The 288358-nt window shown below is 40.2% G+C and overlaps 3 protein-coding genes and 1 long non-coding RNA gene across 4 annotated transcripts; 2 read left to right on the plus strand and 2 right to left on the minus strand.

The window, feature by feature from the left end:
- The first annotated feature begins 464 nt into the window (after positions 1-464).
- On the plus strand, positions 465-65329 carry LOC119721982 (low-density lipoprotein receptor-related protein 2-like). Its single transcript, XM_038191960.1, has 36 exons — positions 465-740; positions 1883-2020; positions 3164-3301; positions 4443-4580; positions 5721-5858; positions 7582-7722; positions 9154-9276; positions 11272-11388; positions 14311-14439; positions 19610-19726; positions 20774-20905; positions 22372-22651; positions 23694-23822; positions 24805-24975; positions 26138-26370; positions 27414-27574; positions 28864-28933; positions 29121-29249; positions 32092-32217; positions 33035-33157; positions 34342-34461; positions 42115-42237; positions 42742-42858; positions 44678-44797; positions 45158-45271; positions 49245-49367; positions 50395-50511; positions 51390-51509; positions 52901-53029; positions 53811-53939; positions 56250-56391; positions 57849-58019; positions 59456-59694; positions 60878-61063; positions 63510-63638; positions 64890-65329. The coding sequence occupies exons 1-36, from the start codon at positions 686-688 to the stop codon at positions 65042-65044; spliced, it is 5022 nt and encodes a 1673-aa protein (XP_038047888.1). The 5' UTR covers positions 465-685; the 3' UTR covers positions 65045-65329.
- A 16361-nt stretch (positions 65330-81690) lies between these two features.
- On the plus strand, positions 81691-86095 carry LOC119721983. Its single transcript, XR_005270358.1, has 3 exons — positions 81691-81703; positions 85687-85690; positions 85830-86095. It is a non-coding gene; the product is annotated as an uncharacterized LOC119721983 (long non-coding RNA).
- Positions 86096-101863: 15768 nt separating this feature from the next.
- On the minus strand, positions 101864-105812 carry LOC119721727 (proline-rich receptor-like protein kinase PERK2). The gene is made up of 2 exons (XM_038191693.1): positions 105270-105812; positions 101864-105029 (listed from the first exon to the last, which is right to left on the minus strand). The coding sequence occupies exons 1-2, from the start codon at positions 105317-105319 to the stop codon at positions 103262-103264; spliced, it is 1818 nt and encodes a 605-aa protein (XP_038047621.1). The 5' UTR covers positions 105320-105812; the 3' UTR covers positions 101864-103261.
- Positions 105813-112172: 6360 nt separating this feature from the next.
- LOC119721984 lies at positions 112173-130894 on the minus strand. Its single transcript, XM_038191961.1, has 6 exons — positions 130617-130894; positions 122807-122948; positions 118867-120701; positions 118119-118367; positions 117148-117361; positions 112173-116630 (listed from the first exon to the last, which is right to left on the minus strand). Exons 1-6 carry the CDS (start codon positions 130764-130766, stop codon positions 116380-116382), a joined length of 2841 nt encoding a protein of 946 aa, XP_038047889.1. The 5' UTR covers positions 130767-130894; the 3' UTR covers positions 112173-116379.
- Between the last annotated feature and the right edge of the window lie 157464 nt (positions 130895-288358).

Genomic DNA, 288358 nt, shown 5'->3' on the forward strand with positions numbered 1-288358 from the left:
GCACGTACGTAAGATCTGCCGTACGTACTCCTGCTGGTGGGTGTGTGTACTAATACAGATATATATTTTTGCGGCGGGGTTGTCGCTACTTGAAGTATCGGCACACTCCGGAACTGGGGATTCAGTTGTCAGTGTGCGAGTACATCGCGCGTACTATAGTATAGTACGTACGGGTGCATGGGAAATCGCTGGTGTTTACACGGCCGGCCGTGCGTGTGATTGATTCAGCGAGATTTTAAGACAACCCCGATCGGGCTGGGATGACATCGAAAAACATTGTTAATGTGTGGAAAAACAACTGAATTCAATTATTTTAGTTGTAAATGTACACTGTAGAGTCAAAAAAAATTAAACCTGGCGGCAGGATTTTAAAGCTTGGCGGGGACTTCTTAAACATGGCGGGCGCCGAAGAAAGCATGGCGGGGCGCCAGGTTTGTTCTACATGTTGGAGAACACTGCCGTCTCCCTCAATGGCTACACCAACTGCAACGCATTTAGGAATTGCCAGGATGGGTCAGACGAACCAGCAACTTGCTTTAAAACCGGCAAAGCACTATTATTTATTTAGTGTTGATCCATCCGATTTCCATTTTTTTTGTCAGTGGATCCTGGTAATACTTGTCCCGCCGAGCACTTCAAGTGCTTGAACGGTCGTCACTGCATTCCCAATGTGTGGATTTGTGACATGGATGACGACTGTGGCGATAACTCAGATGAGAGTGAGGACCTACACTCTTGCAGTAAGTATCCCTGATCAGTAGTGATGCTTAACCAGTTTGCACTGGGATTATTTTGACATTGATCGCACCCAGGCACGTGATTGTTTTTCATGAACCTCGATGCCAGACAGGTTCGGCCGTCAGCTGTGGGAAGCACACCCTGATATTTCCGGCCTCGCTCGCTGTGAGCAGGTCACTGACCGATATTTCCGGCCGCGCTCATGCAGTCTGTATTCTCTTACCTAATTTGCTGATTGATATATTCATAAGTTACACTTGAAGTTTATCTGTCATTATTTGAGCAATATCGCTAGCAAGCTTAGGCTGAAACACGGCCACATAAATATTGCTTTTGGTATTAAGATATTGCTTTTAATAGTTGGCCCATGCGATATGGTTTAATTGACTATTAATTGCTTCTTATTATATTGCTCGTGGTAATTGTATACCTAATGACGGTTGCATTGTGTATCATTATTGATGATGGTATTTTGCATATTAATTATGTTGCTCATGGCTAATTGCAGAGTTCCGCGTCACCAGCTTTGGACCGGAACTAACAGTGTCAGTACTGTTTTGCTTATAATTGCAGTTTTGCTATCAAGCTTTGGAGGGGAGCAGACTTTGACAAGATTGTTTTAACTATACTTGCTAAGTATAATTGCAGTTCTGCGCTATCAGCTTCGGGCGGGAACAATCTGTGATAGTATATTGCTTATCAATCTGTGATATTATTGCTAATTGGAATTCGGGCGATTCACATTGCAGTGCGCCACCAAGAGTTTCCCATGGAGAGTCAATTTTTTCAAGTTTACGGTGGACAAAACATGGCCCATTTAAATGAGTGTCACAGACAACTTGAGCTTATATGTTATAGATTGAGGCATAGTGTTCTGCCGCCTTACAAAAAAAACACCATATTGATAAAAAGAAAAGGGCAAACAGATCCTCGAATCATACGCTTACGAAACTACTACTAAACTAACATTTTTAAATGTCGCGCGCTGCGAACTTGTTGACCGTCTCCCTCAATGGCTACACCAACTGCAACGCATTTAGGAATTGCCAGGATGGGTCAGACGAACCAGCAACTTGCTTTAAAACCGGCAAAGCACTATTATTTATTTAGTATTGATCCATCCGATTTCCATTTTTTTTGTCAGTGGATCCTGGTAATACTTGTCCCGCCGAGTACTTCAAGTGCTTGAACGGTCGTCACTGCATTCCCAATGTGTGGATTTGTGACATGGATGACGACTGTGGCGATAACTCAGATGAGAGTGAGGACCTACACTCTTGCAGTAAGTATCCCTGATCAGTAGTGATGCTTAACCAGTTTGCACTGGGATTATTTTGACATTGATCGCACCCAGGCACGTGATTGTTTTTCATGAACCTCGATGCCAGACAGGTTCGGGCCGTCAGCTGTGGGAAGCACACCCTGATATTTCCGGCCTCGCTCGCTGTGAGCAGGTCACTGACAGATATTTCCGGCCGCGCTCATGCAGTCTGTATTCTCTTACCTAATTTGCTGATTGATATATTCATAAGTTACACTTGAAGTTTATCTGTCATTATTTGAGCAATATCGCTAGCAAGCTTAGGCCGAAACACGGCCACATAAACATTGCTTTTGGTATTAAGATATTGCTTTTAATAGTTGGCCCTTGCGATATGGTTTAATTGACTATTAATTGCTTCTTATAATATTGCTCGTGGTAATTGTATACCTAATGACGGTTGCATTGTGTATCATTATTGATGATGGTATTTTGCATATTAATTATGTTGCTCATGGCTAATTGCAGAGTTCCGCGTCACCAGCTTTGGACCGGAACTAACAGTGTCAGTACTGTTTTGCTTATAATTGCAGTTTTGCTATCAAGCTTTGGAGGGGAGCAGACTTTGACAAGATTGTTTTAACTATACTTGCTAAGTATAATTGCAGTTCTGCGCTATCAGCTTCGGGCGGGAACAATCTGTGATAGTATATTGCTTATCAATCTGTGATATTATTGCTAATTGGAATTCGGGCGATTCACATTGCAGTGCGCCACCAAGAGTTTCCCATGGAGAGTCAATTTTTTCAAGTTTACGGTGGACAAAACATGGCCCATTTAAATGAGTGTCACAGACAACTTGAGCTTATATGTTATAGATTGAGGCATAGTGTTCTGCCGCCTTACAAAAAAACCACCATATTGATAAAAAGAAAAGGGCAAACAGATCCTCGAATCATACGCTTACGAAACTACTACTAAACTAACATTTTTAAATGTCGCGCGCTGCGAACTTGTTGACCGTCTCCCTCAATGGCTACACCAACTGCAACGCATTTAGGAATTGCCAGGATGGGTCAGACGAACCAGCAACTTGCTTTAAAACCGGCAAAGCACTATTATTTATTTAGTATTGATCCATCCGATTTCCATTTTTTTTGTCAGTGGATCCTGGTAATACTTGTCCCGCCGAGTACTTCAAGTGCTTGAACAGTCGTCACTGCATTCCCAATGTGTGGATTTGTGACATGGATGACGACTGTGGCGATAACTCAGATGAGAGTGAGGACCTACACTCTTGCAGTAAGTATCCCTGATCAGTAGTGATGCTTAACCAGTTTGCACTGGGATTATTTTGACATTGATCGCACCCAGGCACGTGATTGTTTTTCATGAACCTCGATGCCAGACAGGTTCGGGCCGTCAGCTGTGGGAAGCACACCCTGATATTTCCGGCCTCGCTCGCTGTGAGCAGGTCACTGACAGATATTTCCGGCCGCGCTCATGCAGTCTGTATTCTCTTACCTAATTTGCTGATTGATATATTCATAAGTTACACTTGAAGTTTATCTGTCATTATTTGAGCAATATCGCTAGCAAGCTTAGGCCGAAACACGGCCACATAAACATTGCTTTTGGTATTAAGATATTGCTTTTAATAGTTGGCCCTTGCGATATGGTTTAATTGACTATTAATTGCTTCTTATTATATTGCTCGTGGTTATTGTATACCTAATGACGGTTGCATTGTGTATCATTATTGATGATGGTATTTGCATATTAATTATGTTGCTCATGGCTAATTGCAGAGTTCCGCGTCACCAGCTTTGGACCGGAACTAACAGTGTCAGTACTGTTTTGCTTATAATTGCGGTTTTGCTATCAAGCTTGGGAGGGGAGCAGACTTTGACAAGATTGTTTTAACTATACTTGCTAAGTATAATTGCAGTTGTGTGCTATCAGCTTCGGGCGGGAACAATCTGTGATAATATATTGCTTATCAATCTGTGATATTATTGCTAATTGGAATTCGGGCGATTCACATTGCAGTGCGCCACCAAGAGTTTCCCATGGAGAGTCAATTTTTTCAAGTTTACGGTGGACAAAACATGGCCCATTTAAATGAGTGTCACAGACAACTTGAGCTTATATGTTATAGATTGAGGCATAGTGTTCTGCCGCCTTACAAAAAAACACCATATTGATAAAAAGAAAAGGGCAAACAGATCCTCGAATCATACGCTTACGAAACTACTACTAAACTAACATTTTTAAATGTCGCGCACTGCGAACTTGTTGACCGTCTCCCTCAATGGCTACACCAACTGCAACGCATTTAGGAATTGCCAGGATGGGTCAGACGAACCAGCAACTTGCTTTAAAACCGGCAAAGCACTTTTATTTATTTAGTATTGATCCATCCGATTTCCATTTTTTTTGTCAGTGGATCCTGGTAATACTTGTCCCGCCGAGCACTTCAAGTGCTTGAACGGTCGTCACTGCATTCCCAATGTGTGGATTTGTGACATGGATGACGACTGCGGCGATAACTCAGATGAGAGTGAGGACCTACACTCTTGCAGTAAGTATCCCTGATCAGTAGTGATGCTTAACCAGTTTGCACTGGGATTATTTTGACATTGATCGCACCCAGGCACGTGATTGTTTTTCATGAACCTCGATGCCAGACAGGTTCGGGCCGTCAGCTGTGGGAAGCACACCCTGATATTTCCGGCCTCGCTCGCTGTGAGCAGGTCACTGACAGATATTTCCGGCTGCGCTCATGCAGTCTGTATTCTCTTACCTAATTTGCTGATTGATATATTCATAAGTTACATTTTGAAGTTTATCTGTCATTATTTGAGCAATATCACTAGCAAGCTTAGGCCGAAACACGGCCACATAAATATTGCTTTTGGTATTAAGATATTGCTTTTAATAGTTGGCCCTTGCGATATGGTTTAATTGACTATTAATTGCTTCTTATTATATTGCTCGTGGTAATTGTATACCTAATGACGGTTGCATTGTGTATCATTATTGATGATGGTATTTGCATATTAATTATGTTGCTCATGGCTAATTGCAGAGTTCCGCGTCACCAGCTTTGGACCGGAACTAACAGTGTCAGTACTGTTTTGCTTATAATTGCAGTTTTGCTATCAAGCTTTGGAGGGGAGCAGACTTTGACAAGATTGTTTTAAAAATACTTGCTAAGTATAATTGCAGTTGTGCGCTATCAGCTTCGGGCGGGAACAATCTGTGATAATATATTGCTTATCAATCTGTGATATTATTGCTAATTGGAATTCGGGCGATTCACATTGCAGTGCGCCACCAGTTTCCCATGGAGAGTCAATTTTTTCAAGTTTACGGTGGACAAAACATGGCCCATTTAAATGAGTGTCACAGACAACTTGAGCTTATATGTTATAGATTGAGGCATAGTGTTCTGCCGCCTTACAAAAAAAACACCATATTGATAAAAAGAAAAGGGCAAACAGATCCTCGAATCATACGCTTACGAAACTACTACTAAACTAACATATTTAAATGTCGCGCGCTGCGAACTTGTTGACCGTCTCCCTCAATGGCTACACCAACTGCAACGCATTTAGGAATTGCCAGGATGGGTCAGACGAACCAGCAACTTGCTTTAAAACCGGCAAAGCACTATTATTTATTTAGTATTGATCCATCCAATTTCCATTTTTTTTGTCAGTGGATCCTGGTAATACTTGTCCCGCCGAGCACTTCAAGTGCTTGAACGGTCGTGTCTGCATTCCCAATGTGTGGATTTGTGACATGGAAGACGACTGTGGCGATAACTCAGATGAGAGTGAGGACCTACACTCTTGCAGTAAGTATCCCTGATCAGTAGTGATGCTTAACCAGTTTGCGCTGGGATTATTTTGACATTGATCGCACCCAGGCACGTGATTGTTTTTCATGAACCTCGATGCCAGACAGGTTCGGGCCGTCAGCTGTGGGAAGCACACCCTGATATTTCCGGCCTCGCTCGCTGTGAGCAGGTCACTGACAGATATTTCCGGCCGCGCTCGTTGAGTGTTTATCAGTCATTCGTTCCAAATACCGCAAACCTTTGCGTGGATTCACGTCATCCATTGTGATCTGGTTAAAAGCAGAAAATATTGCCGAGTAAATATATTGTTGATTTTTCCTGATGCGGCGCAGTCGCAGACGTGGTGCACATTGATTTTTCACCTCTAGTGCCTTGCTAGAGCAAAAGTTTTACCTCACATTTCACAGTAAGTGGAATTTCATCGAGCTCCAAACTTTTCCTTTGAGTTTATCTTCCTGTCAGAAATTTAAGAGAGAAATGTTACTCTGCCGTAATTTTCTGATTTTATGTTGAAGTTCACAGTGAACCCTTTTAAAATGTGCCCAAAAATAAGAAAACACTGTTTTGACAAACATGTAGTTGGGTATGTGAGTGGCTATTACAATGGTTTATCAGAATTAGTCAACTAAATTTTCACTTTTTTGTGGATTAAGACAGCAGCTGTTAAAATATCCCCCCAAAATTTAAATATAACCGGAACTAAAATATTTCCAGACATATGTGAACTTACTTAGGATGTTGAAAAAAAGGAAAAGTTCAGCCTGTTCATCAGGAATGAGACCATGTTTCTCATGAGACCATGCAGCTCGAGTTCAGCGCAATCTGGTCCCTACTGTACCTTCACAGGTACCCATTTATACTCCTGGTTTGAGAGTGGCAAGAGCACAAGTATCATGTTCCCCATCAGGATTCAAAACCCTGTACAATGGCACACGAGTCGAACACCGTAACCATTGGACCACAGTGCCCCAGTGGCTAAAAGCCGATCTAATGTATATCTGAATCCCAAATTAGCATTGGAACGGAGGCTCTCAGTGCTGAATGAATTGAGGACCTTTTCTTTTAATAATCCTCTCAACAAAAGAGAGCATTGGGGCCCTTGGCTTCAGTGGCAATTTGAAATTCCTTAATATAACCGACATACATTATCCTTGTCATGTGATTGGTGGAACTCACATCACGTGACATTCGTTATTACTCCCATTCACGCCCCAAATCAAAAAGTACTATCCGCCCATGGGGAATGGGAAATACTATTGAACAGTAACAATCATTCTTGTTCCAAGACGCGGTATTTGTGTACAAATGCATGTTGGTGTGCGCGTTCAGCGTTGCGCGTAGCGCGTATTGTTCCAAAGAGTCAGCGCTACAAAGTGGGGTTCAAACATTTTCGTGAAGGGGTGGTTTGGAAGAGAGAAATACATTTCCCATCAATTTTGTAGTGAAATAAAAAGTTCAAATATATCAAATGACAAGGATCTATATGCCAGTTATATAAAGCAAATATTGAGTGGCTTTAAATTGTGAAATGGGAGGAATATCATCGTTGGTAAAATCTGGACTTTTCCAGTTCACTCAGCTTCGCCTTGTGAAACGGAAAAGTCCAGATTTACGTTGCGATAATATTCCTCCCATTTCACTCTGAGCCACTCAATATTTGTATACTAACACACTTTTCATTACTTGATTCATCTTCCTTCCCCTTCTCTCCCCTTTTCAGGCACCAGTGCCTGCGACAGTACTCGCTACTTCACCTGCCAACGCAACCGCCCAGGCTACAGCCGCTGCATCCCGCTGGAACTGTTGTGTGACGGGACCAGTCACTGCGGGTATGCTGAGGACGAGAACACAACCATGTGTGGTAAATAAAAATGCAGAAACTAAAAAAAAAACCACCAAATTCCCCCAAAAGAGAGTGTCATCTTTGCACTTTCTGCAAAACAGTTCAGATACCAACCTAGCGGAGTGCTGTGGCCTTGTGGCAGTGTTGTAGTCTAGTCACCAACGTCGAGTCTGAGTCCGAGTCCCGAGTCACAAGCCTCGAGTTTGAGTCTCAAGCCTCGAGTCCGAGTCATCATGGTCGAGTTTGAGTCCAAGTCCGAGTCATTTTCCAAATCCAATGTGACTTGAGTCGAGTCCGAGTCACAAAAAATGTGACTTGAGTCTGAGTCCTGGGGCGGATTGCAATAACCGGTCTTAAAGCTGTCTATGCGCATTAGACAGTCTAAAAGCTCTGGCTGTCAGTCAGTCTATAAGTTAGACCATTGCAATGACACGGTCTAAGTATTAAGACAGTCTTAAAATAGTTAGCCTGGGTAGGGCTGGCTTAAGATGGTCTATAGTTGGGATTTTTGGAATTCATTGGTGTGTTGAATTATTCTTTCCTAACATGTTTTTTTCAGTTGATGATCAGTGAGTGTTAATCTTTAAAAAAAAAAAAGAAGAAGAGAATACTGCTTGGAGGGAGGATTCTCCACGATAGAAGGAATCTTCTAGAAAAAAATGTAATGACACTGAATTGTACTGCAAATGCAATATTCTCTCAACATAAAATCTTGGAATTGACAAATTTGATTTCGCATGATTTGAATCACACAAACCTACAAAAAAAAATGTGTGCAGTCTCTCCGGTATATGCTCGTAACTATGGAATGTTTGTTTGTGAATCATTACTCTAAGCGGGCTTTGTAAAGACCAGCTTATTGCAATGGGCTAAGTTTGGTGTCTTAAACAAGACCGTCTAAGAGCAATAGCAGGCTAAAATCGGACTGGTTTAGCCAGCCGACTTAGACCGCGTTATTGCAATCCGCCCCTGAACTCGAGTCCTACAACACTGCCCCATGTTCTGGAGTATTGACATTGAGGTCTGCGGGTAATTCTGCTCAAAATGTGAACCCAAAATTTGCTCATTGAAAACAGTTGTGAGAAAGGGTTGCTCATGGTCTTACTGCCATGTACTCATTCAACAATGAATCGCCAAATAAAAGACAATTTATGACAGCAAAATATCCAAGAAATTCTAACAGCTTGTTGTGCTGAAATAGCTGTAACATTGAGGTTTGTGCCAGGAATGACTCACAGTTTTGCTCATGAATATGGAAATTTGCATGAGTGTAAAAATCAAAAAGGGCACCAAAATAACCTTGAAGTGGCAAAACGAAAATTGAAAATAAGGTTAAATGGTACACAAAGGTGCAGTTTCATGGATAACATTAAAAAAAATTACATTACACGGGCCCTTTAAAAACCACATATGTTACTATTTTTCTTTGATGATATTTGTTTTGATTAGGCACATCGCAGTCCTGTCTAGGTTACGAGTTCACATGCGACAACCATCTGTGTATTCCTATATGGTACCAATGTGACCATGACAACGACTGCGGCGACGGTAGTGACGAAGGAGCTACGTGTGGTAAGTATAATTTGTCGATTGTCTTGACAACCAGCTGTTGTTGATGAGTAAGGCTTCTATGTCAAGCATGTCGGTGTTGCGTGAATTTAGGACCCTATGAAATATGGACTCATTGGTTGTATTGCGCATGCCTAAGTGAGATAATTAGGAGAGTGACCGGTCACGTGACAGGGTTTAACCATTGAAGTAGGACCCAAGGAGTCAGAACTTTTGGGTGATTTACATTTTGACCATTAACATTCCAATCCCTCGGGAATGTCCACAGCTAAAGCACTGTGACCGCAAGCCTGAACCATTCATTGCGTTATTGCAAGCGGCCTTTGAACACGATGATCGTCGCCGCCTTTTTAGTTGGCCAACCAACCACCTCCCTATATGCTGCATAATAAGTCGTGTCACGTCGCTGCTCTTCTTTGAAAAATAAAGTTTACGACAAGATTCAAGTTTTTGATGTGCAGTTGTTGGTCCTTGAAAGTGCTACCTGTTTCTGTAATTTGAAGATACATTTATTTTTTTCCCGGTAAGTTATCATGTCTTTTTTTGAAATTTTAATTGGCAATACATCATTTGTGAAATGTGATATTTTGGGAAATTTCACAAGTTTTCACACTGAAGGTATAGAGCATTTTGTTCGTCATGAAATGATTGTTTCAGTGATGTTGACCACATTGTTAGCCAGTATTAGCCAACTCCCGAAAAAACACTTTCAAAATCATTCATTTTTGGCGATGTATGACAACTGCGCATGCGTATTTCCATGGTGCTTTCCACAAGCAACGCAAACTCTTTCTGCTAGCATTTAAGTGAACGCGGATATCTTTTATATAGGGATTAGCATAGTGAGCGACTGAGCAAGTTGGCCGCCAGGTGCTTTCTATTGTTGCTTTAGAGCGCGGCGACGATCATGTATCACTTTGAAGTATTGAAGTTCTGACTTCCTCCGTTCATATCTCCATGATTTAACCAATCATAGGGCAGAGAAGTCCAGATTTCATAGGAGTCCAATTTTCAAATGACACCGGTAGTACATTCTTGTGAAATTACAGGTATAGGCCTAGGCCCTAAGATTTAAGATTAAGATGTGATCAATTATGGTTCAGACAATGTGTTTTTTATCAATTATTGATAAATGTACATACTTTGGCAATATCTGCATTCAACAATCTTGTGTGTATATATAGATGACAGCACATGACGCGCTGCATCACAACAATATTCCGTAATGCCTGCAAGTTTTGCGGCATGTTGTACAATAGTGTATTATTGTTCTCTCGTTGGTATTATTATACTTGCGTTGGACCAGTGTATATGGGATAATACACTGTTGCCATGGATCGACCAGTCAAGATCGATGATTCAAGTTTGCTTGAACCACAATTTAAGAATACAATAAAGCAAAAAATGAAGTTTAGTACACGGTACCCTGTGGAGACATGTGCATAACAGGGAACAAAAGATTGTATGCGTCTCCACAGGGCAATTTTTATAGGTGAATACGTCCCCACAAGGTTATCACGAATTAGATATATGAATTTACTCAAAAACTAGGAATTTCCAAGGTGTGTTGATCAGTCGCAAATTGAAGTATTTTATGTAAGGGATATTTAAGTCCGAATCTCAGCCCAGAAAACTAATTCTGGTTAAAATAGGAGAATTTCGAAACTACACTTTCAAACTCTAAACTTTTAGTACACGAGAACATAGAAATGACTCCAGAAGGATACAAATTCCAGTATGTGCGTGTCAGTTTATTCTTTAAAGTTTCATAATCATAGAAATGTTAAACTTTTTTTTAAATGGATATATCACGTTTTGGAAATTAACTATTCATGAACATGTACATATAGCACACGTGGTAGTAAAGACAAGCGAAACCGTAACCGTAATTTTAAAAAACTGCATAAGTTTATATGTACAATAACCCATTTAAATTGTGACTTTTCGTTTGGTTGTGCTTGTTACTATATCAGTCTTTGCTGTTTCTTCACCCTCTAGTATACCCTACCTGCAATTCTAATCAGTTCACGTGCCACACCGGATGTTGTATACCACTATCAAATCGGTGTGACGGCTTTGACCATTGCCGGGATAATTCTGACGAAGAAAATTGCCGTAAGTGAACTGTTTTCTGTCATGGTTGTTTTGTTATCCCCTTAACCATACATGTACCAAATGTGACCCACTCCACACAAAAAAAGAATTGAAGTCACTCTGTGCATTATCGTGTAATGGCCCGCTTAACGTTGAGAGGCTGAACATTTTGTCAAAATGTGATTTTAATTTTTTGTCATGACTGACATCTTTATTACCTACAGTTTCAGGGTTCATTCACACAAATGTTGATTTCGCTGAATAAAGTGGGGAAAAAATGACAATTTTGAGTGCATCGTGCCCTAATCTACAACAGAGCCAGCTATTTCAAAGCCTGTTTTCTCAGTTGTGTAACTTGAACTCCAAGGAAGTAATTAATATGCAAATACGTCTTATCTCCAGAATGGGAGGGGCTATGGAGCTCTATTACACACCAAATGAAAGCTAATGTCGTGGGCATACCAACCATGCATATAGCTCGATTTCCTTTTTTTTTGGCGACATAATACCCTTTTTTGTGGAGCCGGTCACAAATTGATAAGGTGTTTTTTAATACTTGCATGCAACTATTTAGTAATCGTTTTTTTTCTTAACTCTAAATTTCTTGGGTGTGTGAAAAAATCATATTAAAATCGAAATATTTAGGACTGAGAGAGTTAATCATTTAGTTTCAGCATGATTGCTTCCTGGCAGAAAGTAAAATAGTTGCGGTAAATCTTTTTTTAATAGATTTGGTAAAAACACTAGCTTAAGCCTTAATGTACAACATGACATGGTCAATGTAAATGTTAGCTGATTCAATTAATGAGATATGAGCGCTGTTAACGACTGTTATGGGTGTTACGCTTTAAGACATAGATTTTTGATTTTCAGTACGCATTGATAAAAGTCTGTGAATAGAAGTGTCTTGCAAGAATTCAATGCAATAACTATGTTTTGATATAGGTTCACTCTATAAAAACACCAATGACATGTTCACCAAAAAGGAAATTTGATGTTATGGAAACATCATGCTTTTGTTGTTACAAAAGAATCAACTTCAAACACGTGATTCAAAAACATATTGAATCATGCTATTCAAACTTCTGTATTATATTTTTGGCGAGCTGCGAAGCAGATGCGAGCCTATGTAATACCAATTTCCGTCCGTCTGTCCGGGCGTCCGTCTGTCCGTCCGGCCGTCCGGCCGTCCGCGTTCAGATAAAAATGTTGAAGTTTTTGGTTCTAGTTAACTTGGGGAAAAAAAATTAAATGCAGTTGTCATGTATCATCTTTATAACTTCAGTTAGGTTCATATCATTGCAGTAAATTTTATGATTTTATTGAGGAACTTTAATTCAAGGAAATGTTAAAGTTTTTAATTGTTACATGTACATGTATACTGGTATAACATGTACATGTGTGTATGCCGGTATAACATGTACACTATGCATTTTGGGGATGTGCATGAGCTTCTGGTTTGATCTTTTAGTTGATGGGGTTGGAGTAGGGATGGGGTAGGGGAGGGTGGGGTGGGGTGGGTTGGGGGATAGGGTTGGAGATAGGGTTTGTGTGAGTAGGATGAGTAGGGGAGCTAGGATGGGTGGGGTGGGGTGGGGTGGGGAGAGGGGTTGGAATACTGGGTTTGGGTGGGGTGGGGATTTGTAGGGGTGGGGTGGGAACAGGTAGGGAGAGACAGGTAGGGGGAGACAGGTAGGGGAGACAGGTAGGGAGAGGATGGGCATGGATGTAGGGGTTGGGTTAGGAGGGGGTTGGGCAGGGGGCAGGATATACCAGTAGGATCGGAGTAGGGGTTGGGTTGGGGATGTGTAGGGATGGGTAGGGATGGGTTGTTGTAGGGGTTGGATAAGGGGAGGGGCAGTGAGTACGGGTTACATGGGGTCAGGTGGGGATGTATGGGTGGGGGAATGGGGTGAGCGGGATATTGGAATTCGAGTAAGGGTTAGGATGGGGATGTGTAGGGTGGGTAAGGACAGATAAGGGAAGATAGGGTAGGTGGGTGTAGGGGGTTGTGGTAGGGGAGGGTACGGGTCAGGGGAGGGGGAAGGAGATAGGGATTGGAGTTTGGGTGGGGTTGGGATGTGTAGGTGATAGGGTGGGGATGGTTAGGGGAGGATGGAATGGGTTTGGGTAGGGGGTTGGGTGGGGGAGGGGGAGGGTTGGGGATGGGGTAAGGTTTTGGGATGGGGTAAGGTTTGGGGGAGGTGGTGATGGTGCTGTGTCTACATGTACATGTATACCCATTCTTGTTCTGCATTTGTGGCGACTACACAAGAGTTTTCCCATGGTAATACAAGTATGGGGAGCAGAAGACACTGTTGGGGCTGCAAAAATCCACAACTGGGTCCTAATTACCCTAACAATGGAAAACTCCCCCATAATACAGTGACGGCTAACCTATATACACATGTATTTATTAGGTAATCTGTTGACTTTTTATGTTGACATTTAAAAAGTGACCCCTACACCTAGGCACATTAACAAGAATCCTGATCCCCTTCCATCATGCCCATCCCCAACCCTACCTTCAGCCTCCCTTCCTGCCTTGGACAGCGAGCCATGGCGGCTTCGCCGTTCTAGTCATAAAATATGAACCTTTCTCTATGTCTTAAAAACAAAAATTAACAATAACACTTGCATTTTGCATATAAAAACAAGATACCAAAATGACTACCTAAAACCTATAAAGTTAGCCCCAAAACTAGGGTTTTCTTTAACAAAAAAAAATTCTCACTAGCATATCACTCAAATAAAAGACCTTGTCCTCTTTCATTTGATATCACATTTTGGGTTGTGATGCTTGTAGTTCGGAACATTTCACAAATTTTCCGCTTTTTCAACCATGTCCACTTTGCGTGGAATTGCTCTTCCCATTATCGCAAGCATATTTTCCACTGTCAATTTGGATAATTCTTTTCCCCTCCCTTTTCTGTCACAAACAAGCGTGTCCCGACGATCCTACCGGGATGACCGAATACTTCCAGTGTCTCAACAAGCAGTGCATTGTGTCAACCCTTGTGTGTAATGGTGTCCCCAACTGCATGGACAGCTCCGATGAGGGCAGTACTTGCGGTGAGTAATTGGCCCGGATTATCCAATAGGTACAGTGCCTAGGCCCTACGAAAAATTTGAGGGCGCCTATGAAAAATTTGAGGACCAACGAACTTACCATAGTGTGCCAATGGGCTTTCTGAGCTACCAGTTTGGCCTGGCTGCGAAAATTTTTTCCCAAACAAGATCGGATAATATCAAAAGAGGGCGCTTTCTCTCCACTTTATGCATATTCATGATATCCAGGGCTTTAGAGAATAAGTTATATAACAAGGAATAATGGTGTTTAAATCACCGACGATTGGCTGCTGATTCGTGGACTGGTTGGAAGTAGTCCTGACTTCTAATCAGATGATCCGAGATCGAATCTCAGTGAGCATTTTTCACTTCTTCTCAATTTACCTTTTAAATGACTAAAGTGAGGAAGGAACATATCTCACAAGATGTAAAGCCTATCTCGGGTTTTTGTTGTGGAGAACAATTAAGGCATTAGATATGCATGTAATGGACCAGGAGAATATTCTGAGGAAAACCCACAGAATCAAGTAGGGACTGAAAACCCGATCCACATGTGTTTTGGTTAAAAAAATTAAGAAAGTAGTGTTAATATTTATGGATTTAAAATGTAAAAGTCAACACTCTACTTTTAAAAAACTTTGAAAAATGAATACAATTTCTGCAAACTGCTTATTCTATCTGGATTGACCTGAAATGTGCAACTCAAGAAATCAGATGCTTGATGTTTTGACCCTGACAGGATCCTCTTCAAAGGCAAATATCATGTCAGGGTCGAAACATCAGGCTCTCACATTTTTGATTGAAAATATATTTTTATGACAATTGAGCAATGGAAAATAATAAGCCAATTCCATATCTCGATGAAGTAGTCCAGGGGAAAGGTCATTAGGGATAAAATCGCTGACGTGATGCTAATGTTACGCCATGTTAGGCAAACGCCCACTCTGCTCCAATTAATGTGTGAGCGTCGTGCGACCATCTCCTTATGCATTCATGGCCTTCGATGAGCATTTGATTATCTCAAATGACCCATGACCATAGAGCTGTATAATAAAGAACTAGAGGGCATACTTCCCATTAGCCGCAACGCTTTACCGCTGTGCGTGCACGGAGCACTGTCGGCCATTGCCAAACCGGGCAAACAGAGCGCGAAGTACCCGGATGTTGTACGCCGGGCGTACACAATACAATGTACACATGGAAGTGTAGAAAGTGCACGATCGGAATGTATACGGCAAAATTGTTTTTTACTGAGCTTTTAATTTGGGTTTTTTATTTGGTGAAAAATGAAAATTGTACCTTAACTTCCTGAACGCGGTGTATTAATCCAAACACCAAAGTTCCAGCAACAGACGGGGAATTCGGGTCGTCATCGTACTCGCAGGATTCACCACCACCGTAGGCTGCGACGTTGAAGGGGCTGGCCGGGGCGCAGGCACGGAAAAGGCCCGAGGTACTACTGACCTAAAAACAGGATGGTTTTTGTCAGATGATGTCTTGTTGATGGCTTATTTTTGTTCACAAATCGCTCTGTGTACAGTCTTCCATGGTGATACAGGACGGTTTTGATGAACAATTCGCTGATTCTCTTCACAAGTTGAGTGCCGTGATCGTCTTCCTCTGTCAAGTCCTGCTCAAGGAAATGCTCAGACAGATCAGCGAAAACCGATCCGCGAACTCTAAGTAACAGGTCTTGCTGGACAGATGTAATAAGAGCTGGAGAAGTTCCTAGTGGATTAGGCCTACTTTGCGTACCAAATAGCAAGTACTGAATCGATTGTTGCCATGAACCCTACCCATGCTGTCTTCCTCCTGCCCAAGCACAGTGATTGTCCTTCAGCATCTGTAAGGGCTTTCAGATATTTCTTTGTTTCCAGGAGCCATTTCTGTCTTGTCTCAAAGTGAGATGTTCTCATCGGACTCTTGTATCCCTTTCCTCTAGGGTGCTTGGAATTCATGAAATCAAACAGTTTGTCAACAATGCGTATGAACTCTGTGGTCTTCTTACTTCCTGCAAATTCAGCTAGGCAGAGATCCTCCCTCAAGAAGTCAATCGCGTCTGCTACAGATGAGCTCAGTGCCTGCACAGCCACTTTCACATTCATCTTGTGTTGTTGCCATAAGATGTGCTTTGCTTTCAACTTATTTGCAAGGTGCAAATTATCCTTTTGCTGAACTTCATACAATCTTTCGATGTACCTCCAAGATATCTCATCTCCGTCGTGATAAATTGTCCCCATGGTTGCTACACAGTTTCTAACCAACTTGATTAGGTGGCATGCATCAAATACAAAGTAGACATTTTGAGATGGATCTGATGGGTGAGGAAAGTGTGATCGCATTGCAGAGGGGGTGATCGAACAGCCCAACAGTGATGCTGTAGTCTGGTTTGCATATGTACCATCACAAACCACACCATGTACAACCACTCCTGCTTCTGTAAGTACACAAATAAGTTGCTTGATGATCTCAGCTTGCAATGCGGCAGAAAGGTGATCTGCTAGGTAAGTAAGCAACTGGATACTTCCAACTGCCAGTCAATCCTACAGCCATGAATACAAGGGCTTCTGTTGCAAGACTGTCTTCAGAAGATGCCAAGAGATTTCCACAGTCTATGAAACCAGCATACTTGTTGTTCTTGGGGTCATACACCACTTCCTTTTTAATTGCCATGGCATCAAGCACAATCATGCAGTGCTTCTTCAAGGAATCCTCAGCTGCCATTTCCTTGACATGATTTATGACTTCAGTCAGAAATCCTGGTTGGCAATTCAGGCTAGCGCTCCATTTACGAATTGTGCTTGGATGTGGGAGATGTAAATACTGTCTTACAAATTCATAGGCCTGGGCACTATAGAAATGCAGTGTGACTGCAAACTGCTTGACTTGCTCTGAGAACCTGTGACCATGTTTGTCTTTCTCCATTGATTTCAGCTCATTTTCGATCAGTGTGAATGTGTTTTCTCCAAAGTTAAGCTTCATCAACTCCAACTGTCCCTGGTTTATCATGTTTTGATCTTTGAGTGCTTGAAGAAGACTTGAGATTTTTTGACTTTGACGCTTTACTTTCTGTTTCGCCACTTTAAGTTCAATACGAACCTCTTGAAGTTTGTCGGTTGTTTCTTTTAGTTTTCCACTGACTGAACTTATTGATGTAGCATACCTGTGCTCTTCTGCAATATGAGCAGCTTTTTTGGGAGGTTGTGGGCTAGGATCGGCTGCAGTCATCTTTCTTTTAGGTGGAGGCCTCTTGCTTGCTTGCTTCTTTTGCTTATGTAGCGGGAAAGCCGGGAAAATGGAGGGTATTGCAGACTCCCTGAGTTCATGCTGAACAACTTCCTGGTCATCTCTGGGATGTATACCTGCAAATGTTAAGGAAATTTTTTGCATGTTTAATATCATATTTGTAATAAAGAATATAGAGTTATCTTTCATTTAATGAAACTTTTTGTTTATTTTTATTACCAAAGGATCGAGTCTAAGGAATAACTGAATGGCCAACAACATTTCTGTCACTAAATTATCCATACACAATGTGAAACTGATTGGATCCCAAGCTAAGGAAAATCAGTAGGTAGTAGGTACATGTAAGGTTTAGCTTGAACAATTAGTTAAATATTGCAAGTACATCACTGGGTTCTGTCCCTTCCCACACAACTATTCACTCGGAAATTTTGAAACGACAAGAACACTGATACAAGTAGAATGCTGCTGTAAATATTTATCTTCTGGGATTGCCTGCAGCTATGTACACATCAATATACCTCTTACGTAGTCATCCTTGTCAAAATGTTCACTACATACCAGATGATACTTGGATGGACAAAAGTCAGCTCTGCTGATTGCTGCCACCCACTTGCTTAGTAGAGTCTGCTTTCCAAGAGGGAATCTTAATATAAAAGAAAATCACCCAAAATAATAAATAACAAGGCATATTTTCAATCACCCAATTCCAAAACAGATGTTCATTTGTGTATCACTGTTTTTGGTTTGCACAAGTGGCAAGTTGTGTCAATTAAATAAGCTCAATTAAAAGCAGAAACGACTGATTGGCATTGGCGTAGACCCCCCCATGAAAAGTCATTGCCTCCCCCAACCCCCGAAAATTTGCTAGTCCTTTTTCGTGAGCAGCCTTTTTTTTTGTACAAGTGCCCCGTTTTAACGTCATGTAAACATCTTAAGAATTATGCTGCTCTGAAGAGGAAAAATGACCGCATTGCAGGATGCCCCATACTAGAAAGATGGTGTCTAAGTATTTCTTAACAAAATTGCAAATGTTTCTCAGTCCCAAATTCATGTTTTATCATCTTTTTTGCAATAAATGACCTTCATTGAGATGATTATAAAGAAAAAAGTGGCGTCAGGTTGCAACATTTTTTTCCTTTGATATTTTGAGGGAAACTTGGGGGAAAAATGACGATGACAGCGCGGCGACAACACGCAACCCAAAAATAAAAGATGGTGAAACACCACGCGATGTACATGTACCATGACATGAGCACACACGGTGCGCTGAACAGCTAAATCGCAAGGCACAAACTGCACAGGAAAATCGTGATTTCTACCCCAAGAAACTGTTCAAAATTGCAAAACGGGTGTCATTAGAATTGAGAAAGGGCTGCTTTTGATTGTGTAAAGGTGATTTTTGAGCAATACAAAATATTTTTGACTCTAATTTGATCAAAACAAAACAGGGGCCCTACACTACACTACATGATCGCCGGCCTACTCCACAATCCGCGAAATTCTGCCCAGTTTTCGGACACCATAACATTTTCCATTTTTAGAATGTTTTAGGCCTAGTTAGATTAATGATTGTAGGGCCTACTCACTTATGAAATGAAACACCACCCCCTTCTCTCGCCGGTTCGTGCAGCCAAAGGCTGCACAACTTTCTGGCATTTTTCTGGGAAAGCCGAGCGATAGTTGAGCAACGTGCAGGACGAACCGTAGATTCACGTACGTAGGCGCACGATCGATAGCTGAACAAACGTTTTTGCCCGGTTTGATAATGGCGGTGCGACGTCCTTGTCGGCACAGCGTACAGGTGAGTACGCTATGCCCGTGACCCAGATCATTGTGTGCATGCGCAGTTGAAATACCGAACTGGCTTATTAATTATCAGCAATGTATTCAAGGCCCTTCTTTGTCGCATTGATCTTTTGTCCTGTAGGCATTAATGAGTGTACCACTAACCCGTGCCAGCACAGCTGCGTAGACACGCCGTCGTCCTACATGTGCTTGTGCCCAGATGGTTACGTCTTAGCGGATGACCAACGTAACTGTGTCGGTAAGTATCAGTCGTAGAATGGGGCAAGAAATTTGGCAGGGGTGGGGGGGGGGGGTTTGACATCTCGGAGGGGGGAGGGGGAGAAAAAGGAAAAATCAACTTATTTTTTAATCGAAGTAGATGGCGTTTTGTGACTGCTCATGAGAGCTGTATGGAAAGGACACATTGCGTGACTCCGCACAAATAACTTCAATCTGAATGGAATATAAAGCCTGCACTCGATTTCACGAAACTCATCGTAACTTACGAGGCATTGCAGCACTGTGCCGCGTCACATCGCTATGATATGTCGCAGCTGCGACGCATCCTGCGATTCATTTCACTAGGTGAATTTATAGCACAACACTGACTGTTGTATATGTATTTAATCGGCGTACAGTAAATAGTCGTCTGATATTCAACAAAGAGTCGTTGGATCTCCTCGAGAGAAGTTCTTAAAATGTAAAAGACGATGTGTGATGCAGTTTTAAAGGAAAACAAGCTAGTGGTAGACTGTATAGCTACTTTGAGATTTCAACTGCAATACTTTATGCTAATTCATTGTTATTTCAATGCATTTTTCATTTACAACTTTAAACACATCGTCTCAGTATTACGTCTCGTTTATGCAATTTTTATGGCATAAAACTGGCTAAAAAAGGACGCTTCTTATTTTGCGATGACCACTAGAAATGTTGTAACTTGCAACGTGTTTTAAGTCGTCGTCAAGAAACTTACAACGTGTTCAACACCTTGCAAGTTTCATGAAATGGATCATTAGGCGCAGCGTGAGTCGCGACGTGTTACATGTCGTAACTCGTGTTGCGACGCGTCGCAGCGCTTCGTGAAATCGAATGCTGTATCATCTTTGCATGAGCGTAATGCCTTGGAGTCCCTCTTTGCATCTGATACAACCATTTCTAGATGACAACTGAGTGAACATGCAAGTGTTTAACCCAAAATGTAATAAATTTAGAGTCCCGCAACACTGACATATTTAGATGCTGTTACCTATCAAGCATGCTTGATTTGCAAACTTCCACGTTCTTTATGTCCTTTTTGCAATAGACCTAAACGAGTGCGTAGAGACGCCTTGGCTGTGTGACCAGGTCTGTATGAATAGTGAGGGAAGCTACGCGTGCTCTTGTGCACAGGGCTACACCCTGTCTAGTGACGGCTACAACTGTACTGTCAACCAGGGTAAGTTGTGTGTGGAGTGCAGTGGCCTCGTGGTCTGGAGCATGGAATTTGTGGTCTGCGGGTAATTCTGCAGGTTGTGGGTTCGAGTCCAGCCTGGGGTCATGGTGCATGTGCCCAGTGGCAAGGTACTTTGTCGCGCATTGCTTCTCTCCACCCAGAAGTAAATGGGTACCTGTGAGGGCAGAGATGGTTATTGATTCTAGCTGCTTTGCCCAGAAATGACAGCATCGAGCCATTTACTCCCCAGGGAGCTGAGATTGTCTTTGGAATGTTTCATTGGCCCAATGAGCAGGTTAATATTGATGTAGCACCTTGATAAGTACCAATACTTGTGGATACTTGCGTATTATCAATACACATTATTATTATTAGTTGCACACACAATGTAAACTAATTTTAAAGTTGAAGAAAGAAATTGCGGGGTTTGAACCTCTGACCTCCGGATCACTGTTCCAGCACTCTATGAACTGAGCTATCCAGCTCTATGTTGACGGTGCCCCATTTTTTTAATGTCTTTGTTTAATATAAACTATTACATTTGCATTCCCAATGCAATTTTTGTGAGTTTCTTCCCGAAAAATAGCAATAGTACAAATGTTATTCACTTTTGAATGAGACATCAACAGAAAAGAAAATCAGCCCACGAGTAGTTACTGAGTTATTACTTTACATGTTTCTAATTTACTTATATAATTAGATCTAATTTATCTAATTTTACTAATTTACTCTAATTTAGTTCTTGCGAGGTAGGCTGGTTCCTGCCCCACAATCGTTATCAATAATCTACAGACCAGGAACCAGTCTGCTTGCTAGGGTAGATCTGTTTGTGTCCAAATAAAAATCTTTGTTTATGTTGGAATAAAACAAACAGTTTAATCCGTTTAAAGAGCACGGGAATTCAACTTTAAAGGAATTTGAAAATGAACCTTTATGCTGATGTCACATGACACACGATGATGTCATCATGACATCACATTGTGCTTGTGGTACACAACTTAAGTGTGTCATTGTCTGTTTGCCAAGCTTGATGAGGAAAACGAGCCTTTTAATATGAAATTGTCAAAGTGCCTTCCAGAATAAATTGATGTACAAAATCTAATGGGATTTTAGTATTAGAAGAACCAAAAAAAAAAACACACGAAAAAAAAAGAACCAGAACACAAAGTAGGTCATTTCCATGTGAATAACGTTTGTTTTGCTAGAAAAATACAATTTAAAAACAAAGTTTATTTTCTGGATGAAATTTCAAAAATAACACTTTAAAAGGGAAACCCACCTAATCAGGCAGGGACTGAAAACCAAACCCAATCCTTATGCTGGCCTGGGCGAGATTCAAACCTGGGTCATAAGGGTGGAAGGTGCGAGAAAATACCACTGCATCAACCAGAAATTTCAATCAGGATGGAGGGTGACTAGAAATTGCATCTTGCAGTAAATCAGCTTTTTTGTTTGTTTCTTGTGTCCAGGGGGCGAGCCTCACCTCCTCTTCGCCAACCGCTACTACATCCGTTGGATGGACGTTGGGGTGGGCTCTCAGGATAGGCGCATCGCGCAGGACTTCGATTTGGTTATGGCTATTGACTATGACTACACGGGCAGCAAGGTATACTTCTCCGACGTCGAAGCCCGGGCCATCATGCGGATGGACGTGGACTTGGTGAGCGGGATCGTACTAGGCAACTTGGAGACCATCCACAACCATTCCATCTTCAACGTCGAGGGACTCGCAGTTGATTGGGTCACCAAGTAAGGCCAAAGCCTCATTGGACAAATAATCCTATTCACCATGATATTCGTTATACAATGGTTGTCTGCTGTGATGTAGAACGTGGCATTTTGTGCAATGGAGGCGTGCAGCTGGCACCCTTGGCGAACCATTTTCTTGTGGTGTTGTGCAAAACCTGCTAGTCAATCACAAGGCAATCACAAGTCAATCACAAGTCAATCACTAGTCATTGACAAGGCAGACACAAGCCAATCACTAGTCAATCACAAAGTAGTCAGTTAATGGTCAATCACAAGGCAGTCATAAGTCAGTCACTGGTCAATCACCGTGAGGCAGTCACAAGTCTATCACTAATGAATCACAAGGTAGTCACAAGCCAATCACTAGTCAATCACAAGGCAGTCATAAATCAGTCACTAGTCAATCACAAGGTAGTCACAAGCCAATCACTAGTCAATCACAAGGCAGTCATAAGTCAATCACTAATGGATCACAAGGCAGGCAGAAGCCAATCACTAGTCATACAATCACAAGGTAGGCAGAAATCAGTCACTGGTCATTCACAAGGCAGTCACAAAAACTAGTCAATCACAACAGTCACAAGCCAATCACTAGTCAATCACAAGGCAGTCATAAGTCAGTCACTAATCAATCGCAAGGCAGTCACAAGTTAATCACTAGCAGGGGTGTGAAATCCCAGCCTTAAAGCTGATTTCAGCTTTTTTTTGTTTTGTATTTCAGCTTTTTCCCCCCACTTGCTGTGTACAAAAGTATAGGAGATTTCCAAAGTTCAGCTTTTTTTGTATACCTTTTCAGCTGTTTTCAGCTATTTTTATCAGTGGTCACTCACACCCCTGCACTAGCCAATCACAAGGCAGCAATAAGTTTGTTTGAATAGCTTGTCACTTGGCATGAATAAATTGTTGTTTGAGACTGAATAAATTGTCCCCTGATGATTTCCATTGTCCCCTGATGATTTGCTACAATTGTGATTAGATTGACTATAAACGCTTGCAAGAATCGGAATTACTATGATGTGGCAATTGTTCGTTTTGTTTCCAGAAAGCTGTATTGGACGGACAAGGTCACTGATTTGCTGGAGGTATCAGAGCTGGATGGTAGCAATCGTCTGTCTCTTCTCAGCTCCGGTCTGTTTGAGCCCCGTGGTTTGGCCTTGGATCCCCAAAATGGGTAAGATCAGATTACATCTCAGGCTACCCTTTCGCTAGTCTACTAAGCATGTACTTTACAAAGCAATCATGGAACTAGTACACAGGGGTAATGCGCATTCGCGAACATCACCCTGGCTGCAGTAAAAGATGGGGGCGCACACGAAGTAACGTTTCGCGGAGGTCACTGATGCGTTACTTGACTTTATTTTGGTGAATATACACTCAACCAAAAAAGAAAGTCCCCCCTTCAAATACTTGTTGTCTAACTCAAAAACTACTGAGCACCTTTTGCTCAAATAACAACTAATCAGTACAGAAATTCCTTAGCAATCCTGCCATACTCTTTATTTGGGCCAAAACAGTGAAAATATGTACGTAATTATGCAATTTAAGATAAATGATAATGAAAACAGTTGCACGTTTGTATAAGTGCAAGTTGCCGTTCACACTCACCTTGCACGTATACAGAAGTGCAACTTTTTGGTGGGTTCCATTTGTCATAAATTGCATAATTTTGTACACATTATGACTGTTTTGGGCCCAACAAAGAGTATGGCTGGATTGCTAAGGAATTTCTGTTCAGGATCAGTTGAAATTTGAGAAAGATGTGCCCAGCAGTTTTTGAGTTAGACAAACAAGTATTTAGGGGTACTTTCTGTTTTGGTTGAGTGTATGTATAGGGTATGAAGTTAAATCGGTATTGGAAGTTGACAGACCAGTTCCGTTGACTTCGCCTCAGGAATTAGTCTGTCAACTTCAAATACCTTGGGGTGATAATATCGACTATCAACCCTCAAACCGTGTTATATTTGTATATATCGGTATTGGAGGTTGACAAACTAGTTCCCGAGGCAAAGTTTGTCAACTTCTATTACCAAGGGGAGCTGATATCAACTATCCACCGGGAAACCATGTTGTATATTAGCCAAGCACTGCCTGAGAGCAAGTGGGCAACTTGTGAATCATCACGTTTTATGACCTGATGATTTCCTTGGCATTAGGTATGTCTACTGGTGCGATGGGGGGCTGAGGCCATACATCGGCCGACTTGGAATGGACGGAGCCAACAAAATGGAACTCCACGATGACAGAGTTACCTGGCCCAACGGCCTGACCATAGACTACACGTCGGGGATAGTTTACTGGGTTGATGCCCATTTGGACTACGTGGCGTAAGTTTCTTAAAATAGGGAAACTTTGGAAAATAACTAACTTCAATAATAATAATATATTATATAGGGGAGTGTGGCCTAGTGGTTAGGATTCGTGACTCGTGATCAGAGGGTCAGGGGTTCAAATCCAGCTGCTGGCCATACGTTGTGTCCTTGGGCAAGCCACTTCATCCCTACTTGCCTCCCTCCACCCAGGAGTATAAATGGGTACCGGCATTAGCTGGGGAGTAACCTGCGATGGACTAGCATCCCATCCAGGGGGAATAGAAATATTCACAGTCATTTCATGCTACTGAAATCAGAGATAAACGCAAGCCTGATGGGCCACATTGGCTCGTGACAGACTTTAGTTATATTATCCCCTCCGTTCACAAGTACCTCACCGGCAAGGAAAGTACAGTTGGGGTTGACCGATCGACGCCATCTTACCTGACTGCAATATTTTGCTGCTAAGCCCGGCCACTGCGCGTACATAGTACAAATCCCCTGGTGTACGTATGTCACCCACAAGGATCGGTGTGTGCGTGTCAACCAGCGAAATGTATGTGTCCCGCCCATGGGATGTCATTGCTACGTTAAAGGGCGCCCTCTTTCGTTGGCGCACAGAGCCCATATAGTGCTTAATTATCTTCAAGCAAACTTGAATCCTCCATCCTGATTGGTCAATCCATGGCAACAACAGTGTGATATTTTACCTAATAGCACGGTCGATATCGCACTCTGCGTATCACGCTTTTCCAAGAAGCGTGCGCCATTCCTTCCTGGGATAAGTGCTGAAAACCTGATAACCATGTGCGTGTTCCATCTGTACTCTGTGTCGAGTGTAAGTGCATATCTGTGTCCCACATAACATCGGACATAGACCCACATTATTCCGTGGAAAAAGAACTTGTTCCTTTTGAAGAACAGAGTTACATGTCTTATCCCCTATCGCGATAAACACCATTTTGATACATTTTCAAATGTCGCCCTCTTTTGGTTGCACAAAGTCAGTTTCAACGGCCTGTATATAGTTAAACACAATTTAAGAATGCAGTCAACCGAAAAAAAAAAGCTGAAATGCTGCATTTGTTCTATATGTTTTCACAACCGTGCAACTTTTTTGTGTTGTTCCAAATGGATATATCACATTTTCATACATGTCTTCTCTAAATTGCACCAGCTACTCGGATCTGAACTTCCAGACAATCCACCAACTTCTCCACGACGACGATCGACACACCGTGGCCCACCCCTTCGCCATCACCGTGTTCGACAAAACAATCTACTACACCGACTGGAACCTAAAGAAGATCTTCAAGGCGAATAAGTACAGCGGGGCGGAGGTTGAGCTCACTAGCACCATTCATCGGCCGTTTGACATCAAGGTGGTCCATCCACTGCGACAACCCCATAGTGAGTTGACCCAATTGGGACCTAGCTGTAATGGCATAATGAGGAATAACTCCCATCATTAACTTTTTGAAGAGCAACTCTGTAGCATATTAGCTACGGCTAGTACTCACATGTGGCTCTAAGGGAAGTGGCCTCAGCAGAAATTGAAAATAAGGTTAAATGGGACACAAAAGTGCATTTTGATGGATTACATTAAAAAATTACACTGCGTGGGCCCATTAATGTCCAACATATCGTCACTGTTTTCACGAAGAGCCACGTCCATATGTCAAAAATTACCATTTTTTTTTGATTTTGAATTTTTTCAATATTTTGCATTAAAACAATGTACTTAACCATTTTGACATGTTTCTGTAAGCAAAACATCTTTAATATCCAAGTTACATTAATGTTGCAAGGGGCAGAAATCTCGATTAATGCATTTTGCGTTTTCACGAAGAGCCACATAGGCCTACATTTTGGCCCTTTGAACGCGTACAAAACCCATTGCACGGAAATACGTAAAAGTAGGTCAAATGAGATTTCCATTTTCAAGAAGAGCCACATATCTTTGTTACATTTTCAGCTGCGCGCGCGTACTCACGTGCACCTATGGAAATACACATTGAACAGAAAGGGCCAATATGTCGGAAACCTGAATTTGCGTTTTCACGAAGAGCCACTTATCTTTACTAATTAATTTTTACCAATTAACTGCTGTATTAAGTCTTATTACTGCGTTGTAAAAATTCAGCTCTCGTAGATTCGTGTGATGGTTTCCTTGCTGCTCAAAGTTGTTGCAAAGTAGTATGTCTTGCAGTTTTAAAATATGAGAAACTTCTTTTGCGATTATCTCGAAAACACTTTTCTTCAAAATTAACATAATATATATAGTATGTGGCTGTTCGTGAAAACAGTGATGATATGAGCACAAAAGTCTGACATGCATGCACGTGCATATGACGCTTGCGACTGGAGTATGCAGTGCAGCTTTGGCCTAACGCACGTTGGGCTGAATGGATTGGTCTATTGCTGACGCCTTTGTCTGCTCTCTTCGTGACCAGTGACCAATATCTGCAAGCCAAACACCTGCCCTGGACTGTGCCTGATTGCCCCTGGAGGTAATGCCTACACCTGTGCCTGCGCAGAGAACTACGTCCAATCTGGAAGCTATTGCATACCGCGATGCCCGGCAGGACAGAATCCCTGTACTGGAGAAGACAAGGTACATTGTAAAGAAGTTGTTCACTGCCGGAAGAAATTGCATCGGTGCAAAGGCAACCGTGAAAACAAATTTGTTACGTCACGTAAAGTATTCGTGCCGCAAATTTGCAAAAGTTGAGCACATTTCAATTCCGGTGAATATCGCAGCGAATGTCTCCTGACATCAAATTTGTTTTGCTTTCAAAATCATTTTTTAATTTGAACAGGCCTTCAGACGTATACAAAAAATCCTATAAAGTGTCTTGTGTTGGCTTAAGTTTACTGAAAGTTGAGGCAGGGCTAGACTTTTATTATCTTCACTCAAATATCACGTCTCACATTCTCATTTTTGGACACATTTGAAAAGCGTTCACTGCACATAAAAAAAATGCAATTTTGAAAATTGCATCAAAAAAACTTTTCCCTTTAAACATTGTATTATAAAGAGGTCAAATTTTTGAATGGGGATGTTTCAAAGGGTGTGAAACCCAAGATTTTTGGATGGGTATATTTCAAACTTCTCTGAATTTCAAGTCTGCTTGAAGTCTTTAAAAAACTGTTGTCCGGGCAAGATGCCAAAAGAAATGGTAGAAATCACCACGTGCACCGTTACGGGCCGCACCCCAGTCTGGGAACATTAGCGTATGAGCAAAAAGGGATGGGGATACGGGCTGTGTGGGCTCCTTGCGCCAGCAAAAGAGGGCGCGTTTTTACCTCTTTTGAGAGCTCCGTGGATGGGACACACAGCATGCGCGTACTGTACTACAGTACTGGTTCGCTTGCAAAGAACGCATGACTTCCTGAATGTGCACAAAGCTAAGCCAAAGCGTCTTTGTGCGTGAGCGTCAGGCAACGTCAGGGCTCGAAAATGTTTGAATTCAACTTTCTATGAACTTCGAGACTAATCCCCGCCTCCAATAACTTTGGTTACATTCGAAAAATGCAGTGGATGGATCGGGAACCAGTCTAGGTCACCCCCAACTCTCCTTTTCTGGCCGTTGATGGGGTTTTGTGCACGGAGCCCATATATCGAAGGGCATTATGATAACAATGTCCATGGCCGACATTTACAAATGTATACGTTGGCCATGCCAATGTTTTTGATGTATATTTCTACATTATTTTTAATGGAGCATCAAAAAGTTGGGGGGGGGGGTGTGCAGAATTCCTGATTTGCTAAACCTGGTTGGGGGGGGGGTTATAAACTGACAGATGAAAATTTAAGGGAGGGTGCCATTTGTTCTTTGTTGTGCTGTGTGATGCCTTTCCTTTTCACATTGACTTAATTTGTTTTGTTTCTTGGGTCAACAGTGCATACCATGGTACATGCAGTGCAATGGAGTTGAGGACTGTAGAAGTGGCAATGACGAAATAGGCTGTCGTAAGTATTAACCTGTAAAATCAATGTTGAAATGGGCTGTTGTAAGTGTAAAATCAATGTTGAAATGGGCTGTTGTAATTGAAGTATTAACCTGTAAAATCAATGTAGCCAAAAAGAAAAATTTGCAGTGATCATGTACTTTTAAAAAGAATCCATGGTTATGTTTTTGTCTTTTTCGAATGCACAGCTCCGCGATCCTGCCAGCCAGGCGAGTATCAATGCAACGATGGTTCCTGTTTGACATCCATCCTGTGGCTGTGTGATGGCGACAGAGACTGCCCAGATAACAGCGATGAAGGCACACAGGCCCAATGCAGTAAGTTCAAGGGCATATATACAACATTTGCTTTTGCTGTAATTTTCAGAAATGGATGGATATGGGGGTTAGTAATTTTATAGCAGATATTGTTAGATCTGTTTGAAGTTTTGGGTTTGTAGATGCTGGAAAAACAAGAAAAAAAAATCATGTTCTTGTTAAGTCTGGTTGCCTGACCCCACTTTTGATGAAAGGGAACAAGTTATAGTTGTCAGGAAATTGTAAGGTCAGGGAACCAGTCTACCTGGCTTGAAACCGTTCATAGGTGTGTAATCTATTGCAAACAAAATGGCGCCTAACTAAATGTGATAAATTGGGAGCAGTATTTGACAAAAGCTAGTTTTTTTCTAATGCTGGTCGGCCAACCAGTGTTGGAATTGTTACAAAAATACTGCTTTCTTGAAAATGTCAGCCCACCCGGTGCCATGATTTTACAGGATGCTTTAGACTATCATTCACTGCATCCTTAAAAAATAGCTGGGGCGCAAAAACAACTACTCGATCGCAGCGGCAACTACATAGGTCGCCAAATAGGCGCTGGAGGGCCTTAATGGTCTCTGATGAGTGCCAACGTTTTTGAGCATGCTCAAAACAATCACAACACCTCTGTGCTCTGGCCAGGGCGCCGTAATGACATAACTCGGGCGCTGTGCAAGCATGAATCGTTCGACATTGAAGTGGCATTGAGGCAGCCTAGGCGCAAGGCAGTCGATGTGGTCTCCGTAAGAAAGTAACTCCACTGCGATGAACTTGTAGAATAATTTTGAAACTGGACTGTGGCTTGACCATTTTGTCGTGGTATTTATACAGCACAAGTGACGTCACGTGAGCGTATTTTGGTCGGATAGAGAGCGCGACGCGAGCTACTAGGAGGTATCAACAGCAAGCAGAGCGTAGTGTGAGCGCATTGACGGCCCAGCGGCAGCGACTAGATCGAGTAATTCGGCTTGACAGGACCGCATAGAGAGCGAGTTGAGCGCATCGTAAGCGCGGGATGACCACAGTATGAGCGTAGCTTGAGCTACTTTCTGGCCACTTGAGACAGAAAATTGTTATTTTCTTGTGTCCTCGCTGCAATTGTTAAATTTATTGGTCGCCGTAAAGTCTCCTATGAGAGCGCATATAATGTGACAGGCGCTTAACAGTCCAGTAAGGTATTTCGTGATAATGTGGTAGTTTTGTTTTTTGATGTTTACAATTAATGTTGCATATTCCCTTTAATGCAAAGACCAACTCCAATGATGAATGAAAACGTATAGGTTCTGTGCGTGAACCAGAGGGGGCGTTTTAAATACAACTGTGTGGTGTGTAGTGGACGTACTGCTTCGAGTGCATACATTATGAAAACTAGCGTGCATCTGGTCCCCGGATTTTCTACACGAAGCTTTAACATGGTCAAACCTCTCAAAATTGAGGCACTTTTGCTCTAACAAACGCTGTATCTTTTGAACGGAACATCGTATTATTTCGGGGTGAACGGAATATGAAAGAAATAAGCTTTATGATTGTGTATGTTTGGTCAACATTTTTTGAAAAACCAGGGATCATTTTTTTTTCAAAGATTTGCACTCCGCCAGATTTGTCTATGGCAAGCATGGAAAAACAGCCCAAACGGACATGTAGTTATTTAATGACCCGTCGTCTTTATCTTGACATAGCGCGATAACCCAAGGTCGTCACACTTTGGGGTGAACGGTTTTGTAAAGCGGAAGAGTCCCTCTTTCTTCCATGTAAAATTCATTGTGATTGGTGCTAAATCCAGGGATCATTTTTCTCTCAAAGTTTTCGTCCAATAAGCACTTTTCTTACAAAAATGACCCTTGAAAAGCCTTGTACATGTATAGCCGAGCTACACGTGTTCAGCTTGGGACCGTTCCACTTGAATAATGGGTACGAATCTGTCAATAAACAGTGACCAATAAATGACATGAGATCGATGGGAGCTTTAAATGTCCTGTAGTACATAGTAGAAAGTATAAATATAAAATAATGGAGTCCTTAAATATAAAAATTATTATACAAGGTTTTTTTTTCTGACGAAACATCATTTTCGTTTGGTTTAACCACTGATAAACATCGACAGTCTTTGTTCGCCCCTATTGCATGTAATGGATCAATCCAAATCCCCCCAGTTTACCAGTGTTGAATGTGGTGCATGTACATGTATGTATGTATATGTGCATGTATTGCAGGGCAACTATATAGGTACAGCGTGCATGGCTGTATGTTGGCACTCACACACAGAGCTTTGGCGCTTTTGGGGTCAAAAGTTTTCAGTATGTAGCACCAAATACGCACATTATTAATATCATCGGCAATGCGTTCGACTGTCTCTCCCAGCAGTCTCCCCAAACTCTCCATTTCTTGCCGTTGAGGGGGTACTTGTGCATGAAGTCCATACTTTACGATTTTGCTACACGTTAGTAATTTCTAAGAAAAAAAAGAAAAAAAGACCTCGGTTCGAATCCCGCCTGGGCCAATATGTGGATTGGGTTTTCAGTCCCTACCTGATTCCGTGGGTTTTCCCCAGAATATTCTTCTGAGCTTTTCCTTCCACCTCAAAAACTGTAATTTCTTCTCATTGTCTTCTCTCCACAGGTTTCTTCAGGCTTGCGAGCTACAGTGCCTAGGGTGCTTTTGAGGAATCCGTGGTTTCATTAACAGAAATGATTAATAATAATAATAATAATAAAAAAGAAAAATCACACACGCACAGTTATATTTAAAAAAAATTGATTTAAAAATAAGCATGGTGAAGTCAGCAATTAATGTACACAAGTCGGGCTTTTGGTAAACCTGGGTCTAGATAAATTTGTCTCAAAAATTCTTCATTGCTTTTAAGGTACGACGGAATGCGCAGCCTGGCAATTCAAATGCGTGGATTCGGGACAGTGCATCAGTCGACGATACGTTTGTACCAAACTTGATTATTGTGATGATGGCTCAGACGAAGCGTACCCGTTGTGCTGTAAGTTTCTGCTCTTATAAAGGGTCCATGAAATGAATTTTTCTGAGGAAGGCATTTGTGCAACTTTCTACTCCTCTTAAATGTATGAAAACTATTTGACATTCATTTTTGGCTAATTTTTATTGAGAAGTGCACTTCTTTTAAACATTCAAAAATTGTCCATGCTTTTCCAACTGAGGGCGTTGTTGTTGTGATGTCATTTCAGGAAGACATCGTTCAGTTTAGGGGTTTTCTGTTCAAATTGTGAACCCAAACATTTGTTCATTGAAAACATTTACGAGAAAAGTTTGCTCATTGGCTTACTGCCATGTACTGACACAACAATGAATCACCAAAGAACAGACAATTTACAACAGCAGAAATATCCACAATTCTGGCAACTTTTTGTGCTGAAATATCTGCAACATTGAGGTTTCAGCCTGAAATAACATCACAATTTTGCTCATGAATATGAACACTTGCATCAGCATAAAAAACAAAAATGGCACCAAAATACCCTTGAAAATGGCAAAACGAAAACTGAAAATAAGGTAAAATGGGACACAAACAGGATTGGCGATTTCATTTTGATTTTCTTTTTTAAATCAAAAAAATTCGATTTGTTTGATTTAAATCAGATTTTTTTTATTTATATCAGATTTTTTTTGATTTTTATATCCTTCAAAATATTGATATGTCTAAAAATGTGTCTCAATCTCCCAATGCACCCTTACACCCATCACTAAGGAGATTACAGGTTCCTATACTTGAAGGAACAGATTTCTCTCATCTGCGTCCACTGCCTAATGGTATTTGGTGTCCATTTTGCCTACTGTAGTGACTCATGATTGCGTAGAGGGGTTTTTCACCTGTGACAATGGATACTGCATTCCTGAGGATTGGAAATGTGATCTGGTCAACGATTGTGGTGACGGATCTGATGAGCCTTACCAGGAATGCCGTAAGTCACCCTCCCCCTGCTCAAGACTGACTCCGCCCCCATTCATTCCTACACTGCCCCGCCTAACACCTCCACCTGTGCCCCTGTCCCATTCCACCTGTCCACACCTCACTTGAAACCTTTCACCCACTACCCCTTCCCTATGCTGTCCTTCTCCTGCCCGTCCCTTGCCCACTTGCCTCTGCCCCACCCCAGCCTTAACCCCACCCCTAGCTGCCCCTGCCCCACTCAATCCATACACCAGCCTTCGCCTGTCCAACCCCACCTCAGTTTCTCTTATCCTGTTCATCCTTTCCCATCCCACCCCATCCCACCCCACCCCAGCCCACCCCAGCCTAGCCCACCCCACCCCACCCCACCCCATCTCACCCCACCCCACCCCACCCCCTCCCATCAACACACCACCTCATAACCAATCAATCCCTCCCCACCCCACTCCGTCCCACCCTACCTCTAAAACAGTTCTGAAACAGGCCGGTTCTATTGCCCACGAATGACTTCTGCAACCTCAAACAATCTTACTTTTCCAAATTTGCAAGATTCGCAAAATGTATTTCTTAAACTGTTTATTTCAAATTCAGCGTGAATCAATGCCCTTTGTGCATTCATTACGTGTATGTACCATTCTTGAGCTGGCCAGAGGTTGATCCAGGGGGTGCAGAGGGGGCGCCTGCCCCATTGGTAGTGACCAATATAAGTCCATCATTCAGTTGAGAGAGCCCCTATTCCCCCCCCCCCCCCCCCCCCCCCCCGGCACACTCTCTGCCTCCCGGCAGTAACCTCTGTGGATTCGCCTTCACTGACACTATCATATTCTTCAATAGGCCTAAGACGTAATGACGTCACACTTTGTTTACATGTGCCCTTTCCTATGTAGTAGATGGACCCCACTTTATCTGGCGTCCCGACTTCGCTTTCATAGGAAAGCGCATATGTAAACAAAGCCATTACGTCATTACGTCTCAGGTCTATTTCATATTTTGTTTTTTTGTGTCAGTTTACCCCACAATTTCCCTCTGAATTCGAAACCGGGCCCTCTTTCCACAACATTCCTGATACTTTTCAATATTGCCGGCTATTTTCTGTGAGCCAGCAACATAAAAGTGTATTGTTGTCTCGGGAATAGGGTTCTAAAGTATACTTTTACCTACGTACATGTAATATCCTCCCTTTTGTTCATTCAGAGAATACCCCCTGCCCACATGGTTGGATCCGGTGCCAGACCAACTACAGGTGTATTCCAGAATATGCTCGCTGTGACACATACGATAATTGCCACGATAACTCCGACGAAGTTGGTTGTGGTGAGATTATTTGATATCAGATATGAAACAAATATATTGCTATACAACACCTGCCGCTGTTTGAAAAAGTACTATATGCATAGGAACCAACTTCAACTAAAGGTCTGTGAGGCGAAGCCGAGTGGAATGGAACATTTCATCTGTCACTGAATGACATTATTCTTTCTATTGCACGAACGTGAAACATTCATTATTTGTTATATATAACATCTGAATAAATCCTCGTCATCTGATTGGTTGACTTTTAATAGCCAATTTATTCAAGTTAAAAATTGTTTACAAGTTTGACAAGTTCAGAGTTATCATATTTAATTTATGCAAACTGTTCAACAGGTTGAAAACTATCATATTTAATTTATCTCAATTTAAAACTTTTCCATAAGTTTAGAACTTAAACGGTTCAATAAGTCCAGAACTTTTATTGCCAATTTAAACACCACAGCGCCACCTTCGGCAACATGTGCAGTGACAGTGCAATGGTACTTCTAATCACAGTGCAATAGTACTTCCATTGCACTGTGCGCTGCGCGCCACGCACGCGCCATGCATTGGTACGAATAATTCAATGGCATGTGATCAACGATCCACCAATCAGATGACGGGGAATTATTCAGGTGTTGTATAAAACACACTTTCTTCCTCCATTCTTCCGTCAGAAAGTACATTTCTTTTCTATTTTTTACCTCATGTGAACTGCGAAGATTCATTGGACAAAAAGGAAAATGACAACAATTTTAGGTTTGCTTTGGTGAACATTGGGATCGGTCGTGAGCGAACCCTGCTGTTTAATATTCTTCTATATTATAATTCCATTAATAACATTATTCACGGTATCGTTTTAAACATTTCTTCTACAAGATCTTCTGAACAATGTTTAATATTCTTCAATATCGCAATTCATTATTTAAATAATGCGTAATAGCCTCCACGAATTCTTCGAGAAAAACATTCTATTAGATAAACGAATCAAAGCAACAAGTTATTCTTGTGCATCGGATTATTTTCTCCGTGCTTCATTTCTTTTTTTCTTTTTTTTTCTTTTTTCTTTTTACTTGCAAGACTAAATTAAATGTTTAATTTAATTTAATTTAATTTTCTATTACTCAGTATTCAATCAGCCTTTTTAATACTTAAAAGTAAGACTTGAACATGTTTCCAACCGCAAATCGGTTTTAAGCCGGAAAAGAGGCTTGTGTCTTAAATGCCAAGGTTCCTAGTAGCAAGCAAATTAGACTTGTTGTCTAACTGAAAATATACGTTCCTGGCGCTCTCTGTTTTCCACCTGCCCTGTTTGGATATCAGGAATGGAGGAACATTTGCGTTGAAGGCAGCAGATGCCCCGCCTGATTTCAAGCTGTGAAGACCGTAAGTGGCAACATCGGGGACGATGGGTCGTAGAGCGTCCAGTACTATCTCGCGTGTGCGTGTATAGCTGAGTGGTTTGGTAGACGATGTAAGGCCTTTCTTGGTGGCAACAAGTCTGCGAAGCACCGGTAAGGTTGAGTTGTTGGAATCGCCTAGAGCCGAAAAATACCGTTCGGCCACAGGCACTGGGCAAGTCGGTTTGAAAGTTCTAGCGATCACGACATCTGTCCCTTGCCTAAATTGGTCAGACTTGGATTTGCAAAGGTGTATGGTAAGACGGTCTGAAGAAATTGTACAGTCATTTCTGCTAATGTTTCTTATGTCATCGAAGCGAAGGAATCCGGCGTAAGAAATGAAACAAACAAACAGGATGCGCAGATCTGCCAGTGTTGCTGAGGAGTGCCCGTGGTTGATATGCAGCTTTGTCAGAATGTCTGGTGTGATTTGGTCTTTCCGGATGGTCGGTGAAGAGTTCTGCCTTTTAAAGCCTTGCAGTGCCATCTTGACAATGCTGTTGTCTGTTGGTGAGGGTAGACCAGCCAAACTGTGCACCCATTTGACGGCTGCTGCAGCGAGTTCGGCGGTGGATTTGGATCCGGTGGATGACAGATGCGATATGTAGAGTGCGAATTGGAATGGGTTGACCGGGAACTTGGTAATCTCTGGTTTTGATGAAGCCCAGGTCTCCCACTTTGTCCATGAAGCCTTGTACTTGGTCGTGGTGGATTCGGCCTTTGCTGACATCAAGAGAGACGGCAGTGTGCTGTTTGCCAGTTCACGGAGGGATGAGTCGCGGAGGGTAGATGTATAGTTGTTCCATATTTCTGTAGAGGAAAAGTGAAAAAGACCACCCAACAGTACGGGTAACAATGACGAACAAATTCGTCTGTTTATATAAAACATATGTTCCTGCAAAATTGGAACGTTAACAATTTCAAAGAGAAACATTTCTTCAGTGCCTGGATTTAAAGCGACAAATTGTGCAAATAGCCGCAAATCGGCAATTTTTTGGCAACAAATAGCCGAATCGAAGAATAAAGTCATGTTGAGTTCTGTTAGACTATTTAATGAGTTATTTATTTGTTGAAAGAAATATTTTTGATTGAGGAGTGTTATCGGTTCGATGCCGAGTGTCGGCGTAACAGGTTTTGGCCTGCTACTCGGTGGCCACGAAAAACCCCCTGTGGGGGAAACGTGGGTGCAACCCGGACCCTCGGCGGAGGTGCACTCCCCCTGAACCGATTTCCATTATTAATTGAGTTAATTTAAATGGGTTGGGAAGGGTGGGCAAGTCTGGTGTAGCAGGGTGTGTCGCTTGACCGAGAATGAATGCTTAGAACTAAAGCAGCTCTATATAAAGGAGATTAGGTGAACATTCTTGATTGCATAACCTGACGTAAGCGCTGCAATGAGCCAATTAGCATATCGTACAAAAAACGAAAAGAAATTCCACTTTCTTCCTCCATTCTTCCGTCAGAAAGTACATTTCTTTTCTATTTTTTACCTCATGTGAACTGCGAAGATTCATTGGACAAAAAGGAAAATGACAACAATTTTAGGTTTGCTTTGGTGAACATTGGGATCGGTCGTGAGCGAACCCTGCTGAGGAACGCAAAAGAACGGGGGTTGGAAAATCTTTAGTGGTTGGGCTACAAGGACTGATGTATTGCTGTGAAAACAAATAATCACATCACGGCGCCAAGTGGCCGGTGTCATAAAATTATATGCACGGTTATAACGATCAAAGTAATGGTGTCAAACGACCATGACCAACATTGAACAACTACAAACTAACCAACAATTCTGGTTTGGTTCAACATTTTTTAAGCACTGAAAATGGATGTGTACGCCGGTATCAAATAACCGGGAATAAGAGACTGTATCAAACTCCAGTCAAATTTGATCTATAAGCACTTTTGGCAGTAGCCAAGGTCAGAGCAACAAAAATTCTTGTTGTCCTTTCTGCCAGGGACCGTATGGTCAATTCTCAAGGCCAGTGACAAAAAATTGGGCGTTTTATTGAAAACTGAGTTGCGATCGAGCAACGGTGGAGAGAAAGAAATGTTTAAGAGCCGCCAGTCGTGAACGAAACTGTTCAAATGGACGCCATCATAACACAAGGAAGGCCAGAAATATGCCGAGGTCCATTTTGGGACGATAAGGGTGCCGTAAGCTCTACATTTTGCAAGATGCCTTAAAACGGCTACTATGAGGGAAACTGGTGGGCAAATGTAATTATTTTGATTGCACCAATTGTGACAGAAAGCGTCTACGCCAGAGGTCCCCTTGCACCAGAATCTAGAATTAAACTTCTGGACCTTAGAATTACAAGGGGAGGCAAATCGGTCAATTGAATGGAGGCCCCATAACTTGTCGACAAACGTGAAAGTTGTCTGGTCAATGGACCAATCGTCGTAATCGGTAACCCTACTGATGCTGTCTGCGATAGTATTGATATTTCGAGGAACCCACTCCGCCATTATGACAATATTGTGTTTCAAACACAGGTTGAATATGGATATGGCTAATGATTGCAGGTCGGACTTTGTGCTTCCGTGTGCTATGATGCGGGGAACGTTGGTGTTGTCCGTGAACCACCTGATTTTTTCGTGTGCGCAATGCTCACTCGACTCGGACAGTATTCTGAAGACGGCTGCTAACTCTCGCCATGTTGAACTGCGTATTTTCTCAGACTCCGACCAGGTTCCGTTAAAATCATTTGGGAAGCGTCTTGCACGTATCCACCCCAGCCAGTATCGCTTGCGTCCGAATAAACTACGCGAGACGGCGTGTGCTGGTGTTTATAGAAAAACCGTTGTACGCATCTAGGTTTGATTGCCAGAAATTCAACTCCGTGACTGTGCGATCCGATAAGAGCATGCAGTCAGACCATGAGGACCTGGATTCGGTAGTTTGATATGTGGCGCGTGTCATGAGGCGCGTTACTGGTCCTAGCGCTACTGACATGGATATTATTTGACCGGTGATGCTAGCGAGAGATTTTGCATGGGTTGGGATGGAGAGGGCGTGATCTGACAGGACTTTGTCGATTGATACTTTGAGTTTCGTAATTTTAGTGGGGGGCACGGTGAATGTCAAAGTGCGCGAATCTATGATCATGCCGAGGAACTTGATGCTAGTCTGAGGATGCCACATGCACTTCGTTTTACTTGGGACGAATCCGCTCTTGACTAGAGTTTGTTTAACGGTGAGAGAGTTGTGCAGTGCAGTATGAAAATCTGGGGATACTATGATGCCGTCATCGATGTAGGCAAACGAAGTGATTCCTTGTGCGCGCCAATGATAGATGAGCGGCCTGGTGATCTTAGTAAATATGTAACACGCACTAGAGAGACCGAATGGTAAGACGCGAAACACGTAGAATTTAGTGGTGGAGTTCTTAGATCTCCAAGAAAAACTGAGGTATTTCTGGTGGGGACCGAAAACGTCAACATGATGGTAGCCGGACTCGAGATCGAAACTGAAATAGTACTGGTTGTGATCTAGAATTTGAGATATGTGGGATAGATCTTCATATTTGAACTTGGTCTTGTAAACAAATTGATTGGGATGTCGAAGATCTAGAACTAATCTTAGCTTCTTCCCTACGGCAACTGTGAGAGGGTTACAGCAGTAAGGCGGACTATCGACCTCGTATATGCACCGTTTTCTCAGCAGCTCAGAAATGGCTTGTTCGACAAACTCGGGGTGGTCTAGGCTAGATGCATTGTTTTTTGCTATGAATGGAGGCGGAGTGGTTAGGAACGGGATTTTATAACCTGAATCCAAAACATCTATAACAAAATTACTGGCCTTCAAAACACTTCTCCAAAAGGAAATGCATTGTTTTAATCTACCTTGAACTCCTTCTGGTGTTTTGCCATCGAGTTGATGTTCCCAGACTCTACTGCTTGTCGGATGTTCTGGATCCTTGCAGTCTTGGTTGATGGAGTGCTCGAAGGGATGGACATGTTGTGCGCACATGTCCTTGGATACCGCATTGGAAGCAGATACGGTTGTCGTGATAGGCTCCCTGGTAGGGACGAAAATACTGCTGACGAAAAGGAGTAGCAGTACGCGTATTGGCCGCCATCGTCTTGGTTTGGTATGGTCTGCTGCTACTGCTGGCTCGCTTCTTGGGGGCCGGTTTCTTAGCAGCGGCTACCTTCTCGGCTTTTTTGATTCTCTTTTCATCGCTGGAGTCCTCGGCGAGGGTATCCGCCACGTACTCCTTGACAACGCCCCAGCCGAGCTCCGATCTGTCGGCGAGTCGAATTAGTTTCTGACGCTCTTTGGTGGCTTTGATTGCTTCTTTCAGATTGCTTTTTGCTTCGTCTAGGTCAAGCGTTTCGATGTTCTGTAGAGAGGTTTCGATTAAGGTCAGCACTTTCTCGCAATGAGAAAATTGCTGCTGATTACCGTCCCTCTTGAAGGTAGGTGTGTCGGTGAGTTTCTGCTTCTTGCAAGCAGATTGGACTTTTGAGTCTATAGAGTTTGTCAGAGCTTGGATGGCTTGCAAGATTTCTTGATTGCCGCCAACGGGCTGAGGCTGTATATCGCTCTGTGACATGACGCATAAGCAGGAGCTGTATTGGCAGTCACTAAGTCTGGTGTAGCAGGGTGTGTCGCTTGACCGAGAATGAATGCTTAGAACTAAAGCAGCTCTATATAAAGGAGATTAGGTGAACATTCTTGATTGCATAACCTGACGTAAGCGCTGCAACGAGCCAATTAGCATATCGTACAAAAAACGAAAAGAAATTCCACATCACGTGACATTCATTATTGCTCCAATTCAAGCCAGGGCCCAAAAAGTCCCATTCGCCCATGCATGGGGAATGGGATTTAGTATTCAACAGTTAGGATTACTATACCTCATACATATTCATGATCGAGAGCCGAACGTTCACTGGTCAATTCACCATCACGTGCCAGATGTTATTCTTGCTGTTTACCAAACGCGCGCGCGAGGATTCACACACATTGTAAATACGCATGCGTAGTAGACTGTCGCATGGGTTACCCGTGCGACAGTCTACTACGCATGCGCTTTACAGAGCAATCGAGGAACTGTCGCACGGGTGCAGTACGCACGCGCGAACATCACACAGGAGAGATGCATGGTTGCACGGTTCGCGTAAATGTTAATTTACAGAGCTCAATGACGCCGTACTGGAGAAAATGTATAGACCGTGTAAAGATGTCTCCTGTACAAAAGAAAGTTGTACACATTGCAAACAACTGTATTTACAACTGTAGTAACTGTATTATATTGCAAACGAACCGAACTAGTAATTGAAGTTGAATCTTTTGGTGAGCTGTACAAGTTTCCCCAAATTTTGTTTTAGGTGCATAATAATAAAACAAAATTCGGCAACTGAATATGTATGAGGTATAGTAAAACAAATATAACATGGTTTATTTTGGGTGGACAGTTGATATTAGCTCCCCTCGGTATTGGAAGTTGACAAACTAGTTCCCTCGGCTTCGCCTCGGGAACTAGTTTGTCAACTTCCAATACCTCAGGGAGCGAATATCAACTGTCCACCCTCAAACCATGTTATATTTGTATATCATATCCTTGTTCCATGACGCGGTATTTGTGTACAAATGCATGCTGGTGTGCGCATTCAGCATTGCGCATAGCGCGTGTTGTTGCAAAGAGCCAGCGCGACAGAGTTGCGTTCAAACATTTTGTGAAGGGTTGGTTTGGAAGAGAGAAATACATTTCCACCAATTTTGTATTGAAATAATAGTTAAGAAATTAATGACAAGGATCTATGTCGGTTATATAAAACAAATATTGAGTGGCTTTAAATTGTGAAACGGGAGGAATATTATCGCTCGGTAAAATCTTGACTTTTCCAGTTCACTCAGCATCGCCTCGTGAAGTCCAGATTTTACCTTGTGATAATATTCCTCCCATCCACTCTGAGCTACTCAATATTTGTATACTATTAAACCCATCTTCGAGGCCACATTGAAAGTAGTTGGCTATGGCTAGCAGTAGCATATGTGTCCATGGAAAGTGGCATCAGCCACTTCAATAGTCACATGTGTAATCCAAAGCCATAGCCATTATGGGTTATGCGTATGATGTCGTCAGTCCTATAGAGAGATGCACAACATGACCTCACTAAGGTCAAATCTATGACCTCACTGAGGTCAAATCTCGCATATAAGTTTACTGTGGGAAAACGGTTTGCATACCTTTATTAATTCAAACACCTCAGTTATAACTTTGATCTTTCAAACTTTGACCCTTGAACTTTGACCTTTACTTGGCAGAGGAAGTAACCTGTGACCCCCTGGGCGAGTTTCGCTGCACCAATCACCGTTGTATCCCCCAGCCATGGTACTGCGATTTTCAAGAAGACTGCGGGGACTTTTCCGATGAGCCGCGAGGCTGTGGTGAGTGTAAAATACCATTCGAAATCGACGGTCTCTTGTATTTTGCATTTGTTATTTTTGAATAAAAAAAAATCAGCCGGCTGCATTTGACTGGAAATGAAACAAAAAATGTTTAAAAGGCAGCCATTGCGTACACCATCCACAAATTTGCAGACATGTTTGGACCCAGTTTTTTGGGAAACACATTTTTTTTTGCCCCCCCCCCCCCTTCACACTTTACAGATTAAAAAAGTGAAGGAAAAAACACCTTATAAGTCATGTAAAGCTTGGAATGCCCTCTTTTTCATGTTGCTTCCCATTTGCATGCCTGTTCAAGGTAAACTACAAAACCCAAATTCACATGTTGGCCTCAGTGGGATTCGAACATGGGACGGCTAGGTGGAAGGCCAGGAAAGTACCGCCACGCCTGACTCAAGTCCACTTCCTGTTTATCCCCGTATTTTGTCCCAAAACAAACTGTTAATCTCTGTGAAATGTACCTCTCTCCTTTGATTGAACTAACAGAGCCTCGTGCCTGCAGCGAGAGCGAGTTCCGATGTGTCTCTAGAGGTCTGTGCATCAAGGGTCGATGGCGCTGCGACGGCAACCCAGACTGCAGTGACGGCTCCGACGAACAGGGATGTAAGTCTTGAAGGCATATAGGATCACTTGCTCATAATGAAAAGTTTGGGGCCCAAACGCGCAAAAGATCAATGTGTGTGAGACAGCTCCACAGCTTGCCCAATTGACCATGCGATTTGCATAGCACATGCAACACGCTGGCCACGTGCCCTCACACAACTGACCTCTGCAATCATTGGGGGAAAACTTTGACAAAAAAATGATCAGTGGTTTCTTAACCAATGAAATCGAGTCTTATATGAATGGAAAGAGGACTTCATCCTCTTTTAAACCGCTATCCCCAGTGTGCTCTAACATTGGGTTCTTGAGATATGTTGAGATAAACAACCAAAGGTTTGTCACAAACGGTCATTTTCTGTTCCGCTCCATAGGCAATTTCCTCATACCCCTCATTTTCTATAAAAAAAATTATCATTGTTTTTCTTGCCTTTCCAAGACAGTTATAAATAGACTTAAAGCCAGACGAATGAATTTTCATAATTTGCAACCCCAAGATTTGTGCGACCGTCCGTTCTGAAGATACAAGGAATTTAGTGTAAAAATGGGCTATCTTTGTGGTCATTTCCCCACGTTAAAGCTTGTGTGGACATTTCCGGTTGAGCAGATGCGCGCTACTTTTCATTATGTTCATGCATTTTGTTCATTTCCACTAAAAACACCACTCAAAATCCATAGAAGAACGTTTACAACCTACCCTGTTGAAGTTTCAGATCAGTGGATATAACACTTTTTGAGAAAACAGTGAAAAACCATGCACAACCTTTTGATAACGAAACATGATTTCGTCAATAGCACTCTCTATTTCCAGAAATCAGTCAATTGACTGATCGTTGGAAATCACCTACATTTCTTGATTTCTTCTAAATGACAGCAAGCCAGACGGAATACTTGCACAGGGTGTTTAGTACCAGTATGATCTGTAATACAATTAAGCTTTGTGTTAAAAATTTGGTAGGTTACTTTTTGGATAAATGCAAACAAGCCTTTAAGGCCAGTTCATACTTGGCATGAAAGCGGAGGGAAACGCGAATTTGTAAAACTTCACATTTCAACTTTGGTTAATTTCACAGGAAATGTGTCCTAACGTCAAAGTATGAACTGGTCTACATTCTGTCAATCTGTGTCACGCTACTTGTCTATAGATAAAATTAGAGGCCATTTGGGGCATCACAAGTCCAACTTTACGGACATCACATCTTTTGAAAATCAACTTTATCACCTTTTTCTTTTCATGAAAATTTATGAAGTGGCATAACTCCACGTATGCCGGATTTCATTGCATAAGTTGCACAAGTGTCCTTGTGCAGCTTTTTAGTTCTGAGACATTTCACAAAACTTTCACAGTTGTACGACTGTACAGCCTGCGACTTATGCAACAAATTATGGCGTAATATTTGCTGTCATTTTAGTTGGCATAAATTATGGCGCACAGAATAACAAGGGACTAGTTTACTGACACATCGTTATCATACTGTGGCCTTTATTGACAAACTTATCAAGGTTGATACCAGAAATTCACAGCTTTGTGTTTTTGAAGTCAGAGAATGCTATTTTACAATTCCAAATAAGTTGGACAAAACTGTTTTCAAAATGGCGGGTGAAGGTGATTCGGTGACCGACATTAAATTATTTCATAAACAGCGGGCGTAAAAGCTATGATTATTGTTCTGCAGTCGCACAAAAAACTTGTTGCGAAAATCTCACGAATGGCGTAAGTTGCAATTTTGTGTGTGAAAACAGCTGCTACTTTTGCAGCCAAGGTGCCATTTCAAACAAAAAGTGAATCTTGTGTGAATGTCTCTTTTGATTCTTCTGATAGGCGATCCACTGGTATGCGGGCCCGATCAATTCGAGTGCACCATCGGAGGCTGTATCGCTCGCAATCTAACCTGTAATGGCTACCTTGACTGCGGAGATCGCTCAGACGAAATCAACTGCGGTAAGAAATGTAGACATTAATGACAGTAACACATTTAAGAGTGGTATGTGTGTCTAGTGTGTAAAGCGCTCGCCTCTTACCACTGTGGCCTTGGTTTGATTCCCGGCTCGGACCATGTGTGAGTAGAGTTGTTTGTTGATTACGTGCCACAAGGGTTTTTCTCCGGATTCTCCGCATTTCCTCGTTTTTCCAGAGACAACTAGTCGACTAGTCACACAGCCCTACTTCAAATCCCATTTTCCCCTCCTGCTGCCCTAATCGCAAAGAAACTAACTATCCATGTTTTTTTAATTTCCCTTATTTGTCTAAATTGTCATTCAGATTAAATTTTCTCCTTTTTTGGTTTGGGAATTGTTTCAGTTTGCTCTGCGGACCAGTTCCGATGCGGCAACACATTTTGTGTGCCTCTCAGTCATGTATGCGACACGTATGACGACTGTGGCGATAACAGCGATGAATCGGTCGACGCCTGTCGTAAGTTGAGCCGTGTCCGGCTTTCTGTGATTTTATTGCATGCTGTGCACCATAACAGTTTTATTTCTTTAGTCTGCTTGGCCTATGTCTTTTGAATCGGTGCCATGTAGTCCCCTCCTTCTTGGATTGCCGAAGGGAGGGTACTTCTAAGGATTGTAAGGCTGCCCTCAGGTCGACCTTTCGAAGTCACAGAACAACTGGCGATGGAATTTCCAGGATCATGCTGTGCCTGAGCTACGATCGTTTGTAAAATATAAGTCGCTGATTTTTTTGCAGCCTGAGCATAACTGCGACGATATTAAGGCGTTGGCATCAGTTGGCGTTGAAAAAATTAACAGTCGCTAGATTAGAAAAATTTCAATTTCTGCACCCCGATATAACGTGTTCCCGGCAGGAGGAATCAATCATAGTTAGCCTGTGTGAAGTTACGACGTTGTGCGAACATCCGGATAATCTATTCATTGTGTTAGCCAATCAGTGTGTGGCAAAAATGGTCAAATGAAGAGATGAGGCCGTGGAAGATCGTTAGATTGTTATCAATGCTCACTGTCATTTTGAAAACGTCACATGATTACGTCTGTCCCGAGGAATCATCATCTCGTTGTGGGTGATGTGTGAGCGTGGTTGCGATTATTTTATGTCGAGATGCCACTTTTTCTAAGAGAATCACACGATTTCTCAGTTTTGTGACCTGAGCATTACTTTTCTGCTTGATGCCGACGGTTCCGTCGCGGCACAAGCAAATCGCAGGTCGACCTGAGGCCACCCTAAAACCTGTGAAATTCCGGCAAACACTGACTACAGATCTTTTTGAGTTGAGGTGAGCTTCAGAATGAGGCTGTTTCCCGCTGTCTGTGGAATAAGGGTCATTCTGTAAATTTAGGCTCCAAAGTGTTACATTTTTTCCTGTTCCTGTTACCTTGGTACTTTGTAATTTGCCATTCAAGTATCATTAAGAATGACTTCAAATGATATGAAAAAAATAGCACTTACTAAGTAGTTTGCTATTCGTAATCACTCTTGGAGGATGTCGGCGTAGAGTATATCATTTGTCATTTGTGCATTTTTTTTTTTTTCATTTGAAGCAACAAAAGTGCTCAAAATCTTAATTAAGAGGGTGCTGAACAACTAACCTGATGAAGTTTCAGCTCAGTGAATGCTGTATATTCCGAGAAAGCAATATTCTAGGATCTCGATTTCAATTGAACAGTTGCCGACTCATGTTTTGAATTGCGCCCGAAACCAGCGTCTGGGACGTGTTCTCACTCAGCCAATGGCAGCTACGCGATGACGAGCAGTGAACCGACAAATAATAGCAACCGTGCACACGTGGCGTTGTGTCAACACTAGCATACATGTACACACATTCACGGTTTTGCTGAATTAAAAACGAACTACTAGCAGAAATTTCCAAAAAATGCATCTTTGGAAATGGCCTTCTTTTATTGATGTCTTCAAAATGACAGCATGCCAGAAAGAATGATTTCACTGGGAGTTTAGTGCCGCTTCTATGCCCCCCCCCCCCAAACGAACCCAATTGTTTTTTTAATTGACGTCGCAATAAAGACAGGCACTGCGTAAACCACCATCTTTTCCTCCAAAAAATGTGTCAAAGAGGTTAGAAACTGCCTCAGATTGCACCACAGAACATCTAGAATCCAAAAATAATTTGGGGCCCTTTTTGGGGACGAAATTTTTTTGGGCCCCAAAAATAGCGTTCTTTATCCGCCCTTGGGATGGTTTGACTACTCTAGTCGACTATTTGGAATCAACACCCACAGCTGGGTTCCATAGCCGGTTACCAATAGCCACGCGCATCATGAAGCACAGCATGGAACGAGCACCCGATTTCATCAAACTCTTCGTAACTTACGATGCATAGCATCTCTACGATGCGTCGCAGCTGCGACGCATCCTGCGATCCATTTCACAAAACACTTCATAAGTGCGACGCGTCGTAAGTGTATTTATAGCCCAACTCGGTGACTGTTTTATGTATTTAGTCAGCGTACAGTAAATAGTCGTCTGATATTCAACAAAGAGTCGTCGGATCTCAGCTTGAAATTTGTTAAAACGTTAAACAAAATGGCGACCGTGCGATGCAATTTTGAAGGAAAATCTTTCATTGGACTGTGTAGCTACTTTGCAATTTCAACTCTAATATTCCGGTCTAATTCATAATTATTCAATGAATTTTCTATTTACAACTTTACAAATATTGCCTTGGTATTATAATCTCGTTAATGTAATGATTATGGCATAAAACTGGCTTTGAAATGACTCTTCTTATTTTGCGATGACCACTAGACACGTCGTAACTTGCGAAGTGTTTTAAGCCGTTGTCAAGGAACTTACGACGCGTTAAACACATCGCAACTTTCATGAAATGGAAGATACAACGCGTCGCGAGTTGTGACATATCATGGTTAATTGTCAAGGGCATTACACTTCCTTCCATAATGCTGGAATTGTTAGTCAGTTCTTGTTTTGACGAGCCCATGCTCACTTTTGCTTTCGTGCTGAGTATAAATCTACATTTACTTAGCAAAAATCAGTGTACACATATAATAACTGTTTGCAGCATGCTTACAGATGAACAGATGTTGTTCCTGATGAACTCACATTCAGTGTTTCTCAATGAATTTCTCACAAAGTCAAACCCACCTCAGCTGAAACTGTTACAAGTGAGTCGTTGCATGCATTTCCTTAACATAAATATGAATCTTGCAGACAAATAAACAGGAGAAAAAATTCAAATATTCTTAACTTTTTAATTTGTACTTTGGGCAAATGGCTTTCCAATTTTTTTTTATACCCCAAAGTATTATATATGGAGATGCTAAAAGGGCGACAACAATTTATTGGCTTTGTTTTTTTTTGCTTCACGCCATCTTTGCCCAGGGTAGGAATCCTGTGTACATTGCTGATTACTGGTTATGGAAAAATATCCCCTCCTTTGCTTTTTTTTGGTCCCAATTTGTTGGGTTTGATTTTATGACTACACTATCTCTGCCTTTCAAAATGATGGTTTTTGAGCTTTTATGGTTCTTTTTAGAAATGGCAAAACCATTGCAGCCTTTGATACCTGTTGACGTTTTTGTGGGCATTCCTTAACATGTTGCCTTGCTTGTTGAACCAGCTTGCCTATTTTTCTTTCAGTCAGCCCATTTCTTTGTCGTTCGTATTAGTCTAAAAAGTAAAAATTCTAACAATTTTTTTTCTTGCAACACTTATGAACACAGGTCGTGGGGAGTTTCCAAAACACGGCTTTTCAGCTGGCTTCACCTCAAAGAGATAGGCCTTGAGGGATATTGCTCAAAATATGTCAGTTTTTTTCTGCTTCAGAACATCAACTACTGTATGCAAAGCCAAGTACTTTTTATTTGATTTGGACATAAGAAGACTTGCAAATCGTCACCAACACCTCGAACTGACACTCAGTTGCACCAGTCGCGTAATTTACAGAACCGTGTTATATTCATTTTCACGAACTAACACCCGGCACAGTGCAGCACTGCATGCGCGCACTCCGTATTGATCTTAATTTCACCAGTAAAAAGGTTTTTAATTAAATTTTTGTGTAAGCCCACAAGTATACGGATGGATTGAATTCATGTCAAAGCTTTCGACGCATTTTCTCTGAATTGTATTTCCGTAATATGCTTGAGTGTTAGTTCGTGAAAACCAAGATCATTCTATTTTACGTCGGTGTCCAATGTGCGCTCGCACAACTCGGTTGTTAGTTCATGAAACCGAAATTGTTGATTACGCGATTTTCACGAAGTAACACCCACTAGTGCATGAGTGTTAGTTCGTGAAAACGGTGACGAAATGTAGCCAAAGCTGAATCAAAGCCAAGATTTTGAAACCTCTGTAATATAACCCTTCCTCAACAATACAACCCCCCCCCCCCCCCCCCCCCCGCCTTCCTACCAAAAATATTTACAGTGGTTTTTTGTTCTCTCCTGAACAGGCACTGTCGTGTGTGAACCCAACGCCACCATGTGTATCGTTGATAACCTTCTCAAGTGTTTGCCTGAACACAAACGATGTGATGGCATTCAAGAGTGCTTTGACAATGAGGATGAGCGAGATTGTGAGTGAATTTTCTTGTTTTAGGAGGGCTGTTAGTTGTACTGAAACAGCCCTAGTTTTTTGTAAAGATATTATTTTTTGGTCATTTTCTCAATTTTGTTCTCTGTCCACTTATCTCCGTAGGATTCAAACACATTTTTATCCTACACCCATTTATATCACTCCCATTGACTTCAAACTTGGCACATGCATCGACCATCCTCTTAAATAAGATTTGTGCTGAGTCAAGACATCGTGATGGCATCATCATGTGTCGTGACAAACACCTGTCTAGTTTTTGTTTTAATTGATAATTGAGGAACGTGCAGAACAAAATTGTGATTTGTGACCGATTTCTAACAAGCTTGTTCAGCAGGAGGTCGTGGGTTCGAGTCCCACCCAAGCAACCCTTTGAATTTTTCTCACCAGCTCTCAGACATCACTGGAAAAATCGTACTCATAAAATAATGAATACAATACCAAACAATCCTTTGTGACCCTATTGCGCTTGTTATAGTGATCTTCTGTTGTGAGCGGTTTTGCCTGTCACTGTATGTATTAGATTACTGAGCACAGGTAAGGTACGCGTAATCCGCCTGCGATACGCAGCAGACTCAGCGGCTGTAGCTAGTAGGCATAACAAAGGCGTATTGTTACATGATGCAATTGAGCCTGCAAGAGTTTGTAGCTGGCCGGTATTAAACTAAGGACATAATTTTTCACGTACTCACTCCGTTGACTCCGCAAACGGTCATTACTGAAAACAATTATAAATCAAGTCTCTATGCAAACTGTGAAAGTGGATTTTCCATTTTTATCACGTTACCACTACAGCTAATATCTTACAATCTTTTTAGACATTCTGAATCAGTGGAATAGAATTGTGTGCACTCTAGTACCAGCATAACTAGGCCTGCCTAGTCGTGCTTTTACCAAAGATCCAGTGTTGATTTAAAACCTGTACATCTACGCAATTTTTTGTTGTTGTTATTACAACTTTTTTATGGATTTCCTTTTCCTTTCGTTTTCCTCAATTTTATTTTGTACAGGTGCGAGGGTCTGCACGGCAAATACCTTCAAGTGTCAGAACGGCGAGTGCATCATGTGGGACGGAGTGTGCAACATGCAGCAGGACTGCAGCGACAACTCAGACGAGACAGCATGCTGTAAGCGCTGTTATAGATACAAATTTCCTCCTGCCAGTTTCACGGCGCTGTTAAGCACAGGAATCTTGTGTTTTTGAGAAGCGTTTTTTTCCACGGGCGCGACTCAACTCTCATTGCAATTTTTGTTCTCACATCGAGCACACTTTTAACATCTGTGAGATAAATGTTGCCTTGTACATGTAATTTGAGCAGAAGAATTCAAAGTTTGACCGAATTTCACTTGTTTACTTCTGCCAGACTCCTCAAAATGTTTGGCACATACAGCACGTGAGATTTTTCAAATCGCGCGTGCGTATTGCGTGCACGCAGCACGGATGCGCTGAGTGCACAGTGTACGAACTCTGTTAACGATGAAAGCCCAGTCTACAACAATGCTACAACTTAACGTATATTTCAAGTTTACTTTCCGGATTATATCGTGTATGGAATTTCTTAAAACAACTAAAACATATTCATGAGCAAAACTGCTCATTTATTTATTGGGAAAACCTTTGTTTCCCTTCTTTTGTTGTCCTTTGTTCCTATTGAAATCTCAAACTCCATAGCGTTTCCCTTATGGGGCAGATAGATTTCTGAATACTTCCTTGTGGGGTCTATTGTTCTATTGTGTTTACTGTCCCATGAGGAACCAGGTACATGTACGTACTGGTTTGCGCATGTCACCTAGTGCACAAAGACATTTAAAGCATCTTCGCATGAGCATCAGGCGTCGTCGACAAAGCGTTTGAAGGTCCCTCCCATGGTCTTCCCAAACTCTCCCTTTCTTACCGTTGAGGGGGTACTTGTGCGCGGAGCCCATATATAGATTCTTCAGTGAAATACACTGTAGCACAAGTGCTGATGGGTTAAAGTTGCCTACTTTTGATTGTCTTTGACAGACAAAGACCCGGTGCAATGTCAGACGAGCACGTGTCAGAAGGAGTGTGTCACCCTGTCTAATACTGCTATCGTCTGCAGCTGTGGCCCAGGCTTTGTGGAAACGGCCAATGGTTGCGAAGGTGGGTGCTTGCTTTTCTGTAAATTGTGAATTTTGTTTTAAAAAGTGGACGCATAAATCTTACGGTTGGTCTCCCTGTGCTATTTTGTGCTAAAAAAAAAAACCCAAAGAAAAAAAACCACAGAAACAACTTTGTATATACAATGATATAGTTCGAAAATTAGCAAATTGAGTTTTATTTTCTTAGAAAAGAAAACTAGTACGACTTTCAGATCACTCTTTGTAAAACTTTAAGCCGGCCTCAGGTTGATCTTTTCACAACAGAGAACAGTGAGAGAACTTTTCAGGATCAAGCTGTGCTTTAGCTACCACTGTCGGGAACATTTCAGCAGCCAATTTTTTTTTGGCGACCTGAGTGTGACTCAGATAATTACCATTAAGATGATCGGCATCAGTTGGGGCTAAAAAATCGACAGTCACAGAAGTAGAAAAATGTCTACTTCTGCGCCGCGATGGAACGTGTTCGCAACAGGCTGAATCAATCGCAGTCGACTCATGGACGCATCTGGATCTTCTAATTTTATCGTGAATCATCGTTATGTCGTGGGTGATGTGAGCATGATCGCAACTGTCAAGATGCCTCATGTTCCACAATGATCACATGATTTCTCAGTTTTGCGATCTGAGCATGACTGTTGTGCTTGATGCCGACGTTTCTGTTGCGGCGCAAGCAAGTTATATAGGTCGACCTGAGGCGGGCTTTATTTATCTATTCCATTTCTTTTCCCAGGGTATGCCCCAACAGTTAAAAACTGGTTTCCATTGGGGTCCAGCATGCATAACAAATTGTTAAATAATGTTAAGTAAAGATAAACTCTAAGGAAAAGTACATTGGTGAAACATATACGACGAACATTAATATTTACATATACAAGTACATGTATCTCAGAAATATTAAACAAAAACCATATACATTGTACATATTTTAAACATTCAATTATAAGGCATGAATTACTGATCACGGGATGAGCGAAAACCCCACAAAAACCCTTTTGGGGGAAAAAATGGGGAAATTCCCGATCCGGCTCCAAATGAATACCATGGCAACCAAGTATATAACTCCATAGATCAGCAAATTTGAACTAAATATCACTCACTTATGGCTTTCGTAGTTCTGATTTAAATGTATTTAAGGAATCTATAGTTCTAAGTTGTTCATGCAAATTATCCCATTATATTCGCACCACTCACAGCGAAACATTTGGCATAGCATTCCCTTTTGGCTAAATGAACTTCCAATGCCATGTTAGTTGATTGTCTTGTTTTACCAATCCGTTTAAGTGGTGTGAAAAGATTTGTCATGTACAAAGGAGTAATTTTGTTTAGACATTTTAAAACAAGAATAGCCTTTTTAAACTTTAAAGTTTTTCCCCATTTTGATTCGTCCGGAAGATATCAACGAGTGCTACCTCCACAATCCCTGTGACCAAGTCTGCCACAACACCAAGGGGGGTTACGAGTGTTCCTGCGCTGTTGGTTTCACAGACAGAGGTGTCCATGGCAACGACTGCAAAGCCAATGGTAAATAGCAATATTGTTAACGTTTGACTTTTTTCCGCATAGACATTCCATCCCGAACATACAGATTTGAAGTACGTGTGATGGAAAAGTAACTTGGGAAAAGCCTTTCAACACTGGCCTCGAAGGGCCCATGCAATGTAAATTTTTATAATGCAAGCCTTGAAAATGCACCTTTGTGTCCAATTTAACCTTATTTGAATAAAAAAATTTGTTTTTGCCATTTTCAAGAGTATTTTGGTGCCTTTGTGGCTTTTATGCTAATGCAAATTTCCATATTTATGAGCATAAGCTTGATGTAATTTCAGGAAGAAATTTCATGTAACAGCTATTTCAGCACCAAACGTTGCCAGAATTTTGGATATTTTGCCGTCATGAATTTTCTTTTCTTTGGTGATTCATTGTTACATGACAATGAGCAAAGCCAATGAGAATTTTTTTTCTTACAAATGTTTTCATAAGCATGTTTGGGTTTCACAATTTGAACAGAAAACACCTAAACTTAACAGTATCTTCCTGAAATGACATCACAGCAACAGCGTCCTCAGTTGTCCGGAAAAGCATGGACATTTATAAATGTTTAAGGAAGTGCACTTTTCAATAAGACTAACCAAAAAATGGTGGTCAAATAATTTCCATACAATTAAGAGGAGGAGAAAGTGTCACAAAATGTGTTTATAAGAAAAACAGGAATCCTTGAAAACTGGGACAGTAACCATTGCATCAGTAAGTTTTACAACAAAAATCTAAATATGATCACTGCGTCTGCTTGCCTTATTTGCAGGCGATGTTGAGGTGATTCTGTTTGGAGACGGTTCAGAGTTACGCAAGTATGTCTTGGAGTATAACAGGTATCAGGACATCGTAGTGAACGAATCTCGTATCGACTCTGTGGACTTTGACTTCAGCTCAGGTTGGCCTTATCAATTTAATCCTGACACTATTTTGTATAACGGAAAATTTTGTGAATTGGATTTGTTAAAGTCTCGCCTTAGCCCAAAAGTTTGGATAACCCCATACCGCCAATGAATGCGCTATATCTGGCCCATTGTGTAGGCCACATGCATGAAAAGACTTCTGGTGAATAGCCAGTCTGAAGCGATTAGAATGTTGTGCACTCTTGGACCAGCTTTACAAGGCTTGCCTAATTGTCTGTTTTGTTATGCCATGGTATTACGCAAACACAGCCGTATGGTTACGAAGGGCGATTTCTAAAGGTTACGTAACACTTTATTTTGAATGAAACTACATGCACACAGACATGTTCACCCAGGCGTGTAAAATCTTTGAAATTAATTTCTCCCATTTGAAAGACCGTATCTTCATGCAACTTTCAGGGTTTTTTTCCCTTATAATGATCCAAGCACGTGCTAAAAATGGTTGTGATATGTTCATTACTTTTTGTTGAAATTGGAAAAATAGGCCTGGCTTCGTGTATTTTTGTAACACTGGCGTTTGCAATAGCTGTCAATCTTTTCAAGCCTCAGGAATATTAATAAGGTTCCTATCCATTATGGTGTGCAGTAAAAGTTTGAGTACTAGCCTCCTTCACAAGTTATTAATTAATAAATATCACCCTTTTTGCCGGCTTCCATTGGTCAGTACCGAGACCCACGCCAAGTCACGCCGAGTGACACTAATGAATATGCTAATATGCACTTTGTCAATGTGTTGCCAGGCCAAAATTGGTCAACCATAGGGCCTATACGGCGCTAAAAACCATGCACGTTGGTTGGTTGGAAAAAAATCCATGTCGAAATTTTCCTTGGAGATAGTTCAAGGTGTAACACTAGTGTTTGCAACAACAGATGAACCTGAAATTCGGAATATACTTAAATGATATAAGTGTTCAACTACTTGTGAAATAACAACTTGAGTAGATTCCTAGAAATTGACATAAATACATAGATTTGGGGAAGTTTTCGAACGATTTCTTCCAGACTTGAATGTCAGCTTTACCAGTAACCAGTATTGATGTTTCAGCATAGATGACGGCGATTTTTGTCACTGACATGAAGTTCCCAATTTCCTCTTCCGTTATAATTTAACATTTCAATCACACTGAGCATATTTTCTGAGAAACACAACGTTCAAAAGGCCATTTTTTGGGGGTGCATGAATTTCACTGCTCTGTTACAGCGTCGAAATACCTAATCGGATTAGCTTTGCCTATCAATGGCAGACGCTTTGCCTTCGCAAGCATAAGGCTTGAACCACAGCATGGTTCAAGCAGAGTGGCTTGGAAATTTGACATTGGACAAAAGTAAAATGTTAAGCAATGACTCGGCAATTATTACTCAAGAAGTTCCTTACCCCTGATATGTTTCTTCTGAAGGCCTTGATGCCTAACACAAGCACTTCCCGAAAGTGTCCGCTTCAATAATAATAATAATAATCTTAGTGCTTGTATAGTACTTTCCATGGTATCAACAATCTCAAAGCGCTTTCCAATTATTACCCCGATCATCAGGCCATGAAATCACGCGGCAGCCGATATCAGTGCTCAATCGGTCTTTGACCCTCATGGGTACCCATTTATACTCCTGGGTGGAGAGAGGCAATTGTAGTTAAGTGTCTTACCCAAAGGCACAAACACCATGTTCCTGGCAGGGTTCGAACCCACGCACTGTCGTACATGAGTCAGACACTCTAACCACTGGACCTTGGCGTTCTACAGCTTCAGCTCTGCCAGGTCAACAACTTAACTAAGCTCACACCCTCTTGTCCCAGCTTGTGCGGTTCAAGAGTGTTACCCTCTCAATTGAACCTTTGTTGCCTGACTGTCTCGAAACTGACGTATGATGTTTCCTCATTGACATCTGCATGGGTCACAACTGCCACGAACTCATGCGCGGGCGCTTGATGGCACACTTTGCCCTTTTACTAATCAACAAATTTAGATTTGCCACCCAGGCAGTATGCCAGTCACATAATTTGTCTGTCGTAAAGGTTTTAATAAGGTGCTAGCAACAACCCCACCCATCGCTACTGTTCTGTAGCTGGGAATCTAGGAACTTTAAAGATACTACTTCCCTCGTATTTCCAACCAGTTGGGCGATAGTGGGGGATAGCACATGCAAGATAGCCACTTTTACTTCTCTGATGCGTTTGAGCATCAACCAATGAAGAAGTGCATGGAGCTCATAAGTATGTATGAAATCTAATACTATTTCTTCTTTTTGTTTCTTGATCCATTTGTATGTCGCTCTGTGCATGCATACAGGCTCTGTGTACTTCACAGACTCACAACTGCGTGCTGTCAAGAAAGTCACAGTCGGCAACGATAACGCCACGGAAGCGCCGGATAACCTGGGTCTTGACAATGTGTACGCTCCCGTGGGCATCGCTGTGGACTGGCTGGGAAAGTAAGTACAGTGGGGGAACTCTTAAGCTCTGGTCCGTGGACTCTATGGGATCCGTACACAAGTACCCCATCAACGGCCAGCAAAGGAGAGTTGGGGGTGACCTAGACTGGTTTCCGATCCATCCACTGCATTTTTCGAATGTATCCAAAGTAATTGGAGGAGGGGATTAATCTCGGCGACCATCGCAGTTAGTTGAATTCGAACGTTTTTGCACGCCGACGACGCCTGACGCTCACACGTGGTACGTGTGGTGACTATAGCTTTTGCACATTCAGGAAGTTGTGCGTACTTCGTGCGCGAACGCACACAGTATGCCCACGCTGTGTGTCCCGTCCACGGAGTACTCAAAAGAGGTAAAAACGCGCCCTCTTTTGTTGGCGCACAGATCCTAACAGTAAAGTAAAGTCTGTCACAAGCCAATATTATGCCCATCAGGCCGGCATTTATCTTCAGTTTCAGTGGCATGAAACTACTGAGAATAGTTCTATTCCCCCTGGATGGGATGCCAGTCCATCGCAGGTTACTCCCCAGCTAATGTCGGTACCCATTTATACTCCTGGGTGGAGAGAGGCAAGTGGGGGTGAAGTGGCTTGCCCAAGGACATAACACATGTGCAGTAGCTGGATTCGAACCCCTGACACCTCTGATCATAAGGCACAAACAACAGATGGCACTTTCTGATCACCTTCATTAAACCCAGTGGAAGGGACACGCCGTGTGTGCATAGATATGGCGTTAAGGACGCATGACCAATTTTATTCAAAAATAGGCACAAACTAGTGGAGGCTTCGCACGAGCATCAGGCACCATCGGGGATGACATTTGATTGTCTCTCCCAGTGGTCTCTCCCAACTCTCCCTTTGTAACCGCTGAGTGGGTACTTGTGCACGGAGATGGTGCCACCATTTTGTGCTTAAACAGCGTTAGTGCAGCAATTCTACACTAACCCTGTGAGCACCCTGTGAGCCTAGCGGATGGAAAACTAATTCATAAAGGTTGCCTGCCCGAAAGTTAGATTTGGGTTGACATAAATACTTTTTGGTTCTTTTCGACTCTGGAACTACCAGTCTGAAATGGAAAGTTAGATAACTTTTTGTGCATGTCTCAATCAAGGGCGGATCCAGAACACAATTTTTGGGGGGGGGCCAAAAAAATTTTTGGTCCCCCAAAAAAGTGGGTAAAAAAAATTACGGCGTGGGGTTCGGGGCCCGCTTAAGGGCCCCGAAATTTTTTTGGATTCTAGATGCTCTGTGGTGCGATCTGAGGCACTTTCTGACCACTTTAACCAATGTTTTTTTGAGGAAAAGATGGTGGTGTACTCATTGCCTGCCTTTATTGCGATGTCACATAAAAAAAAAAAAATTGGTTTCGTTTTGGGGGGGGGCCATGGCCCCCTTTGGCCCCCCCCCCCCCTGGATCCGCCCTTGGTCTCAATCCCTTTCTTGTTCTGTTTACAGTAATACGTACTTCACGGATCAAGGCCTACCCCCTGATGCTCATGGGAGACGTGCAGCAGCAGACAGAGGTCCTAAGGTGGTGGTAGCAGCCCTCCGATCCCACCCATATCATGAGAAGACGCTTCACACTGCTACCAAGCCATCGGCCATCGCTGTCAACCCACGCAGAGGGTAGGTTGGAGTGTTTGTTCTTGTAACATCCTAACAATTATGGGGATAACAATTTGGATGGATTAATAATTGTCATGAGTGAGACAGATGGAGGACTCCTCTTGCCCCCCCCCCCCCCCCCCCCCCCAATCCCCAAACTCCGGCTCCTATCGCCCATTCCCCCCCACAATCCACACCCCTAAATTCCCCAAATCCCAGGTCCATCCCCACCCCCAAATCCACATTCTCATCCCCCACCCCCACTCGTAAATCCCCCACCCCCAAATGCCCCCCAAAAACAACCCTAAATCCGACAACCCCACTCCCAAATCCCCCATTCCCACCCGAAATGCCCCATCCCCACCCTAAAATCTCCTATCCCTACTCCCAAATCCCCTACCCTAGCCCCAAATCCCCCATTCCCAGCCCAAATCTTCCATCCCCACCCCCAAATCTCCCACCTTCACCTCCAAATCTCCTATCCCCACTCCCAAATCCCCTACCCTAGCCCCAAATCCCCCATTCCCAGCCCAAATCTCCCATCTCCCACCTTCACTTGTCAATCTCCTATCCCACTCACAAATCCCCTACCCTACCCTACCCCCAAATCCCCCATTCCCAGCCCAAATCTCCCATCCCCACCCCCAAATCTCCCACCTAATCTCCTATCCCCACTCCCAAATCCCACTTCCTTCCCTCCCCTACCTCAAATCCCAAATCCTCAAATCTTCCCTTCCCTTTCCTCCACCCTCTCTCTTACTTCCCCAACCCTATCTTTCACTTCCCACATTCCCTACGTGTACTCCTCTGGAATATAAAAATCTCAGTTTAGTACTAATACACAGCAACCTCGTTCCCATGGGTAAGAGATCTTGCTGCGCCATGTTGTTTCCAATCATGCCTTGCACGATCTCAACCCCTGGATTTGTCTCATTTAAATGTGTCAAATTATGGCACATTATAATTAGGCTGCAGTTTATCTGTTTTACCTGCTGATGCCATCTTTATAATGTTGAAAGTTGTGATTTTGAAGAATCAATCCTTTCAAACATAAGGTTTGGATGTTGTGAGATTAGCCAGTCAGCATCGTTTATGTTTTCATCACGGCCAGGGGTTAGGAACGCACACGCGCCCATGAAGTCGAGGCTGTTTACTCAGTGACTCATTCAGTCAGTCAGAGACAAATAGGCTTGCCCCTCAAAGTCAGCAGAAATGAATGGAAAAGGAAGGGAACAAAAGATTACAGGCACGCAACTTTGCCTAGGATCTGCTGATTTCCTCGTTTGCTACTTCTCATGCATGCCATTACAAATTGAAAAAAAAATAGTGTATTATTAAGTCTTGTGTGGTTTGATGTTTCCTCGTTTTTTTCTAAATTCCCAGTTGCATGCCTGAAATTAACCACGCATCTTCTATCCCAAGTAATCTTCCCCCTCTCCTCTATGCTTTCTCTGTAGCTTGATGTATTGGACAGATCTGGGCGTACCAGAGAGAGGCACCCGTCTATTCATGTCCTGGATGAATGGCGAGAACTTTAGCCCAGTCCATGAAGCAGCTGGGAAACTAGACCAACCCACTGGGCTTTCCGTGGATTACGGCGGCAATGATACCGTCTACTGGTGCGATGCCCGCTCAGATAAAATAGGCTACATCACGTATGATGGGTCATACTTTGCCATTCTTCAGACCAGTGGTGGTATGTTTACTTTAGAAGTTTAATTGGTTTTTAGAAAGGGGGATGGTTTTATATGGTTTTATGCAGGGAGAGTAAAAAAAAACCCGAAACCCAAATGTCGGGACTATTGTTGTAGTGAAGTCCTTCATGTAGCACTTTCAAAATCTAGGATATGAGAGCCCTATTCAAAAACTTTGTTGTAGTACAAGAAACATTCAAATCACTTATGTACTTTTCAAGTTACAGAATTTTAAACACAACCACCGTTTTGAGGTTCTGTCCACGAATCACAGCAAATTTCAGTGTTCTTTTGGCATAACGAAAACAAATCACATAGGGATGTGTGAATTGTTTTCGTTTTGCTGAAAGTGGACAGAACTTTAAAACGGTGGTTTCGTTTAAAATTACGTAACTTGAAAAGTACATGAGTGATTTCAATGATTCGGTACTAAAAGAAAGCTTATGAATTTGGGCTTTCATATCCTAGATTTTCAAAGTGCTACATGAAAAACTTCACTTAAACAATAGTCCCGACATTTGGGTTTCGTGTTTTTTTACTCACCCTGTATTATTCCATACTGCTAAGATACACAGAGAATGAGACCTTTAAAGGTATTGTAGATCGTTTGTCATTTTTTCATTTTTTTTTTCATTTGAAGCAACAAAAGTGCTCAAAAACAGGTGCTTTAACAACTAACCTGATGAAGTTTTAGCTAACTGAATGCTGTATATTCCGAGAAAACAATATTCTAGGATCTCTATTTCAATTCGAAAGTTGTCAAGTTATGTTTTGAATTGCGCCCGGAGTCTGCGTCCGTGACACGTTCTCATTCAGCCAATTGCAGCTAGCTGCACGATGTCTCACACTGAACAGGCAAAGTATAGCAAGTGGGTGTGCATCGTGTCAACGTTTGCGCCCACCCATTCGCCAAATTAAAAACGAACTGCTAACGGAAATTTCCAAAAATGCATCTTTAGATGCATCTTTGAAATGACCTTCTTTGATTGTTTTCTTCGAAATGACAAGCATGCCAGAAGGAATAATTTTACAGGGAGTTTAGTGCCATTACTATCTGTAAACCAAGTATGGTTTTCAACAGTAATTTTGTCAGTTACTTTTTGGATAGCTACACGATATAGCTATCAAATCATCAAATAACGATAAAACTGACTATATTTATCTGTTGTTCTGCTGTTTTCACAGGTCTCAGTAACCCTTTCCAGCTAGACGTCTTTGGTAACCTCATCTACTGGACTACTAGCAGCACCAGCGAACTGGGCATGATCAAGACCATGAACAAGACCGGCGGGGACATAACCGACTTTCTGTCTGGGATCCAACGACCCACGGCCATTAGGGTCTACCAAGAGCAACGCTACCCCCTGGATGGTAGGTCTGCTTATAGATGCTTTGGGTTTAATTTCATAAACGTTTAGCGATACAATTGAGCGCTGTCAAAACGTTTAAACGTTTAGCCACTTCACAAAGGCTGACGCTTGCTCACATATGTTTGCACTAGAGTGTGTTAAAAAAAAATTCATAAATTTGTCAATCTCGTGACAGCGGCATGTTGACAACATAAACAAATAAATTGTATAGACAATAGTCAGCCGGCAGTCATTGAAAACGTACAAACCTCAGTCCTCCTGATTTGAAAATCACAGGCATGTGGTAAAAGGCACACCTGGATTTTCTAGGCGTGTGATTTTTCTAGGCGTGTGATTTTTCTAGGCGAGTGATTCTGTGGTCCAAGCTGGGACTGAACAATCTGGAATTTTTTGGTACTGTTCATCTTGGTTTACAAATTAAAGCCATTTTCTCTTCACCGACATACTTTTTTCCCCATAAATTGTGAAGTATTTATGCCGTAAATGTATGCCGGGGTGTGCGGTACAGAGGGATTCAGGCGTGCGATTATTCGCACTTCTTGGGCAGCTTTTAGGCGTGTGATGGCATGGGGGTGTGATCGCACGCCTCAAATCAGAAGGACTGAAACCTAACTGCCCGGAATGTGATCAAGCACTGGGGTGCTTTTAATACTTGGTAAGTTGGTTGAAAGAAATCCTTGATTCTTTGTGAAATGCATGTGCAACTTTGAGGGCAGATCGTGTAAACTTTTTCATAACACGGGTTTCATTTCTACGTTTCTGAAAATTTGTAAACGGATCTAGATTTTTTTTCGTTTAAACGTTTAAACGTTTAAACTTGTAAACATCACATCCTTAGTCTGCATTCCCTGAAATTTATGCAGTGGCGTAACTCAGCTTAGTCCACGTTTTATTGTGTAGGTCGTGCCAAATTTCACGTTTGCACAACTTTTTAGTCATGACACATTTCATGAAAGTTTCACAGTGGGCAAGTCTGATGCTTACACAACAAATTCTGGCATGGCATACACAAATCATTTGAGGGTAGTGTACACACATTTGCAAACATCAAATAATGACCCTACAAAATTATTATGAAATACCTTACTTAACTGTAAGTGAATAGTAGTCTCAAGCATTCTGTGAAATGATTGCGCCTGGTATGCTGTCATTTTCAAGAAAAAATGGAAGTTCGTATCATTTTCCAACCATGGTTTGGCCAGACCATCGTTGGGAAAGAAAGTTTTTTTTTCAAATACTGCCCCCACTTGACAAAATTTAATCAATAAGGCATCCATGAGCGGGCGTAAGCCAGCTAGTCTGGGTTTCTGACATGACAATTCCATGACATCTATTTAAATTGTCCTGTTTTGTCTAAAGCGTTGGGTCAGGGAACCAGACTACAAAAACAGTGTTTATTTTTTCTTATTTTGTTTTTTTGGGCATCCTTGAACATAAAGAACTTTAAACAGGTCAGTGGAATGATATTTGCTCCAAAAAACGAACTCCCGAATCCGTCCATTTTCAGAAAATTACAGCAAAAGCAAATGTACATGTATATTTACCTTGAAAGGGAATATACAACATTTGCAAACATCGAAAAATATAACTACCAAGTTTTTACGAAATAACTTACTTGGATGTTGGTAAATGACAGTCTAAAGCATCCTGTAAAATTATGGCACCTGGTGTTAAGTCATTTTCAAGACAATTGTATTTTTGTATACATTTGCAACGGTGGTCAGCCGACCACCGTTGGAAAAACCTAACTATTTTTCAACTACTGCTCCAAATTTACAACTTTTTTTCAGTCCAAATTTTGTTTGTTATTGGTTACATGTTCATGAACGGTTGCAGGCCAGCTAGACTGGTTCCCTTACCTTACAATTTTCCGACATCTATAAATTGATCCATTTTATCTTTAGTGGAGTCAGGGAACCAGACTACTGAAATATTTTAGTTTTTCTTGTTTTTTCAAGCATTTACGAACACAAAACTTCAAACATGTCAGTTAAACAATATTTGATCTATTATACTAACCCCTCAAATAGTTCATTTCTGAAAATTACAGCAAAAGCCAATGATGTACATTCCCTTTAAGTGGTGCAAGTCACAGCGTACACATTGAAAAGCTAATTGTGATTGTTGGTGAGCCTGCCATTGCTTAACTTTGATACAAGAAATTCACAGCTTTGCGTTTGAAATGCTACTTTAGTTGGACAGACTTTTAGAGTTGCCTCCTGATTAAAAAGTCGGACCAAACTAGTTTCCAGCTGGTTGCATGGTGATTCAATGACTGTTATATGACCAACATGAAATGCAAACAGCCACTGTAATAATCCTCATGATCTTTGTCCAAGATGCTCAAAAAGAAGCCTCACCAACCAAAAATTGATCTGCAGTATGGAGTGAATGTAATTTGAGAAAGTCCTGAGGTTGTGATTGTGTGTTTTGTTCATTTTTTTCAGTGCCCAACCCGTGTGCGAGGAACCCATGCCGGTATCTGTGTCTGATAGTGCCCCAGCTGAAAGGCAACGCTACCACTAAAGGCTTTGAGTGCGCCTGCCCATCCGGTGTGCCTGTGGATCACTGCAATGGTAATTCAGACTAATAAGCTCTTACCGGTACATTACACTGTATTACATTGTATTTACTCCTGGATGAATCCGTAAAACCCATACATCTATGTTAAATTACTAGAGAGTTAACTTGCTGTATATATGCAATGAAGCCTGCTTGGTGCCTTCATGTTCAGGCATAAAACTATGGTAAGCTCAAAAACTGTGTGCAGCTTTGCAATCGAAACAGACTTGAAGCGGGTACGTCCAAAACTGAAATGTAGAGTCAATAATTGACCGTTTCGGATCACGCTGCGTGATTAATGCACGCATACCCATATGCCCGTCTGAAACTTTCCGGGCATACTTCTCATGAAAGCAGTTTTATAGAGCTGCGCCTTTTAGACTCTCGCGTTGCATTAAGGAAATAATAGTTTGGGAGAGCAGTTTTAAACGTTTTGTTTAAAACTGGTTAGGGTCTGGTCGCCGATAATGGCCTGAGCCGAAGGTGATGAAATTCCGACGATGTGCGCAACAATTGTAATCCATGTTCAGGCCACTTCTACGGTGTGTGTCGTGCACGCACATGGTTTGCTCAACATTATAGAGATCATAACCAGTGGTTCTCAAGCAGAACACTCGCGGTCGGTAACAGCAGAATATGCAGCTCGTACTGTGCACATGTGGCACGGAGTGCAGTGTGGCGCATCCGGTTTCAAGCATGGCTGACCGGAGTTTGATTGAACGGCAGTTTAAAACCACCCCCATGACGAGCTCTTGACCAGTTGGAATGGTAAACAGTCTCAGGGTATTTATGATCGCACTCACTAATTCAAAATGTCTGCAGAAAATCAGAATATAGTCAGTCTAACTACGGTATTGATTGTGAAATTTCATTTACAAAATGTGTTTTCTTGATCAATGTATTTCAGAATTTCATGTATGATCCCCTTATGGACCCAACGGACATACCGCCATAATCCTTCTTAAAGTCCTTTTGATATTTTTGCCTTATAGGAGCGTAGGTAATGTACCTCAGGCACGCTAATATACCCACGCATAAGTCAATGTAGATGCGCAAACTGACAACTCAAACTTTGAAAGTAACATAGAAAGCTTTGATCCTTTTTTTTCTCTACCTTTTCACTGTACTTTCTTAATATTCAAAGCCCAGTGTACCGGTATCTTCTGACAAAACAGACTTCGTTGCAAACTCCCCTTCCACATTTAGTATGAAAGCACATTGTAGTGTTGCAGTTCTACTTCTAATTTCCGGTTGACTTTATGTAGGAACTCTGAATAGCACTGAATGGCCTACAACTGGCATGTCTACAAGACAAACTACTACCATGTCTTTAACGAGACAAACTTCCGGTAAGTACATCTACAGACGTATTCACTTCAACAGAATGGAATCGCGTACCACGCTAAGCTTGTCGTCATAGCTGCAACAATTCTTCCAAATCATCTCATTTTGCTCTCGCTTGTTTTGCCTTATAATCATATTTGTGGCATGTATCGTTGGCAAGTTTGCACATTATTATAGCAATTTCCGTCACAACTCGATGTCCTATCATACAAGTTGGCATTTCCTTCTATTTTTATTCTACTTTGTTCTTTTTTCACACAATGTCTGTGATGATCAACATAGCTGAAATACTAGTCATTTGATTTTTTAATCAAAGCCCAGTCCGCCCCGCTCACAAGTACCCCTTCACCAGCAAAGAAAGTACAGTTGGGAGTGACCGACCGACGCCAACTTGCCTGACTGCAATTCATTTGATGCGAAGCACGGCCACTGCAAGTACATAGTACAAATCCCCTGGTGTACGTGCATCACACACAAGGAACGGTGCGCGTCAACCAGCGAAATGTCCCGCTCATGGGACGTTGTTGCTAGGTTAAAGGGCGCCCTCTTTTTCGGCGCTCAGAGCCCATAATGTATCATCAGTCAAAACGGGAGAACAAGAAAATTCCCATACTTTCCTTTTTTGGACATTTTCAACCCTCGTCTGTAGTTTTTGCGCCCTTCATCATCGTCATCAGGCTAGAGTTCATCCATTTGTTGGATAAAGCCCTTCTCGCATGTATTAAACATACTGTTTAATACCAACCAAGCACATATTTATTCCCATTCATAAATACCTTTTTGGTAAAAAAATTAAAACGTTTCGGTCCAGAAGTCAAAACAAGTCAAAAATTAAACATTTCCACTTATTTGGATAACAATTTTACTTTCTGTGTTTAGAAACACCCCTCTAGCTATATAATGGAGTGTCCAGCGCGCGAGTTAGATAGTAAGATATAATCACTTACTTTTATGGAGATTGGCGCGCACGTTGTGCGTACTGCGCATGACGCGCAGATGCAGCTGCGGCAAGTGCATTGCGAATTTAGGACCATGAAATACTGACTCACTGGTTGAGTATTGCGCATGCCTACGTGAGGTTTGTAAATGTTCAACCAATAAAACGATAAAAGGCACTGGATTTCAAAGGAGTCCAAATTTCAAGTGACACTGGCAAAAGTGTTTAAGACCAGCCAGCCATGTCTAAGTTATCTTCCGTTTCAGACTGGCCACGTGATGGGCTCTCGACCAATGGCTAAACTGTCTTAGCTATTTATGAATGAAAATTTACGGCAAGAGAAAAAAGATCAAAACTTTTGGCATCTTTTGATGCAGAACCACCTCCAACACTGAAGGTTTCTGCCTTGAACGACATTGCTGATTTACTCATGAATATCGATAATTTGATCACCTGGACAGCTTGCTTGAACTTGTTGAACGTGGAACCCGATAGGCTGTGGACTTTCATCCTTACGTATCCTGTCAATGTGTATTTACGTAAAATATGTACTTTGCCGAAACTAATCCAAATTTGATTGAGACTTGATCATTCTACTCGCAAACCTGCTGTGTGCTCTCTATTTGAAAGTTTACACCTGTAAATTGTGAATGTGAAGAGAAATACGTATGCATCACGGATTCGCAACAGGTAAATGCACAATGCGATACGCACATCAAAAACGGACCCATGGTTTTCGGCCATTCTCATTGCTCAGACTCCTTCAAATCACCAAATCGACAGCCTCAACCACAGACTTCTAAAGTCACTTTGCTCACTTCACAATTGACCTATTGCGGTAGAATTGCGTTAGAATCGCTTCAACGCAGCTTGTGAAATATTGTCCAATTACATCTATCTATACTACAATTCAAGGAATCTCTGTCTGTCTGTCTGTCCGTCTGTCTGTCTGTCTGTCCGCCGATTATCTCCAGAACCGGGCACCGTATGGAGTTGAAAATCGGCGGGTGTATTGCTCGGGACAGCAGAATGTGCAGTGCTGAGTTTGAAGTGGTTTGGAAGAGCGGTCCTCGAAAAAGCTGCAAAAAAGCAGTATTTTCTGAGGCCTAGCGCGCCAGAATATAGCCTAGAACCCGGCGCGCACTGCTGTTCTTTTCAATTGTTTACGTCATGTTTGAGCAAGAGCGCGCGTGCTTAATATGACGCAACAATGAAAAAAAGGACGTGCACATTGTAGGGCGATAGCACTGCACACCATGTCTTCGTACGTGAGTGGCATGCACGGGCACGGGCACATGCATTTTGTAGTCAACTGAGCAACCATCACTGCACTGTATGTAGGCGGTCGACTGAGCAACTCTAATACAATATGGTATCGCCCTACAACTACGCCTTACAGTTGTAGGGCGATACCATATTGTCCAGTAGGGGTAAATATCAGTGCCGGGGGTTGACGACATTTTGTGCGTTTAACTTGCGAGTGTGCGTTCACACCATTGAGTAATGTGCGTTATTTGCACGAGCTGCAGTTCTCAACTGCCCCTTCCGAACACGCACATTTTGGACTGGCCCTGCACTAGTCCTTACTATAATTCCAGGAATCTCTGTCTGTCTGTCTGTCCGTCGATTATCTCCAGAACCGGGCACCGTATGAAGTTGAAAATCAGCGGGTGTATTGCTCGGGACCACAGAATGTGCAGTGTCAAGTTTGAAGTGGTTTGGACGAGCGGTTCTCGAAAAAGCTGCAAAAAAGCAATATTTTCTGAAGCCTAGCGTGGCAGTTTATAGCTTAGAACATAACATCACGCACTGCCGTTCTTTTAAATTGTTTACGTCATGTAAAGCTAAAGCGCGCGTGCTCAATAATGACGCAAACAATGCAAAAGAGGACGGGCACGCGCACGTGCATTATAGGGCGATACCATTGTCCAGTATGGGTGAATAGCACTGCATACCATGTTTCCGTATTATGGTGGCTGCACGGGCACGTTATTTTTTGCAGTCGACTGAGCGACCATTGTAGGCGGTCGACTGGGCAACCTTACTGCAGGTCGATACCATTGTCCAGTAGGGGTTAATATCTGCGCTACTTTTTGCAGCTTTTTCGAGAACAACTCGCCCAAACAACTTTAAACTTGGCACGGGCAGTTTTCAAAAACTCTGCAAGCATGCATCCAATACCAGCGGCAAAGCAATTTGCACTTCCCAAACATGCACATTTTAGACGGGCACTGCACTAGTGATATACAAATGGACACGGAGCGTGCAACATCTGAGACAGACGAAACTTAGCGTACAAAATTCCATATAGGTCAAACGGCGATAGGTCAATTTTCCTTATGCCGACAACCCAGCTGCAACAATTATTACCTCCACCAAGGAGGTTATGTTTTCATCGGCGTTGGGGTTTGGGGGCGTTTGTTTGTCTGTTAACAGGATAACTCAAAAAGTTGTAGATGGATTTTCATGAATTTGTTTTTTTTTAGGGGTGATCCTTGCTACAAGTACAAATCGATTACATTTTGAAAGTGATCCAGATCTGGGTCTGGATGTAGGATTTTTTTAAAGGATTCTTCACCATTTTTTGGGTGCGAATATGCTATGTGTAGAGACGTGTGTGGGTAACACAAGTGTGCAGTCTACGAGCGCATAGCGCACACACCATTGAAACCAACAGGTCAATGGACTTGACCATTTGATACTATGGGGGAGTGGGGAATGTGCAATACAATCTGGAAGTCCAGTGGATATGCGAGTATTTCTTTTGGGTGTATCGACAATGTGGCGGGGAATTGTTCAACCTTGGCGGAGGTTTGCGCTCTCTGAGTGCTTTCTAGTTTATCCTGTTTTCGCCGTGGAAAACAAAGTCTCTTTTTTTTGCCATTTCTTAAATTGTCATAAAGCCGAAGGATTAAGGGAAGTACAAAAAATTGTCATCTATATTCCTCTTCAGTTTCATTAATCAAAAACATACTTTTAAAAAGACACTTCCTGGTCAAGCAGCAATTACGATTTCATGTTTTTGGCTTATTTTGGGGGTGGGGGTGGGCCACTTGGAATTTGTGTGGGGGGGGGGGGGGGGGGGCACGTACCCCCTGCCCCAGCCCTCCCCCTTGGCTTATGACACTGGAGATTTCTGTCTGACATGAAATAGTTTATCACAAACTCATGGGGCCTGTCTTACACGTCTGATGCACTGCACCACGCACTACACCACATTTTGTATGTATGTATAGTTGTGATGCAAATAGTGTGTTCAATGTCGCACTTATTTCAGTGCGAAAGTAATTTTTAAAGGGTTGACAGCAAATGTCTCGATGAAACTTCAATAGTTAACGTCACAAAATTCACTTCACTTTCACTTTCGATTGAAGCATGAACTTGTCTTTTAGTAATGTACCCATTGTTGTAGTCCAGGTCCTTATGATAGATCACAAGTCAATCACGGTTACATGTATCACAAGTCAATTTGAACGAGACGTATTCCTGATTCATCCATAAAACCATAGAGTGCGCGGGCATGATAGGGTTGTACAGAGAGGAACAGCTGGGGAGCTTTTGGGGCACTACAGTGTGTATACTGGGTGGAAAAAAAAACAGTTTTGTGTAGCCGTCGAGACTGGTCTTGGTCTCGAGACCAGTCTCGAGACCAGTTTTAACGTGTTCTCGGTCTCGACCACGCATGGTCTTGGAAAAAAAACCCGCTGGTCTTGGTCTTGGTCTCGCACCTACTGTTCTCGGAATTTTGGGCCGAGACCAGCACAAGACCAATATAAAAATGCACTTGCAGTTGTTGCCTAACGAAATCGAAATCCCGCAAGAATACCGCCATTAATGTTCCATCGTTCTGATCTGGCGACCGTCGTACCGGCTGCACTGACGTACATAATCTGACTACTATGTCTGACTTGACTACGGCTAGCTCTGAGATACCTCGTGCGTTTGCGCGTGATCTATTATATGCATAATGGTGACTAGCCGTAGCCACATAATTATTATTGCCAATGGTTACCGTCAGTAAAAAAGATGTGTATTGAATGCATGGTTTGCTGGGCAACCGGTACCCATACTCCGTAGTCACATATTGCGTGGTCCGGTAACAAGACACGTGTAATATAATCCCAGGACATACCGTTATTTCGTTTTACCATTTTGCATTTCCTCAAAACAAAAACAGTAGACAAACCATTGACCGTTTTGTCGTTTTACAGTTTTGTAAAACGGTCAAACGGTATTAAGATAAATACGGTTTCTCTGTTTTATAAGTTTAATAAAATTCATTACAGCATAACGATCAACTATTTTTGTTTTACAGTTTTACACAAATAACTTTGAAAAACAGCAAAACGGTCAGTATTGAATACAGACTGTTTTTTTTTTTTATTTCAGTGTCATAGTGAACAGTCCCTGGTGCATTTTGTGGTGCTGGGCAAGGGGGATGGAGGGGGACCATGCTTTACATGAAAAAGTGTTACCTCGGCATAATGCGTGGTGTGATTCCTGGCGTGACCCTGACCCCCTTCTCACGCGATTCAGTTGGTGGGGCTTAAGAGTTGCAAACAAAAATGGCGCTGGAAAACTTCAAGGGAGGACATTACTTTTTACAATGGATACAGGATGGTAATACGTTTGAAGAAGTTGCAGATATTTGAAGGAAATTGGAGTTCGGCTCTTCAATAGCCAGTTCGAAAACTATGTCGTGAGAACAAAATGTGAAGAGGGTATAATTTGGGTCCCAGGCAATGACTCGATCCCATGAGGACGCATTAACATTCCTAGGTGCATTGCTTAATTGCCGAACCTAAATCAAAAAATGGTCGACAGGACTATTGACCGTTTTTCATGGTTACATTCTTGTAAACCAACACTCTGAAATGAAGTAACCAACCGTTTATCGCTTTCAACAATTAAGAAAAACAACAAAAAGGTCATTGTTTTTTGTGACCTAATACCGTTTGACCGTTTTACAAAACTGTAAAACGAAAAAACGGTCAACGGTGCGTTTACTGTTTTTGTTTTTGAAGAAATCCAAAACGGTAAAACGAAATAACGGTATGTCCCGGGATTTAATCCGCACTGTTGATCTATCTGGAACTTGACTGGCAAGGCACCATTGTAGGATAGTGTACGTACGTTGTATGCTGTGTGGGAAGCATGCATGCCTGATTCGGTTGCGAGAAAGTTTGCTCTTTTTTACGCACAGTTGGAGTTAATTTGAGTCATGTCTGCCAATTCGGCAATCATACTGTATGCCTACAAGGACCACAGAGAGTACGTTGATGCCAAAACTGGAGGCAAAAAAAGTGTCGCATATTGTGTTTTTTGCCCAACAAGAACCAGCATCAGCGATAAGGCAGGGACAACGTCTGCCTTCATCAAACATGTGTGGCGTCATAATGTTGCCGTGATGTCATTTTCTTGAGACTGAGGGCCGGGGGGCACCTCTGACCTCTGTAAATAACTTTATGCTGTTCCTGAAAAATAAAGTACTGGTACAAGTACAATTTGAAGAAAATACTATTTTGAATATTCACTTTTAAAAGCCTCATTTCTGCAGCTAATTTTGCTTTGTAACACAAACAAATGGCACATACATGTTCAGCAAATCATCCATTTGTTGCATGGTTAAAGAAATTGACAAGAAAGGCGGTAAAAAATTTACAGTTTGCTACGCATTTCGCATCAGCACGCAGCGAGCGATACAAGCGTAGCAGATAGCGAGTTATGCAGGACGTCACAAGACCACACAAACCGATGACTTATCCGGTACGCCAACCGTAACTCTTCTCATGCCAAAACTCTTTATTCGCACAATGCTTCAGTCAGTTTTCTCTAATGTCCATCATTTCACTGATGGCAGTCGGAGCATACTGATTGGAAGTTCAAATTAAAGTCTCTAGCTTTTTTTGAGATGAGTTTAAAAAGTAAGTCACTTCACTTCTGTGTGGAAATCTAAGATTTTTTTCCAGATTGGCTCCTTGTGTTAACTCAGAATTAGTAGAAGTCTTTAACATTCAAACCAATGGAAACAAAATCTTAACTTTGGATCTATATTGAGTCGAAACTCCCAAAGTTGGGGGATTAAAGTTTTCTAAGAATTTTTTTAAAAGAGTTATTCTGCTCGTAATTAACATGCGGCGTTGTGCGACTGTTTCTTTACTCGTTTATGCGCCTTTGATGAGCGTTCAATTATTTCAAAAGACCCGCGACCCATATCAATATGCGCATCCGAAGTTGAAGTTACCAAACTGGCATATACTGCAGCCGTAAATGAGGTGTCCCTTGAGTTTACATGTATTATGAATTCAATTGAGGCTTTTGCATGCTGAGGATATACAGCTTGGGATGAAGTGTATTACGTGTACGCATACGTTTCGCTATCCATAACCGTTTTTGTCAATATGATTTAGCACTGCATACGAATAGCTATTGGAAACTGTTATCAGTGGTTGTAGAAATCCAAAATGGCAGTCTCTGATAAAAGCCTCATTTCTGCAGCTAATTTTGCTTTGTAACACAAATAAATGGCACATACATGTTCAGCAAATCATCCATTTGTTGCATGGTTAGGCCTAAAGAAATTGACAAGAAAGGCAGTAAAAACTTTACAGTTTGCTACGCATTTCGCATCAGCACGCAGCGAGCGATACAAGCGTAGCAGATAGCGAGTTATGCAGGACGTCACAAGACCACACAAACCGATGAGTTATCCGGTACGCCAACCGTAACTCTTCTCATGCCAAAACTCTTTATTCGCACAATGCTTCAGTCAGTTTTCTCTAATGTCCATCATTTCACTGATGGCATTCAGAGCATACTGATTGGAAGTTCAAATTAAAGTCTCTAGCTTTTTTTGAGATGAGTTTAAAAAGTAAATCACTTCACTTCTGTGTGGAAATCTAAGATTTTTTTCCAGATTGGCTCCTTGTGTTAACTCAGAATTAGTAGAAGTCTTTAACATTCAAACCAATGGAAACAAAATCTTAACTTTGGATCTATATTGAGTCGAAACTCCCAAAGGTGGGGGATTAAAGTTTTCTAAGAATTTTTTAAAAAATGTTACGGGGGGGGGGGGGGGGGAGGGTTTAGAAAATAAAATTATAAACCTGTGTATTTTCCTCTTAAATCTGCATCGATGACGATTTTAAGTCACAAAATGTTGATAATTGTCTTTGTTTCTTTCCTGCTCACATTGGAACTCTCAGGCAATCAGCCGCCGCCAGAGACAGGTCCACAATTTGATAGATTGCTTTGCATGTCAAAAATGTCGTCCTTTCGTTTGTAGCTTGAATCTTTTTAAATAATGTAGATTTCCGTCCCCAAAAATCACTTCAGATTTCGCTAAATTTGTACTCGAAATTATTGCATGGAGTATTTATGTTTCTTATTAAAAATGTCCCACTTTTGCATGCCTCATTACATTATTCTGCATTATTTAAAGGACGGAGTACACCTCAGGGAAATTTGAATTCAGGCGTTTCACAATGCAGTGCGCCACCAAGAGTTTGCTGTGGAGAGTCCATTATTCAAGTTTACGGTCGACAAAACATGGCCCATTTGAACGAGTGTCAGTAGACAACGAGCTAATTTTTTTTATAGATTGGGGCATAGCATTCAGCCGCCTTAGAAAAAACTCCGTATTGATAAAAGACAACGAAAAGGGCAAACAGATACTCAAATCATGCTTTCGAAACTAATGACTAGAAAAAAAAACTAACGATTTCAAATGTCCCGCGCTGCGAATTTGTCGACCATTTCCCACAATGCACCGGGAAAAATGAACTCTCTGTGGCAAACTCTTGGATGCACACTGCATTGTGAAACGCCCGAATTCAATATTGGGTTTTGCCCTTCACTCACATATTTTGTATACACTGTACACTGTGTTGTCCGAGGCCTGGGTAGGACTCGAACCAGGGACGGCTGGCTGCTTCGATTCTGATGTAACGAAACCGAACAATTAACAGAAGGGAATGTGTCGGTGAAGGGCAAAACGCAATTTGAATCATTCTGTATTGCAACACATGGACACCTCAAACTTGTCGGCAGGAATGGGGCATTTCTTTGCACAGTCGCTACCACAATAAGCCAGTTCGGTATCTCGATAAAGTAGTCCAGGTCAAAGGTCCTTGGGGACAAAATGGCTGACATCAAACGTCTTGTAACCGCGATGTTATGCAAATGCCAATTCTGCTCGTAATTAACATGCGGCGTTGTGCGACTGTTTCTTTACTTGTTTATGCGCCTTTGATGAGCGTTCAATTATTTCAAAAGACCCGCGACCCATATCAATGTGCGCATCCGAAGTTGAAGTTACCAAACTGGCATATACTGCAGCCGTAAATGAGGTGTCCCTTGAGTTTACATGTATTATGAATGCAATTGAGGCTTTTGCATGTTGAGGATATACAGCTTGGGATAAAGTGTATTACGTGTACGCATACGTTTCGCTATCCATAACCGTTTTTGTCAATATGATTTAGCACTGCATACGAATAGCTATTGGAAACTGTTATCAGTGGTTGTAGAAATCCAAAATGGCAGTCTCTGATAAAAGCCTCATTTCTGCAGCTAATTTTGCTTTGTAACACAAACAAATGGCACATACATGTTCAGCAAATCATCCATTTGTTGCATGGTTAGGCCTAAAGAAATTGACAAGAAAGGCAGTAAAAAATTTACAGTTTGCTACGCATTTCGCATCAGCACGCAGCGAGCGATACAAGCGTAGCAGATAGCGAGTTATGCAGGACGTCACAAGACCACACAAACCGATGACTTATCTGGTACGCCAACCGTAACTGTTCTCATGCCAAAACTCTTTATTCGCACAATGCTTCAGTCAGTTTTCTCTAATGTCCATCATTTCACTGATGGCAGTCGGAGCATACTGATTGGAAGTTCAAATTAAAGTCTCTAGCTTTTTTTGAGATGAGTTTAAAAAGTAAGTCACTTCACTTCTGTGTGGAAATCTAAGATTTTTTTCCAGATTGGCTCCTTGTGTTAACTCAGAATTAGTAGAAGTCTTTAACATTCAAACCAATGGAAACAAAATCTTAACTTTGGATCTATATTGAGTCGAAACTCCCAAAGTTGGGGGATTAAAGTTTTCTAAGAATTTTTTTAAAAATGTTACGGGGGGGGAGGGTTTAGAAAATAAAATTAGAAACCTGTGTATTTTCCTCTTAAATCTGCATCGATGACGATTTTAAGTCACAAATTGTTGATAATTATCTTTGTTTCTTTCCTGCTCACATTGGAACTCTCAGGCAATCAGCCGCCGCCAAAGACAGGTCCACAATTTGATAGATTGCTTTGCATGTCAAAAATGTCGTCCTTTCGTTTGTAGCTTGAATCGTTTTAAATAATGAAGATTTCCGTCCCCAAAAATCACTTCAGATTTCGTTAAATTTGTACTCGAAATTATTGCATGGAATATTTATGTTTCTTTTTAAAAATGTCCCACTTTTGCATGCCTAATTACATTATTCTGCATTATTTAAAGGATGGAGTACACCTCAGGGAAATTTGAATTCAGGCGTTTCACAATGCAGTGCGCCACCAAGAGTTTGCTGTGGAGAGTCCATTATTCAAGTTTACTGTCGACAAAACATGGCCCATTTGAACGAGTGTCAGTAGACAACGAGCTAATTTTTTTTATAGATTGGGGCATAGCATTCAGCCGCCTTAGAAAAAACTCCGTATTGATAAAAGACAACGAAAAGGGCAAACAGATACTCAAAATCATGCTTTCGAAACTAATGACTAGAAAAAAAACACTAACAATTTCAAATGTCCCGCGCTGCGAATTTGTCGACCATTTTCCACAATGCACCGGGAAAAATGAACTCTCTGTGGCAAACTCTTGGATGCACACTGCATTGTGAAACGCCCGAATTCAATATTGGGTTTTGCCCTACACTCACTTATTTTTTATACACTGTACACTGTGATGTCCGAGGCCTGGGTAGGACTCGAACCAGGGACGGCTGGCTGCTTCGATTCTGATGTAACGAAACCGAACAATTAACAGAATGGAATGTGTCGGTGAAGGGCAAAACGCAATTTGAATCATTCTGTATTGCAACAGATGGACACCTCAAACTTTTCGGCAGGAATGGGGCATTTCTTTGCACAGTCGCTACCACAATAAGCCAGTTCGGTATCTCGATAAAGTAGTCCAGGTCAAAGGTCCTTGGGGACAAAATGGCTGACATCAAACGTGTTGTAACCGCGATGTTATGCAAATGCCAATTCTGCTCGTAATTAACATGCGGCGTTGTGCGACTGTTTCTTTACTCGTTTATGCGCCTTTGATGAGCGTTCAATTATTTCAAAAGACCCGCGACCCATATCAATATGCGCATCCGAAGTTGAAGTTACCAAACTGGCATATACTGCAGCCGTAAATGAGGTGTCCCTTGAGTTTACATGTATTATGAATTCAATTGAGGCTTTTGCATGCTGAGGATATACAGCTTGGGATGAAGTGTATTACGTGTACGCATACGTTTCGCTATCCATAACCGTTTTTGTCAATATGATTTAGCACTGCATACGAATAGCTATTGGAAACTGTTATCAGTGGTTGTAGAAATCCAAAATGGCAGTCTCTGATAAAAGCCTCATTTCTGCAGCTAATTTTGCTTTGTAACACAAACAAATGGCACATACATGTTCAGCAAATCATCCATTTGTTGCATGGTTAGGCCTAAAGAAATTGACAAGAAAGGCAGTAAAAACTTTACAGTTTGCTACGCATTTCGCATCAGCACGCAGCGAGCGATACAAGCGTAGCAGATAGCGAGTTATGCAGGACGTCACAAACCGATGAGTTATCCGGTACGCCAACCGTAACTGTTCTCATGCCAAAACTCTTTATTCGCACAATGCTTCAGTCAGTTTTCTCTAATGTCCATCATTTCACTGATGGCATTCAGAGCATACTGATTGGAAGTTCAAATTAAAGTCTCTAGCTTTTTTTGAGATGAGTTTAAAAAGTAAGTCACTTCACTTCTGTGTGGAAATCTAAGATTTTTTTTCCAGATTGGCTCCTTGTGTTAACTCAGAATTAGTAGAAGTCTTTAACATTCAAACCAATGGAAACAAAATCTTAACTTTGGATCTATATTGAGTCGAAACTCCCAAAGGTGGGGGATTAAAGTTTTCTAAGAATTTTTTTAAAAATGTTACGGGGGGGGGGGGGAGGGTTTAGAAAATAAAATTATAAACCTGTGTATTTTCCTCTTAAATCTGCATCGATGACGATTTTAAGTCACAAAATGTTGATAATTGTCTTTGTTTCTTTCCTGCTCACATTGGAACTCTCAGGCAATCAGCCGCCGCCAGAGACAGGTCCACAATTTGATAGATTGCTTTGCATGTCAAAAATGTCGTCCTTTCGTTTGTAGCTTGAATCTTTTTAAATAATGTAGATTTCCGTCCCCAAAAATCACTTCAGATTTCGCTAAATTTGTACTCGAAATTATTGCATGGAGTATTTATGTTTCTTATTAAAAATGTCCCACTTTTGCATGCCTCATTACATTATTCTGCATTATTTAAAGGACGGAGTACACCTCAGGGAAATTTGAATTCAGGCGTTTCACAATGCAGTGCGCCACCAAGAGTTTGCTGTGGAGAGTCCATTATTCAAGTTTACGGTCGACAAAACATGGCCCATTTGAACGAGTGTCAGTAGACAACGAGCTAATTTTTTTTATAGATTGGGGCATAGCATTCAGCCGCCTTAGAAAAAACTCCGTATTGATAAAAGACAACGAAAAGGGCAAACAGATACTCAAATCATGCTTTCGAAACTAATGACTAGAAAAAAAAACTAACGATTTCAAATGTCCCGCGCTGCGAATTTGTCGACCATTTCCCACAATGCACCGGGAAAAATGAACTCTCTGTGGCAAACTCTTGGATGCACACTGCATTGTGAAACGCCCGAATTCAATATTGGGTTTTGCCCTTCACTCACATATTTTTTATACACTGTACACTGTGTTGTCCGAGGCCTGGGTAGGACTCGAACCAGGGACAGCTGGCTGCTTCGATTCTGATGTAACGAAACCGAACAATTAACAGAAGGGAATATGTCGGTGAAGGGCAAAACGCAATTTGAATCATTCTGTATTGCAACAGATGGACACCTCAAACTTGTCGGCAGGAATGGGGCATTTCTTTGCACAGTCGCTACCACAATAAGCCAGTTCGGTATCTCGATAAAGTAGTCCAGGTCAAAGGTCCTTGGGGACAAAATGGCTGACATCAAACGTCTTGTAACCGCGATGTTATGCAAATGCCAATTCTGCTCGTAATTAACATGCGGCGTTGTGCGACTGTTTCTTTACTCGTTTATGCGCCTTTGATGAGCTTTCAATTATTTCAAAAGACCCTCGACCCATATCAATATGCGCATCCGAAGTTGAAGTTACCAAACTGGAATATACTGCAGCCGTAAATGAGGTGTCCCTTGAGTTTACATGTATTATGAATTCAATTGAGGCTTTTGCATGCTGAGGATATACAGCTTGGGATGAAGTGTATTACGTGTACGCATACGTTTCGCTATCCATAACCGTTTTTGTCAATATGATTTAGCACTGCATACGAATAGCTATTGGAAACTGTTATCAGTGGTTGTAGAAATCCAAAATGGCAGTCTCTGATAAAAGCCTCATTTCTGCAGCTAATTTTGCTTTGTAACACAAACAAATGGCACATACATGTTCAGCAAATCATCCATTTGTTGCATGGTTAGGCCTAAAGAAATTGACAAGAAAGGCAGTAAAAACTTTACAGTTTGCTACGCATTTCGCATCAGCACGCAGCGAGCGATACAAGCGTAGCAGATAGCGAGTTATGCAGGACGTCACAAGACCACACAAACCGATGAGTTATCCGGTACGCCAACCGTAACTGTTCTCATGCCAAAACTCTTTATTCGCACAATGCTTCAGTCAGTTTTCTCTAATGTCCATCATTTCACTGATGGCATTCAGAGCATACTGATTGGAAGTTCAAATTAAAGTCTCTAGCTTTTTTTGAGATGAGTTTAAAAAGTAAGTCACTTCACTTCTGTGTGGAAATCTAAGATTTTTTTTCCAGATTGGCTCCTTGTGTTAACTCAGAATTAGTAGAAGTCTTTAACATTCAAACCAATGGAAACAAAATCTTAACTTTGGATCTATATTGAGTCGAAACTCCCAAAGGTGGGGGATTAAAGTTTTCTAAGAATTTTTTAAAAAATGTTACGGGGGGGGGGGGGAGGGTTTAGAAAATAAAATTATAAACCTGTGTATTTTCCTCTTAAATCTGCATCGATGACGATTTTAAGTCACAAAATGTTGATAATTGTCTTTGTTTCTTTCCTGCTCACATTGGAACTCTCAGGCAATCAGCCGCCGCCAGAGACAGGTCCACAATTTGATAGATTGCTTTGCATGTCAAAAATGTCGTCCTTTCGTTTGTAGCTTGAATCTTTTTAAATAATGTAGATTTCCGTCCCCAAAAATCACTTCAGATTTCGCTAAATTTGTACTCGAAATTATTGCATGGAGTATTTATGTTTCTTATTAAAAATGTCCCACTTTTGCATGCCTCATTACATTATTCTGCATTATTTAAAGGACGGAGTACACCTCAGGGAAATTTGAATTCAGGCGTTTCACAATGCAGTGCGCCACCAAGAGTTTGCTGTGGAGAGTCCATTATTCAAGTTTACGGTCGACAAAACATGGCCCATTTGAACGAGTGTCAGTAGACAACGAGCTAAAATTTTTTTATAGATTGGGGCATAGCATTCAGCCGCCTTAGAAAAAACTCCGTATTGATAAAAGACAACGAAAAGGGCAAACAGATACTCAAATCATGCTTTCGAAACTAATGACTAGAAAAAAAAACTAACGATTTCAAATGTCCCGCGCTGCGAATTTGTCGACCATTTCCCACAATGCACCGGGAAAAATGAACTCTCTGTGGCAAACTCTTGGATGCACACTGCATTGTGAAACGCCCGAATTCAATATTGGGTTTTGCCCTTCACTCACATATTTTTTTATACACTGTACACTGTGTTGTCCGAGGCCTGGGTAGGACTCGAACCAGGGACGGCTGGCTGCTTCGATTCTGATGTAACGAAACCGAACAATTAACAGAATGGAATGTGTTGGTGAAGGGCAAAACGCAATTTGAATCATTCTGTATTGCAACTGATGGACACCTCAAACTTGTCGGCAGGAATGGGGCATTTCTTTGCACAGTCGCTACCACAATAAGCCAGTTCGGTATCTCGATAAAGTAGTCCAGGTCAAAGGTCCTTGGGGACAAAATGGCTGACATCAAACGTCTTGTAACCGCGATGTTATGCAAATGCCAATTCTGCTCGTAATTAACATGCGGCGTTGTGCGACTGTTTCTTTACTCGTTTATGCGCCTTTGATGAGCTTTCAATTATTTCAAAAGACCCGCGACCCATATCAATATGCGCATCCGAAGTTGAAGTTACCAAACTGGCATATACTGCAGCCGTAAATGAGGTGTCCCTTGAGTTTACATGTATTATGAATTCAATTGAGGCTTTTGCATGCTGAGGATATACAGCTTGGGATGAAGTGTATTACGTGTACGCATACGTTTCGCTATCCATAACCGTTTTTGTCAATATGATTTAGCACTGCATACGAATAGCTATTGGAAACTGTTATCAGTGGTTGTAGAAATCCAAAATGGCAGTCTCTGATAAAAGCCTCATTTCTGCAGCTAATTTTGCTTTGTAACACAAACAAATGGCACATACATGTTCAGCAAATCATCCATTTGTTGCATGGTTAGGCCTAAAGAAATTGACAAGAAAGGCAGTAAAAACTTTACAGTTTGCTACGCATTTCGCATCAGCACGCAGCGAGCGATACAAGCGTAGCAGATAGCGAGTTATGCAGGACGTCACAAGACCACACAAACCGATGAGTTATCCGGTACGCCAACCGTAACTGTTCTCATGCCAAAACTCTTTATTCGCACAATGCTTCAGTCAGTTTTCTCTAATGTCCATCATTTCACTGATGGCAGTCGGAGCATACTGATTGGAAGTTCAAATTAAAGTCTCTAGCTTTTTTTGAGATGAGTTTAAAAAGTAAGTCACTTCACTTCTGTGTGGAAATCTAAGATTTTTTTTCCAGATTGGCTCCTTGTGTTAACTCAGAATTAGTAGAAGTCTTTAACATTCAAACCAATGGAAACAAAATCTTAACTTTGGATCTATATTGAGTCGAAACTCCCAAAGGTGGGGGATTAAAGTTTTCTAAGAATTTTTTAAAAAATGTTACGGGGGGGGGGGGGAGGGTTTAGAAAATAAAATTATAAACCTGTGTATTTTCCTCTTAAATCTGCATCGATGACGATTTTAAGTCACAAAATGTTGATAATTGTCTTTGTTTCTTTCCTGCTCACATTGGAACTCTCAGGCAATCAGCCGCCGCCAGAGACAGGTCCACAATTTGATAGATTGCTTTGCATGTCAAAAATGTCGTCCTTTCGTTTGTAGCTTGAATCTTTTTAAATAATGTAGATTTCCGTCCCCAAAAATCACTTCAGATTTCGCTAAATTTGTACTCGAAATTATTGCATGGAGTATTTATGTTTCTTATTAAAAATGTCCCACTTTTGCATGCCTCATTACATTATTCTGCATTATTTAAAGGACGGAGTACACCTCAGGGAAATTTGAATTCAGGCGTTTCACAATGCAGTGCGCCACCAAGAGTTTGCTGTGGAGAGTCCATTATTCAAGTTTACGGTCGACAAAACATGGCCCATTTGAACGAGTGTCAGTAGACAACGAGCTAATTTTTTTTTATAGATTGGGGCATAGCATTCAGCCGCCTTAGAAAAAACTCCGTATTGATAAAAGACAACGAAAAGGGCAAACAGATACTCAAATCATGCTTTCGAAACTAATGACTAGAAAAAAAAACTAACGATTTCAAATGTCCCGCGCTGCGAATTTGTCGACCATTTCCCACAATGCACCGGGAAAAATGAACTCTCTGTGGCAAACTCTTGGATGCACACTGCATTGTGAAACGCCCGAATTCAATATTGGGTTTTGCCCTTCACTCACATATTTTTTATACACTGTACACTGTGTTGTCCGAGGCCTGGGTAGGACTCGAACCAGGGACAGCTGGCTGCTTCGATTCTGATGTAACGAAACCGAACAATTAACAGAAGGGAATGTGTCGGTGAAGGGCAAAACGCAATTTGAATCATTCTGTATTGCAACAGATGGACACCTCAAACTTGTCGGCAGGAATGGGGCATTTCTTTGCACAGTCGCTACCACAATAAGCCAGTTCGGTATCTCGATAAAGTAGTCCAGGTCAAAGGTCCTTGGGGACAAAATGGCTGACATCAAACGTCTTGTAACCGCGATGTTATGCAAATGCCAATTCTGCTCGTAATTAACATGCGGCGTTGTGCGACTGTTTCTTTACTCGTTTATGCGCCTTTGATGAGCTTTCAATTATTTCAAAAGACCCTCGACCCATATCAATATGCGCATCCGAAGTTGAAGTTACCAAACTGGAATATACTGCAGCCGTAAATGAGGTGTCCCTTGAGTTTACATGTATTATGAATTCAATTGAGGCTTTTGCATGCTGAGGATATACAGCTTGGGATGAAGTGTATTACGTGTACGCATACGTTTCGCTATCCATAACCGTTTTTGTCAATATGATTTAGCACTGCATACGAATAGCTATTGGAAACTGTTATCAGTGGTTGTAGAAATCCAAAATGGCAGTCTCTGATAAAAGCCTCATTTCTGCAGCTAATTTTGCTTTGTAACACAAACAAATGGCACATACATGTTCAGCAAATCATCCATTTGTTGCATGGTTAGGCCTAAAGAAATTGACAAGAAAGGCAGTAAAAACTTTACAGTTTGCTACGCATTTCGCATCAGCACGCAGCGAGCGATACAAGCGTAGCAGATAGCGAGTTATGCAGGACGTCACAAGACCACACAAACCGATGAGTTATCCGGTACGCCAACCGTAACTGTTCTCATGCCAAAACTCTTTATTCGCACAATGCTTCAGTCAGTTTTCTCTAATGTCCATCATTTCACTGATGGCATTCAGAGCATACTGATTGGAAGTTCAAATTAAAGTCTCTAGCTTTTTTTGAGATGAGTTTAAAAAGTAAGTCACTTCACTTCTGTGTGGAAATCTAAGATTTTTTTTCCAGATTGGCTCCTTGTGTTAACTCAGAATTAGTAGAAGTCTTTAACATTCAAACCAATGGAAACAAAATCTTAACTTTGGATCTATATTGAGTCGAAACTCCCAAAGGTGGGGGATTAAAGTTTTCTAAGAATTTTTTAAAAAATGTTACGGGGGGGGGGGGAGGGTTTAGAAAATAAAATTATAAACCTGTGTATTTTCCTCTTAAATCTGCATCGATGACGATTTTAAGTCACAAAATGTTGATAATTGTCTTTGTTTCTTTCCTGCTCACATTGGAACTCTCAGGCAATCAGCCGCCGCCAGAGACAGGTCCACAATTTGATAGATTGCTTTGCATGTCAAAAATGTCGTCCTTTCGTTTGTAGCTTGAATCTTTTTAAATAATGTAGATTTCCGTCCCCAAAAATCACTTCAGATTTCGCTAAATTTGTACTCGAAATTATTGCATGGAGTATTTATGTTTCTTATTAAAAATGTCCCACTTTTGCATGCCTCATTACATTATTCTGCATTATTTAAAGGACGGAGTACACCTCAGGGAAATTTGAATTCAGGCGTTTCACAATGCAGTGCGCCACCAAGAGTTTGCTGTGGAGAGTCCATTATTCAAGTTTACGGTCGACAAAACATGGCCCATTTGAACGAGTGTCAGTAGACAACGAGCTAAAAAATTTTTATAGATTGGGGCATAGCATTCAGCCGCCTTAGAAAAAACTCCGTATTGATAAAAGACAACGAAAAGGGCAAACAGATACTCAAATCATGCTTTCGAAACTAATGACTAGAAAAAAAAACTAACGATTTCAAATGTCCCGCGCTGCGAATTTGTCGACCATTTCCCACAATGCACCGGGAAAAATGAACTCTCTGTGGCAAACTCTTGGATGCACACTGCATTGTGAAACGCCCGAATTCAATATTGGGTTTTGCCCTTCACTCACATATTTTTTATACACTGTACACTGTGTTGTCCGAGGCCTGGGTAGGACTCGAACCAGGGACGGCTGGCTGCTTCGATTCTGATGTAACGAAACCGAACAATTAACAGAATGGAATGTGTTGGTGAAGGGCAAAACGCAATTTGAATCATTCTGTATTGCAACTGATGGACACCTCAAACTTGTCGGCAGGAATGGGGCATTTCTTTGCACAGTCGCTACCACAATAAGCCAGTTCGGTATCTCGATAAAGTAGTCCAGGTCAAAGGTCCTTGGGGACAAAATGGCTGACATCAAACGTCTTGTAACCGCGATGTTATGCAAATGCCAATTCTGCTCGTAATTAACATGCGGCGTTGTGCGACTGTTTCTTTACTCGTTTATGCGCCTTTGATGAGCTTTCAATTATTTCAAAAGACCCGCGACCCATATCAATATGCGCATCCGAAGTTGAAGTTACCAAACTGGCATATACTGCAGCCGTAAATGAGGTGTCCCTTGAGTTTACATGTATTATGAATTCAATTGAGGCTTTTGCATGCTGAGGATATACAGCTTGGGATGAAGTGTATTACGTGTACGCATACGTTTCGCTATCCATAACCGTTTTTGTCAATATGATTTAGCACTGCATACGAATAGCTATTGGAAACTGTTATCAGTGGTTGTAGAAATCCAAAATGGCAGTCTCTGATAAAAGCCTCATTTCTGCAGCTAATTTTGCTTTGTAACACAAACAAATGGCACATACATGTTCAGCAAATCATCCATTTGTTGCATGGTTAGGCCTAAAGAAATTGACAAGAAAGGCAGTAAAAACTTTACAGTTTGCTACGCATTTCGCATCAGCACGCAGCGAGCGATACAAGCGTAGCAGATAGCGAGTTATGCAGGACGTCACAAGACCACACAAACCGATGACTTATCTGGTACGCCAACCGTAACTGTTCTCATGCCAAAACTCTTTATTCGCACAATGCTTCAGTCAGTTTTCTCTAATGTCCATCATTTCACTGATGGCAGTCGGAGCATACTGATTGGAAGTTCAAATTAAAGTCTCTAGCTTTTTTTGAGATGAGTTTAAAAAGTAAGTCACTTCACTTCTGTGTGGAAATCTAAGATTTTTTTTCCAGATTGGCTCCTTGTGTTAACTCAGAATTAGTAGAAGTCTTTAACATTCAAACCAATGGAAACAAAATCTTAACTTTGGATCTATATTGAGTCGAAACTCCCAAAGTTGGGGGATTAAAGTTTTCTAAGAATTTTTTTAAAAATGTTACGGGGGGGGGGAGGGTTTAGAAAATAAAATTATAAACCTGTGTATTTTCCTCTTAAATCTGCATCGATGACGATTTTAAGTCACAAATTGTTGATAATTGTCTTTGTTTCTTTCCTGCTCACATTGGAACTCTCAGGCAATCAGCCGCCGCCAAAGACAGGTCCACAATTTGATAGATTGCTTTGCATGTCAAAAATGTCGTCCTTTCGTTTGTAGCTTGAATCGTTTTAAATAATGAAGATTTCCGTCCCCAAAAATCACTTCAGATTTCGTTAAATTTGTACTCGAAATTATTGCATGGAATAGTTATGTTTCTTTTTAAAAATGTCCCACTTTTGCATGCCTAATTACATTATTCTGCATTATTTAAAGGATGGAGTACACCTCAGGGAAATTTGAATTCAGGCGTTTCACAATGCAGTGCGCCACCAAGAGTTTGCTGTGGAGAGTCCATTATTCAAGTTTACTGTCGACAAAACATGGCCCATTTGAACGAGTGTCAGTAGACAACGAGCTAATTTTTTTTTATAGATTGGGGCATAGCATTCAGCCGCCTTAGAAAAAACTCCGTATTGATAAAAGACAACGAAAAGGGCAAACAGATACTCAAAATCATGCTTTCGAAACTAATGACTAGAAAAAAACACTAACAATTTCAAATGTCCCGCGCTGCGAATTTGTCGACCATTTCCCACAATGCACCGGGAAAAATGAACTCTCTATGGCAAACTCTTGGATGCACACTGCATTGTGAAACGCCCGAATTCAATATTGGGTTTTGCCCTTCACTCACATATTTTTTTATACACTGTACACTGTGTTGTCCCAGGCCTGGGTAGGACTCGAACCAGGGACGGCTGGCTGCTTCGATTCTGATGTAACGAAACCGAACAATTAACAAAATGGAATGTGTTGGTGAAGGGCAAAACGCAATTTGAATCATTCTGTATTGCAACTGATGGACACCTCAAACTTGTCGGCAGGAATGGGGCATTTCTTTGCACAGTCGCTACCACAATAAGCCAGTTCGGTATCTCGATAAAGTAGTCCAGGTCAAAGGTCCCTGGGGACAAAATGGCTGACATCAAACGTCTTGTAACCGCGATGTTATGCAAATGCCAATTCTGCTCGTAATTAACATGCGGCGTTGTGCGACTGTTTCTTTACTCGTTTATGCGCCTTTGATGAGCTTTCAATTATTTCAAAAGACCCGCGACCCATATCAATATGCGCATCCGAAGTTGAAGTTACCAAACTGGCATATACTGCAGCCGTAAATGAGGTGTCCCTTGAGTTTACATGTATTATGAATTCAATTGAGGCTTTTGCATGCTGAGGATATACAGCTTGGGATGAAGTGTATTACGTGTACGCATACGTTTCGCTATCCATAACCGTTTTTGTCAATATGATTTAGCACTGCATACGAATAGCTATTGGAAACTGTTATCAGTGGTTGTAGAAATCCAAAATGGCAGTCTCTGATAAAAGCCTCATTTCTGCAGCTAATTTTGCTTTGTAACACAAACAAATGGCACATACATGTTCAGCAAATCATCCATTTGTTGCATGGTTAGGCCTAAAGAAATTGACAAGAAAGGCAGTAAAAAATTTACAGTTTGCTACGCATTTCGCATCAGCACGCAGCGAGCGATACAAGAGTAGCAGATAGCGAGTTATGCAGGACGTCACAAGACCACACAAACCGATGACTTATCTGGTACGCCAACCGTAACTGTTCTCATGCCAAAACTCTTTATTCGCACAATGCTTCAGTCAGTTTTTTCTAATGTCCATCATTTCACTGATGGCATTCAGAGCATACTGATTGGAAGTTCAAATTAAAGTCTCTAGCTTTTTTTGAGATGAGTTTAAAAAGTAAGTCACTTCACTTCTGTGTGGAAATCTAAGATTTTTTTCCAGATTGGCTCCTTGTGTTAACTCAGAATTAGTAGAAGTCTTTAACATTCAAACCAATGGAAACAAAATCTTAACTTTGGATCTATATTGAGTCGAAACTCCCAAAGGTGGGGGATTAAAGTTTTCTAAGAATTTTTAAAAAAATGTTACGGGGGGGGGGGGGGGAGGGTTTTGAAAATAAAATTAGAAACCTGTGTATTTTCCTCTTAAATCTGCATCGATGACGATTTTAAGTCACAAAATGTTGATACTTGTCTTTGTTTCTTTCCTGCTCACATTGGAACTCTCAGGCAATCAGCCGCCGCCAGAGACAGGTCCACAATTTGATAGATTGCTTTGCATGTCAAAAATGTCGTCCTTTCGTTTGTAGCTTGAATCTTTTTAAATAATGTAGATTTCCGTCCCCAAAAATCACTTCAGATTTCGTTAAATTTGTACTCAAAATTATTGCATGGAATATTTATGTTTCTTTTTAAAAATGTCCGACTTTTGCATGCCTCATTACATTATTCTGCATTATTTAAAGGATGGAGTACACCTCAGGGAAATTTGAATTCAGGCGTTTCACAATGCAGTGCGCCACCAAGAGTTTGCTGTGGAGAGTCCATTATTCAAGTTTACGGTCGACAAAACATGGCCCATTTGAACGAGTGTCAGTAGACAACGAGCTAATTTTTTTTATAGATTGGGGCATAGCATTCAGCCGCCTTAGAAAATACTCCGTATTGATAAAAGACAACGAAAAGGGCAAACAGATACTCAAATCATGCTTTCGAAACTAATGACTAGAAAAAAAAACTCACAATTTCAAATGTCCCGCGCTGCGAATTTGTCGACCATTTTCCACAATGCACCGGGAAAAATGAACTCTCTGTGGCAAACTCTTGGATGCACACTGCATTGTGAAACGCCCGAATTCAATATTGGCTTTTGCCCTTCACTCACTTATTTTTTATACACTGTACACTGTGTTGTCCGAGGCCTGGGTAGGACTCGAACCAGGGACGGCTGGCTGCTTCGATTCTGATGTAACGAAACCGAACAATTAACAGAATGGAATGTGTCGGTGAAGGGCAAAACGCAATTTGAATCATTCTGTATTGCAACTGATGGACACCTCAAACTTGTCGGCAGGAATGGGGCATTTCTTTGCACAGTCGCTACCACAATAAGCCAGTTCGGTATCTCGATAAAGTAGTCCAGGTCAAAGGTCCTTGAGGACAAAATGGCTGACATCAAACGTCTTGTAACTGCGATGTTATGCAAATGCCAATTCTGCTCGTAATTAACATGCGGCGTTGTGCGACTGTTTCTTTACTCGTTCATGCGCCTTTGATGAGCGTTCAATTATCTCAAAAGACCCGCGACCCATATCAATGTGCGCACCCGAAGTTGAAGTTACCAAACTGGCATATACTGCAGCCGTAAATGAGGTGTCCCTTGAGTTTACATGTATTATGAATGCAATTGAGGCTTTTGCATGTTGAGGATATACAGCTTGGGATGAAGTGTATTACGTGTACGCATACGTTTCGCTATCCATAACCGTTTTTGTCAATATGATTTAGCACTGCATACGAATAGCTAGTGGAAACTGTTATCAGTGGTTGTAGAAATCCAAAATGGCAGTCTCTGATAAAAGCCTCATTTCTGCAGCTAATTTTGCTTTGTAACACAAACAAATGGCACATACATGTTCAGCAAATCATCCATTTGTTGCATGGTTCAAGAAATTGACAAGAAAGGCAGTAAAAAATTTACAGTTTGCTACGCATTTTGCATCAGCATGCAGCGCGCGAGCGATACAAGCGTAGCAGATAGCGAGTTATGCAGGACGTCACAAGACCACACAAACCGATGACTTATCCGGTACGCCAACCGTAACTGTTCTCATGCCAAAACTCTTTATTCGCACAATGCTTCAGTCAGTTTTCTCTAATGTCCATCATTTCACTGATGGCAGTCGGAGCATACTGATTGGAAGTTCAAATTAAAGTCTCTAGCTTTTTTTGAGATGAGTTTAAAAAGTAAGTCACTTCACTTCTGTGTGGAAATCTAAGATTTTTTTCCAGATTGGCTCCTTGTGTTAACTCAGAATTAGTAGAAGTCTTTAACATTCAAACCAATGGAAACAAAATCTTAACTTTGGATCTATATTGAGTCGAAACTCCCAAAGGTGGGGGATTAAAGTTTTCTAAGAATTTTTTTAAAAATGATACTGGGGGGGGGGTTTAGAAAATAAAATTAGAAACCTGTGTATTTTCCTCTTAAATCTGCATCGATGACGATTTTAAGTCACAAATTGTTGATAATTGTCTTTGTTTCTTTCCTGCTGACGTTGGAACTCTCAGGCAATCAGCCGACGCCAAAGACAGGTCCACAATTTGATAGATTGCTTTGCATGTCAAAAATGTCGTCCTTTCGTTTGTAGCTTGAATCTTTTTAAATAATGTAGATTTCCGTCCCCAAAAATCACTTCAGATTTCGTTAAATTTGTACTCGAAATTATTGCATGGAATATTTATGTTTCTTATTAAAAATGTCCCACTTTTGCATGCCTCATTACATTATTCTGCATTATTTAAAGGATGGAGTACACCTCAGGGAAATTTGAATTCAGGCGTTTCACAATGCAGTGCGCCACCAAGAGTTTGCTGTGGAGAGTCCATTATTCAAGTTTACGGTCGACAAAACATGGCCCATTTGAACGAGTGTCAGTAGACAACGAGCTAATTTTTTTTATAGATTGGGGCATAGCATTCAGCCGCCTTACAAAAAACTCCTTATTGATAAAAGACAACGAAAAGGGCAAACAGATACTCAAATCATGCTTTCGAAACTAATGACTAGAAAAAAAACCCTCACAATTTCAAATGTCCCGCGCTGCGAATTTGTCGACCATTTTCCACAATGCACCGGGAAAAATGAACTCTCTGTGGCAAACTCTTGGATGCACACTGCATTGTGAAACGCCCGAATACAATATTGGGTTTTGCCCTTCACTCACATATTTTTTATACACTGTACACTGTGATGTCCGAGGCCTGGGTAGGACTGGAACCAGGGACGGCTGGCTGCTTCGATTCTGATGTAACGAAACCGAACAATTAACAGAAGGGAATGTGTCGGTGAAGGGCAAAACGCAATTTGAATCATTCTGTATTGCAACTGATGGACACCTCAAACTTGTCGGCAGGAATGGGGCATTTCTTTGCACAGTCGCTACCACAATAAGCCAGTTCGGTATCTCGATAAACTGGTCAAAGGTCCTTGGGGACAAAATGGCTGACATCAAACGTCTTGTAACTGCGATGTTATGCAAATGCCAATTCTGCTCGTAATTAACATGCGGCGTTGTGCGACTGTTTTTTTTTTACTCGTTGATGCGCCTTTGATGAGCGTTCAATTATCTCAAAAGACCCGCGACCCATATCAATTTGCGCATCCGAAGTTGAAGTTACCAAACTGGCATATACTGCAGCCGTAAATGAGGTGTCCCTTGAGTTTACATGTATTATGAATTCAATTGAGGCTTTTGCATGCTGAGGATATACAGCTTGGGATAAAGTGTATTACGTGTACGCATACGTTTCGCTATCCATAACCGTTTTTGTCAATATGATTTAGCACTGCATACGAATAGCTATTGGAAACTGTTATCAGTGGTTGTAGAAATCCAAAATGGCAGTCTCTGATAAAAGCCTCATTTCTGCAGCTAATTTTGCTTTGTAACACAAACAAATGGCACATACATGTTCAGCAAATCATCCATTTGTTGCATGGTTAGGCCTAAAGAAATTGACAAGAAAGGCAGTAAAAAATTTACAGTTTGCTACGCATTTCGCATCAGCACGCAGCGAGCGATACAAGCGTAGCAGATAGCGAGTTATGCAGGACGTCACAAGACCACACAAACCGATGAGTTATCCGGTACGCCAACCGTAACTCTTCTAATGCCAAAACTCTTTATTCGCACAATGCTTCAGTCAGTTTTCTCTAATGTCCATCATTTCACTGATGGCAGTCGGAGCATACTGATTGGAAGTTCAAATTAAAGTCTCTAGCTTTTTTTGAGATGAGTTTAAAAAGTAAGTCACTTCACTTCTGTGTGGAAATCTAAGATTTTTTTCCAGATTGGCTCCTTGTGTTAACTCAGAATTAGTAGAAGTCTTTAACATTCAAACCAATGGAAACAAAATCTTAACTTTGGATCTATATTGAGTCGAAACTCCCAAAGGTGGGGGATTAAAGTTTTCTAAGAATTTTTAAAAAATGTTACGGGGGGGGGGGGAGGGTTTAGAAAATAAAATTATAAACCTGTGTATTTTCCTCTTAAATCTGCATCGATGACGATTTTAAGTCACAAAATGTTGATAATTGTCTTTGTTTCTTTCCTGCTCACATTGGAACTCTCAGGCAATCAGCCGCCGCCAGAGACAGGTCCACAATTTGATAGATTGCTTTGCATGTCAAAAATGTCGTCCTTTCGTTTGTAGCTTGAATCTTTTTAAATAATGTAGATTTCCGTCCCCAAAAATCACTTCAGATTTCGCTAAATTTGTACTCGAAATTATTGCATGGAGTATTTATGTTTCTTATTAAAAATGTCCCACTTTTGCATGCCTCATTACATTATTCTGCATTATTTAAAGGATGGAGTACACCTCAGGGAAATTTGAATTCAGGCGTTTCACAATGCAGTGCGCCACCAAGAGTTTGCTGTGGAGAGTCCATTATTCAAGTTTACTGTCGACAAAACATGGCCCATTTGAACGAGTGTCAGTAGACAACGAGCTAATTTTTTTTATAGATTGGGGCATAGCATTCAGCCGCCTTAGAAAAAACTCCGTATTGATAAAAGACAACGAAAAGGGCAAACAGATACTCAAATCATGCTTTCGAAACTAATGACTAGAAAACTAAAAACTAACAATTTCAAATGTCCCGCGCTGCGAATTTGTCGACCATTTTCCACAATGCACCGGGAAAAATGAACTCTCTGTGGCAAACTCTTGGATGCACACTGCATTGTGAAACGCCCGAATTCAATATTGGGTTTTGCCCTTCACTCACTTATTTTTTATACACTGTACACTGTGATGTCCGAGGCCTGGGTAGGACTGGAACCAGGGACGGATGGCTGCTTCGATTCTGATGTAACGAAACCGAACAATTAACAGAATGGAATGTGTCGGTGAAGGGCAAAACGCAATTTGAATCATTCTGTATTGCAACTGATGGACACCTCAAACTTGTCGGCAGGAATGGGGCATTTCTTTGCACAGTCGCTACCACAATAAGCCAGTTCGGTATCTCGATAAAGTAGTCCAGGTCAAAGGTCCTTGAGGACAAAATGGCTGACATCAAACGTCTTGTAACTGCGATGTTATGCAAATGCCAATTCTGCTCGTAATTAACATGCGGCGTTGTGCGACTGTTTCTTTACTCGTTCATGCGCCTTTGATGAGCGTTCAATTATCTCAAAAGACCCGCGACCCATATCAATGTGCGCACCCGAAGTTGAAGTTACCAAACTGGCATATACTGCAGCCGTAAATGAGGTGTCCCTTGAGTTTACATGTATTATGAATGCAATTGAGGCTTTTGCATGTTGAGGATATACAGCTTGGGATAAAGTGTATTACGTGTACGCATATATTTCCCTATCCATAACCGTTTTTGTCAATATGATTTAGCACTGCATACGAATAGCTATTGGAAACTGTTATCAGTGGTTGTAGAAATCCAAAATGGCAGTCTCTGATAAAAGCCTCATTTCTGCAGCAAATTTTGCTTTGTAACACAAACAAATGGCACATACATGTTCAGCAAATCATCCATTTCGTCACCGACACCACGAACTGACACCCTCTGCATCACATGTGTACAAAAAAATTAAAAATTCAAATTTTCTTTTTTTGCACATATTAGCAGTTTGTATCATGAAGTTTAACATGACGAGGTAAAATTGCTGAAATCATCTAAAATAAGCGAATTTTACTAATGAATTTTCAAGAAATTTGTCAATTCTGGTATTTTTGGTTACCACGAAGTGACACTGCACAGGGTGTCAGTTCGTGAAAACCAAAATTTACGTGTTTTCGGAGAGTGCGCGCATGCAATAGCGTTAGTGAGTGTCAGTTCGTGAAAACCAGAATTGACGCGTTTTGGGAGAGTGCGCGCACGCATGCGCAGTGTGTGCGCGCACTCTCCCAAAACGGGTCAATTTTGGTTTTCACGAACTGACACTCACTAACGCTATTGCATGCGCGCACTCTCCGAAAACACGTAAATTTTGGTTTTCACGAACTGACACCCATCTTAATCATTTAATTGCTAAGTAACTAAGCAGATTTTTACAATATAACGTTTATAATTGAGTAGTGAAAGCATTTTTACGTTGAGTGATACTAAAACCTCTAAGATAAATGGAATATTTTACTGAGTAAATTCGTGTCAAACCTTTAAAAGCGTTTTTCTCCGATTTGTATTTCTGCAACGCTGACCACCGGGTGTCAGTTCGTGGTGTCAGTGACGATTTGTTGCATGGTTAAAGAAATTGACAAGAAAGGCGGTAAAAAGTGTACAGTTTGCTACGCATTTCGCATCAGCACGCAGCGAACGATACAAGCGTAGCAGATAGCGAGTTATGCAGGATGTCACAAGACCACAAACCGATGACTTATCTGGTACGCCAACAGTATCTGTTCTCATGCCAAAACTCTTTATTCGCACAATGCTTCAGTCAGTTTTCTCTAATGTCCATCATTTCACTGATGGCAGTCGGAGCATACTGATTGGAAGTTCAAATTAAAGTCTCTAGCTTTTTTTGAGATGAGTTTATAAGTAAGTCACTTCAAACGGTGTATCTGTGAACCTTTTTTTTTTTAATTTTTAGTTGCTTTTAATGGGGGGGGGGGGGTTGTCAGGGGCAGCATGAGTGCATGCTGCTTTTTGTATTGTGTACAGCTAATTATGTCTGTATTGTAAGACTGTTAAATAGTACTGCGCATGCTGTCAGAATGTTACGAAAAATTACGATAAACAAATGTGTTTACATGTTGTGATTTCAATTGTTTACTTGTTTACAACTGACTGAATCTAACGTAATTTTGATCGGACAGCTATTAGCTGGACAGCGGGGATCGCTGCGTTCATCAGTGTTGCCATCTTCCTCATCATCATTCTGCTGGTTCTCTTCCTGAAGAAACAAAGGTGAGGCTCTGAATATGTAGTGCAGAATGGATACATGTATGTCCCTGTGCATGCACGATAATTTGGAATTTGAGGACAACATGTTTAATTGTGAGAAAGACATTAACTTTTTCAAAACCTATCTTTAAAATGAGACGTACCGTAGAACGAAAATCATACTGGCGTTATCGCTTTATTTTTTTAATTTCTCAAACTATTTTTGAATTAAGTGCAGCCCCACCAATAATTCAGGCTGGTCTTTATTTGTGTTAAGAATGCAAAAACAACCCCAAAATAAAACTTTTCAAAACTAAAACCAAAACATGTTTTTTGGGGTATTTTTTGGTGGGGGGGGGGGGGGGGGGGTGTTAAAAGAAAAGAAACAAAGTGAAAATTCCTTAGGAGTAAAAAAATTGAAAGTGCTAAAGAAAACGTGTAGAGCAACTTTTACATTGGGAAATCCTAAACTGCTGCAGTTGATGTTGAACTTATCTGGGATATCACTGGAAAAAAATCAAAGCATTTTTGTTGACTTTCTTTTGCTAACAGGAAGTTTAATGGACCTGTGACCTATCGCGACGGGGAGAACGTTGACATCCATCCCCCACCGCCAGGCAGAGATGTCGAAACAGCGAGCCACTATGAGGTAATGGAGCAGAAAAACAAAATTCCAAAAAGTCCAAGCCAAAATCTTTATCCAATGAGTATGGTGCTTTTTAATGCATTAGTTCATGTACCTCCCAAAATCGCCCTGCTTGTAACTCCTTAAACTGCCCCAAGCCATCCCACCACTGTATGGTTTCACCATAGAGCTACATGTATATTAAATTACTAGAGCGCTAACTCGTCATTCTGCGCGCGGAGACGCTTTGAAGCCGTCCTGGGCGCAGACATTTTGAATTCATGTGCATGTTAGGCCAAAAAAAAAAATGTTCGGTCTCTCGTCAGACCAAAGTTCCGGAATTGACGCGGCGACGACGCTTTTTTTGTTTTTTTTGCTTTTTTTTTTATTCCTTCAAGCTTGGATTGTACAGACAAGGTGGGGTACTATTTTGCTTTTTTGGTGTCCTCATGTACATTGGTGTCCTCCATAATTTGCCTTGGTGCTCTCGATCATTTGCCTTGGTGCAATTTCCCATTCCTTGGTGCTCTTTGTTGAAAAAAAAAATGAGGTGCGGCAATAGAGGGCGCTGTTGGAGCTACCGCGGAACATTTTGGGAAAAAAAAGATTGACGCGCATGATTAAAATCGACGCGCGCGCTGACCAGAGACCGACTTAATTTTTTTTTTGGCCTTATGTAGAACATAATGAAATTAGATGGATTGAATTTTAAAAGTGTACTTTACATGCAACGCGCAAGTAGAACATACGCAAACAGCTTAAGCACGTCATGACGGTTAAAAAAAACATGACGGCAAAAAGCATCTGCAGCGAATATGCGCACACGTTGCGCTGTTTGCGAAGAGCAAAATGACACGCTCATTTGCTGAACATGCATTTCGGTTTTGGGCGCATTGGCTTCGGTAATGCACCGGTATGGAATACAAACGCATATATGCAAATAGCCGTACAAAAGCCGTACAAAATGTCTAGGTCTCCATAGGTTTGTGCACAAACATGGATGCGCCCAGCAGGCATTACTAACGAAGTTATTGCTCTAGTAATTTAATATAGCTCTATGGGTTTCACGGATTCACCAAGTATGTTCAATGAACGGTTGTGATGCCCAGTGATCTTGCGTCAAACTGGAAGGCTGAAAGAGAGTGGCATTCCTTGCCTCAGTGTGATGACTAGCCAGGTTATTTATTTGTAAATAGGCTCCTAAGATGCCAAAACAGCCTAATAATTGGTCATGGAAAGCCCTAATTTTGTCATGGAAAAGTCATGGAGTTTCCTTTAAGATTTCTGCAGGAACCTTTTTTTTTTGAGGGGGGAGGGGAGGGGGTGGGGAGAAGATGGGGAGGGGGATTAACCAGTTTTGTGATTTAGTTGTGCTGCTTGTACACTGCGTTCACTCTGCAACAGCACTGTCCGCTCTGTAAAAAGCAGGAAAAAAAGTAAGACTGCTGCAAACTGCTTACTGACTGGATGGACCTGAAATATATAAATCTAAAAATTAATGTGGCCTGACGTTGCGAACTTAGCAAGTTCTTCTTCAGAGGCTAGAACAGAAAGTTCTGTTCTAGCCTCTGAAGAAGAACTTGCTAAGTTCGCAACGTCAGGCCTCATTAATTTTTACCCCTCAGCCGAGAGGCTCGAGGGGTATTGTCATCGCCTAGGGCGTCCGTCCGTCCGTCTGGACGTTCTGACCATACCACCCTTGTGGGGTGATGTTCCTTTCAGGACACATCACCCCACTTTTTTCACAAAAGAAAAACATCACCCCAGAAGAGAATCTTTAGAAAAAGGGATAATGGGAACACAATGCTATCACCCCACAATTCCGTCTGGCTGGAACGTCCGTCCGTCCGTCCGGGTAGCTTGGTTTCCGGATGATAACTTGAGTTAGAAATGATTTTTGGTTGTAACTTCGGTAGGAGGTTGCCCTTGGGAGTAGGCAAGTTGGGATTGGTTTTGAGGTCAAAAGGTCAAAGGTCAAGGTCACCGTGGTGAGTTAAAGGTAAATGCTTTCCGGATGATAACTTGAGTTAAAATTATATTTTGGTGTCTAACTTTGGTAGGGGGTTGCCCTTGGGAGTAGGCAAGTTGGGATTGGTTTTGGGGTCAAAAGGTCAAAGGTCAAGGTCACCATGGTGAGTTAAAGGTAAATGGTTTCCGGATGATAACTTAGGTTAGAAATGATATTTTGGTGTCTAACTTTAGTAGAGGGTTGCCCTTGGGAGTAGGCAAGTTGGGATTGGTTTTGGGGTCAAAAGGTCAAAGGTCAAGGTCACCATGGTGAGTTAAAGGTAAATGGTTTCCGGATGATAACTTAGGTTAGAAATGAGATTTTGATGTTTAACTTTGGTAGGGGGTTGCCCTTTGGAGTAGGCAAGTTGGGATTGGTTTGGGGGTCAAAAGGTCAAAGGTCATGGTCACCGTGGTGAGTTAAATGTAAATGGTTTCCGGATGATAACTTGAGTTAGAAATGAAATGTTGGTGTCTAACTTTGGTAGTGGGTTGCCCTTGGGAGTAGGCAAGTTGGGATTGGTTTTGGGGTCAAAAGGTCAAAGGTGAAGGTCAGCATGGTGAGTTAAATGTAAATGGGTTCCGAATGATAACTTGAGTTAGAAATGAGATTTTGGTGTCTAACTTCGGTAGGGGGTTGCCTTTGGGTACAGGCAAGCTGGGATTGGTTTTGGGGTCAAAAGGTCAAAGGTCAAGGTCACCTTGGTGAGTTAAATGTATATGGTTCCGAATGATAACTTGAGTTAGAAATGAAATGTTGGTGTCTAACTTCGGTAGGGGGTTTTCCATCGGTACAGGCATGTTGGGACTGGTTCTGGGGTCAAAGGTCAAAGGTCAAGGTCACCATGTTGAGTTAAAGGTTAATGGTTTCCGGATGATAACTTGACTCTGGCTGAGGGGTTTCAACAGCAACGCTGTTATTTTTATACCTGTAAAAAGCAGAGTATATTTTATCACCTTGCAGTGATCTGAAATGCAACATGTTATCAGCTCTTTGCTGTGACAGTTTGATTATAAAATGTTGAGTCTCTTTTCTTTCATAGACCTCTCTGGCACCGCATGCTCCAGTTACCTTTGAGAACCCCCACTATGCCAACGCGGCCGGTGCAGTCGGCGCGGCCGGTTCTGACGGTGTCGTGGCCATCCCGGAGAAGACCGTCCTGCCTTACGACCCGTCCCTGTACCAACCAGGCTACGAGGCGGGACCCTTATTCAATAAGGAGGACCCATCGGCCATGGAGATGCAGGCACACTTCCCAGAGCCCCCACCGGCCTACTCCCCAAACAACCCCCAACAACCACCGCCACAAGCCAAGGATCCAGAATAAGAAGGATAGATCAAAAAAGATCTTGATCAGCAAAAGGGGGTGTAATCATACTTGTCTTCAAATACATTTGAATCAGCAATCTTGATCAGTCTATTCTATATGGCAGTCATAGTATTATCCTGAATTGCGCAGTCTGTAAACCACCACGCCTAGCGCACGCTATGTTACGATTCATGGACGTCCTGCTCCATACACGTATAATACGATAACTTCTGAAAAACAGACACAGCATACGCTATGTTACGAATGCCTGTTCTGCTCGTAATTAACGCGCAATCATCGTGCGACCGTCTCCTTGCAACTGTGGACAAATCAGGAATTAAACATACTGAAAAACTGCCAAAATTGCCATATCCTCAGTTCAAGATATGTATCACAACACATGAGCTTCGTATCCTTATACGTTGTGAGCTTAGTGTCCTGATACGTATTAATTTAATAAAAACACTGTATTATTACACCCCTAATCAAGGCAGCACTTTGTTACGTGGAGTTCTTAACTTCAAAATTTGTTACGTCGGGGAGTCGCATTCCCTTCCAAACCCTATTAAAGCTAGCACAATTTCAGCAGGTTTTTAAAACAGAAATACATTGCATTTCACATACTGTTTATGAAGAAATTCAAACTAAGTGTAAAGATTCTGTGATATCATATGAGGGTAGATCGATTTTGTGAGATTTTGTGCTGTTTTGAGAACACGCTCGGAAATTTTCAGACCCCCCCCAAAAAAGTTTATACCCTTTTATGGTTTCACTGAACATTTACACTTACTGCTGGCATCCTCATGCAATTTTCAAACCTTCAATTAATCAGAAACTAGATAACAGTTGTGTTCCGTTATCAGTTACTCGTCTGTTCATTATGTTAAATTTTGTAAAGTTTTGCTTGTTTGTTAGCTTGTTTTATTTTTTCATGGTGCACATTCATGTTCTTTGCAACTTTATGAAAAAAGAGCAAAAGGGTTAAATAACCAAGCGTTCTAAGCTACAGCTACGTTTATGCACATGTTGTAATTATTGAAGACCTGGACAATAGCCCTAGCCAAGAGATTTAGACACGGCTTAAAGCACCGTGCACTTCATGTCACGATTCTCTTGTTTCGTTGTGCATGGTTTCTAATAACAAATTATCATCAACTGTACTTAGTTTATACTGCAATAAAAAATTGAGGACTCTCTAATTTAAGGCATGCTCCCACGAAACCGCGACAAAGTTACAGAAGTTTTGCACAAAGTGTACATGAAGTCAATTTGGGGTGGGACAAACTATTTTGAGGTTTTGGGATTTTCTGAATCAGAAACTATAAATCTACAACCTCCCAAAATATGAATATAATCCATCAAGAAGAAGTGTGTTTATTGGTTGATTTAGTACAAAAAAAATGTGTATAGAAATGTATACAAAAAGCATTTTAATACACGTTTATCTCATAATTGGGTTTCAAGGTTTTATCACTTCATGCTTTCTCCCAGGCGTGATAGGTCGCGGTACCTATGAAATCATGTATCAGTTTGACGATGAAAACCTCAGGAACAACAAAAAACAGTTGTCAACTTTGTCCGGCTAACGCAGATTTGTAAAATTTGAGTAGACTTCAAGTGCCTTGCGGTAGGTGTTTTTGTTTTATATTTCAAAAAGTAGTAAGATGTATCGAGCTGTTATTATTCACGAGGTGTTATTCACGATTGATGCCAGGTTCCAGATTTCTTGAAAAATGAATCAGGAAATTCAATGTTATAATACATTGCCATGCTAACTGGCAGTTCACAGCATTGCTATTTTTGTTTTAAAACCAAATATTATGCAAGTAATATCGATCAAAGTTATATTTTGTTAGTGTTTTTAATTGTTTATTAGACAAGGTGTTAATAATATTTTTTTGGAAAGCTTTTAAAGATTATTCAAGAGTTGTCCATTATTCAATATTTTTTTATCAAGGAGTGCTTAATATACACGTGCCTCAATTGTTAATTCATTGATTTTTATGGAGCATTTTTACCTCCTGGTGTGTGAGCAAACAAAAAGGCAAATTTGCGTCTGAAAAATGTATATTCAATATTGGGTTTTGCTCTTCACCGGCGTACTTCAGCCTTAAGCAGGAGGTCATGGGTTCGAGTCCCACACAAGTAAGCTTGTGAATTTTTTTCACGCAAGCCTTCAGACAACATCGAGTATACAGTGTTTAGAAAATACGTCATTGAAGGGCAAAACCCGATAATGAAAAAAGGGTAACTAGTATATTCTAAAACTTTGGATATTGTTGGGATGATGTATTCTGAAGATATTGTATTCCAGAAAAATTCAAAATCTTAAAAAAAAGAAGTTATATCTGGCTTATGAGATACCTGGATGCTAATGTTCAAGAGACTTTTACAGATGAACACTATACAATAGAAAAAGGTTAAAGAATAAAGGGAGTGTTATAATTTTAATTTTCTAGCATATATCTACATAGAGAAATAGTGTGTATTTTCTCTTTTTTTTTCTTCTAAAGAATAGTTTTGCAGTGTATGCATATTTAACCGATTGCACAAATGGTTTCTGACACTGTGTTTCTAAAAAAGGGACAAAATAAAACTGTGTAAAGTTGCATTTAGACAGAGAATATTTTTTTTCCGTCGAAAAAGCTAGGTATACGACACCATTGGAAGTTAATGTACACTTTAAAGAATGCACATTATAGCTACATTACAAAGAGTTAGCAACACATAGAACCTGTTTCTATTTTGCAGCAATAATTTGTAACATTTGTCATTTTGAATTTGGAAAATAAGTTTTAAGTAAACTGCTTTCAATCGTTATTTGCAGCTTCTCTGTTTTCATTGCGTGTATTTTCCCGCTGTGTATATTGGGACTTTAAGGTGAGTTTATGAACTAGTCTTTCATAATTTTAAAGCTTGACGAATCTTTGTTATATAGAAATTTAAGCACTCATTATAGATTTTTTTACTGAGAAAAACAGGATCCTGCAATGATATCCATTTTGAAGAGTATGTACATTTCATGTAGAGCAATAAAATATATATTTTAAGATACAGCATATTAGTACTCGGTGTAAATCAAAACTTTTAAATTTCATATTCGATGTAAATGTTGATGTACAATTATGAAAACTATATTTCGAAGGTTTCTTTTTGTTTACGTGGCTTCTTTTTTAGTGGTGTATAATTTCAGCAAAATAAAGCAAAATGTTTTTATCGCAGAATCTGGAATAAAAATGTGTCTTTTATGTGTTCATAAACAAGTGACACTAACAAATAAACCCCAAAACAAACAAACTAACAAAACATGGGGAGGAGGGATTGAATGCTACATGGGAAAAATCAAAGTTATACTTTTAATTATAGAAAAACCAAATCGCTAATGGTCAACAGAAACAGAACACTGGTAAATAATAACACTGATCAGACATGCAGATACTTTTTATTTATTTTTTTATTTCAAACTCACCTGTTACTTATAAAAAGTCAAATATATCCGACACAATTTGCAGAGCCAAAAGGGCTTCAAAAAAATTTAATTTCCAGTTTTAATAAAGTTTTCATATTTTATCCATTCTAATTAAACAAGCGTGAGTGCACAATAAGCTCTGGCCCGGTTCCAGAATGCCGAAAAACTTTCGCCAAGAGTGCATTTACTGACGACGGCATTGCATTTGGTCAATTTCTGGTCAATTGGTAGTTATGTTTTATGGGAAACTTATGAGCCCGTTTTTGGTCAAGTTTCCAGGGACAGACCAACCGACTGACAGGTAGAAGCTCCTGCCAGAGCTTAAAAACAACAAATGGAAGCGTGATGTACCACTTCGAAATGATTGCATGCGAGTTAAGTTGCAAGCTACTACTGCATCTTTTTGGACTTTTTTTCTGCGAAATTGCTGATGATTAACTTACATTTTTTTTTTATTATACATCCATTGGATTCTTTTGTGACAGATGTACCAAAATTACTTTTGCAAACCTCAGCGACAAAGTTAGTGATGAGATATAACACAAATGAAATACGTGGGTTGCTAAATATAAGTTGCAGCATTTTAATGTTAAAAGAAATTGTGCCTGTTATCATTGTTGCTTTTCTCCTCTCCTATTAAAAAAATATCACACAATTGGGTGCTTTATTCAATTTTTCCACTTAGGATGGACTATTTTATGGCATAGGATATGGATCTTCAGCTAAGCATGTTTGATGATATGACAGATTTCTTATCTGATGTCCCAAAAATGTTTTTAAATTTGAGTTGTTTACTTCACTGGCCAACTCTAAAACTGCTCATTGATAAATTTATGAAAGGAAGGGAATTTTTATTGGAGTATATTGCTTTCCGGATTTTGCTTCTTGTTGGGATTTTGCTACTTGTTGGGATTTTGCTGCTTGTTGGGAGTTTGTTTCATGGTGGCAACTGTTATGGAGCTTTTTCTTCCTACTGGATGTGTATCAGACAAGAAGACACTGCAAACTGTTCAAATAGACCTGCAACTAGAAAGGCAAGGATGGGCTCTTGAAACAATGACTGGGCCGGATGTTCTAATGGACGGATTAATGTAAGAAATGTACTCGCTAGGGACAGTTTGGTAAAACGAGATGTGGTCATTGGCAACAGACACTGATACATTTGAACTTTGTTGAGTAGTGTGACCACATTTGAGCATTAAATTAGCTAATGTTTTTCACCAAACTCGCAAGCTGCATGATGAGCACAAACACTGGAAAGGGCAAGGTACTCTCGAGGCACAGACACTGAGCTGTTCTAGGAAGGTTGCTTTAACTACCAGTATCATGTTTCCAAGTCCTCACCCTACATTCAAATGTTTACTTCCAGTGTTTGGACATCTTCTTACATATTCCTGCCATTGTGGGCCGCTTTCTGAAGTCGGCGTGCTGGCATTTTTTGCCAACACGTCGCAGTCGTCGAATCCCAGCTGCCTTTCCGATCTTAATTAGCAGGTCGCCCAGCGCGTAGACTTCGGCCGGCTTGTTGAAGGGCGAGTCCCCCTCCATAACCTCTGGAGCCATCTGGGGACACTCCAGGTACATCTGATTGATCAGACGCTCTGGGATACGGAGCCAGGGACCGGCAACTTCAAGACAAGCATTGCCAAGATCAATGATCTTGGCATACCGTCTGGTCTTTTTCCCATCATTGACATCAAACAGCAAGATGTTGTCTGCTTTGATGTCGCAGTGGATATAATCGACGTTATGCATGTGAAGCAAGCCCTCACACACATTCCGCACAATACGCAGCCAGGTCTTACGGGAGAGCGCAGATGGAGTACCAGTCCAGTCCAGGGCGTCCTGTAGCGTTGTGACAGACAAGGTGTTCTTATCGCCAACAAACTCATACAGCATCGTCCGGAGGGGCTTCTGCTCCACCACACCATGTAGCATGGGGAATGAGGGATGCTCTCCCACGGCTGCCACAGCTATTATCTCTTGCCAGAGTGGTCCCTCCGAATCATGTGCCTGCAGAACCTTGGCTGCAGCTACAGTGTTATCAGGTAAACGTACTGCAGTCACCTGAGCAAATGCTCCCTCGCCCACCATTCCACGGGATTGTCCAAAGCGGCCGACCACAGCAGGCTTGATATCTCTGCGGCTATACATCCTGCAGCCAAGATGAGGATGGTAGACAATCTCCGGCATGACGGGCTTGGGAGCATCTCCTGATGAGAGAGGCACTGCTGGCGACAGAGGTGCTGCCGGTGACGGAGGGGCGGGAGGTGACTGAGCGGCCGCTGGTGATGGCGGGCTTGCCTGTGACGGTGGGGCTGTCTGTGACAAAGGGGCTGCCAGTGTACCAGTAGGAAGGGCTTTCTGTGATGGAGTGGCTGCCAATCCATGAGTGGCTTCTGGTGATGAAGAGGATGCTTGTGATGGGACTGCCAGTGATGGAGTTGCTAATGGAGACCCACAGGATGCCAGTGATGAAGGGGATACTGGTAACTCAGGGGCTACCATAGACGGACGGGATACTGGTGTTCCAGGGGCTGCTGGTGACCCAAGGGATGCTGGTGATGAAGGGGATACTTGTAGCCCAGGGGCTGCTGATGACCCAGGGGCTGCTAAAGACTCAGGGACTGATGATGACCCAGGGGCTGCTAAAGACTCAGGGACTGCTGATGACCCAGGGGCTGCTGATGATCCAGGGGCTGCTGATGGCCCAGGGGATGCTGAAGACCCAGGGGCTGCTGATAGCCCAGGGGATGCTGAAGACCCAGGGGCTGTTGATGATCCAGGGGCTGATGGCCCAGGGACTGCTGATGACCCAGGGGCTGATGGCCCAGAGGCTGTTGAAGACACAGGGGCTGCTGATGGCCCAGGGGCTGTTGAAGTCACAGGGGCTGATGGCCCAGAGGCTGTTGATGATCCAGGGGCTGAAGACCCAGGGACTGCTGATGACCCAGGGGCTGATGGCCCAGAGGCTGTTGATGATCCAGGGGCTGAAGACCCAGGGACTGCTGATGACCCAGGGGCTGATGGCCCAGGGGCTGTTGAAGACACAGGGGCTGCTGATGGCCCAGGGGCTGCTGTAGACCCAGGTGCTGCTGATGACCCAGGGGCTGCACATCTTTTCTCCCTATCAATGACATCAAAGAAAGAAATGTGAAATAGTTTAAACTGTCAATTATTTTAGATTGATTTAGAATTGAGACTTGTTCAATGTAAATATTTTTAGAGTTCACTGCATTATTTTCAGTAGAGGAAATTGTTGAATAATTCTATGACAGAAAAATGTATCCATCCACAAGGTCCACTCAGGCTTTGAACCTTACAAACATTAAACAAACAATTCATTGTCAAATGTCTGTCCACTTACTTTTTGCGGTAGAATACTGCACGGAGTGTCTTTCTCAGTCTTCTAGGCATCTTCAAGTTAACCTTTTCAAAGGAATGACGGTAAGGCCTAAAAACGACACTAGTGTAAAAAAAAATCTCATGATTAGTCTTAATATCAATGGATGATGGAACAGTTGCCCTCAAATGTTTCAAGGTACAAGTTTACACGTCCAATGATATACAGATCCATGGACCCACCATACCATTTGAGGGTGAAAAACATAGGCCTACATGTACTGTGTTGCAATTCATGAAATGCGCCTTTAGAAGCGTGCACGTATGATGTAGTGATACTAGGCCTAACTTAAGGTATTTTATTTTTAGCTGTTTCGGTTAAAGTTTCCCCCCTTTTTGGGGTCTTTTTCTGAATTCTCTTCATAGGTTTCGTACACCTTTTTAGATTAATACTGAAATTCTTAAAAGTCACATTTGCTTCAACTCTTCTTCATGCCCAATAAAAGGCAGACAGCAAGGCCCCCCCCCCAAAAAAAAATCTGCTTCTGATTTCCCTACCTACCCTAATATTATCTTTGGGAAAGGAAAAAAAAAAACCACCCAAACCATACCTTGACTACACGCAGACGCCTCCATATGATCGTACACAAAAAATTGCCCCCTCCCCTATTTTCAAATGCCATGTAACCTGAAGCAGAACTATATTTTTTTGGGCCCAACCATGATTGCAAAAATTCTGATACTTTTGGATAGGCCTAGTCTAATGTAAATCAAACAGTAAGATAAGAGTAAGATAAGATTAAGAATGTGCTAAAAAAAGAGTTAAATTTAATGGCTCATCCAATGAACAGGCTGAACAGCGCCCTCACACATTTATTGATGTCCCTAATTTTAAATTGCACTAATTGCCTTTAAGCTTGTGCAAAAACTTAGGAAGCACGCAACTTTCTTTGCACAATCAAAAACATTGTGCACACAAAATACAATTTGCGCAGAGGCTATCGCAATTTGATAACCTTGCGTAAATTTGGCATGATTAGGCCAACTTCAATTCCTCCAGAAATCTGCCATGAGAAAATATAACTAGGCCTACGTTTTAAATATTTTAATAGCATCCTGCACTCTCCTGAATATATGTGGTAATAGAGGAAGTATTGTTAATATTTGGTTTGTCTGATTATTTCATAATTTTTTTTGGGGGGGGGGGTGTGTTTGTGTGTATTATAAAATTGCATGTTTGGCCAGAGCACGAATAAAAACTAGACCTATTGCTTTGGAAAAGTTTTGTTTCTGTTCGGCGACCAAGAAAGACAATCCTGGGCCTATAATACACATGATACATGCCTACATTACAATGTTAATTTTGAGTCGCAAAACTCAAGAAACAACTCGAAGTTAACTCCACATAGTAGCCTAGGCCATGACCGATGACGTATGCAGCCTGGCTTCGTGATTTGCTCAGCCATTCCCGATCCCGATAGAGTTGTGCGTGTTGCGCAAGGTTAAATTTGCGTGTGCAATTGGCAGCATGGAAACTGAGCCCGCGCAACAAATTGCGCGCTTAACACCTACAATTAATATTACTAGGCCTACGTTATGCTGAATTTATTAAACATGAATAAATCTGAAAAAGAAAGGAATGTTACACAAGGATAATGGCTGCATACATTAACGTACAGTTAAACGTTAGTTTGTGCTCTCAGTTGTGTCTGTCACTGTCTGACTGTCATTCATCAGCAATGTTGTATTGTTCATCGTGTTGATGTAACCTAATGTGGCGCGGCCCCCCAGGCCTAATGTGGCGCACTTTGATTTTTCGCCTAGCTAGAGCAAAGGTTTTAACTGAAATTTCATCACGTTTTTAACACTCCCGTTCATACATCACGATTTTATCTCCCGTAACAAAGTAGAAACACACAGTGAACCCTTTGAATTAGAAAATGTCCCCAAAATAAAAAAATAACTTTCTGACAAACATCTCGTTAGGTATGTAAGTACAGATTAGGCCTAGTATAATGGTTTAGGCATCAACTTTACAGAAATTAACAAATGTTAATTTGGAATTTTCCGAGATTTAGGCTATTCAGTGCTATTCAAGCTGTCAAGTGCGCCACGTTAGGGAACACTCAGCCAATTTTGTGCACAATTTCCAGATGCCACTGTTTTTGAATTTCGGATTAAACTTCATGACACCAACATTTTTTTAAAGGTTAAAGGTTAAATAGCAAGCATTATTATATTATAACTTTTTATATTAAAAGTAGGCCTATAACAAATATTTTGCTGACTGTAGGCCTATTTCAGGTTTGGCAACATTCTTCGGGGTAAACATCTAATCTGCGCCATCTATTCTTTTTTGGGGATGAATTTACTGTCAGTTAAAGTTTTGCTCTAGCTAGGCGGGCAAAAAATCAAAGTGCGCAACGTTAGGGGCCGCGCCACGTTAGGGTACATCAACAAGCACAAGCAGCAAATGACATAGGCCTAGGCCCTAATTACGTTTTATTTGGAAGTCTCAAAATGTTTCAATGAGTAAGCCTACTCACCAGATGAAGAACTGTTGACGAAATTCCAGGCACCAATTCGTAGCACTGATGCGAAAAAAACTGCGAATTATCAAGTCTCTTTTTTCGATCAATTGCATGAATTGAGAGCTCACCAACGTACACACAAGATCCACATGAACATTATGCGCATTCTGTTGACAACTTGGAATCGGCGGATGTTTATGTCATTCGAGTGATGCGGCTAAAAGATACCATTTTCTATAGGGCGATAACAATGTGCCAGATAAAAAAAAATTGAAAACAAAAAGCATTTTGGTGAAGAAACCCTCTAAAATACAAGCTCTAGGACCAGTTTTGCACTGAATGTTACAAAAGCGTTATTATTTTACAGTATTATTTTACAGACTGTAAGAATAGTATTTTAATATTATATTCAACGCTAATGAACCCCCCTTCGACTACAATGGTACAGCCGACATCGCCGACGCGCTCGATCGAACGCGCGCATGCATAGGGCGCCCTTGCGCTTGTTGTGTACAAGAAGAATTCGCAAAACGCGGAGCATCACGCGCGCGTATTATTTGCGTGCCAGCATACGTCACTTGCTTTTATTAGCTTAGCGCATGCGCGCGTAAACGTAGGCTAAAAATAAAAATGACAACATGGACGGCCCTTTTTCAAAGCACGGCTTCGTTTCCAATTGGCTTCATCACTGCAATGATGCAGAAAGAATAATTTCACAGGGAGCTTAGTTCCCTTACCATCTTTCAACCAAGTATGTTTTTCAACAATAATTCAGTCAGTCACTTTTTGGATAGCTGCAAATGATGGACTGCAGCTTTATAAAACCGTCTCCTCAGTAGGGATGTAATGCAGGTGCAAGGTGACTGAGCAGATATTTACATGAAGTGGGCCCCCCTGATGATGTCATCTATGTTTAGAGACAGAATTTTTGACTTGAAGATTCCAATGCTCGATGCTTGATGTAGGCCTATTTCTGGTGGTAATTTATTCCATTCTGCAAAACCTCAAAATATACATGGCGCAGCAAGCTCGTCCCTCGTACAATCCGAGTGTATACTTGATGCACAAAATCATCATTGAATTTCAAGTTTCTAAACCCAAGTAAATAATATTTATTATACAAACTCACTCTTTTAGATTTTTAGCAAGGTGGGTAAATATAACCCATGTTATACAAGTTATAATACCAGCGTTATCCGAGATTGTCCGAAGTTTGCTGAATGTATTCAGCAAATTATAGTTTCGGAAAAAGGAGGAATTCGTAATTAGTCACGTGACATATTTTGTATAGATACTAGGGGTCCAGACCAAAATAGACTGCCATAGACCTTAGCGGTAATTATGCGCACTTCCAAAAAATATCTAAAATACTCACAACTCTCTGAGCTGTCTGAGGTGTTCAGGACATGCATCAAATTGAAGCCTATAATTATTTCATCATCTTTCATTTTCTGTTCAATTTTCTGGGGGTTAATCAATGACTTTTGGGAGAAAATTATATGTATCAAATGTTGCTCGTTATTGTTCAGTTTTTAGTTGATCACACTTGTTCATGTTTTTTTTTTTTCGTTCTTTATCTTGATTGCGATGGGCAACAAAACTCAAAAAGGCTAAAAAATGGTGTTCCACAGGGATCTGTCCTGGCTCCAATGCTGTTCAACGTGTACATTCATGACCTCCCTGATACAATCTCCATGAAGTATGGATATGCCGACCACCTGGCCATCTTGACAACACACAGAGAGCGGAAGATGATTGCATGCACCCTGAGCCAGGACATGAGCACCTTGGCCCTATGCCTGAGACAGTGGCGAGTGAAGCTGAGTGAGGGTAAGACTCTCTACAGCCTTCCATCTGAACAACAAGGAAGCCAAACGTGAGCTGGATGTGTGCATCAACAAGAGGCGCTTGGACTTCCAGATAACAACCACATATCTTGGTGTCAAGCTCTATAGGACACGCTTCTACCACCAACATCTTGCTGGACTCCGAGACAAGGTCATGGCACGCAGCGCTCTCATCCGTAAACTCGTGGGCACAAGATGGGGAGCAAGTCCATCAACACTCCGCACCTCCGCCCTGGCACTCATGTACGCGCTGGCGAGTATTGCGCACCAGCATGGAGTAGGAGCAGACACACCAGCCTGGTAGATGTGAGCCTTAACTGCACCCTGCGTACAATCACTGGATGCTTACTACCTACACCAGTTGAGCAGCTCCCTGTGCTTGCAGGCATCCTACCAGCTGAGCTCCTTAGGCAGGCAGCAAGCATGGCACTGGCCCAACGAGCCATGGTCCAGATCACCTCCTCCGGCAAACCATCAGCAGGGAACATACACAACCCAGTCTCAAATCCTGATGCCCCTTGGAAAGGATCTACTGTGAACTATCCAACCCACTGAGTCAAAGGCCCACTGGACAGCTAGGATGTGGACACAGGAGTGGCAGTCATCTCCTAACCGTCTACATAGATAGAAGTTGCCCAGGCATGGGTTAAACTCAACAGGCTTCGCACCGGAGTCGGGCGTGTCAATGCGGACATGTGGTGGGGCCTATCCCAGAGCCCAGCTTGTGAATGTGGAGCGGAGCAGCAGACTGCTGACCACATCATCTCCGAGTGCCCCTTCTATCACCCTCCAAATGAGTACCATGGCCTGATCGATGTTGATGCAGATGTAGCAACTCGAGAGTGGCTTCTCAGCAAGCGCTCAGAGATCTAACTACCTTTTTTTTGGTTTCACACACAAGAAACTTGATTGTTGTCTCTTGATGGTTTTTGTTTTCTTCGGCGACACTTCAGGTGTGTGGGAGTTGCTGTACTTGGCAACTTATAGTGCTTGCACTTTTCCCACCCTCTACCTGATTCTTTTTGTTGAATAATAATAATAATTGGTGAACAATCCAAGGAAGACAAAAACGAAGTGAACCATTTGTCCAACTGACATATTTACACGTCTGTAGTCTGCTCTGGTATTATTCACACAAACAGCCATAATCGGCAAGCATTCAAATACAACTGTAATTAATCATGATACTTACGTACATTACTACATGATTGATAACTCCACAACAGAGATTCTCCCGAGTGTTTTTGTCAAGCTTGCTCTTGATAGAACTTCTGTAAGTCTCAAGTCAAGTCCAAGAAACGTTGACAAAAAAAGCTTGTTATGAATGTACGTGTACGTGGCAGTGTGCTTCATTCATGGTAACATGCGTATTAATTATTGAGGTTGGGACATGGGACAAGGCTTTCCAAGACACTGAAAGTGTGTCATTTGCTTGAAAAAAGCCCTGGGATTTTAAAAAAATTTGAGTAATTCTAATGACAACCTCAAATAAATGAACCCGAAGGAAGGCTTCAAATTGGAGACACATCTCAGATGTGTGTGTGTTTATAACACTGAACACTCGTTGGCAATTTAGATGGTGCAATTATTAGAGGTATTATTTAGAGCAATCATTTCAGACAACCCACAAAAGTTGTTGGCAAAAATTTAGAGTTACACCTTTCTTCGTGAGAAAAGACAAGAAAAATATGACGGACAGGATGCAGGGGCTAAAATACTTAGTAAATTCCACACAGATGAAAGATAATAATGTACTCCTATTTTACATTTCATCCAGCAGTGAGGTTAAATTTCAGATGGCAGTTTGGCCAATTTCATTTTCATTAACCGCAGACCCGACCAACTTTAGGCAAAACAAGACAGCCGTTTTCATTGGTTGCTTTTGAACATGAATTATTCATACATATAGCCAGAGATCTCAATAGTGTGTGATGTGTGCCTGCAACTGATAACACTTACTAAATCAAACACAGCGTATCCACTGAACTCAAATAAGATTGTTCATTTCATATAACATACGTGATTCGTCAAATCTCTTACATACTGTACAGTTACACAAACTCAAAAAGCTATGAGCTACTACCTATATTGACACGGTAATGTATACACTTGGTGCATTTTTTTGTGTTTTAAATAGAAAACTTCAGTCTTTAAAAACAAGTGTTGATCAACACAAAATCTATATACATGGCTTACAGTAATTATACCCCCAGATGTTTCTTTAGAATTTTCTTAGAATTATTTACAATATATCCCAATTTCTATCATCAAAATTGAAGACAGCTTCCACATCCCTTACTATCGTTTCATGTGACAGCTAGATATTTTGGGGTTGAAAGTCAGGCATTGTTAGAAGCTAAGCCGTAAATAATACAACGGAATTTCAATTTAAGCTATCTAGAAGAAAAAGGCCTGTGCCTACGACAAAAGTGAGGTACATGCAAAAAGCAAATGAGATGTGCAGTAGAAAAAAAGTGAATACATTAAATGTTTACTTCCAAGATGAAGGGTCATGACAAAAAGAAAAAAAGTTAAAATGTCGCTTCTGTTCCAGCCCTGACATATCTCTAAAGGTAGGATTCTTGGCATCAGTAGCTGATAGGGACACCTTAAGGGAGACAATTTTGTTTCCATCCCACCAATAAAAAGTCAGAAATCGGCAAAAGCTGGTTTTGAGCAACAAGGCTGTCGAATATGTCATGGCAAGGTTGAATGTCTGCACATGGATTCCTGGTCTTCCTTCTTCCTAAAACAAGGACAATGCAAACAGGATTTTCCTAGAACCTTTTAAATTCTGTAATCTGAGTTGTTGAGATGAAATCCGAGTTGTAGAGGTCATAGTTCAGAGTGAAACCACAACAACCTGTGAACCTTTAGTAACCATCGACCCATTCATCTTTTTGCCTGTTGGCCGTAAAAAAAGAAACATTCAATTAAACAAAATGATAAAATGTAATGGCAATGGTAGTGACTACACAATTAATATGTATACGATATATATGTAGGATATCTGTACTTGGATACCGGTATATTGGCTTTAAAACCCTTTTTTTTTTTATTGGTGGTAAAAAAATTTCAGAGGTCCCCAAAATGTATCGGTAATCATCAGATAGAGGAATATATTTTGTGAATATATTTGATTTGTAACGGTTGTACATTGGTTCATTTTTTTTGTCTGTTCTTAATTCATTACTCTGAAATGTAGTCACTGTCTTTTCAAATAGGGTCCCCGCATCTGTTCAGATATGTCTAGTAGTCTTAATACAGCATGAATTTCCAAACATATCCACATGTACTTATGCGCAAGGCATTCTGGGATTAATCGCATCCAAACTCATCATTAATACACAAAGCAATCCACCTCCACTGGTATACCTATTAAAATTTAAAAAAAAAATATGCTGAATGAATAATACTATCAATACAGAAAAAAATCACAACATTTTCTACACAACAAAACAAAACTTATGCTAAATAATCCATTAGAATATAACAGCATTAATTTCAAAGATTTCAGTTTGTGGATATTCCATATCCAGACATAACATACATTTTTCTATTTAACAACTTTCGGAGCACAAAAATGCGCTTGTGTGTGTGTGTTTTTTTTCTAAGCTTTCGCAAAAAATGTACATTAGAAAAAAACTGCGGTGATCAAAGTGACAAAACTAAGACACGTGACCCTTGAACCCTAATGTGGCTACGGTATATCCTTCAGCTGCTTTCTGTACACAGATTCTACATGTGCAATCTTTTGTCTATAATCCACCTTTGTCTTTTTAACTTCAAAGACTCTACACACCTAGACGACAACATCGGACGTGACAAACATATACAAAATGACAGTATGTTTTGTGATCTTACCTCCCACTAGGGCATCACATGCCCCGCCCACAGTTCCCAGAGACACAAATCATATGTACATGGCGTGACATTTTTCCAATGTTATATCTTACAGTATGTCACAAATTCTATCCCGAAAAAAAAAGTACACAGTTTAAAAAAAACCGAACCCCCCCCCCAAAAGGCCAGTATTTCCCACCAGTTAAAAAAAAGGGATTCTGGTTGTCACAGAAACTTGCGACCATGGTAACAATGTAACCATGGTAACAATGTAACCATGGCATAAGGCCAATGAGATTTTTCAAGCATGCAGGATTATTGTGGCCACAAAAAGAACAAAAATAACACAAACGTCTAAGCGAATTACAGCCAAATACTGGTTCTGTAGTTAAAATTGACTTTACATCTTTTGATGTGTCTCCATTCACAATTTGGCAAATAGTTTTAAAAAATGTCCTTAGGACCTCCATTTTCTCTATACAAAACATTCTATCATGACAAATTCTAATTCTAAACATTATATTTCAATACAACAATGGGAAATATTATGCATTATTTCTGCATAAATCTAATTGATTGTTTTTTTTAATTATATTTCAGTAATTCACCATAATTATATTAATTCAAATTGTTGAATATTGTCTTTTAATGACATGAGCTATTTTCAAATTTCCTAATATAACTGGAATTTAAATACCTATTTTTCAAGAAAAACCACAAATTTCTGGTAATCTCTGATTTCAGTCTTTACAAAAGAGATGCATTTTCTTTATGAGTGTGGAACCTTATTCCAGAAATACAATATCCAAATCTAAAAATTTATCAACTGCAATTGGCCAAGCAAAAATTGGGATTAACCAATCAGCAGTAAGCATTTAAACACAAGACCAAGCATAGGTGATCACCTTGCCAACAAGCAAGTCCTGTCTGTAACACGTATATTATGATCAGAATGACACATGACCATTTCAGAGTCTAGGGGTGACAGACTATTACTAGGTTCACGTATGGCGCAAATTGGTGACTTGAGCAAAACAAAAGATAGCATATGCGTGGAATATTGACTCTGTACATGAACAGTAGCAATGGGCTTTGTTACCCCTCATGAGTGTACTGGACGCGCCACTTGCGCGCCGGTTTGCGCAAGGATGGCACTAAAATCACAACAACCACTACATTTGAATGTGCACAAACCGACGGATTCCGTGCAAGAACAGTAATTGGCACTTTGTGACCATTTCAAGAGCTCCAAGCGGGGAGCCAATCGCCTCTGCGCACTGGTTGGCATGTATGGCACAAAGTATGCAAGACAATTTAATTCCAAGTGTGCACAAACCATTTGCGTCTTTGCGAGCGCGTCCGGCGCCGTTGCAATGTGCTCAACAATCCCTCCCAGTAGTCTCAGCCCAACTACCTCTTTGTAACCGTTCTTGTGCACAGATTCCATACCTGGCAAGAAGTCCTGTTTCAAATCATATTTCTCTTGTTTTAAAAAAAAATGGCAGAATTATACACTTTTAATTGATCATACAGAAAGGATGCAAACATCGATCATTCACTGAGTCTTTCACAGGAAGTGATAATATAAATTAAATATAAAAACAGCAACCAATCCAGGTTTTAAATTAGTGGTTAGACTAATAGCCGTTTTTTTATGCTAGAAAGAGAAAACAATTTCAATAAATATCACATGATGACGAGAAAAATATTGTCAATCTTTCTCCCATTATACACATTGGAAAGGCAGCAATGTGGGCAGCACAAACAAATTATAGTTTACTCTTAAGAGAGAAATGCAGTGCCCACTTCCATACAAAAGTAACGTAAACGTGATATTTGATATCGGATCTTCTGTTTTAAATGAGGGGCAAAAGTACATTGTATGAACTTTTACTTAGAAGATTTCCAACAATTACATAACATGCACGAGTAGCTTTGCTCAGAAAAACCTTCAAAAACATGATTATATTTCAAATATTTTGGGGAGTTTTTGAGAAAAAAAAGTTCACTGAAGGATTCGTGGAGAAAAAACCCCGTGAACTCCAAGGTTACAGTTCTTGAGATACCTTTCAGAATTTGGTTTTCAATTGTTTTTTTCTTGTTTAATGTGTTTCACACAACATAATTACGTAGAAAAGATACAGCAGTGCTGTTGGCAAAAATGGGCTGAACTTTATCATGGTAGTTATACCTTACAGTATTTTAAAGGTTATCTTTTTCTGTCTTCATGGAACTACACGTTATAATTTTCAGCCAAAAATACAGTTTTTCTTTTGTTTCCCTAAAAAGCTTTTGCAGTTGAATTCCCCCCCCCCCTCCTCCTATTTCTGTGAAGAAAGGTTTCTCAGTTTTTGCAATTCTCTATATGAACATATGCATACCCATGTGCAATCCACTTTAATTAAAAAATTACCATGCTCCTCCCAGTTTTAAAAGCCAGGCAACTTTTCTTGTAGTTTAAAGGGAATCAGAACGCAAACTTGTCATACATACATGTACATGTATGACGGTTGGTTTGTTTCCCCATGTGAGGTCCGCAGTTTTTAACATTTCAAACAATTTTGGTCAGAAGAGTTTTACAAAATCTTGCTTATTGGTAACTGAAATGCAGCCTTGTTGGTCAGGCAGATGCAGATAGAATATAAGTACCACTCTAACAATGAACAAAAGGTGTAAACTCCCTATCTTTACGGAGACCTGCAAGTACTAAATATCTACTTATATGTGATTTGTAAACAGCTGTGTTATATGATTGACCATAAATCGGAAAATAAGGTCAAGAATAAGGGTATTGACTGAACACAAAAACTCTTGAACTTGTTTTTCCAGTGCTGATTTCACAGTTATGTTGCTCATACAATCAACTCACAGTTGGAGCAGTACCAACCAAACTTGCCGTGCTTGCGACAATGTACTACGAGTTGTTGAGGTCGAAGACTTCCGCGTGTAGCGCCGGGAACTGGAACCCAGGTGACTTGATCTTGAGCTCCATGAGTCTGCGGATGTGTTCGGGGCCAATCTCTCGCAGCTTAGGGATGGTGGTCAGCAGGCGGGCGAAGAGTCCGTGCTCCCCTGGGTGGTTCTGGGACACCTCGTAATGAAGGGCGTGCAGGAGCTCTAACTGCAGCTGCTTGACACGTTCGCGATTCTTCAGTCCCGGCCGATCTGTGTTAGTTCAGTCAAATAATTTAAAACAAATCAACATAAAGGTTGAACTAAGAAATTAGATTTTACCTTGCGGATAATATTCCTCCCTTTCCACTCTGAGCCACTCAATATTTGTATACCATTCTACTACTTAGTCTCCATTCAAGACTGGATTGGAGTTTCATTCTCCTAAAGAGCTGGTCCCTGACAAGCGCAGTCAAGACGCAAGGTTAGAGGTCACTATCAACAAATAATCAAATCCAGTCTTGAGAACTTCGGCAGCACTACCCAAAAATTTCCGAGCATACCTCACGAGTGTCGTATTCAAGCTAATACATACGCGTGAGGTATGCTCGGAATTGCCTTGGTAGCACAGCCGAGGTTCCTAAGACTGGATTTGATTTGACTGGATTTGAGGAACAAAACAAAACAAAAACTAGTCCTGGACCAAGACTACCGGTATGTACTGTTCAGTGAATGGCAATGAAATGTGTGAACCTGACTGAGTTAATGACAAGGAGAATTCATTTCATACCTGGTGACATGATGACCACGGCAGAGAGAAGAGCGTATTCGCTATCATCCAGCAGCATTCGGTTGACCCTCCGAGCAAAATCAAAGAGCAAGTCAAACAGGTTGCCCAGGGGCATCTTATGAGCATCCTCCAGGGAGAACTTGTCTCCCGTGGTCCACCAGTACACCATGTTGGTCTTCGTGTCGGCCACTGTCGAGAAACGTATCGTTGCCACCTAAACCAAAAACAGCAGGATACAAATAGCTCGAATGTTCAACGCATTTGAATATTCAGGGTCTGTTACTTGTAAATGTATGAGGAAACATCGGTTTCTTATGGGGAAGGTGAAATTTTGAACTTGGTACATGCTCATACCATGTGCTCATCAAAAAAGAGTGAAACTGGTCAAGGGTATGGTTGTCAGGATAACGTTCATCTTTTAAAGCTTATTTTGAGTGACTGTCTCATCAACAAATCTTATAAAAAAAAAAAGACACTAGACGGTTGTCACCAACATGACATCCATGGATACATCAAGTCAACTCAGTTAAACATCCCAGTGAAAGGTAAGAATGTTCTAAAGACTCATTTAATGGTATCCAGTCAGAAATGCAAAATAAATTTTACTTTTTGTTCGTACACTCTTTCATGTTTATTCCGGGTCATAAAATGTAAATGGAAATCAATTACTTTTCAATGAAGTTCGTCAAGGCTGACGTTTTTGGGTGTGGGTAAAGGGGTTGGAGGCTTGTCCAAACCACAGTGCAAGTTTGAGCGAGACCAAGGTTAACCATAGTTTGACTATCTCCATTAGAAATCAACCCTAGTCAGCTATCGTTGGAATAGTCCAGTTGACTATTCCAGACAATAGTTGGAATTGCTGGTTACACTAGCTGCACGCATCATAAGGACCAAGGAGTTTCCTGAGGATGTTTTGACCACTAGTCGGTCGACCGCTGGTTCTTGACTGAACTTGCCGACAGATGTCTTACCTCAAACAGACCCGTCTTGATCAGCGTGATCTGGTCCTCTCGGTCGATGTGCTTGAAGCCTGGGATCATCTTAGAGAAGTTGACAATACGCGTGATCTGGCTGGTGAACTTGCTGGAGAAGAACTGCCACATCCTGCCGCTGTCTACGGGAAGCAGGACGTCCGGCAGCTCCCGCGGTGGGTCCTTGGAGGTCGGGAAGCCTGAAGGTGGGGGGCACTTGCTGCAATCGTGGTCGTACTTGTTCTTCAACTATCAAGATTTGAGAAGGAAAATAAGGACGGCTAAATTAACAAGGTACACCTGATTCAAAGTGGTGTTCCTGAATCATGCTGAACTGACAACTATTAGGAGTGACTCAGGTATACCCAATTAAAAATGTTCGGTGCATGTATGTTTGCAAAGCTCACCTGAATACTGTGTGGACAATTTTTTTCCTTATTCGAGCTCGGAATTTAGTATTCAAGTTGTTTCAGACAGGCAAAAAAACTGTAAGTTTTAATTTTCCAATGACTAGCCACTGGAGTCATTCCACACAATTTGCAAAAGTTGATCTTTCAATGTACTCGCTCCTCACTGTTACAAACATGTACTTAATTCAGTCTGAAAAGTGTTATTAAGATTCCTTGTTGTCACAAGATTGCTTCAAAATTTAAATTTAGTTCTTATCTTTTTTAGCTCTTAAAATAACAGCTTCATGGTGTCCAGAACCCACATACGTGGTGTCCAGAACCTCCCAAATTTGACTTACCCGGTGGGAGTAGGTCTCATCAGGACCCAGAAATGGGAAGTACCTCTCCCGCAGGAAAATGATCCGGCGGAAGGTGTAAAAACATGTTTCATGGTAGGACTTGTTGACGCAGTCAATGATCTTACAGAGCTTCTTCTTGAGCTCTGGAGTGAGGGGCTCCTCTGGGTTGAAACCTTCCAGCTTGTATTCCTCCAGGGTGTCGTCATTACTCTTGGGATCCGCATCCGGTATATCGTCCCCGTCAATGGGGATGCTCCTTGGCTCCTCCTTAATGACCATCTTCTTCTCCTTTGAGATGGGGGTTTGGCTATCACTGGGCGCAGAAGACTGAAGAGCAGTGGTAAAACTCTGGGGAGGGGAGAGATGAGAAAAGTCGGGGGAACATTCTGGCTTCCCGTGGGATCCCTTGGAGGTTTTGTTGGGGTCTGAGTGACCCTTCCCTGGAGACTGCCGCTTGACAGACTGCCTGGTGGGAAAACAGTCCCTGCCATCGCCAGGTGAGTGCTGGGGGAGAGGCTTTGGGGAGTGCATCTCTGCTTTTAGATGCTGCTGGGCTAAAAATGCAGTCGGGCCAAGAGGTACTTGCTGAGGATGCTGTGAGGAACTGACAGGGACCATGACCTGGCCACCGGAGGAGAGCAGGGGTGAGGGAGGAAGGTGCTGCCGGCCAGACAGTGGGTTCCATCCTTGAGACATTGGAAGTAGAGGTGAGTGAGACAACAGTGAGGACTGTGGGGACAGACCCTGCGGCATCTGCTGGGGTGGAAACCCACCTGGGAACTGGAAGAACTGGTTCCCTTGGCCAGAGTGCGGCAGGAACGAACAGTGGGTGTTGTCCTCCGGTCTGAGCATTGGCTCCGACGTCCTCCGATGTCCTGCGTACAATGCCTTCATTTGTGAGGAGGCCATGTCGGCCACGCTGACGGACACCTCGTTTCCAGGGCTGGCTGATTTTGATCGATGCCGGGACGTTGAGTGATCATCCCGGCCTTCTTTACTTGTGTTTTGCACGACAACCACAGTCGGGCTTGGTGGGATCATGTCCTTGCTGTTTGACTCAGGACTACCCATGTCCCTGGGAATAAGGATGACAGGTTGACCAGCAGCCAGCATTTTATTAATGGCCTCCATTGGCAGGTCTCCCTCTCCGGCCATAGAGGCCTCAAACTTGGACCCATCCCGTCCTATCATGGACATTTTCTCTGTGATCTCTTCGCTGACTGATTGAGGCATTCTTTTCTCTTCCTTTGCCCGCATTGCTGCCTGTATGTACATGTTGTTCAAGCTAGCAGAGTCTTCGTGTGATTTTGAAAGTGATACACTGGAGATGGTTGGCGACTGTTCCATGCTGTCTGATCCGTAGCCCCTATTGCCGCTGCCATTGACTGAGCCCTCACTGGCTCCGGGAACTGAGGACTGACGGCCAACAGACCCCGGAGGTGACATGTCCAGGCCAGATATCGAGGAGGTTTCTGAGAGTGAGTGCTCCCGATCTGACCCACTGTGATCCAGCTCCTGCTTGATGATGGTGGAGATGGACTGGGCATGGTTGGCCATGGCCTGGCCTAGCTGGGATTCCATCATAGCTGCCATGGAGAAAGAACTGTTCATTCCGGGGTACATGGCAGGGATACTCGTCGGCAGCATGTGGCTGGGAGGGTGTCCAGCACTCATAGGCTGACCACCATACTTGGACTGGTTGAACAGTTCAGGGTGGTTGCTGTAAAAACCAGCCGGCTGGTGGACAACAGTGTTGTCACCAAAACTTCGCTGCTTAGCAATCGTCTCATGCATTTTCTCAATCATTCGTTTTGACCTCCGACCCAATCTGGAGCCTGCAACAGGAAACCAGTTAAAAAATCACGTTAAGTTATTAAAAAAGCAAGAGGAAAAACTCACATCTATGGTGACAAAACCAAAATAAAGTCAAGCAATCTGGGCAACCAGAAACCAACAGACTTATGAGAACTATACCAAAAGCTACTCGGACTTCAGTACACTGTCAGGTATTTGTCCAATACCAAGTGCAGGGCAGTGCATCAGAACCGGATACTCGAGTACCCGATCATTGATGTCAGGAACCGGCTCCAGATTATGGGATCAGGTACTCATAACCAACTTTATAAATTACTTAGTAACTTCTCAGACAAAGAAAAAGAAAGGTTTTGAATGTCGTTTGTGGAGAATTTTCAAAATGTAAACCAGGAAGCTTGGGAAAACAAAATATTGTTCACATTATTACGCTCAGGAAAGTTGCATTTTACACCGTAAAGCTATAAGCTCACTGAACACACTTGTATCTTGCTATATCGTGCAGACTTTTATGAACAGTCTAAACAGGGACTTCGAAGATTTAATTTTTGGGGTTTGGTTTCTTCCATGGGTACCCAGGCACCCATGTTTTTTTTCAGTCGGGTACCCGGTTTCCATACTTCCCGTAAATGCACAACACTCCTAACCAAGTGGTCTGTATGATTTTTAACATGTTCATATTACTGTATCCCAGGGCTTTTAGGGAGAAGAGTTCATTGAAAACGGATGGGGCTTTCCCGGTTAAATAATACGAAACAAAAAGATAAATAAAAAAGATAAGGTCAAATCAAATGATCAACATTTTCCATGAAATCCCACCCTTCTTTCTTCAAATACATAGTCTAGGGGCTAGAAGTTGTCATGGTTTGATATGCGATTATCCCGCTATCACGACCAACCAATATCACCCACAACTGCCAATACAATATTCTAGGGAATCTTGTGGCGGTTGTGTAGCGCGCGAGCACCTGTTTGGCCTACTATATGCAGTGCGTATTCAAAACATTTCATACCGTAGTAGTTCTAAATGAAATTCTTAAATTTCTTCCAGTCGTATAAAAGTTGCAGCAAGACTTTTGTGCAACTTCACTGGTCAACACTTTTGTGGTATGTAGTATGCGTGGGACTGAAAATGGACCGTAATTGCCTGCAGAAGGTGCATGCACGCACTTGTTTCCCCCATTTTTCGGGGGAGATTTACAAGATTGTCTAGACAGTGTTCCGACGGGTTCGTGGGTATAATGGATGGTTGTGATAACACCCTCTTGCAGCGGGGGGTTATCGCAGCGGCAGGTTATCGTGTATCACACCATAACAACATTTTGCCCCGAGACTATCAAATACAAAATAAGCACCCTCAACTTTTTTTACAACCATTGAAACTTCACTGTAACCCAGAGAAGGAATAAACACTTGGCAATCAACATTTCATGGCCCTTTCTATAGCAGGCCACAAAACCCACTCTTGGCACACAACTCTCTGAAATTTTTTTTTTTTTTTTTTTTTTTTTTTTTTACTTCTGATGTATTTTAAAGGGAATATATTTGTTTTTGCTGTAATTTTAAGAAATGGATGTATTTGGGGGTAAGTATTTTAGCTGGTTTGCACCCATTCACGATGGGTAACCGATTGCAAACAAAATGTGGACTAACTAAATTTGGTAAATTGGAGCAGTATTTGAAGAAGAAAAAAGCCAGTTTCTTTTCCAAAGATGGTCTGCCGACCATCGTTGAAAATTGATACAAAAAATCCACTTTTCTTGAAAACGACAGCACACCAGGTGCCATGATTTCACAGTATGCTTGAGACTATTATTCACTTACAATCAAGTAGGGTATTTCATCATAATTTGGTAGTGTTCTTTTTTTATGTTTGCAAATGTTGTACATGTATATTGCCATTAAATAGCAAGTTTCCGTAGTTCATCTGCTCTGTGGTCACCATTTTGAACACAAGGCTTGGACACATTTATATGAAACTGTCAATTTCAGCTGTTTAGAATAAAACTTTTGTACAAAATTTCTCAAGAGTCCCTTCAGGGAAAACGGCACAATGGTAAACTTTGGGCCATCACCGAAACATTTCACTTAAGAGTGAGGGAATGGACGGGGATGGAAGGAGGCTCACCTTCTTTGGACATGCCGACTGCAAGGCACTTCTTCCATCGGCATAGCTGGCACTGATTCCTAGTGTAGAGGGAGATGTCACACTGCCCGTTGTTGGAACACGTATAGGATTCGTGCTGTGTGAGGCTCCTTCTGAAGAAACCCTGCACACATCAAAAAAAAATCAAACAAAAGAGACAAAAACTATTAATGTGATGAATCAATGTGCTCTATTGATCAAAACTATCATTTGTTTTCACACAATAACAAATTTGGAAATTTGTACTAAAAAGCCGTATCCTCTCCGAGTGATCCCCGTTTGCTATTTCCCAGGTCTGTATCGTGACTTTGGGCGTGATCCCTGGCTGTTTCGCACACTGGTTTATGGCTTCTGAGTAGCGCCTCTTGAACAAAGATATTGACTAATTGGGGAACCACCAACATAGGGCTGGATAGCTCAGTTGGTAAGAGCACCGGAAGTCGCAGGTTCAAGCCCTGCCCCAGTCAATTTCTTTGTTCAACTTTTCAGCAACGAAAACAAGACAACATCCATGCTCTGGAGTAGCCAGACAAGAGAATGAGAGAACCTGTAGTTGCCAGAACACACATAATGTACTTGTTCCGTAGTTGTGGGGACATACATGTACATTGTATATTCATCTGTACGAGGTATTTGGGGGGCCAGAAAACGCTGTGGGGACAGCAGAAAGTCCCCATAACTCGGTCCTAATTTGCCTAACAATAACAAACTTCCCCATAACGCGGTGTAGGCCTACCCATATTGTTCTTGCAGTTCACAGTGCTTGCAATAATGGAAGAAATGATTGGGGAAATCTGAGTGTACATGTTGCGACAACTTAACAACATTCAGTAATTTTCTATATTTTACTCAAGTGGCCATTCCGTTATAAAACATAACAAATAAGAACCAGGGCCAAAGCTGTTTGTTGGCATTTAATGTTGAAAGACAGGATCAAAAATCAATTAACGCATCGCTCATTTTAAGGAAAAAGCTGCAATGCTGGTCATCAATCTATTTCTCTCCCCCTTCCATCTCACTAGGCAGAATCGTCCAGAGGTAAGCTCAGGCCGATCTCCTCATCCCAAGTTCAAGGTCTACCTCGCACCGGTTGATAAAAAAATATTCAAAAATAGAAAACGTTTAAGACGCGAATGAAACCCCTGTCAGGCGTCCGTCAGCCACATGTCTCCTCGAGTCAGTCGCGCCGGCTGGTGATCCGCGACGTAGCCGGTAATCAGCACCCAGAAACCAGAGATGTCTGTCGGGCAGCTGCCTGGGAACGCATCCTACCACTAATTGGCAAGGGGCTTACAAGCCAGTGACAGGCTGGGTTTACTGTCCGTCAAGTGTATTAGAGCATCATTATCAACCCCCTCCCCCCAAAAAAATCCTTAAAAATCACAAAATAGCTAGTTTTTCTTGTTCTTAAATGATATCCGACCACCCCACCCCCAAAAAAACAATGTATATTTCGAAAAATTTCTAATTAAGTTATGATACAATGTACAACTGTCACACGATGCAATTATTCATGAGTCACAACTAGCAATATTTCAAGATCACAAATATTGATTTTTTTTTTTTTTTGGAACTAAAAATACAACACTTGCGAAATGGAGTTGGCTTGGGACTGGCCGTATTGATTTGTTTGGAAACACGTGTGTCGACTAGTAAGGACTGTCTGATGGGTCTCGGAGACTAATGGAAAAAAATGGTAAAGGTTACCTGGGGGCAAACTAAATGTCATAGTCATAAAGCTACATTAATTATACATGCATTCATTGTTAGTTTTCTGCTATCTACTGCATGAACTACAAATCATAACATTTTTTTTTGGATTCATGGTTTCAAGTTTTTTTTCTCATATACTTTGAAAATCTGTGGCTGGAAAAGGAAGTAAAGCCTACTGTTCATCTGCTGGTCACAAATTAACAGCATCTTGCTTTTTTTTCTAAATTCTTTTTAGCCTTTACATGTACATGTACATATCAGATGTTTCTGTCTATAAATGATACCTTCCAAAAAAAATGTCCATAAAGAGCTTATTTTTTATGGGTGATCCTGGTCTCCCGTTTGTACGTTGTGACTTTAGTTTTGTTGTTTTTGTTTTAGCATCATCTTGTTTGTTTGGTGTATCCATGTCATTTTGCCTTTATGACCGATTCTGCTTGGATCAAAATGTAAAGCTTTATAACTTCTGTTATATATGTACATGTATTTCTGCTGAAAAATGACTTTAAACTTTGTTCACTAGATGACCATTTATGCATCCTGTTCCTTTAAACCATTTGTTCAAGCACAAAAAGCATGTCTTCACACACATGGGGGGGGGGGGGGGGGAGTCAGGTTGGCGAAGCGGTTCTTTCCTCGCCTTCCACCACTAGTGACCTGGGTTCGAATCCAGCCTGGGCCAAACGCTAGATTGGGTTTTCAGTCCCTGCTTGATTCCGTGGGTTTTCCCCAGAATATTCTTCTGGGGTTTTCCTCCCACCTCCAAAACTGTAATATCTTCTCATTGTCTTCTCTTTATGAGTTTCTTCAGGCTTGCGAGCTACAGTGCCTAGGGCACTTTTGAGGAATCCTTGGTTTCATTAATACCAGAAATAATTAATAATAGCATACATACCCAAGTACATTTGTACATACACATAAATGTATTTATGTTCAGTGTGGTTCCATGCATACAAATGATTCAGTTAGTGCACGTATGATATGCATACAAATGAATGTTGCATTAGGCCTGGTTTGATTTATTCGGTCATTTTGATTAATCAATCGTTATTTCAGTTATACATGTTTCGGTTTGATTTATTGAAAAATCATTTCCTCTAAGAAGGCATGACAGTATGGCTAAGCAAAAAAAAACATAAATAAATTCCATGCTTGAAAGTCCAGAAGGAACATGATGAGGCATGTGTATTTATGAAAATATTATCAAGAACATTTTTCTGAAAAGTTAGTGAATGACCAATTATTGAAAGTTCCATTGTCTGTGTATCAATTATATTTACAAGATCAGTTGGTGCCAGCTCACCAGCTTTCAACTTGTAAATTGCATTTTTAATTGATTGTAACAAACACTTGATTGGGCCTGTGCCTAATCTTAATCTTAATCGCAAAGATAGGAGGAAGGACATTTCAGTAAGAGATTCGGAAAACAAACTCTTGCAGAACAATTGTCGAGGTGAATCTACATAATCCTGGGAATGCATCACAGACGTAAGAGGTTTAAGATGAGGAAAGAAGAACTACACTGACATGACAAGTGGATTGATTGGTTCTATCACTGGGCTCAATGTTGACATCTTCAATGACCTCAGTTGACCTTGCCCTTGTCAACGTCCCACTAGTCATCAAGCCAAATACCAATTTTTTTTTAAGTCCACACCAATCTGTTCTGTTACCTCGGGACCCCATGGGAAAAGGATTCCTAAAGTGTCGGAAATGAGCCCGAAGAAAAAGAAGTTTTAATGTTTTTTAAAGATTAACTGTCAATGGTTTTCGCTGTATGGTCATCCACTATTCCGGTCACTGCGTTCTACCCTGCCTTCAATACCGAGAGGTGTTTAATTATGGCGTCAGTCCCACTATCCCCTTCACTCCCTAGTGGACGCAAGGCCAGAAAAGACACACTCGAAGTTGCGAGTGTTACTTAGAACGCTCAGTGAGCAGGTTTGCTCTTAGTCAAGTGGGAATTTGTTCTTGCATCACGTCTAATGCCCTTTGGTCTCCGGAGGAGGGGGGTAGATGTGGTAACGAAGCAGTTATTAACAGAGAGCCTTCTCCCGGGTTTTAATTGGATTCCTCTGTGGACCAATGAAGGAACCAGAACGATCATCTTGATCGTGATCAAGCCAACTTGAAGGATGCCAGCCCGACGGTAGTCCCCGGAACGTACATCGCCAGCCATCTGGCAAATCCAGCCCTGCCTACCATGATGCACCGTTCACGACTGGTTTACACTTGTACTTGGACGCTGCCAAACGTTACATATACATGGCTTTGTAACCAAGGGATTTGGGAAGGGGGGAGGGAGAATAGAGACAACTCACTCGCGATAAAATTTAAGAAAATGCAAATTTGGTTCACTGGAGACAGACAAACAGTGAGAGTGGATGTTCAGAATCACTTCTGCTTAGTTGGGTTTGAAGACAACCAATTTTCCTTGTTCCTTTTATTTTCTCCCCTGCTTAGGGAGTTGCAATTTTTCTGTTTCTGCGTTCAAGAAACTGTAAACCGAGTAGAGGCGCGCTAATCTTTGAATGTCGAGAGGAGGAAGTCTTTCTCATCCATCAACGCTGATCCCCTAGACTTCAAGGATTCTATCGAAGTGTGTAAATGTTGTCAATGTCATGGTCGCTTTCACAAAGCGCTCGTTGTTTTGATTGTTTTTATTTTCCTCGGACGATAGTGATGCCAGAGGGAATGCCAATCACAACAAATTGGTCGTTTGGAGTGGTTTGTCTAAACCAAGAGCGGGAGGGATTTTCACGCTTTTTAGGTTTTTGGACAGGGTTGGCCACTGAGTCAAGCCCCTCACACTTACCAGAATCTGTTAAATTCTCCAGAATTCAAAAGACTGGACGTAAATCCTGCCAATCACATACACAGGATGCCAAACTACTTCTTCGTTTTTTAAAGAATATCCACACATTTTTTTTTTCTAGTGTACAAATCCCAGTGAGGAATTGTACACAGGAAATGTTTTACGCTTTTCAGCTTTTAGAAAGCGTCTGGTGAAAGCGGAAAAAAAGTCAAGACTTTTTCACTTAAGAATCTATTAAGCACTTCCCTGCTGGAGAGATACGACACATGGGATTTCTGCATCGATTGACGGGCCTGAGGACTGCGCGACGCCGTCCAGCTGATGTATGCGGGTGATGACATCGACTTGTCCATAAGTTCCCCCCTGTTTCCTAATGTGACGCACTTGCTTCACATCATCAAATCACTGAACATTACAAAAATGTATACACTGTACGTGACAAACACCGTAACAAACGCCGTGTTCAGGAACCAACTTTGAAAAGCCATGGGCTTAACTGTATTTTGTGATCGTTTTTCTCAATTTTTTTTGGGCAGAATAACATTGAACATTAGAATAGCGAACACTAAATCTCAATGTTTATCTGTCAAAAACATTCTAGTAATTAATTTACTTGCAACTAGTTTCACCAATTACATGTACATCATGACAACTGTTGAAAGGAAAAAAAGAATTTTGTTTTAAAGATTTTCATATTAACTTTAAGTAAACTGTTCAGTTATTTGAATTAACCTTTCGCAATCACTCTTGCAAAGAAACTTGATGTACTGGAAATCTATTAGAAGTTATATTTCTAAATGAAAAAGGTAAAATGACTGAATTTTTTTTTTAGGGCAATTGATAGGGCAATTGATAGGGTTAATGACTCCCATTTATATTCCTGCTAACATGCAAAAAAAAAGTGTGCCCTTGGACACACCTTTTAAAAGCACAGGTCTTCAATGATTGATTTCTTCTAAAACAACACCATTCCAGGCAGAACAATTTCAAAGGGTATTTGGTACCATCCCTGACTTCACTCTGAGCAAGTTTGTTATAATTACCAATGTTCAACAACTTCAACATTTTGAATTTCAAAATAGAAATCACTGCTTTTTGGTCGGCTCAGAGGTTTAAAACTCAGATCAAACGACGGACAAAGAAAGTGTTCACAAACTGAACCAACAACAAATTATCAGCTTTCACAATTTTTAAAAACACGCATCCGATGAAAAAACTCCTTCCCTTTAAAAAGTTTATGAATCAAGTAATTACTTGTACAAATACTCCCGACCATCAGTTGAAATTAATAACACAAATCTTAAAAAAAAAAAAGAAGAGAATTAGCTGTATTAATAACCCATGGCGCGACCAAACAAATAAGAATACAGCTTGTATACATGTACATTGTATCAACGAAGAGAAAAAAATTCATGGATGATTTATGGCGACGCCTTAATTCTTCTGATGGCCCAAGCCAACACGTACTTTCGGAAGAACCGTTACATTCTTCCCGGCACGACTACTACTGTTTCTGTTTATTTGTCACATTTGATAGGATTATATCCTGTGAATAGAAGGCAACAATGACAGGCAGTAAGTATGACATGGCTTGACTTTGAATTTCTATTGAGGCAACTGCACTTTGGCCAGGAGCAGGGCGAGTCAAAGCCTCAATCAACTGGAAAGGCAAACACGGTGGAACCCAAAAGAAAGAGAGAGAAGAAAATTTAAAAAAAAAAAAAATAACAAAAATAAAAAGAACTAAAATCAAAGCAATCTTGCATCGGCACGAATTTCGGGCGGAAGATTCTTTGTGTACCATCACAGTGATAATTAAATTTTCATATTTTTTTCCCCTTTCTTTTCTTTCCTTTTTTTTTTTTTTTTCAAAGGCGAGATGGAATTGGCAGAATCAAGAGGAAATGCAGATGCTGCGAACACAAACATGACCAATAATTACTGCAATGCAATCATTTCAGCACGTCAGGATTCTCCCCCCAAAAAAACCCTAGAGCACAGCTTGTTATCTATCATATCCTGATATACAAAGCCCTCAACGTCTTATGACAAAACAAGTCCAATGACTCTGAACTTCAAGATCAGCCTAGAGGGGGATCTACAGTTTCTCCCTCCAAATGCAAGCTTGAGACTCGCCAATGAACTCCCACTATCTCCCCGTAAAATGTCCTTGACCTCAACTTTTTAGATGATACTAGTACCGATAGCAAAAAACGTGGTTTGAACTTCCAGTGATGTAATTATTGGAATGGGTTGGCAGTGGCCAGCCAGGGTCCTAGGAAGACGCTAAGCGTCCTGGGTGGCTCGTTTTTTTTATAAAGTACAGGTGGCGAGGTTAATTCGCTATGACCTGGCAAGAAAGAGCGGTGCCCTGTTAGTGACACACCGGGCGTTAACCCAGACGAGACAAACTGTGCGCAGAGACTGCACTTGCAGAGGGCTCGAGGGACAGGCTGGTGCTAGTCTGACTCGGCAAAAGGACGCCCTCTACCAGCAATTTTTTCTTCCTGAATTGATTCTCGAGTCCATTTGTGTGTACATGCAACCATGCATGAGAGGTACATACATGTACATGTAGGACTAACAGATCTTTCTTTTTGAATTCATTTCCACATCTGAAAGTTTTTAGATATATACATGTACTTAAAAACAAGATTGCAAGCTATCACGATTATGTCCCATCAATGGCAAAACTAGCCAGATGTTAGCCCGACATCAGATTGACTTCATCACTGTTTAACTATTATTTCTGGAGGGATTTTGACAACTTTTTCTTCAAATCCCACAATGTTGTACATTTATTTCTAGATGGCCACATGGTCGTTTCGGAGACATTATCCAGAGTTATAGCACAGACACATTTAGGAGGGTGATCATCTAACAGTGACCTCATGATGACATTGTGTCATGTGACATCATACTAAGGCTAAATTTGTTGTTCATGTCGTGTTCATGTGGCTAAAGAACAACAAATCCACATGGCAAGTGCTGTTAATATTTTGAGAGGTAAACAAGTATTTATAAACATCTGTATAATGATGTTTTTTTTAAGATCATAATGTTACACACATCAATAATTACCTTCCGGGGGGAAATGTTCTGTTCATGAACAGAGAGAACATCTGTTATATTTACACTAGTTTTTACAGCAAATTGTATACATTTGGTCTCATTCACACAAAAATATTTCCTACTCCAACCCCAACTTATTCCTCAAATCAGTAAAATCTATTAGATCAAAGTAAATGCAAAGAGAAAAATTACCTTGCAGCCTTCGCAGGAATGGATGCCATAGTGGAACCCCGTGGAGGTATCACCACACACCATACACTTGATGAGTTCATTCAGTTCATCTGAAGCAAGCAAGAGGAAAAAAAGGGGGAAAATTAGAAAGACAGTCAGATGTTTACTCATTTACTGCCACTGTCACCACCACGCTCTTCATCGTTATCGTCATTTTTTTGCTCTGTCTAATGAAAGGGCAGCATCACTGTTGCGATCCAGCTACAGAGATGCACGGTCCCTGGCCAAAACGTGATTCACGTTTTCTGAGCATGTTCTACGACTAGGCCATCCACCTCCCCCCCCCCCAACCTCCCACGCAATGCCGGTGCAGCGTCTACGCAAACAGTACACGTGCGATGAGGTTCTCGTTAGACAAACAATCTGTCGTCCCAAAATATCACGGTTTTAGATTTCAGATTGGATGGTACTGCAATACTTGGCACACACAAAATGATGCATTTCTAAAGAAGATGGCTTTTCGGGCTGTACGAACACATATGAAGGTTACACATAATGGTTGATGAAAATTTTATACACACAGTAAATTTCAAGATGATATTTCAGAGGATTTTGATTGATATAAGAATATTATTTCAGAATTCAATTAAAGAGTGAGGACGCTTGGTGGGAATTTGATATTTTCAATCGATTCAGCCATCCTTCCTAGCTGAAGACTATTCCCAGAACCATTTTGAATAAGTTTATAATTATTGTGCACATTCACTTCAGGTAGGAAATGACTCCCGTTCATATTCTTGCCGGCATAGTGCCTTTCCAATCGTTGTTTAGTGATCCCCCTTCCGCTACGTCAATAGAAGGGGTCATCAAAAAAGCCCCACGTCTCAAAAACAACACCACACGGCTATTTGTTAAAAACATCAGGAGACGTGTCCAGTATCCACCATTTAACAAATTTGCTTAAAATAGCAGAAAGGTAAATGAATTAGGAGTCCTACTGCCGGGGCCGAGCCAATCTTTGATCTGCTCATCAGGCCAATGACCAGATAATGAGTTAAATATGCCGTGCACCCAATACTGGCCGCAAATTGTGTTACCTGTCCCACGGCCGGCTCCAGTGACAGGCCCATAATTAGCCAGTCAATGTTAATTGGATTACCCTTGGCAATTAGTCGATATGTAAACTGACAAGGAAGGGGCTGGAGAGAGAGAAAGAAAAAGTAGGGGGGGGGGTGAGGGGAATTGATCCCTGAGTAAAGGCTTCATTTGAAGAAAAAAAAAGACAAGGTTTCTGAAAGACAAATAAAAAAAAACAGCTTCAGACTATCTTCCGTCGTCGCTTACTTGATGTTCAGAATTGATTTTCTCACTGGAGTGAATTCAGATTTGTTGTACGATCACCATACAGGGGCCAAAAGACAACAGTCACAGCAGGTTGAAATTTACTAACAGTAACAGTGCTTGAAGAAATGCATCCATTCTTTTATTGACAAGATACAGTATCTTTGTTCTGCTTGCAGCGAAAGATACGCGATTTTACAAATTCATGTTTGCAGAGCTCAATTTCTAGCCCACTCACGAGCCTGCCACAATGAAGCAGAACTGCTCCTTTGTGCTCGGCAGTCGCCGAGGTCTCGTAAAACGTGACCACTGTAACCGAGAGGCCAATGCACTGCCACGTTTTGCACTCGCCCAAAAAAAGTGCAAGAAACCATGGCAACGTAGATGCAGCTTCTGATAGTGTTAAACCCTCTGTGTTCATTATCTGACGGAGGTATGCTGGGCACACCCCGGTTGGCTTAACATCCTCCATCTATTCCCTCACCGGTCCTCCCCCATGGGGACCGGTGATAGACAGTTCCATTTTTATCTCAATGGCCAAAAGAGCGCATTTTTGACTTGGCTCTCTGCTACTCTTTCTTTTTCTCAAACATCTGTCTCAAACACTCCACTGTAATTTCTCCACTTAAGAATGCAAATCCCGAGCGCCGTAAACTTTGTCCTTTCACTGGTTTCTGCCTGGCGTACTCCGTAAACCGCTTAAGCATATTCAAATCAGAAGGCTAAGTGGTTAACGAGATTTTACAAATTGCAGACTGGACACAGAGACTAGGGGGGGGGGGGGTTGTGGCCACATGACACATGTCAGGGTAGAAGCAGTCCCATCTTTTGTCATTCAATCAAAGGATGGTTTTCTTGTAACTGTCAATTCCAAATCTTGTTACGTCCTAAGAGACATCAGTGTACTGGTTTAAGGACCTTGAAAAGAAAACTCCGAATTGGATTATACTGGATACTTATATTTCCACCTCAGTTTTTTTTTAAAGGAAATTAGACTTGAGGATGTTTCAAGAGATGTCCAACAAATCTCCTGCCAGGTCATAAGGGAAATCACGGCTTTTATGAGGTACTTATGTAATGGATTGCCAAGAGCCACTAGCATCCCCACACAAACGAAGCATGCTTTCATCAGTCGCAATTCAATTACAACTGCGTCTGTAACACAGTGATGGCAGAGTCGTTTCCCAGCACACTGTTGTTGGCATGTGGCCACCAAACTTGTTGGTTCACAACCAGAGTTTTCACACGTGACAACCTGACCGGCCATCAGTGTATGAAAAGATACATTGATTAGTGACGTCAATCAACTGATTACGCGTACGGTACACGGATGCCATGACCTTGGGAATACAAAGTTTTGGAGGTGGTGGGGGGGGGGGGGGAGACAACAATTATGAAAGGCCGAACAGGCCAGCTGAGCGGACGAGGGTTAAGATAATTACAACTATAAAAAAAAATTAATAAGCTTTATGGATCAGCACGACTGGGGTGCAGTTCCGACCCTTAGGGATGAACACACAATCACAAGCACGTCACTCTATTCACAAATGCGTGAGCACGGTCCACGGTGGTCACTCAAGTTTATTGAGAGGGAGAGAGAGACACACACAGAGGAAAAAAGCAGAAGCACTAAGTGAATTAGTTGCTACAAGATTGAGCCATTGTGCAGGTCCGATAATTTCTACACAGCTAGGCAATTATTGAAACTGCTTATACTTACATGTACATGCACACTTAATTGGTGTTACCATCTCCGGCTATTACCCAGTCTGAATCTCTGGTCGTCCCAAGCCACGAAGTGTGTATCGATTACATGTTGTTGTCATCGATTCCAAACTTTCAAACAATTTCTACATCACGTACGCCAGAGTTGAGGGTCCCCCTTGAGCAAACGGGGGCCGAAACAGGTAGACTGGAAAAACAGCAGAGTCTGCGTGCACTCTCTGCCTGTCCCCCAAGACGCAACCCCAACCAGCACTAGTCGCAGGGAATCAGTATCGTACTATTTTGCAAATGGAGCCCGGTAATGGAATATTATTAACAGTGCCCAAGCGTCATGGGGTGTCAAACTCATGAGGGGAATGACACTGAAGCGGCTGTCCCCCGAGACTAGCCATGTCAAATACACTTCAAGGCCAAGGCCACTGGGCTGGATCATTCTCAAGAAGAGGGGTGGAAAAAAGTTTGAGAGGGGCAAAAGAAATAAGCTTGGAAGACATCTACAAACAATGTCACAATCCTCAGACTCAACTATTTTTCAACTTCCCCTAATTTTAATTGCGATCAACTTTTTAATAAAATAAAAGCAGATTTCCTGTGGATTTAAAAAAAAAATTGTTTTGGTAGTTCCAATGTGGATACCCTATGAACTTGAACTGTTCCAAGTGCCACATGGCATCAACTTGAAGCCCATTCATTTTTCCTTCCCCGCAAATTTTCTGTAATTCTGATCCTGTCGGCTTATGGGGTTTTGGCATGTACAGCTCCACCAGAACGCATGCGTGTTCAAAATGCCGGGGGTCCCTAGCCCCAGCTTGTCTGTGTTTGCGCAGTAATGTCAGCAATTCAGCTTGCTTCCTGCCGATCTTGAATAACTGGAATTGATAAGCGAAAGGGGGGGGGGGGGGGGAGAATGTTGGTTGGTACATACTACGCCGGTCATTGGCTTTTACCCAGCTTGGCTCTGGTCTACCCTTGCCTCATAATGTGGTCATGTTTTCAATGGGACTTCGCCATATAGAAGGGCCCTAGGGCGAGTGCAATGAAGACGAACACGGGGAAGAAAGGAGAGACAAGAGCGCGGGAAAAAAAATGACCTATGGGATTGCTTAACATTAGGTCTATGATAATGTGGATTTAGTGTGGCTCAAGTGTGAGATTCTCAAAATTTTCAAGAAACGAAATTAATTGTTAAGCAACTTTTACAACACTTGGCTTCAACTTTCCCTTTCTTGTTTTGCCTTGCAGAAAAAAACAAATTGTGTTGTTGAAGAATGTACCGGTAGAAAGTGTGAGTTGAACAGTGTGTCTCTGACTACAATATGATGAACTTTTAAACTAAAATCCTTTGGGAATGTGTTTTTTTTTTAAGTTAGTTCGTGTGGATAAAACTATTAAATACTTTGTTAAAAAAAAATGAAAAAAACTTATAAAAACTTGCAATCTGTAGAACTTTCTTTGAATATGCGCAATAATGTAAAAAACCAACTACATTAACTTCACATATGCTTCAGACTGCTATCAAATCCAACATTGGATCCAACCTCAGTTTCACAACAGCTTTTGTCTTGTACCATATACCAGATTTAAAAAATCACAGTTTTTAAAGAAAAGCTCAATTTGTTTTTATGCCAAAGAATTGATAAATTCTTCATTTGACTCCATATGTACTGTCGATAAAAACCGTACCTTTTATTTTTGAATGGAGTACCCGGCAAGCATTCAGTCAAATTTATCTCACAATGCAAATAAGTACATTCGTGTATCCTACCTCGCAAGTAAATGTTCATGAAATACATGTATGCAGCTCCTTCTGGCAATCATAGTCAAAAGTTACAACTGTGTATTTTTTAAGGGTTCTGTTTCCACGAATATCACCTGTTTTGATTGCATGTACATACAATTGATTGTCTCAGAAACTGGACGACTGCAAAACTACATTTGAAGTATTTGTCATCTCAGGACAAGAGGGGAGTTCCATGTATTTATCATACCCAGCTAGCGGATGGCGTGAAATTGGTGTGAAAAACGCTGCAGGGCAGACAAAATTAATAGGAACCCTTAACGAGATAAGTGCTCCATATCGGGTTCATATGAGAAACTCACATATCAATTATGAAGTCAATATTATCAATATCTTGGGGAAAATTGACTCTGGTCAACATGTAGAGACTTCTGTGGCTCACAGACTTATTTTGCAATTCCATGAATGACAACTAGTCTCAGGCAATTCAGCCATACACCTCTTGAGTTCACATGTACAACTCCAATTCTCAATGGTGTATAGAAACGAGAAATGAAAACATAAACTCGGCGGCAGGAACGAACAGTATCAATGGACTTGTCCTGTTCATCCTGCCGTAGTCATCACAACAGCGATCGCATTCCAACCCTGAAAAGACTCCTTAAATAGAGGAGAGGTGAATAAGAGCGTTCAGTTATTCAATCACGGCAGTTTACATTCAGGCTCCAGTCCGGTTCCGCGGGGCCTCAAGCTAAAGGCCTGCTGGCTACGAAGGAGTGTGAACAACCTGGGACCAGACAGGGTCATTGTCCTCCCCAGACCCCACGGAGGAAAAACATCTATTTTAAGAGAGAGAAGGTGGGGGGGGGGGCCTATGAAGACTGATTTCACTGTAAATAATTAAAATTAAAGCTGCCGCAGCAGTCTTTCCCATTAGCGCCAGAAACTGTACTCTTTGTGTGCATTATTTCTCTTATTTTTTTCCCTGTATGTATTTTCGTAGTTAACTGTTTCACCAGTCAAATTCAGAAATGAAATTACGAGAAGTTTATCCAAGTGCCAGAGGAAATCTAAGTGATCTAAGAGAGCCAGCTTTTAAAGCTTCCGCTCTCACAAAAAAGCAGGCAAATTGTAAGAGTTCAGAAGTTCTATACCAATGTCTGAAAAATAAGGAATATCAACTGCTTCAGCTGATTGTGTAAATTATCAAAGGCGGTTCGCAACTCGGACCACACTATCTCAGAATTTGATGAGCAGAGGCTTGTTTGTACAGATTGTGGGGCAGATAGCGGAAACATTTGGGGGAATTGTGCCTTTTAGGATACAAGCATGGCATTTGGCACACAGAGCATGTCGTAAGACAGATATCTGGCTATAGGGCCATCACAGATTTGTCCTTTGAAAAAAATATAATAACAATAATAATAACGGAGTCTTATATAGCGCACGTATCTACCAACAATTAGGTACTCAAGGCGCTGGTTATTATGTCTATTTTTAAAGAAAGGTAAATAAAGTATATGAGAAATATGAGACCCATTATGTAGCACCTTATAAGGGTTGACAAGGTAGAACAACAAGCAATGGCAGCCATTTTGAAAATTTTGAAAATTGCTTGTTATTCAACCTACTCTGACTGTGTGCCAAATGCCATGTTTGTATCATCAAAGGCACAGTCCCATCACCTATCTGCCATACTAAGATTGCGGTGTAGCCACAGGTTGTTGCAAATTAAAATGTGCGGAAAGATTTTGCAGGCGTTGGTCATTTCATTAATTTTTTTTTATTTTGTTGAATGTTTTTATTGATCCATGTTACAACAGGACAATTGATTTTACACTACCAAAGGGATCTCTATTGCTGAAAAGTGGAAATGTATCCATGTAGACACTTGTAGAAAGTTCCCTTTCAGGATGGAAATATTGAAGTAAACTTTTTAAGTCCTTCAAAGTCTATAAAGCAAATCAACATCATGAAATATACATATAATTCAAAGAAGTTACAGCAACTGTCAGAATTATGCATGTACCTGGTACCCTCACGAACACTTGCCTTAAAAATTAATCAGTAAAATGCTTTAAAATCTACAAGTCAATATATTACATTTATATTTTATTTCCATAAATAAATAAACCTTATTGGGTAGTACAGCCCAATGAATAACAGGAATATTCCGTACAGTTCGAATTATGTTTCTTCAAATAAACATCCATGTTTCATGTCATAGCAAAGATTTGTGCTGGGATTTTTAGGTATTAACTGCATGTACCGGTAACATTCACGATGAAAAACATGTGGTATCCCCCCCCCCAAAATCCCCCCTTTAATTAGACACTTGCACCCAGCCCAAAATTGCGACTGTGCTAACACTCCAAGCAATGACTCGCACTTCTAAGTGAGTTATTTATCACCTCTGAACTGCCGAAACCCTAATAATAGGGAACCGCCGGGGCTATTCAGTTATTCTGTTAATATTAATTTCCAAAAATTTACACAGGCCGGCTATGGGTAATACAGGTTTTGGATGCCAACAATAACACACACATACCCTCGCCGCGTTATCGGGGGACCCAAAATTGGATATGCTGCCGTTTAAATAAACACAAGTAGTCAGGGGGAAAAAAGGAATTGAATCGCGGCCATTCAAACGATTGTGTATAAATCACACTGATAAACTACCCAGAAACGATACAATTTAGATATCACGCTGTCTGGTAATTCAACCCAACGATCGAAAAAAGTGGGGATACACAGTACCATAAATGATTTACTGAATTCCACACAAATGGTTCATGGTAATGTCTGTTCGTGGAATATCTTTTTTATATTTTAAAGGGGATAGTATTTCAGTCCTTTTCTCAAATTGAATCCTTTTCAGAGTTTTCCATAATGGATTTTCACTTCCCTTACTGGGGAAAAAAACTGTTACAGTTTCTTGCGGCGTTCCATTCATTACACATACATGTAGCTAGCAGTAAAGTGTTATCTAGTTTAAAAGAAAACTTTGATTACTCTCTGAAAAACCTTTGTTGGTTTATAAATATCGCATATGTCACAACAGGTACATGTAAATATAGTATTTAAAAAAACCCGAAATTTTCAGGTTTTTTTTTCCAATTGAACTTGTTCTTCAACATATTTCAAAACAATTCTCCAAAAAATTGTATTTTTGGTTATTTAAAGTGGAAAAAACTACTTCTTTCTATTTTTGACGTTTTCAACCCTCTGAAAATGTGTTTTTATTTTGGGTTATTTTGATATGCCTGAATTATTGGCAGGCTGCAAATGATTTTAAATTCGTACACTAATTATTGTGTAACTAAACATGGGTGGGAGTATTTGTTCAATGTCTTATTGGAAAGTGAATAACTTTGGTATTGCAAGAAAAATAACACTTTAGCATGAGAGAGCACCTTTAAACCAAAATACTCCTTTTCCCCAAAATTTCCCAACAGTTTTCAAACTTTCAAAACTTGGTTCCATAAACAGGCATGCAACTGTAAATTCCCCCCCAAAAGAGGAAATTCCAAAATTCAGAAGACTTTGTACAGTGTTTTTCAATTTTGAATGGCAGAAATGGTAATTAAAAAAAGAGGAAATCAGCTGATCCGAGGAAAAGTTGCATGTCTGCATAAAGTGCCAAATTTGTTTGAAAATGCCCCAAAATTCAAATTTTCGTTTAAATTTTGAATTACACTTAGGAACAGGACAACTGAGTTTATGGCCTTTTTATTTTTGTCCTTTTAAGAATGTAACTGTAAAGAGGTTTTGAAAGGAGAAAGTTATGCACTGTGACTGATGTGACAACTTTGGGATATCCTCAAGTTAAGGGTAATTTTGTTGTTTCAATTTACATACAAACTAGGCAGGTAATGTCTTAAATGTTGTCTTTTTTTCTCTCTTTTAATCAAGCACCGGCGACAATCCTTAGCACAAACCGACAGAATGACCAGGAGTGGAGACTGGCATCTCCAATTTCACTCAAGAAAAAAAAATTGGAAAAAAAAGGATGAACAAAAAGCGACAGGGGAAAGTAGGCACGTGAGGGCAGTGATGAAACACGAGCTGGAAATTATATGAGAAAATTATTAGACTGGGTGTCATGTTTCATTGGCGGACAAGAAGCACACACAAGCAAGAGGGATATGCTATACATATTCAAATTTTCCCCAATGCAACAAAATACAGCAACCAAGGTAAACAGAAATGTGCAGGGACTTATGTTTTGTCTCCAGCTCCGGCTGAAAGGAAGTAGAGAAAAGACAGTGATGGCCGCCAAACTACTAGTTGACTTTAACAAAAGAACAAAATGAAACAATTCGACAATTTCGACCATAGCCCTCTGTATTTCCAAAAATCAGTCAATAGACAATTGACAACGGACATTTCTTGATTTCTTAATGACGGCAAGCCAGAAGGAATAATTCCAAGCTGTGTTTAGTATCAGTATGATTTTAATCCAAGACAGGTTTATGATAATAATTCGGAAGGTTGCTTTGGGATAAATGCAAATGATCCTATATGCCTTTAAATGTCTAATTCAACATTTTTCCATTTAAAGTGGACAACATGACGCTTTAGACCTTCCACCAAAAAGTTTCAATGTTACGTCGCCTCATAATGGGTTAATTTTGTTCCAAACATATCCTGAAGTAAATCAATATTAAACTTTCCGAGACAAACAGAATGCTGGATCCATACACAATGCATGGGCACTGTGGTCCAATGGTTACGGTGTTCGACTCATGTGCCGTGGTACGTGGGTTCGAACCCCGACAGGGAACATGGTGCTTGTCTTCTTTGGCAATACACTTTACGACAATTGCCTCTTTCCGTCCAGGAGTATAAAGGGGTACCTGTGAGGGAAGAGAGCAAATTGCGCTGATCTGGAGCTGCTGCAAAAAATTGGTATCATTCCTAACGAACAGGCATAATAATTGTAAAGCGCTTTGAAACCTTGGGTATAAAGCGCTATATAAGCACCACATTATTAATTAGCTGAAAAACCCAGCAACATAATGAAAAGACCAAAAACAAGCAGGACAAAAAAAAGCCAATTACTCTAATGATACTGTGATATTACTATTAATGCCTGTTTAAACAAGAAATCCGACTGATTATATTTTGATGAACTTTTTCATTAACTCATCAAGAAATGTTCTCAACACTTTCACAAAGTCTAGCAGCCTGAAATAATCTCATTAATGGCACCGAGTATTAATTTATGATTTTCCATTGTTTAATCAAACTTTAAACGTTTGGGAAGCACAGCATGTCAGCTGTATGGAACAAAACTAGCAGCATGGCATGGGGCCAACCGCATGTAGGAATCTTGATAATTTGATACATCTGCATCGCTTAATGTGGCTCATTCATGAGCGAGCATTAAACCCCCCCCCCCCTCCTTTATCAAAAAAAATTGAGATTATCTTGTTAAGAGATGGTTTCATAACAATAGGCAAGTTTGTTCAGCCAGAAAGTGGAAAGAGGCAAGTTTACAACTGGAAAGAAGTAATTTCGGCCGTTTCTTTCTCACTGCTTTTAGTTCAACACTTAAATGCTTCAAAATATGAGGCTGGGATGTTTCAATGGTACATACATGTACATGTAGAAAAGTTGGTAATGACCCTGATTTGGAGTGATCGACTTAATGAGAAAAAACTTACTCAAAGTAGAGATGTAGGTGTAGGGCCTATACCATGTGAAATCACTCTGCCTGAGATGGTATCGTTCGGAAGAAAACAATCACTGAAATTGTTTTTTCTTTTTTTAAATAAAGTGGGCCTGCGGGAACATTTTTTTGTTTTTTACATGGTTACCAATGTTCTCCAGTTATGAGACCCCTAAAATTGTGCCCATGTTTTCTGGGGTTTTTTTGGTTTGTTTCTTGGTGTTTTTTTATTGTACAGTATCCACTGAGCTGAAACTTCATCAGGTTAGGTTGCTGTGGTCCAATGGCTACGGTGTTTGACTCGTGTGCTGTGGTTCATGGAATCCTGACCGTGGGAACATGGTGCTTGTGCTCTTAAGCAAGGCACTTTAACATTATTGCTTCGTCCTTCGGATGGGACGTAAAGCCGTAGGTCCCGTGTGTTGTGTAATGCACGTTAAAGAACCCAGTAACACTTATCGCTAAGAGAAGGGGTTTGCCCCGGTGTTTCTGGCAGCAGTGGCTGCAATTTGCGCCGCAGCTTCTTGTAAACCTTTATGGTGCTACATAACGGGTCTCATATTTCTCATAGACTTCATTTACCTGTCTTTAATAATAGACATTATTTCCAGCGCCTTGAGTACCTCATTGTTGGTAGATACGTGCGCTATATAAGACTCCGGTATTATTATTATTATTATGTTAGTTTTAATGCACCCCACTTAAGATTTTTAGCAATTGTGTTGCTTCAAACCCCCCAAAAAATTAAAAATAAATGCACAAAAAGCAAATAATCCGACTTACCTATAACCTACATTATTTCAATGCAGGTTCAGAAAAATAAACTTCTTATAGTGTACAGTGTTAAACCTTTCATCCTGAGGGTTTTCGTTTTGCCTTACAGTGGCCAAGTTGGATCAGATATTGCGCATACACAAACATTTCAGGCAGAGGATGGTTACAGAGATTAAATGTCAACTGGTATTTAAAAATTTTTTTTCCTTAAAAAAACAGTCTGAAGGTTAATCCACGCCGTGTGTATGAATCAATTGTTGGACAATGCAAGGTGGATCAGCCGTTACACTACTTAACTGTTTCATCATTTCCTGGGAAATGCGACTGCGTCCTTCAACACAAAAAAGCCTCCTTCTCAATCAATTACATAAAGGACTTACGCGTTCTGTTACCAAGTAACTTATAATTCATTGATAGGATGTTGACAGTAAACGATTAGTTTAAACATTTGTATAGCAAACTGCTTTGAATTTCTTCTTGTGGTATACTGAATAAACCATGCACATTAAACCCTACTGCTATTTGAACAGTCACATACAGTCAAAAAATCAATCCTCTTCCCCTGCCATGCCTTTTACACAAGCTATAGTCGCCAACAGTCAGATCATTTTTTTTTAGAAAGCACCGCGACTAGTCAAATTTAGTCAACAGACAAAAGCAGTCAAGTGGTAGGCACAGCTGGCTTGTCAATCACCTACAGTCAAAGCATACATGTAGCTGTATCAAGTAACGTAAACAGTCACAGCCAGTCAATCCTGCTTTACATGTACGTGTATGTAGGCTGGGAGCTCTTCACTGTTGAAAACAGTAACTTGACTGATTTTGACTGAAAGGACAACTTGGCACGGAATGTGTGTTTGCATAGGAGGGATAGCAGTCTTGTCAACCCTGTTTTGACCACTCATATTTCAAAGAGAACAGTTTACTGAAAATTGGCATCACGTGAACACAACATCCAATTTTGTACACAAATGTGACGTGGTTTATAGGAAAAGCAAATTTTTATATAATCATCTGGGACTTTCTGTTAATAGTATCTTCCATTTTGTGATACGAATCAAGGAAATCGCTCACTGATTGGTGTATTTAACATTGCTCTGCATGCAATATTTTAATATTGATAACAATACAGAGTATTTATACCCCATGCCAGAATCACCGCGCCTAAAAATAGGGGGAAAATACACAAAGGGGTCAGGACAACAGAATGACGAACAATTCATTAAATCCAGAGAAAACAGGCGATTCAAGAAAGGTCAGGGGAAAAGGAGGTTCTTTCAAGAATGCTTATAAACAGTGATGACTCAGCATCTCTCAGATCTACGAGAGACAGGGGTTTGCTTCTCTAAAGGAGATATCCCCGGCTTTCTTCTTGGATCTTTGGAAAGAAAGCTGGGTACGATCAGAAGTTCAGCGAAGTCCACGTCTTGGTGTAACCAAGATGTAACCCTCTCAATGTGCACTTACATGTATATCACATTTCCACTGCAACAACTAATAAAGTATACTCTTAACATATATATGTAATCAAATCAACAGTTAAACTGGACATCAACTCAAGTCCCCAACAAATCCTTTTCAGTTTTGTATACTGTACATGTATATATTTAGCCCTCATCAAACATGATACCGAATAACATGTAAAACTGGTTTCGGTTGTAATGCATTGTGTAAACATATCCACAGGCATAACCCCACAAATTAACTTAATAGTTTAGACCTTGACGACAACAATAACGAGGACGAGGAGAGCAATTCAATGGCAAGGTCTTGGGGGTAGTGCTGTAATGGCTTTGCTGTGTTGTAGAGTCAGATTACGACCATAGCGTCAAATGATGATGGAGCAAGTTAATGCTACAATTTACCGCAGCGGTATAAGGTCAAAAACAAAAATTGTGTGTTTATGGTAACCTGAACTACCTGGCTTTTTTATGGCCAAATTGCGGACCTCCACCTTTTTATTGCGACACTTGGCCAAATATTTAAACTATAATGTTATTTTGAAAATAAGGTAAATCCTCCTTTTTTCCCCTCTTTTTTGTATGTTTTTTTTTTGGTGCGTTATTGCATTAAACAATTTAAACAGGTTCATTAACCAGAATACTGTTGAAGGAACACTCAAATTGAAAAAAGTTAAGTATAAGGCTAGGATAAACATAAAAAACTATAAAATAATATTATTTTCCTACCTACATTTTACCTACCTGGATAAGTTTTATGGTGTTACTGTGAACACTAATTTTTGGGGGCCTTATTAGGAAGCTGCAGTACCATAGAGTGTAAATTGAGAATACAGAAATTGATGAAGGCAATATCTTTGTCTGTTCATTAACATAACATACTTGACTTTTCCACTTTTTTCCCATTTTGTTTATGATACCGCATATCTTTCACATAAAGTACATGTATTGACCAAAATCTAATCTAGAAAAATGCGCACAAAGTTAAAAAAAAAAAAATGTACGTGAGAATTGGGGAAAATCTAAAAACATAACAAAGAAAAAAAGTTCCAGAGTATTCAGCTGCTGCTGTACAGTTGAAGTGAAAATTGCGGCATGAAAAGTTTGGGAGAAAAAAACCCTGGCAAAACCAGTCCCAGTACATTGTGAACATGTGTTATCAAAAGTGCAAACTGTGCTGGGTTAGTCCACTACACATGTGAATTTACGAGCGTAATTCATGTTGTATGTTGCAAAGTTCACTCGTGTCAATTTCAATCGATCCCTCATGTGCTGCCCGTAATGGCATAATTCAAAAAGCATGTTGCAGATTTTAGCAGGAAAAAAAAATGACAGACATCTTTTTTTTATGACTGCATGTTTATTGTGACTAATATATATTTTTCATGCATTTGCTGCCAACTAAATGTATAGGAGTCGGAAGTGCATGCGCCTTGTACAAGATGACACCCATGGGTAAAATGCTGCAGATGGTGGCATGCAAACTGTTTGCGCAAAAAGCATAAAATGGCCCTGAAAACTAATTACTCTATGGTCGGTCAGACGACGGAAAGTCGGTAGAACCTCAAAAGAAAAAGAGACTTGATCAAAAAAATATTGAAAGGGAAAGAAAAACAAAAGCACGGTTGACTGAGAAAGGAAAATTGGAATTATCATTTGTACACAGATATGAAGGTCAGAGTGGAGGGCACACGGCTTTTAGCAAATATACCCGCTGAGTTCGGGAGCAGAAAACCAAGTTGAATGACTGAGAGAATTCGTGAACCGAGTAACAAGTGTGGAAACCTACATGTACTCCTACCGGGAAGGGATAAAAAATGTATGTAAAGAGGGAAGGGGGGTTGGTTAGGGGGAGACAACAACAAATGTTCATAAAAGAGGAAAGAATACAAAGGGGATTGAGGCAACCGGCGTCTGAATGGCCAGGGTTTTCGGCAGTTTGAGCACATCAGCCGGGCGTCCATTGTTCAACGTGCTCATTAACCATGACTAACAAAATCATTTTTTTTTTTTTTGGAGGCCCTCAATAGTCTGGGAAGCGGCCTAATGTGGCCATTCAGAATCACAAGTCAAGTGGGGTGGTGTGTATATACGTTGGTCAAAAAAAAAAATTAAACTACCACTTAAAACCGGGTTATTGCCAAGCTTCATATACAATTGGCAAGCACAATTGGCAAGCCTGCCGTGTCCACACGTGTCGCAACACAAACTGACATCTATGGCAGACCCTCTCACAATGAATATACCCGGCTAGAAAGCAAATAATGCATCATTATTCCCTTCGAACAGACCTCCAAATTCACTTAGTTAAGCACAATTCTTGTACATGTACATGTACTCTATAACTGTGTCCTCACCCCCCTCACCACAAACGCATTTATAAGCAAAAAAAACAACCAAAAAACCCCCCAAAAACCCGATCACTAAGCCAGCATACAACCTTTCTTCAGCTCCAGCTGTGACGAGCCAGGGGGTTTAGTGGATCTATATAATTGAAAAATTTGTCACATGTCGTTGGCTGTACAATTACAAAGTGAAGCATTCTGGGATACTGTGCTGAAACAGGCAAATTCACACAAAATGCAGCCAGTTTTGTCAACCCTACCTACATGTAATGCCCGATCTTCTGCACAAGCAGTCTAACTTAACAGAGCTGCATGGGCTGGATGAACAGGGGTAATAACCAACCACCACCTTGACATAAAGAATGATTTGTGCGCTTTATAATTCTCATTTTACCACTATGATCAATGCATTTAGCTACCCTTTGCAGTTTTATTTTCATTTATGATATGTATGTACTTCAACCAAAAATGCAAATAAAATATATTTGGACATAAAAATTGTAGAGGTTTTTGCACTCATAATTATTCAGACAGAAATATTAACTTCATAATATTTTTTTTTACGGAGAAGAAAGAACATTCTGAAGAATTATTAATAGCTTTTAAACACTGAAAGGCACAGTGTACTTTGAAATGGGATAACAGACACTTTCAACAAATCAATCGGACATCCGAGAATTTCTTTTGTACACAATGCCAGAGATTTGAATACTCTGAGGCTTTGTTTGCGTTGTAAACTCAAATCACCAAAACAAAAATCTGTCAAAGAAACTTACACACAACAATGAAACCTTTCAATATAAAAAAAGAATTTATCCAGTCTTCAAACATTCTGCACAAAATCCCACTTTATTCTGATAAAAAAAAACCCAAACAAAGCACACAAAATCGAATTAGATTTGACGGTGTGGTGATGTCTGAATGACATGATAAAAACCTACCTATATGTTATCCGCATTTATACTCTTCTCTCTTATATGCCGTTCATTGCCATTCAATGGCATTTTACTATTGTCGTCAGCCAATATCGCAAATTACCAAATTGGTTCCATTCAGCGCCAATGAATACGGCAAAGAACGCTTTTGGGAAACTTAATCTGATCACTGCGACATAATTGGATAATCAGTTCTCATCGGGACACATTTGAGGTGATGCTGATTACGATGTTAAACGTTCTTCGAGACGTCATCTTTGGAGTCCGATTAATGACGATTCCCAGATAATTCTTACAAATGAAAACATGGCCAGGCATGATTTGGAAAAAAGATGATACCCCGTGTATTGTTTACTTTTACTAAGGGAATAAATGCATGTCCATCAGAGGTTTTAAACACCATGTATAAGACTGGTTGGAGTCTGGATGCTAATAATTACCTGAGTTGAAGGCAAGGGCAATTATCAGCATCCAGACTCCAACCAGTCTTAAACAAAGTGTTTAATACGGACCAAGCACATATTTATTCCCATTGATAAATACCTTTTCGGTCAAAAAACATCAAATCTTTTTAGCCCAAAAGTACAAAAATTACAAATTTCCAAAGATTTTGTTCAACAATTTCACTTCTTTTTTTCAAAACACCCCTCTAGCTATCTAATGGAATGTCTAGCAGGCGAGTAAGATGTAAACAACTTTTTTGGGGGGGATTGGCGCACACGTCCGCGTACTGCACGATGTCGCGCAGATGCAGCTGTGGCGAGTGCGTTGTGAATTTAGGACTATGAAATACTGACTCAATGGTAGTATTGCGCATGCCTACATGAGGATTGTGAACGTTCAACCAACAAAACGGTAAAAGGCACTGGGTTTCATAGGAGTCCAAATTTCATGTGACACTGGAAAAGTGTTTAAGACCAGCCAGTCGGTCTTTATCACCCGTTTAAGACTGGCCACGTGACGGGCTCTCGACCAATGGGAATGGGTAAACTGTATAAGATGTAATTTATGAATTAAGTTTCACCTTCTTAAAAGACGAGTACCATCTATTAAACAAAGAACTTGGCCAAATCTAGTCATGCACACTCTTAACATATACACATACAGAGTTGTACAATAGGTTTGGGAACATAAACATGCCTTTCTTTCCCACAAAAGTGCACTTGTCTGGTCAAACAATAAACACATTTTTGATAAACTTGAGTGACAGCCAGAAACCTTATATTCCAGTTGAGTTGAGATCCCTAGAATACATGTGTTCAGCCTTGGACTGTGCCCAGTTACATGACTGGCCAGGGCATGGAACAAAAAGGCAAAATTCTTACAATCATGACAATAATTTTGTTGATGACAGTTTCACTTCTACAACTTAACTCCATCCCCTACGACCAAATGAACAAAGTTACTGACTCTTAAAATTACTTTTCACAGATTTTTCCCCCTGAGTGGCAGGTGGGGATAGTGCAAGCGATATTTGGAGATAAGGACAAAACAGCAATGAACCCTGTTGTTTCTCTCCATTCAACTGCACTGAGAAAGTATCCTCACTTTTTTGAAATAAAGAAGTCATCACCGTTCAACCACCTTCAACGGTTGATATTATTTTGTGCACTGGGCGCAAAAAAATAGTTGACAAGGGGGCGAGGGAAGATATTATAACCCTGTCTATTTTCATTTTTTACGGCTAACGGACAAAGCTATCCGTGTTGTATCATCAGTTGTTGCGGTCACAGTGAGCAGACACACACACAAATAAAGGCAGAAGAATAACACCACTTTACAAATACAATTTTGGGAAATTGACAGACGGCGGTATATTAACCAGGTGTTACGGTAAATTTGGTTGCACGCTAAAATGCACGGCGCACACGGGTAATAGTTGAGGTGTTCAGCTCTGTATATTACATTTTATGGTCGAGATGGCCATGGCTAAATCATTTTTTCAAAGCCTGATAATGAAACTTAACCTTGCCAACGGTGTAGCCTTGGGATACGTTTCTCTGCTTTTTTTATGAACTTTCTAATTGGAAATATAATGCATTTTTCTCCTCCAACATTATAAGAGATGGTGCATTAATTGGCGCACTTCCAATAACATTGGCACATCCCTTTGTTTTGCAGTGGTTAGAAATGGCACAGGGGAGGGGGTGGGAGAGTAGGAATGAAGAGCTCAACAGTTCATTTTGTGACCGGATTGTACAAAATGTGTCTGAATATTTTACACACATTTTTTGGGGGCATACACAGTAGCAAGAGCAACAACTGCTCTTCATTTTTGTACATCACCCAGTAGACTGTTGAGTGTTCATACATGTTGACTGTTGAGAGTTCATATATGGTTTCAAGTAGATAAAAATTTGAAAAATCGCTTATTAGTCAGAAGTAGCTATGGCAATGCAAGACCCATTCGGTTGGGTTTGTCACATTTGTTCAACGAAACACATTGAAAAGAAATTTTAAAATGAACTTACATTTTAGGCACTTCTCTGGCTTCATACACGTATTAGGGTGATAAAGTTAAACGTGTATCACTATGGGAAAGTGCTGTTTGCCATCCACGATGATACTTCTACGTTCACTTTGCCGAAACCCACAAGACAGCCCCTATACACATGTACTTGACTACCGGACACTGTTCAAACACCTGACTGTATGGCCAGGCAAGGAGTATCCCACGATGCTAGGCTGCCGCTGGTAACATGCTCCAAGTCAGTACAGCAGTTTCAAAGTCCGATGCGGGTTTGCAATCGAGCACAGAGCATCCCATCCATCGAGTAAATCCATACTGTACAATATGACTGCATAGTGCTCATCTCGTCTCATCACCCCCACCCCCCCCCCCCCAAATTCTAATAAACCTCACACACTATGACACATGCCCGAATATGAAATCTCATTTTGTTGCCTGTCACATCGAAACAATGACTTCGGCACATTACGCCTCTGTTTGAGGGTTTTGGTCTCCACTAACGTTTTCCTTTCTAATAAAAATGAGGTTTCTGCTGCACTTTTGGTATGGAATTAAGAGTGGAACTTCTTTGATAGAATACTATGAAAGAATGTTGGGATATAATTGAAAGAGTTTTTGTGTTATTCAAGTTATAATATATTTAGCTTGGACTTAAAAAAACCAATTTTTTTAAATTAAAAATCCGGAACAATAAATACTTCCATTGGGTGTTAACCTCAGATTGGAACTTTCAATTTCATTGTTTTTTTTTTTTTTCCAATCAGAATCTACATCTGCCTATGATGTTGTCGCCTCTCTGTCAACTTTTTCCCAATCTTGGAGGTCGGGTTCAAAGTTCTGCCAGAATTATTCGGTAAAACGAATCCATCCCTCAAGGGCAGAGCGATTGGGAGATTGGGCGCTGAGCGGGCATTTTTTTTTTTGGTCAAAGTGCGGCAAAGTGCGATGCAGGATCCTGCTCAAACAAATAAAATCTCTGACAGGTCCATGAAGCCATCTTATCAAATATTTACCCCCAAATACAATTATGTTGCCGATTTATTTTGGCCGTGTGCATCTTGGACAGATGATAAATCCGCTAGATAGGGTGGGGGGGGGGGGTTGACTTTATACCTGCACTCTCTCTTTCTCATAAACACATACACACACCGGTATCATTTCACGGGTGTACCAACACAGAAATGAGTAGATTAACAACGATCGTACATTTTAACCGCATGCCCGTTAGCTACACCTTTTTTCACGTCTCGTCATTCCGGTGACTCCTTCATCAGAATCATCGTCGCCGTTGTGGTTTATTGTCGCCAGGCCAAGCAGACGTCACTGGTTTGCGAGCGGGAAAAAAAAACGCAGAGGGGAAAGAGAAAAGGGTGCAATGCCACCTTGGAATGATTGCGGAGTTGACCTAGGGTTGCATCCAGAAGTCAGTGCACTATGGCGTGCCGCCATCAGCGCAGGTAGTGCGACGGGCAGCAGTCTGCAGGCAGGCAGGCAGGCCAGCAGGCAGGCGGAGATGCTAGCCGCTGCCTGACTGACCATGTTATCTTTGGTTCAAACACCTCTGCTACTGATCGCATGTGATAAAGACCCTAGAAGATCATTCCCTTAGCTTAATTCCACCGATCGCATCTTTGAGGGGAATTAAGACAGGAGCAGCTCACACAAGTGCAACAACTACTATTTCTTTTTAAACTTATCTGTGGTTGAGTGAGAGTTTTCCATCTGCTTCAAAAGTTCAGTTTGATAAAGGCACAGTTTGTTAAATTCAAATGTAATTCAACAAATGACTACACTGACAAACAAATACACCTGAAACTGAAGTGCCAGTATTGGAATCTGTTCATATACAACTACAATGTACAGTAAAACAGTCGCTGTTTATTATTTAATGACGCACATTTTTCTCTACATTATGAAAGTAATTAAAAAAGGAGAATAAATAACATTGCCATACCTCTTTTCTGAATTTTGTTACGAGGCAAATTTTTGTGTGTGAAGTTATTGAAGTACATGCACTCTGCAACTTACATAGAGGTTGTCCAACAAAAAAACTAACAGTCAAATCGGGCACGTTTTCAGAAAAGTGGGGGTAGTATTCAAGATCGTGTCTTATGTATTGCTGAGTAGAATAATTGGTCTTCCAAATGCTTTTTAGTTGGTTCATTAGGATTTGTTCAAAAGATACAGCAATCAAAATACTTGGGCCACCTTTTTATTTTCCAAACACTAACACTTTTGACCCATCCTTTGTGTATTTCTTTAACTGCGCTATCTCGCTTTCAAGGAAAGTGGCCCAAGACGATTTTCAACCCTTGAGTTCAATGAAGCATAGCGTTTGTTTCAATGAAATAAAGTTTGTATGGTAGATTAAATCTGACTTTAAGAGGTAATTTGAAAATATTCAAAAACGCACATGCAATACACCTTTATTAATTGGTTTTCGACTGTTATTTGTGGGACAAGCTGTATTTGAGCCACAAGGGCAAAGAAACTCAGAATTACATTTCCGAGACGATAGATGAATACAGTCCCCCCCCCCCCCCAAAAAAAGGGAAAAAATACTGTAACTGCTTTACACATGCATGGTTTGGGCCAACGCATCCTACTTTTCAAAACACCGCCTTACAAACAATCGTGGCCATGAATTTGCCATGATGCATCTCTGATGCAGGAGCAGACAGGAAAAAATAAACTGGTCAACCAGGCCAAGTTGGGGACGCTAAAAGCATTCAAGAGGCTAGACACGGGCTGCCATGGAAATAAAATACAATTAAAATGAAAAACGTTTGAATCCACATTGATTTCAAGTGTTGAACTTGATTTCCACTCGATGCGTCCCGCAGAAAAAAAGGTTAACTCTGCTCCTGGGGCAAGTGTGCGCTCACAAGAGCAGAAATTTCAAAGCAAGCTGTAAAATTAAAATCCTGTGGCATTTATCTACATCACAAACAGTTTTCTTTTCTATCAAGACATAATAGGCAATTCCATCACATGTACGACTTCAACACAAAGCCGGTTGGTCCATTTATGAATTTGGGGTCCACTTTTTTCCTGTCCCTGTTACATCTGACATGTAACAATTTTGTAAACTCTGGATGCAATCCTTAATGCCTTTTTCCCCAAGAGTGATAAGGCAAAACAGACTACCTACCCAACAAATGAGATACTGTAGGAGCATATTAAATGTTCTGAGATAACAGGGACCGGAAAAATGTCACACTTTGGACCCAAAATTTATAGAATGACCCAGATGCATTTGAAACTCAATACAAATGAGTCAGTCTGGGTTTGGCAAGGTACAACATACTAAGATTAAGCAAAAGAGAGAAAACAAAGGTGAACATACGTGTATACCTCTATACAATTTCCCATAAAAACAGAGCGCTATATACGACGTGACTATAACATTACTGCGCATTATCATGCCTCCATTTACACAATTTTATAAACAACTTTAAAGGGAAAATACAACATTTGCAAACATCAAAAATAAAACTACCAAATCATTTTGAAATACCTTGCTGGACTGTTAGTGAATGACAGTGTAAAGCATCCTGTAAAATCATGGCACCTGGTATACTGTCATTTTCAAGAAAAGTGGTATTTTTGTATCAATTTCCAACGCTGATCGGCCGATCAGCGTTGGAAACAACTGGCTTTTTTTTCAAATACTGGCCCCAATTGACCATCGCACTTGTTTGCAATCGATTACAAACCTATGAACGGGTACGAGCCAGCTAGACTGGTTCCCTGACCTTACAATTCCCCAATGTATGTAAACTGCTCTGTTTCTTCTTATATGGAGTCAGGGAACCAGACTACAGGAAAATGATCGTTTTCTTGGTTTTTATAGCATTTTCGAACCCAAAACCTCAAAAAAGTCAGTGTAACTATATTTGCTATATATTTCCAACCCCCCAATTCCATCCATTTCTGAAAATTACAGCAAAAGCAAATGATGTATATTCCCTTTAAGAATTGTTACAAACAATTTGTGTTAAGACTAAAGTATTTCATTTCTTTTGTTCTTAAAATTATAAATTTGGTAGTTGTATTTTATGGGAAACTTAGAGGGCTTGTTTTAGGTCAATTTTCCGGGGACAGACATATGCAAAATACTCGCATGCACACTGATCAAGACAAAGCCCGATTTTTGATAATTTTCGTCAAAAGTGCATTTACTGACCACGGCATGGCATTTGGTCAAGTTTTGGTCAAATATTTTTGGTCAATTTTCGGGGACAGCCCAACGGACAGACAGACAGACAGACCACCAGACTGACCGACCACCAAGTGACATGTAGAAGCTCCTGCCAGAGCTTAAAAATTGTTAACTTATTTTTGAAACATTGGGGAGGTTGAGAGCTTTCCATTAGCCGTGTCCTGTTGAAAAGTCAACCTTGATACCCTTGCTAATAGCAGAGATTGACATTACTAGTGGACATTATAATCATTGATGTTCATCCCAACAGATTTGCACTGTATTTTGCTAGGTCATACACCATGTACCGGTATCTGTCCAAGCAGTTGCTGTGTCTAAATCCGTTTTCTGAACCCGCCCTACATAACATACGCATCCTCAACTTTTATGCTGACCTTATTACAGGGTTCCAGCCACTTTTCAAAATTCATTTTGGTGTACCGGCTTCAGACGAAAACATGCTGATTGCCTTAATTGGTGGATTAACTGCCAAATCGCAAAGGAAACTGGTAAATCATCATGACTGACAACTACAACATGTTATCTCATTAAAAGAAAATTGATGTCGGCCATGCCAGCTACATCAGGCTGGCAAAATGCCAAAACTAGTTTGATTTTTCCTGTCATATCTTTCCCCCTTCTCTTCCTGCAGAAAAACTTCCTGACATTTCAAAGGGGCAGCTACGTGACAAAAGTCCCAAATATTCAAAAGAAATATGGCTCATTCTTTACGGTTGACCATGACTTTTGAGTTTGCAAGTAATATAAAAAGGCTGGTAATCACCATGAAATTCTCATGTTATTTCTATACACAACCCCTACAACCTGACAATATAGGCGATGATCGTGTAGTTAACAGTACTGGCCCCATCTTTTGTTATGGTTCAATGTGTTTTTATCATTCTAAAATGACTTACTGCGACTTTTTAAAGCAGTCTTCTTTTTAAATCGAGTGGCCCTGTTTTTGGTAATTTTGAATGGTAACTTTTGGTTGAAAATGTGATTTTGAAATGTGAAATGTGCCTGATACTATAGGCCTTGTATTCAATCCAAAGGTTTATACCTAGCCAAAGTGCCTAACAGATTTTTCTGAAAATCTTGTGCTCATTTTTTGATAATTTTCTTACCTCCAAATCACTGAGTTATTGACAACAACTAGCTCTATGATTAAAGCAAACAACAGTATTCAAACAGTATGCTCTAAGGAGACCAGCATACACTTAAACAGGTACTAAAAACTTAAATTAGCCAAATGTAATTCATCATGAATGAACTCTTTTGCCAAAAACCACAATGGTAACCATTAGTATCTTTTGTAATTCCGGAAAGAAAAGCTTGTTTTCAAAGGCCAGAAGCTGTGAAAACTCACTTTCCGTCCCTGACAAATACAGGACTTAAATATTAACTCAGAATTTTTTTCTCTTTTCATTCAGTCCAATCAAATTACACTTCACGCAGGTATAAGAAGCCAGTCTTAATTGCTTTGATCAATGGCCAGGGAAAAAAAATTAATCGCCATAACAATTTTGCCGAGTGGTTTTTGTAAATATCAGGGTGGCTGTCTGCACTCTATTTCCCCCCCTTTTTATATTCCAGGTGACATCAGATGAATTGAGGTGAAGTACCCAATAGGCCAATAATTTCAATTGCTTTTTTTTCCCCTTTTCCGTTTTTAATAGGGTGCAATTTTTTCCTTTCACATTAATTCCAAGCTGTTTTAAAGTCAAATCCATCAAAAGCAGAAGCAGACAGGATTTTATAAAAACCACACAAATCAAATTAAGCATGGCTTTCTATCAATTTTGTCGGGGAAATGAACTTCACAAGAGCTGACAGTATAGGTGTGCCATGCAAGGAGCATGTTTGGAAGGCAACGCTGAATAAACTGTGCAGGCCTACAGATGTTTGTCGATGGAGACTTTTTTTTATAAACTTATCTGCATTTCTAAGACATTGCTATTAACCCTAACCTTCCCCAATCCTCCCAAATCCTCTTTGCAAAATGGAGGATTTTGCAGGACTGAGGCTATATGGCAAAAATGCGTGGCTGATTTTGGAGGATACACTGTGTCAAGGTTTTGGGCCAGACATTGTGTTGTTTATGCTCAGCCGTGCATGCATTTAGGCCCAGATTATACTTGAAGTCCTCCGCACTGCTCCAGGACGCTCCACCTCAGTATATTGACAGTGATTGCTGGAGGATTCTGCAGGATTGAGGCAGTGGTCACCCCTAAAAGGACCACAGTTCAAATTCAAGAAAAAAATGGAGGATTTTGCAGGATTGAGGCTGTATACAATTTGTACACGGAGGCAGTTGGAGTATTTTGCAGGATTGAGGTTGTATCCTAGCAAAAACGCCTGGGAGTTAGGGTTAAAGATAAAAGATAATCCCAATGATGATAAGTAATCGATTTTTGTTAATTTTTTTCCCCAAAGATGTCAATATTGATATTTTGTAATCTTGAAAGTGGCTCCGGAACTTGCAAAAATAGAAATGAATAAAAGAAACAAACAAATAATACACCTTCTGACAAACATAAACAAACTTACCAAACAAAAATCAACATCCACAAACACAAATCAACATGCACAAACAGCTTTACAGTTCAGTTATATTCCAGTTTTCCTGTAAATACTATACTCATCATTCTACTTATAAAAACAAATTAAAAATACTTCACTGGAATAAAAAGTTGACAGAAATCCAAAAGTTCAGAGTCTCAGTTCAGGCTTCGTGTTTTGCACACATCATTCAGTAAATATGGGTTCAGACTGAAAAATTGCTGATAAAAATCAAAGATTGTGACATTTTTAAGATGAAATGATACCAGGCTATCTGTGGGAGTATCCTTTGAAACAGATGAAAAATCTGAACAAGCCCCCATACACAAGTGTTGGAGCGTGTGCCTTATCGTGATTCAATCCATGGAAATAGTCTCTACTGTGTTATCAAAATTGACCCTTACAAAAAGTACATTGACAGTTATATTTTTTTTGCTGCGGAGAACAATGCAGAAAAACAGAGATAACATTTCCATGCAATAAGCCATACAAATTTGAAAGACACTTGTTATAGACGTCTATGACTATGATGAAAAGCTGTCTTAGAATTTAAATTTTTTTTTTTTTAAATTGACACAAAAAAATTTGGATGAGAAAGATGTCCCATGACACGTAAATTAAAAAACTATTAAGAAACTCATCCATCTAACATTAGATTGAAATAGTTAGTTGGAGAACATGTATACATATATACGTACACGCACACCCAAATGACTACCGGTATGTATACATTTGCATAACGTGTGTTATGCATGAGATAAAAAGAAATCCATATTTTGAAATGATTACATTAAATTGGCATACGGTTCTTTGTTCTCTTGTGCCAATCAAGAAAATGGTTCCTATTTTAATTCTTTTAGTAAATTTGCACTTTTCTCTCTCACAGGCAACCTTGACTTTCATCACAGGCTTTGGGCCCAGCGGCGTTTGCGGACTGTCCACTTAATTTATTTGGTGCATCCAGGCCGTGGGCTTGATGTTTGGGGGCTGTTTAGCCTTGATGATGCATCATTTCAAGCTTTATTCAGGTATCTGGTAGCTGTGAGAATTCTTCACATTATAAGGATGAGTTTTAATAAAAATTATTTAACTGGAATATGTATAGTAATAATCGCTGATGAAATCCCAAACTCTGCCATAAGCCAGTTCAGTATCACAAAAGTTATGCATGTGTACACATCAATGTGTGACAATACTCATAGCAGTACCAACAAAATTCAAGACAAGTTCTTGTTACATTTTTTCAGGTGTTTTAAACTTTTGTGTGAAGGAAAGTTTCCATCTTCTTTTGACTGGATGAAAAAAATTGCGGCAATTGGATTCATTTACCAAACATCATATCAATATTTGTTATAGCACTCCTTTTCCCAAGTGTCCACATAGTCATTATTTTTTTTCGCTACGGGAACAGCCATCAAAAGTGCGTCCCAATTTAAATGTTTGTACACCATTGAAAAGAGGAACAACTTTCTGCTTTCTTAATAGAATAATTATAAGAAACTGATATATTATAACGGGTTTGAGTGGATAGAAAAATTTATGTTAAAAACCATAATTTTATCATATTTTCCGAACATGTTGTGTAAATTCTCAGTTTCCAGTAAACCAACATCTCTTCAACTCGCCGTAAATAAAAATAGCGCAACCGCATGAACTTCTTTTTAAAAAAGCGTTATCAGGAGAGGTTTTGGCCTCATGAAAAATGTAAAAATCATTGTGATTGGATCTTGGGAAGGCCCCTGATTATGTTGTTCAAGGAAGGTGACCACCAATCATAATCCCGCTTACATGTGCATTCAGCTATTGATTAGCGTGCTTTTCCCATGTCACGCTCTCCACACACAGTCCACGCGGGTGCATGCGCAGCCGTTACACACAGCTGTGCGTGCTATGCGTAAAACACAGTAAAAATTGAAGCGGTTTTGCCCCAAAACAAATTGATATGGTGTGCATTAATGCGCTGCATTTATTCCAAGGTAAAATACTGTCAAATCTTATTGAGCAGTTCAGCAGCTGGGATACTGAACTAGATTATTATTGAAATAATTAAAAAGCGAATTGAAACAGCACTTATAAAAAATGCTATTCAATACAACTAAGAAAGAGAGAAAGGCATTGGAGCTACACGTCCATAGTTCATATTGCTTTGGGTCACAGGTTACCTAAGGTAAATTTTTGACGTTTTCACACACCCCCTAAAAACACCCTTCCTAAAAAAAAATACGACCCAAACCCCCAAAAGAAACCTTTCTGCACAGCATTCACAGCAAAGTCTTGAACAACCCCCCCCCCAAGTTTTACGACTTGATAAAACACATCCTGCATGTACTTTTAAAACTTACTCAAGCCATGAAATTTGAAAGTCACTGACAAATGCAGAGTCAGGTACTTTTTCCCTGTTTGTGTGAGTCAAGGACATGACGACATTAGAGAAGACATGTTCCTCCGAGTGTCAATTTATAGTCAGGTTCAACAACTCTTCACAATTTCACTGTTTGTCTATTACTCCCAGTGCCTAATTTGCACTGTGGGCAAATAAAGGCCCGTTTCTGCTGATAAGATTTAAACAGATCTGTTCAGCAATTTGCTTTTGATGAACCACAGATCCACGCACACGTCAACACCTGGAAGTGGAAGTGACTGAACGGCGAGGCAACCGTGGGGGAGAATGCTGCGGGAGCCCCCACGATTGCATGCAGCAAAACTCACAAGCTATCACAACATGATCACTTACCGTCTGAAATGCCCGGCATCATCCATTTAGAGGTAATCACGCTGAGATTACAGATACACGCAGTGTACGAATACACAGTACAAGGGGAACAAGCACGGGTCGACCGGTTCGTCAAATCACTCTGGTGTATGCTGATAACACCACCGCACCAACAACCTGTGCTTTGGGGCCATACTATGCCTCAGGGTCTTGCCGCGCTATCGTCAGCTTTACCAGCAGGGGAAAAAACCCTAACCCTTAAAACATTAATTTTTAACCATCATAAATATCCCGGCATCCGTTTAAAGCCCAGGAGCGACCAGATGAAACAATCCAGATCATGGAATTCAATTAATTACGCCCGTGGGGGGAGAGTGAGAGATGGAGAAGGCAAAAAAAAAAAAAAAAGGAGAGAGACGGTCTGTAAATTATTAGTCGTGCTTGTCAGTGATGTGTTTACAATAGAGGGGGGTTTGAACGATTAATCACTGTGAGTTGAAGTACCCACGCTGCGTGTTGCGGTGAAGGGGTGAAATAGTCCGGTGGCCTGGACTGGCTGGGTTAGGCCTCATATGTAGTTGACTGGCTACATTATGAAGAAAAATGGCTTCAAAATGCTTAATTGATTATACATGTCTGTACAATTGGAATCACTCTGTGTGATTACGAAGCATAACTCTCTTTTACAAAATACATTATGCATTTTGTGGTTGTGGGGAAGGGGGGTTAATGATTTCAAGGATACGGTACCTTGACGCATTCCATTCTTAAGAAAAAAAAAAACTCCAAATTATTTCATTTTCACACAAAATTTGTTTGTATTTTGTAAGTTACATCAATCAGACAATAGTTCTGTTCCTGGTTCACTGTGCTGCACATGGTTATAAATTATCTTAAAAACATGCTTGTGACTTTGTCAAACAAAAACATTATACGTGTGATGATGTTCATGCCTGATGTGAGCCTTGTATCAAATGTGTAAAACAAACCATTGCATCAACAACGCCTGAAATCATAACAGTTTTCCTAAGGTTTGGATCAATATTATTGTTTCATTTCGCTCCATCCGAGGTGGGTGGTTCCGACTGCAGCGTCGTGCAGCGTGATGGGGCCAAGGGCCATCCCCTATCACTCTCTGAACGTCATCACTTCATTTCTTTCCCAGTGTGTATGAAAAAAATTGACGAGAATAGGACAAAAATTTCTGCAGAATCTCGGGCCCTGCTAGCATGACGGGGGGACCCCGTCATATCTGAATTACGGCAGAGGTGTCAGACTACGTGTCGTAATTGCCGCAGTTCAAACAATCTGCGCTCGTGTTTGCTGATCTATTCCGCGGCAATCTGTGACCGCGGCCTCATCTATCACGTAAAAAAAAAAAAAACGAGGGGGGAGAAAGAAATTAGAAGGCGTAGCGGCATTTGGAGCTGTCAGTGGCCAGTGAGGGAACAGCCATGATAAATGTGAGCGTTATCGCAATTTGTTGAAGGGGGGTTGGGCTACTTAATACCAGACAAGAGAGACCCAGTGCACAGACCCTGTAACAGTAGTCGGCACAATGACATTGGCCTTCGCTCCTTGGGAAAACAAACAAACAAGCTCTGAACACCGCTACGGCCAACACACACACACCACACAAAAATCACACTCCCAAGAAAGAGGAGGTGACAGCTTATCACCATTAGCCGCACTGCTTCAGACCTGACCATATGTTTTGGAGTGGGGGTTACACACACTTATAATGCCTCCAAACGAGTCGCTAGGTAGACAAGCACTTTGGTATGTACATAAAATTTGCCTTGGCCTTTTTATCCCCTCGATTTTTTCCTTGATTTCTTCCTCGATTTTTTTGTTTTCCAGAGCAGGTTATTAATATCGAGGGTTTCGTATATTCTTGGTTGAGCGCTGAGAAAATCTGGGAAGGTAGATTTATGGCGGTGAATTCGAGAGTGATTGCAGAGTTTGCAAACATTCTTCACTGCTGGTTTTTTTTTTTTAATTTATAGGAATTCATTTCCAGCACCGTGAGTATATGGCAAAACCTTACAGCCACTTTTGTTCATCAAGGAAAAGTATTTTTTAGACCAAAACAGAACACTAAAACCTGTTATTTTCATGTAGTGATTACAATTACTCAACGGATGTTCACAAAGAAAAAACTTATGGTTTCTCTCCATCGACAACAAAATTGCCAAAATGTTTCCAATTTTTTTTCCTCACATGAAGACAAAACAGAAATAATAAACGGTCTAGCGACCAGACCCAATAATCAAATGGCAATTACAGGAGGAAAGGAGAAGGGAACCAGTGCAAATAAACACAGCCGGGACCAAATGCACGTGTTGATGGATGTGTTTTTCAGCACATGAACTTCCCCCTGGCAGATGTTATAGTTATACATGTAAACACTGAATGGCATGTCGCTCTGGGCGGGGACCGGGAAACTTGTAGCTACTGTGGAAGAAAGAAGGAATCTTGTAATATCCAATGCGTCAGCATTCATTCCTCTTATTATTTATCAATGAATGAAACAAGATATCATGGAGCGGGTACTGCAAGCGCTTAAAGGGGCATTAAAGGGGCATTAAGGCCTGAAATCCTCGCATATAACATGTTTCGGATTGTTTACTTATACTATTTTGAAGGTCTGGTTGAAAGGAAACAACCTTATGTTTTACCGTTCTCGAGAAAAGACCAAAAAACCTGGTTGTTTACATCGTGCGCGACAGACATATTGTGGCATACATATTCGTATTGCAAGTCGTGTCTATTTAATGTATCATACACGTTGAGTGTGTGATATAATGCACACAGCACCAATACACAAATGTTGTTTCTTGCACGTCTGGAGAATGCAAACCACTGTTTGGCTGGGTTCACAACTAGCATCAACAGCTCGATATTTTGGGTACAAAATTGTGACACGTTCACAATTCGTTCTCGCATGGTTCTTGCAAGAATAACACAAAAACGACCAGTTTTTAAAGGATGGTTGTGTGGACGTTGACATACTTTGAAAGCCTCTTTCCATTTGATATCATTTCGTATATAAAAACGCGTTTTGTAGCCAATTGGGCACATTCCAGGCCGTAATGTCCCTTCAATGTTTCTTGAAATGCAGAATTTATGAAAGAAATCCTCCCAAATCACGTACTCAAGCTGCTGTGCATAAGGATGCTCACTTAACTGCATACAAATTAAGTGTTACAATCCAACAGTTTCTGAGTTCAGTCTGCAAGATCAACTTTGAACTTAGATTCAACACTGATGAAATAAATTTTCAAAAGATTCAATATTTTCGGCTCTTTATTCAGCATTACACATGTTTTATGTAATACTTTCTTGAAATTCAATTCAACATTGCAGTGGGTATACATGTACCACAATAATTCTCAAGAGAATAGTTTGCTACAAAACTGCAGTCATGGCATGATACAATTACACAGTTACTGATTTTGGAAACTTTAAAGATAAAAAATATTGTGAACTTGTCTTCATCATTACTGTTTGGTTTCAGAATTGAAATGGCTAGAACAGCCCGTTATTGACTCCGTACATGAACAGTTGATGGCTCTTTGCAGCCACTGGTGAGAACTCCCTCCAAGTGTAGGACAAACTGCAAGCGTGAGGTGAAAAGTAGGCTTACATATACATGTACACTGTATGGCTAAATATCTTGAATGTGAACAAACCCATTTTATCCTTGCTCGATTGCCAAATGTATACATATATACATATGAGACCTGCAATCGATTTCCCGAAGCGCTGCTATGCAGTGCAACTTGAGTTACGACAAGTTACACATCGCAACTTGCATCGCTTTGTGTGATCCATTTCACAAAACTTACGATGTGTTGAATGCGTCATACGTTCCTTGACAACCTTTCAAAACACTTTGCAAGTTACAACGTGTCTTTCGTTCATCGCAAAATAAGAAGCATCCTTTTCTTAGACAGTTTTATGTCACAAAAATTTGATAAACGTGACTATATTCAGGGGTGTGAGTGACCACTGATAAAAATAGCTGAAAACAGCTGAAGAAGGCGTAAAAAAGCTGAACTTTGAAAATCTCCTATACTTTTGTACACAGCAAGTCAGGGAAAAAAGCTGAAATCCAAAACAAAAAAAGCTGAAATCAGCTTTAAAGCTGAGATTTCACACCCCTGTATATTACTGAGACAATGTGTGTGAATTTGTAAATGGAATATGCATCGAAGTAAATAGGAATTGGCCTGGAATATTGCAGTTGAAATTTTGAGGTAGCCAACAGTCCAACAGTGACCTTGTTTTCCTTTAAAACTGCCTCATATGTAAGCCATTTTGTTTTACGTTTTAAAATCTTTTTGCGAGGAGATTCAACGACTCTTTGCTGAATATCAGACTACTATTTACTGTGCATTGAATAAATACATATCACAGTCATCGCGTTGTGCTATAAATACACCTACGACACACGACACTTACAACGTGTTTTGTGAAAAGAATCGCAGGACATGTCACAGCCGCAACCCATAGTAGGGGTATGACACGCCGCAGCACTGCGATGCATCGTAACTTACAATGAGTTTCATAAAACCGGTTGCTGCTTCCACAAAACCCGGACAAAGTTGCAGAAGTTGTTTTCACACATAGGGCATGTGAGGTCATTTTGGGATGGACTGACCATTTTGAGGTTTGAGGTTTTCTGAATAAGTAACTACAAATCTACAACTTCCCAAAATATGAATATAATCTATCAAGCAGAAATGAGGGTTTTTTTTGGTCGCTTTAGTGAAAATATGTGTATAGAAAGTTATACAAAAAACCCTGTCAGTACCGTGTTTATGTCAGGGTTTTATCACTTAATCCTTCCAGGTGTGATAGTGTTTCAGCACCTATGAAATTATAATCATTTTGAAGCTGAAAACCTCAGGAATTTGAAAATGCCAAAAAACTAAAAAAACTTGTCTGGCTTTTTGTGGAAGCAGATCTCATATATTTGGCAACGGTTCGTTTGTTGTTTTGGAAGTTCAAAGTAAATTTATCAGTGCTTTTACAATAAATCTGTTAATATCACCATTTTACCGGTACGTTACTTATACACTGACTGACCCCTTATGATTCACCTACAAATGTGCTCAAAATGCCACAAAACGTTTTTCACAACTTCACATGGGGAAAGAGCCATTTCCATTCAACTGTGCGTCATCCCAACACATGCGCAAACTCCTTCAGTAGGAGCACTATAAAATCTTTGACAGTTTCCATCATAGGTCTCGATCCTCCAATTTTCTTTGTGATAACATCTGTAATCAGGGATTTCTATAACGTCCCCCCCCCCCCTCAACTTCCCCCTCCCTACCTTCCCACTCACCCTCCTGCTGAGATGATTCCGACGGGTGTGGGTAAACGGCCTAAGCCTCCTTCCCGCAAAAACTTCTTTGCACGGCTGACTTGACGTTATTGTAGATGCTCTGACAAGCGTTTACAATTGACATCGGAATATCGGCAGGATAGCAATGCGGGGCTGTGGTTTTCCCTATTCTGCCCCTCTCGTTTTGCACATTTCATGCTTGTTTCACCCTATCCCCCAAGTCCCCATTTGATTAAATGCAAGACACACCACTGATCCTCACAGCGGCATTGCTGATTGCTTTTTTAGTCACTTTCCCGCCTTTTTTTTTCTCCCCCTCCTCCCCTGCACAGCTCAACCCACGAACTCGAGGCATTTCAAGCCCCTCGCATCTACATGCACTGATTGAATTGTTTGGGTCCCCTCTTTCCTGTTCTAGTCTTGTATCCACTTAAAAAAAATCTGTTGTTAAATTAAAGGTTCGCACTGCCAGACAATTTTTATTGTTAAAAAACATTTATAACAAGGTTAATAGAAAAGACAGCAGCATATTTGAAATGTGCAGCAAAATTGTTCCACAAACTTGTTTTAGTAATACTATGGATATTGGATTTTTTTACACAATTTAGTGGTAGTACCTCTATTACATTGCTCTCAAAGGGCCAGCTTTTTGCCCTCTTACTTACCGAGTCATGTACTGACCTACTGACTGAGACACTAATTATCAATACTGTCCTAAATGGAGCCTTTCTGGTCCAACTTCACTAGGCTAGGCAAGTGAGAACCAAACCTGATTGACGAATTGAAAACATGTGGTTGAATTGTGAAAACAACTCTACAAAACTAACGAAAACTATCAAAATGACACTGATTTTTTTTTCAAACGTGTCTTCTAGATTTACTGAGGTATTTTTAAAAAAATTCCTGAGGAATTTTCAGCACTGAATTGTACTTCCGTGCAACGACGAACACTAATATTTATCTTCAAGTAAACTTGAATCCTCGATCCTGATTGGTTGATCCATGGCAACAAGCTGTGCTACATACATGTATAACCATGTAGCACGGCCATGGTCCATACCGCACTCCACGTGTTGCGCTATTCTAAGATGCAAGCGTCATTCTGTCACCACGCACGTGTAATAGGATAACCGCTGAAGTTCGTGTACAGCGTGCATTTCATCTTAATTGTACGTCAAGTTTGCTTAAAGACAAATTCGTTATCACGCCCGCACTCATTCCGCGAGCGCGAGTGGAACACGGAAAATGTAGTGCGTCTTAGTCCCACATACACAGACGCACTACATTATTCTGTGTTCCACTCGCACTCACGGAATAACTTACAGTACATGTACATGCATGTATGACGGAGAATTGGCGTGGAATTTTAGGGTTGTCAAAGAATCCCATTGGCTCATCAAACTCATGGTCAAATACTTTTTTAAAAAACTCCAGTAACTTGGGAACTGACTCACAATCAAAGCAACTTGGTATTGCCGGCACAAGCGCAGCCTCAACAGTGGCAAGTACAGAGTTAATTCTACATTGTAGTTTCAGGTTGCTGGTTGGTGTGTGATGGCTGGTGGTATGGCATTGATAATGGCCGGTCGAAAAAGTGTCTGCAGCAGTCTGCTATTGTGCCCTAGCGTCAAGGCTGCAGTAGTTGCCAAGTACCGGTACCAACAACTACTAAAACATACCTCGGTACTTTTTAGAGTAGGTGGATACCCACCAATTGTAAATTCTAGATACATTTTTTGGTTGATCCCAGTTTTTCCCTTCAAAATTAACCATTATTGGAAGAGTGGAGCTGTCTCCAGGAAAAAAAATGTGCGTAAATGAGTGAAGGACTTTTTTATTTATCTCTGAATCAGAAAACACACAAAAATCAATGATTTTTCTTGACACGCGGCATCGAAAATGCACATTATTGGATGGGGAAAAAAAATTGCAATCTACATGCTCCGAAAGTTTAGATTTGTTTCGGACCGTCATGTAATTAGGGATTGTTCACGGTTAGGTTTTCTTGGGCAGAGAGCTCGACAATGCCGAGGAACCCAGGCACGCCAATTTCTCTGTTTTATTCCATTCTGTTATGCGTGCTCGCTCACTCAAATGATTTGTAGTTAGTGGTATAAATTGTGGAGGCGTCACACATTTCAGTGGTACAGTTAAAACAAATAAAAAAATACATTGATTGATTAGTCAAGGTGCAATTGTGTTGCTGGTACCATTTCCAAGACGCCTGCCTAGTCGTCAAGGCTGTCATAATTGTTGTCACTTGGAAAACTAAAGAGACAACAACAGTCGGCCTGCCGACAAAATGAAGCGGCACACCGGTACTTGAATCGTTAGACTAATTAACAGCAACGCCCGCAATAATATTGAGCTGCTGACAAATGAACCGTTGACTACAATAGACAGTTAATAGACACCTCAACCTCAACAAAAGGCAGCCTACTTTTATCTTCACATACGTCAACTTCAGAGTAAACAACCCAAACAAAAGAATGCCTAAAGGCTGCCTCATAAAAAAATCAGGCTGAAGAACACGAGCTGCTCAATTTCATAAGAAAAAAAACTCTACTTTTTTTGGTTTAAATTTGCAGAAATCCAGAAAATTGGTTGCATTTGCTCCTGGCTGGATTTACATCTTGTTAATGCAAACTTTGTTACGGCAAATTTCTGGTTATACATTTTTGTAAATAGTGAACATGAAGCCTCGCCCTGAAAGTGCATGTGCACAATGAATTGGACCAGTGCCCCTCTTGATATAAATTTGGATTTACATTGTAACCAACATTTTTGGCTAGGTCCAGCTGAGTTTGTATTAACATGTAATCGACCGCAGAGAAATTTTCAGATACTGGAAAAGTGCTGTGGACAACACAAGTTTAACTAACTGGGGCAATGTACATGTACATGTATACTCACACAATTGTTTTTATTTTTCTAATGGAAAAGTAAAGTTGCATGTGTATACATTCTGAAAAGTATACGGACTAATCAAATTATAAAGGAACAAAATGACAAAAACATATATCAAATTTTTGGAGATGATATGGAAGCTGTAAACTGTAGGCCTATATTAAAAATACAGAGAGGCTTAGCTGTTGAAATGCAACAGATAGGCAGAATTGCATGTGCATGTACACACAGGCTCAAATATTACTAAATCTAACGAGGAAAAATCTGATCTTTGTTCAAAAGTCCTAAGTTTGCAACCATGTTTTGGAGAGTTAGCAGGAGTTAAACAAACCTCCGTGAAACCGATTTGCTGTCGGGGTATACCCGGTACTTTGTTTCCATTGAATTGCTGGTATTATACTGGCCGTCAGTCTTCACTCCCTTCTTAACAATCCTTTCCTTGAAAAAGGATTGATATTTAGTCACAACATTGCATAAATACAATATCTATTAAAAACACACGCTGACCAAATTTTGAAGAAAAAAAAATTGACAAAAGTTTTTTTTGAAAGACAGGAAGTCCTTGGGATGGGATGAAGCACTATAGTCCTATTCTACAACTTACATTGTACAACGGTCAATGGCAGAGACGGACGGTCGGAGGAAAATTAGATTTGCACAACACAACCTTAAATGAGTTATTGCCCAGTTTAATAGAAATGTTTCCCAATTGTTGGCGTAGTGAGAGTCAATAAAACAGTGCGTACATGGATGTCAAATTCAAACCAAATTAGTCATTACGCGTTCCCCATTTATATGAAATAGCGAAACTCCCTCCTGCCCATCCAATCCCTTCACAATTTGTTTTTGATTGCCTGTCCATCAAAATGCCATGCAAAATGATGCAAATTGTGTAAACCGTTTAGTAATTACTAGAATTAACAGCGGGTGGCACAAGAAGGACCAAAAACAAACCAACCGCAGTTCTCTGCAGCCTCATTTTTGTTCTTGTCAGTTCAACTGAAGACTGGGCTGTGCCGTAGTACAATGATGAAATGGATTTTTCTCCCTGCTTTTTTAGATGGTGCAACCGACCTTGACTAGTTGTGTTTTTATAAAATAATAAAAAAAATATGTGTGTACTGACGAAATTGGTTAATTTGGTTCAACGCTGCGTGATGATGTCATACAATTTTGATGATTGCTAAAATAAAAGGTCAGAGCAATATTATGAAATGTTTTTGCCTCATGTTCATTGCAACAAAGTGTGGATCATCATTCAGATGGCTAACTTGTTTACATCTTTTTAAAAAAAATTGTAATTTTAAGACAGTTTGGGTGTTTTACCTTGCCACAAACTGAACAATGAGAGTACATGTTCATGGAGTCAGTGCTAACCAAGAAAATGAGTGAGATATGGAATTTTCTCACCATAAATACAGCATGGCAGTCACAAAACAAAATCGATTTGATTGCTAAGAAAAGATTCTGGTATTTTCAAAACTTAATAGGATAGAGCAAAACCCAATATTGAATAGATAGGACAGTTTAGATATTTAGCAGCACAATCACGATTTTACGATTTTCTGCCATAAACGATCTGCCAATGCCAATAAGGGGATCCAAAGACATTGAAGAAAATTCTATCGTTTTTAAGTAAATACAAAAGACTGCAGCATGTTTTTATAGTTCTTGCCCTGGACAAAGCACACCTCCGTATCCATTTTGATTTCAGTAAAAATTGCAGACTGCATTTTTCGGCTACCGATGCCCCCAAAGACTTATCTACTGTATTTCTGCAATTGAAAAACATCAAATCACGATGTGCGTTTATACAGTGGGAATACTGTACTGGATTGTTACAGAAATTCTGATCAATTCACATCTAGATTTCAAGGCCTTGCGAGAAAAAGGACGAGGAGGTATTGTCCACCTTTTTCAAAGAGTAGAGGAAAAAAGACCCATGTCTCTACATGTATGTTTCTGCAATTGAAAATCATCAAATCACGATGTGCATTTATATAGTGGGAATACTGTACTGGATTATTACAGAAATTTTGATCAATTCGCATCTGGATTTCAAGGCCTTGCGAGAAAAAGGACAAGGAAGTACCGGTATTGTCCACCTTTTTCAAAGAGTAGAGGAAAAAAGACCCATGTTTCTACATGTGTGTTTCTGCAAGGTCGTCCAAAATGTATGCTTTCACAGGGACAAACACAATATTCGAAGACAGACAGAATGCCAAGTAACTTACACGTATCAATGGCAGAAATTTTAAAACATCTGAAGGATTTTATGGGGTTTCTGTACTGCTACATGTTTAGGACCTTACGGACGAAAGAATATAGGAGAGAAACTGCTACAGATCTTTTACTGAGCAGATTTACGACAGATATACCAATCGAATCAAGAATACCGCTGACTATCAAAGAAGAATACAATTCAAAAAGTGAATATAATTCAAAACATCTCCAAGTATGCCTAAAGAACGGTGCAAACTTCACGTCACTACAAAATGCGAAAACAGTTGCTTCCGAATATGCTGGAGTTGTAAATGTGTACAAACTTTTGCAGCGCGCGAAGATGCTGTAAAGTGACAAAAATTCGCATGTATGATATACGATAGTCTTTTTTTAATGTTTGCTGAAATAAACACAAAAATCAAAAGACATAAGATGAAACTTGCTGGGGAGATTAAAAGATTAATAAAGATTACTTATCCAAGAAATTTTTGAACAAGAAAAGTTGGAGATGAAAATTCACCTGGGTAATTAAATGGGAAAAAAACAATGGGTGGTTGAAAATTTAAACAATAAAAGAGAGGTAAAATTGGCTTACATGTTGCCGAACTGGGCGTGGTGCGAAACCCCCATGGGAAGGCAAAACGGTACATGTCCATTGTGTTACGCACCCGCGACGACAGAGGATACGGAAAGCGCGGAGAGTACATAAAGGCACGTCACTGTTCCCGCCACGACTGTCGGTAGACGATCACACTCCCCAAACTCCTTTTTGACCGCAACGAATCGCCTCTTTTCTCCTCCTTCTCCGAGTTCTTCTCACTCTCAGTGTTTTATCGGGTACTGCGACCTGCGCAACCGGGGCACTGCTATTGGTCCTCAGCGTTTTGTTGCTGAATTACTCGCAGAGACTGCACCCCGTCACGGACAGTCATCTATGGCTAAGCGGCATCGTGTAGCATCAGATGCAAGGTTCTCTTTTGGAACAGACTAACACACGAAGAGTAACCACAGGAACGGACAACGTCGCCACGTCTCCACACTATAGTGCAAGGGAATGGCCCTTATGGTCATTGAACCTGCACAAAGCAGCGCATCTCAACTCCAGTAAGAAGAGAGACGCAGAGAGAGAGAGCGAGGAGACAGACGTATGCACGCTCCGAGGAGTCATTTGGCAAATTACGTAAAAATGCATGTTGTTATAAGGCATTGGCTTTCATAACACAGCTTGCAAGGAAGGACGGCACATCCGTACACCGGTGTGCCACTGACCCCCAAAGTGGCTCTCATTTGCGTTGTATCGATTACGTCATCCACGTAAACTAAAACAACATCATTACTGACCCTTGAGAGGCCACGTGGAGGTGGTCCTCTCTGGAATATTACCCCATCTACGTGCTGGCGGCAAACAATAGGGGTGAGGGGTGGTCAAGGGCATGACATCATCTACGCGCTGGCTTCCAAAATACTCCCGGGCAGGGTGATCTCAATCAATGTCAGCACAATGAGATGGAGTACGTCAACCCCGGGGTAGTGGGGGAAAGAGCCGACCGAGCCGGGCTAGCGGCGCAGCATGGATACAATTATTTTCTGATTGTTTCCGCGCCACTTAAATGCACCAACATCGGGCTCGCGCTTTAGTTACTCAATTGTGAGCCTCATTACCTGTATACACACACTGCACACAAAATGCACTTGGCTTGCGTGGACAATTAGCAGGAGCTCGGATAACAACCAACACGGCATATAGCACAAAGATGCCCAAGTGCTCGGCATTCTCTACTTATTTTCCTTTCGCCTTTGATAAAGATCTTTTGCTGGGCTGTGACGTCCGTGTTTGTTCATTATTTAGAAGTCCCCTTTTGTACCAGAAGCTTTTATACATACGTGGATACTCTCCTCATTATAAACGGCCATTTATAACGACTAACGCAGGGTCGATAACTCCTCATTCGTTTCATGCCATTTTTGCTTGGCGAGCAGAATTGGCCAATCTAATTCTTGGCTTGCACATTCACTCCATTTTTCTGTCCACTTCAGTAATCAGAGGCCAATACAAACAAGCTGGAAGATTTACTTCCAGGAGCACATCACAAATTTAATTGCGAGGCTCTGACATTTATGGGATTGCTCAAAAGCAGGTTGCATTGACCAAATTTACATGAGAGAGGTTTGACTGAACAAAAATGCTCCAGACAATTTATTTAAATTAAAAAAAAAAAATGACCTTCATCTTATAAACTCATTTTTGTTTTGATAAACTAACTGTATGATTTAATTATCAATTTGTTCATTTTGTTTTCTTTGGCTTTTCCTCACTTGGGGATATTGAAAAATAATGAACTAATTCTTAAAGTTATTTACACGTGAATACCGATGCCCCCTTGCAATTACGGCAAGGCACAATGGATGTATCAAAGCATGCAGAATTTTAACGAAACCGAGATAATTTAAACTAGGTGGATGCATTTTGGAAAGAACTCGGAAATCCAATCAATCTGGAGGGGCAGACAAAAGCTGAAAGGTTGCACAGTTGACAAACAAATTTTTAAGCTGATTAGGTTGGTGTCCTTTATTGGGAAATGAACAAGCACACTCCCTAACTTTGTGGTGAATTGGGTGGACTATTTTTTTTTTTTTACAGAGAAAGCACAATTTAATTTTTCCCCTGTGGTGTTACTAGATTTAACCAGGTTTTAAAAAAGGGGTGGGGTGGGGGGGGGGGGGAGGGTTGCCCTTCAGAATTTAGAAATACTTTAGAAAAAGCGATTGATGGAATCGGATGAGACAAAATTCACAGCTTTGCAAGACTTTGTAGAGTGATTTTCAATTTTTAACGACATACGTAAGTGTTAAGTGAAAAACAAGGAAACTAGCTGATCCAACTAAATGGTAACCCTGACCAATGCCCAATATCCAACTTTGACCCATGCCAGAACTTAAAAACTTTTGGATTACTAAAAAAAAAGGAAAATTAAATCTATGCAGTTCATCCCATATCATTCATCACACACAAACAAAACATCCAAAAACTTTAACCTTCTAAAATAAATCACACACTAAATCAGCGCCCCCCCCCCCTCCTTCCTTAAAAAAAATGCAATCTATCACGTAGAAGTAAAACTAAAACTCACTCAAATCATCATAAAACACTCGGCAAATTCTGCTTTGTTTACCAAATACAAAATCTAAGTGCACTTGCCTCTTTACTTTAGCAGTCTGGTCCCTCTTGAAAGCCTATTAATACACTTCCTGTTGTAATTAAGGCAGATAAGGTGTCAGACTTGTCAGGCTAGATGTGTACTTTGTAAAATGATAGCTGGTTGTCATGTCAGTTTTGTTTCCGAGGGCAAATACGACAAAGTACCGGTGCATTTCTGAGCAGTTTGCTGGGAACATAATTTTTCTTCTTTTTTTCCTTCTTTTTTTTATAATTTCGATTTTTTTCCCATACCACTCCCCCCCCCCCCCCATTCTATTAGACTCCATGTTATGATTTCACACGTTCAGGTTACAAGTGCGCGTGTGTACACTGCATGACAAGAATTCGTATGAAGAGTGAAAGCTCTTTGCCAGGACAAGCCGGCGTTACTTGGTGTTGTAAGAACACCGGGCTTTTGTGTTATTAGTTGTGGAATCAGAGAGCTAGGAAGCTGGGTGATTAGTCAATATTGGGCAGCTTGGAATAACACTATCTACACAGAGCCGGAAGAATGTCTATATTAAGAAAAGCAAGCTGCAAAACATGCATACATACATTTACTTGGGGTTGACAGTGGAGTGGGCCAAGTTTTGTTTCCTATAAAACCCTTCTAAAAACATAATTCTTGTTATTAAAGTTGGGGTGTGCCGAAACTGCTCTGCATCTATGGAATCTTCCTTTTCACCGTAAGCAAACAATCTTTGCTGGCTACATGGCAATTTGGGGTAAAAAAAAGTTTCCAGTTTGATTCGAACAGCATATGATTGGTCTGAACATGTAGTGGTGTGCTGAAGCATCAAATCTCCATGGTAACACAACGATAATCAACAGTTATTCCTGGATCTGTTCCAACTACAGGGGTGAGATGAGGGCACATTATTGTAGTGTACTGGTACTGATAACGGAATACAGCCACATTGGGCTACTAAAAGCCCTTTCAAACCATCCAAATCTCTGTGGTGGACCTGGGCCAAACTCTAAACTTTTATATAACCCCTCTCACACTAGCAAGACTGTACAAATTGTGTCCTTATTGGTAATTTTGAGACTATACTCCTAAAGGCCTTTTCACACTAGACATATCTTTGGGTTGACGCGGGGTTGACACAGGGTTGAAAACATGAGGTGTTTCATACTCTAACATTTTCAACCCTGCGTCAAACCTGAGATTGATTTCGCCCCAGGTTGAACTCAACACTGCTCCAGACCAGGGTTGAGATTAAGCTTGAAATACAGGTACATGTAAGCTTGGTTTGCATGAAACAAGAGTGAAACGATGCGGGGTTGAACGCAGGGCTGAAAAGTCAAAAACTCAACTCGGGGTTCGTCCAGGGTTGAGTTCATCCCAGGTTGAGAGGCTCTAATGTGAAAAGGCCTTATATGTGGAATTAACGTTTCTGCCATTCTTGTGGTGTTACAAGGGAGAGGTTAAGAAAAGATCAGCTTCAGAAAAAACAAAATCCAATTCAAATGTCAGCCTGGACAAGCATCAAAGCCATCCTGCAGAGGTGGAAGGCGAGGAATGTACCTTGTAACCACAATGAACTTTGCTTTAACGCCTTATGGGTATTATTTTTCTGGTAACGAAACCAAAGATTCTTCAATAGCACTCTAGGCAATAGCTCGCAAGCCCGAAGAAACCTTTAGAGAGAAGACAATGAAGAAATTACAGTTTTAGAGGTGGGAGGAAAACCCAAGAAGAGTATTCTAGGGAAAACCCACGGAATCAGGCAGGGACTGAAAACCAAATCGACATATTGGCGCAAGCGGGATTCAAACCTGGGTCACAGTGGTGAAAGGTGAGGAAAGAACCGCTACGACAACCTGACATACATGCAGTAATAATGCAAAAACTGAATGATAAACTAATGTTTAACGGAATCAAAGAGCTGTATTCAAGTCATCACAAGGCATCAAGCCCAGGTTATCCAGTTTCAAGTCGCAAAACAAGCTGTTGGAACTTTACAAATACAATGACAAAGGCATTTCTCTGTCATTGCCCATCCTTCCTACTACACGTGACCTCACTTTTGATTGCCTTGTGATTGCATTGTAATTTGAGTTGTGATTGGCTGGGGATGGGCTTGAAAACTACTCTGGCATACAGAATTGGCATACAGCTCTAATTTCAGGGTTCCCAGCACTTTATCAAAAATAAAACTCCTCAAGTTTTTCCCAATACTTCCCCGAGAAATTTCCCAAATACCTCGAGAAACATTTTGACTTTAACAAGGTTGCTGGGAGGTCAAGAGCTGGTGTGGCACAGCCTAAATTGTTATTGTCTGGAGAGGGATGTAATATTCCCCCTGTATAAACACAAAAAACCTACCACAGCCAGTCAGTCAATAGATACAACTTGGACACATTGCACAAGATGCACATACCGGTACGCCTAAGTTGGTGAAAACCTTTCCCTTCTGGGTCACGTTTTTACCAAATTCCCTGAGTTTTCCCCCGACTGCAAAAGAGGAAACTCGTTTTCAAGGTTTTCTCAGATTTCCAGAGTGGCTGGAAACTCTTGACTTTTTACTCTCAATATCGTTGTTCACCCTCTAAAATCAGATGGAGCTGGTTCCAATATTGCAATTAAACCCCCCCCCCAACTCCACAACTCCAACCCACGCAATTTTACATAACAACTCATTACCTTAATTGCCTTCCAGATGGCTATTACAAAATCATCAAAGAGCGACGAAAACTATATTTATGTGTGTTGTTCAGCAGGAACACTGACATCTCAATGCTCTGAATTTATGGACCTCTCAAATGAATTAGTCTACAAGCAATTTGTGATTGACTCCACCTGATGGAGGAGTGTCCACACAGACTACGGTAGCCATCCAACAACAATCAGGAAAATGGAGCCAGAATGAGCCAGTTCGGTATCTCAATGAACTAGTCCAGGTCAAAGGTCAATCAGGATAAACATACTGACGCGATGTTATGCAATGTTACGCGAATGCACATTCCGCTTGTAATTAACGCACGAGCGTCGTGGGACCGTCTCTTTGCGCATGCATGCGCCTTCGATGAGCATTCGATTGTCCCAAATGACCCAAGGCCCATATCATTGTGCACATGCACAGTTAAAATACCAAACGCAAACCGACTTATTGGACATTCCAGTGTGGCAGAATTATGACAATGCACACTGTGTAGACTTTTCCTCCTACAGGAAAGCTTACCATTCATGTTATCTGTTGTTGTTGAAAAAAAGACATCAATGTATAATGCGAAGTTGCATATTTTATTAGCGAGATATTTCAATAAAATACTTCATTCCAAATTTGGCCTTCATAATGTAATGCATCTTTGGTATTGAGGCCAAAACAGTTTAAAGGTAGACCATTTGTCATGTGCGCATTTTTTTCGTTTGAAGCAACAAAAGTGCTCAAAATCTAGAGAAGGGTGTTTAACAACTAACCTAAAGAAACTTAAGCTCTGTGAAGTAGTATATTCCGACAAAACAATATTCCAGGATCTCGATTTCAATTCAAAAGGTGCCGAGTCATATTTTGCATTGCGCCCAAAATCAGCATCCGGGACAAGTTCTCATTCAGCCAATTGCAGCTACACGATGTCATGCACTAAACCGACAAATAATAGCAACCACGTGCACATGTGCATCGTGTCAACCCTTGCTCACACCCATTCAAGAAAGCACACACAAAATTGCAAGCTGTGCACGCATTTAAACTTGGGCAAATTTTGCCGCAAATGTGCATGTATGTTGACGTCAAATTTTCTTTGCATTCACTACAAGTATAGACTGGCCTTCAATGTAGCGGGAGTTGCTAAATGTAACAGTAAAGGTAAAGTTTCTGTATCATCACTGTAATGCACAGAGCCTTTAGGGCTCTCTCACTGACCCACGTGACCTGGCCTGCATCCAGGTAGAAGGCAAAAGGCAAAGATCGTATAGCACAGCGCGCAGTAGGTAATACATGTACCATAGGTGAGCCTTCAAAGCTGTTATGGGTGGCAAAAACTGTGATAAAAACGCGGAGCAAACACCCAGTGCTGGGTTGGCACAATTATGACAACCCATACACGGCACAGGTAGTGACCATTGTGCCATTGGATGACGAATGTACGGTTACTTTAAATGAAAATAAGCTCTACTGCCTAATTTACAACACACGTCGTAGTTGCTAACCAAACGCTTGGTGCCCGATCACGGGGGAAACCGGATGGTCACGTGGTACACGACGTCATACAATCGCACCCTATAGGACATCTGATATATTTATTTGCTGTGACTGTTAGCAAAAAGTGTTTGACACTGCTAGTCCAGCTTTCTGTGCTGAACAGGAAAGTTGCCTCAGCAATGGCAGGCGCTTTGTCTGTTGGGATGGGGGAGGGGGAATTATGAAAGTCCACGCACCTTGCTCTCCAGATGACCACCCATACAGGCCCCGCGGGATAGACCCATGCACCCCTGGCTGCTGCATTCCTCGATCTGGAGAAAGAGATGAGGGGTGGAAGACAAGGGAAAATTGAATCTCAAGACGTACATTTTGTACAAATACCTGGCAATGAACGCTAACCCATCCAAAAAGGGAACATTGTCCACCGAGGAACCAGTACACCCTTTGACTTGGTAGATGGGTGGAGGGGGTGGGGGAGAGAAAGTCATACCTATTTCCGAAAAACAAATGACACCGCAGTGTCCAAGGGGATGTACACATATATTGCCAATCAATGATCAGCTGGATATGAACGCTGAATACACATTAGGAGCTTCCATGTGACTCTCCATGACATACACATGAACATGGACCTCAGGGGGATTCGAATCAGATTTTCTACTGATGATAGGCAAGTAAATCACCAACACATGGTAGCAGACCTCCCAAACAAATTCAACTTTTTTTAAGCTGAAAATTGACTTGTGTGGCACACGAGTCTGCAACCTACATTGTACATGTACATGTACCTGACTTTACTGCTATACATGTACAAGCTGAGCTACCCACATTTATCGTTGGTGGTAACCCAAGTTGTTATTATAAATCTTTGTTTAATCAATCTTTTTATTTTGTTCATTTATTCAGTTATAATTCTGTTTATATTTAAGAAATTCAGCCACACTAAAGTTGGGCCATAACTTTTGAAGACAAGAAAAACACTACTGGTAACAACGACATCCCTAAAATCCTCCAAGAAGGGGAAAAAGTATAAAATTTACAAAAACAAAACTTTATAAAAAAATTGTTATAAAAAAAACAACCAAAAATCCCTAATTGTCAGCCAACTAAATTTGTAACATCTTCTTCCCCTGCCCCCCAACAGCACAAAATGACTGTCAAAGAAATCTGACACCCTAAAAAGCTGGGCTGTCACTATCCAACAATAAATGAATTTGTAAGACAGGTCTCCCAATTGCATGGCAGTTTGGGTTATTGCACCAGCCACCTAATGGCCCGTACTCCCATTAACAAAGTAGCATTACATCATACTTTCCTCCCATCACATGGACCTAGCTACTGTTTCCCCCTTAAACTGATCAGCAAGTGCGGGCGTGTGACACATGACAAATGAGGGGCCCCTAACTGGCGTTTAATTGTGACAAACGGTTCCCTAAGCTGAAGCTGTGAAACCCGTTTGCCATCATCAGTCCGTCAATTTGTGTCTGTCTGGACAGAGATGGACAAATTCTCTAAGGATTCAGGAGAACGTTGAACCACGATGTTTTGGGAGACTGAAACCGATGCCAATTTCTGAAACAAGGGACTACAAAATCTTCACACGGCCCTTTGATTTCCCACCGTCTCCTCAAACCAACCAAGAGGAAAAAATGGATATAAAACACATTATTCTTGTTGAACAGATTGAGGTATTCATGTACATGGGTCATTCTATAAATTACTGGAAGGGGTCCAATAGGAAAATTTGTCTTTTTGGTTTTATAACTAAATAGGAAATGTATTAAAGTTAATGATACTTTATGTTTAACAAACGCCAATAGAAGTTGCATTGATAAAACCTACAAATTTGTTATCTTGATCCCATTTAGTTCCTGTTTTGGTTAAAAATAAGCCGAAAATGCTCATACTTTTGGATGAAAAGTGGGGCAAAAATTACAGTCTACAAAATATTTACATTTTTTCCTCCTTAAAAGGTAAACTACAGGTATGCCATTTTTTAGGTAAAAATGATGGATGTACTAACTCAATTTCAACATGAGATACAACTTTGAAAGAAATAAATGTGTGAAGATGTGATATGGTGCTCCCCAATTTTATGGTTTCACATGTAACATTTGGTGTCCCCGTGTCCCTGTTTCATGTGAAACAATTTTGCTGTGAGTAAAGTGTCTTTACTGGTCACATTGTTTACTTTTCCTTGGTATTTTACAAATTCTGTCCATTAAATAAAATGATAAGAAAACAACATGACAGCAATGCTAAGAAACAAAAAATACATGACCATTTGTAAAATTTGTAACATTTCACACGTAACATGGTGTCCTGTGGTGTCCCAGTCACGTGTAAAACCCAGTATCTTTAATATTCCAGATGACATGAAGTTGTTAAGGATCTACTTTCTGTTCAAACGGCTTGCATTTTACCATCCCGATGGAAGTAAATACATCTCATATTATGAAAAGCAAGATTAACCATTATTAAAATAACTTTTTTTTCGAGCCCTTTTAATGCAATGTCACACTTTGGACCCCTAATTTATAAAATAGCCCACATACAAATACTAATATCGTGGACAATACAAACATTCACACTGCCAGGGACAATTTAGTAGTCAGCATTTTACAAGTTATATACTTCCATTTCATTCCTTTTTTTGTGGTTGACATAATTTTATTTCTCCTTAAATTGTTTGAAACACAAAGAATGGAAAATTATTAAACAAATTTTTGGGGGTTCCCTGTGGTATAACCATCCTCCAAATTTCCAGATGGAACACTTTCTTGGCGGAAAACAGACGTTGTCTTATTTGTCCTGTTTCATTGTTGCTGGCAGACGACGCATGATTAATACATTCCCACAGGTTCAGGCTAAGTCGGAGTAATAACTTCACTCAAGTCAATGACAAACAGGCACATCAACGTTGTGCCACACATGTATGGATTTCAACTAAAAAAAATAATTATCGCAGACCTCCCGTTCATTGAACTTGTCATATTTTCTTTTCATTTGCTCTGGTGCACCGACAAGTGAAGCACTTTGTGGGGGCTAAAACATTATTGGAACGAAATCTAATATGAAAGTCAGGCTTCAGAAAGTTGTAAAGTGACAAAGCACCTGATTTTTTTTTTCTTTGTGTGTGTGTGTGGGGGGGGGGGGGGGGGGGTGGTGCTTACTTAACCGACTGAGGACACACATGCACAAACAAATCTAGCAGACGTGACAAATTTTAAGCAAGCGCTAATTAATGCATGTTAAAACTAAGAACACTGAGGGTGCATTGGTGACTTGTACATTGTAATTCTAAGCGGTCATCGACTTGGGGAACTAGGGACGGGGCCCGGATCGCAGCATAGCTGTGGAGCGCGTCTGTGGATAGGAAACCTGTGTAGCAGGACAAGCTGAGGAAAAAAGAGAGCCGTAGACTACAAGACAAACAGCCTGGGGCACTGGGTGCTTATAAAACCATTCTTTGGCTTCACGAGAATTTGAAATAATCAAGCTAGATTTCTAATGATTCGCATCTCTTTCAATTCAAATCAAAATTGCCTTTCAAAAAAAAAAAACCTGCATCCTAGGGTCTACCAATACAATTCCTGTATCCTTCCACTTGCAAACTTCCATGTAATCAATGTACGGAGATAGATACTGGATACACAAATCATTCACGGCACATCATAGAAAAGTGCTAGCGTTGCAAGGAGCAGACCATGCCATTATGCGTGCAACCTCGTGCAATGGCCCGCTCTTATATTTGTATTTCCAGATTTTTGCTTCTTTTTTTTCCCCTTTTTTTTTTGCGTTGACTGTATATATGTATCTTCGTTTCCAGTGCCTCCCCTGGGGGCGACTGTCTTGTCACTCTGACCAATCGTGTATATATGTATGAGACAGAGGGCGACATGACTTATTACTTGATAAGGTGTGCAAGGGGCCGGCGACAATTGCACAATCAACCCCTGCGCTCTCAGAGGGGTGGGGGGGGGGGGGATTTAACATTGAGGCGATATCGTACCGTTAAGGTCACTACACTTTCCAAAAATTTGCAGGCTGCTGTTTCCACAATGAGAATAGAACAGTTGGAGTGTGAAAAACGTGTGCAGTTGGGCAGAGAACAAGCACGCAGGACGGATCGAGTTGACAATCTTGTGTCGGGGTACTTGACCTGAGGAACCAACCCACTAAACAAAACAGCAACAAAAATGCACAAGAAAGAAACACAGACAGGAAAGGAAAGTTCAGGGTGAACAGCCCTCGAGCGAGATGTAAAAAAAAAAAAAAAAAACCTCTTTATATTTATCTGTCAATGTTAATTAGAAGGATGGGATGGTGGACACAGGTTGGGCGAAGTAAGAATTTGTAAAACAAGAGGACAAATGAAAAAGAGCAAGCAAGGACAAAATTAAAGCATATAAAGAGCAGCTGACCCCCATCAATTGGGTTTACTTTGCAGTTATAAAGGCAATCAAAATGAGTATAAAAAAAATTATAGAAAAAAAGCAAACAGTTTCAAAGGCAAAGCATGCAGTGTCGTACGAGATATTGTCCGATATGCAATTTACAAGATGGACTAGATTATCACTATCATATACACTGTACTACACTTGTGTAACAGCGGAAGTTATTTCATTATTTCATATTCTCAGTCATTTCATGCCACTGAAACCGGATAAACGCCGGCCTGATGGGCCATATAGGCTCGGGACCGACTTTACTTATTTACTTTACACTTGTGTAGCACTAACAGTGAAGTTCACAACTTTTTCACTGAATGTGTGCCTACTTGTAAGCTGAGCATTTAAAAACAAATTCAACTCAAATACAAAAAAAATTGTTCAGAGTTTCTCTTGAACTACACAAAACTGTTTTTCGACAGTGTCCTATTCATCGCTTGAACAGTGACACCTCCATGAAGAAACGTGAGAGGCCATGGCTGAGTCTAGTTCCTAGAATCACGCTGCATGCTAGTGAGTGCACTAGATTATCTCTCTGGTTTTTTTTAACAGTCCAACAGTGAGGGTCACTGCACTGACAAGTGAGCGATGTGCGTTCAGCGTGAGTGCGTATATTAAACGCTGTGTGTGTTGCCACTGTTAGTCAATCAAGTTGACTGCGTGTGTAGAGTGGGCACATGAATTTCAACACACTTTAATGATGTAAACCGCCCACTCAAGTCAGAAAAGAAACGCTGAAAAAGGGGGAAACCATGGCACTGAAAGCTCATTCAACTTCCTACATGTACATAAAATACGGTACTTGCATACAAAATGTACATGTAACATGCCCCTTGCTTATTTCTTTCCATTCCTCGAGAAATCTTAAATTCAACTCAAAAAGAATAACACTAACTTTGTTAATGGCAAATATTTTCCTGCTTAAAATGAAAAGAATTCCAGATCAAAAAGATTTCAACTTTTTACATGTGAAATATGGGTGATAAAGATAAACAAAATGTTGCAATTTACATGTAAAGAATTTCTCTTCAATTTGAAGCAAGCACTGCAAAGTTTATAGAGATTGTTTTGTTTGTTCTGTTACCCGATAACCACCTAGCCCCTTCAGGCAGACATCCAATGCATAAAACCGCAATGAAACATGATACAGATCATTTCACACTGTTGAAATAGCTGAAGTAGAATTTAAATATTATTGACAACTGAAAGTAACTCTGCTGCTATTGAAGTGAGTGGTGTGGAATGAACATAATTTTGACTTGAGGGCCCAAAAACGATCTTGGTCATTTATCCATTCTTAGCACCTAACTTTTAAAATCTACATCATAAAATTGAATGAGGCTGAAAACTGTGTGTTTACTGTAACCCGACCTTCCAGGATTTGTTTGTAGCCAACTTACTGACCTTGAACTTTTTAGTGTCACATTTGGCCAAAAATTTAAAATAAAGTGCACACTATATTTTGTAAATGAAAAGTCTTGGCTATGCAGTTTTTGTATGTGTTATTAGTTAATTACTTTTTTTTTAATAGACAGGTTAATTAAACACAATAGCACAAATGGTACATGTACATATACCGGTACCAACACAGCAAGTATAAAAGATGAACAGACAACCATTGCAAAAGTTACAAAATACAAATATTTTCCTACCAACCTACATGTATCTCGATAATAGTCTATCATTTTTTTAACAGATTAGCTGATTAATTATGCAAGACAACCACATCCTGACCTCTAGAATTTGACCAATCAGTGGGCGCTTCCTACATGTATGTCGGGTCTTCAGTCATTCACCCACTGTCGCGTCTACACAGGGATACAAAAAACCCGCTCGACACAGCAACAAAGGCTGTGGCCACGCCCTCTGTATTATGTTACACGACCCACGCGGGGCTGTAGTTGTATTGCAAAACACTGCATTCGAATAAACCAATCACAGTTTTAGTCCTGAAATGACGTCATGATTTAGAAAAGTCGGCTCCGATTGGCTGAGGTGCGAGATCGCATAAATCTGCATACTTTGACATATCAGACGTTATACAGGAGACTTGGCTCTGTAGATAATGGGTGATACTCAGACTACCTGGATAATTGTTAGGGCGTAAACACACATATTTTTTTCGTGGCCTAAGACAGCCGTTTTGATTGTTTATTCCACTGTGAAGGGGGAGATGATTCAAACTTTATCTAGATAAATCACGCCATGGGTAGTATACCGGTACAGCAGCTTAATTAGACAATGAGATTCTGCTCATAATCTGAATGAATTTGTTCTCCCTGTGTGAATGACCTCAGACGTTGGCACTCTTCTTGTTCATTATGTTTTTTTTTTCCCATTGTTCACAGAAGTACTAACTACCGGTATCTGCTGACTTGCATGTAATAACGTATATCAGAACCCTGCCCTTCAAATTCACAAACCACGATTCCTCCTCCCTTTTTAAAATGGTACCTCCTTTTCGATTCATTCATATGTAACAATTTTGTTATTCCATTCTCTTGATAGGGTAGTCTTTACAATGCCAAATACTAGGAAACAGCGTTAGTGTAAAAACATGCATGGCTTCTGGCGTGCATCCAACTTCCACTAGAATTGCAGCACTGCATGATGTTGTGTGAATACACCCTTACTGGTAATGGAAGAGTCAAGACCCATTGATCACTGATGTCTAAGTTGGGAGCGTACATTGCTGCAGACAGGGGGAAATATTTTAGATTTACAAATAATGTGCTTTAATAAAACGCTAAGCAGGAAAAATAAACAAGAAGGGTCCAGACATTTAAAGGCATCACTCTTCACTGACTGACACAGAAAAATCCATCAACTCAAGTATGTATACATAAATATACATGTACAGGCCTACATACTTTTTATTTACGTGTATTAGCATGCAACCCCACTGAAGCAACTCTCTACAGCGCAACCAATTTACCTAACCTACAATACGTGTAGCTTCCGAGAATCTCACACCATTCCAAATTTATCATAGCCAATTCCAGCTCAACCCTTTCCTACTTTGCCTGAACCAGTCCATCCTGGACCAACCCATTGTACTACATATGTAGTCCAATCAATGTTATCACAGCCCAACCCATCCTACCCAACCCGGCCAATCTTATCCCAATCCATTCTTAGTTTGGCCAGTCCAGCCCACCCCAGCCCACCAAGCCAACCCGACCCAATCCATACCTTCGACATTCATTAAGTCCAAGCAAGCCCAGCCAAGCCCAAATCCAACTCCAAGCCTGACCCTCAAAAACCCATTCAACTTTGAAGTTTATTCCTACTTTGCTCACCCCAACCCAACTCAAACAACCCATTAAAACATGTACATGTACATGTACCCAGAAAAACCAAACCAAGATGCCTCTCCAACCCAGCTTTACAGAACACATTCTTCCTAGCCCAACCCAGCCAACCTATCCCATCCCTACTTGGCCCAAAGCTGCCCTACCTGGCCAGTCCATTTCCACTTTGTCTAGCCCAACCAAGTAAAAAGCCAACCCAGTCCAATCCAAACCTGAAACCCACCCCAACCAAACCATAGCAATAACCCAGTAGCCCCCCCCCCCCACGAATTTACAAAACCAAATGGTACCAAAGTTACCAATCCCAAACACAACAAAAGCAAAAGGCAACCAACGAATATACAAAACAAAAACCAGCCCCAACAATGAATAAATCGTGGAAATTGTTCATTGATGACCATTTCAGTTCCCCAACCAGACAATTCATTGCCAAGTACCGCCAATAGCACAGATGTCTTTGGTGTTTCAACTCAAGTTACACTAAAGCCTGACTGTGACCTAACCAGGTCAAGGCTTCGACCCAGTGACCCCAAAAAGGTCAGACTAGCTGTGTTTTGTAATCCAACACGGGATGATTGTGCACTTATGTAAACAGAGAAACCATGGGTTCCCACATATGGCTGGCTGGGTTGTGGTTACAGACTCATATGAAACCAAACCATATCGTGTAATAGCGTCTCATATTATGTCATTTGTCATCTAGAATGCCCACTCTGGGCAAACCTGAAGTGGCACCATGCTGCAAGGCAAACCGAGGCTTAAACTTTAAAGGTGCTGTCGGATTAAAGGAAAAATCTTGAACAGTATTTTTTAGCAGATGCACTGAACTTCCATCGTTTCCCATTTTATTTTTCATCTGTAAGACTGTAGCCTACAGTCTTACAGATGAAAACTAAAAATCAGCTTTTGTCATCATAAATTCCAATTCTCTAGCACAATGACAAATAATTCAAAAAGAAATGACAAGACATCTTTAAATCAAGTAAATGTTTGGCGGTATATTGTGGTTCTGGTCTGATCTATTTACATACATGTACATGTACAATTATTTGTAATTTTTAGTGCTCTCTGAAAAACTTATTTCAAAAGGCAAATCCAAAACTGTTGATGTCCACTGCTACAAATGACTCAATGTAATTTTACTACTTGAACAAAACACTTTTAAACTGTACACAAGAACTGACATAAAACATGACACATGAATTAAGGCCATGTCCGTATCAGTTACATTGTACTGTACATGATTTTTTGGGCTACACTAAGCACCGTCGATATCAGAATTTTCAATAATCGCTATATATCAGAAATTCAATATCGAGAATATTTTATATATCGACTATCCCATGTTAAAGTTAAAGATCAGAAAGATGACACTTTGATTAAAAAACAAAAAAAAAACAATCTTAAGTCCATATTTTCCACTTCTTTCTCTGGAGCGTATTGCTCAAACTTTTTAAAACAAATTTGAGCACTGAGAGTTTGTCCAGAATGGGCAGTTTCCTTTGATGTTTTACATTGAGACCGCGAATTTCAGGGAACGCAGAGCACAAAGCGACAACGTTTGGCATTTTACAAGTTTTTATGTTGAGTCACAAGCACAAGTTGCCGCCGAGTTTTATTTCATAAATACATTATACAGCAAACATTAAACACAAAGTCAAAGCCCAAACGGGAGACGATATTTTGACGATAATCTGACGCATTTTTGATATTTTCGATATCATTCCTCATTACCGAAAATTTTGATATTTCGATATGATTAAAAAATTGCTATCGAGTAATATTGATTTATTGACGGTGTTTAGGCTACACATGTAGTATTGCCACTCATATCCACAATATGTTTGGGCGCGTTTTAAAAGGAATTACTGCACACTTCAAAATATAATCGGAAAATCTGGCCAAAGTAAAATTTCTCTCTTAATTTTGTATCATGTACATTGTACATTCCAATGTAAACTCAAGGTTTATGAACAGGAAAGTTTAAACGATCGATGACATTTCACGATACGGGGCATCAACAATACACTGAATATGCATAGACTCATCATTTGACACAATGGTTCATGTACATGTATAGGAAACAAAGCAAAAACCACAACAGCTATTGTGTTTTAAAGCATTGTTGTGTTAAAATGTTACATCTGCTTTGATGTCAGATTGGCTCAAACAAAAAATTATAAACAGCGCCACCAATTGTCAAGTGGCATGAAGTGCCTTCCCCTCCTCAAATGTGATCAATCTTGGTTTGCACTGACTGTCAACTAAAATCCCCCAAAATGAGTTATTTGTTGACAGTTCTGATGAATTCCCATCATTAATTCAGACCTCTTGAGGTTTGTGCGCAGTAAGAGAAAATGGGAGATTAAGGACTTTGCAGATAGAAATCTGATGCATTGTTCTCCATGGGACCTGGCTTAACAGTCGTAAATCAGGCTGTAACCAGAGGTGTTGGCCTATCACTCATAAACTGAGTCATGGCGCGTGCACCTTTCTTCTGAATTTCAACATCTGAAAGCATGCTCATCAATCGCACTTAGGTTTCGTATGTTAAAATCAAAGGTACCAATTGTTTTTGGTTAAATTCAATTTTCAAATACTGACTGCAATTTTTTTTTAGAAGGGCCAGTTTTGTTTTCCGCCATTTTTGATGATAGTTGGTGATGCTATGGAAATTGCTATTGATAACCAGCTATAAATCATTGCGCGACCAGCCGCGGTAGGCTGGTTCCAAATAGTCGACTAGCGTAGTCAACCATCATCGCCTAGACAGAGTTCGGGCTAACTTTAGTCCAACTACCGGTACCTGTATGGTTAACCACTGGCCAACAACAGTTCTTGCGCGAACTTGCCCCTAGTTGACCATTCGGGACCAGCCTATCAAGGTTGGTGGCATCCCTGGTTACAAAAGCTGAGCAATTCAGCAGGGAGTTACATGTAGGTCCAACAAGTTTTAATGGTAACGTTTTCACCATCATTTGACAAGAGATGTTTGCACGTTGCCATCAGTGTGCGGGTGTAAATGAAGCCACTAGTCTATGAATGGTCACAACACTTGCTCTTGGATAGGGAACAGTCCACAGTGGTTCCACCTACTTGCAGAAAATGCATGATGGCTGATGAACTGACAGCAAAAACTAGATGATGGATTGACTGGTCTGGTCACCTTTTCAAAACCAGCCTAGCGTATCAAGAGCAATGCGTATGGCAATGATCAGTATAATCAGGGAGCTAGGACCGAAAGGGCTTTGGCATGACATTTCACAATGGCTCCACTAGAGATTGTGCACACTTTGATATTGGCCCTCAGGCATTTAGGAAAAATCATGAATCAACTACTGATTAACAAACTGGATAAACGCAAATCAATTAACTTATTTGAGAGGAACATACAAAGTCCTTTAATTTATAAATTTAAAAAGTGGATTTTATAAACAAGTACATGACAGAATACCTGAAGACCATTGACAAAATTAAAATGTGAAAAATGTGTGTTCATGGAGTTGTTTAACAGTTTTTTTTATTGGGAATTTATCTTCAGGAATCACAAAAAAATACTTGATTTACGTCAATACAAGCCTTCCATCCCATCTGAACTGGTCAAACCACCATAATTTGACCTTTGAGTGTGATCCGTATGAAGCAAGAATGTTTGTAGGTAAGTCTCCTAGTTACAAAAAAAAATACCCTTATCTGGGTGAAAATTACAGCCAACTCCAAAAAAATCATTACAGTAAAAAATTGTTTGGCTACAGTTGCGGGGGCAAAGATGGAACGTATAGATGCCACACTGAGTGAGTACTAATCAGACGTGAGGTCGGTAACCGCATTAAGCCCTTAGAGTAACAGAGTGAAGTCAAGACCCTAACAATCTAATAAAGACAGCTCTCTGGAGAGGAAGTCACAGAAAGCCTTTTACGGAGTGGGGGGGGGGGGACTCTCTGGCCGTCTTAAAAAAATCAAGAAGCAGGAGCAGAGAACAAAATGCCCATTTGTCCGATCAAGTCATTCATCCGTGAGGTTTTGGGGGCAGAAGTAACAAAAGCCGTTTCCATCACTGACAAAAAGGTCACCCATATAAAAACAATTTCGGCAGGAAAACAAATGGGAAAAGCCAAAAAAAATAAGGAAAATTAATGGAGATTTTTGATATTTGAAAGGCTTTTTTAGGGTCCCCCATTTCAAAACATTGTGTTGGTAACTAGCCAGGCAAGCTTAATGGCCATTGTGCAGGTGGATTTGTCTTTTTCTGTTGCTTTTTTTTTTGCCTTTCCTTTTTTTTTACTGTTTAACTGGATTAGTAACTGCTTTATCTTTGCTCTCTTACATTCTTATCTTTGTCGGCCCCTTTCATGAGGAGTACGCTCATGATTAAATTTCCATCTGGTGAATGCGTTGGCCTTTTTGAGTTGAAGGAACAGGCAGAATGTACTTGAATTTGTCATTCAATGCCAGAAACCAGAATGATTAAAATTAAATGCACCTCCCAGCTATCAAAGTGGGGGGGAAAAAGAAGAAGAAAAAAAGAAATTATTAATTCGCTTTACTATTTTTGGTGTATAAATTTTTGAAAAAAAAAAAAAATCATACACGTACATGTATGTGTAGTTATAACACTGTAACATAAGGTTTGGGGAACATTTAGATTTTTCTCATAAGAATTGGGGAACATTTAGATTTTTGCATCGGGCAGAATGTACTTGAATTTGTCATTCAATGCCAGAAGCCAGAATGATTAAAAATAAATGCACCTCCCAGCTATCGAAGTGGGGGAAAAAAGAACCAAAAAAAAGAAAAGATTAGTTCGCTTTACTATTTTTCGGTGTATACATTTTTGAAAAAAAATTCATACATGTATGTGTGTAGTTATAACACTAAAACATAAGAATTGGGGAACACTTAGATTTTTACCCTTTGGAACCTGTACTTCATTGTATCACATATTTCTTCCTTGATTTATCCATTTAACCATAGAGTGCTCGGGCAGTTTGGGGCAGTACAAGGAGTAACAGGCAAGGTGGTTTGGGACACTTCAGGGAGTAATGGTTTGATGCAAATTTCAAATTTGGAAAGTTATATATTGCAAATTGTTTTTCTTACATACAAGTAATACCCAAACCTTAATTACATACAAGGTTTGAAATTTTTCGACATGTACCTTTATTTCCTTCCTTGTTTTTCCTTTTCTTTCTGATGCTCGTGAACAAGTGAACGTTATAAACATGTAGGCAGGAAATTTCTACATGCATTTGAAAAACCTATCAACGTTAACATTTACAGTATTCAAATGTGAAGGGCTCACTTTGGCTATTGTCCGAATTCTCAACAACTCTTGTGATGTAAAATAAATCAAACTAAACCATGTACATTGAACAATAAAATCATACTGTACATCTGCAGAAAAATGTAATAAAAAAACGTACCAAGGCTTGCTTTTGAATAAGCACTATTCATGTTTTAAAAGAGAAGTTCACAGACGATCTGTGTTAAAGCTACAGTCCATCATTTGCAACTAATTATTCTTTCTGGCAAGAGGTCATTTTCAAGAAATCAACGAAAGAAGGCCTTTCCAATGGTGTGTCTAAAGACGCACCGTTGGAAATTTCCAGTATTTTTTTGTATTTGCATGTGTTCGCAATAATTCGTCGGATCGGTGCGCGACATCGCCTAGCTCAATCGGCTCAGTGAGAACATGTTTTGGACGCTGAATTTAGGCCCAATTCAAAACATGATTGAGCAACTTTTGATTTGAAATCAAGATCCTAGAATGCTGTTTTTCTCGGAATATACAGCTGAAGCTGAGCTGAAACTTCATCAGGTTAGTTGTTCAGCACCCTTCTTTAGATTTGAACACAAGCATGTTTGTTGCTTCAAATGAACAAAATGCGCAAATTACAAATGATGGACTGTACCTTTTAAGACGAACATTTTGAAAACTCGTGGGACTACACACATACATGTATGTGTGTAGTTATAACACTAAAACATAAGAATTGGGGAACACTTAGATTTGTACCCTTTAGAACCTGTACTTCATTGTATCACATATTTCTTCCTTGATTTATCCATTTAACCATAGAGTGCTCGGGCAGTTTGGGGCAGTACAAGGAGTAACAGGCAAGGTGGTTTGGGACACTTCAGGGAGTAATGGTTTGATGCAAATTTCAAATTTGGAAAGTTATATATTGCAAATTGTTTTTCTTACATACAAGTAATACCCAAACCTTAATTACATACAAGGTTTGAAATTTTTGGACATGTACCTTTATTTCCTTCCTTGTTTTTCCTTTTCTTTCTGATGCTCGTGAACAAGTGAACGTTATAAACATGTAGGCAGGAAATTTCTACATGCATTTGAAAAACCTATCAACGTTAACATTTACAGTATTCAATTGTGAAGGGCTCACTTTGGCTATTGTCCGAATTCTCAACAACTTTTGTGATGTAAAATAAATCAAACTAAACCATGTACATTGAACAATAAAATCATACTGTACATCTGCAGAAAAATGTAATAAAAAAACGTACCAAGGCTTGCTTTTGAATAAGCACTATTCATGTTTTAAAAGAGAAGTTCACAGACGATCTGTGTTAAAGCTACAGTCCATCATTTGCAACTAATTATTCTTTCTGGCAAGCGGTCATTTTCAAGAAATCAACGAAAGAAGGCCTTTCCAATGGTGTGTCTAAAGATGCACCGTTGGAAATTTCCAGTATTTTTTGTATTTGCACGTGTTCGCAATAATTCGTCGGATCGGTGCGCGACATCGCCTAGCTCAATCGGCTCAGTGAGAACATGTTTTGGACGCTGAATTTAGGCCCAATTCAAAACATGATTGAGCAACTTTTGATTTGAAATCAAGATCCTAGAATGCTGTTTTTCTCGGAATATACAGCTGAAGCTGAGCTGAAACTTCATCAGGTTAGTTGTTCAGCACCCTTCTTTAGATTTGAACACAAGCATGTTTGTTGCTTCAAATGAACAAAATGCGCAAATTACAAATGATGGACTGTACCTTTTAAGACGAACATTTTGAAAACTCGTGGGACTACACACATACATGTATGTGTGTAGTTATAACACTAAAACATAAGAATTGGGGAACACTTAGATTTGTACCCTTTAGAACCTGTACTTCATTGTATCACATATTTCTTCCTTGATTTATCCATTTAACCATAGAGTGCTCGGGCAGTTTGGGGCAGTACAAGGAGTAACAGGCAAGGTGGTTTGGGACACTTCAGGGAGTAATGGTTTGATGCAAATTTCAAATTTGGAAAGTTATATATTGCAAATTGTTTTTCTTACATACAAGTAATACCCAAACCTTAATTACATACAAGGTTTGAAATTTTTGGACATGTACCTTTATTTCCTTCCTTGTTTTTCCTTTTCTTTCTGATGCTCGTGAACAAGTGAACGTTATAAACATGTAGGCAGGAAATTTCTACATGCATTTGAAAAACCTATCAACGTTAACATTTACAGTATTCAAATGTGAAGGGCTCACTTTGGCTATTGTCCGAATTCTCAACAACTTTTGTGATGTAAAATAAATCAAACTAAACCATGTACATTGAACAATAAAATCATACTGTACATCTGCAGAAAAATGTAATAAAAAAACGTACCAAGGCTTGCTTTTGAATAAGCACTATTCATGTTTTAAAAGAGAAGTTCACAGACGATCTGTGTTAAAGCTACAGTCCATCATTTGCAACTAATTATTCTTTCTGGCAAGCGGTCATTTTCAAGAAATCAACGAAAGAAGGCCTTTCCAATGGTGTGTCTAAAGATGCACCGTTGGAAATTTCCAGTATTTTTTGTATTTGCACGTGTTCGCAATAATTCGTCGGATCGGTGCGCGACATCGCCTAGCTCAATCGGCTCAGTGAGAACATGTTTTGGACGCTGAATTTAGGCCCAATTCAAAACATGATTGAGCAACTTTTGATTTGAAATCAAGATCCTAGAATGCTGTTTTTCTCGGAATATACAGCTGAAGCTGAGCTGAAACTTCATCAGGTTAGTTGTTCAGCACCCTTCTTTAGATTTGAACACAAGCATGTTTGTTGCTTCAAATGAACAAAATGCGCAAATTACAAATGATGGACTGTACCTTTTAAGACGAACATTTTGAAAACTCGTGGGACTACACACATACATGTATGTGTGTAGTTATAACACTAAAACATAAGAATTGGGGAACACTTAGATTTGTACCCTTTAGAACCTGTACTTCATTGTATCACATATTTCTTCCTTGATTTATCCATTTAACCATAGAGTGCTCGGGCAGTTTGGGGCAGTACAAGGAGTAACAGGCAAGGTGGTTTGGGACACTTCAGGGAGTAATGGTTTGATGCAAATTTCAAATTTGGAAAGTTATATATTGCAAATTGTTTTTCTTACATACAAGTAATACCCAAACCTTAATTACATACAAGGTTTGAAATTTTTGGACATGTACCTTTATTTCCTTCCTTGTTTTTCCTTTTCTTTCTGATGCTCGTGAACAAGTGAACGTTATAAACATGTAGGCAGGAAATTTCTACATGCATTTGAAAAACCTATCAACGTTAACATTTACAGTATTCAAATGTGAAGGGCTCACTTTGGCTATTGTCCGAATTCTCAACAACTTTTGTGATGTAAAATAAATCAAACTAAACCATGTACATTGAACAATAAAATCATACTGTACATCTGCAGAAAAATGTAATAAAAAAACGTACCAAGGCTTGCTTTTGAATAAGCACTATTCATGTTTTAAAAGAGAAGTTCACAGACGATCTGTGTTAAAGCTACAGTCCATCATTTGCAACTAATTATTCTTTCTGGCAAGCGGTCATTTTCAAGAAATCAACGAAAGAAGGCCTTTCCAATGGTGTGTCTAAAGATGCACCGTTGGAAATTTCCAGTATTTTTTGTATTTGCACGTGTTCGCAATAATTCGTCGGATCGGTGCGCGACATCGCCTAGCTCAATCGGCTCAGTGAGAACATGTTTTGGACGCTGAATTTAGGCCCAATTCAAAACATGATTGAGCAACTTTTGATTTGAAATCAAGATCCTAGAATGCTGTTTTTCTCGGAATATACAGCTGAAGCTGAGCTGAAACTTCATCAGGTTAGTTGTTCAGCACCCTTCTTTAGATTTGAACACAAGCATGTTTGTTGCTTCAAATGAACAAAATGCGCAAATTACAAATGATGGACTGTACCTTTTAAGACGAACATTTTGAAAACTCGTGGGACGGCAGCACAGCATTAACTCAAAGACCCCTTAGGCAATTTTGGCTAGGAACCATCCTCAATCCTGCGAAATCATCCAATTGCCACCATGTAAAAATTGGATTCAGCCTCAATCCTAAAAAATCATCCCTTTAAGGCTTATTTCTTTGAATTTGTTATGTGGAGGGGTGACCATTGCCTCAATCGTTCAAAATCCACCAACAATCACTGTTATGGGTTGAGGCAGTGCCGACATCGAGCTTAATGCAGGGCTCAATTATGCACAACTGAACATAAACAATGCTGGGTACAGCCTACGAACTTTGAGACAATGCATTCTTTAATTAATCTCCACGATTAACTGACACTTTTTGGCCATTCAGCCTCAACTCTCCAAAATCCTCCCCAACCGCCTGGAGGATTGTGGAGGATTGAGGAGGGTTAGGGTTAATGTACGGAGACAGGCGACAACCCCAATTTTTGCTTTTTATGTACACCTCATCAAAAGGCTTAATGTTATGACGGGGGCCTTGTTGTGACCCGCATACATGTGGAGTACACTCTAAATTCAGAATTATCGTCACAAGATGCCGCATATGTTGACTTGGCAAACATTCTCCATGTCATTCTGAGCATGACCTAGTTTATATCGACCTCACAAAATCACAAAACCCTCACCGCGCTTAATCCGCACCCATTTACACACTCCCATTTTTATATATTCTGGGGCTCCGTCACATTGCCGCGGAAAAATGCAAGCCTAAATAAAACCAGTACCTTCCCCATGCATCACAATTAAGAAAAAAACATGAAATAATTAAAGAAGAAAAAAAATGGAACCGTATTGGGAAACAGAATGAGCGGCGGTGAAAAGCAATGCCTGATCATAGGCGCAGACTGTTTACTGAGGTGATTAGACCAGGTTGGATCAACATCCATGGGATGAAGTGAAAAGGAACGCAGTCCTCTTATCAGCCCGTCCACGTTACTGCGAACCGACGGAGATTGGATCCGCATCATGTGGACCAACGCCCTCTGGAGGTGATGGTGTATTGTCTGATCACGTCCGATCAGCCAGGCAGGTGTCTGTGGTTTAGATCTCCCGAACGCCTCGTGTTGGCAAGACAAACTCAACATTCATACGTTTGTGTAAAGGGGGGAAACGGGTGGGAGAAAAAACTAGCGCCCTCATGAGTTGAAGCAGGTACATGCATACTAGTTACACGTGTACATGTAGGAATTAGCAACTGCTATGAACGTGATATTTGTTTTGCTGATAATGCTCTGAGTCTTGCAAGAATGAAAGGTCTAGAAGTTCCACAGCCTATGAAGAATTTGTGTGACAATTGTTTTCTTCACAAATTTTGTGATGGTGAAAAAAAAAACTGTACATATTTCATGCTTAAAAATAATCAAAGCACTCTTTGAAAGACTTCTGGACAAAACGTTTTTTGACAGATTCTCAGCAACAACCACAAAGCAGAAGCTTTTTCAGAAGAAAGAAAAAGGATTTTTTTTGTTCTCAAATCAGAAGTGTACATCAAATGCAATCTTCACCTTTTTCATGTTCAATGTACATTTTTACTATCCATGTTCCATGTAGCTTTTTATTATGAGAAATTTCGTTTTCCTTTTATTGGACATCTCCCCCAAAGACCTTTCTTTTGCTATTTCACAGTCATTGACTGACTGAAAGCAAAAGATGTATACAAAAACCACAATGCAATTTCAAAATACAAATGTATCAAAAACCTATAAAGAAAAGAATTAATAATCAACAGAAACAAATAAAGGAGTTGAAAGTACCCCCTCTTGAACAAATCTGGAAATCTTGGCAAATTTAAGCTTTTGCCAAACATATTTGCAATTTATGCCTTCAAAAGTCTCCATTTCTCTGTAGCTCTTAAAGATCGAAGCCCATGTTTAACTGGTACATATTTGGCAAACGTCACTTTTCATTGCACAGGGTAAAGGCAGTTGTACATACCGGAAGTTTTACAAAAACAGAGAAAAAAAAGTAAGATTTAAAAAAACAAGAAAATAAGTTGAATTTGCGTTTTGGTTGAAGCAAATTTCTCAATAAGAAAAAAACCTGCATCAATGTGGAACAAAATATTCTGTCCAATGTCAATTTTTAAACATGTACAAGTTTAAACATTTAAGAAACTAATAATCAATAAAAAAACCTCTTTTTGCATAGAATTTGAACCTTTTTCTCTGACTTAAAAAAAACCCCAGCTTACAATAACACTCACGTTTTGCATGTTAAAACAAGGTGCCAAAATGACTGGTGTTTTTTTTAAAAACAAAAACAAACAAACTTACGTGTAACTACATTCCATCCCACTGGCATACCACTCAAAATGAAAGATCTTGTTGTCCCCTTTAATTTGATACCACATTTGTTGAGATGCTTGTAGTTCTGAAGATATAATAACTTTCCATTTTTCAGCCCTGTCCATTTCTCTGTAGAATTGCCCATACATGTACCCGGTACATGTAAACCAGCTCTTTGGTTCAAAAAGCTTTTACAAATTATTAATGCAGTAGGGCAAGGCAAGCTTTTGAAATTACGTAGACATTGACAAAAGCAATCACCAAAATTGTCCATGTTTCTAATCTTCTTGAAACATCCTTTCCAATTTCAAATACTATCCACACAAAAAAAGAGTCTTTTTTTGCCAATCAGCTCACTTATTTTAACATTGAAGACAAACACATTTTGAGAATTACAGTCTGCAACGGTGAAAATATGCAATTTCTTCTCTTTATTACATGCACGTCTCACTCGTACTGGTATGGCGAGATACCTGTATGTGTGTACATGTAGGAGTGTAACCCACAAACTGTCTAATCACAGATTAGGAGTGTGCATCAGAACCGGGTACCCAAGTACCCGACCGCTGATGTCAGGAACCGGTTCCAGATTATGGGATCAGATAACCATAACCAACTTTAAAAATTACTTTATAACTTCTCAGACAATGATAAAGAAAGGCTTTGAACGCCATTTGTGGATTTGTGGTGACTTTTCAAAATGAAAACCAGGCTACAAAGAAAACCAAAACAGACAACACTCCACTGCCTCGCCTCTGCTCACCGGTTGTTAAACAAATAATGATCGCTTTCAAAAAACTTTGCAAATCCTTTAGCCCTCACTCGCATCTTGTTGCATGGAAAAAACAATGTGATACTGTTATCGTGCAGACTGTTATGGACAATCTGAACAGCGACTTTCGGGATTTGAATTATGGGATCTGGTTTGTTTTACGGGTACCCAAATTTATGTACTTCAATAGGGTACCCCGTTCCCGTACCGCTTGCAATTGCACACCACTATCACAAATTATGTGCCTACATGTACTAAACCCAAGTACCAGAAAAAGAAACCACAAACTTTATAAGCTCTTAATGGGAATGCTGTTAAACTCAAAGTTAATGTAAGTCTCACACACGAACAACATATAGTGCCTGTAACCAAATCAATGTGCATTACACCATCACATTTATTTGAGTGAAAAGGAGTGTATCAATTTCAAACTTGGGTGAACAATAAAACGACCCTCACATTGATAGCAGTGTTCCACATTACAAAAAAATGCTGAGGGAACAGTTTTGCATTAAAAGGCAAATAATAACATCAAACCCATTTTCAGATGCCTATTTAGTTTCAACTATTCACACAGTTTTTAATTCTTAGCTGAGATGTGCAAAGGCCAACACAATAGTTAGGGTTATTAGACTGGCATGTGATTACTTAACTTACCAATGTTCACTACATTGTAGGTTATACATCGGTGTTTTCAAATATCGTTTTCAAATATCTATTTCTGGGTTGTACTGGGCACTTTCAAATGATCATGCATCAATTTCAAACTTCTTTCATTCTTTCAATTTTCCTTAAATCAATGGCATGTCCATATATACAGACCAGATGCACTTGCAACTCAAATTCAAGAAAGCTTCTTACATGACAACAAGTGTGTTACAGACTGTAATACATATGTCTAAGTCTTCTTGTTGTCATGACTGAATAAGTTTACGCCTAATGTTTGTATAATGATGGTCACTGCATAAAACTCACCATACATCCAGCCATTCCTGAAGACACTAGCCTTCTGTTGGGCCATTAAGGTGTGGAAGTATGGGCCCAGCCCTGTGGGCACACTCCAACCATTCGACAACATGGGGGCATACGGGAAGGCAGGCCTCCCCAGTCTACGATACCTGCGGTCTCTGCGAGCCATTCCAAAAGTTGCTTGTCTCTCCATCATTATGTCCTCATCTGCCCATCGGTGCCGATTAAGCAAATGACTCAAATATCCGCAATCAGTTTTAATATACAGGTTTCAAGAGACAAAAAAGTCTGGTCTAGTCAGTGGAATTCAAATGAGGTACCAGCAACTAATATTTTGCATGAATTAAAAAAATCATCGATTAATTTTTTTAAAAGACCCTTGGATTGCTTGTGGTTAATTAAAAGCAGACGAAGAACACCCAAAACGCTGTGATATCAACCCTCAACAAGATGCTCTAGATTGAAATGGGAATTTTTTCCAAGATCATGATAGCAAGCGAGATCAGTGTTTGCCGTTTTCTCACCAGGACAAGAGTGTGCCAACCACAAATTATTCCAATTCTAACGAGTCCATCCACAACGCAGGGATTACCACTTATTAACCGCGTTTATCTGTTAATGCTCCAAAGCACGCATTGTCTTTTCCCTAACGCGGCAGTGATAAGGCAAAGAGGCAATCCCTATAAATCTTTCCCGCTGTCACATCGGTGCAAAAAAAAGAGAGAAAAAAGAGAGATAATGAAACTACTAAAAAGAGCACTGATATTGGATGAAGTTTATCAGCGACAATTATCCTCAACACTTTTATCAATGACGAGGGTGATGGTCAGCCTGTGCCTATTTAATGGTGCTGGCTCGCAGAGCTAGAAGACACGTGTTGCCAAGTTACTCCACTGAAGGACAAAATGCTACTCATCACCGAAGACTGTTGAAAAAATAACCTACAACTGTATCGCTTAGTGCGGTGTCTGATTACTATCATTACAACAGCACAGGTGAATCCAGTTCAATTGACAGAGCCATCATTTGTACCACAATTGCTTTTTTCCCCTTCATTTCTTTGTTTTTGGAGGCCATGTGGCAGATGTTTTGTGTGGTTTAAGGGTGGCGTCAGCGTACCGTCATTAGTCTGAACCATAAAAAAATATTAATCTATATATCTATCTACCCCGCCCCTCATCCCACAGGAGCAATAACGGACACCAATCTGACATCTGAACAAATTAAAACTCATTTTTCACGTCAATGCAAATTATTCCATTAATTATTACATATCAGAGCTGAATGGGTATGAACAAACAAATCATGCTAGATTCTACGCCATCTCTCTTCATGGTAAACGCTGCCAGACTTGTGAAATGCAGTCTAATGAACCAACAGCTCAATTTCAGAGTTAAATAGTACAACTTTAAGGGCCCTCAGGAATTAAAACAAGAAGCAACAAAGTAGACCAACTGATGCCATAACAAGTAGGTTGCTGTGAAATAGTGGGTGAATAGGTGACTACAAAGATTTTAGTCTTAAAATTTTCGACTCCCTACAGTACGTGTGGCATTTCAGACATTTAAGCTTTTGTGATTATTTTTTTGTTAAACAATGTAGTTTATATTATAAAACATATTATTTAGCTAAAAGAGTATACATTGTATAAACCTTCCCCAATAAAAAAATAATACTTGGAATTTAAAAAAAAACAACCTTTTTGGGGGCAATCTCTTGCACTATACTTGATACCAAATAGCACTTTGAATACTTAATATTTCACAAGATTACATTTAATATCAGTGTACAAAATCAACAAATTGATTTTCTGCCCCCCCCCCCTCGACAATAAAACAAAAATCATGCTCATTTACATAAGCCATTAAAAGCTTGAAGTAGATTTGTCCTGACTGAATCGAAAAGTAATGAATGGGTAATTCTAAAAGTAATATGTAATTCATATATTAAAGGGAATATACATCATTTGCTTTTGCTGTAATTTTCAGAAATGGATGGAATTGGGGGGTTGGAAATATAAAGCAAATATAGTTACACTGACTTTTTGGAGGTTTTGGGTTCGAAAATGCTATAAAAACCAAGAAAAACGATCATTTTCCTGTAGTCTGGTTCCCTGACTCCATATAAGAAGAAACAGAGCAGTTTACATACATTGGGGAATTGTAAGGTCAGGGAACCAGTCTAGCTGGCTCGTACCCGTTCATAGATTTGTAATCGATTGCAAACAAGTGCAATGGTCAATTGGGGCCAGTATTTGAAAAAAAAGCCAGTTGTTTCCAACGCTGATCGGCCGATCAGCGTTGGAAATTGATACAAAAATACCACTTTTCTTGAAAATGACAGAATACCAGGTGCAATAATTTTACAGGATGATTTAGACTGTCATTTACCAACATCCTATTAAGGTATTTCGTAAAAACTTGGTAATTTTATTTTTCGATGTTTGCAAATGTTGTATATTCCCTTTAATGATGTAAGGCACTTTGAAGCTTCTGCCGATTAAAGCCAGCCTTGACACCATGGGCTGCGTGTACATGTATGTTCCTTCACTAACCCCTGACCATGTAGTATTTGAAAACGATGCTGATTGACTATTCAGAGCGTACCACACGCGTATTTCAAAGACTGAATGCCTAGATACACTCGGTTATCTCCTGCACATCACTTCACTGCATCGGGCATTAAACGCATCGACTGCAGTCCTAATTTACAAAAAAATCTCCTACATAATGGGATATTGGAATTATACAATTCCAGGGGTTAGGATTACACAAGGCCATGGGCGTCGCGAGGGGGGGGCAAGGGGGGGCACTTGCCCCCCCCCTGGAAAAGCAAAAAAAAAAAAAAAAAAAAGGAAGAAAAAAAAAGAAAAGAAAAAAAAAAAAAAAGAGGCGCGAAGACAAAGTGGTGTAAATTTAATGAGTTGGGGGGGGGGGGCAAAATGTCTCTGCCCCCCTCTAAACCTGATAAATCGAGAATGTGTTGAGAAATACAAGCATTTTTTGGCAAATTTCTTTTTTGCCCCCCTCTAGAAAAAATCCTGGCGACGCCCATGCACAAGGCATGGTGGGAACTAACATGGAGCAGCAAGATCGTACCCATGGGAATGAGGTTGTGCCTAAGCAGACAAAATATAAAAGGCTATGAATCTTGCACTATTTTTCAACAAAATTATTTTTGTCACCTTCAAAAGCCATACATTCCTGTAATACTGAGCCCTCCAAAGCCTGGCATTCCTTCCAAGATGGCTGGAATAAATGTAGAATTTCCCCCATGTTGAAAAAAAAAAGTTATCCAGTGCTTAAAAACTATGTGCCATACTAAAAAGATTAGGCCATGCATGAAATAAGTTGCGCTTCATGTTCCACAGCAGTTCAAACCCACTTCACGTAATCGTTTCAACTTTCCTCATCCTTATAGAAAAGGCCCCCCACCCCATCCTGAACCCTGTCTAGAGTCAGTGTTTTCAATTTCCCCCAGCCTGATTGAAATTCCCGATGAAAACGTTGCTAACAGATTGATAAAATATACTAGACTGACATTCTATGGAAATGTTTGGTTGGATTTATAAATACTTTTTCTCACAAACTCACTTTCTCTGCATTGCATTTACAAAATTCTGCTGAAGAGCACAACCAAATACGCATGAACAAAATCGATATCTCCCCCAGTAATTCACAATTTCAGGTTCACACTAATGAAACCCACAGGTATTTTCTCCAATGTGAGACCCTTGTTGTCTTATGATTATGTGTGTGCGTGACTTTTCTTTTGTAGGCCTATTAGTTGTGTTTGTGGGGTTTTTCCCCCCTTTTCTTGTTTTGGAGGTCACAAGCCAGTTTGTGCGAGCGGGGTTACATGCACTTTAGTTGTAAATGTGTACAAGTCATCTCTGGCGCCAACCTTAAATTATTCAAAATGTATAATACTCAGTTTCGTTTTAAAGGGTGATGTCTGGCCTTGTACCGGTACATTGTAAGGCAAATAAAAGATCCGCATTTGATGGGGTTTTTTTTGTCAGTTTGAATAAAATTAATATTGATCAATTTCATATTGCCAAAAATATGGGTACATTATTATTCATTTATTCGTCATGTGTACACAAAAAATCTGTGTACATGTAGACTAAGTTTTTGCAATTAACAGTGCATATTGTTGAAAAATTTAAATAAACAGGTATATGCCTGTATTTTTAAATAATGAAATAGTTTACAGGGCCCATGCAATGTAATTTTTTTTAAATTGCAATCCTTGAAAATGCCATTTTCACTTGAGCATTTTGGTGCCTTTTTGGTTTTTATGCATATATGCGAATTTCCATATTCATGAGCAAAATTCTGGTGTAATTTCAGGCAAAAACCTCAATGTTTCAGTTATTTCAGCATCAAAGTTGTCAGAATTTTGGATATTTCGCTGTCGTCATGTACATGGCAGTACGTGAATGACAAAAACATTTTCACAAATGGGTTTCAATTTGAACACAAAATCCCTAAACTGGACAGTATCTTCCTGAAATAACATCACAGCAACAGCACCCTTAGTTGTTTGGAAAAACATGGAACATTTTTAATGTTTAAACAAGTGCACTTTTCAATAAAATTAAAAAAAATGGATGTCAAATAGTTTTCATACATTTAAGAGGAAGAGAAGTTGCACAGAATATGTTCCTCAGAAAAGTTCATTACATGGACCCTTTAAAAGTACAGTAGATCATTTGCAGTTATCCAAGAAGTCAATGACAAAACTGTTGTTGAAAAGCTTTGATTGTTTAAAGATAGTTATGGCAATAAACTTCTGAAATTATTCTGTCTTGCATGCTGTCAGTTTGAAGAAAACAATCGAAGAAGGTCACTTCCAAAAATGCGTCAGGTGACGTATTTTTGGATATTTCCATTAGTAGGTGGTTTGTAATTCGGCGAATCCATGAATGGGTGCGCGCACAAGCAGTGCGCGCGCAAGCATTGACGTGAAGCACACGTCCGCGTGGTTGCTATTATTCGTCTCTTTGGTGTGTGACCATTGCGTAGCTGCAATCAGCTGAATGAGAACGTTTCCGGATAATGATTTCGGGCATAGTCTCAACATGACTCGGCACCTTTTGAATTGAAATCGGGAACCTGGAATATTGTTTTCTCGGAATATACAATATTTACAGAGCTACACTGTAGAAGTTCATCAGGCTAGTTGTGAAGCACCCGTCTTTAAGTTTGAGCACTTTTGTTGCTTCAAATGAAACAAATGCACAAATGACAAACCATCTTCCCTACATGTACAAGTACCTTTAAAAACGTCCCTCCCCACATTCAAGTCCTTCAAGAGTGGCATTACCATAAATAAATATTTCCAGTCCTTTCTGTGTCCATTTCTAGTTAGGTCTAATATGCAGGCCCAATACATGTACGGTGCTATATGTTATGGACACAAAATGGGCTTTTACAAGGAGATACATGTCCCTTTGTAATACCTGTGAGATTTGATACCTTTCAAAGCAAAATGTTCTTGAAGCTTTTCTTATGACTGGTCAATATCACTTAAAAATGTTGGTGTTTGAATATCACTGTTACTATACTTCCAGTTCTAAAGAACCATTCCCAGCATTGTTTCTGTTTCTGTCAAAACTGCATATGTGAGGCATTCTGGCAAATGAGACGGAACTGGGCAGAGGCCGTAGTGGAGAAAAATGCCAAAAAACAAATGAGGGTGTTTTTTTTTTCAATTTTCACATTCATTGATATTTGTAACCTTTGATGTGTCTACTACACATACATGTACTATTAAAGAATATACAACAATTGTGGAATAAAAACAGTTTTAAGGATAAACAATTGGCATGTTTCATTTTCACGAGTGCAAAACTCAAACTTTAAAGGCCTTTTTTTCAGCACCAGTATTTTACTTTTTTGACATGTCGATGAAAGAGATGGAAGGATGAATGGGAGAGGGCCAACACCACGTTGCATGAGTTCATCAATAGCCTTCAACCAAGCCTTTAGGGCTCTACCTCGAGCGTGAGCCTTGGGTAAGGCTGAACCGCCTCCGCACAGGGTGGGGAAAGACCTGCTCCTTTCTCTACCGGATCGGTGCTTGTGATGATAACACCTGCCCTTGTGGATTACCACAGACAATAGAACACATCCTGCAAGCCTGCCCAATCTTCCAGAACCCTCACGGTCCCACCGGTCTGATCAAGCTTGATGAAGATACAGCCAAGTGGCTGCAAGAATTGGACATTCTCGTCTTTCATACGAAAGACGACGACATTAAAATACTGGAGTGCAACAGACAGTTTTGTAAGGAGAATTTTATTCTCTTTCCTATCAACCAACCCTAATTTCAACCTTTGCCCGGTTCCGTCTCATTTGCCAAAACGCCTCACATAATACAGTACAATAAGATCAGAGAAAAGTGCGCTCATTCTAAACTCAGATCCCACCACGAATTTGCTAGAGCATGCTAACCAGAAACAAATCTAACATTGCATGAACTTTTTTTCACAATGTCCTAACTGACTTTTTGAATGAAAACCTTTGAAATTTGTCTGCCACCAGTTTCCATTTATTTTCAACTGACAACTTTGGAAAAGCGTGATAAAATACAGACATCTGGACTCTTGTCTTGGCATGGCAACCTGCCACCTGCATACAAAGAAAATGCTAATAACGTAAACTGCAAGGGGAAAAAATGAGTTCTTTTGTAAAATCACAAGAAGGGGTTTGGCAACGATGTACGTTTTTAATCAAACAGCAGACTTATTTATTCACATTGAACAAAAAGGTCTTTCAAAGTTCAGCATTATAGTTTGTTTTACAACAATTAAATGTCTATTTCTGGAGAACCTTTCTCTTCCGTTCTCAATCGAGTTTAATTTGAGACTTAGTTATGATCTTGAACCAGGAAAAAAATAAAAACTAAAACTCCTAAGCACAAAAAGACATATGGATAATTTGTCCACCAGATCATTAAAGTATGATAGCATGGAAGGAAGCCCCACATGTACGCAATAAACCAGAAATGTCTACAGTAGATAGCTAGCCACATTCCCTGGAACATAATACATGTATGTGTAACGGTAGACAACAAGGGGTTTTTTCCCCTTTTTTCGAAGCAATAAACAGAATTAACAGATGTGTCCTATTGCAATTGTTAAGGTTGATGCTGAAATCCTAAATTAGGGTAATGATATGAACTGAAGTCAGATGTTGTCTCGACCATTAGAAATGCAGATGTCTTTTGTTTTCTTTCTTTTTTGTTTGTTTCTTTCTTCCTTTTTTTGCAGAGCATGGTAATTATTGTACAATTACGCAGCCAGTTCTGCATGCATGGGTTCATTTAAACACTCCAACTTCTTTGTTATTCTGAAATTTGAATGAGAAACGTCAATAAATTTTTCAAGCACTAAAATATAAAAAAGGCTGCCTCTCTGCACAATTTTAAATTAATTTCATTTCAATAATTACAAACGTAATAAATCATGATTGACAAACCAACCTAGCAACAGATGATACCTGCTTTTCTCGTCAATTTTTTTTTTTCACAGTGCTGTCGAGTTGGTGCAACTACACCTGGCACAAAAAGCAACTAAGCAGTTTTCTTAATCTTCCTGGTTGGACATTTCTCGGTGAACAAATAATCCGAAAAATATGCTTTGTCACGGAAACCTTCCGGTTCAATTTGATACCTCACTTGGGAACACTGTGTAAGAAATAACGAGAGCACAAGTGCTGTAGCTCCTGAAACCCCAAAAATAAAAGTTGCACTTAGCAAGGTTTTAAATGGGAATTGCAACATACATGCAATGATGCAGGCCTCGTATTCCATTTTGTTTTTTAAATCACTGTAGTAACTAACCGATACATTTTAGTGGAACTGCCCTTATGCAAACCTGCAGAAAAGTGCAGTTTCATAAGAGAGCAGTTAGTTCAACATCTTCCATTTTAAAACAGTCTCATCAAAACAAATTCCAAAACAGTATGCTAGTTCAAGGCTGTGATACTCTGGGTGTTGCAAGCCATCAATTGCATAAATACAATTACATGTAATAAAATATCGCCTCTTCTCAAATTGCACGTGGATTACAACCTGTGGCACTTGTTCATTGCCATGGTCAAGTGGATATATTGTGTCTGAATCACATGTGGTGAAAATAGTCTCGCAGGGAATGGGTTTAAAACCAAGCAAGGGCAGCAATGTCCATATGGAAGACACTTTACTGCAATAGGATTTATTCACATTACAGTGCGTGATCAAAAGTTTGCCTTGATCACAGGACACTTCAACTACAAGGTCAAGGTCGACTTCCTCCATATTGTCCGCAGAAAACGAAAACCCAGTGTTGGTGTCTAGTGCAGCATGAATTCTATATGCCAACATCTACATCTACATGTACATGGGTATCCACTATCCACCTATTCCCACAATGCACTGCGGATAAAGCAAGATTTGCCCTACCAATACAAGCTTTTCTGCCTTGTTAATCACTCAGACTATTAAATTCCCTAGGCATTTTTGCTAGGATGTTACCTCAATCCTGCAAAATCCTCCAACTGCCCCTATGTAAAAAATAGCATACAGCCTCAATCCTGCAAAATCCTCCATTATTTCTTGAATGTGGTCCTTGGAGGGGTGACCATTGCATCAATCCGGCAAAATCCTCCGGCAAGCATTGCCACTTTGTAGAGGCAGAGCCAGTGACATCCTGGAGCAGTGCGAAGGATTTCAAGTGTAATATAGGCCTATATTTATGCACGGCTGAGCATAAACAACACAAGGTATGGCCCACGACCTTGAAACAGTGCAGCTCAGAAATCAGCCACACACTAGCCAAAGCCTCAATTCTGCAAAATCCTCCATTTTGCAAAGGGGATTTTGGAGGATTTGGGAAGGTTAGGATAATTAATGCAATTTTGACATAACAAATACATACGTACATATCACTTTATCAAAAACAGAGAATCAGGGACTTATAATGATGTTTTTCTCCTTCCTCTCCTTTTTTTTCATTATCCTGAACAGCGATAAAGTCTTGTTTTCAAAACATACCGTAGCCCACCACACACCTACCGGAATCAAACACTAATTCCTTCAAAACCTTTTCCAGATTATTTTCTAGACAACTCATTCAGATGCTGACTATGGCAGGCTCTCATTCCAAAAGGCCCTGGAACCTTTTTAAAAAAAAACCTACCAAAAAGGCAACAGTACTGGCACCCATCATTTGGCCTCCTTCAAGAATGGGTCAATTATGGTTATGAGTACTCCATCGCAAATGTAGAGCACTTCAAAAAACTTCAACACTCATTCTATTCTCACCCAAACCGCCTGAAAGATGGGAGGTCCACTTGTTTGTTGTATCCTCAGTTGTTGCTAGTGTCACTTTTTATTGAGGCCCTTCCCATCATTGGAAGTTCCATACGTTGTAAGAAAAGCCTGCCTCAATCACAAGACCCACAAACAATTTCCTCACTTCAGTGGTGTACTCCAATCTCCAAAACTCATTATAAACTCGGTGCACAGCACAGCTAGCCCAGGCATATCCTGTCATCAGGTAGCCTTGAGTATCGCTAGCTCCAAACAAAAAAACTCAGCTGCCAAAATGATTAGTGGAAGGCAAAGGCAGGATAGACAAGACGAGCAAAACAGTAGTTAATTTTTGATGTATCTAATCTCCTCGTCATCCCCAGTAACACACTTGGCAACTTCAAAACTCATTAAATCCTCATGGAAGGTGCTATTAGGAGTCCCATTACATTACAATCATACTTCTCTCTATAAAGCATCTTCAGCACTAGACGCTGAGGGCTTGAAGGGTATTACATAACTCAAGTCAATAACCTGGAGTATGCCACATGCGCACAATAGCGCAGCGTGCCTGGCCCACTAACTGCAACAAAAGCAGCCCTTCTGAATAGAGGTCTCTAATGGGCTGTTTAGTTCCTGATAATTGGATTTCGGTTGTTTGACCAGACGGACAAAGGCTCAGGACAGTGGCACTTGAACCCAGACTGACCGGATCCCCATTATGGCTGACCTCAGTCGAGGACAATCACAGCTAAGCTGTACTAGAGTAACCCTCTCCAGAGCCTCAATTCGTGACACCGCCGTGCACAGATTTTCTGCCTATAGACTATGTGCACCAACATAGATGGCGCTTTGTGACCATCTTAAAAGCCCCAGTAGGAAGGACAGACATATGGTTCATGCACGTACAATGTATGGAGCTTCGTACACACCACTAATTATTTTACATAATTACCAGTACTATTCTGAATGTGTACAAAAATCCACAGCGTCTTATAGCATGCGCATCTGACACCATTGGCAATGCATTCAATTGTCCCTCCCATCTACCTAAAAAAAAGATGTAAGTCTTGTTGACAATGATTGACCAATGACTGTTTACCAATACTGTATGGTCTAAGTAACATTAGAAACTCAAATTTTAACAAGTACATGTAATGGGTCAATTGTTTCATATGGGATGTTAGTTTGTTGTACTACGGTACATGTACATGTACACATTTACATTGTACGTGTATGTTTATTTAAAGAGTTTATTTCCAAAACATGACTTGTCCATTTGAAAAAGGTAAAATTTTGCAGTATAACAGCTGTTTTCTAATGTTATGTTTAACACGATATGGCTTTTGCGCAGCCAGGAGAGAGCAGGATTGTAACAGGGAACAAAATGCCGTACCGCGTTTTGGAAATAAAGTCTTTATTTCTAACTTAATCCTACATGTAACTCCCTACTGAGTTTTACTAAGAACAGTACCATGTCTGTCAAAATCCATCACTGTCTCTGCTTCACATAATGCTTCAGGACCAATCCACCGAGAGCCACCACAAAAACCAGCACAAATCCACCACTGCTATAGGTGGATTTCGATGGACTCGGTACTCACGGCTTGTCTGCCAAAATCCTTATAAGTGTAGGTACGGATTTTGATGGAGTTCGGAAGGTTAGGGTTAACAATAAATACCAAATATCACTGGTCAATGTGCTCAACTTGGTAGGCAGACATTGAGGAAAGCTGGAACTATAATCCTAAGACGCTCCAGTTCAGGACAGCATTTGTTAACAGCAGTAGTTAAACCACTCTTACTCTGACAATGTTTCAGTCAAGACCTTCCAAGCCATTTCGAGACCTCGTACTTTTCATCAATTATTTCTTGGCTGCAAAAGAGTTTTTTTTTTTTTTTATAAAGGCCAATACAATTAATTATGCATTAATAGCATAGTTATGCATACATGTACATGTATTGCCAATCTTGCGTTAATTTCAATGTTTTTGTCTAACCCAAGGTACATGTACTTCACCTTTATTTTAAATTTAACAGAGGATAACGTTGTTCAATAATGAACAACGGGGGCCATGGTTGTGGAGCTGTCTTGATAAGGCCTTAAAAACCCAGTCGTCTGTGGGTCGGTTCAAGGCCTCTTTCAAAACATTGTTGGTTTCCCAATACGCAGCCTAGTTTCCTTTCTTTCCTTATGTATTTCTGCCTTGTTGCCAAACTGTAGTGTTGTGTAATATTTATGTTGTCATTCTGCATAATTCCTTCTTGTCAATGTTAATAAGGGAATAAATGTGTGCTCCGGAGGTTTTTATCACTCGTTTAATACCGCTTAGAGTCTGGGTGCTGATAATTACCCGAGCCCGAGGTGCTGATAATTACCCGAGCCGGAGGCGAGGGTAATTATCAGCACCCAGACTCTAAGCGGTATTAAACAGAGTGATTAATACCGACCGAGCACATATTTATTCCCATTCATAAATACCTTATCCGTAAAAAAATATCAAATAATTCTATCAAAAAATCCCGATTTTGTTCAACAAGTTCACTTCATGCTTTTTGAAACATCCCTCTAGCAAAATAATGGAGTGTTCAGCTGGCGAGTAAGATGTAAACAACCCTTTTATGGAGATTGACGCGCGCGTAGCATGTTCTGCGCGATGTCACGCAGAACGCACCTGGGGCGTTGCGTTTTGAATTTAGAACTATAAAATTCTGTCTCGCTTGTAGTGTTGCGCATGCCTACGTGAGGATTGTGAACGTTCAACCAATGAAACGTTAAGAGGCACTGGATTTTTAGGAGTCCACATTTTGTTGTGACACTGGAAAAGTGTTTAAGACCAGCTAGCCATGTCTTTATCATCCGTTTAATACCGGCCACGTGACGGGCTCTCGACCAATAGGAATGGCTAAACTGTCTGAGGTATTTATGAATATCATTTAATACTTAAATTCATTATTTTTATCATTATTATTCGTTATTATTTTTTTTATAAATTATTTTTTTTGTACAACGTATTCCTCTTTAAGTAATTTTTTTTTGCTTTTGTAATTCTTCTGAAAAGTTTGTTTTTGTCCACGGGTATTTCAATACAAGCCCTCTTTTGGCTTCTGAAAATGCCCCCATATTGATGTACTCCTAATTCATTTCATTAAGTTGTTTTTGTTTTCAACTAGTTCTTGATTATTTTTGATTTAAATACTTGTTCTGTAATTGCTTACTTTCCTTTGATTTTCACCGATATGGAAATAAATTTCAAATTGAATTGAATTGAATAACATTTTGTGATGACAGTCATGGAGTTTTCCAGGGGAGTCAGGTTGGCGTAGTGGGTACTTTCCTCGCCTTCCACCTCTATGACCTGGGTTCAATTCAAATCTCGTCCAGGCCAATATGTGGATTGGGTTTTCAGTCCCTGATTAATTCTGCTGGTTTATATCTCGTATTTTTTATATTCTTTTATGCTTTTGTTTTATTTTTGTCTTGTTTTATAATTAGTTTTTTTATCGTTTTTATCCAGGGAGTGAATTTTAATTGGTTCGTATGGTTTTGTCACAATCCCTGACTTTGTCAAAAATTAAAAATATAGAATCTGACAATAATAAATATCATCCCAGGTTTTATTTTTGCACTCGCTAAAAAATTAAGATTTTTCCATTGTCTTCTCCCTATTGTTTCTTAAGGTTTCTGAACTTTTATACTAGTACACCTTTGAGAAACTCTTCCTTTTATTACATTTACGACATTCAAAAGACATTCTGTTTTCTTCAGAAAGGAAAAAGGCATCAGTAAAATTAAGTCTTCATGACAAAATACTAAGAGCAAGATGCATCATCCAACTTCAAAGTTCCGATAGTGTAACGTCTCTGCCATGGACAACTTAAAGTAACAAATGTTGCTTGTGCACGCCTCAACTGCCACTGCGGCAGAAAAACAAAAAGTGCATGCAAAATGCAGTGACCAGAAATTACAGGGTAAAAGCATCCTCTTCTAGATAAAGCCCCAACAATGAAACCGGCACAATGCCCCAGCATCAAATCCGGTTAGAGTCCATCTCCAACAAAGTGCCTTTCATTTCAGACATTTTTTTTTCTTCTCTAGCTTCCCTGTCAAATTCTGTTATTCAAGACAGGGGAGAAAAAACAAAAACACACAGAGGGAGGAAGAAAAAAGCATCGCCGATCTTTGGAGTTGAAATGGAAAACAAGAAATGGACCGTACAGGGCAGTAGCTCTTAACCAGTAAGAACATCAACCCGAAAGCAAGGTTACTTGACAAAAGCATGAAGGGGGGGGGGGGATCTTATTCAATTATCTGTAGATAATGAGCCAGCCCCATTGCGAGGGTGAAGCGATCTCAAGTGCAAGGATGAGAAAGGTGGCCTGGAATAACCCCCAGTCTTCAGACGGTAGAGGGCAAATGCCGTCAGAGCACCGTTTTCCTTATTAGCAATCCTTTAGATCGACATCGACATCATCATCATCATCGTCATAATCATCATCATCACCATCATCTCATCATCATTGTCATAGCTTTATGCAATCATTTTTTCTCTTCCTCTCTTGGTCTCTCTCACTCCAAGACTCATGTACTTGGACGTTAAAGGGAATATACATCATTTGCTTTTGCTGTAATTTTCAGAAATGGATGGAATTGGGGGGTTGGAAATATAAAGCAAATATAGTTACACTGACTTTTTGGAGGTTTTGGGTTCGAAAATGCTATAAAAACCAAGAAAAACGATCATTTCCCTGTAGTCTGGTTCCCTGACTCCATTTAAGAAGAAACAGAGCAGTTTACATACATTGGGGAATTGTAAGGTCAGGGAACCAGTCTAGCTGGCTCGTACCCGTTCATAGGTTTGTAATCGATTGCAAACAAGTGCAATGGTCAATTGGGGCCAGTATTTGATAAAAAAGCCAGTTGTTTCCAACGCTGATCGGCCGATCAGCGTTGGAAATTGATACAAAAATACCACTTTTCTTGAAAATGACAGTATACCAGGTGCCATAATTTTTACAGGATGCTTTAGACTGTCATTTACCAACATCCTATTAAGGTATTTCGCAAAATCTTGGTAGTTTTATTTTTCGATGTTTGCAAATGTTGTATATTCCCTTTAACAGCAGGGGAATTTGAAAGAACACAGAAGGTTTAAAAAATAAAAGAGATTCTCTGGATGAATAATTAGTTACAAGCAAATGAAACAAGATCTCTTTAAGAGTGTTATAAGGATACGAATGGCTGGATGCCCATTCAGGCTTATTTCTAGACACCTACCGTACATTGTACATGTGCACAGAAACACACATATCCACATTGATTTTAACAAATCCACATTTATTTTAACAGCTAAAAAGAAAACACCATAAACCAATGTAATTCTGACATTGTTTTTTTGACACGACGTTTGAAACTCACACACGACGTTTGAAACCGACACACATGATGTTTAAGCTCTCGCACACGTTTCAAACTCACGCACACGATGTTTCAAACTCATGCACACGACGTTTGCCGGTCCGTTTCAGAAAACCTTAAGGGAGTTAGGGTTAAATATCTATAAAAAAAAATTAAAAAATTGTGGGGAACAAATTTGCCAGAAAAGCCAAAGATTGCACAGAAGTTGGTGGAACAGGGCGGATTTGTAGTGGAAATACTCAGTATTACACAAGTGCGCTCCTATCAAACCACAACACGTACTTATCTACATTGTCCAATGCCACTGCTTGGCACTATTGGTGACGAATGACAAATTTTACCATATGCACAAAGTGCACCAGTAAAATTTCCCAGTCTTTAGGGGCCGTCAGATCAGGACACCAATTTCCATCCCTTCCTTTCCTTTGTTTTTATAATCAAATCATTTCACCATTTCGCAAAATGACACAAAAGCCAGATTTTCCCTCCAAAACCATTTGCCACAAATGACCTACACAATGCTTTCTTATGTACCAGTAAATTTATCGCCCCCTACACAACCGAAAAAGGAAATCACAACAACCAATTGAAGGGGGGAAATGGTTACATGAAAAGAAAAAATGGTACCGACCTGGGTCCCATTATACTGGCTACACTTGTCCTAAGTTAACCCCAAATCTCCAGCATGTGGCATACTAATATTACACACCCTAATCAAATTATCTAACAAACTGGTCATTGGCAATTTAGTTTCTCACATTCTTTAGGGAAAAATGCCCTGCGGGCGTAAATTCATTCAAATTCAAGTTTAATGCCTGCACTGAATATATCTAAGCTGTCTTATTTGACTATGTCTTTGCACTTTATGTGAGAATTTGTTTTTTGGGGGGGGGGATGGGACCAGTCTGAATAATCATTTTTCTTTTTTTAATGGACGATCATGCTTTAAACAAGTCACTTTTTTTTTAAATTTTCTTGTCCATTTAGTCAACTACATGCAATAGGTAAATCTATAAAAGAATCCACTTATTTTTTTCCCCCCATTCTGCTAGGTAAGTAATGTCATCTTTTATTTTGCATTTTGCCTTTTTTGGGGGGTTTGAATGGGGAAGGGGGAGGGGGAAACAGGCAAAAGAAAGGTTCATGAACTGTCATTACACAATATGACCAGCAGAAATTTAAAGTAAGCAAGGGCAGATGGCTAGCAAGTTGGCGCCTCATTGCCGCCGTACGTCCGACCCATTTGGGTGGGTTTTTTTTAATTACATGTACGTGACGATACCATCAAACCCAGCCAGCCACGTCCTGCATCTGTATTTCAAAGCCTGTGTTCACAAGCTATAAATTAACCCGATAGGGCCTGATGATATTGTTTACCAACAGCTGTGAAAAATTCCAAATGACCTTGACCCCTGACACACTGGTTGACCCTTGACCCACTGGCATCAGCCTCGAGACGTTCCTGAAGCTTATCACATGATATGGATGTTCCTCTGAAATGTACATGTAACAATGACACAATGCACACATTTTTTAGGGGCTTTTTTTCCCTGCTGTACATGTACATGTATCTTCCATTTTAAACAGAGAGTGGTTTATTTTCTATTTTAGATGTCTGCAACCCTTTTAACAAGCCTTTTCTTTGGGGCGATTTTGCACCAAAAAATACACAAAAAGATCCGCTTGAATTATTGTTGGGTCACAATTTTAGAATAGTTATTCCATAACTAAAAAAATGGTTGGCAGGTTCAACTTTGCGTCTTGTTTTTTTTTACACCTGAATAGTTTTAAAAAGAAGGCTCAAAAGACTTATTTGATTGTAATGTTCTTCTATTAAGAAAGAGATTTCCAGACAAGAGCCCTTTTTTTGTAATCCATCATTGAGAAATTTGCAAAACTGAACAAAAGTTTCAAGTACCAGTACCCGGTATGAATATTATTTATGGCCACTGTAGCAGGTGAAGAGCTATTTTAGGCTGAAATATCAGATGATCCATTTCTCTGACCGCCAACACCTGTTTCTTGAGGGGTGGCTTTAAGATAATGAAAGGACATATTTGCGAGAAGTTAAAGGTGATTTTATTCACTTGGAAAAAATAAACCAAGTGAGCAGAGCCGAATTAAGAACACAAATTTGTGCTTTTCAGAAATCTTGAGTTAAAAAAAGAGAACTTGACAAATGCTTTCCCACTATAATGGACCTTAGGCAACCCTATGGAATTTTGTACCTTACGTTTTGTTTGTCTCAGATTTTGCGCGTTCCCTGTCAATTTGTATATCATGTAATTGGACAATATTTCACAAACTGCGTTGACGCAATTTTACCGCAACAGGCTAATTGTTTGGAACCATACATGAATTTTATTGTTTGTGCCTTATTGCATAAATGTATCTATGAACGATTTCTACTTTTAGTGTACTTATACACACTGTTCATTGTCCACTGCAATGTATAATTAAACTGTGATTCCTTCATAAATTATTATTATGTTGTGTTTGATGTTTTGTTTTGTATTGCATCGTTGGGCACATCCACCACAGGCTTCGTTGCCTCCACATGTTACCAAGTATAACTAATACTGTGCGGCAAATTATGTTGAATGTTGAACTTGAATTTGAATGCCATTGTGTTTTACATGTAAGATTAAACCAAAAAAGGTTCCACATATGTTTCCAAGGATTCCTTCCAAATTTATATCAATACCCAAGAAAAATTCTGTGCTTGAAAACAGTAAATTTTCAAGGGGCTCCGTATCAGCACCTGTGGCAGATTTGCTCACAGTTGACAAATGAAATCACCCGCTCCAAATGCCAAAGCGAGAGAAAGCCCAATTCGAAGCGAGAGAAAGCCCAATTCAACAACGTGAGGCAACTTGGTCTGGATTTCAGCCTAAAGCAACACGTACATGTAAACTCTGTCATAGAACCTTCCTTCGACTATCTCCTTCTGTCTGTTTGTCTCTCTATCCCCCCCCCCCCCCCCCCACGAGAAGAAATCCATTCCATCGTCTCCACGGTATTACTAGTATGCCGATCGTGTTTCAGTGCTGCCTGTTCATATTAGCCGCAGAGGAAGCCAGGGCTCAGTACCGACTCAGTCTCAGGTTCCCCTCTTGTCATAACGGGCTTTTGTGGCTCCCGCTGCAATTGGAAACGCGAGACCGAAAGAAGGGGGGGGGGCACACCCGGGCAGGCTCACAGCCTGGTCATGCTGTACACACGGTACACGGTGCACGGTGGTTACACACTGTTAGCGATCGCTGACTACAAATGTTTGCATATTGTGTGTGTGGATTTTCAACGTCAATGTGGGTAGCTGGATAGGATCTGTGCGAATCATGTTCACAATGAGAAGACAGTGAACTGGCAACACGCAGCGAATCATGTTGAAATTTACGGTCCACAGAATATTGATGAATTGGTGATCCTCTGCAGGCTATGCCTTCATCAAATCCCTTCATCATAGTTTGTGGTGTTTTCACCTGATCTGTTTGAATCATAATGTTTTATTGTAATCTGCCACCACCACCCCAAACAACAGAAATTGATGTGAACACATGATCTCCATACAGAGGTTTAGTGTAAACCATCTGAACTTTTCATCATATGTGTATGTGAGCCCAAACACACGTTTATTTTACATACCTAGTGTGGACATTCCTTTGTTTTCCTGTAGTAAGAAAAACCAGTGAAAAAAACTCATTTTACTCAAACTGTGAAAACTCTTCAACCCATTTTTTGGGTCTATTATTCCCTTTAGTGTTTCTCTTCATTTTGCCACAGATAAACCTAACCCAAAAATGCCTCCAAACCTGTTTTCCAGAGAGGGGGAAACCTTGTGTGGACGTGGGCTAGTCCACACAACGTCGTTGCTACCTGGTTTATGTGGACATCTTTTGTTCGGAAGTCCACACAGTGAGTGTAATGCTTGTACACCCAAACAGGCAGTGTTTACGAAACACGAAATGTGTGCATAAATGCGCTTGCGTTACATCAGGCACCTACAGTGTGCATGAGATAAGCCATATACTGGAACAGGGGGTAGAAGGGGGAAATCTACGCAGCTGCCCTGGTTCACAACTTTGTCCAGCGGCAGCGTAATTTGTTCAAGCCTTATCTGGCTGCCCCCACAGTAGCATCCGGTGAAAGGTTAACTCTCTCATGCGCGTGAAATTCGTCATCCGATGAACAGAGCATTGGCTCCATGAAGCCTCTCGTTAAACAGCTCGCGACATTGCACGGGTCTAATCATACGGTAGTTTTGGGGCCGCAACATAACAATCATGCTCCTAGGATTGTCAGCAACACAGCAGTGAGTGATTCATGATCACATTAGATTCTAAAGGACATGGAGCCATTTTCTTTCTTTTTTCAATATGAAAATTAGCTGAACTTCAACAAACAATTGATTTCATGATGTCTGGTTTTGCCTTTTGTTTGTTTTTGTTTTCTCCAAGACCCCCTTCTCACAAAAAAAAGAAAAAAAAGCTCTCATGAAGTGTTGTTAAAACTTGGTGAAGCATGATGAATTAAGATGGCTAGTGACAGCTGTAGAAGGCCATTCACAACCTCCGTCTGTGTTTTCTTTTTTGGGGGGAAAATCGACCTGACCGGGAGTAAACCTATATGTACATTATGCCTTAAGCCAACAGCCACCAGACAGTAGAGGTGAGACCCAATCCGATCTTTGGGTCTGCTCCTATGCTCTTAAATCCACGTAGGTCTGTCTATGGTCTCCCCGGAGTTTGAGATCAATGGAACGGGAGAAGCCGGTGCAAAAGGGTAGAAGGTCATGTCCACAATTATTTGTTCAGATGAGGAAACAAATACACTCTGGTTCTTTATAGGCTTACAGCAGTGCCTTACGTGTTTCCTCATTAAAAAAATAATAAAATCGAAGATGGTTCTTCCCTCCTGTTCGGTCTCAAAACCTGTGGTAACGACCTACCCAAGGTCGCCAGGCTGACTGAGTGAATAGAAGCCCTTTCGGTCAACTGCGCTCGGTATCGTGTTAGGAAAGTCTGCAATATTAATAAATAAATAAAAAGAACGAAAGAAGAAAAAAAAACACGTATGATGTCGCCCACATACCCGGTCAGGCAGCCAGCCACGTTCCACTCATCCGCTCCAAAGCGCAAGTGGACCGAGAGCGGGAAACGTCCGGCTTCGCGCGGAATTACACCATTCAATTTAGGAACTCAGCTGGCATTATCGCGTGACTGCAAAGCCCCGCGGTAGCTCGCGTCGTCGTTGTTGTCGTCCCGAGCCCTGCAGTGAACAGCGTGTATACGCAGGTTGGAAAAAAAAAGCGGGCGAGGCCCCCTAGAGCTTGGTCTTGTTAAACACAACGTTAGCTGGGCCACACTGCCCCCAGGCATATGCATCATGCATGGTAATCTGTTATACATGTACGTAAGGGGGTCAGACCTGGTCAAACTGGCACCAATCTAGACAGCAAACTTGCAAGTCATACACAATTGACCCTATATTTAGCAAAACTCCAGGCTAATACATTGTACTCCCCCTCCCTCTCCACAAAAGACAAGGAACTGCCCAAAAAACCCAAATGTAACGTCACGTGAACAAAATACAATTGAATTAGATTCTCCATTCCAACAATACAAGACAGTCTGCTGAGAGCGTATGCAATTGAATTACCCATTAGCTGCAGGTTAGAAGGCCAATGTCTAATCAGCAATCAGGCAAATGTAATGAAAAACACATGAATTGTAATACAAGCACAAGTTATCCCATGTGAACAGTGGTTTCCTACTGATTCTTGTGAAATTACAGTTGACTTGTGGGGTTCCCCTCACAGCATGCAATGCTGCCAATGTTTGCAAACATTCAATAAAGTTCTCATTTTTCTTTTGAATTTAGTTTAACCCTAACCTTCCCAAATCATCCAAAATCCTCTTTGCAAAATGGAGGATTTTGCAGGATATTGCAAAACTCATGTGTACGTGGCTGATTTTTGGAGGATGCACTGTGTCAAGGTCTTCGGCCGGACCTTGTGTTTTTTGTACGCTCAGCCGTGCATAAATTTAGGCCGAGATTATACTTGAAATCCTCCGCACTGCTCCAGGATGTCACTGGATCTGCCTCAACATATTGACAGTGATTGCTGGACGAATTCCACATTCAAGAAATAACGGAGGATTTTGCAGGATTGAGGCTGTATGCAATTTTTACATGGAGGCAGTTGGAGAATTTTGCAGGATTGAGGTTGCATTCCTAGCAAAATGCCTAGTGATTTAGGGTTAATGATAACATTCACTTCTTGTTCATATTCAGTTGAACGAGAACATTTTTGAATATCTGTCCTGTTTGAGAAGGTGGAATGTAAGGGGTTAAGTTTTCTGTAAGAGGTTAAGAATTCTATATGGGGATAAGTTTTCTTGAATCAACAGAAAAACCCAATAAAACATTGTATCCTTTCTACATTAAAATCTTTGGAAATACATGTATACATGTACATGTGGGTACACTCCATTTACATGTACATACCGTATGTGTGTAAACATAAATGGGTAAAAGAAAAACCCAAACATGTTTTGCATGTAAAATGAAATTTGGTACATAATTGGCTGGTACATCTCCAAAGCAAATTAAAATGTTGGAAACTGACACAATGTCAAAATGATCAGCAAATATTCTTAACAAAATAATACATATCCAGAGAAGCAATTTGTGATACCAGACTTTTCAATTGCCGTGTCAGTATTATTATTAATTGTAGCGGGGCAATGCTCTTTTTTCACTTGAAAAAAAAACCCTAAAAAAATTCAATTCAAATAAATTCAAATTGTACGATATTACAAATGCTCGTTATCTTTTAATGTAGTTTGGGATTTTCGAAATATCTCTCACAGGTACATGTACATATTCACTAGATGCAAGATACATGTATCGTTTGATCTACAGTACATGTACTTAGATCCACTGTATCATAAGAGACACACCTTAAAATATGTGTATAAAAAAATTCTTGGAACCGGAGAGGGAGGGGGATGTCTTTAAAAAAAAAAGTATTCATTTCTATTTGGCGTAGAAATTCAATCTGATGCTGTGCACGAGTGATAACGCCTACAGATAGCATCAAAATAAGAAACGGGTGTTTAGCGCGGATGTTTGCAAGTCTAAATCCCTAAGGAAGCTAGCATGGGATGATGGGAGCTATAAAAAAAAAAAAAATTTAAACGGACAAGGAGTGAACATGGTCAGTGAGGGAACGATGAATTATAAGAGACTTCGTGCAGGTTAGTGAGATTGAAAGTGGAGAATAATATTCAGTGTGATGGATGAACTACCGGTAATGGCAAGAAAACCTGTTGAACCAAGTATCAAGAGGGGATCAAATTGTACGCCCGCTTTTGAAGAGGATTTTTTGAAAGGGGTCCAGTTTGAAGCAACATACACAAGTAAACATACTACCTTACAGGTAATAACACAACAGTTGCTTTTGTTGTAAATTTTAGAAATGGATGTATTTGGGGAGTTTGTTTTTACATGGAATAGCAATTATTGTTACACTTGAGGTTATAGGTTTGTGTTCATAGATGCTGAGAAAAAACAAGAAAAAGAATTAAAATGCTGTTCTTGTAGTTCCCTGACCCTACTTCAGACGAAACAGAGCAATTTATAGACGTAGGGGAATTGTCAGGTCGGGGTCCTCAGGGAACCAGACTAGCTGGCTAGCTAGTCTGGTTCACGGATGTGTAATCAATTGCAAAAAAATGTGGACTTAATAAATTTGGTAAATTGGGGGTATAGTATTTGAAAAAAAGTCTTCTTTTTTTTCCAAAAATGGTCAGCCGACCATCAATGGAAAATGATACAAAAAATCCACTTTTCATGAAAATGACAGCACATAAGTGCCATGATTTCACAGGATGCTTGAGACTATTGTTCACTTACAGTCAAGTAAGGTACCGGTATTGCATAATAATTTGTTAATTTTTTTTGATATTTGCAAATGTTGTATATTACAAAATGTACCTTTAAGATCATTTTTTTCCAAAGGGGGATGGGCCTATGACAGGAAATTTTAAAATGGCTCATTTATAGTTATAAATTACATGTTGCTTTCATATTTCGATAAATTGTGACTTGATTGTTTTAGAAGCACCTATTTCATTGGTTGATGTTTTCTTTAATGGGAATATTGTAAACACCTGCTAGTTATTTGCTGTTAACCTGAAAATCCTGTTCAATTTCATTTGCCTAGAGGCAGTGGCTGGACACTGCACGAAACAGCCACAGCCCCAAGTTCAAAGACTGTCTGAAGTCAATGCCATTCCACTGACCCTTGTCCGGCTACTTTTGAAGTAACACATGTGGTTATTATATAGTGGCCACATGTTTGTTCTGGTTTTCCAGGTTCTGGTTCGCTGACCCTGATGATGCTGACCTTGAGCTGTTATTGCCAGAAACACCCGGAGACACGCCGGGGCCTCTTCAGTCCTCCGTGGCAGTGCACTCCCAGAAAGCCGAAGGGACCAACAGCCCGGGCATTGATTAAAGAACTCACGGATCGTGCCTAGTCAGGCTTGTGGGGCATTATCCCTTAAATACAGACCATGGGGCCTCTGTTGTTGGGCCACGGCAGTGCTGAAAGCTGGAGGCAAAGGCACGCATTGAGTTCAGCCACTCATGGACTGATCTTCATTTCTTTTTTTCTTCCCAGCCCTGGCGACCTCGCGGGGAGCCAACATAGAAGGGGGGAATGACCTGCTTTAAATGCTCGCGTCGGTCTTATATGGGCAACCGTTGTGTGGGGAAAAAACATTCTCACGTGAAAAATGCCACTGTGTGCTTTTTTTTTGCTTTTTTTTTTAAAGATCAAGGCTATGCGGGATGTTTAATGCGCTTGTTTACCAAAAATGAATTAGAATGGTATTGAGGGATTAAGCATGAATACACCCTTCAGGGAGGTATTTTTGAGCAAGTGTATAGTGCAGCGCGTACATCTGTGTAGATAACGAAATACTCATCTTGCCATGTAATATGCACATGAAGTACATTTGTGTGAGTTTTTCTGGGTTGACAGTGATCCTAGTGATAAGAGGCCAAAACAGAATTAGAATCTGTTGAATGAGTCTTGCCACATGGAACAAAAACTAACACATTCATGAACAAACATTGAACTATCACGCAGTAAAATTGTAATAAAATGGGGATTACAGGTCCAGGATCTCTTTCTATTGACGTCAGGGGAGTAAGAACCCCCATGCAGCTGCCTGTCACTAAGGGGCTTAGGATGCTGCACAATGCAGCAAGATGCAGACTTATCAACCGACCGTGCCCGAACATACTAATGTACCCCAACTGTTCCTTTTTAATTATAGTGTGTCTATGATGGATGAAGCTTCTTATTTGTTGTCCCGTCATACTAAATGAGGAAAAACCTTGGGGTAGTATTAATGAGACTACTGGAGAAGCATCGCAGGCATGTACTTTTTTTTAATTTTTCTCTCCTCCACCGAAATTATAATCAGCGTGTGGTTATTGCTGAACAAACCATGCAACCAGCGTTTATAGACCTGGCATGTGTGCGTGCAGGGAGGCATCAACTGAAGAAGCATTTTCTGCGCTGACAAGGAGACAGGTGTTACTGAGCTTTATTTGAAATCTGTCACGCCGATCTCGTCTGGTGTAGTGGATGGGCACACATATTTAGAGTTGAGTGTTCGGAGGAGAATGCTGAACGGGAAAAGACTCATGCCTCATGCGAGTGTCAAGCAGTCAAGCGCCCTCTGCATATAAATACACAAGGGATGGTGTACAAAAGGCACCGAGGATAAGCACATCTACCAACAATGTCTGAACAGTTGTATACTGTACAGGCAGATTGTATGAACTTTGAATACTGCACTGTATACTACTGTCTGAATAAAGTCAAGCTTGACTTCAGAAAATCATTTTTTTTTCTTCCAGATGATGCACATGTACAATTGTACAACTTACGTTGAATTATAACCTACATTTTGTATACATGTATGTGTACATGTATGAGATACATGTACATGTATGAGATACATGTACCGGTATGTTGGTTTTAAGCACTTTACAGTTAATTAATTAATAATTATAGTATGCATATTGTAGAGTTGGCAAAAACATGTACAGTTGCACTTGTACATGTACGTATGTACATGTATATTACTAGCACGCTGTATATTTCACACTTTTATCACAGGCAGAAAGTATCTGTTCCTTGCTCTATGATATGTCCGATACTATAAAACTGTAAGACATTTTGAAGGGCAAAACTGGAAATGGAATGAACTACAGTTACATTTTGTAAATTAACCTTTGTGCAATGGTAACGTGTCGTGATGGTTAGATATTATGAATTACACGTACTATGGGAAAAAATATACGCACACGTACTAAGCAAATTACCATACTTTTGTGCCACTGATTGTGGTACCGTTCCCACTGCTATATTCGATTCAAGGCCAGCCAGCCGTGCGTAACAAGCTCGGTGGTGGTTTGGTTATTAAGACATCTGCACTACAAGTCACGGGTTCAAGTCCCACCCCAGTAAGCTCGTGAATTTTTTTTTCTCAATAATTCTTTGGAAGCACCAGTAACACAGTGCTTAGTTGCAATGCATTACTTAAGGGTATTTTCATCACTATGACACAAAGAAAAATCCATTAAAACGTCAAATTATCATGATCAAGCCATTGATCATGGTAATATTTGACGTTTTGAAAATATGTACACCATACATGTACATGTACAATACAAGTAGCTTTTGGAAACTTACAGGGCCAATGTAATGTAATATCTGCAGTCCTTGTAAATGCACCTTTAATTGTGTCAAATTTTCATTTTGCCATTTTTAAGGGCTTTTGCACAAAAATCTGCCCAAATTTTGGATATTTTGCTGTTGTAGATTCTCTTGATTTATTTTTCATTTGTTGTTGATTTAATTAGTACATGACAATAGGCCAATGAGGAAAGTTTTGTCACAAATGTTTTCAATGAGCAAACTTTGGGTTCACAAATTGAACAGAAAATGTGTCTTCCTGAAAATGACATCCTATAATCAGTGCCCTCATTTGTCAAGAACGCATGGACACTTTTATAATGTTTAAAGAAGTGCACTTTTCAGGGATGTCAAACAGTTTTCATACATTTAACAGGAGTAGAAAGTTGCACAAAATACCGGTATGTCCCAAGTACAATTCGTGTCCATATAAGGCTAAATTATATTGAATATGTATTTGAAAAAATGAGCGGTGACAAATCTACCATTAAAACTGCAAGAAACAAGAATAATTTGCATAAATTAACGGCAGTCAGAGAGCGCAAACCTCCGCCAAAACAATGTTTGCCATATTGTCAGTACACCCAAAAGTAATACTCGCACAAATAGTGAAAAACCCTAAAAAAAAATCATGGATCCAGACACCCAGTCCAGATCCGGATCACTTCAAAATCTAATCGATATGAACTTGTACCAAGGACCACCCCTACAAAATTGTTCATGCAAATCCGTTCGTAACTTTTTGAGTTATCTTGTTAACAGACAAAGCAACCAACCAACAAAATCCGATGAAAACATAATCTCCTTGGCGGAGGTAATAATATATGTAGTTTGCTATTCATAATCACTCTTGGAGGGCGACTGCATTAAGGAGTGCATCGGAATTATACATGAAAAATCATAGATGTTAGGTGTTCATGGGATGGGAAAAAAAGCAGACCTCAAATTTATGGAATGGCCCATTTGGAAAGAAACTAAAAAAGATTCCATAGAACCAGAAGATACTAGTGGTTCTCATTCATTTATCTTTCATTTTAACACGCAAGTGTAGTACTGTATTTTGCTGCACAAATATTTGTTCCATATGCTGACACCTTCATGTAATGTGTCAGATGTACACGTATGTGCAAACGTGCACAATTTGCATGTAGATTGATTCTTTTAAAAAAATACAACGTTCTTCGTCTATGCCATTCTAAAACTGAAACAAATGCTGTTATTTGCTTTAACAAACATATTTTAAGGCACAACAAATCAAGTATGCATTGCATGTCAGATTGTCAATACACAAACATGTTTAGGAGCAGCAGGATCGTGCAAGTACATGTACCGGTACAAGTACATTTTCTTCCCTGTAATCTGAGATATTTTTATATTCCTGTGGCACGTCTTCAACACCAGACTCCAAATATTACACTATGGCAAAATATTTCTGCTCACTTGGAAACCAGACTAATGTACCGTACAATGCAGTAATGTCCATGTGTACACAGTACCGACGCTGGGGTTATTTGTAGGACTGGTCATGTTTCACACAATGTTTACATACGATAGGCTGACTAAAAACACGATAACGCAGGAATATGTAGCAAATGCAGAAACTGTTCCGCCCTTTGTGCCAAGAGGGTTAAAGTACACACATTTTCTAATCTTAAAAATCTTGAAGCATATCAAAATCTTCTTAGGTGCATATAGATACACTCCAGCAGGACTATAATACATGTGTGTGACATATTTGCAAGTGCTATAACCGCAACCACTACAAAACAGCACACTGGTTTGAAGAACAAAATGATGGCAATAAATAAAAAATAGAGAGGTTGTTGGCATATTTGCCAACAATACAGAGGAAAAAAGTTGACCTGGTGAAAAGAACAAATGCACTGAAAAATAATCAGGAGAAAAAACACATGAGATCACTGCATGCGTTAGCCCTCCGGCCGTGCATTGGCGACATATAATTGATAACTTTAGCAAGTGGCAGTAAAGCACCATTTCCTGTAATATATGCAGGGTGCACTGTGATTCTTTCACATGAATGTTTGTAAGAAAGCACACATGTACATGTACATACATGTACAGTGCACGTTATACGATGTACATTCATGTACTACGTAATAATGGCGTTGTGCTCATTCTTCTAAACAAATTTGATGCACGCAAGGATGTTTGAGCACAACTTACATTTGTAAGACAAAGTATTGAACAACTCAAAATTAAGGGGGAAAAGCCATTTTTTACGTAACCATACCTTTGTGAAAATGATGATGCTGTACTGTATGGCATTCACCGACAAGAAAATTAACAACAGTCATCAGACAACCATTATCACAACACTAAGAAACGCAACAAACTCATTGGTCAAACATACTCTTGTGTACACTCAAAAACACCATCTGGTTACTGCATCCATTTCAGCAGAAATGAACCCGCAAGGAAAAAATTCTGTACCCAATCCCCTACAATGTAGTTGATAAAAACTATTATCATAACTTTATGATAAAATTGGTTCTTCCAGGAATGTTAATGGCTTTGTCTAAGGTGTCTTTTATGTGTATACATGTACATTGTACTTTTATGCAGAATTCATAAATACCTAAGACAGTTTACCCATTCCTATTGGTCGAGAGCCCATCACGTGGCCGGTTTTAGCGGTTGGTAAGACCGGCTGGCTGGTCTCAAACACTTTTCCAGCGTCACATGAAATTTGGACTCCTGTGATATCCAGTGCCTTTTATTGTTTCATTGGTTGAACGTTCACAATCCTCATGTAGGCATGCGCAATATTACCAGTGAGTCAGTATTTGATAGTCGTAAATTCACAATACACTGACACAGCTACGTTCTGCGCCACATCGCACAGTTGGCGTTACGCGCGACACATGCCAATAAGGAGTTGTTGACGTCTACTTTGCGAGAGAGACCTACCATAATATAGCTAGAGGGGTTTCCTGAAAAACACGAAGTAAAATTGTTAAACGAGAAAACGTTAGAAATATATAATTTTTGACTTTTTTTGACTTTTGGACCGAAAACTTTAATTTTTTGACCGAAAAGGTATGAATGGGAATAAATGTGTGCTTGGCCAGTTTTAAACACTATGTTTAAGACCGGTTGGAGTCTGGATGCTGCCAGACTCCAACCAGTCTTAAACGGAGTGTTTAAAACCAGCCAAGCACACATTTATTCCGTTATTCATAAATACTGCAGACAGTTTACCCATTCCCATTGGTCGCGAGAGCCCGTCACGTGGTCGGTCTTCAACGGATGGTAAAGATATGGCTGGCTGATCTTAAACACTTTCCAGTGTCACATGAAATTTGGACTCCTATGAAATCCAGCGCCTTTTACAGTTTTATTGGTTGAACGTTCACAATCCTGACGTAGGCATGCGCAATACTACCAGTGAGTCAGTATTTCATGGTCCTAAATTGACAACGCGCTCGCCACACAGCTGCATCTGCGCAACGTGCGCGCCAATCTCCATTTTTTTTAAGTAAACAAATTCTCGGCTTGATTTTCAATGAGAGAATTGCCTCAATGCACCAACCAGTTCCGTTGGCACCCTGCATGTCGGGATTTATAAAGGCCCCTATCCATCACTTTAGGGACCTCTATGTTGTTAACGTTGCGTGATCGGGACTGTCTGTGTTTGATGAAGGAGGGCTCATTTACAGACGGAGTGAATTTCCCCCAGGCTATCCACCTCTTGCGTTTAAATGTTTCATTTGAATTCCTTAATCAGATCCAAAAATGTTGTCCATTCAATCATTGTGGAGTTATGCACGGACTAACTGTGCCCAACAAAAGCAGGTCTTCCGCTGTTTTTTCCTCACGTGCTCAGAATACACTTTACAAGAGTATTTTATTTATTAAAAAAAAATATAAAAAATGAGTGGTAAAACGTACATGTACAAACTGATGTAACTTCAAGGAATCTAATGTGGTAGTATAACAATCTGATGATGTGGAAACACGTTATGGCAAATGAGTTTTGTAAAGATCCTTTTCACAATTTCCTCTCTTTGGTTTTAGATTTTTATTTTTCTTATTTACATACCGTATGTCATACATTAAACTTCCATTTATTTTACCTATTTGTTTTCCTATAAACCTTTTTCATTCTTTTGAACTTTGTATTTTGTCCTTTAGTTTACGTGTAAAATTCAAATTCATTTGTAATTTTGTTTAGTTTTTGGGGTAATATATTTCCATGATAGTTAATTACAAGCTTTTCAATAATAAATAATTACAGCAGGTCTATGAGTTTGAAGTGTTCCGTTAACTCGATTCAGTTACTTTGTAAAAACTCAAGCATCTTCAGATGGGATTTAATGCTTCACCCCACTTCAACTGTCATGGGTTTTTTAAAGTACGCTGCATATTCAGCATGACTTCACCATGTACAGCAAAAAAGCCGACTAATTTGACCTTTGCGTCCAGCGCTTAAAATGTCCATCATTTCATTTTCCAATAATTTGCACTCATATGTTGGGTGCAATTGCAGGAAATCAGCCCTGACTGGCCTGAGCCCAGATGATTATATGTCAGAGTGGGTGAGCATGTGTGTCAGCATGAATAATAGTTTGTACATTATGGGCCTTCACCAGTTTATTAGATCTGCTTTTAATGCATACAGCATGAGTAGAAGTAAGGTACCCGCACTTAAGAGTATTGTCTCAATCATGTCTCAGTATGTCAAGTTCATCTAGAGTGTATGATACCTTACGTGTACTGGGAGCAGGGTGCATAAAAAACATTCATATATAGGTAAGCATAATGATCCGTATTCTGAAGCTAAACCCATTTAAACAGAGTGATGTACCTGTCAGAAACACCTGCCGAGCAGAAACGCATAGGCTCCTTCAAATTCACGGTACAGTAGAGACAGAGACGCGGGATCCATGTTTCACGGCCTCATGGACCTTGCCCCCTTTTGCCGCCCACACCACACATCTCCATTAACATTTTGGGAACCAATACCCCCACCTCCATGTACACTGTTTATACATATTTGACGAGCTCAAAGTGGATTTTCTCACTCACATGTGAAAATTAACTGCCGTGACGCCTTCTTCGTACCGGTAAATGTACTTTTTTTATTTTAAACCAACTGAGTAATAAACCTCAATGAAAAGCAAAAGAGGAAATCTTCCTTGAAGTAATAGGAAAACCACGCCCCACCGAATTGAAAAGACTAATGTTGGAAAAAAAAAATCAATTTTCCCAGAAATGAAGCAACTGTATACAATTTTCTAAATATCTCTGCCCCCCATACCCTCTCCCTTCTCCCTGTTCCTTCCCCAATCCCTACCCCCCCCCTCAAAATGCCACTTTTCAGGCTATTGCCCCATTACCATCCATATTTTGTCAATAGCAAGATACAGTATTAAGGTTACCAAGACAACACAGAGAAAGTACCATACCACTTCCACAACAACATCATACAGAAAACCAAACAACTGAACAAAATCAAAAACATCTGACCATCCAATCACTAGCGCCAGACGCATTTCAAAATGTCACAATTATGACAATTTACGCTTTTCTTCCGTCACTTCGGGTCAAGGTGAGAAGGGGCCATAAACACAAACCAGGTCTAACAGAGGAAACAGAAAATAGTAGGGCCAACAGAGACCCATCAAACTTGTCCTGCCATGACCCTATATATCATGCCAACTGGTGGGTTCTGTTTATTCCCCAACACCAACTGCAATCTGCTTGGAGACTAATCCCAGCCGACAGGTGCAACAAAATGTCTGGGGTCAACTAGGTTTTTTCTTTTTTCTTATGCCCTTTCAAGAGTTCAATTTCTACCAGAGCAGAGCGATATCAGCAAACATAATCCCGGCCATTATTCATTTGAAATGACATGCATTTAAAGAAGAAAAGATCCTCTCCCCCCCCCCCCCCCCTGAAAAAAAGGGGGAAAAAACAAAAATTGCTTAGTACTAGCTTGTCTGGTGCATGTTGTATAGAGGCGCAGTCCTGCATGGCGTGCATGTCAACAACAGAAGAGGTCTGCTGTGTATTTACAAGTTTCCGTTGACATCCAAAGCGCAAAGGATAGAGATCGGATTTTGCAGACTGAACAAATATAGGGACTAGCTGACATCTTAGATGGTATGGCATGCCCGCCGGTTATCTATCAAGTTTTGTGTGTGTGTGTGTGTGGGTTTTTTTGGCTTGGACTGATTCACCGTTTAAGCTTAATGTGTACTTGTGCGGCATGATGAGAAATCGTGGCTCACTAATATTCTGAAGAGGAGTGGGGGGGGGGGAGTATTGTGTGGTTTCCATGACGACCGTTTTAATTTTTAAGAAGCTTTTTTTGGGGGGTAATATGTGTATTTTGCATGTTATTTGTCTTAAAGGGAATATACATCATTTGCTTTTGCTGTAATTTTCAGAAATGGATGGAATTGGGGGTTGGAAATATATGGCAAATATAGTTACACTGACTTTTTGAGGTTTTGGGTTCGAAAATGCTATAAAAACCAAGAAAAAAAATAATTTTCCTGTAGTCTGGTTCCCTGACTCCATATAAGAAGAAACAGAGCAGTTTACATACATTGGGGAATTGTAAGGTCAGGGAACCAGTCTAGCTGGCTTGTACCCGTTCATAGGTGTGTAATCGATTGCAAAAAAGTGCGATGGTCAATTGGGGCCAGTATTTGAAAAAAAGCCAGTTTTTTCCAACGCTGGTCGGCCGATCAGCGTTGGAAATTGATACAAAAATACCACTTTTCTTGAAAATGACAGTATACCAGGTGCCATGATTTTACAGGATGCTTTACACTGTCATTCACTAACAGTCCAGCAAGATATTTCAAAATGATTTGGTAGTTTTATTTTTTGATGTTTGCAAATGTTGTTTTTCCCTTTAATTCAGGCATGCGATTGGGAAGCATGTACATTGTAACATAAAAGTTGAAATTCCAAGCTTCACAAGACTTCATACAGTGTTTTTCAATTTTTGTATGGCTTAAAATGTGAAGTGGGAAAGAGGCAATCGGCTGATCGGATGAAAAGTTGCATGCCTTTCAATTAATAATTCCCTTACTTGTTGGTACTGAGTTTCATTGCTTATCCCGGAAATAACTGCTAGACTTGTACAAATGTACGTAGCCAAGTGCAAAGGGAAAAAATTTGGTGGGAAATCAAATATATATTAAAATCCATTTACATACTGTACATGTACATGTATCATGTTTGTCTGAACTACATGTATGGAGGTAGAATGTCTGAACGGAAACAGTTTTACACATGTACATTTTGTACATCTGCACTCAGTCACACTTCGTACTGTTCTGTACTAGTCACACTTTACTGTACCTGTACATTCTTTAGACTGGTGAAGGAATTTGACACTGTATCACGTGTTCACTCAAAATTGATTTTGTCAGAGCAGTCTTTGCGTCTACATTGTAACTTTACCCTCTGTGAATGTGTGTCATCATCAACTATGTTGACATCCTCGGGAAACATTAATGTACCGGTAACTGAATGCACTACTGCAAGGTCTTAGGACTGACGATGCACATTCACATTCACGTCCATGTATGCAAAAATCATTAAACTTGGAGGATAATCAGGAAAACCACACCATGACAACCAGAAATGTGTAAGCTATTTACCTGTAATGTACAAAATATGCAAGTTACTGAATTACATGTACACATGTAGTCAGTCGTTATAACATTGTTCCCTCATATTTGATTTTAAAAAAATCCACATTTTACAATTTGCAGCCAACATTTCAAAACATTTTGTCATCGTGCAGCATAGAAACATGTCATCCTTTTTTGAATTTCACTTTGTTCCAAAATTATGGTCATTTAAACATCACATTGTGCATTTTGGTCCAACATTGGTAGACGTACATGCAATAAGAATCGTTGTTCTGTGAACTTTCTAAATCAAAATACATGTCCAGTAAATACGTAAATTATGAATACATGTAAATATGATGCTCATGCCAAAAAGAAACCCATAAATATATCACAAATTTATGACTCGAGTTCAAAGACTCTAAAATTAAACATAAACATAACGACATGAACTCATGAACTTCAGCCAGCGTCGCAAGTTTTTTTCTGAAAACTCAGCCACACGTGGAGTTGACTGACCAGGGTACATGAAGGCAGATTTATCAACATTGCCTGCAACCTGGATAACTAATCGCAAATCCGTGCCGGCTCAATAGGAAATATAAAGCAAAATTGAAAACCGAGATCATCATTTCTGATTATTTTTTTTCCTGCGACCCTCATGTCAGCTTCCTTGCAATTTAATTCAATAATGTATGGGTGACTGGTTAAAAAAAGGTTGTTCATAAAAAGTTTGCACTACCAATACACCAAGTCACGTACATTTGTGTATTTACTACACTCACTAAACGGTAAAATTTGCTTTTGCTGTAATTTTCAGAAATGGATGGATTTGGGGGTTATGTGTATTAATTTATAACAAAAACTGTTACACCGACCTGTTTAAAGTTTAGTGTTCATATAGATGCTGGAAAAACTAAGACAAAATGTTGTTCCTGTAGTCCGGTTCCCTGACCCTACTTCAGATGAAACAAAGCTATTTATAGATGTCGGGGCATTGTCAGGTCAGGGAACTGGACAAGCTGACCTCCAACCGTTCACGGATGTGTAACCGATTGAAGAAAAAAAATGCGGACTAACTAAATTTGGTAAATTGGGGGCAGTATTTGAAAAAAGATCAGGTTTTTTTCAAACAACGGTCAGCCGACCATCATTGGAAATTGATACAAATATTGCACTTTTCTTGAGAATGACAGCACACCTGGGCCCAATTTCATGGAATCCGTAACGCCGAATTTTGTGCGAACGGCCCGCAATTTTGTGCTAACCGAGCTAGCACAAAAATTCTGCGCTAACCTTGTAAGCACAGAATCCTTAGTTACGGGAAGTACGCATGCTCACAAGCCAAAATTCCTTGCTAACCTGTGAAATACGCTAACCGTTAGCACAGAATTTTTCCGCTATAGAATTTTCTGCTATAGCGGCGATTTCTCGCTAACCGTTACGGGTTCCATGAAATTGGGCCCAGGTGCCACGATTTCACAGGATGCTTGAGACTATTATTCACTAACAGTCAATTAAGAAATTTCATAATAATTTGGAGGTTTTGTTTTTTGATGTTTGCAAATGTTGAACATTACATTACCTTTAAATCCATTTCAATGTTTACAAAATGTATGTTGGCAAAAAGGGAACAAATTACTTTTCCCCCTTTTTTATAACCCTACAGAAAATATCTGAGCCTCAACACGAACCCATCATTTCCTAATTACATGTAATTTGTAGACATTCTTTTTTTAGATACATGTAAAGTATGTAAGTCTATCCGAAAATAGACATGTACAAACTAAGCAAACTATGAGGTTTTTTGTAACCAAAGGACTTTGGGTAAATGCGAAGAAACACTGAAGTGAATAAGTATTGGTAAAACCAGTCTACAGACATCAGTGGCCAACCTGATACCTGAATGTATCAATGGACTGTCTGGACGGAATATAATTGCCTGCAGCTGTGGTCTAAATGTGAATGACCGCTTGACCATCCCGGTGGTCACTGGCTTGGAACAGACAGGATGTAATATTAGCGTTATTATGAGTCCATAATAGCCCCTGCATGTGGTACAGCTGTAAATGAACATGCCCTAAAGCATAACAGAGACCCATGGACATACATGTACATACTGTACATGTGCAGGTGCGAGGTGACTGCATAAATGATTAAACCAATCACTATTAAGTCCACATCACATACTCCACAAATTGTAATGTACCCGGTACATGTACGCGTTGAGCTACCGGTAGATGTACATGTACATTATACAGTATGTATATGTACAAATGCATTTTTAGATTGGATGTCCTATCGAATGAGCATTCGGAAATCGGAAGTATTCATTTCTGTTTTCATCATTACGCGACTGGCACAGCTATGCAGTAACTATTCCAATTACGTAGACATTTCACAGTACTTAACACACACATGCATACATCATACATTGTTGCACTCAGCTAAGATCATACTCAGCAAGGAACAGTCCCTAAATTTATTGGGAAAAAAAATATTTCTAATATATTGAAAATACAGTAGAGAAAAATTATTAATATTAACTGTGTCACATTGTAGTGTTATTTGTGCAAGTAGTACAAAAAAACAAGGGATCCATGTACCTTTAATGTAAATGTACCGGTAATAAAATTGCTGTAAGAACATACACTTAAATATCATAGAGCAAGGTTTATACACGTGTATATGTGCATGTGTACGTGCGCATGTAAACACATGTGCATCAACTCCCTTTCTTTACAGCGTCAAGTCAGTCCTAAAAGGTCACTCTACTGTGTTCAACCCTTGACAAACATTTTTCTTCTCGAGAGACAGTTTGCATGTTTGTGAACCCATGCTTGTTATGTGCATCCATGTTCATACATGCACATGTACATTTAGCTCTCGGTCCCATGAACGATAAAGATCAGTCCATGGTTACGCGCGGCTCTTGAACTTAAACTGTCACGCCGGATTGCGCCACTTGCTGTTTTCACATGACGGACAGAAACGGGACCCTAATGTGCACTACTTGGTGTCGCTCACGACTCTTGCAAGCACCACGGAGAGCCAGGAGCGTAGAATGTGCCGGGGTTGTTTGTTGCAGCATTCTCAGGGAGCGCATGTCAAAGGTCCATGCCACGCTAATTGGCAGCAATTGCACAGGACACCAACATCACTTCTTATTTTTTTTTATGATACCCAGACTGTGATAAGAAAGATTAAAGTCAAAAATACAACCACACACATGCACATGCAACTACCGTATTTGACAACTGGTTTTAAATTAAAAAGATTTTAAATTGTCTGTTACATATCTGGTACTGTACACATTCTATTCTTCTTCTTCTCGGGTCATCACACCACTCCCTCCCAGTGTTGAGCACAGGATCTCGCTCGGGGGTTGAACTTCTCTATTGAAATGAGCTATACATACATGTATGAAGTCTTGTTTAAAAAAAACCTACTCTTTATGTGGTTTATTACTTGTACCGGTACTAAAGCCCAGTGTACCGCTTCAAACCACACTGCCTGTTAATCTCTGTACTGTCCCATACCAGCCTAGCATGTTGTTTTTGAGAATTCATCAGAGAATTCAATGTGATACAATGCAGTGCAGGAACCTTTGATTGTTAAAATGAAGAAAAAAAACTCTAGATCATTATCACACTAGAACCCCTATTGTAGACCATGTTTAAAAGTGCATTCTCAATGCTCTTCAACAAATTCTATATTTTAATAATAATACATGTTCAACTTGTTCATTTTATTCCAACAAGAACTCTTCCTTTTCCCCCCTTTTCTTGATGTCTGCAACCCTTTGCAAAAAAAGAAGGGTTTTTTTGCTTTTTTTGGCACAAACATATCCACTTTGCGAGCAGACTGGCTCCCAGTCCACAAAAATAGATACTGATTGTGGGGCGGGAACCAGCCTACCCTGTGAGCATGGAATTATTGTCTTGTAGCAGTAGCCCATAATTGAAAATTGTAGTAAAAATTCAATAACTAAACATGGGCTGATTTTGTTGGTCAATGTCTCATTCAAAAGTGAATAACTTTTGTAATTGCTAGAAAAACAAGTCAGGTGTGTTTACAAACACAAATGCCCCGCAACCGTGACTGTTTCCATGACATAACACCACTCTAACATCAACTTACATGTACCTTGGTCAAATGGAACGTTCATTGACAGCATTAGTGTCTTCTGTAGGTTTTATATGAATTAATCCCTAATCTCTATGATCTCAGAATAAATACAAAATTTCTATTGTTTTAGCCACTGTGACCTTGACCCTTGACCTTTTGACCCCCAATGCGATAGGCTTCTTAGGATTGCCAAGGACAATCCACAAACCAAATTTGAAATTCATATGTAAAGTATTTCTCAAGTTATCGCGCTGACAAAATTTCTATTGTTTCAGCCACTGTGACCTTGACCCTTGACCTTTTGGCCCCAAATGCAAAAGGCTTCTTAGAATTGCCAAGGACAATCCACAAACCAAATTTGAAGTTCATATGTAAAGTATTTCTCAAGTTATCGCGCTGACAAAATTTCTATTGTTTCAGCCACTGTGACCTTGACCCTTGACCTTTCGGCCCCAAATGCAAAAGGCTTCTTAGGATTACCAAGGACAATCCACAAACCAAATTTGAAGTTCATATGTAAAGTATTTCTCAAGTTATCGCGCTGACAAAATTTCTATTGTTTCAGCCACTGTGACCTTGACCCTTGACCTTTTGGCCCCAAATGCAAAAGGCTTCTTAGAATTGCCAAGGACAATCCACAAACCAAATTTGAAGTTCATATGTAAAGTATTTCTCAAGTTATCGCGCTGACAAAATTTCTATTGTTTCAGCCACTGTGACCTTGACCCTTGACCTTTCGGCCCCAAATGCAAAAGGCTTCTTAGGATTACCAAGGACAATCCACAAACCAAATTTGAAGTTCATATGTAAAGTATTTCTCAAGTTATCGCGCTGACAAGATTTGTCCGGACACACACACCCACCCACCCACACTTGTTTCACATGACTAGTGTGGACTTTCCATTGCTTTCGTGTAGTTAAGAAAAACCAGTGAAAAAACTCATTTTTCTCAAACTGTGAAAACTCTTTCAACCCAATTTTTTTTCTATGATTCCCTTTAGTGTTTCTCTTCATTCTGCTACAGATAAACCTAACCCAAAAATGCCTCTAAACCTGTTTTCCAGAAATGGGGAAACACTGTGTGGACGTGGGGTAAGTCCACACAACGTCGGTGCTACCTACATTATGTGGACGTCTTTTGTTCGGAAGTCCACACTGCGTATGTAAGACAAACTCACCCACACACACACCCACACACCCACCCACCCACCCACCCACGGAAGGACAAGGCGGAAACAGTATGCCCCTTCGGCTTCGCCGCGGGGCATAAAAACAGCAGTTTAGAAAAGGAATCTTTTTCGGGATGACACTCGAAAATAGCAGGGGGAACGCAATTTTAACTTAAAAATTCTTGGATTTTAATCTTTGCTAAATCAAAAAATTCAACAAGCCAGATGTTTTCATTCTCCTTGCCAATGCTGCTACATGTATCAGAATTCAAAAGCTATGAAGGCATGTCATTGTCCCACTGTTAAGTCTGGGATTTCGCCTACATCAAGCGAGAACCAAGTCGCTAAGATCAAGGGCACCAGACTGACCCTACTGATAACCCCTCTGAAGGTCAAAGGTCAGTAAAGATACAAGAGGTCTTTAAACCTGAGCAGCTATTTCTCCCTGCAGCAGAGTTTGGTATCAACATACATGTAAAAGGTCTTTCCATCAAGATAATGGCATTGCTTTGACCCCAAAGTCACTGGCTGGGAAATTTACGATTGATAAAATGTTGGGGTTTTTTTTCTCTTTCTCTCTCTCGCTCAGATACCCGGTATCTCTAAAAAAAAACCTTTCTATTGTTTTGTTTTACTTAAAAGACAGGATCAGTTGGAGATTCTGCATGTACCGGTACATGTAGACATGTAATCCTTTTTTCTACATTAAAGAGTCCATGCAATGAATATTTCTTAGGAACATATTTTGTGCAATTTTCTACTCCTCTTAAATATATGAAAAACTATTTGACAGCCCTTTTCGGTTAATTTACTGAAGAAAGTGCACTTCCTTACACATTCAAAATTTGTCTATGCTTTTCAGGACAACTGAGGGCGCTGTGCTGCTGTGATATAATTTCAGGAAGACGCTGTTAAGTTAAGTTGTTTTCTGTTCAAACAGTGTATATATATAAACAGTGTGAACCCAAAAATTGGCTCATTGAAAACATCTGTGAGAAAAGTTTTTTGATCATTGGCTTTAAAAAAATGCCATGATCTACTGACACAACAATGAATCACCAAAGAAAAGACAACTTATGACAGTAAAATATCTAAAATTCTGGCAACTGACATCACACTTTTGCTTATGAATGTGGACATTTGCATAGCATAAAAACCAAAAAGGGACCAAAATACATTGTACCATTGAAAATAGCAAAACAAAAATTGAAAATTAGGTTAAATAGGATACAACGGTGCATTTTCAAGGATTGCATTAAAAAGACATTACATTAAATTGTCCTCCTCATTCAGCTTTTTACTTTGAAAGGATTACAGTGTAAAAAAATATATAAATAAATCCCCCCTTTCATATAACTGCAGCTGTCTTTAGTTTAGATGTGTGTTGCATCTACTGTATTCAAAATATTCGAGTGAATAATGCAATTATTCCCTTCCATAATTGTGCAGTATTAAAAACAACATCATGATTACAGGATTAGGAAAAAATTCAAAAGGGCATATGCCTACATGTACCAGTACCTAATTGCTTCGAAATCCATTTCATTTGGATGAACACAGGTCATTCATATTTAGGCCACAGTTTCATTTGCAGTATACATTGTCTCCAAGTGCCAAGCACTGCGACTAATGTGTCAGCTGGAAAACTTACACATGTACCAGTACATATTGTCGACAATCATACTGACAACTTGAAAATAAGAATTCCAGCTTAATCTAATACAATTCACTGTATTTGACAATCAACAACTACTGTTGTGATGATTTCCTATGCCTCTGGTTATAATGCTGATATAGCATGAAAAAAAAGTACACTGCACATTGCACAATGTTTTGATCAATAAGACCCATGCACATAATTATTACCAATTGCTGGGAAAATTGTTTGTTTAAATGACACTTTGCTAAATAACAATGTGTCAACTCATGCCTATCACTGAGGAACGAAAATAATTGCAACCCCTTAGATGTGATGACGTTTAAAAGCCCTCTATCATATCACTTTTATAAACATTAACAAACACTTTGTTTTTCTCGACTACATGAAAACTGAAAGAACAAGCACTGTATCATTCAATGATTACATGTGATGTGCATATCGGTACATCCATGTATGTTTTTTGCCAGAATTTTGATAAATGCACTTGCCGTGCAAATAGTAACCAAGCTGTTTTTCGCATAATGCATGCTTGGGCACAACCAAAGTGAAATGTGTTCCATGCATTTCCCAAGTTAATTAATTAATACATCGTACACAACTTCACTTTCACTGAAGGGTTTATGTATACATACATACAGGAACATGTACAACATCTTTAAGTACATGTACATGCCAGTAGAAGTACATTTGTAGTACATGTGTATACAATGATCTCCTTTTAGTTTAACTCAAGATACAGCTGAAATCTTCTTGTCTACCCTTGTACAAAAATGTATGGTACATATACACATTGAGAGTTTGCCAGAGGATATTCCCGTAATGTGAATGTGTACTCAAAAAGTATTGAATCCATATGGAGCTCAACGGTAAACATGCAAACATAAAAAAGAGCTGACATGCATGTGCCACATTCTATCCCAATAAAGACGAATTGCTGTTGTTATTGTTTATTCTGTAAATTAATCAATTCCTTTATTACAAAATAAACTCCACATTACTTCTTTTTCAGTTTCGCTTTTGCGTAAAACATGTTTATCGTAAATGTTATTGTGACAAGTTCGATAGATGTTATACATGTGTAATTCAAATGTGTACGCAGTTATCAAAACAGTGTTGTGTGTGTTCAAGAATGCAAATGCTTCCATAAAGCTAAAAACGGGGATTTGGGTATGTACTCAACAAGTTTTAGCAATGTAGTCAATACACATGATTTGAGCAGCTGTATAGTTTTTTGTATTGTTCAATCAGCAGTTCAATATCACATGTCACTACAGCGGAATCATAAATTACGACAACTGACAATCCTAATCACACACACACACAAAAACAAACGACGAATTACAACGAGCACACAAAAGAGATATTACGGGCCTTTAACTGACTCCTACATTGTACGCCCAACAGGAAAATCAAACAAGATCCGGTCTTAAAAATAAAAAGTCTAATAGAATCTTCCCTTCAGCTGGCTTATCAATTACTAATTGTACCTGCGCACCCCTGAACTCATTGTCCAAGTATTTTTATATTATTTTTGTCCTACCAGGAGGCCTTGTGGTCATAGTACGCATCCACATCAACAGCCCGTAAATCAGCAGTGAACCCTGGTTGCACTATTTGCTGCTGCCAACCAAGGTCATACCGTCTGGCTGGCAGTACCAGCTCAAAATAATAATACCCACGTGAAATTGTTTGAAGGGGGCGGAGTTTCAGAGGCCTGAAGGGGGAGGAGACTGTGCAAGAACACTTGGGAGATATTTTTTAAGGTGGCGCGACAATAAAAATAGGAGAAATTGGCTTGTAATTGTGGACTTAACTGATGTTTGATGCTAAAAAATGAGATGGCTTGGGAATGGGAGAGTACACTCGATAGGGAATTACTGTTTGGTTTGGGTTTTTTTATGGGTTTTCCATTCATTATAGTAGGCTTGTACATTTAGAGATTATCATCTGGCGATCCTGGCCAAGTGTTGTGGAAAGGACACTATCTGCCTCTGGCGCCAACGAGTCGGTGAATCCCAATGAAATTCAGTTGTTTCCGTTTTAATCATGCGAAAAGAAAAAAATATATAAAGTGGGTCCGTTGCACTATTTTCTCTAATTCCTCGGTTTAATAATGCTTGCATTTGAACCCTCACTGCCTGTCTCCTATCAAGGCCAGTCAATTATTGACATTTAAACACAAAAGAATCATTAATATTCGTAATTGTCATGATCAGCAGAGCCTGTCCTTTTTCCGCTTATACAAGCGGTGACAATACTATTGTTTTATTTTCCTCGCCCTTTTTTTTAAGGGGGGGGGGGCTTTCTTGTATTGTTTTGTAGGCAGATGGTAAATGCATAATGTATTATCAACAAAACAAAACAAATTAAATCAGGTTCATTAAAAAAACGTAGAGAGGGCGCACTTGTTGCCTGTTATGATGTGTCCGCAGGTTTTCCAGAGAAATGTAAATATTACACTGTTTGGTTTTTGTTTGATGTTTGAATTATGACAACACAAGCCTGATTCATATTGTTTCTGACCTTAACAAGTGCGAGTGCACAATAAGCTCTGGCTGTCTTGCATGAAAGTCTTTTATGAAATCTATCAAAATGATACCTGCCAGAGTTTAAAAATGCCACGCCCCAAAACGGGACGCCGATGGCACATATGTAACGCCATAGACTTATTACGATTGGTAATAAATACCACGTGACTATAATATTACTGCACATATTTTGCCTCCATTCACAAACATTTCATAAACACCTTTCGGAATTGTTACAAACAATTTTTGTTAAGTATTTAATTTATTTTGTTTGCTTTTTGCATATTATGCAACGTCATTTGGTCAATTAGTCACTTGTGATGCAATCATGCTAAATGAGTCGTTTGTTGGGAACTTTCATTTGGAGATTCAGGCCAAAATAGGGCCACTACATGTACATCACATCACTTCATCACATCTGTTGGTGTTCTGACTTCCATCATTTTTGAACTAAAGATGGTATCAGCATGCGGTTTTCACAACAGTAATGCTGAGATTGTGCTCTTTTCCAAACTGTAAAAAAAAAAAAAAATTGACCAGGGTCGACAAACAACTCATTTAGCTTGATCATCACAATTATTTTTGGTCAATTATTTTTAGTCGATTTTCGGGGACAGACAGATAGACAGACCGACCGACCGACCACCAAGTGAAATATACATGTACATGTAGAAGCTCCTGCCAGAGCTTAAAAATGCTGATTCCCGTTCAATACAAAAACCTTTTACTATAAAATTGAACATGTCCAGTACATGTAATTCTCCAACATACAGTCATATACCGTAAATGTACTACAAGGTCAGAATTATTTGTACATACAATGGTGGCTTTAAGCGTTTTACTATAAAGCCACGTACATGAACTCACTGGACTTAAGTTCGTAAAAAGTTACCGCAAGGATTGTCAACATTTTATTGTGGTTATCATTCCGAACGTCCGGATTAATTACTGCCCGCGAAAAGTCATTTGTTACATTAAGTTTAACATGCTCTCAGAATCTCATGGGGGTGCCCTGTGATGGACTTTTTAACACTGGGTTAGGTTGTAGAAAAATGCTCTGGTAAACATTTGGCGATCGTGTATCTACGGACCCGGTTCCCCATAAGGGAGCAAAATCCACTTTTAAATTATTTGGCCTACCAAATTAGATGGCGACATTAAGAAGATACAGGTACATGTATGTCATAGATACATGTAAAGGGCAGGGTTTTGAATTTTTGAGGGAACTGGGGGTAAAATGATGTTGACGTCAAAACGCAACACAAAAATAAATATGGCAGTTACCGTGCGATGTACCGTGAATGCACAAGGCGCGCTGAATCGCACAGAACCAACTGAAACCGCATAGGAAAATCGTGATTTATACCCAAAGAAACTGTTCAAAATTACAAAGAAAGGTGTCACTTAGAATTGAGAGAAGTCTGCTTTAAGTTGAAAAGGTCACTTTTGGGTAATGAAATATGCCCTCGACTCTAATTTGATCGAAACTATACAGGGGCCCTACACTACAGGATCGATTTTAGACAGACATTACATAATCCAGGCACAACTGATTCAAGTGTGGATGTTGGCGGAAAAACAACAACTTGGGTTAAAAATGAACAAATTAGTCTTGCCCCGTGTCGAAAATATCAAACCTGAATTGATGTATAGTTTCCCCAGATAAATGTCAGCCAGCGCATACGAAGCTGAAGATGTACATGTACATGTATGCGTTATTGCATTTAAAAATTAACACTGGTGCGGGATCAAATTAATTGCAATATTTATGCATACATTGTACACTGTACAGTGTCCTGTACAAAGTGTTTCTGTTTAATTTTGACTCCTAAAATTCCAATGCACGTGGCAATCTGTAGGCAGTGACGTCATTTGGGAGATATCTATTGTATAGTTGGGAGCCGTGACAGAAGTTTTGCGATGACGTTTTGACAATTAACTGCTCAACTAAAGTTGTTGCTTTTAGTGTGCAGGCCTATGTTATGTCACAAATCAACCACTAGTCGATCATTCAGATATCTACAGACATCAACATTCATTGTACTGTACTATTTTTGGATAACTAGAATCTGAGCTGTGCAAAGTCTGGTAGTGGTGCATGTTTTTTTACTGTTGTATGATAGCGCATGAATACAGCAAGTACATGTACATGTACATGTACCGGTATATTTACAATTTTTTTATGAGAATATCAAGCTATTCAATTTATTACCAAAATGTGTGGCAATAAACCAGGACATTTCTTTTACGTTTATCACAAATATTTACCAAGTTAGCTGAGTGTAACTCCCATTACTACTAGTATGAGACATTGACTTGTACTTGTGTAGTTCCGTACAGGCACTTCTGTACACTGACACCAACATTAAGAGATGTCAGTACAGTATATCTTTGCATTCATTCTCAATTTAAGGTTTCCTTCCTTCTTTGCAGGTGCCTTATATTTGCGGGTCAACAAACTCTACTTCAACAAAAAAGTCACGCTATCAAGATTATTCACTAAGGCATGCAGGAGAATTGGGCTGGTTCAGGTACACGCATGATTACACACAGTGTATTACTTATTTTACAAATACCGGGTACCCCATTACCGCGAGGCCGATTCATACTCAGCGCAAAAGTGAAGACAAATTTGTTGATGTCACGGCAAGTTTTTGGCACAGCAAATTTGGAAAAGTTGAACATGTACATGTACCAGTATCTCAGCTCCAGTGAAATTTCGCAGCGAATGTTTCGTGATGTCAACTTTGTTTTCCTTTACTATTTTAGCATATATGCTGAATCACTGATGTCGCGAGCCTCTTCAACGTCTGTCTTTGATACATAAAATGATGCGAATGCTTAATGTGCACGTACATGCATGTAACAAGACACTCGCATGCCACTGTTCCCCCGGCACCCATATTGCTTTGAATTTGTGCACATTCAGACATGTATGTTTGGAAATAAAAGGACTCCGAGTAACACTACATAATGTTGTCAACCTTTATGAAAAAAAGAACTACATGTGTACCTTAAGCTGCATTGAAGGTTACGATAGGAACGTATGGGAAGTTTTCATTTTTGATAAGTTCTGGAAAGTAATATCTAGAATATAGAAATTCTCAATTCTCAATGGACGCAATTGTGCAGTCACACAAACCGTTATGATGTGCAATGCCGCCCCGCTTACTCCTACATCACTGAGCAGATAAAAATCGATTGTCCGTGACAATATTGACTGGATTGTCCAGCTAGCGATTCCATCATGTACAAATGCACATGTGGTACAGAATGGCGTGTCTGTGCACAAGGGGTCACAAGTTCATCATTTTGGTTTATTATCTTAGGCCCCTGCTACTGAGCTGCCGAATACTTACCCTAGCGCTGCCCTGTGACAGGGTCAATAAGGCCAGAAATTGGTGATAACACTACTGGAAATACCGTACTTGGGTTTTTTCTTAAGCCATAAATTTACAAAGGTACATGTGGGTCCACAATTTTGCCCCCTCCAAAAATTGGCAGGCGGGGCTGACAGAGGTGTGGTCCAAAGATGTTTTTGAGTTCCTCCCTTTGTATTAGTATTTATAGTGTGAAGAATGCCCTGTCTAGTTAAAGGTAATATAGAACATTTGCAAACTTAGAAGAAAAAAAAATACCAACATATTATGAATACCTTACATGAGTGTATAGTCTCAAGAAATCATGTGAATTCCTGGCACCTGGTGTGCTGTCATTTTCAAGAAAAGTGGCATTTCTGTATCAATTTCCAACTATGGTCGGCTAACCATCGTTTGAAAAAACTGACTGTATTTTTTTCAAATACTGCCCCCAATTTACCAAATTTACGTTAATTAGTCCATATTTTGTCTGCAATCGGTTACACCTCCGTGAACAGGTGCTGCCCTGACAATTCCCTGATGTCTGTAAATTGCTGTTTCGTCTGAAGTAGGGTCAACGAACCAGAATGTATAAGATCAGCACTTGTTTCTTATTTTTTTTCAGCATCTATGAACACAAAACATTAAAAACGTCAGTGTAACAATATTTGCTATAAAATACCAATCCCCAAATCCATCCATTTCTGAAATTACTGGAAAAAAACAAATCTTGTACATGTATATTACCTTGAACCGAACCAAACAAACCCTACAAAATATTTATTTTTGTGTATGAATATGCATGGCGACACAGAAATCTGTGGCTTACTATTGATAATATGTTAATAGCCATTTAAAAATTATTAAATTCCCAATGACTAAAAGAAAAATTGACATGAATAATGCATTTCTGTTGAGTAACATTGGCAATGCTTGGCAATGACATATCTGCATCGGGATAACATTTCCACTTGTGCATACGTTCCTTTTATGGGAAACCATTTGCCAACATTGGCAATATGTTTGCATACCTACAAGAAAAACGAAAGCTTCCTGAATTTACTGTTTTTCAAACTACATGTGAATGCAGAACAGTGAAGCTTAAAGATAAAACCATTTTTTTTTAAAGGGACACTACATGTACATCCTGGAATACGCCCAATTGGGCTACACAACGGGCTTTGAACAAAATGACATATTAATCGGAAAGAACATTTAAAAGTAGGATATAAACATCCACACAACTACCGGTATCCTTTAAAAACTGGGAGTTTTTGTGTTATTCTTGTGTTATTCGTGCGAGAACGAATTTCGGGGTCCACTTTTGCGACCCCAAACAATCAGGCTGTTCATGCTAGTTTTGATTCTATCCGTAAACTAAAGTGTTTGCCTTTTGCGGACATGTAAGAAACCACATTTGTGCATTGGTGACACACACAACTTGTATCGTATATTGACTGAAAACGACAGAAAAATCATATGCGTATTCCGTCATGTCCGATGTAAACAACCACATTTTTTCCATCTTTTCTCGGGAATGGTAAGACATAAGGTTGGTTTCCTTTCAACCAGATGTTTGAAATACAATGTAGGATAAGTAAGCAATCCAAAACATGAAATTTTCAGGGATTTCAGGACTTAGTGCCCCTATAACCTACATAAATTTACATGTACATATGTGTTACAGAAAAAAAACACCATAGCTGAAGTGTAGGCCTACAACGCACATATTTTTTCATACATAGCAATTTTGACGACATTTTCGACTCCCGACTAGAGGCCAAATCAAAACAACAGTCGTTGACGCCTGTTGCGATCGTGAGCTAGACCAACTGATTGTGCATTACTGCAAGGAAAAGCTAAAAGAAACTAAAAGAAGTGAGCGAGACTCATCCAGTTCCAATTTGCAGGGTAAAATCCTTGTCCACTTATATTAGGCTCCGGATCACTGCAACAAGATGAAGCAGGGTTTGTACGGATCATAATACAAAAAAGTCAATGTTTATCACGACACTTGTACTTTGTGACCCAAACGCAAACTGATATTTCACAATATCTGTAAAAAACATAAAGTACAACAATCAATGATCAAATGCCAGCCCACACAATAAAATGAAATTATGTTGGAATTGTTATTTTTCTTTTCTATTTCAAAGTTGCTATTTGCCCCGTGCTATTTTTGAGTCTCACCCCGAAAAGTAGATTTTGTTGTTAGATTGCTATTTTTTCTAGCAATACAAAAGTAATTCACTTTTAAATGAGGCATTTGGCAAGAAAATCTGCCTACGTTTAGTTATGGAACATAATCCACGCGTAGCTTTTGTGCAGGGTAGGCACAACGGCAACCACAAATAAAAGCATATTTTAGAGGGTGGAAAACATCAGGAAAAAAGGTAGTTTTCCAATTAAAGGGGCATGCGAAGACTTTTTAGTAAAACACATTTTGCACAACTTTCTACTCTAAAAAATTTAAGAAAACTGTTTGGCATCCCTTTTTGGTTAATTTATTGAAAAGTGTATTGAAAACTGAGGGAGCTGTTGATGTGATGTCATTTCAGGAAGACACTTTCCAGTTTGGGGGTTTTCTGTTCAAATCGTGAAAAAAAGAATTTGCTCTTTGAAAACATTTGCATTTGTGTGTGAAAGATTTGTTCATTGGCTTACTGCCGTGTACAGGTACTGACACAACAACGAATCACCAAAGAAAAGAACATTTACGACAGCAAAATATCCAAAATTCTAGCAACTTTTTGTGCTGAAATAGCTGTAACATTGAGTTTTCTGCCAGGAATGACATCACAGTTTTGCTGGAAATTTGCATTAGCATAAAAACAAAAAAGGCACCAAAATACCCTTGTAAATGGCGAACGAAAATTGAAAATAAGGTTAAATGGGACACAAAGGTGCACTTTCAAGGACTGCATTAAAATAAATACATTGCATGGGCCCTTTAAATAAAACACACACATTGAAAATTTGTAGGGAGAAAGAAATAGAATATGCTGAAGAGTACAGTTCAAAATATATTGACATTTTGATTAAATATCTGATGCGCGAGTTTCTTGTACTTCAACATGACAGAAATTAGATCCCACTTGCATGTTATTGTTTCATTAATGTTCTCCTGTGTATTTAAGGCATATGTAAGGTTCTCTTAGTGAAACAATTACTCTATAAATAGTCCGCTTTGGAATCTCACGCGATTTGCTACATTGAAGATAATTTGGTCAATGTTTAACGAAACCCTCATGATTGTTTGTAAACGTAAAGCCCATGCGCTTTTGGCCGCCTGCCCTAGATTGCGTTTGGGTCACATGAAAGCGAGGCACTGAACACTGAACTTGCCCCATCATATTGAAAACACCGATCACAAAAATAATACAATGTATACAATATATGTTTGACAGATGCATGTGAATGTAGTCTTCCTGAAACGCAATCAAGTAGGCCTACTAAAATGCTTTTAAATTATATATGTTTACAGGCATCTCAAATTAATCTAGAAATTATATCAGTTAACCCCACGTTCCATTTAAATGAACTTTCTGGAAAATTAAAAAACAGACTTTGACTATTTAGATGCAAAAATGTCACACCATGTACATGTAGTAGTCAGCTAGGGTTTTCAGCACAATTTGAAGAGCACAAGTTTGGCACGCATTCGGTAGGCTCCAAAACCAACATTAGGGGTCAAATGTACAGTTATTGTTACATTTACCGCGGGTGTAAAATGAAGCCCCACAGTGGGAAATTAATAGGGTACTCGGGAGTGTTTGCTGATGAGAATGTGTCCAAAGTTCGCCCGAATTCAGCTGTTCCCTGTCCAACCCGGTTTCTTTGTTAAGCACCATGTTGTGGGCGCGTGTTGTGCTAGCACCCTGATCGAGACCGGGACCTATCTTGCAACGGGGCGGGCGGGCGTTGTTTGGCACATTGTTGCAGCGTCTGGCAATCAAAGGCGATTAGGCTATTCTGAGTAGGCAAGGATATTGATAACTCACGAGCCACACCACTCCTTCATTTTGACTGCAGATTTGAAGTTATTATTCTTTTAGAAATTCAACAATTCCATAAATGGGAGATAATCCGTACAACTTTTTATTTATATGATATAAAAATGATGCTTGTAACAAGATCAAAGTACAGCATAAAATTTTAAATGCCATAATTACTCCAACAGGAAAATGATTAGCACAGATAGCAATTCACATTACATACGTGTATATATCGGTATCTTTTAATCAATTTAAAAAATGATAAGCTGTATTAACATGTGCAATTTTATTCAATAAAGTAATTACACCAAACAAGTTGCATGCAACATACATGTACACACTTGTCGACCGATTTTACCAATTATCTACCCCATTTTTTTTGCAAACCAAAATTTTGAAAGTATAGAAATTGTATCACTTAGAAAATTAAAATGTGATCATTCTGGACAGTGAAGGTGTTTAATTTTCATAATAGCCATCCCATGAAATTGTCGCAGTGGCCACATTGAGATCTTATTAGCTGCATACCTGAATTGGGCCCGCAAGGTATGAAAGTGAAAACCGGAGTTATATCTGTTGCCTCACCTGACTACGGCATGGAAGACCACGTTCATATCCGCTCCGACTGAACCATCCTCGGGTGTCGACAGGTAGTGTAACAGAACCTTCACGTTTTGTACCCATGTAGGAAAAGTATGCACGCGTAATGCGGCATTGAAGGGGGGGGGGTGTTAGGAGTTCCAGGTAGAATAGACAAAATCTCTGATAATTTCATTATAAATTTACAGTAGCCTCAAAAGAAGATGTGCAGCGCTTCCGAAGAGAGAAACAAGGGACGGGCGTAGGTGATGCACAAAGCTGATTAATGGGGCCCTTGAGTTAAGTATTCGTTCACGCTGAAATGTGCAGGTTTGTAACTAGATAATCCTGGGATGGCATTTCTGTATGAACTTGCAGAAATCTTAATCTCCACAGTGGAACTCTTTGATGTTACTTAAACTTTTGATGATTGAATTCATTAAAAAAATAAGTTCATAAAAATGTGACAAGGCCATATTTTAATGAGTTTTTTTTTGGGGGGGGGGGGGAAAGAGTTCTCAGAACATGTATCCATTTGTAATGCACACCTGAACATGAAATATCCACCATGGTCAAAATACTTCTTGCATTTAGCCAAAAACTTTGAGAATTATACTGAGAGTAATTAAATTAAGTCATAAACTCCACTCGCAAATTTATATTTATTACACATTTATTTATTTTCCTTTCTGAGAATGAAACCAAAAGACTGGTCAGTAGGATGTCCTTTTTCAGGTCTTTGGTTCTCATATATTTTTTACATAGTATAGGGTAGCTCGGTCGGCAAGAAATGAAAATCTGAAGAAACAAAATGGCGGTTGCACCCATAGAGATGGCTAAATTAAATGATGCCAAGCATATATATTGTGTCTTATTGTTTATTGCAATGAGATAATCGTGAGTTGATATCACTGAGCAAAATAATAAGCCATCTTAGGCAAGATGTGGGTGAGTAAAAAGAAACGAGACCCAAATGTCGGGACTATTGTTTTATTGAAGTTCTGCATGTAGTGATTGCAAAATCTAGGATATGAAACCCCAATTCATAAGCTTTCCTTCAGTACAAGAATCATTCAAATCACTTCTGTACTTTTTAAGTTGCGGAATTTTAAATACAACCACTATTTTAAGATTCTGTCCACAGATCACAAACAAAGGTGTGCGTTCTTTCAGCAAAACGAAAACAATTCAGAACACATCCTGATGTGATTTGTTTTTGTTTTGCTGACAGATCACTGAACTTTTGTTGTCATCCGTGGACAGAACCTTAAAACGGTGGTTGTGTTTAAAATTCCTTAACTTGAAAAGTACATGAGCGATTTGAATGATTCTTGTAAATGAAAGCTTATGAATTGGGCTTTCATATCCTAGATTTTGAAAGTGCTACATGCAGAACTTCCCTAAAACAATGGTCCCAACATTTGGGTTTCGTGTTTTTTTTACTCACCCTGTAGTTGACTCACATTATATCTGCACCATGCAGCTCACTCATGTCTTGGCTGGAATAACTTTTAACGACACTTGAGCAGCAATTAAAAAAGTTAAGAAAAGTACATGTAACAGGGACAGGAGAAAAAAATATCACACTTTGGACCCTAAATTTAATAACCCATATGGGAACATTTGTTTTTAATGTGCAACTATAAGTTGTACTCATTAACTATTTCCAAGTTGATTTCCAGACCTGATATTGATTAGACACTCAAACATCCCCAACGCAACGTAACCAAAGATATCGTGGGTAAAAGGGGGAAAAAAAGACAAACAGACATTAAAAAATCAATAACATAAAAGTATCAGACGAGAAATTTCAATTTTTTTTATATGAAATCCATTTCTCCGAATGTGCAAAAAAATGTCACTGGAGATTCAGCAGGACACAAATGAAATGTCAGGGAGAAAACAAGGAAGATTTTCTTTCTTATTTCACCTTGTTTCTGGCATTACTACAAAACCTTAACATATGGCATGGCGAGTAGCAGAAGCGTCGACCCTCTGGGCATTCTAGTTTCCCCTTGATGGAAGCCAAGGACCTTTAGAGCGCTCCATTCTTGATTGCTAATCTCGGCAGAGATGGCCAAGATGATGATGTACGCTCCTAAATGGAATGGTGCCGATTAGGAGAAATTTGACACACAAGATGATAATATTTTGTTATCTTTTCTTTTCTTTCTTTTTCTTGTCTCTCTTTTATTCTCCCCTTTTTTGGGGTAGCAATTATATAAATCTGTCGTCATGATGTTTGTAATGTTGATGGGAACTGTAATAAATGATTGCCGCGAGCCAAAGACTTGGATGTTTTAAATGCGCGGTTGTCTCCAGTAAACAGCAAATCTGCTACAGTTCCGAAGGTTCTTTTTCTGAGTTTACATTAAATTTGAGGCTCTGCTGTTACAATTTCAGGATTTGATTTCGATTTATAACGAGAAAAAAACAATTGATATTAAAAGAAAATCTTTGTTGTACATGTACTTTACTTGATTCCGAGGAACAGCGTTTCTTTTATGAACATGAAATTTGGCAGTTTCTATTATGAGGAATTATCATTTTTTTCCAGTCGAAAAGTAAGAGTCATACATGTATGTAATTATTCAAATTGATCCCGGAAATTAAGACTGCGTGGAACAACATGTTGACGTTCACTTGTGCTTTGATTTAATCATTTCCGAGTGATCCCGTGCTGGACCAACATCAATTTGAAAGTCAAATGGTACACTCTCTCGCTTACAGCACCCCGATTATTTCCGAGATCCATTTACCCAGGCCCGGTCGAGCACACTGTTGGAGTGGAGGGGGGACAAAAAGAAAGAAAAGAAACGAGCAATGTGTGCCGTCAAACACAATGCCCGCTGCCCCACAATGCTTCATTCACATGCACCACACTCCCTGAATCAACATTATTTTATGGTCTGCTGTCTGAACTGCAATTGGCATGGTGGCGACTAGAGTGAAATGGGGGGGGGGGGTAGTAGGGAGAGCAAGAGACAGAGGTAGGAAAGAACCAAGGTACATGTAGACATACATGTGATACAAATGGGAAAAAATGCTGGAACGATCCTACAAAAAAGATAACTACAATAAATCTAGTGTATCCACTGGGTAACGATCTTTAACAATGGATCCAGGCTGGGGATAATGCATGTGGAGGCTGATTCGCTTGTTCGGCAGGCTGTTGACCGAAGAGTGAGTATTATATTATGAAGTGTACTGGACCCACAGTGAATCACTAAGTTCAGGGATATAAGCAAAGCAGTGTACAGTCCAACCAAATACTAAATGCTCATGGTCCATCACTTCTTTTTTTTAACGGTGTTTCCGATTTGGGGCTTTGTGAACACACTAGAAAGAGTTTCTACTTACATGCAACAAGACTATACAAGCCCAGTAAAAACAAATCCCAGCCCAATCTGGTCTATGGAGTCTATGTTGTCATGTGAGTCCAATTTTTGAGTCAGGATGAGTCTTAACTAGTCTAGTTCACAAGTGACAGTCAGGATGTCAGTGAGTTAGGTACAATGTACAAAGAGGACTGTAAGCTGGCTGTCTGAGAACAGCCAAAAAGTTAAGCATTAAAAGAACGATAACTTCAAACAACTTTCTATTTGTTGGGTAGGTAGTGATTCATAATCACTCTTGGAAGATGACTGCATTAAGGAGTGCATCAGAATTATAAAAATCATAGAATGGAATGATATTTATGGAATGACATGTACGTATCTTTGTTGTTAACTACATGTAAAGGGGACCAAACTTCTAAAGAAGTTGTTCTAAAGTCCAAAGGAAAGCTTGAAGTATTAGTACCGACACATACATGTATTTTCATGAGGAATCACAGGTTAATGCAGGCTGGTGTGTGTGCGTGTTTTGTTTTCATACATTTTGTTTTCATACATTTTGTGTGCATATTTTCACAAGCCAGCCAAGTGTGAAAAGCCAACAGTCGTGTTTTTAATAGTGTTTGTATACCAGGCATTGCAAAAACAAAACAGGTGCCCTTTTTTTGAGTCATTAAGGGTCACACTGGTGGATCTAGGGGGGAGTGGGAATATTTCTTTAGGGGTCATGTGCAGTGGGTCGTCTATAAAGGTTGACACACATAGGACATACATGTATATAAAGGAAAACGGGATGCATAGTCCCTTAATTAACACACACATAACATCAAGCAAACAATTCCAACATTTTTAAAGTGGGGGGGGGGGGGCCCTAAGGGTAGAGGGGTTTAAATTAGCATTGAAACCATGGGCTTCATTGCTTTCTTTTTGTGCTAAGGAGTGATACAGAAGATCGTCAGTAACTTTTGTCTTGCTATTGATGCTACATGTAAACTAAATTGAAACTCTTCCGCATGCGCACTCTACTATACAGTGGTTCAACACTTAAATAGCAAATGCACATGTACTGGTACACACTAATACTCCATTCTTCTTTCAAGTAGTTACGCAATACCCGAAAATGCCTTCTATAACTATGGCTATGTCTATGAACAAGAGTGAGTACTGGTTCACGCACATATGGCGCAAAGTATGCACTACTAATTCTGAATGCGTAAAAAGCCATAGTGTCTTTGCGTGAGCGTCAGGGGTCGTCGGCAATGCGTTCGACTGTCACTCCCAGTGGTCTCCCCCAACTTTCCCTTTCTTACCGTTGAGGGGTTACTCGCACACAGAGCCTGTTGTCAGCATGTTCCCACAAAGTTGTAACGGGTGAGGACGAAGGAAATAGCTCAAGATGAGAGATTTAGTTAGTTTACTCAGCAAGAAACTTTCGCTCATCAAAAAAACATGTGTGCCACGTGTGCTTTACCTTTTAGAGTAAACTAATACAATCCATCAACCCGAGCAGACTCGTTTTACATGTAAACTAAACACGTCATTGAACTATGCTCTTTTGGTTGACTGAACTCTCTATTAAATTTTGCAATGAAAAAGCCTAGAAATCTTCAGCCAAACTCAAGTATCCCCGATGCCGCGATCTCTTTGGGGACCTGTCATAAAGTGGACGTCACATGACATTTTCCCTGCTGTAATTGACGAGCCCAGCGACAGACGGACAGACGACTCACGCGTATATGTCTCATCACCCATGATTTAACCAGCTATGACCTTTTATCTGCGCTGCCAATCTATACAGGTGCATCAAATTATACTCATTACCCATTATCGTCAACACGGTGCGCTGCACTGTGACCCTCATTACTGCGCACCGCAGCACATTAGCCACATCTTAGATCACTTGATCCGCATTAAATCCGCAGCCTTTAATATCAGTCGCTAAACTTCTGAAAATACAAAATAAAAATTCTGTGCACAACTGTGTAACTCAATGCGGTGGTATTATTCTCAATGTCATCAAATGCCTGGCTGCTCTTCGATCAGTCAGTGTAAAACTCATATATCCAATTCAGAGAAATTTGATGACAATTGTGTAAGCCTTTGCACTCTTTATGTTGGTGCACTTTACAAGCCGCCAAGTGAGATCCATTAAGGCAACCTAACAGACTAGTTGTCTTCAAATTTGAATTACATGCACTATCACGCAGCAAGTATGTGCTTGGATGTCTGAAAGATTTAGGATGATGAGGACACAAACAACATTGGCGCGCAGTGGTACTTTGTTTCCTTAATTTCCATCTCTGTGATGCAGGTTAGAATCCCACACGCCAACATATGGATTTAGGATTAAGTATTCGGCCCCACCTGATTCCACAGGTTTTACCTGGAATATTCTTCAGGCTACTGAAGAATGCTTGGTTTTATTAACAGCAACATTTGGTGTTTTTTTTACAAAAGAACATTTTGGGGGTTTTTTTTTACAAAAGATGGTTTCAAGACTGGACATGGTTGTGTGCGGATCTAGCAATGTGGTGTAACACAAAGCATTACTGTTTAAAGGGAATATACAACATTTGCAAACATAAAAAAAAAAAATACCAACTTATTATGAAATACCTTACTGGACTGTTGGTGAATGACAGTCTAAAGCATCCTGCAAAATCTGGCACCTGGTGTGGCATGTTCAAGAAAAGTGGTGTTTGTGTATCAATTTCCAACGCTGGTCGCCCGACGTTAAAAGAAAAAAAGCTATTTTTCAAATACTGCCCCCAATTTACCATTAATTTAGTCTGCATTTTGTTTGCAATCGATTACACATCGATGAACCGGTACACGCCCACTGGACAGGTTTCCTGACCTTACAATTCCCCGACGTCTATAAATTGCTTGGTTTCATCTTAAGTGGGGTCAGGGACCCAGACTACAGGAACATGATTGCTATTTCTTGGTTTTCCCAACATCTACGAACACAAAACTTCAAACAAGTCAGTGAAAAAATATTTGCTATAAAATACTAATGCCCAAATCCATCCATTACTGAAAATTACAGCAAAAGCAAATGTTGTATATTTCCTTTAACTAAATTTCTGAATATAATGCTCTTTAAATTGCATAGATGTAGCACAAACAAATTTCCAATTCTATGTTAACGGCTAAATATAAACCAGGAATCCAGGATGCCTTTTTTCCCCCAAACAGGTTGATATCCAATCATTTTCCTGCACTTGCAAACAAAACTAAACTAAAAATCATGATCGGAAATGCCTCGGCCCTCACGTCAAGGACAGTTTAACAAAGTGGAAATGAACCACACATACAGTACATGTATGCTTGAATGTCCTCCATAAATCACATTTGCTGCTGTGCATGCAATAAATGACATGATAAGTTTCCACTTGACAATACTATAGGGCAATGCAAACCAGTACAATACCCCAACGGCCTCACATTAACAAACATGTTCAATACTCTTTGTACATGTACTGGTACATTGTATTAAAGGGACATTACGTCCCGGAATGCGCCCAATTGGACTATAAAATGCATTTTGAATGAAATGATGTTAATCGGAAAGAATGTTTGAAAGTAGGATATAAACATCGACACAACTATCCTTAAAAAAGTGGGTGTGTTTTTGTGTTATTCTTGTGTTATTCGTTCGAGAACTAGGTTCGGGGGCCACTTTCACGACCCCCCAAAAAATCGGGCTGTTCAGTGATAGTTGTGATTCCAGCCCTAAAGTGTTCGCCTTCTGGGGACATGTAAGAAACCACATTTGTGCATTGGTGCTGTGTGTAATGTGACACACACAACGTGTTTTGTACAATGAATGAAAACGACAGGAAAAACGTATGCGTACTCCGTCGTGTCCGATGTAAACAACCAGGTTTTTTTCCGTCTCTTCTCGGGAACGGTTAGACATTAGGTTAGTTTCCTTTAAACTAGACCTTTTATATAGTGTAAGTTAACAATCCAAAACATGACATTTTCGGGGATTTCAGGCCGTAATGCCCCTTTAACAAACAGCAAAACATTTCAGATAAAACACTGTTACATGTAACACTACTCTGAAACACTGACAACAATCGAGAAGTACATGTATTCTTCTTTGGTTAATGGCTACACCTCCTCAGTGATCACAACACTTTAGGCAAGATGACGGTGCTGAAAATAAAACATCCAACCAAAAAAGAGTAATTCCTTTCCAAAAAGTAATTTCTTTCAATAATGTTCACCACTGCACAGCACTGTGTGGGCCAAGCATCCCATCTCTGGCTGGCTTCTGCTGCTACCAACAACCATAAAACTGGGAAACATTCCTCACAAGGAAGACGAAGAAAAAGGCTTGATTCCCAACGGTACCCACAAAGCCACACGCTCGCCCCTGCCAATGATGTGTGGGGACCGGTCTACCACAGTGTACAGAACCTTTCACATTTCTAAATCAAATGTTTGCTCTCTGAGGGATTAGCAGTCAATGGTCTTTAGTTGTATAGATTCCGAGCGTTCCCACAACATGCTGATGGCTGCACGTTCCTTTCGGTATTAAAAAGTCAGACAATACCATTCTCCTGCACATGTTGGAAACACTTTAAACAGAGCTGCTTAGGACGAAAACAATTGTGTGTTTACGTTAATGTTTTTACAATTATCCAGGTAGGTAGGTGGGAAAGTAATTATATTTTTCTCACTTTATTTTTATAATATAAAAATAACTGTTTGTCCCTTTATTGATGTTCTGTTTAATTAACCTGTTTTAGTGTTTAATTAACCCAATACACACCAAAAACACTCGCATAGGGAAGACTTAAATTCAAATAGAATAGTCAGAGTATTTTGGTCTGGGAACCAACCAAAGACACCATCTATAGTGCATATCGAGGGTGGCGTCAGATGGGCCAATCACGAGGCGCGGTCCTTATTAATGTGATGAATTTTGCGTCGAGGTGACGTAAATCAAACAAGTATACTTGTACTTTATTTTACATTTGTAGCCAAAAGTGGCCATAAAAAGTTTTGAGGTGGGCAATTTGGCTGCACTTTTTTTTTATGGGGGGGGGGGGATCTAGCCCTAAACACAGATTTATACTTCACATGAAAGCAAAAACGAAGCGAATTTCATGACGTCAGTAATTGAATGTTTGTGACGTTCCCCATAACGAATGAATCGACCTTTAGCTCGGGCACCAGCAAAACCCAACACAGATTGGGCTTTGGTTTGGTTGGCAAACTTTGTTTTCAAAGCAACACTCATTTGCACATCTTGTTTCTCAAAAAAATTATGATGCAATCAACATAAATGTATGCAGTTAAATATTTTATCAGAACAATGATTAAAAAGTTAGCAGTGTTATTTAATGCATATGAAACGAGCGAGTTCAATTACAGAGAAGATGCATGACAGCAGATATTGTACTGAAACATGTAAAATGTACAACAAACGGTACATTGCACATATTGTATCTTTGCAACAAACAGTTCGTTTTCACAAAGTAAAACTACATTTGAATTTTTACATCTTTTTAAAGTACTGATTGTATTGGTTTTTTTGGTAACCCATTCTTTGTCAAGGCCATTTCAATTTCCCCATAGAGGGATAATAAAGTTTCAATCTAATCTAATCTAACGTACGGTACCGTACAACATGTCCAAAAAAAATCACCAATGCAGAAACATATTTCTGTACAATCTGTGCCATATGAAATATAAAGCACTGAGTCCCCTTTAATTTTGTGCCCTGTGTGGCTGGCTGGCGCACTGCCACAAACCAGCGGAGGTTAATCACTGGTTAGCAAACTGTGTGGCAGATGTAATGTGCATGAAACCTTATATGAAACTAAACCCCGCGCCCCCACTGGGCTTTGACTGCACTCTAATGTACAGGGGATCTGACCATGGCCGCGTGTACATGTATATATAGCATGAAGTTGCACTATGGACTAATGCGGTTGAGGCCCACAGGCTATGTTTTAGCACTGCTGCTAACAAACGTACCTTCTCTAAAAAAAAAATTAAACAAAAAACATTCAGACAGGATCAAAGCATTAATTATTTGAATATCATATCAAAGTAAAAGTATAATATTTTGGTTATTTTGCGGTTGTGAAATAACTTTCCATGCATGTAGTTTCATGGACGTCGGTCTGTAAACAAACCCAACGCACTATTTGGTCGGTTCAATCAATACTTTTTTATCACAAAAATATTCAGGAGCATTTGGGTCTTGCAGCCAGCGAACTTAGAATGTATACAATCTGTTACTAATTTAACGATTCTCACCAGATAACGTGAACCCGCGCAGCTCACTTTATGGTCTATTATTGACATCTTCATGGCAACGCAAAACAAATATATGCCCACATGCGTCTGTACGCCTGTTTGATTTTAATTTTTTTTTTCTGACTCTGCACTCCATCCGGGACGGAACACGTATGGCTTGTAGGTCACCCAAACACACCAAACACAATGTGTGCTTTTGACCCAGAAATTAAGAGTCGCTAAAAAAAAGGGGAAACAACAAAGGAAGTCACCCACATAATAAATTGATTACAGCAATCCCTCTGGAACAATAAACTAGGTCAGACTTGGAGCATTTTTTTCTCTCTTTCACTTGATTCCTTGCGATCATGTCTGCAGACTACATACTTTCAGTTAGAAATAGATTTTTTTTCTAAATTTACCCAAGTGAAAACCACGCAAACATACCCTGCACGTACAACACAATTTTCTTCTCTTGGTCAACAGATCGTGCCATAGTGAGGCAACATACATGTAAGACAACATTAGACAACATGAGACCAGTGAGACAACATTAGTAGACTCCATGTAAACTTTTAAACACACTTGAAATTTCCAGTGTATTTCATAAGACATTTGAGCCGATAGTTCACATTCTACTGATAGGAAGTTGGTTGGATGATAACTGTGCACTTGCATTGTAATTTAAGGACACAATCAACAAAATCAAACATTTGAAGCAATTGCAAACTGTCTTTGGGCATTTTAGAGACACAGATTATCTGAACTTAAAGGGAAAATACAACATTTGCAAACATCAAAAAATAAAACTACCAAATCATTTTGAAATACCTTGCTGGACTGTTAGTGAATGACAGTGTAAAGCATCCTGTAAAATCATGGCACCTGGTATACTGTCATTTTCAAGAAAAGTGGTATGTTTGTATCAATTTCCAACGCTGATCGGCCGATCAGCGTTGGAAAAAACTGGCTTTTTTCAAATACTGGCCCCAGTTGACCATCGCACTTGTTTGCAATCGATTACACACCTATATGAACGGGTACAAGCCAGCTAGACTGGTTCCCTGACCTTACAATTCCCCAATATATGTAAACTGCTCTGTTTCTTCTTAAATGGAGTCAGGGAACCAGACTACAGGAAAATGATTGTTTTTCTTGGTTTTTATAGCATTTTCGAACCCAAAACCTCAAAAAAGTCAGTGTAACTATATTTGCTATATATTTCCAACCCCCCAATTCCATCCATTTCTGAAAATTACAGCAAAAGCAAATGATGTATATTCCCTTTAAAGAAATCCCTGCTAAATATGAACAAGGCAAAACAACTGCTTTAAAAAAAAACACCATCTATTCCGGCATTTTGAATTAACATCAACATCACATACTGATCTTTAACACTGTTTTAATGGCTGAAATGAAATAACAGATACAGACATATTTTTGACCTACCGGTACATGTATTGTACTAATGGCTAACATGGAAATGATACCAGTAGTTTATCTCAAATGGAAAATTAATTTATTTGAAACGATCAATTTCTGGCTCTACAGCCACTTCTGGGTACAAAAGTTCCCTACACACCGACAATGCTTGAATACATAAAAATCTGCAATTGTTCAATACAAAAATACAGGAAACTTAATAATAATTTTTAAAAATCTACACTAACGAAACCTTTTTCCCAAGTACAAAGTAGTTTTGGAGTATAATGGGCACATGTTGAAAAGAACCAGTACTTGTGACTAAGGCTAACGTGGATTTGTGATCTGCATTTCGATTATTTTTTTAATTCTGTGGAAATGCAACTTGAGTGCTAGGTCAGTTCTTTTGTCCCCGTAAAAGACCTTGACTGGAAGTACTAAATGAACACAAAAAAAACAGATATCCAATGGACAATAGCAGCTGCCTGTACAACCAACACTGTGGCCGTGCATGCGTAGCCACTCTAATGATCAGACAAAGCATTAGGAAGATAAAAAACACATCTAGGATACACTACATGTACATGTATGTGTCATTGCCATATGTTAAATGTGCAGATGGTCTGTCAATGCATTTTTATAAGTAACACATCCCTATTAAAGTTTCCACTGGGAAGTTATTGACAGAGAAAAAAAACAGTCAAACGATGGACTCTTACGGTTTAAAGGTAATATACCAAACTTAAAAACAACAAAAAAACAAAACGACCACATTTTTATGAACTACATGTACAACTTGACTGTAAGTGAATAACAGTCTCAAGCATCCTGTGAAATCGTGGCACCTGGTGTGCTGTCATTTTCAAGAAAAGTGAAACTTTTGTATCCATTGTTAAAAACAACGAAATATACTGACTTTTTTTGGTAATACTGCCCCCAATTTACCAAAATGAGTTAGTCCAAATTGTGTTTGTCATCAGTCGAGTCAGTTACACATCTGTGAACGGGTGCAAGCCAGCTGGTTTGGTTGCCTGACCTGGCAATTCCCTGACATCTATAACTTGCTCCGTCTTGTCTGTAATAGGATCCAGGAACCAGACTACAATGTAGCAATTTTTTCTTCGTTCTTCCAGCATCTATAAACACAAACCTTCAGACTGGACAGTGTAACAATGCCTGCTATAAAATACCAACCCCCAAATCCATCCATTTCTGAAAATTACAGCAAAAGCAGACATTGTATATATTACCTTTAAAACTCACCAATACAACTTCTAATATTTCTGAAAATAACTCTTGTAATTCTTACTTTCCTGTAACGTAATATTTAAAAAGTAGGCAATGAAAATCCAGAGTTACACTTTGAAAATCTAAATGGCCTGTGGTGTGTATTTAAGCATTTCCTGATGACTATTACAGGTACTTACATTTAAAGGAATTTTTTTTTCGACCGAAAATGTCTTACAAAGGTTTCCTGCCAAGAAAACAATGGACTTCTTTCAAATCATCAAATACTGCAGTTCAACTAATTTGATAAAATTTACTCTTTTTTAAATTTTGCCATACTTTTTTTGCAGTGATAAATGAAGCAACACATATAATAAAACAATCTTGGTTAATGCTGTTTCTGCTGCCTTTGTACAACTTTCATACATAAATTGATTTTAATGGGCAAAATACTAACATACATTGTACAATGTACATGTTCATGTAGAGATGCATGTTTAATGATACTATTAAAAGCAACCGGATACATGTACATGTACATGTATTTCAAATAAAATTTACACTTTTCCACACACACAAGCTTTGTCCACACAAAATGCAAAAAATAAAACTTCATATTTTTTCCCCCAGCACAATTTTGAGCCCTCATATCTGTTGTGCACTATTTAACATCAAAAACTGTACTTCCGATCAGAGCGCCATCCAAAAGAAAAAAAACCTATTAAAGTAATGGGTTATCCCAATGTCTACTGCACTCTGCTTAGTACAGCACCCAATCACACAATTGCATGCAGCTTGATCAACCCTCATAACATACTCAGACAAAATGCAATTTGCAAATGAAAGGGACAGTCAATATGAAATTGTATTTTTTATGAAATTGTATTCAATGTAGGGTTTTGCCCTTCACCGACGTATTTTTTTACACTGCACAAGTATACTCAGTGTTGTCCCCAGTGATTGTGCGAAAAAAATTCACAAACTAGTCTGGTGGGACTCGAACCCACGACCTCCTGCTAGCTAATGTAGACTTCTTACCAGTCAACCACCAAGGTTACCGGGATCAGCTGGCTGGTTCAAATCTGATATATATATTTGTAACAGCTGGTACATGTACGGTACCGGTACCATAACCAAACACTTAGTATACAAATTTGCACAGTGTTTATAAAGTACTTGGCAAAACCCTGAATTTATCATCTGGATTCTGGACACAAATTCCATCTCATAAAAACTCTTTTTTTTAATATTTTCTCAGTAGTTAACATTTGCAGTAAAAATCCATCACATCCACTCGAGTTATAAATACCGGTACTCTTTTTTTTTTAGTTTGGAACATTTTAGGCTGTTAAACATTTAACTTTGGAGAAAACAAAGGTTTAATAAACTTCTAAATGTTTGTACCCATTATCCGCTGTACTACAAATACATTAGTACATTGTATTATACTGTGTTTAATTAAAACCATGGGTGAATTTGGGGCGCTACAGGGAGTACTGACTGGGCTGTTTGGGGCGGTACAGTGACTAAAGAGTTCAGCTGACCTTCATGGATCTGGACCTAAATTTTTAGGCCCAAAAAACAAAATAGTTCTGCTCCGGGTTCCCTACCTACCCTATTCTGACAGCCTCTACCCTAATTTTTTTTAATTGGACAAATGAGAAAAACACCCAAAACCATAAATTTCTACCTTTTACCCTTGACTACACGCCAATGCTTCCATATGATCGCACCCACAAAAAATTGGCCAAAAAAAAAATTCTCTACCTACCTACCCTATTTTTAAATGCCATGTAATCGGAAGTGGAACTTTTTTTTTTTTTTTTTACCTTGCTGAGATTTCTGAAATTATTTCTACACAAAACCAACTTAACATCCCCTTAAAACCCTGCATCCTCAATTCTGCAAAATCTTCCAACTGCCACATGTTCAATCTTCCAAAATCATCCATTATTTCTTGAATGTCTTCAGTACAGAGGTGACCATTGCCTCAATCCTTCAAAATCATCCAACAATCACTTTCAATATGTTGAGGCAGTGCCTATGATATCCATGCGGATGGTATCCTATGATAATGCATGGCTTAATATTTATAAACAACGCTGGGTACCGCTTAAGACCTTGTCCTTGACACAATGCATCCTCCAAAATAAACTGAAACTTTTTTTTGGACATTTATCCTCAATCCATTCAGCCTCAACAATATCAATGATAACTGATCTGCCAATAACTATGATTATGTTGATCCACAAACAAGTAAAGTTTAAGTAAAGCATTTGGATACCACAGACAATTCAAGAAAAATGATATGTCAAAAAAATGGTTTTATTCAAGCATTCGAACAACATCTGGATCTTTTTTTTTTCCCAAAAAAATCCTATACGTGCATTTCTATGCTAAATAGACATCAAAATAAAATAAATCATTAAATGCTGAGAATTAAAGTTTAATTGTTAATATTTGCAAGAGCCTAATCTATTTTAGACCAATTGATAAAATTCCTTATAATAATCTTCATCTATCCGTGCAAGACGCCATCTTCCACCATTATTTTTTCATGTAAAATAATCTTTGGAATTTACGTATGCTAAGTAATATTCACTTCAGTAGATCGTACATGTATACATGCAGTTAATGTACTTCTAAGTACAAATATGAACAATGAACTTTCCTTTTGACATTTCATTTAATTTCTGTTTCAATCTTTAAAACAACATCTTTTTTTATTGGATTTCAAAAATTGATGAAACCAAATTATTATTTCAATAAATCATTGCTGTACAAACAGAGGAAACATTCAAATCATTTAATATTTTACTTTTGGGCCAGTGATTTTAAAACCAATGCAAGCACAAATCTTTTCACAGAATTGACATTCAGTTCCAACAAATATGAATAGGCTATAAAACCATTGCAATGACAAACATTTGAAAATTAGAAAAATGAGATAAAGGTACAGTATTTTTATAAAAGCCAAATGCATCAACCACGTCTCGTATTCAAATAATATTATCATTCTCACAATATGAATCATAATATGCCACCATGCTCACGTGTGTTAAAGAATAACTGCTTCAATTAAGCTTTTGTTTGCGTCTCAAATTCATCTATGTAGCTTTGACCTTCTGGTGAAAACTGCTTGACTTCACGCAGATGCCTCCATATGATCGAACAGTACGAACACACAAAAAATTGCCAAACAAAAAATTCCCATGCCAGGTAATCAGAAGCAGAACGATTTTATTGTTTATGTTGGCCTTACATGTTACATGTAAATTGTTAGCTATGTAGCTGCAGCTACCGGTATCTCAAAATAATCCTCTCCTCAAAATAATCCTCTCAAGTGCGAACCCTCTGCCACATTTACACCAACAAAATGGCAACCAATTTTGCCAAATGGTAACTTCAGTTTTTAAACTACTGACAAATAACAGAAGGCAAAACAAACATTAACTTGATTGTCTTCCACGAGCTTGGTGGGTATGGGAAAAAAAAAATTAACAACCTTTGTCTGGAAAAGCTTCTTATAAATAAATTAATGAATCATGCATAACTAATAACCACAGAACATTCAGTTAATATCCTACCTCAATAAGGGAATAAATTGATGTGCTTGGCTGGTTTTAAACAAGTACGTTTATAACCATCAAGGGACCTGGACGCGGATATACCTTTCGGTCAAAAAGTCCAAAGTCAAAAATTCACAACGTTCCAACCATTTTTGCCAACAATTTTACTTCATGTTTTGTGAAACACCCATCTAGCCATGTTTGTGGTATGTGCCTCGTGCGTGTAGTGCTAAAAATCTTAATATGTGGAAATTGGCGCGCGCATGACGCATACTGAGGCGCTGGGGCGCAGAATGCAGTGTTGTTTTACCATCGGTTTAAAACCATCCACTTAAACGGGCTCTCAACCAATAGGAATGAGTAACCTATCTCAGGTATTTATGAATAATGCAACTTGCTCCTACTACTTTAAAATAATAAATTTGCAAAATTACTTCTTCTTTTTTATTAAGGGGGAAAAATAAATTTAGTGTTTACTAAAGGTAGGCCTACATTTCAGTGATTCTTCACAAGTTTTGATAGTTAAGTGTCAATGTTACAACTTGGTCTATAGATCCAACCAAACCGTAAAATTGAATTCATGTGGGACAGACATGAGGTAGATTTTGGTTCCAAGAACCAATATTTTCTATTTTTAATAGCTTTGGCAACATAAAATGTGGAAGTAAACTCTAGCATTCAACTTCCTGCCTGGCATCCTACATGTACTTTTGGACAGTTGCCATGACAAAACAAATAATTTATTATTCCAAACAAAAAACGCCCACAGATTTTCTTCCCAACTTATGTCATGCGCCTTCAAAGAAAACACGAACAGTTTTGAAAAGGCCAAATGAAAAGGGTTATATCTGGGCCCATCTATAAGCATATTCTAAATATTTTTAAAAGCCACAGAATACATTTCAACCAAAAGCTTATCAATCCTAACAAGAATTATCAATAAATCAAACAAATGCAGGTTCAAGAACAAACGGAAGTGCACGTAACCTCAAACTTAGTTGGAGTTATAAATTATTAGTATGCCACATGCCAAGGCCAAAATGAGTTTTGAACAACTGTACAAAAAAAGTGAACCTGAATAGTGTAAAATGACAAAGAATCGAACACAAGAAAAAAAAATCACTGATTAGGCCAAAAAAAAAAAGTCTCCGGTTTCTGGTATGCGCGCGCGTCGCCGTAGCCATGCGCGTCGGCAAAATAAAAAAGGTTTTTTTTCAATGAAAGATGATGTCTCAAAACCACCAAACTCACTGGTTTGACTGGAATTCTGCTGCTGCACAATTTTAACGTGTTTTTAGATTGGGTTATGGTCGAGAATAAGCTTTATGTGGCCTCTCTGGACTCCCATATATTTGCACTAAGTTTAGTCGGGCACCATTTGCAGTCATCAGCACACATTTGAAGCAAAAAAATCAGGTAAAAAAAAAAAAAAGCCGCGTCGCCGCACCACTTTTTGGGCAAGCTCCATACCAGAAACCGGAGACTTTTTTTTTTGGCCTTATACAACAGCAACTTTCAAAAAAGAAAACCGAACGAACTAGGGCCAAACTGAAACGCAAACTGAATAATAATAACTGCTATAATATTAGAAATCACTGGAATTAAACAATAAAACATTAAACGAAATCACTTGCCCACAATCCTGCGCGGTTAAACCATGTCTACAGCCCAGTACACCTTGACCTCGTTACTGTGACCCGGGGTTTTCATATTGTGGGCCAAGTGTAAAATTCCCTTCCAAATCACGACTGCGATCTTACCTTTGAATCGCTGTTTTGTCGGCTTTCCACCAGCGTGTCCACCGGCCTGCATACTGGTGGAGGGTTTGGGATCGTTGGGTCCCCTTGTTGTGCTGTTCACCCCGCTCAAGACCTGGGTGTGTTGTACGCAGGGTGGCTGGCTGACCGGCCCAGGTACAAGGGGCGCTGAGGCGGGTGGCGGTCCCACGATAGCAGCACCGCACGTCGTTGGCACAGCTTCGCGTACATCACTCGACGATGCATTGGCAGCCATCTTCTCTGCCCGGCTAAAAAAAAACTCGACCCCTAGCGAATGGAACCCGACTCAAAACACTTCTAGTCCGGTTAACAAGTTCAAATCGGTGCAATCGGACGCTGGTGTGAGATCCTGTGTCTCGGAAAATTCCCAGTCAAGTTACAGAGGGATTTTAGGCAATGTCTAGTCCTCTGGGGCCGTGAAAACAGCAAAGAAAGAGTTAAGTACCGTACCATAACCCGGTACGATACATTCGTGGATCACGCTCTGCTTGTCAAAACGTACAAATGCCTTAACTATGTGTGTCTATGAGGCTGTACCATTACGCTCGGCGGGTTGGAAACAGGTCAGAGGGATTGAAACAAATTGTAACGCTTCGGTTGAATTGAAAACGCTTCACTTACAACAAACTTTTTTTCCATTTCTTATAACGAAATATGCATATCAAAGAATAACATGTTCAATCCAGGAATATTTGTGTCATTTTCTCGTAAACCTCCGAATTCTACACAAGGGATCATCCCCTCATGACCTTGACCTTACCCGCTTCTCACAATCATAATAAATCGATGACGTCATGGGGGAGCGCTGTCCCAGTAATAGTTCATTTAAGGACAATGAACTTTTTTTATTGAAATCAGCGGTGATTTCGTCCGATTTGACCCTTTATTAACATCATTCGTCAAAATAAAGTATTACAAATATTTAACTAGTTGCTTTTCGCAGGAGAAAAAGGTTCCCTCTTTTGGAATTTTGCTCATGAACTTAAATAATACATCATTATTCGCGGCGTTAGCAACGCCGAGCACAGATTTATTTTCGGTTCATGCAATTTATTTTATACATGTTATACAATGCATGATTTATAAACATCAATGAAAATTTTGGGGAAACATTTAGAAAGTTACGAATTTGCCAACGATAAATCTCACATTTTTACAAATGGGATTTTCCCCTTTTAGTTCAAGGTTACTGAAAACAATTCATACAATACATTGATCTCGAAAATTCCTAATATAATGCATCATTTTAAACCGCAGCCATAATTGCAGACATAGTTTTATCACACATTACCGTTATAAATATGAGGGTTTGCGATATGAGAATGTATCGTTTTTTAATTTCATTTCGCGATGGAACCTAACTTTCGTCAATGTAATATTTCATCAATGTTATTGTTACAAGGAACCAGACGAATTATAGTGAAAATCTCTCTAATTTTAGATATGACATTCTTTGTGGAAAAAAACAACCATCCATGTGAAGCTTGATTGAAAACTCGATATCATCGACTAAATGACTTTCACTTCAAATCGTCTTTTGTTCAGGTGTTGTCATGTGAGTGAAAGTTTCGCTCGAATAAAGTGATTTTGTTTTTCACTCTTCGGAAATAAAACAGCAATGTTACAATTAATGAAATTGTTTAACTAAAATCTCACATGTTTACAGCCTCATTACAGCGTTTACCGAGTTTGTTACCAGGCCGTTATCACCTGGCTGTTTTCGCCTAGTCCACCTGGCACTTCATTATATTCCGATGATCATGGACACAATGATCCCCCGATGATCAAGAACCTACGAAAGCCCATTAGCACCACTGCAAGTATATATGTAACAGATTATGTAATTCGTTATTACGGATTACTAATTCGTTATTACGGATTATTTAATTCGTTATTACGATTATTAATTCGTTATTACGGATTATTAATTCGTTATTACGGATTACTAATTCGTTATTACGGATTATTAATTCGTTATTACGGATTATTTAATTCGTTATTACGGATTATTAATTCGTTATTACGGATTATTAATTCGTTATTACGGATTACTAATTCGTTATTACGGATTATTTAATTCGTTATTACGGATTATTAATTCGTTATTACGGATTATTAATTCGTTATTACGAATTAAGTCTGATATTCTCACACGTGAGGAGCACGTCCAGGGGTCTATGTGCCGTACTTACCGAGTAATGACTCAGAACGTATGAGTAATCCGTAATAACGAATTAATAATCCGTAATAACGAATTAATAATCCGTAATAACGAATTAATAATCCGTAATAACGAATTAAATAATCCGTAATAACGAATTAATAATCCGTAATAACGAATTAATAATTCGTAATAACGAATTAAATAATCCGTTATAACGAATTAGTAATCCGTAATAACGAATTAAATAATCCGTAATAACGAATTAATAATCCGTAATAACGAATTAATAATCCGTAATAACGAATTAATAATCCGTAATAACGAATTAAATAATCCGTTATAACGAATTAGTAATCCGTAATAACGAATTAAATAATCCGTAATAACGAATTAATAATCCGTTATAACGAATTAGTAATCCGTAATAACGAATTAATAATCCGTAATAACGAATTAAATAATCCGCGACATATATACTTGCAGTGGCGCTAATGGGCTTTCGTAAGAACCTGCTTCAGACAGCTTCATATATTAGAGGGTATTACCGTCTCGCTTTTTATCCACAGGGAAAATGACACCCTTTGAAAATGGTTTTTGCTTTTTTTTTCGCTATGTAATTATCATTATTTGAATAGAGTAGGGCATAATTGTAGGATAGAAAAAAATCCGTTTGAAAACTCAAATTTGTGAATTTGACAGATTAAACAAACAAGCAATCCTAACAAACAAACAAACAAACAAATTCATGAATTGATAAATAAATTAATTGATCCCAACAAAATATTTTCCAGTCAAAGGCAACATGAGAACGATTCTGCTGAAATGAAAATGTCAACTTCTTTTTACGATAAGTATATCAGGTCAGTTACTGTACTCCGTAAACAGTTTGAAGTAGGTTTGTATTTTTTTTTTCAAAACCAAAGTTGGCAATGCGCGATATCTAATTTTGTTGTTATCAGCACATTTCAGGCATTTTCGGAATACTCTAGCTGCGTATACGAATACCTATACCTGCATCATCATTGCTAGACTTGTTGATTGCACGTTTGGCGCCTCTTCACAAGGTCGTCTGGTTTGTCATTAAATGTGGAGTAAGGTTCACGGATGGGTGGGGTGGTCTTAATTGAGGCTATTTTGTATGCGTCTGGTTCTCTAATTGTGATCTCGTCACGCTTGCACACTATCTCAAAGTTAATCAAGCATTTTTTTTTTTACTTTCTGTTCTATAAAACCGAAAATGCAATTTACTATTACATGTTTTATTAGCTTTTGGTACTATAGTTATATAAACTACTATTTTGTTATAAAAACTACTCTTTTTTTACAACATCTCTTTTGTTGTCAGTGTTCTTGTTGTTGCTGATGCTGCTGTGGCAGTTGTGGTGGTGGTTGTTGTGGTTGTTGTTGTCGTGTTGATGTGGTTGTGCGGTTGTCGTTGTTTGATTTTGAGGAGGAGGTTGTTTGGTTATGTTTTTTTGGAGAGGGGGTTGTCGTAGTTGTTGTGGTTGTCGTAGTCGTTGTCGTAGTTGTTGTGGTTGTCGAAGGTTGTTGTGGTTGTGGTGGTTATGGTTCAATTGGTCGTAGTTGTTGTGGTTCTTGTGGTTGTCGTAGTTGTTGTGGTTGTCATAGCCCTGTGGTTGTGGTTGTTGTAGTTGGTGTGGTTGGTGCGGTCACAGTGTCGTAGCTGTGGGCGTCGTTATGGTTGTTGTGGTTGCGGTTTTTGTGGTTGTCGTTGTGGTTATAAGTGTTGTGTTGTGGTGGTTGTACAGTAGCTTCGGCAACTGGACTGGTTCCGTGTAACGTCACTATTTGGCATATAGTCATCTTTGAAGAACATTTTTTTTCCGAAAGGATTGAGCATGTGACGCAATGTATGCATGTATCAACACGAAGGAGTTCTTTGTTTCCCCAACTGCCATCCCACCCCCTTGTCATTTTCCTCTCTCGAGTATAGATCGATCGGCAACCGGAAGACAGACAGAAACCCGTTGTGCCAGAAATCACTACTAATTAGGGCAAGTTTTGCTACTCTCTTTCGCTAAAGTGCTCAATTGAACGAGAAAACAGTGCACTGTGAATGCTAATATAATGCCGCAGAGGAAAAAATGGAAGACAAAAACGGGGATGGGCGCCGCATTGGTATCGTGGGATTGTGATGGTCGTTTTGTTTTGCCGTGTTTGCTGTTTCAAGGTGAGGAACCGCCGAACAACAAGTGACGCCCAAACAAGTGAGGTAGCTCGAGCGGCAGTTTCAGCACCTCCTCTACACGACCTCTGACATAACCTCGTTCCCATGGTGTCGAGCAGTAGGCTCCCACCATTACCTGGGCCCATAAAATGGCTCTGCTAACCACAGAATTCCGCGCTTACGATCACAATTTTGTGCTAACTGCGCTAGCAGAAAAATTATGTGCTTACCCTGTTGACCCTAAGCACAGAATCCTTATAGTTACGGGATGTACGTATGCGCAGAAGCCATGCGTACATCCCAAAATTGCTCGCTATGACGCTTACCGTCAGCACGGATTTTTCGCTAACTGTAAGCATAGCCAGGAAATTGGGTCCAGCTCTCTCACCGTAAAAAGCTCAGAGAAACATCACAAAATGAAATCTCGACAGTATTCTGTGGTGGGGGAGTCAGGTTGGCGCATTGATACTTTCCTCGCCTTCCATGTGCACCGCTAGGGCCCGGGTTCGATTCCTGCCCTGGTCCACATTATTGATTGGGTTTTCAGTCCCTATCTGATTCCACGGGTTTTCCCCAAAAATATTCTTATGGCGATTTCCTCCCCCCCCCCCCCCCATGTCCAAAACTGTAGTTTTGTCTTAGGCTCCGTTTCTTCAGGCTTTCGAGCTAGTACACAGTGCCTAGGGCACTTTTGAGGAATCCTTTGTTACCAGAAAGAAATAAAATTTTACCAGGAAAAATTATAAAATAACATAATTATGGCATATGTGCGCAATTTGGTCCGATGTCTTTAATAGCACCTCTCCGCTAAACATAACTATATAGTTTAAGGTTTATGGACATCGTTTGCAAACATTCAAAAATGAGTTAAAATATGAAATATCCTCCTAGTTTGTAGAAGTAGGATACATATGCATCCTGTGAAATCATGGCGCCCAGTGTGCTGTCATTTTCGAGAAAAGAGGAATGACCATCATTTCCTCGCGATGGTTAAAACCAAACCACCCCGCTTTCCACGGAAACCTATATTCTGCGTCCAGAAAATCTGAACATGCATTTTCACACTTTTCTTGTGAGTATGATATGTATACTCTGCTGAAATGTCGACAGGTTAGTTTTTAGTAACCTGCTTTAGATTTATTGTATTGTTGCGTCTTGAACTGGCAAAAAACAACAACCAATTTTTCATGCAAATGGTGTCCAATGCCTTTTACATGTATACAACATTCCCCAGTGATGTTTTGGCGTGTACCCTGTTGTTTTTTCCTGAACCCGGCAACTTTGAAACCTAACCTTGTTTTTTCCTTTCTTTTCTTAACCTAACTTTGAATCCTGTTCGGTATTCAGCATATTAGCCGGTCCATATCGGCCACTCGTGTAGATCGGCAACGGCCGCAGACAGCTTTGCGAGCGCGGAAGATCAATGCCGTCGCAGATGCGCATGCTGCCGAGACGAACGCAGTTTATGATACCATGTCGTTTGCGTCAGTCGAAAAAAGTCTTCGATTCCTGAATTCCGAAAATGACGATTCACTTAAACGGTTATGTTGATATATATATTTCCTGCTATTACTAGTTTTAGAATATTAAAGTATGCCTTGGATTGAGGGAAGGGCAATTGTCTCACCCCAGGATTCTAGAATCCTGAATCTAGAATTATAGAGCCTGAAAGTACGCCATTTTGTCTTTGAGCTTCCGGACCCCTCCGCGACGAGACCCTTCTATATGGGTAGTTTACACGGGGTTGCCCATTCTCTCGCTATAATTTTCGACAGAATGATTTATTATAACCGTAATCGTTTGTTTTTTTCAAATACTGTCCCAAATTTACCTATTTCAGTTAGTCCGCATTTTGTTTGCAATCAATTACACACCTATTAACGGGTACATGCCTTCTTGACTGGTTCCCTGACCTTACAATTCCCCGACGTCAATGAATTGCTCCTTTCATCTTGCGTGGGGTCATGGAACCAGACTACAGGAACATGGTCTTTTTTTGTTTGTTTTTCCAGCATCAGTGAACACAACACTTCAAACAAGTCAGTGTAACAATATTTCCTGTGAAATACTAATCTCCAAAATCCATCCATTTCTGAAAATTACAGCAAAAGCAAATGTTTTATATTCCCTTTAAAGGCTTCCTTTCCCTATCATTCCAAGATGTATAATTTCCCCTTTTTTCGGTAGTACTTACACGTTTCAGGTGCCGTGGATGTAAACCTGAAACTGTTCTTAACCGTGGATAATTTGTATCGGAATGTATGTATTATTCAACAGTTCAGATGTGATTTTGAAATTGGTTGATTAATATGTGCAGTGATGGAAACCAGGATACATTACGCATGCGATGAACCAACCATGCGTACTGAAATCACCGTCAATGTTTTCCTTTTTTTTAAATGGATGTTTGTCTCCTCCCCTGCTATTCCAGGATCGCGCTTGCCATGTTTATATTTTAATATCCAATCAATTTCAGCCGCGTTGTGCAGAGTAGCATTCCCGTGTGTATACATAATGCTGAGTTTGGCCAACCGACAGTTTCAACTAACGTATCATGGTCCACATTATCTTATCGGCTCACGAGACAAAGTCGGCTATAAACCCCCGTCATGCCGTGTGAAACCCTCATATATAATTAACGAGGGTCTCATCCGCCTTTTTGGCGACAAGTGGTAATTAGTGACTGCAAGTTTATTCGAGTAATAAACCAAACTAAAGTCTGCATGCCGCCCGAACGATCTACGAAAGGTTGATACAAAATTTGTTATGTACTGAAGCAACGAATAGGGGCAATTATACAACGCCCAAATAAATCCCCGCCATCTGATTGGTTGGTATTTAATCACATGTCATTGAATTATTCGTCTCCCCTCCCCCCCTCAAAAAAAATAATCCCCAACAACCAGAGGTTCTATTCCACAGTAAATAGAAGTTCCATTGCACAGTCACACTATTGGTGGCTCTTACCAATCAGATGACGAGGATTTATTCAGACGTTGTATAAACAAATAATGAATGTTTCACATTCGTGCAATGGACAGAATAATTTCATTCGGTAACAGATGGAATGTTACGTTGTCGCCTCATGAATATTCTTACCATTGCACTCATAAACATTCCTTATGTGATTGTTGAAGAAGTTTTGGCGCTACGTCATAATAATGACTTATGACTAGTATAGAACAGCGTAAAATCGTTTTAAAATGTTTAGTACAAGCATGGAGGAAGGAATTCCTTCCTCCATGGTACAAGATCGCCGATACCAAAATCGTTGGAATGTGGCTTTCGCGCGCGATTGCCCTTTTAGAACGGTTTGCGTCAAAAGCGCCCCCACACGAGTTTCAATGAAAGATGGATTGCGTGTGGATTTGCATGAATTGCACCAATCACTCTGTATCCAAGGGTACTGGTGGACTGACGCTAAATTGATTTAATCTTGATTTGGTTTGATTTGGTTTGGTTTGGTTTGGTTGGGTTGGTTTGGTTTGGTTTAGTTTGGTTTGGTATGGTTTGGTTTGGTTTGGTTTGGTTTGGTTTGGTTTAGTTTGGTTTGGGTTGTTTGGGTTTGTTTGGGTTCATTTGGGTTGGTTTGGTTTGGTTTGCTTTGATTTGGTTTAGTCTGGTTTGGCTTGGTTTGGTTTGGTTTGGTTTGTTTCACTATGGTGTTTTGCGATTTGCCATTCCAATTTGTTTATAGCAGGACCACAATTCACAGTGAATTTCTGATATTTCCTCGCGCTATAGGCCTAAATAGTTTGCAGATCCTGCTACGAGTAGTATGCCTTTCTATGACAATTTTTAGTGACAATTGCCAGAAACAATTTTCTCGAAGCCGCTTCCAAACATTGGTGCTCGGATTATGGGTATCATTATTTTGAGAACGAAATCACTTTTACGACAGGCAACTACAAAAACCCAACATTATCAGTAAAAACGTGATAAAAATGTACAGAGACCTAAGTCTTCTGCTGATTTCAGCCGCTTCGAAACCAAAAGGGCAGACTTGCGTATCCTCGTCAGAACTATGCAAATTATACATGTACAATTAAAACAATCGATTTAGTTATTACAAAAAGACCGTGGCTGCAAATAATTATGCCAGTGCGTAGGCAGGCCACATAGAAAGAGCAATTATACAAAACTAGCAACGAAACTTTATAAGCCCGGTGCATAAACTCAATGGGACTCGAACTCTTTACGGTGGTCGGTGAATTAGGCAAAACATCCAATATTTTTAGAAATAAAATTTCCATTTATGCATAACGACAAAATTAATTAAGTGAAAAATATCATTGCCCTTTTGTAATTTCTGATAAATTTGTATATTTTACGACTTTGTACCGGCGGGGGGCTTATCCTGACATCCATGGCAAATTGCTGATGCCACGGGCGGGGACCAGTTTTAACTGAATCCTCGGGTCACGTTGCAAAGATTCAGCCCAAAAGCTCACAGTTATCTAAACGACAAGAGATCGAATCTGAAATTGACAAGTTAAGGCAACCTTGATAGAAATTCTAGGCCCAAGTCTCACAAGTCATGACGTGTGAAGCCTTTCTTTTCACGTGTTTGAACGTCCATCATCCGTGGAAAATTTGTCATATAGTCACAATGGAGGGACTACTATACCATTTCTGCGCATTGCGCAGGCAAATACACGATTCTGTTCGCGCGCAGAAGCGTATGATATATCGAGTGGCGAGTTGCGACAACCCGATCACTTAGTTTCCTATCATGCCAAGTGCAATTATGCATGCGATCCTTTTAGCATAGACTGATGCTACAGCTGCTCACTGGGCGTAAATTTCCCACTTTTTGTGTTATTACTTGGTACGTCCCGTCGCAAGGGCGCCCTCTTGTGTTACACCATGGCCACACTCCCAGTTATCCATTTTTCTTTGTTTCAAAAGAGAAATTATAGAAACAATAACTGCAGTCATGCTGTCTTACCTTTGCGAAGTGAAAGGTTGCCCTTTGCACATGAATTTATTTGCGAGGTACGAGTTTCCTCTTACCCGTATACCTTTTTCTATTCCATTAAATTGCTTTGCCCGTCTTAAGAAAAAGAAAGAATTAAAGGAAGAGAAGAAACAAATTATCTTAATCAAACCAACATTGAAGTCCACAGATAAGTTACCAGAACACACCTCTTAATTACTCATGTCCTCACGGACGACAAAAAGAGGTAGTCGTCCTCTTAAGGACAGAGATAAGATGGCCGCCGGCGAGTAGACAGAAATAACACTGACGGAGGGGGAGAGGAAAGACGAAAGTACACCGTCTCGCATGTCAATGAACTGGGCCCCAATGTCATCATCTCTAGGTGAAGTCGCTGAAAATAGCCCAGGGGTGGAAACTCAGCTAAGCGTGGTGGTTAGCTAAGCACGATTAACTGGTTTCCAGACTGCTCGGCATGCATAATGTATGAAGGTTGCTGCTGATTAGAAGCGATGCATATTATATAGCAAGCCCGTGGAGTATTTCCCACGATCTAGCGCAGGGAGCGTGTAGTGGCAATGAAAGTCGTTGAATGAACACACACAAAATAATAACCACTAGAACCAACAGAGCACCTACATCATTTTTGTCCCTTTCCAACGACGCGAGTACAAAATTAGACCCTCACTAATATACCAAGTACACTTGAAACACGCTGGCGTAGTTTGTACTGCTGGAGACGGGCGAGCCAAGGTCCGGCACTATAGCGACGGTAATTGCAAGGAGGTTAGGAAAGAAAATCGAAAATTCCGTGAAGAAATTGATTCCTTATGAAAACAAACGGAGGGTTCATTAACCGAGGGATGGGGACCCGGGCTGGAGGAAGCTAAGCCGCAGCAGCGCCGGCTGTGGCGGCAGGAAGACGGCACGACGAACCGGTGCTTGCGGAGACTTTCCCCGTTGTCTTGTTGTCCGCTGAATGCTGTCATCAATTGACTCAGCTCAGTTTTCGCCTCGTTCAAAGGCAACGATGTATTGGTTTGTGTGGTGGTTGTATTACTCAGACATTAGTGTATGCGTCATAATTCCTGCATTTACTGTCTTTTTTTTTCTATTACACTTAGTATCAAATAGAGGATTGAATGAAATACTGTGATTTAAAATATTTTACTTCCAAAAATTATCACTACTAATATCTCAATATTTTTACTCCATGGACTCAAGATGGTTCGGTACAATATAATTGCATTTAATATTGTTTTTTATTTGCCCGGCCGACGTATTTGATTAACACTGTATATATACTCAGTCTTGTCCCGTGTGATTCTGAGAAAAAAATATTACAAATTCTATACTCGGTGGGACTCTACCTACGCCTCCTGCTTAATAGTGCAGACGTCTCACCACTCGGCCACCAACTTGGCTGGCGAGTTTGAATCTGATATAGCAGCGGGTACCCCATTGTTAATTTTATCGTTTTAATGAGACACAAAGGTGCATTTTCAAAAAAAAATAGATTGCATGGGCCCTTTAAAGTACAGTCTTGTCAGAATCCCGGGTGTGTGTTACGTGCTTATATGGCACTGGGAACAACGAGTAAAAATAGGGACAATATGGTACGGTACCCGCAAGTCGAGTCATAGAAATCTCAGTACCATAAAACGCTAAGGGGTTTGAGATCGATGTCAAAACAATGTTGAACCAAAGCAGGGCAATAAAATGTCTATAACAGTGTATTCCCATAACTATCAATAATACAAACGCATAAAGATAACATGGACATTTTAGAGAATGATAAGCGTACTGGAGACTTTTAAAAGTTTGCCGATTACATGCAGGAGTATTCCTGTTATTTCACCCAGCAAACATAATCTGAATTTCTCACAAGTTTCACGCGAGATGCACATTGCCTACAACCTGTCTGACGGACCACAACATATCGTCGTGCAACTGGCAATGAACTTATTTTCTACGGAGCCGCGTACATCTTCTTAACTGGCATCATTTCTAATCGTGCCAAATGGTCCCCATTCGAAGCACAGGGTGCATATGTGTAAATAGGCCCAGAATTGCCTACGCGGGCCAAATCACAATTTGTATTTGTACATCATTGGATCTACGATTCAGGGACTGAAAAATTATCCCCGTTTTTGGATCATCAATGTAATGGTGAAGAATGTGTTTTGTTTTTTTTGTCAGGGAAATTTTCCAAACCTAATTTTGTCTCCAGTTCAGTTTCAGCCTAAGGCTCCGACATTGAGAGACTCCTGATCACTATAGGTCCTTATTCTGATTCAGTTTGGTGTATTTTAATTTAGTATGGAAATAAAAGACTTTTCTTGATTCTGAACTGAGACCGGAGACCAGGGCTGAAGGAACGGGGGGGGGGGCACCCAATTTCTCTGCAGTCGGCATTAACAGCCTCAGTCCGGGCAAATGAACTACCATATCAAAATACAGAACAACACGGGCGTCACGGCTGGGGTGTGACATTTTCATGAATCGTTTTTGTTGGCAAAACCGTCGCCCAGCAGCAGGCCTGTCGTTAAAATCGTGTGTCCGCCGACAAAATATGCCTTGGCGAATATAGCGCCACCTATTGTCCTGGAGAGCATGTTCAAGATCTTCCACTTTTAACGCCCTAAAACTTGGGTCAGGTGGTGTCCAGCCTCCCGTTCCCCGCTGCATTTTGCGGCGGCTGGGTTACTGGGTAAAAAAAAATCCATGTTACCTGCGGCAAATTGTCACTCCCCTCCCCATTCAAATTAGTCAGGCGACGCCTCAGTCGGAGACGAAGCCTAAGTACGGAAATTCTACCCTTCGAGTTTATGAAAAACTATTTCCAGTGTACACAAAACTTGTTGGTACCGCGGTTGATGCACGACCCTGACCCTGACGTGATTTATCATTGTTTTCAATCAGAGATTGATTGAGTTCGAGGGAAGCACACCCCACATGAAGTAGGCAGGCCTTGAAAACCAGATGCCTTGTCGACTGCCTGGGATTGGGTTTTGCAATTTTGCCATTTCCCTCTCTCGGATGAGATGTTTCACAATAGAACTCATTGATTTAAAGGGTTCATGCGATGCAGTTTTCTTAGGAACACATTTTGCGCAACTTTCTACTCCTCTTAACTGTATGAAAACGATTGAACACATCCCTTTTTGATTAATTTTATTGAAAAGTGCGCTTCTTTAAACATTAAAAAATTTCCATGCTTTTCAGGACAGCTGAGGGCGCTGTTGCTGTCACAGTTTTACTCATGAATATTGAAATCCATCAGCATAAAAACCAAAAACAGTTTAATGGGACACAAAGGTGCATTTTCAAAGAAAATTAGATTGCATGGGCCCTTTAAAGTACAGTCTTGTCAGAATCCCGGCCTTCCCGGGTGTGTGTTACGTGCTTATTAGTCGAGTCATAGAAATCTCAGTACCATAAAACGCTAAGGGGTTTGAGATGTCAAAACAATGTTGAACCAAAGCAGGCAATAAAATGTCTATAACAGTGTATTCCCATAACTATCAATAATACAAACGCATAAAGATAACATGGACATTTTAGAAAATGATGAGCGTACGGGAGACTTATACAAGTTTGCCGATTACATCACCAGGAGTCGTCCTGTTATTTCACCAAGCAAACATCATCTGAATTTCTCACAAGTTTCACGCGAGAGAACATTGCCTACAACCTGTCTGACGGAACCACAAAATATCGTCGTGCACTTACTGGCAATGAACTTATTTTTTACGGAGCCGCGAACATCTTCTTAACTGGCATCATTTCTAATCGTGCCAAATGGTCCCCATTCGAAGCACAGGGTGCATATGTGTAAATAGGCCAAGAATTGCCACGCGGGCCAAATCACAATTTATACGCCCTAAAATTCTCAGGTAGCATTTTGAAGGCCGTTAACTTGAGGATTTGTAAAAAAAAAAAAAAAAAAGAAAAAGAAGGGTGGAAGCCGTGCAGAGGACTGCCAGCCCGTATGTCTGTGAAATGTAGATGAAATTAGGCTCTAAATTGGCTCTATTATGCAATGGAGCGTAGGCGCCCGTTTTTCAAAATGGCGATGGGCTTCAGGACAGCTTTTAGGGGCGATCATCTTTGGATGGAATTTTCTCCCCAAAGTTATCAGTTAACCCCCCAAAATGAACAGAAAATGAAAGTTGATGAAATTAACTTTAATTTGATGGGTGTCTCAAACACCTTGGAGAGTTATGAGTATTTGTAATAATTTTTGGAATTACGCGTCATTACCATTGGGGTCTACACGGGAGTCGATTTGCAGGTCTACGTCTACGTACATGTACGTCTGCACCCACAAGCCAAGCGCGCTGGAATGGCAATGAATAAGAGCGCCCCCTTTATGGTAGGACCAAGAAAACCGATGTAATTATACATGACTGGAACTGTAGACAATACAGTTGAATTACATTGTGCTATATTTTCGGGATGCCTTTTTTTGAAAATTCATTCCCGAGAAGAAGTTTACCCGTAAAGATTGCAGTGTTTAAACCCAACAGTGTTTTAGAGAGAAAGTCTTATTTTAATTTTCTGTCTTTGATTTTATTAAATTATGAAAACAGATGGCTACACCGACCAATTCCAAATCATCGTTTTTTTTGTGCCCTCAGTTTTCTTCCTTAAAAAGAAGAGTTTTAGGGTTTGCATCAAGTAAGGGTTCAAGATCTGATCCGGACTTGGAACCTAATTGCTGAGAAAGTGAGATTGAAATCGGACCGAATACTTGCTCGATTTTTCAATGGAGTGAATGGATAACATTCAAAACGTTGATGAACTTCAGGACCGTTTTTTTTTTAGGTAGCGGTCATCTTTGGAGAGGAAAATAACTCAAAAGTCATCCGTTAACTCGATAAAAATTGAACAGAAAACGAAAGAAGGTTAATCAATCTTTAATATGGCTTGAGCAACCGTGAGAGTTGTGTGCATTTCCCCCGAATGTTTTTAAGTGGGGATTATCATTGGTGTTCGTGGGAATTATATTTATTGGTCTGGACCCTATTAAAAATGCAACGTATGGTGAGCAATATACGCCCTCTGTCGACGATTAAATATAGAGGGCGCCATAACGTTTTATTGGGTGCGTTCTTCGTTCGTACCCCCGCCCTGCAAACAGGACGCTGGGGGACAGGCTGATGAGCTTCACAGAATCTTGTGAAGGAAGTAGGGGTGGCATTCTAGGTAATTTACCATGACCTTTGTATAAAGACATCTGGCTGCAGCTGTTTAAGACCGCAGTTAGCCAATGCGCGCAAATGCTATCCGAAAACTTTCTCAAATGCATACATTCCATACCATTTCTTTTTCATTGCGGACCATGTGGACACATTTTGAGCGTCACATAATATGCAATTTGACCCTTCGTGAATTCGAAACGGAGCCTGAGCAAGTGACGGGAAGTGACAATTTACAAAACAGATAAGTTTTACAGATTTCCTACATTAGGGCCTATTACGCTTTCAACGAAAAAAAAAAGCATTTATGAATGGGAATAAAAGAGTGATGACTCAGTCTAAGTAACGGCCGTTTAACTGAACCTTGCAGTGGCAGTGATGACTTGCAGGTCACAGGTCACGCAAAATATATCCAATCAGAGCGTAAATTCATCAGCCTGTCCCATCGTCCTGTTTGCAGGGGGGGGGGGGGGTACGAGCGAAGCGTTCGAGTAGCTCACCCGGATCGACTCGGATAAATGCAGACGTGTTAGCCACGACAGCCGGGCTCAGTAATCGAACGCTCAACCGCGGGCCACCACGTTCCTCACGTGACGCCCGTAGCAACGGCCGTAGCCACTGACAAAACGCCCATTTCGTGCTGGGTCTTAGTTTTGAGATTTGCTGCTTTTCAGTCAATTGCAAAACTCAAAAAAGTTGGGCTGGAATTATAGGCTCTAAAGTCGCAATTAATAATTACCTTTAGACTTCATATAAAGTTGATTTGTCAGTTCACTTGAGATTTCTGCTGTCCGGCCGCCATATTTGTGCGTTTGGAATGAACAACGCATGCGTTGTGACGTATTTCCACCACTGACTCTGCTCACGAGCAGGGTCTGTGGTGACCCGGGTGAGCCCCGATAATAACGTCAGAGCTAATCGCACGGTGCGGGGCTGACCCGTGACCAGGGTGCATGAGCTAAACGAACGCACACTTTGTCCACCCAAGTATCTCAAAGAATTCCTGAGATTCTGGTAACATTAATGACAACACAAAAGGGGGGGGGGGGTCCCTCTGTCACACATCGTACTACATATGCATTTCCCACACATGGAGTCTAGGGTGTGTATAGGGTATAGGGAGATTTTTTTGGGGGGTGGGGGGGGGGGGGTGGGGGACCCCTGTGTCACATATCTTGCTGGGTTTAGGGAAATGGGCAAAATACCGGAACGGCGCCTTTTTGGACTCCCAATACCCTCGAATTGATATTAGTTGAAAATATCATATGAAAGGCGAACATAAACGTGCACACAAAACTCAAGCCGTTGGAGTGATAGTATGTATTTATGTCACACTTTTTTCTTTCAACATTTTGCCTCGACCACACTTTCATGTTCTCGTTTCGTGAATTTGGGACCTGATTTTCCCTCAGTGGCTATTGTCAATTGCTAGATGAGCATTATTGTTGGGCCTGCAGGTTTTTTTAAGAGGTAAATGTTCTTAAACCAGCAACAAATAGTTATGCTGCATTGAAACGGGGTACACAAACGCAAACCTCGTTCCCATGGTGTTGAGGAGTACGCTCCCACCTCTACCTGCCTCCTCTCTCTCAACTTGGTATTGGAGGAGGTTTTCTCAGCTCACTGGTCAAGTCGAACCATGTGCATACATAAAACATAAACACTAACGTGAGGTTATCTGCAGTACAGGATACTGATGTCCATCGTTATACACTGTAAAATACGACAACGAATGGGCCTAGTCATATTCAACCGAAGACCGCCTTGAGTCGAGTCTAATTATTTGTGGCAGAGTTTTTCCCGGGTCATTTGGGGTCACGCAGCGCCCCGAGTACTCACATTACAACTCTTGCTGTGCTGTACCGGCAAATCACACACCACGTGCTGCTTCAATTTAAAACACTTACCGAAAACAAATATTGATAGATTCTCAGCTGCAACTGTATGTGTTCCGGATGGGAATGGGAAATCATAATGCGAAATGGGCAAATGGCACTACAATTGAATTGGAAGAGTTCCAAGAGGTTGCAAAATGGATAATTTCAAAGATGTAGGCCTACAAATATGTATTGATCAAGTAAGCGAAAAGGAAGACATTAATATTATTCAATAGTTCATCAATTCGAGGAATTCCCAATGCAGTTGCCACCAAGTGGTCAATACAGAAGACCTCGGGGGGGGGGGGGGGGCAGCTCATCCTGGGAAAAAAGTCAACAGTCGCTAGCCATTCACTGAGACACAATTTTTTTCAAGAGGACTCGGCAGTCTTTTACGTTCTTTTTTTTTTCGCGTACATTCTTTGTAAAAAACGATGAGATATTATTCCTTCTATATGCGTTTAAGGTGTGTTTCGTGTGGTGCTGCACGTACAATAGGGGAATCAATTCAGAATGGTCTGGTCCATAGACCTGACAATTACAGGCGTCTCATCGTGATAGATCGTAGGTCAGGTCGCCATATTCAAAAATAGAACATGAAGCAATGAAAGCCCTGCCGTCGTCTGATTGCATATGCCTAGATATAAACGTGAGGAACAAGACTTAAAACAGGCTTTCAATTATAGATAGGCCCTATATAGGCCTATAGTCTATGCGTCTGGCATCAAATTTCGCACATTTTAGCTTTGACGTAGTTCAAGATTTCATGACTATTCTGGTAGAATACTACTCAACGCCCCTGAAAGGAGCAAAATGAGTAGGAACGTAATAAGCTAGGCAGACCTCAACTGCAGGCTAAAACGCAGGTTTTTTTGTGCACCCGTAGCAGTGCAGTGCGGGATGTCGACCAAGAAATCGAGATCCAGAAGTAGCCTCTTTGAAGTTTGAGACAAACACTTGGTGGCGCTCTTGGTGGCGGTCGTATTCCATTGTTAAAGGCAATTTGCATTTATCCCAAAAGTGACATACCGAATTATCATTTAAAAGGATTAAAGTGCGTTCTGACACCAAACACCCCGTGAAATCATTCAGTCTGGCTTGCTGTCATTTAAAAGAAATCAAGAGATAAAGGTGGTATTTTTAAAGATCAGTCAACTGACTGATTTTGGCAATATAGAGCTCTGTTGACAAAATCGTGTTTCATGATCAAAATGGTTGTGCATTGTTTTCACTGTTTTCTCGAAAAGTGTATTATCCACTAAGCTGAAACTTCAACAGGTTAGGTTTTGTACATTCCTTTTTTTGGATTTTAGGCCTAAATGGTGTTATTATTGGAAACGAACAAAAATGCATAAAAAGAAAATGAAATGTACTCATGTGCCTTGGTACATGAGTTTGAACCCTGACAGGAAACATGGTGTTTGTGTTCTTGGGCAAGACACTTTACCACATTTGCCTCTCCCCACCTAGGAGTATAAATGAGTCCCTGTAGAGACCAGATTTCGCTAACTGATCTCCAGCTGCTGCAGAAAACATATTCTCTTTGCCTGATGAACAGGGGTTGTAATGGGAAAGCGCTTTGAGACCTTTTGTAAAAGCGCTACATAAGCACCACATTATGCACGTATATGAATTTGACTGTGCCGGACGCATCCATGTTTTGCACAATGTGAGCAAAGAGAGGCACAGTAGGCTGGTTTCCAGTAACTTCAATTTCTCTCATCCACCCCTTTGTCCCTCGGATATGGCAGGGGTAGGCCTACTGGTTACCATTTTGTTATACCATTCACTTTGAGCGCTGTGCTTTTGGGTGTTACCATCAACAGAGAGCGAATGTATCGGTCGTCCTTCTCCTGATCAAACAAAGCACCAACATCGAATATACGGTCGAGGATCGTTTAAACTTGAAAAAAAAAAACAACCACGAAGTTCATAGAACCATGCAACACTAGTATAGGTACGACTAAAACGCTTATATAAGGGCAAAAATGAGTCAACTACAGGGTGGTGCAAAAAGAAGGACTCAACCCATTTTTGACAGGAATTTTAACCTATGCTTACTTAACTTATTTGAACTTTTTGTTTTCTTCATAATTTAGTGAAGTATAGCTCTTCAACCATACGTGGTGCAAAAAAAATCTTTAAAAAAAATCGCAAGCTAAGTGTTATTGTGCTAATTTGAATACAAGTCACCAAAATCACTGTTGTCCACGTGTAAGTCTACAGAGTAGTATTTTTTTTTGTCTTCAAGTCAGCTCCGGAGCTCAGTCAAGCGGATTGAATATAGCCATCCGTGGGCAAACAGGTTTGGCACACGAATATTTCAAACTACCATATCTCAGAGAAAAAATATGCATTTGCAATCATTTTTAGGTCACTTATGTTTAAAGATCGATATTTAATACCATTAAATTGAATTGTTGAAATATGCTCAACAAGTAGGTGAAAATTGCTGTCAAAATGGGTTTCCTTCTTTTTGCACCACCATGTACGCAACTATCATCAGCCAACAGTTATCATCAGAAAGTGTCGTACATTGTTGGCACTACTTCCTGCTGAGGGGATACTGTTAGCTAGGCCTACGTTAGCCCACAGCCACGGGCGTCAGGCTGAGGCGCCTCTCCTTGACCAATGTGATAAAAGAGAAATGTTTTGGGGGGCTCAATATCTTACACAACGTCGCGAGTTCGGCACCGGCCCTCAGGTTCAAAGCTCAGTTCTGTCAGACGACGAAAATGCTCAAAGCACCAAATCTCTTCTGTATCTTGTGGAGGACATTTTGGTCTTGTAAAATCCTTCGAGATGCCAGCACTTCACAACTGAAATAGCATCCGTGTGTATGGTGTCGAAAAGAACTAAATCTAAACCTTATAGAATAAAATTTAAGCATCGATATATATTTTCTGTATGCTGTTTTTTGTTTTTAAAGTTTGCCAATCCCTGAACGAACACTGCGAGGTAACAGAGACCTCCATTGCAATTTAGTGTGTATTTCTGTTTTGCGCCTGACAACTCTGTGGGTGTCCTAGATGTAATACACTTCCAGCTTTTTTTATTGGACACTAAAACGAGCCCGTAAAACTACAATGCTGACGCACTATGTAAGCCAACTGGTCCATTGGCCCGACGTGCCATTCAGAAGACGTGTAGGTGTAGCGCAAACTCCGGCTAAAAGAGAAAACAAAGTGAAGAAAGAAGATGAAAAGAGAAAGAATGAAATAGAAAGAGGAATCGGATGACTTCGCAGATTGGTCACGATAGACTGTGATATCCTGTTTGTTTCTCATCTTTGGAAAAAAAACACTCAGTGCCAATTACACGTGTAAAGACTGTTAGAGGGCCACCTTTGTGCAACATAAAGGTCAAAGTTTTTTCCAGTTTATCAGAAACTCTCAACACTCACAAACCGGCCACCCAACTATCAGTAAACTGCACTCCAGTCACCTCCAAGGGTGCTGATCAGTAAATAAACTGCCATAGACCTTAGTGGTAATTACGCGCAATTCCCAAAATTATAAAAAAATACTCACAACTCTCTGATGAGGTGTTCAAGACAAGCATCAAATCAAAGCTAATTTAGTCATCTTCCAGTTCATTTTTTATTTAGTGACTTTTGGGAGAAATTTCCGTCCGAAGATGATCACACCTAAAAATAGTCCTAAAGCCCATCGCCATTTTGAAAAACGATACCTACGCTCCATTGCAAAATAGAGCGCTTTTAGGGCCCAATTTCGTCTAAATTTCACAGATATACAAGCTCGCAGTCCTGTGCACGGCCTCCACCCTTCTTCTTTTTTTTAATTTTTTTTTTTACAAAGTTTATGTTTCACTCAAGTTCATGGCCCAGAAAATGCTCGTATCCCGAATAACTTGAAGGCATGCAAATCGTTATTTGGCCGGGTAGGAAATTTTGGACCGATATACAAGTTGAGACGTCACTCGTCAATGACCTTTAGAGAACAACCGTCAATCAGTGGCGTCACCAGACTTTTCAGTCGGGGGGGGGGGGCACAGGGGGGGGGGGGCACCAGCATTTGATGGGGGGGGGGGGCACTTAGGTGGATACGGATCGCCGTCCTGGGGGAGGGGTTTAAGGGGAGGGGGTGTACCCTCCTCCCCTTTGGAAAATTTTCGCATACGGAGGATGGGCTAGATGCAAAATGGTGCCACATTTGATGCTAAATTCGATCTGAAGATATCTCCAGAAATTGCTATTTTTGAGGTAATGATTTTAACAACGCGCAGAATTTTGCAGAGGATAGGGGGGCACCAGCATTTGATGGGGGGCACTTAGGTGGATACGGATCGCCGTCCTGGGGGAGGCGTCTAAGGGGAGGGGGTGTACCCCCCTCCCCTTTGGAAAATTTTCGCATACGGAGGATGGGCTAGATGCAAAATGGTGCCACATTTGATGCTAAATTCGATCTGAAGATATCTCCAGAAATTGCTATTTTTGAGGTAATGATTTTAACAACGCGCAGAATTTTGCAGAGGATAGGGGGGGGGGCACCAGCATTTGATGGGGGGCACTCGGGGGGCACTAGGTTTTCCAGGGGGGGCACGTCCCCCCCCCCCCCCTGGCCCCCCCCCCCCCCCCCCCCCCCTTGGCGACGCCACTGCCGTCAATGACCAAAGAGAACAACCGGATGAAGGAAGTATCTCGCTGTAGTTCCCAGCGGCACCAGAAAGTTACATTATAATTACATCCAATCTGGGCACGCTATCTTTTCTAACACGGAGGCCCCTTTCAATGGCGAAAAAGTCGGAAGTAGCTTTTGCATAACATAGCTGGCAACGTATTTTTTTCCCTAGGAGGGTTGGGGCCAAGTCATGCATAATTTAGTTTTTCTTTTGGATCATGGCAAGATACTTAGGTTCTCGTTCTCTTTTTCCCTTAAATTATATTATCTCAACGATAAGTTTAGAGAAGAAAAATAGTCGATGAAAATGAGCAGCGACGACATGGATTCAAACCAGGGATTTTTGTATCCATAGCTCATCACGCTACCGTGTGGTGGCTCGACGACAACCGTTCTTTAAAATGCGTTAATGTAACTGGTTGACTAAATAACAACAATGCTCTTGATATCATTGTTCTGTTCTAATGAATAAACATACTGGCCCGATCGAAACTACTGAATTATTCATGACTCACCCCAACGTCCTGGGAATAAAAATTACTCTAGCTGGCACGATGCTTTCTGGATTCGTCGAAGGGCCTATAACGAAAGGGGGAGGGGCCACACCGTTTCCCACAATATACATGCACAGGGGTCATTATAGTCCACGCATGCGTCGTCAACAAGCAAAAGTTTCACTCATGCTGGACAGGACACCTGATCCCATAGCATACGTGTATACGAGGACAGGTAACGACCTCGTGCTGCTGATATCTTATTGGCTGCTAGGCGAGTTGGGTGCCGCCTCCCCTTTAGTTTGATTGGCCTACTTCTCCTGCACGCTCATGCACTAGTACAGTACGCGTGTAGATACTTCAATTAGGTTTACCCTACGTCATCGTTGCATTGGATTGGCCAATATAAAACTTAAAATGGCTGTCCACATTAATCCGCCATTTTGAGTCTAGTTGTGTTTAGAATGCACTCGTGCCTACCACGGTCACCCTTTAGGTTTACCAGTATATAGACCGCAACAGACCTCAGTGATAATTACGTGCACTTCCCAAAATTATAAAAAATACTCACAACTCTCCAAGGTGTTTGTGACACACATCAAATCAAAGCATATTTCATCATCTTTCATTTTCTGTTCAATGTTTGAGGGGTTATCCGATGACTTCTGGGAAAAATTCCATCCAAATAATTATGATCACCCCTTAAAGCAGGCATGAAGCCCATCGCCTTTTTGAAAACGGACGCCTACGTTCCATTGCAAAGTAGAGCTATTTTAGGGCCTAATTTCATCAACATTATTTTCACACTAATACGAGCTCGCAGTCCTCTGCACGGCGTCCACCTTTTTTTTTTTTTTTTTTTTTTTTACAAATACTCAAGTTCACGGCCCTCAAAATGCTCCTAATACCGGAGAATTTGAAGGTCATGCAATCGTGATTTGGCAGGCGTAGGCAATGTCGGGCCTATTTACTGGTCTGGACCCTTCGCCACTGGTGACCGCTTATCTCCTCAAATACTTCGTGGAGGAAATGGAGACTTCGCAATGCATTGTGGATAGCTTACTGACCTGACCAATGACAGCTCAAAGAAATGAGAGGTCACCAGGACACTTGGAGATAATTATTTTTTCTGCAACCAAGTATGGTCAATGATCACAATGCGCATGCGTCAGTTGGTAAAATGTACGGTGCTCGGACTTAACTTCCCTTTAAAAAAATCCTCCAGAGCCATGAAAGAGGGGGGAGGTGAATTTATCATATTTCATCCGTCAGAACCCGTTTAAACAAAATTAAAGAAAGAAATTTCACTGTAAG

The sequence above is a fragment of the Patiria miniata genome, unplaced genomic scaffold (genome assembly GCF_015706575.1).
Source record: "Patiria miniata isolate m_02_andy unplaced genomic scaffold, ASM1570657v1 HiC_scaffold_14, whole genome shotgun sequence".
Lineage (NCBI taxonomy): Eukaryota > Metazoa > Echinodermata > Asteroidea > Valvatida > Asterinidae > Patiria > Patiria miniata.

Bases quoted from the DNA above. Each gene is read 5' to 3' on its own strand.
- LOC119721982 (XM_038191960.1), top strand. From the start codon at position 686: ATGGATGACGACTGTGGCGATAACTCAGATGAGAGTGAGGACCTACAC. The intron at 20,906-22,371 runs GTAAGTTGTGTG...TCTTGTGTCCAG, and splicing joins CAACTGTACTGTCAACCAGG to GGGGCGAGCCTCACCTCCTC. The intron at 29,250-32,091 runs GTAAGTTCAAGG...ATTGCTTTTAAG, and splicing joins AGGCACACAGGCCCAATGCA to GTACGACGGAATGCGCAGCC.
- LOC119721727 (XM_038191693.1), bottom strand. From the start codon at position 105,319: ATGCCTAGAAGACTGAGAAAGACACTCCGTGCAGTATTCTACCGCAAA. The intron at 105,030-105,269 runs GTAAGTGGACAG...TGTCATTGATAG, and splicing joins GCAGTATTCTACCGCAAAAA to GGAGAAAAGATGTGCAGCCC.
- LOC119721984 (XM_038191961.1), bottom strand. From the start codon at position 130,766: ATGAGTAAACATCTGACTGTCTTTCTAATTTTCCCCCTTTTTTTCCTC. The intron at 122,949-130,616 runs GTAATTTTTCTC...TGATGTGTGCAG, and splicing joins ATTCCTGCGAAGGCTGCAAG to GGTTTCTTCAGAAGGAGCCT. The intron at 118,368-118,866 runs GTAAGTCAAATT...AAATCTTGATAG, and splicing joins ATGAGACCTACTCCCACCGG to TTGAAGAACAAGTACGACCA.